Below are 280,600 nucleotides of genomic sequence, written 5' to 3' on the forward strand. Positions count from 1 at the left end.
GGTGACCCTTCCAAAAAAAAAAAAAAATCTTTTCCTGTGTTTTCCTTACAGTTTTTCTTTATTTCCTTGAAACACAGGCTGTGCACCCAAATGGGGCCCCTGGGCAAAGGCCTGACCACTTTTTGGCCTGGCCAAACCTGAGTGGCCCAGCGACCTCACGCACCAGGTTACACCACTCATTCAAATTTGGAGGGTGTGGGTGTAGGGCTCTTGGGCTGGGGAGGAGGTGGTCAGGTTGCTGGTGGGAAGGGCACCTGAGAGGGGAAAAGGAGGGTCAGCTGAGGGAGCCAAATCTATGGTCCCCCACTTTAAATGGTACTCTGCAGTTTCTGTCTTTAAATATAGTAGGTCACCCTAACTCATAAGCATGTTAGACTCTAAGAAAACTCAGAGATTGCATGATTTTAATAGATTGTCTTATTATTTTATTATAATACCATGTAGAGGCCCAGGCTCAGATATGGCCCCCATTGTGCTGTAGATATATAAGAGACAGTCCCTACCCCAAAGAGCTTCCATTCTATACAGACAAAATCCAACAGAGTGGTGGAAAGCCCCATTCTGGTATGTCTGTCAGAGTAAAATCAGGGGAGGAAACTTTGTGGAGATTGTGTGGGAGGGGTGGGAACCTGTTGCACTCTGAGGGAATGGAAGGGAGAAGAGATATACCTCTCTGTAAAAGTTCCAGGACAGAATTCTGAGTACATAGTGTTTGGGCTATTGGCTATTCAGCTTATGCTTGGACTTAATAGGGATGTCATATGCACAGCATTGCATTAGAAGTAGGCCTGAGTAGTTCTCAGCTACAGTATAGCAGTAACTGTAGCAGTAACAGCAAAACCAACAAAATCAGAGCAGATGGAAGCTAATTCAGCTCGATGTTTTTATTCTACTGTCTATCACCGCCCATGGATTGACAGAGAAAAGGTGGCTGAAAGATTCCCCCCTCTCCTCCAAGTCAACTACATTCCTCCATCATTAAGGCAAATTGCAATAAAATGCTGCATTTCTGAACAAAGGTTAACTAGCTGGAGCCCAGGTTTGGAAATTAATTTCCCCTGGAAGCTTTTTAATGTCACTCATCACCTACTTCACGGAGCATAATTCAGTCCTGTCGCTAGTGGCAGAAGTCCTTGTTGGAATTGCTGAAACCAGGGTCCATATGGTGGATAAACCATAGGCTGCTCCCCAGGGCAGCTCTTAGCTCTGGCCTCCTGAGAGGTAGAAAAATAAATGTCTCCAAGTCATCATAAACACTTGGTGAAATATTGCAAAGCTCAGTTTTTGCTCATGAGTGAGGGAGATCCTGGAAAAGTGTGGAGTAGATATGTACAGGGAAGCGTACAGATAGACACCTCATTCAAGTACGAAAAAGGTTGTTACAAGGAGGAGAGAGAAAAAGTGTTCTCCTTAACCTCTGAGGATGAGACAAGAAGCAATGGGCTTAAATTGCAGCAAGGGAGGTTTAGATTGGACATTAGGAAAAACTTCCTGTCAGGGTGGTTAAGCCCTGGAATAAATTGCTTAGGAAGGCTGTGGAATCTCCATCACTGGAGATTTTAAAGAGCAGGTTAGACAAACACCTGTCAGGGATGCGCTAGATAATACTTAGTCCTGCCATGAATGCAGGGGACTGGACTAGAAGACCTCTCAAGGTCCCTTCCAGTCCTATGAGTCCATGATCTGTTTCTCAGCCATCACTATGCTAGTGTGCTCTTGGTCTACCAGTAGCTGTGTGTCTGTATAATCACTGTCCACTCACTCCGCTTTGCTTATGCCCACGCTGACTCTTACCAGCCTGTCAGTGGCACCGCCTGTGGAAAGAGTTCGCAGCCCCCTTTGCTCTTGACCTTCTTCAGTTATTCATGCAATTGCTTCATTAAACTCCAGACAATCATCATAAAGTAGTAAATATGGGCAATCCCCCCAGTTTTCTTTTTAAGGTCACTTTTAAGGCTGTTTACACTTTCCATATCAGCCATGTTCATTGTATGCATTAATGCCATTGGAGTAACTGATACAAAACCAGTGTTCCTACTTACCCTCAGCCGCCAAATCCAAAACAAAGTGAAAAAAAGAACATCAAGATCAGTGGTTTTCAACCTTTTTTCATTTGCGGACCCCTAAACAAATTTGAATGGAGGTACAAACCCCTTTGAAAATATTAGACATAGTCTGTGGACCCCCCCAGGGATCCGCAGACCACAGGTTGAAAACCACTGACCTAGATTTAACCTAATCGCTTATAACCTTCAGTTGCCATTAACACTGTTACGTAGCTTTTTGTGTAGTGTCTTTTTTCTCAATAACTTCAATCCCCTTAATTACCATAACACTAAAACTAAAACTATCCACCTATTTGTCACTGCTGTTTTCAGGGCTAGAGCAAGGCCTGTTATGAGCAAGGCCTCCCTATCATTGAACAGCTTGAGAAACTGAAGGGGGAGGGGGAGGAGAGGAAGTAACAGGGTGTGTCTTAAAAACAAGAAAAAGCTGATGATGATATTTCTATTTTAAAAAATACTCGGTCCGTTTGCAGCCCAAACCACTGATTTTATTTATCCCTTTGGTTTGCATCTTTGCATAATGGGTGAAGCAATACCTTGACCATTGCTCTTTTTTTAAAGTTGCATTTAAAATAGAAAAGTGTTTAAACTATGTACATCATTCCACTACATCTTCCTCCCCCTTCCCAGCCTATCCCATGCATGCTTAGAGCCTCAGGGCTCCATAGGTAGCAGAACTGCTGTGGTTCAGCTGCAGGAAGGAACGGGGGAGCAGGCCTCTGTGGGAGAGACCTTCAGCAGGCAGGTCTGTGGTTCTGAGGGGACGTTATCTGCAACCTCATAGAGGCAGTGGTGCGGGGAGAGGGATATAAGAGGGTGGGAATGTGGTGAGTGGGGCAGTGTGAGGGTATGTCTACACTGCAACCTCAGACCTTGCTTGAGCCCGGGCTCAAGCCTAACCCCCCCCGGCAACTACACTGCGAGTGTGCTAACCCAGGGATCGGACCCATGGTCCCAGGACCTTCCAGGGCTGAAGGGTCTGAGCTCAAGTTAACCCAGAACCGAGGGTCCATGTTCTATTGCTTTGTAGATGCAGCCCCACTTGACTCTGGTCCTGGGAGTCAGCCTGATGCAATCCACAACTCCATGGGACAACTTCCTTAGTCCACTCCCAACAATCTCCAATCCACTCTCTTTTGAAAATGGAAGCCACCCCACCCCACGCCTTGGCGAACAGCAGCCACTCAGGTCTGCAGTAACCTATTCTCTTCTGATCACCGATCTGGAATCACACTATCAGAGAGCCTCCTAGGTTTGCATTGGAGAGCGAACTGATCAAGCAAAGTGAGCTGCTTCCTGGTAATGTGCAGAGCGGGCAGTAAAGTACCCCACAGTCCTAGGACTGGAGATGCCACATTTCAGGGTAGGGGGGACGCTCTGGGATATGGTTAGTTTGACTTGGGTCTGTGCACTGGTGTGTGGATGCCAGAGACCTAGGTTTGAGCACAGGTTAGAAAAGCCTTAATATAGGGTTAAAAGACAATGTAGACACTCAAGCTCAGGGTTCCCTAACCTGGGTCAACTGACTCAAGTCCCACTAATCCTGGCCTTACATCGCAGTGTAGACCTACCCTAAGAGGCCAAACCAGCTGTATATATGGGTCACAGCAAACCCTGATCCAGGATAGGAGCTGTAGTAGCAGCTGTAGAGCCGCTGTACTGGTGTAGCATGGCCTAGAAGGGAGGACTCCTTCCACAGAATTCCCTGGCACAAATCCTGTTTACTCGAGCCTTGTGCAGGGTGAGGTGTATTTGGCCCCTAAAAGATTCCTTGGGAGAACAAAAGAGTCTCTTGTGTCTCCCGCTCGCTGAGCCACTGGACAGAACCAAGTAATTGCTGCATGGTTAGCCTTGAATCAAGTAGAGTTAGAATAGTTAAAAAGAAAACTATCCCATCCTGGAGGAGGAGAATTGACAATGTGCAGCTGGTGATGAATTTGGAACCATTAGTAAAGCAATTCCATGGGGGGGGGACCAAATGGAGAGCCCTCCTGAGAAACAATGACACCTTTTTGGTTTGGCGTCTGATGTTGGCCTCACAGAAATTAAAAGCAGGAATGATTCTAATGATACAAAAGAGAGTCTCAATAGGCTGAGGCGGTGTGAACATTATGTTGGTAGATGAGGACTAGTAGAGCCTTTAGTAGGATATCTGCTTCCATTAGAAGACTGTTTAAAAATTTAAACAGTACTCAAGATCACAAGGGCTCTGCCTGCATGGGTTCTGGTGTTCATCTGGGTTTTGAATGTGTGGAGAGAAGCTGATGCATTAAGACTTAGTCATGAATCTTCTGTTTCCAAGTCCCCGCCCCGGTGGGGTCTTTTCATCTTTTGTCTCTTTTAAGATCCCCGAGAAAAAAAAAGATTTTTTTGTGTGGGTTATTTCCCATTGTGATATCTTACAAAGAAATAGAGGGGCTAAAAACCGAGAAGTGCGACATAAATTTCAAAGAGCGTAGTTTCCTCTGAGCTTCGAGTTGATACCCTCAAAACGTATCTCGATCGTAACTCCTAAAGAAAGAAAAGGGGACAAAAACTTAGCAGAAATAAAATAAATTTTTTCTTGCATGCATCAGAGTTTACAGGACTTAAATGATTATGCTGGATGCTGCCCCAGGAAGTATGTCATCATATTACTGTTTTCCAGATAGGTAGTTGGCAAACTGTATTAATGAATTATGGGTGTTAAATAATTTTTTAAAAATCATACACTTCAGTCCATCACTCTTTGTCCCTCTTGCTCTTTTTTTAAACCATAACACTGTATGTCTAGGGCACGTACCACTGTATTATCTAAGCCTCTGCACATACAGGAGTCTTTTTCCACTGGGTTAGCTACATGGTACAGCTCAGCCATGGCTTGGACTGGTATAGAGGGGTCTGTATTAGGAGTTTGCTCTGCATTGATGACCTTACACCTGTGCAAATTTCACTAATCTGAACAAGCCGTACATTTCTTTGTTATGATGTGGTGACTCTGTCCTGTGTACGGGAGAGTAAAGGCCTCGAATCCCAAAGAACCAGCAACTCTGAACTAGCTGAAAAGCAATTTCCATTGCCTATCTGCAATAACAGCATTTACAGTACCAGTGGGGTGAAACCATGATCCAAGCTTGTTAATAAATATGGGCTCAAGTTAAAAAAACTGGATCCCAGTGCAAACCTGTCCCACCTTCAGTGTTATGTTCAGGCGCCTTGCTGCTCACAATTCTCAGTTTACCTGCCATGGAATACACAATAGGCATTTTAGCCTGTCCTGTGTGCAGCAGCTCAGGTATGTCACACACTATGGGATGGCACCCCGTGCTGGAAAGAGATAGAAACGAGACCAATCATTTATAGTCTTCCAAAGACTTTACAAACGTCAATGAGTAAATCAACACGGCACTTCTCTGCTGTATGGAAGTACAGTCACTCCCCGTCTTACCAGAGAGGAGATTGACTGACTGAGAAATGAATTGTCTACTTTCTCAGCCTGTGACTACATATCTAAGACTACCTGGTAAATCAGGATTGGAGCTGTGATCTGAACTCACGAGTTTGTTCAGATCATGAGACCATACTCCCCTCGTACGTAGTATATTGTAAACATACTTGATCATACATGCTGGTTTCTACAGTAAACTCGTGTCTCCACAGTTAAGTTGTTCACAAATAGGTTGTTTTTTTATAGGATATTTTATATACTTATAATATGTTCCTGCCATATCAATAAGTACGCATACATACATGTACTAATTTCTATTTAACGTCAATACAAAGCGGTCTGATTCTTCTTTATTCTTCTGATTCACCTTTTCACTGTTTTTTAATACTAATGTTACTACAGATACTCTGCACTTAATGCCTTTCCAAAGATTTCAGAATGCTCTCATGAATTATTGTATGTATTTTACATATGGGGAAAGGGAGGCACTGCCTATATTGTATAGGGCCACATTTTCAAATTTGAGTGTCTAAATAGGAATTTGGCAGTCTACTTCTAGGTGTCTTTTTAAAAAAAAAAAAAAAAGGGCTAGTTTTCACAGGTGGTGAACATTGGCACGTCTAGCCGAAGTTATTGGGAGTTGTAGGTGCTCAGCACCTATGAAAATCTGGCCACTTTTACTAAGTGTCTAACATAGGCTCCCAAGTTTGCGAGTTTTGGCAAGCTTATACAGAAAGGCAGTGGCTGAACTAAAAATGGAACCAGTGTGTCCAAGTCTTTTTTTCCCCCTCCTTGAAAAATCTTCCTCTTGTGTCTTTTGATATCTTGTTTCGTTTCCTCCTATATATTTGCATGTTTCTTCCTTCTTTTTTTAGCTACCCTACACAAGTTCCCCTCACTGATCTTTAGCCCATAACACTTTACGAGACGCTTTCCTTCTTGTTCCTCATCTTCCTTTATCCAGCATTAATGTTACCCAGGTTTATGTTGCTTATCTGCTTTTGCTCACTGAACATGTTATATACATTGGCGAGTAGAGGTCAGAGATCTGCAGAATGCCCTAACAATGCCATTTGTGTGCGTATGGAAAATCGGAGACAATTAAAGCTGGTCAACAACTCTGGAAAAGCTAGGGGGCTTTGTTCTGTAATTTATGTGCAATGCTGCCGCAGAATCTGTTTGCATATCTGGCTCTTGAGAGAGGTTGCTTTTGTGATATGTTTTTCAACTCTGTTATGCATGATGTTGTAAATAACACACTGACTCAGTTGTGATTCCTAGATACATTAAAAACATATGAGGAAATACACATGCAATTATTAAAATGAAATCATCTGGTGCTTTTCAAGGGTGTCCCTCATTCCCCCCCCCCCCCCATCTATTTAAGTTTTAATAAGAATTTATTACTGTGAAGAGCTAAAGACAGTACGGTTTCACACTGGGCACATTGTTTTTTGCTTTGACTTTTGTGTTAGTTTTAACCAGTAATGGGCCTTGAGATTTATATGCTATCTGATTTTGTGGGGGAAGCAACTGTTTACACATGAAATGGTCAAAGGTAATGTCTTTCTTAAATTTGCCCGTGCAAAAGATATTGAATACCATGTTGAGCCTCTTCTGTCAATTATCCACCCTCTGAATAGTGTGGTGTTGGATTTGGCTGCATTCAGTCTTTTTGTGGTTTGCTCTTCTTCGGGTGCCTTTTTTGAGGGGGGGGGGCATAGACTTGCTTCTTGTACTTATCCATTTACATTCTGCAAGTAGCTGTCAGAACTCTGTAGGTCAGCAGATAATTGTCAAACTTCGGTTTTAAAGGGTTATTGCCTCTTTAATAGTGGATGTTAACTTTGTCAGAAGGTAAGGTACTGTATGGCTTGGGGCAGAAGGTAAATCTTACGGCCACTAACCTAATGGCAAACTCCCATTGAGTTCAGTGGGAGCAGGATCTGGCCCTATCAGGACATAGAGAGTTAGTGGAAAGTTACAAGTTTAGGAGCTGCTGTGCTGTGGACCATGCTGTGAGAAAGCAGAACACTTTGCTGAGGGCAGTGGCAGATTAGCCACTGAGCCAGTGGGGCCCGTGCCTGGGGCTCCAGCCAGTTGGGGAGCTCTGGAAAAATGGGCACCTCCACACCCCAACCTGCTCCACTTGCCCACCCAGCGCTCCTGCTGGGGAGCAGGGAAAGCCCCCATACCCCAACCCTGCTCCCCAACAGGAGTGCCGGGACTGCAGGCGGGTGAGGAGGACCCCCACTTGCTCTGGCCCAGGGCCCCACAAAACTGTAATCCACTTGTGGCTGAGGGATGAAGCAGGAGGAAAGGCTGTGTGTATCAGTTGTCTCTCCAGAAGGAGCAAAGGGAGCTACATCTGGAAGAACATCTGACAGGCAGGAAATGGCATCCATACTTTCTGAAATGGTGAAGCAGTTTGCCACAGGGACTGGCTTGCTCAATCCAGTCAAACAGTGCCAAGTCATAACAAGATTGCTTGGAGGCTGTGAATATCTTCCAGTAATGTAATAGAAGGAAAGTTTCTTGGCAGGGTGAACATCTTGTTGATTTTGTGCAGAGCATTACATTTCACCCAAGAGTGCCAACAAAATTCAGACTTTCCATACTTTTACTGCTCAGAGAAAGGAGACTCTGTAAAAGAGAGAGCTGTTGCAGCAGTATTCTGCAGGCTGACGATCTTGGCTTCCCTGTTGGCTGGCACCCATTCATCAGCACAAGGGTGTACTGATGCTATCTGTGCTGTACTGATTACTACCTGTGAATGGGTGCAGTGCCATCATGAGGCTATCTGGGATGTCAGACCACAGCTTATGGTTGAAGAGAAATGTTGTTTCAGTCCCTGCTTTGAACTGAATAAACTTTCAGAACCAAGAGTATATGGGCACTAGAACTGAAATTTATAGTGGTAGGAATGTGTGTGGAACTGAACTGAAATTTGCCACCAATTTTCCCTTTAGGAATGGCCCAAAAACTGATGCCGTACCTTATCCAACTTAGAGCTGCAAAATGGTACACAGCAAGAAATCCAGTCTTTTGTTATGTGGTATAAATAAAAAAGAACATTCATTAAATTCATACTAAAAACAATTCCATGAGAATATTATTTGATCTAATCCTTATTTGCTAAATTAAGTGATCTCTCTTTGGGGATGTAGGTGCCTTGGGAGAGCCCAGTGCTGCTGGAAATAGTACTGTTGGAAGTCAAAAACAGGCTTATGTCCCCTGAGGGCCCAAGAAATGCTGAGCACTCTTAGTCGAGTCAACAGGAGTTGTAGATTCCCAGCATTTCTGAGGACAAGGCCCATTGTGAGGATATGGGCAGAACTGCACATTTGCTCAGACCTCCCCTAGCCTGCCTCTGACCTTGCCTCTATAGAAGTCCTAAACTTGCCTTAAAAACCAGCTAAGGCTTCTATAAGAACCTGTGGGACTAGCATCTGGGACCATGGGGGTTCTGGGCTGCTGCTGTTTCTTCATCACCACTGGACGCTTAGGCTGGGTTTCCACTGGAGAACCCTGTGAAGACACTGCAGGAAGTACTACCAGCAGGGACTGCGTGGCTTCCCCCCCTGCAGCCCACTGATTGGCTCATGCTGGTATATGTGCAGGAAGCCAACATAGGGAGCTGTCTGAGCAATGATGTAGACGACCTCTTTGCTTCTGCTCCAAGCCGTGCTTTGCTGTGGACCCTAGACTCCGGCTCCTTATCCTGACCTGGCTCGACCCTGACCCTGCTACTTGTCTCCTGATGCAATTTGGTAACAGACCGGTGCACACAAGCTGCCTGTGGCCTGGCCCCGACAGCTTCTCTTTCTGTTGGTGTATGCTGTAAATAAACATAAAGGGCCGGATCCAACTCATATTGAAGTCAATATGATTCTGTCCATTGGCTTCAGTGGGAGCTGGTCAGGCCCTTATATAGCAACATCCTGCTGAAACCATGTGAGGCCCAGTTCCATAGTAGCTTAAGAAAGTGTGAGTGCCTTTGATGCTGATGCCACTGCCTAGTGTGAACTTCAATGGGAGTTTCTCCCCTTACACCAGGGCTGCATTTGACCCACAATCCCTGCCTGAATTCCCTTATAATCTAATGCAGATTAGCTAATTTGTTGTGTTTACTCTGTGGTGGAGGAAGTACAGACAGGCTTGGTTGTGTGTAACTTCATTCTATGCTGCCACGTTGTCTGAAGAAGGCTCCATAGTGAACGAGTGACCTATTACCTTTCCTTCCATTTTCATATGTATTTTCATGTGAATTTAGTACTTGTGGGAAAGCCCTGGAATTGACTCCATGGCAGAGGGACAGTAGGGACATTGGCATGGCAGGCTTCCTAACAATCCCCCTCCCATGTGTCTCAATAACCTTGATCTGTAGGGATCAGTTCAGCATATGCATCAATATTTCTTTTTGTTCAGTCGATCCATGACCCGTGCACAAGCTGGTAATAAAGGGCGCCAATTAACACTAACTGTAATGCTGGTGTTTTACTGATGTGGTGGACACCTGCCCAATGCTTAAAGTGTGTGGGTGGGAATTTGCATTCATCTCCCCCTAGCTATTTTCCAGGAAATCCACTTCTCATGAACTGTCCCAAAAGACCATTTGTGTGTGTCACATTGTTCAATAGACTCCTTTGATCATCCAGGCCCACAATAATACATAACTGCTGCATTTAATGCAACAGATTCCAAAGATCATTAAACTTAATTCAGTAGGGTTTTTTTCAATGATGTTGCAGGAAATTGCCATATCTGTCATAGGGGTGTTGCAAGGAGACCCAGAAAAAAATAAAATAAAGATCAGGTGGTGTCACTCGGGCATATTTTATCCATTGTCTCACTAAAGCTGCTTCTCCCAGATTATGATAGATCCCCACTATTTTCAGACCACTGAAAACACTGCACCTGTTGCCTGGGAACTGGTCCTAAACTGCCAAACTCATATCATGTTAAGGGCCTAACTTTTTAACCCAGTTTTAGATGGCCTTCCGCTTCGCATCTGCAAATGTTTGGGTTCCATGACTTGCAGGCTCAGTTTGTCATGTGGACAGTGAAGTATCTGATTTGTGGATGCAAAAGGGAGGCCAGTTTTAAACAGAATGACCCAAAATGTAGAGCATAATCCTGCAGCCCGAACTTGAGTAGTTTTGCTACAGCCTTTATTCGCTCAAATGTGGGTATCCCAGTATCTCACCAAGTTTTTTTGCCAGTACATTGCTGTATTTTTTTAAAATAAGACTTGCATTTCTCAATATTTTAACTTCCAATGCTGAGAGGTGCTGAGTGTCAACAATTCCTTTTAACGGGAAGGGGAATTGCAGTGATTAGTACATTTCAAGATGAGGTCCATAACAAAGAGAACTCCACCTTCCTTTCTTCTACATTTAGTACATGAAGATGTCACTTGTATTAAATGTTTATACAATGTGGAAATATCTTCCTCTTTGTTGGGGCCATGACTATACTATCGTAAGAATAACTGACACAGTTCCTCTTAAACCACAGGCATATCTCATTGAGGCAATATCCATTTGAGAGTGAGTAATGAGAATGGTCCTAATCAGAAATGGCTTGTTCAGGCACTGCTTTATGTGTCATGCCATTAGCACAAAATTGGGAGCTTCAGTCAGCCGGGAAGTGTGTTGCAGCTGGAGCACAGAAATGCAAGATAAAGTCAGAACTCCATCACTTAGAGAAATGATATTACCACTGAGTGTGTTCCAAACACAGAAAGTCAATTTGGACCAGTTGTACCAGACTGATTCTTGCCCAGTGCTCACATCTACTTCCTCTGTTTTCTGCTCAGCTTTCCACTTGAGAGAGTTTGACGTTATCATTTACAGCTACAGTGTGGAAATAGCTTCCTTGTGTTCCACATGAAGAACTAAATTAATCCCTGATGGGACTGTATTGAAGCTGACCAATTGAACCATCGTTTTTGTAAAATATAAACTGGCTTGTGTATGACTAGATCGACGATTCTTGTGCTTGGGTTTGTGCCCTGTTGTTTTGCTCCAAAGCAACTATTGTGCTGTAGTTATCTATGAAAGAGTAATACCTTTTGTTTTTTGTCCAGGGCACTTCTGAATTTCCTATGTGCAAGGTGCAGCAGCTGTGATGGTCTCAGAGAGAGCTGGTGCAGTATGTTACAGAGGAGATCTATACACTATGTTGTCTCTGTGAGAGCTTATTTTTGTTTGTTCCTTTTTCATTGTTCTCTCTAGCTTTAGGTGAATTCAGATTGAAATTTAGCTGGGTTGCTCTGTGCATATGGAAAAGCGAAGCATTATGCCTCTGCTGGTGTAGGAAAGTGAACGTGATTACAGATAGGTCTGAACCACAACCTCTTGGTCTAGACTCTCCCAGACTTCTGAAAGTTTGGGTCCAGATCCAAAAAGTCTGGATCTGGCCCATCTCTACTGGTGAGCAGGTTGGACACGGGGCTAGAGAACAGATGTCTGAAGCTGACTCTAAGGTGCCGCAAGTACTCCTTTTCTTTTAGCAGTGGTCTCAGATTCTGATTCTGAATTGTAAGACACTTTCTAATTCCTAAAGGAGATGCATCTCAGAGCAGCTTAAAAACCTATTGTAAATTACTTATGGAAGGGAATTCATTTAAAACAACAATGTTGGCAACTTTCTATTCTACTGCCTTGCACTATGTTGGGACAATTATAATGGGGGAGTCCATTGCTAGACACAATTCCACTGCACGAGGCAGCCTAGTTTGAAAATTAGCCAGACAGAAATGTTCAGCAAATCTAGGGATTTTACTATCCAAAAGGTTACCCCTTAATACTTTTTAGGACCTGAAATATACAGGTTGGGCCTGTTGTGTACAAAACATGTAAGTGCATGTGCAAACATAATGGACAAGTACTTCATTTTTTGCTTGCAGCAGTGGCATGAGTCTATTTTTCAGTCACAAAGTTAGGTGCAGTAAAGCCCAGTTTTTCCCTTGTGCACTGTGGAGCTCCCCTTGAAGCCAATGGGAACGGCTCATGCATATCAGAGGGTCTAACTGGGCCCATAAGGCCTGATTCTCCATTCAGTTACACCAATTTTAGGCTGGTATTAATTCTCTTGATTTCGCTGGAGTGTCACCAGTTTCCTTCTGGTGTGTAACAGGGGAGAATCGAGCCTGTAATGTCAGTGGTTGGTATGGATCTACCCTGTTTTCTGTTAAGAGATTACTGTTAGGGATTGTGTGCAAGCCAGAAGCAATTACCTGGCTTACAGGAATCAAGTGGTTTTTGCCATGTTAGGAATAGCTAAAAAATCATGCTTTTTGCAGATAAACTTTACCCAGTTTTGTAATTAATTGGAAGTCTCCACTTTCTTGATCTGTCATTGCTCAAAGGCTAACATAAAAAATAAAGTGGAGTTTTCATGGTTGTAAAACCTAGTCAAGCTACCCTTTGTGGCAATACCTATTTAAGCCAAGAGCTTGCCTTCTCACATTGATACCCTTTCTTTTGTGAGAACTGTTGCTCAGACAAACAAGGATGCACAGGTCAAGTGGCTGTAGCATTGCAAAAGTTCATTATTTTTTCAAGGAGGCTGGTTAACCAAGTCTCAGTTGAATGCTTTCCCAAACTGTTAGTGTAGAGAGTGTCCAACAATTTCATTTCTTTTTAATATAGTTTTTCCTCTTTGATTTCTTATCACTCAATATCCATGCAACCAACTGAATGGTATTGAATTTTTCCCCCTCTAGTATTGAAAAGGCTGCCTGTAATTGATGGTTTGTTTTAAGACCACAGGAAACTACTTGTCAGTATCCATTAACAGACACTTTTCTAGCCATTTTTGCCATCTTGAGAAAAATAGATGAAGCAAAAAAACTGCAAACAAACAAAAAAACCATGGGGGGAGTCCATGGCCTACTATTTTATCCCCCAGCCCGAGAAATTGAAATATTGAACCAACTCTCCACCCACACCACCATATTCAATACATATTATCAGAGTTTTCTTCCAGCCTCATTAAACCTCCTGGAATAAAAAATGAACTAAACGTGAATCGAATAAATTGTTTGTCCAATGCTCAGTAGGGAGCCCGGGAATTTAGAATGGAGCGGGGCCTCTAATGCAGAGATGACATTGTGGCCCTGCTGTGCTAAACGCTGTTCAGACACACAGTAAGAAACAGTCTCTGCCCAGAAGAGCTACTAAGCCAAGTGTATGTCTGTGCTACCCGCTGAATCGGTGGGCAGTGATCGATTTAGCTGGGGTTGATTGCGATAAATCGACCCCCGAACGCTCTCCCGTTGACTCCTGTACTCCACTGCCACAAGAGGAGAAAGCAGAGTCGATGGGAGAGCGGCAGCAGTCGACTCACTGCAGTGAAGACACTGCAGTGAGTAGGTCTAACTACGTCGTTATTCACGTAGCTGAAGTTGCGTAACTTAGATCGATTCCCCCCCCTCTCCCCCAGTGTAGACCAGGCCTAAGAAACATTATTGCATTATTTCATAGAATCATAGAATCATAGAATATCAGGGTTGGAAGGGACCCCAGAAGGTCATCTAGTCCAACCCCCTGCTCAAAGCAGGACCAAGTCCCAGTTAAATCATCCCAGCCAGGGCTTTGTCAAGCCTGACCTTAAAAACCTCTAAGGAAGGAGATTCTACCACCTCCCTAGGTAACGCATTCCAGTGTTTCACCACCCTCTTAGTGAAAAAGTTTTTCCTAATATCCAATCTAAACCTCCCCCATTGCAACTTGAGACCATTACTCCTCGTTCTGTCATCTGCTACCATTGAGAACAGTCTAGAGCCATCCTCTTTGGAATCCCCTTTCAGGTAGTTGAAAGCAGCTATCAAATCCCCCCTCATTCTTCTCTTCTGCAGACTAAACAATCCCAGCTCCCTCAGCCTCTCCTCATAAGTCATGTGCTCTAGACCCCTAATCATTTTTGTTGCCCTTCGCTGGACTCTTTCCAATTTATCCACATCCTTCTTGTACTGTGGGGCCCAAAACTGGACACAGTACTCCAGATGAGGCCTCACCAGTGTCGAATAGAGGGGAACGATCACGTCCCTCGATCTGCTCGCTATGCCCCTACTTATACATCCCAAAATGCCATTGGCCTTCTTGGCAACAAGGGCACACTGTTGACTCATATCCAGCTTCTCGTCCACTGTCACCCCTAGGTCCTTTTCCGCAGAACTGCTGCCTAGCCATTCGGTCCCTAGTCTGTACTAGGTGGTGCCAGCTCCAGAAGAAGATCACTTTTCCAATCCTAAAACTAGTCCATTTTCCCCTAGTTTTCCTCCTCCACATCAGAATATCAGGGCAAAGAGGAGACAGTCTAGAAGGAACGAAAGCACAGCTGGCTGGGAGTTTTCTGTTGGAAAATTATTCCCCCAGAAACTGCACTTATCACAAAATTGAAATTTTCTGCTGAAAATTTTCAATTTGCCATCAGAAAAATTGAAATGTCCGCGGCTGCCCATCTGGAAGTCTCTTGCCAATTTCACTTTCTGCCTGCTGGGAGAAAACAAAATGGGTGCCAGACTTCCAGGCATGCAGCTAAGGAGCTGCAGCTAGACTGCAGACAGGCATGGGGGGAAGGCGAGGATGCTGCGCACACCAGCTCTTTGCTTCTCCTGCAGTCCTCTTCAGAAGCTGGGCTGGAGGGACGGCAAGGAAGTGGAGAGCCTTCAGCAGCCCGTCTAGAAAACTCTTTGTCAACTTCACCATCTGCCTGCAGGGACAGAGTGAAATTGACAAGAGCATTCCAGGGGCGCAGCCAGCAAGCTGAAAAACTCCGTTTTGCTTCTCCCAAAATAGTCGATCTCTGGAAATCTCTCCATATGAAAAAAATTCATTTTTGACTTTTCATTCCTCTTTGGAATGGAAAAATTTACAAAAAATGCAAATTTTTTGGTGCGAGTGGATTTCCATTTTCTGCCAGCATTCAACAAAAGTCAAAATTTCACCCTCTTTATAATGGTCAATTATTTATTGTTTGACACATGTCAAAAATTGCAGAGCATCTGTGTTTTTTTTTGTTCGGAAATTTTCAAAGAGTGAAATTACCTTCATTTGCATTACCTGCTCCCTGAAAACTTTGGTTCAGAATTTTTCCCGTGGATTATAAAGGGCAAGTCTGTAAACTTACTTGTATTAAAACTTGTTTGATTTTGGGTGTTCCAAAGCAAAGTGGATGTAAAATGCTAGCAAATCAGAATGCTAGCATTTTACACTCATTTTGCCGTGGTGAAAGTGACTACATAAGGTACAGAGCAATAATGAATCAGACCCTCTGAGTAAAATAGGGAACAGATCTTCTGTTTTTTCTCTATCTCTGTTGCTTCTTTTCAGTTCTTCCTGATTTTCACTATTTTTTCACCCTTCTTTCCATCTGTCTTTCTTCTAAATCATGTCTCTTCCCTCTATTTACCTCTTCTTTCTCTCCAATTATTCTTATCACCTCCCTTCCTTTTGCCCCTCCGTTTTCTGTTCTCATGTCCTTCCCTACAGCCTCCCATTTCTCCCATTGTCAGTAAATTATAAATTGCCATCACCATAGTATATAAGCATCTCACAAAGATTGGAAAATAAATTGATTAAACACCCCTATTACTATCCCCATTTTACAAAAGGGGGAATTGAGGTGCCAAGAAATGTGACAAAAGATCCTCGGCTGATTTAAACTGCCATAGTCCCATTGTAACTTCAATTTACACCAGCTGAGCATCTGCCCCCAAGTGTCAGGCCCATTGTCCCACCAGAAACCTGAGTCAGAACTGAACCCAGGTCTCCTGAGTCCCAGCCCAGTGCCTTAACCTGAAGAAAACCTTTCAATTCCCTTTTCCTGCTTTTCTTTTTCTCCCCTGCACACACAAACCTACCTGATTTCACCAGTGCCACTTACAAAATATGTGCAAAACCACAGGTTTAGATTTTGAGGCAGCTCCTGAAAATTTGTCTCTGAAGGTCTGACAAACTCACATACATCAAAGAAAAGTCAAGGCTGACAGGATATGTTCTGTTCACTGACGGTAAGTGAATTAAGGGCGGAGTGTCAGCTTTGTTCCCAACTTTTCAGTTTGTATGGTAACCTGAAATACTTGTGCCACTGTTTTGTTCATGTCCATTTTTAAAAAGAGAAAATTTCTCACATGGAAGCTTATGAAGCTTCATTTTTCAACATGTTAGGTCAGTGGTTCTCAAGCTTCCCAGCTCTCTGTACCCCTTTCAGGAGTCTGATTTGTCTTATGTACCCCCAAGTTTCACCTCACTTAAAACCTACTTGCTTACAAACTCAGACATAAAAATACAAAAGTGTCCCAGCACACTATTACTGAAATTACTTACTTTCTCATTTTTACCTTACAATTCTAAAATAAATCAATGGACTATAAATACTGTACTTCCATTTCAGTGTATAGTATACAGAGCAGTATAAACAAGTCATTGTCTGTATGAAATCTTAGTTTGTACTGATTTCACTGGTGCTTTTTATGTTGCCTGTTGTTAAACTAGGCAAATATCTAGATGAGTTGATGTAGCCCCAGAAGGCCTCTGCATACCTTCTGGGGTACATGTACCCCTGGTTGAGAACCACTGTGCTAGAACATCTCCTTCTCGAATTGTCCAGGTGTCTTGAATTTAAAAAATGTATGTTTAGTTTTATTTAGTGGGAACATTTCCAGAGTTTAATATATACCTAAGTTCCCAGGAAATCATTTCTGTCTATCAGACAACTATACATTTTATTTATTTATTGTACACGGGTGATCTTTGGAAGTTTAATTTAAAAATGTATCTCTTCGAAAGAGCCTCATTTTCATAAAGTTCACAGGTCAAACTTGATGAACCAAAATCCTTGCCTGTGAAATATTTCGGTGGTTCATTGACATCCTGGCTACCTCACCCAGGAAAAATATACCAGAACTTTGAATTTTAATCTGGGAGGACTATAGCAGCACCCCCAACTGCATCTCAGAGAATGCAGCTATGTACTCCCATCATAGAATTTGATGACCTGTACCCTAGAAGAACTATAAATCTTGATCCTGCCTCAGGAGGACAAGGAATGACCAGATTCTTAAATAACCTTCTGTACACAGTTGGCACCGTCATTGCAAGATGCAATCCAGATTAAAATGTTATCAGTATTCCATCTGTTGTAACCTCGATTGTAAATGTTTTGGTGGTTTAGTAAGTGTCTCTGCAGTGCCTATTTGCTGGGGTCTCAGTGCCTGATTAGGGACCTTTGGCAATAGTGTAATAGAGATAATACCTATTTCTGCCTCTGTTAATTGTGTTTGGGATTAGTGGACCATTGAGCACTATGCCAGAATATTTCAGAATTAGATAAATTCATGAAGGATAAATCCATCAATGGCAATTAGCCAAGATGATCGGGGCACAACTCCATGCTCTATGGGTGTTCCTAAACCTCTGACTACCAGAAACTAGGACTGGACAATGGGATAGATCATTTTGATTATTGTCTGGTTCTGTTCATTCCCTCTGAAGCACCTGGCACTGGCCACTAGCAGAAGACAGGATACTGGGATAGATGGAGCATTGGTCTGACCCAGTAGGGCTGTTCTCATGTTCTAGAACCTTCCCAAGGATTCCATTCTGGTTGGCTCTGGAAATTGGTGGAGGTTTGGAAATTCTTATATTTTTTTCTGAAGTGATTCATCTGTCACTAGGGGTACATCTACACTGCACTCTCCTTATGCTGGCGAGTAGAGTACATTTATGGCTAGCCTAGCATGGGTATAAATAGCAGGGTAGACGGTGAGGCACTGCTGAGGCAAGTAGACCAAAGACATGCCTGAACCCTTAGGTTATGTACCCTACATGGCTCCCTGCTCACCCAAGCAGAGCATCCTCCTTCGACATGGCTATTTTTAGCAGCATAGTGTCCTGCTGCCAGAGCCTTTTCCCACTGCCTCCCATTTGCCAGAGCCTTTCACGGACACCTGTAGCTATACACCGCAGTATGGATGCAAACTCCTTTTCGTTGCAGCATGTATCTACATCTATTGTACATGCCACCTCCAATGGTGTGCAGGGTAGGTGTAGCTCAAGTTTTTACATTGAAATCAATGGGACTACTCACTGTAGTAATGTAAAGCAAATGTGTAGATGGTGGTGGTATCCAGGCCTTAGAATGTAAACTCTTTGGGGCAACGATCATGTCTTTGTGTTCGTACAGCACCCAACATAATGAAGCCCTGATCTTGAAGGGGATCTCTGGCTGTTACAGTAATAATAATATATTTGGTCTCTTTTTTTTCCCCACTGGTGCATACAGAATATAGGTAGGTAAATCTCATTTAGTATGAATGTGAATTATTAACATACCTGACCTGTACCCATGCATTAATGCCAAGTTAAACATCAGTAGGAGTTCAGATAACATCTTTGAACATTGATTAAAGGGGAAAACACTATCTTTTCTCTCTCTCTTTTTTTTCCTGTTTACAAAGGAAGTTATGGAAAAGTGATTCCTCTTTTTGGCAAATTTTTTAAGGCAAAGTGTAAAGTATCTACATAGCTCAAGATGGCATCTGCTATAATTCAAGGCCTTTCTGCTGTCAGGGTGCATTGTTTTGCTCATTCCCTCAGTAATCAAACCAGTATGTCAGACTTGACAAGTATACTCCATACAGAGGAAGATACAGTAATTGCTTTGTGTGGGGGAAAAATGAGCCCATCACTTGTAGATAACCTAGCTCTTTTCAATATTGTGAAGAAGCACTTTTTTGTCTGTTTGCCACTCTGTGTAATGGATGTTTTTCTCTTTCCATAGCCATTTTTTGAAACACAAACACCAATTCATTTTTTTGTATGGAATAAATCCTTCTTGTCTGGTTCCCACTATACGAAAAGAGGGTGAATCCCACCCCCCCCCCCAAAGTAATGGTTCAATTCTAACAGGACTCAACTGCATGTTGTTTTAAACAAAAATAGAGGAGTTGTTAAAATTATATGCAGGCTCTAATATCTTTGTGATACTGTTTGCTGTTAGTTTAGAGAGCTCAACATACCTCTTAAAATGAAGTTTCTGCTGCTGAAGTGGGCCTGAACTGTTTACTCCTGCTGGAATTCTATGTGACTGCACAATGCAGAATTTGCACAGAATTAATGTTCTCCACAGAATTTTATTTTTTCTTGCAGAATTTGTGATTTCCACCAAAATGCTTCCTTCCGGTTTTGTGTGTTTCAAATGTATTAGTCATATATACACATAATGTGTTTGCGCACACATGACCCTAATGGCTCCACCCTCCCTCTTATATTCCCTGCCAGCCTGAACCCACCTATCACTGCATCCCCCAGCACTCCCACCTGCGCCTGGCACGGGGGTGCATATACCACCTCCAGAAATGAAGGGTGTTATTGTTCTAAATTCTAAGAAATAAATGTGTTACATTGTAACCTTCCATTTGATGTTTTTAATTGAACTTTTTTTTGTACGCCATTAACATAACAGAAAAGACTGGTGATAAGGATGGGATACTTAACAAAGAAATGACTGGATCCACAGGCATATGAGTTACAGCTGTAGTCTTGCTAATAGCCAGCAAAAGTAAATTGCTTCTGCTTTAATGTTCTAGAAAATCTTTCTTCCTTTTTGTCTGTTTTGATTAGTGCATCAATTCCTTTAATTTCTCTCTTACCTGAATTGTATTCTAAGGGCCAAATCCTGGTCACTTTGAAATAAATAGAAGTTCTGCCATTGATTGCAATGAGATTGTGAGTGTAGCTAGTAAACCTTGTATATCCACTTATACCACAAAAGTTATGTCTACATAGCTGGGGGAAGGTGTGATTGTAGCTTTAATCAATATGAGTAACAATGGTAGTGTAGATGTGGCTGTCTGGGTTAGCAACTAGAGTGCTCTGGTTGCAAACCCATACTGAAGTCCTTGCTACCACATCTACACCATTATTGTTACCAGTGCTAGCTAGATTAAAGCTAGCATGGATATGCCAATATGTGCTACAAACACACCTTCACATGTAGTGTAGATGTACCCTAAAAAGCACTGTGTTCAGTTCTGCCCCAGGAAAATCAGATCCCTGGATGTTGTATGCATGAGCATGCTAAGTAGCAACCTCAAAAGATGGTTTGGGAAAAAATATGTGAAGTGTCACTAAGGGTATGTCTACACTGAAGCTGGAGGTGTAATTTCCAGCTTGGGTAGACGTACCTGCCCCAGCTTGGATTGAGCTAGCATGCTAAAAATAGAAGCGTAGCTGCCATTGCACAATAATTTCCTCATGGGTTCTAGTATTCTTATCATAGCTTCTTAGCTCTTTGGAAACAATAATGAGTTTACCCTCATAATGCGCCTGTGAGGTGAAGTGCCGTTATTTCCATTTTACACATGGGGAATTGAGACCGACACTAAAATCAAAATTCTCATAAGTGTCAGCTATTTGGGTGCCCAATTTGAGGCACAGTTGACCTGATTTTCAGAGTACTTACCCTGAAAATGTTATGTAATGCTATGTCTACACTGCAATTGGACACCCGTGGCTGGCTTGTGCCAGCTGACTTGGGCTTGCGGGGCTCAGGCTAAGGGACTGTTTAATTGTGGTGTAGACATTTGGGTTCAGGCTTCAGCCTGACTTCTGGGACCTTCCCACCTTGCAAGGTCCTACAGCCCATTCTGCAGCCTGAGCCCGAATGTCTACACTGCAATTAAACGGCCCCTTAGCCTGAGCCCCTGAAGCCCAAGTCAGCTGGCATGGGCCAGTAGTGGGTGTCTAATTGCAGTGTAAACATACCCTCAGTGCTCAAAGCACAGCTCCCTTTTACTTTAGTTTTGCCATGGTGAGTGCTCAGCATGTGTACAAATCTGACTCCCGGTGTCTCACATTGGGCAACCAGAAAATGAGGAACACACAATTAGTGACTTGCCCAGTGTCACACAGGAACTCAGTGCCTGAGGCGGGGATAGAATCTGGTTCTCCGGGTTGATGTTCAACTGCCTTAACCATGAGACCTTCCTTCCTCTTTCAGCAATCCCCTACTTCATTCAGTTCATACCTCCAAACTTCTGAGGGTCCTCCATTATATCATCTTGATTCATGCCCAGAGCATCTCCATCCAGTACACTGATTGAGGCAGGCATCCTATGGGAAAAAATATGTGATCATGTAATTAAATACTGTCTCACAATGCATATACACCAGGAGCCAAATGAAGCTTTACAGAGGTAATCTTAATATTGCATTTCCTAGCTTTTGAGCCCTGGATTTTTCAACCTTAACATTCTTTTAACTTAGGTTTTTTAATATGAAATATAGATAGATAGATGTTGTATCAACCAGGCAAGGTACTAACAAGCTTCAACAGGACTTTATTTTCAAAGTGGAAACCTCTTTACCAAGCTGCTGCTGCACCCTCTGTAGCTTTCTCCCAGCCTCTCAACTCCTCCCCGCTCCTTCCTGTTTCCTGTCCTTTCAGACTCCCAACAGCCAGTGCTCCCAATTCTAATAATTACAAGCAACATCTAAACACCACAATAGATAGATAAAACGGTGAGTGGAAGGCAGAGGAAAGCATCTATCTGACTCATGGAACCATCCCCTGCCTACTGCCCTGTGAAAGATCCTCCTTGGTCAATCAGTTACTGTATGTACTCTTTGTTAACCCATTTGGCCATGTAATAAAACTCCAGTCCAATGATTACTTAGAGCCATATTGTGATACTTTTACTCCCATGGTCCCACTGAATTCAAGGTCAGGCACCATGCAATAGTATAGGTGAGGGTAACAATCTGGCCCAGTGTAGCAAGACTGGTTCTTATAGTTGCTATAGAAAAAACATCATCAAAATAACCTGTCTGGAGTCAGGAGGAAAACTTATCCCGGTAGTTTAGGGGATAAAATAAACACACTTATTTTCTGACAAGCAACACTGTCATAAGTGTCCAGCCAAGTTTAAAACTATCCATTGCAATCTACCCTGCATATTTAGCTTCATTGTAGAGACACTAAGCCTCAGCAATGAAGGAACAGAGCATGTATTTTGCTGGGAAGGGTAACTGTGATTGCTTTTTTTTTGCTTATGATATTTGTAGTAAAGCAGCAGCAGATTTCTAGGAATAAGTCTAGCTTTTGATTGCTTTTGCTTTTGAGGGCTTCTTTTTGACATGGGTGACTTTGGTCAGTAGGTTCCTGCACTAACTTATCACCTCTCAGGATCAGAGATCAAAACTGACTTGCCAGTCATAGCAAATTAAATTAGTTTTCTTGTCTGATGTAATCCCCAATTATCATCTCAAAAATAGCAACACAGTTTTGGACCATTTAGCTATTCATCACTGATCTTTCAGAGCTATTGTAGGCTAGAAATGCACTGCATCAACAGAGCTATATGAAGGCACATTGCCTGATGCCTGCTTGCATTAATAGTGGCAGCTGACAGGAGTATCGGTCACTTTCATTCATAAATTGCTCAAGTATATAATTTTCACACAAGGACCTATCACTTTTGATTTGGCGGTTCCCCCTAAGCAGCTGAATGTGTTGATTTTCCGATTACCAGTAAGGGATCAAATCAGTTAAAATGCCCTGTTTGATTTCAGTGCCCTAAACATGAGGCTGATGATGGACAACACATGTAACATAGGTTTTAATTTGTTTGTATATTCTCTCAGCCAAATTCTGCATTAACCTACACCACCATAAATCAAAAGTGACTCCCCTCATGTCAAAAGAGTTACTTCAGACTTACGCTACATCACAATCTGCCTCACAGGGCTTAAAAAACAGCTGACGTGTATTACACCCTTCTTAACTGTTTTTCCTCTTGAAATGATGAGATTCTTCCCATTATAATTGCAACATCAGTGTAGTGTGCCAAGGCTAAAGGCTTTGTGCTTAACAACACGTCACTTTCTCATGCAACAACATGATGATTTCAAAATTTCACAGCACACATGCAGTACAGCTTCCTTCTCATGGATTCTTCTTTTTCCTGTATTAACAGGCAATCTCCAGATGAAGAGCTTGAGTGACCAGAAGATTGTGGCAACTACACAGGGAAATGCGAAATCTTGGTTTTGAGTCGGGAGCCTGAGTGAGAATAATGTTACTGGTGAGTAACATTAGACCAGTGCCAGCAATTAAAAAAATAAAGTGTAAAATTTTCTAGAGCACCTAAGTCCCATTTTAATCAATGGGCTAGGCATTTAAAAGCCAAAGTCATTTTTGGAAATGGGACTTAGGCACTTTTGAAGATTTTACCCATAATCTGTTATCATTTCAGCTTCACTATATAGAAAAAGTGAACTGAAACAAAACAAGGAACAAAATGTACGTACTATAAATACTTAGAGAAAAGGCTTAACTAAGACCTGTGGACAGCAAATTGGAGATATCAATTTTTGTGTCTCTTTATTGAATGATTCACTTGAGATGTGCACCTTCCCTTTTCTTACCCTTGGCATGAGAGTCTCCAGCTGACTGAGTTCTTTGAGTAGGTTAATGTGATGTCCCAGGTCTTAACCACAGGCCAGGGAGTCCCCAGACAGCTGCTGCATCCTGGCCTCCACCCAGCATCTGCTGAAACCTGGTGGGCCGAGGAGCTAGTAGGACTATAGCCTCAGCCAAAGCACCATCAAAGGGATCCCAGATTAGAGGATCGCCTGGCACCACTGATTTGATCCAATCACATGATTTAAGATAGAAGCGGGCGCAGGAAGTTTGTTTGAGCAACAAGGTGATTTCCTGTTGTGGTTGCATCAGACCCAGTTTGTGCCTGCCTTCTGAACCCAACCCTGTTCCTGATTTTTGCTGTGCTCCTGGCTCACTTCTGTCTTTGCTCCTGTTCCCACCATGCTCCCGCTCCATGCTTGATCCTTGCCTGGCCTCCAGTTCCTGCCCTTACACCTTACTTCCAACCATCAGTTACCAGTCCTGGCTCTGATTCCAGCGTCAGACTTCTGACCCTGACTCTGGCTTGACCCCTGGCTCTGGTAATTGGCAGCTGACTTTGGTGCTGACCCTTGGCTTCATTCCCCAGCCTGTGCCCCCGCTCTGCCCACTAGACCTGACTCCTGCTCCGACTACTAAGCCAGAACGCCTACATCCCAGTCCATAAAGTTCTCTGCTTGCAAGAAACATCAACCCAAAGGAATATCCCATTTTTCATCTGTTTACTTCAATTCTGGGGGAGACTCTGTTCAGATTTGTGGGACTTAAATATTTCAGCAAAAATATGCACATTCTTCATGCGTGATGCAGGGGGGTCAAAATCAGTTACCACAGAATATGTCATGATTATGCCAGGTTTTACAGTGTAACATCTGACAGTACCACGCACTGGAGGAGGTTCTGCAGTGTATCACTTTAATTTGTGTCTTCTTATTGCCATTACACTATTTCAGTGATTTATTGCTTTGCTGAATCAGCACCACCGGAAGCAAACTGTTTCCTGTCAATTACTAGCAGGAAGCCTTGCATCCTGAGGGCTGACTCAGCTGAGCCTGGCATAGCTCCTGGTGGCTTGCAACTGCAGATGATTTTCCAAATAATTTTAAACTGCATACTCTGTACACCACATAAAATACCCAAAACCAGATGCAATTATTTCCTTATTACTAAGTTCATCATATAAGAGTAAACCATTAGAAATAGGTACATCTCCAAAAGTTGCAAATACCATCTGTTCTCAAAGAAACAACTGGTGGAAAAAATAACCATGTGTGTGTTTCAACCTTGTATGAAATTGACTTGTAGCGGGAGTTTATTTTTCTGAGTCTCGTTGATGGCAAAGTATTGTGTTGCCAAGTCAAACAGAAAATACCAAAAACTAGTGATATGGCAGCACTGGGCCAGGGGGACGGGGGGACCCATCTGAGATTAAGCCATATTATACAGGCACAAAATGAAGGAAGTGGAAGTTCAAATGAGGGTTCCACCAACTCCAAAATCTCAAGCCATAAATTACAATACTCCATCTGAGCTAATCTTGGAACTCTCCAGAGCAGAAAGTTCTAAGCATGCTAAACTCTGGAATGGCTTTGGGATGTGCAGTAAGGACTGGGATGAATTTACTCATTTTCACTTACTGTATGGACCAAAATCTGAATTTGTGGACTAAAGCACTAACCTGCTGCATTATCTTACATCTGCACCATCTTGTCATTCAGAGAGGGCTCGGTTCAGGAAAGTAGTATCAAAAAATCACTTTGATGGAAAGTTCTGACCAACTCTATGTGGAGGATTTATTATTCTGCAGGGCGAATTTCTTTTGAAATAACACTGAGTTCCTATTTTTAAAAAAGCCCACGGTTCCTGCAAAACAAGTACAATTTTTCGGCTCTAGACTTGCATGTGGATCAATTATGTATGGTTAAAGTTCTAAAAATCTAGCAGTATTTTAAAAACAGCTTGGTTTTGTCTGCTTGCTCTCACAGCTCTTGGCTATGATACAGTCCTGCTCTCCTACGGCAGAAGCTCAATACCTTTTTGAAGTGAATCATTTTATGTAAAAATCTTGTGTAAACTGAAGTGTTACATCAGACTGATCTTTTTCATTTGCTTTTCAGTGGGACCTTGTGCCTTTTTAAAGCATCCTCCTTAATGTAAGGAAAGAGTTTGTAATGTAAGGAAAATTTGTGGAAAATGAAAATGTAATAGTACATTTGTATAGATTTCTTTATCTTGTGCCCACCATAGCCATTAGTGATAGGCCTGAACTAAACCCCATCTCGGCACACCCCTCAGTTTTGTGAAGTTTAGATCCAGTGTGAAGTTCAGCTCAGATCTGAACTTTTAGGTTCACCTGATCTATATAATGGGTCAAACCAAAACTCTTGTTTCCTAATGCTCTTGACATTTGGGTCTTAAGTGTCCAATTTTGACCTGAAGGGGGCCTGATTTTCAAAAGACAGGTGCTCAGCACTTTCTGAAAATCAGGTCCTTTTTAAGGTGTTTCAAGTTGAGCATCCAATATCACTAGATACTTTTGGGTACCTAATTAGGTGCCCTTTTGGAGTGGCGGGTGTAGCATGTCTGAAAATCAGGCCACCAATTTAACCAGTTAAATAAAATTCTATAGACAAACGTCAAGGTAAAATGTCACCTTTGGCTATTCAGGTTAATGTGATTGCCAAGGAGACATTTTTTCAGAAACATTGTATTCAAAACATATTTCTGCTTCCTTTTGCTCTGTTTGGTTGACCACATCAGACACCTCCTTGCTGCTTTGAACATAAATACAGTCAGTTATCACCACCATTAAATCCCAAATTAAGAATTCTTTCTGTTGTCAGAACTATTTCTGAGAAGGGTGAGAATACTTCTGAGTTTAAAACAAAACAAAACAAACATATCCAGGCAGATTTTTGTGAGTGACGTTGACCTTGTGGGTTGCAGCGCTGGGTGTAGCATAAAATTTTATCCCTGTAAAATTCAGCAAACCTGACATAAAAGTCAAGGGGAAAATATATCTGCAGCACCAAAGTACTATGTTTGCAAAGTGACCTCCTGCACTGCAGGAACACTTTAAACAGAAAGATTAAGGATGATAAATTTTATCATGGAACACCTCTGCATTTTAATAGCCGACTGTATGTTAGGTGAGCAGTAGATGATGCCATCGAGGAACAAAAGAAAAGGTATCCTCAAAGTAGCAAAGCCAAATAATGCCAGGTGACAGTCAAAGATCTCAAATGCCTTCATGTCCCTTGCTCTTAGTATGCTCCCTCTTTCCCTTGCTGTTGCTTTGTGGTGTGTATCTTCAACAAAGCACTCATGTAGACGTGATTTCACCAGATCTCCCTGTAGCACTTACTTGAGGAAAAACCTGTGCTGTGATTTTTTTAGACTTTATTGATGCTGCTGGTGGTGGTTGTTTTATATAGATATGCCCCTCACCCAAGGCTCTGGGAGCCTTTACAACACTCAAAACCACAGTACTATATTTAATAATATGCTAATGACATAAATGCTCCCCATATTTACAACTACCACAGTAAAAACATATGAACATGGAGGCAACATCCACAACCAATTACCGGGGGTGGGGGCATCCTCGTGGAGGGGGGCATCAGACATGAGATCCTGATTCTCACTTATGCAAATGCCATGTTTACACTAGAAGTGCTTTACCAGTACAGGAATACCAATATACTGTACTATCAAAGTGCTCCTTATGTGGAGCTGCACTGTGCTCTGTTCTGGTAAAACTACCCCCCCCCCCATTAGCGAAACAAGCTATCCCGGCAAAAGTACAGTATAATGGCATCTGCACTTCTGCAGTGTCAGAGATCACACCTCCTCATGTAGCTATGCTGCTGGAAGTCTAGTTTAGACACAGCATAAGGGTGTGTCTACACTTACAGTGCTGCAGTGGTGCAACGGCACCAGTACAGCTGTGCCACTGTAGCGCTTAGTGAAGATCTCATCAGCATAAGGACTCCACCTCCCCAAGAGGCGGTAGGAGAAGCCCTCCTGCCAACATAGCACTGTCTACACTGAGGGTTAGGTCAGTAGAACTACGTTGCTCCGGGGTATGGATTTTCCATACCTCTGAGCAAAGTAGTTATACTGACATAAGTTGTTAATGAAGACCAAACCTAAGGCTCCTTTTCACCTGCTCTGGGAAAGAAAAGGGGCTTGTAAAGTAAGTGTCAACGTAGAAACCCAGTTCAAGGCTCTGTTCCATTGCTAATGTTGTGAAGGAAAATTAGATTTATTTTTGTAAAATAAAAAATAAAAAAAATACTGTGGGTGGGGGTTGTTTTTTATTTGTTTGGCTTTTGTTGTTGCTTTATGAAAGGACATGTTGACCAGCTCTATTCTCTGAGATAGTACGAGGGAGAAGATGTCTTTTTGATGGACAGTATAACTGAGGTATTGGGCACTATTGCAGTAGTTGTTAAACATCCCATTGCACTAGTCACAAGAACAGTGGTATTAGTCTCACGTGTCTGGCTAAATTCTTGCCAGGAAATTACATTCTGCTTTTGCAAATACCTGCCTCAGCAAAAATCATTGCACAGCGTGGATGACGTAGATAGAATGATGTCCACTAAAGGGAAAAAAGCTTCAATTCAAGGATGAAATAACGAGCCTGTAGAGTGTACTGGTAACCTGTGGGCTGAAAGGTGGAGATATCCAAATTAATGTTAAAAATAATGTATAGTGCGGTAAATTTACGTGGTGCATTGCAAACATCGCAAGACATGTTTCCTGCCCCAGAGAGTTTAGCGCAGTGGTTCTCAATTGATTTGCCATTGTGGGCTGCATATGCAGCTCTCTGTGTTATGTGGGCTGCAACCACAGAATATATATACTGCCTGTATGGCCCTGAGGATGTCACGTGGGCCGCAGCTGTTGGCTGAGTGGGCCGCAGGTGGCCTGCAGGCCGCGGGTTGAGAACCATTTTAGCCTAGGGCCTCGATACTGCAAAGGCTTAAGGGTGTGCTTAACTTTACGTACTATGAGTCGTTCCACTGAGTTCAACACATGCGTAAGTCTTTTAATAGGACTGCTCACAGTGCGCCAGTCTTTGCAGGATTGGGGCCTAAGAGTAATGCAACCTCATATATATTAATAATCATTTTAAATGCGCCTCTTTAAATATTGTGTGGTCCAGCTAGTAACAATTTTAATCTCAGGTTGTTGACATTGCCTGTTGTAGCAGAAATAGCAACCACCCTGCCATGGAACACTCACCATCCTCTGAGACTCTGCCACTTGTATTCATATTCATTTTCCACTGTCCTTCATGGCAGCTGCAGCACCACCTCCATCTGGAAACCTGACAGGCAGTTTCCTCCAGAGCTACCAGTCAGTGCTCTTCTGTGGTCTGTCTCTTTAAGTGATTATGTATCATGACTCTGTGCAATGTCACCCCAACTAGGACATGCTGTGAGACAGAAAGGTCTAGGTTGAGATTCTCAGAACTGTCTAGTGAATGTGGCTACTAATTTAACGGGATTTGTGGGGATAAATCCCTCAGTGCCTTCATTCAGGGCCTGATCAAAAGCTCAATGGCTTTCCATGTAGTTCAATGGACTTTAGGCCTCTGTAGCTGTGAGGACCCTGGATAGTATCAGACCCTGGAGTGTTTTATGGCTTTTTAAAAAATTAAAAAGCAGACATTTTTGTGGAGCCTAAAAAACCAAAAAATCTTTCTGTGGGTTCCCCTGATGACACAGATACCACGTGCTCCACATAACAAGGGCTATGTTGAATCAGGGTGGCTCCTTTGCTAGAAATCTTATTTCACCTAATGGTGGTGAATAGCAATGACTGTTGCTTAATCAGGACAAATTAGTATAAATTTTGCTTAATGAGCATACATCCAGCTGAAGCCAAGTCATTAAGTGGTGCTTAAATTCATCTTACATTCTAACCTCTGCTAAATAAGTATTAAATGAAGACAAAAGGCAGTGAATATAATTTTTATTCTTGAATTTTTAATTCTGTGCAATATTTTATGTCTCCTAAAATCTATTTAGGCTGGGTTTTTAATGCCTTTTCCTCTTTAATCAGGACAGCTACTTAATTGAGGTGATTGGCTGTTCACCAAGGTGCCCCAATTCAGAATATTCTAATGTATCACTTAATGTCATAGCTTGGAATCTGCAGGTATCAGTGTGATGCTTATTTTTCGGAGTGCTGTGTCTTCTGTGTGTGGTTTTCTGTGTATCCCTGCCAAGTCCCCCTTAATCTCTTCATTGTAGCAGTAGCCACTGGAGTCAGTGGACACAGGTCCCTGTTGTATCACAGGAATGTTAATCTTTTGCAACCTTGCTCTACGTCAAGTGTCTGGGGCCAGAAAATGCAATTCATTCTCTTACGAGCATCTCAACACACCACACATCTACTACATGGGGTTGGAAGGAAATGAAACCTTTGCAAAAACGGAGAAAATGAAGCCACTGGAATCTCCTGGTCTGGAAGGGAACCTGTCGGGGAACTACATGGAATAACTGCAGAGCTTCCATATTGCCTGCAAACGAGTGGCACTGGAGAGGATGAAATCTTACACGCTGCTGCATATAGGCCTCCAATGCCTCTGGGCGAGCCACAATACATGCCAGTGGGATCAGGAAGGGGCTGCAAACTGCTGGAGAGAGTGATTTAAAAATGTCAAGAATTCTTTGTTTCACATAAGAATGTCACCAGTAAAAAAACACAAGAAATTAGCTGCTGTGTGAGACCACTGACCGTTATGTGGCAAACCTCCATGATAACCTTAAGTCATGTGTATTCTAACAGCTCACAGATGGCCTGATGAGAGAGACAACTATTTATGGCAGAACTGGTAACTAAGTCAAAGAAAGATAATTGCAAGAAAAGGACTGTGTCCTACTCCCTTGATGCCTGTCAAGAATGCTCGTTAAGGCCTCAATAACGGTATGCTGGTATGGTTTCTGTTACAAAACTTTACCTCCTTGTGGTTAGGGTTAGAGATCTTGATAGACAATGGAGGGGCTCATGGAACATTTCTCAGTCTGGAAGGTTATATGCACTTTTATAGATTATGAGCCAGATCCTCCACTGCTGTAAATCAATGGGTCTCTACTGAAGCCACACATCTACGACTACCTCTGTCACCCCAATGTTCCCCTCTTATCTGGCTAATCTTACTAAACTGAGTAGCCTTTACTGTGCTGCAGCTTATCGGGACCCACCATGAAAAAGCCATTTGATGGTTTGACGGATACCGTTTTTACACATATACCCTTATTTCAGTGAGTAAGCACTGACCCTAAGGAAGAGAGATGTTTCTTCTTCCAGTCTATGGTAGGTAGTGTTTCTATTTTTATTTACTGTGGCAGCTCACCAGCAACAACCATCCTAAGCAAAAAGGGTGAGTGACTTTGCAAATGGCACATTGTGGTTTGCCTGGGGAGCAGTGATGGGACCATGCTCCGTTTCCTAGCGTGCCGGGGCAGCACATTTGAAACCATCCAGGCGTCAGGTCTGCTCTGCGTATTTTATGTTGTGTTTTGCGGAGAAATTGCTGCTGACTGCTGCACAATTTAGTGGTAAAGAGACTAGCAGTGATGCAGCGGAGGAAGGCAAGAATTAACCCAGACCCTGCTCAGAATGTGTCAAGAGGTCAAGCTTTGCGGATGGACAGATTTGAACACTTGAGTCTAACTGACAAAATCCGATCATTAGCCAGAACAAAAGTTTCAGCTATGCTATGCTGGACAAAGGCTGGGTTCCTAGCTAACTACTGCAGAACTTTAACTTGCCACCCTGTAGATGCTCCCCTATTGTGCTCTGGTTGTAACAGAGATGTCATGCTGGTTGATTGAAGGTGGGTCACAAAGTTGATAGCATTTTAAATGCACCCCACGGAGGATTTATGTTTATTTAAATACAGTATACTGCCAGGGACAGTGGCAAGCTTGTTAGAGCCCGGGAATCTTCCTTGCGTAACTCCTGTGACATGACCCACCATTTAAAATGGGTGCCCCTTTCCTCCATCCTTCCCTTCTCAGTTGAAAATAACTCTGGGCAGCAGAGCACCCACACGTCAGTGGGCAGACTCATCTGATGAGTAGCCAAGATCTCCCAGGATAGTACAACACATCTCTGCCTCTGCACAGCTTTCCTTTTAATCTACCTACACTGAGTTTTCCATGTTCACACGATCACAGTCACGCACACACTTTACAATATTTCTATCCGAAAAAGACTCGGGGTTTTGTTTTTAAATACGAACCTGGCTGGCTTTCTCTCTGCGTGAGAGCCTGTGTGTGTGAAGTTCAGGCTTGACTCTGCCTTTGCTAAGGCCTGCAGTGGGATGAGGCATAAGAGAGATTTCCTGTTATGAAATATAGACTGTTTGCTAATTCTCTTCGTCATGGCAAGCCTCCAGCCCTTTTTAAATCCTCTATTCAGTCATCTGGCATTCTTATCAAAGGTGGCATAATCTTGGAATATAATCCAGAAGAATCATTTTATAGTATTTATAACTGAGGTGGTTATTAACACTGTAGTAATTTCATGATTCCTAGTTAATGGAACCAATACCTTAAGGGCTGAATTATACCCTCTCTTGGCAATACTTGCAGGAAGGTACCAGGGGGCCAGGAAACTCTCTGACTTTGCGGTGTTTCCTTCCAGTCTTCCCTGCTAGAGAGCATCAAGAAAACAAAGGCATCTTAACCCTGTGGCCCCTGACTATCCTTCTGGAAACATGCAGTCACACCAGGTCTCAGCACCTCCTCACTGCTTCCCTGGCTCTCCCACTCACCCTGGTAGCACTGGCCCTACAGGAGCCGTGCTGTCATTTGCCTGCAACTTCGCCAACCCAGAGTGGGGTTCAGAACAGAGTTAATGCTACTTGTTTTGAATTAGCACTTAAAGGCCAGGGCCCTGTTGTGCCAGGCACTGTACAAACATAACAAAAATGGGTCCCTGCCCCAAAGAATTCACAACCCAAGTATAGGACTAGTCAACAGGTAGATTACAACAAAGAGACATGGGGAGCTCTGGCACAGTCTCCCTGTTAGTCATTTAATCACTCAGTGTCTGTAAAATGGGAATAATGATACTCCCTTTCTCTGCCTCTTTTGTCACGTCTCTTTGGCTTATAAATACTTGAGTCCAGGGACAGTCGTCCCTTACTGTTTAACTTTACAGCGATGAGCATGTTAGTTGGAGCTTCTGGGTGCTACTAAAAAGCTGCTAATAATATTTCAAGCACATCTGCTGCTTTTAATAGGAGAACATCATGGAGAACAGTTCTGTTCTGCCTCCCACAAACCATGCAAAGCCCCGTCCCTGTGGAGCAAGGGGCTGTGGATTTCTGTGGGGTCAGAACAAGGGGAAATTATCATGGTGCCGGCTGCTCCTGCCCAGTTTAGTTTCTCACTTGCTTTCAGTGCTGCTTCTGTCTTGGTCCCCTCACCTAGGGGTCAGTAGCAAGATAAATATGAGTAGGGTGACCAGACAGCAAGTGTCAAAAATCGGGACAGGGGATAGGGGGTAATAGGAGCCTATATAAGAAAAAGACCCAAAAATTGGGACTGTCCTTATAAAAATTGGGACATCTGGTCACCCTAAATATGAGTAACAATATTAAAAAGAGAATAGAAAAGTATAATTGCTAAAGAACTAGTTAAAATAAAATAATGTATAAAGCTGTTAAAGAAAATAATAAGCGGTGAGGAGAATTGGAGGAGATGGAAAATGGGAGAGGGATGGGGTGGGAAAGGCAGGGTAGGGAATGGTAATAAACTAGAGTGGCTCCATATTATGCCCAGGTCCCCTAAATCTTGACTATGGGTATGTCTTCACTTGAAAAACAGTGTGTTCTTTACTGAGGTTAACTAACTAGGGTTCACATAGCAGTGAAGACACAGCAACATGGATTAGCAGCTCAAACTAAAGCCTATAGGGAAGGCTGGGGTTGAACGCAAGCTGCTAACCCGAGTTAAAAGCTGAGTTGCTGAGCCCTCGCTGCTATATTAACCCGAGTTATCTTAATAAAACACCTTTCCCGCCCCCGGCCCCGCTCCCAGTGAAGATATACCCCATATGCCTGCCTGCTTCCCTGCCTGCAGAAGAAGTTCTTCAGCTTTCAAAGAGAAATCCATTCACCATCCTGGACTGTGAGTTGTGCACATTAAAGGGAGCAAGTTAAAATGAGACATAAATGGGTGTATAAAGACAAAATAGGGCCTGGTTCCTTCAAAATACCAAGAGCTTTCCTAATAGACTATTTCCTCCAAGATCCCCTAGTTCACAGTAAATTTCTCTACCCTTGATACTGTCTGATTCCTGGAGAATGGGGTTCTCAGTTGCACCTGGGAACTGATCAGTTCTCACAGCATTGATGCACAGACCCAGATCACATTTGAAGGTGGCTAATTGCTGGAAACCAGTGATCTATATTCCCTAAATCTGATTCTACTCCAAACTGTGGGCCTGATCCTAGTTCTCCAAGAATCTTGCCTTAATCCATTACAAGATATTTATAGCAACAGCCTTTAAATCATCTCTCTAATTACACTGATTGACTATTTAATACATAAGTATATTCATAGCCTAGTCCAGCCCCTGGTCTGAGACAGGGTCATCCTGGCAGGTGTTTGTCCAACCTGTTCTTAGAAAGCTCCAATGATGGAGATTTCACAGCTTCCCTTGGTAACCTATTACAGTACTTAACTATCTGTATAGTTAGAAAGCTTTTCCTAATATTTAACCTAAATCTCCCTTGCTACAGGTTGGGCCCATTCTTGTCCTGCTTTCAGTAGACATGGGGAACAATTGATGTCTGTATAACAGCCCTTAACATATTGGAAGACTGTTATCAGGTTCTCTAAAATGCCCTGGTTTTCCTCATAGGTCAGGATTTCTAAACCTATTGTCATTTTTGTTGAGCTCCTCTGGACTCTCTCCAGTTTGGCCACATCTTTCCGAAAGTGTAGCGCCCTGAAATGAGACACTACTGCAGCTGAGGCCTCACCAGTGCTGAGTAGAGCAGGACTATTACCTCCTGTGTCTTACATATGACACTCCCTTTTGTACACCCCAGATTGATATGATTATTTTTTGCAACTGCATCACTTTGTTGACTCATTCAATGTGCGTTCCACTATAACCCCCAGATCCTTTTCAGCAGTACTACCGCCTGGCCAGTTGGTCCCCATTTTGTAGTTGACAGGTTTCAGAGTAACAGCCATGTTAGTCTGTATTCGCAAAAAGAAAAGGAGGACTTGTGGCACCTTAGAGACTAACCAATTTATTTGAGCATGAGCTTTCGTGAGCTACAGCTCACTTCATCGGATGCATCCGATGAAGTGAGCTGTAGCTCACGAAAGCTCATGCTCAAATAAATTGGTTAGTCTCTAAGGTGCCACAAGTCCTCCTTTTCATTTTGTAGTTGTGCATTTGATTTTTCCTTCCTGAGTGTAGTACTTTGCACTGGTCTTTACTGAATTTCATCTTGTTGATTTCAGACCAATTTTCCAATTTATCAAGGTCATTTTGAATTCTAGTCCTGTCCTCCAAAATGTTTGCAACCCCTCCATCTTCGAGTTATCTGCAGATTTTATAAGTAAGCTCTCCACTCCATTAGCCTATGATTCCTCCATGAGTTCTCAGAGGTAATCACTAATGGTTCCAATATTGCTTCAGTCAATTTCTTAAATATTCTAGGGTGAATTTGGTCAGCACCCACCTCCCGCATAGTCCCCTTGCCTCTCGCAGGCACTCAGTGCCTATCCCATGTATCCTTCAAGGTACCCACGACTCCCAAACCCAGTGCCTCCTGGGGATCCACCATTCCCTGCACCCTCCCAAGCACCCACCAGCCCCTGCTTCCTGACACTGTTGCCAATTTAGCTGGCTGGGCTATCTCTCTACTGTTCCCATAATGTGGAGGAAGGGGTGTGTGTATGGGACATGAATCTCTGAAAGGGGGGCACGGTAAAAAAAGTTTGTGAGCCTCTGCTCTGCAGTCAAGGCCAAAGTCATCCCTGATGTAACTTCATACAAGTCAGAGTTACACGAGGGCTGCGTTTAACCCAAAGTCTCTAAAGTCTTTTGGCATCATTGTGGATGCAATATAAATATATGGAGGTTTGAAATCAGAAGAGGCAATTTAAAGTGGTAAAACAATCATTATTCTCAGAGGAGAGAAATTTAGAAACATGAAATTGTAGGATATAGATATTCAGGCCTGTCTGTAAAGGCCTATACTCTAATTTAGGTGTATTCTTATCACTTAGCTAGTTATAGAGGTATTAAAAAAAAATCAAAATCACTGTCTGCCGGTGTAAGGGCCTTCTCTTACCGTGACAGTGAGAGGCCCTGTTCTTAGGCTAAGGCCTTTGGCTAAGCAGCAGAGGCAGCCATAAGCTGGGAAGCGAACGGTCACATCCTCACATTCCAACCTAGTCACATTGAAATAAGGTGCTATTGGGCTGTTAGGAATACAACCCTGTCCTGATAATGCCTATCGCCTCCAGAGAAAGGGAAGTGCCTAGAAGATGTAAAAGGAAACTTAGTTTGATAGCGTCCTGTCTGGCAAGAACTCACTTATCTAAAGACACAGCTGGGAAACCCTTATGTCTTCATAGATGTAGTTGTGAAATCCTCACTTCTGTATTGTTTTGTCATTATAGTTCCCACTTTGCTATTGTTTATTTGCATGGTCTCTGTCTGGTTCTGTGATTGTTTCTGTGTGCTGTATAATTAATTTTGCTGGGTGTAAACCAATTAAGGTGGTGGGATATAATTGGTTAAATAATCACGTTACAATATGTTAGGACTGGTTAGTTAAATTTCAGGAAAATGATTGGTTAAGGTATAGCTAAGCAGAATTCAAGTTTTACTATATAGTCTGCAGTCAATCAGGAAGTAAGGGGGGAGGGAATGGGAACAGGGAATGGGGGTGGGGAAATTGGAATCATGTTTTGCTAAGGGGGGGAATGGGAATAGGGACACATGTAAGGCTCTGTGGTGTCAGAGCTGGGAAGGGGGACACTAAGGAAGGAAACTGGAATCATGCTTGCTGGAAGTTCACCCCAATAAACATTGAATTGTTTGCACCTTTGGACTTCGGGTATTGTTGCTTTCTGTTCATGCGAGAAGGACCAGGGAAGTAGGCGGGTGAAGGAATAAGCCCCCTAACAGAAATTGTCAGACAACAGCATGACCAAGTAAATCAAGTATCAGAAATGTTCAAGTATATCCCATCTGATTCCCTCTCAGTGCCTTCAGGATGCCAATCCAGCAAATCTTCCAACACTTCTGGTAAGTTAGAGCAGCATGGGAAGTACACCACGGGAAATTCTAAGTCTGATAAGAAATAGTAGCCAGAAGCCCCAACTCTAGTCATTCAAATGCTTCTTAGAACTACTCTTGAACTTAATTTTTGAACAATAGCTGGCAGTAATAGGGATAAAAATCACATTGATGCTCAAGTGAGAAAACACTTCTTTTTGGTTAGGTGAATTTAGACTCTCATTCAGAAGTCTACGGTAAACACAGGTAAGAACAATAGTCACTGTATGCATTTCATCTCATCAGCTTTTAGTAAGAGCCTCCAGATTATTCATTCTGGCACCCTCTGGTAAGAGTGACTCTTATAAGATGACAGCCCAGAATCAACCAAGCAACATTATTACTGGAAAATAGTTGTCTCATAGGACATGTTGGCTGTTAACCTTTCAATTAAGAAAACAACAGGCTTCAATGGACAGGACAAAAATTCGACACTTGAATTCAAACAAAGCCGGTGAGATACTAGGAAACTTTGTTCAATATTATGACATTCTTTAGTTGGAACAAAACTACTCTGATGATTCGTTAGTAAACAAAACACAACACTTCCCCCCGCCCCCAACTTCTGACTGATTCCAGTTCTCCTAAACTTTCAGTTACGTAGGCAGAAAAGCTGCTTATCGCTGAAAGACTATGAACAATGATCAAATTATTCAGTTATTTAAAGGAAGCCAGATGGCTTGGAGAAGGGATTAACAGAATGTTCTAAAAACACTTAGGTGTTGGTGTAGCCTCTCATGTACCGTACAACAGTTCCCTACCACCTACCTGGGAAACAGGCTACTATGACCCTTATGCCTCAAGGGAGCAAAGACTCCTCTTGGTACACCTTATATACTCCTATGTGTACGTTGTAGATTTTGACTATGTGGCATTAACCGAAATTATAGACACAATGACTTTGCAGATGCATTACTAAATCCGTACAGTTAAAAAAGGGTTAATCATTAATAATCAGGTATCTGAAGGATACCTTACGCAATACCTTTCCTCAGACCTCAGACTCTTGTATATCAAGTTTCCTCTTCACTTTCAAGGCCTTCCAAAATGCCCATCCTTATTTTCATAACCTTTTACAATCCATCATGTTTCCTAACCTTTGCCCAACCTTCTCTCCTTTGTTTCCTTTGCTCACTCCCAACTTTGTGCCAGATTTCATGTGGCCCCCATGCATCTGGAAGCACCTCCAATCAATATGTACCAAGCACCCTACCTGCCTGCCTTCAAATACTTCTAAAAACCCACCTACTACATGCCTTTCTGTGTTTGCCCTGATTTGCATTGTACTACACTGTACCTGTGTGTTCACATTGCTGGTTTTCTGGGTAGAGCTTTTAGTTTGACACAGCTCATCCTACTTTACAGGGCCATGTACAATGATGGTGCTTTCTATACAGTCTTAATAAACATCTCTTAAATGTCTAGATGACTCTGTATTCTAACTAATCGGTGTTGGAGAAAGCATTTGACAGAGTAAAATGAAAATATTTCATTCTGATTCTGTAATACATCAGACAATATGTTTTTTTTTTAAAGAGGCAAAGTTCTGTGTGTTTTAAAAAAGCCTGCAGGCATTCACATCTGCATTTAGACTTGGTAAAATTTTCCATCATTTCCTGTAAAACTTTTTTTTTTTTTTTTACAGGAAATGTCCTTTTTCTCTAAATGACATTTTTTTATTCCTTTAGGCATGTTTTGACTTTAGATGAAAAAAGTAAAAAAATCAAAAATCAGTTTTTGAAAAAAAATTGTTTCCAACCCCCTCTTTTTTCCCTTCCTCCTCCTTCATTTTTCCATTTTTTGCCACTGGAAAAGCAGGGAAAATTGAGAAAAGCCAATAACGTTTCTGTTTTTCATCAGAATAACATTGGTCATTTACAACAAACCCCACGGGGGAAGGGAAGAGGTTCCTTTATAAAATCCTCTTCTCCTTTAACTAAGAAGTTAATGGTAAGTAAAAGGTGACCAGGAAGAGATGCATACAACATTTTTTATTTCATCGTTGTCCTTTCTTGCTCCTTCCCCAGCTCATGGATTGTGTCATGTAAAGCAATGTAAGCATTTTAAACAGTGGAGCCCCATCCTACTGTATCCTACCTCAAAAGTGTTTGGAGTATGTATAATTTCATACATCACCCAATTACTTAGTTACCACAGTTTTGGAGAGAATAAAGTTTCAGATTTTCTGATGAGTCTTATTTTGTAAATACCACTTGATATTCCCAGGGACATAATTTGTATTAAGCTGCTTACAGTAGCAACCTCCATAGCACTTGATGCCGTTCCTGATTTGGGTTCTCCAAAAGCAAATGCCATATTTGCAGATGGAAGAAAAACCAAAACTGTAGTATCACACATTGGTTGTATGTGGGGATTTATGGTATGGTGCACTGATTGCTGTCCCCGCCTGCTTTCAACTCTAAATACTAATAATTAGATGAATAAATACTTAGTCTGACCTTATCTAGATTTTTTAATTTAGGGATTCTTATGACTCTGTGTCTCCACTGCAGTCAGATGTGTGACTGCAGCACATACAGAGATACCTGAGCTAGCTTTGATCTAGCTAGCTCGAATAACAATAGCAGTGAAGAATGGGTGGCACCATGGGTTGTACAAGCCTGCCCAGACCCTGATAGGTACTCAGTCAGCTAGCCCGCACTCCTGTGGCTTCACTGCTATTGTTATTTGAATAACCTGGTCAAAGCTAGCTTGGGTATGTCTACATGTGCTGAAGTCACACCTCTAATTGCAGTGTAGACGTACCCTAAGAGTCTGGTAATCTAGAAGTATTAAACCCCAAGAACTCTAGAAAAGAAATAATACCAACAGTAGTATGGTGACTTTGAGGGCTCAGTGGAGGAATTCCCTGAGAATGGGCTCACCTCAACTCTTTCTGTACATTGGGAGTAGTTCATAATGGTAGCATGTAAAGTGTTGGAATGTATTAGTGCCACTGTCTGGCAACAGAGTATTGACAAGGGTGGTCTGAATCCTCATTGGCCTAACCTGCTGTTACAGAGCTCTCTCCCATCTGAGGCTGAGAAAAGTTACAGAACCAGGCATACAGGGAGTTAAGGAGTCAGCTAACGGGACATTATAAAAGAGAGCTAGCTGGTAGCAGGGGAGGAGAGAAACTGATAGTCTAGTCCAGGGAACAGACAAATAAGAGCCAGTATAGTCTGCTGGAGTTTTTGTGTTGTATTATGCTATATGGACCTGAGTTGTGATCAGCAGACTGTTACAAAACAGACGGTGACTTCAGAATGTGGTGCCATTAATTTTAACCACCAAATAAACCCCAAAGTCTAAGAAGGCTTTTCTTTGCTTTACCCAAACCTGTCTCAAAGTGTCTGTTTCACTGTCCTAATGCAGTTTTGCAGACACTTAAGAAGTCATATTGGGAGGAGATGAAAAGGAGACAGAAATAATCAAAAGTAAATGGGAGATGGAGCTTGGAATAACAATCACCCAAGAGAGACAGAGTGAAATTACAGGAAACGTATACACAGTCACATCCTCTCCATCATGAAGAGAATTTCAATGGCAAAGATGTGATATTTCAATACTCCACTGATCAAACATAAAATGAACACTCTAGTCTCTGAGAGAAGGAATGTGGGATAAGAACCTACTCACATTTTTTTAAACTGTCCCCCAAATTCTGTCCATCTGGTGAAAGGATGTAAATGGCCAAAGCTGTGAAAGGAACATGATCAAAATAAAATGCACATTATATAATTATAGCCTAGTTTTACAAGGGAAAAGTCGTTTAGCTAAGATCAGAGTTCTTTTCTGGCTCCAGAACTGGACCATAACCTCTGTGTGTTCCTGGAAGATACCTAACACTTTTCCTGTAATTCCCACACTGGTTCATTATTGCTCTTATGTCTCATTTCACATACTGTAATCCTAGCCCTAGAAGAAGAAATTAATTTCCCTGAAATCACAGTTCTGTTGTTGCATCACAGCCAAGGCCCGTGATCACTTTCTGTTCTGGTGAACTAGTGAGCTGGTGCAAACATATACAAATAGGCATGACCCACTGAACCCAATCCTTTCTTTCAGAATCATGATGAAATTCAAGTATGGGGAAACTGGGTTAATTCAAATGTGAATTTGAGCTTCATAAACTGCAAATCTATGCAAACTTGATTCTGCAGAGTTTGAAATCATAATGGAATAACAATAATCTGCTGATAATTTTCAATTGTTTCCTAACAGTTAGAGTTGGTAACTAGGTTGAAGAATAGAACTATGGATTTATTGATCACTTGGTCTTGGGGCAACTGGCCCCTCAGTAGAAACCAGTATAGACCAGCTAAAAGTTTCTAATGGAATTTCCACTAGGGAAATTCCTATTAAACACAACTTCATAGGGTTTGCATAGAGATTTAGGGCTTGATCTAGTAAGGTGCTGAGCACTGTCAGCTGCCGTTGACTTTCATGGTAGATGAAGGCACTAAGAACTTTGCATAATCAAGAGCCTGATCATGCATCAGTGGATTTCAATAGCCTTTGGATCAGGCCCATAGCCCTTAAGCAAAAGCTAAATTCTGCCTTCAGAGACAATCATGCTTTCTGAGGGCAAAGTCAGGACCTTAATTAATGATCCAAATACAATTATTCTCTCTGTATTATTTATTTATTTATTTATTATTGGTCCTATGTTAGTGAAAGAAGTGCTTGTCCACCTATATGATGTCAGCTTCTGCCAGCCCAGGGGTTCAGATACAAGCTCAGAAGGTAAACTTTGATTCCTGACTACACTGCAGGAGCTGCCCCACATTTTGGTTTCTAAAGCGACCAAAGGAATATCTAAAAAGAGCTCTGAAATGTTCTGCACAGTGATGACATTTTGTTTCATTGTAAAGATATTTTCTTTTACGTGTATTAATATGACTGTAGCTTTTTGAAATACAATCAGTCTGGCTAACAAAGTACCTATTTTCAAATTATCAGTCAGAGGAAGGTTCTTATTTAAAAAAAAATCTATTAGTCTTTAAATAACGAATATAGAGACAATCAGAGGAGATGTGATTGCTTATTGGATACATGTATCCCAATAATGATAAGTTAATCAGGTTTGGACAGAATTTGCTGGGGCTTTTACACCTTGGGAATACTGGAACAAGTCATTTTAAAGGGCCTCTAACTGGAATTACAATTGATTTATGTAAAAATTCAAACCATTTAAATTACTTTGGACTACAATATCTGTGTTCTCAGTGTCTCTTTCCAATAGCAGTTTCTTCTGTTTTGGGATTTCATGGTTCTTTTCATTAAAAATTAAGATGGGCCAAACCCTGAGGTCCTTACTCAGTTCTGATTCAGGAAAAATTCCCACTGAAATCACCTCCCATCAATGGGAGTTTTGCTCAATAAGGGCTTGGTAAAAATTGAATGAACGGATGTGCCTGATCTTCTTTAATTCCCTCATTGGCTGCCCACTTGCTCAAGTGTCAAGTTTAGATTTCTTGTCCTACCATTCAAGGCTCTGCACAACTCTGCCCCAGCTTATATATCTGACTTCATCTCCTGTTATGTACCTGGGGGTTGGGGCACATCTTTTACCCCTTCTCTGGGCCTGTGTGTGTTGGGCCCCTCTGGGCAACTCACCTGGTGACGGGCCTTGAGACCCTCCTAGTACTTGCGAGGCCATCTACTAAAGATCCAGAAAAGGGTCCAGTAGATCTTCTCCTGAGCACCCGCTCCGCTAGCAAGCCAAATAGAAACCAATAAGCTGTAAGTTGATGTTGGCAAGCTATCAGTTTGGTGATAATGAGATAGCACCTACCACCTCTTCTTATGCAAGTGCTCTGCATTTGTTCAAGAAGGTTACAATTAAGCCGCAGTAGGGTTTGGGTGTTTTTCTATGTGTTGCCTTGCCCAGAGCCAGTCACATACAAAAAGCGGCCAAGCAAGGACACTGGTGATCACAACACATCCCTTTGACCAAATATGTGCATCTTCATCTATCCTGCTACACCCCTGGCTTTTTGGAGGGCCAACCCTCCCAGTGTTTTCCCCAGGAACTGAAATTAGAGACGGTGTTTGAATTTAGCGCGGGAGAGGGGAATGTTGGAAAACGACTAAATTGGCAACATTGCGATGTAATTAGTTGACCACTGGCGGAGATGGGGGAGTTCAGGGGGTGTAGGGAAATAAACTCTATACCAGTTCATACCACCACTGGCACTCCAGTTGGTTGGCTGACTAACAACTCATCCTTAAGTCTGAAATTGTTTCCATCCTCCCACCTAGTCACCTTGTGGTCAACAGGAAGTAGCCTATTGTTAGCCAGTGTCTTGAGTTGATTTTGATATTGTTGTAATTTGTATTGCAGTAGCTCCTGTAAGCAGGATTGTGCTAGTCTCTACACACAGGGGTGATCCCTGCAGTAAAGTGTTTGCATACTGCAACTCCTTTTGATGTGCACTATGCTGGATAAAATATTTGATGTATACAAGAAATACATGATGCTGCGATGTAAAGAATTTCATAGGCATGAGTCTGGAATGGTTGCATTATTCACAAGTGATAATGCCACAGGTGGACTATGCGAGTCATCTCAAATAGTGTTAAAAACCCCTATCTCCCACCACATCTTAATGTAGTCTGTATATGCCACAATAAAAGGATTTTAGGAATGTTTAAAGAGTTCTTGAAAACGTATGTTTTAAAATATATATCACTCTGCCTATAAAGACAGTCCCCTTAGGCCTGGTCTACGCTTAAAAGTTAGGGGCCCTGACTGCCCTAGCTATGCTGCACTAACCCCTGCTGTAGATGTAGCTAGGTTGACAGAAGAATGCTTCCATTGACAAAGCTACCATTGCTCGGGGAGGTAGAGTTCCTACAGTGATGGCAAAACCCCTTCTGTTGCTGTAGGAAGTGTCTACATCAAGGTGTTAGATCACCATAGCAACGGCGCCATAGCACCCTTAGTGTAGAGATGGCCCTAGTTAGGATGAGTTCCGCTTTTCATAGTGACCCATAAAATCCTGTAAATATAACCCCATTGTCATGAATCCGAAATCCAACATCTCAAGACTTTCTAGGGGTAGAAGTGAGTGTTACATGTTCCAGCTTCCATTTATATGATCGTAAAGTTCCCATCTCCACTTCTGCAGGGCAACATATATAAAAGCCACCCTCGGTCTCGGGTTGGGGTAATTTTTTTTTAAAAGCAGGTGAGTGGGGAAATCCCACATTTAGAGTGAGAAGGAGAAAACACGTTTGTGGCAGTTGATTCAAAACATCTAACCCCCCCCCCCAAAACAAAACAAAACAAAACAAAACAAAACTGCGGTTTGGAGTTGCTTATGGAGGTGGGAATGTTAGAACAAGTCCCAGGAAGTGGATCAGTAGGCAGAGTGCAGGTGAGGCAGTCAAAGCTGCATGATAAATGTATTTATTAAAAGGTTTTACAATATATCATATGGCTCCCCAGTTTACCAGGTAGTTTTCACCTCCACATACATGGCACGTATAAAATAAGAGAGAGCGTGCCAAAGTTGGGGAGTGATATTATTGGAAAAAATTGCATGTAACCTATACATCCAGTTTATGTTGTCTCATTTCAGCTAGTCTGCTTAGAACTTGTTAGCAATATACTGCTCCCCTCATATTAATTCACTCATGAAGAGAAAACAATGTCCTTTTCTTCTATTAACATATTTAAATTAGCTCCTTTTAAAATTAATCAAAATAAGAGGGGGCTTTTTTAATGAAAAGTAGATGAAGCAAAGACTGTTTTAAATCTCAGCAGATTTCCCTGTGTTTGCAGTGAGCTTTTTCTTGTTTTCACTTGACCTAACAGCTCTGTCTTATGTAAAGGAAAGGTCCTATGGTTAATGTTTTACATTCTGGAAAGGTTGGGATCAATACATTTTACTCTACCCTTTTTAAATTTAATTTCAACTAGGCTGCTCCTTTTTCAGCGATGGCAATTTCCTCTACAGCATTTCTGTCCGTAGGAGCAAAGTGTTTGAAATTGATATGGATTTGTCTTTCTCAAAATTTAGTGCTTAATATTGACATAACGACTAGGAATGAGAGGTCCACAAGTGGGCATGGTGGGGTGACAAGGCTTTATTTGCTTGGCAGCCATCTTGGGCTGACATGTTATCAGATTTCGTAAATTTAAGGAGACTCAGGCCTGGTCTTTGGGTAGAAAGCCCTCCCCATCCCATCACCCTATCAAAGAACACTCAGGAAGTGGTGTTGGTGATTGAGGGGGAGATTTTTAAAGGCACAAATGGGAACTAGGTGTCCAAATTCCACTGACTTCCATCAACTTTGTGCCTTTGCAATAATCTTCCTAAATTTCTGACATTCTTCCCACTGTGTCAACAATGAACCAGTGCCCCAGAACTGTGCCACTGTAAATCCCACCTTTCAGATTACACCTACAATGAAGGTCTTGCCAGTTTATAATTAGAGCTGGTTGAAAATTTTCTGATTGGACAGTTTTCTGTCAGAAAAAATTGATTTGATTAAATTGAAACGTTTAATGGGAATGTGTTGATTTCATCAACATTTTTGCAAGAAATGATCAAAATGTTTCCTTTTAATTATCATTTCAACTCTTTTATAATATATTAGAAATATATTATGTTAACATAAAAAAGTCAAAACAATAACATCTTTGTCAAATCAATACATTTAGGCCAGAATGTTTTGATTTGAAAAGGACGTTATTGTTTTGACTTTTCTAATAATATACTAGTTGAAATTTCGAACAAATTAATTTTTGAATATTTTGTTTTGTGAAAAATTCCGAGATTACAACTTTTCATCCCAATTTTGGGATAAAACCAGATTTTGAAATCTCAAAATTTCCTGTCAGAAGGGAATTCTGAATATCAACCAGCAGCATTTGTAATGACAAGGTCCCCTGGTGCTCTCTCTTTTTTTTTAATATGAGTAATGGTGTTGCCCATTGCAAACTAGCCAGATTCCATGCTGCTACTCAGTCCCCACCAAGAAATTTCAGTTGCATGTAATATTCTTCTTCACTTCCTGGTCTAAACTGATGTGTAGTGCATAGCTAGTGATGTTAAAAAGCAGCATTGTTTTGCCCAAGAATTGAATGCATTTCAGTGCCAGGTGAAATGACCCACCTACTCTATCTGTAGTTATAGATATAGCTGTGCCCAATATGTGGTGATGATATCCATGTGATAAATTGTGGCGCCACGTAATAAAGTGGATTTATCATGCACCTTTAAATGCCTAACCTGCATTCTGCCCACTTAATCTATCTACTCTGGGATTTAATCTCAAACTTGCCAATTCTCCAAGTAAGATCAAATACTCTCACCTGTCACTGCTTTTTAAAAAAATCAATCTGTCTGCAAAATGTTTCCTTTTGTCCCCCAAATATGGTATGTCCCTCTCCCCCGCCACAAAATTATGCTGCCCTGAAGCCCAGGATGGGCAATAATGAGTTCTGTAACACTGACTGATTTAAGGTGTACCCTGGACACCTAGAAATAGAATATGTACATAATCAGAAAGGGGAGATTTTCAGCTTTATAATGGTCCACACAGCATTTGTGCCTAGAAGATTCTAAGATATTGGATTTTAAAGCTGGGATATATTTATATTTAGAAAACTATTTCAGTTCACTTTTAGAGGGGTTTAAAATATTTTTTTATATTTTCCCCTCTCCTTCAAAGTTCTGTACAGTTGGACACATTGTAAGTAAGGTAAGTGGAATGATACACAAAATAGTCCCAATAAAAAAGGCTAAACTCTTCAAATATTTCTCAGATAGTTCTGTAACGTAGCTGGCATGTAGATAATATACAGTGGTGCCTAAAGGTTTTCTTGGCACTTGTTTGGGTTGCCCTGCCTAATGGCTTGCAAATGGCTGCACTCCTTGTGAATAATGGAGTGATCATAAATCATAATTGGCTGCCAATAAAATCTTTTAGGGGTTCTCAGGGCGGGAGGGGGCTGCAATCAGGCATCTGGTAGTTGTGACTCATATTGCTGAATGGGGAGGGGTGGGGGATTGGCTAGATTTCAGTTAGGTGGGAGGAAACAATTGGAGAGGATCCCAGTGTGAAAATGGTTGAGAACTGCTGTTTTATAAAACTTCACAACATGTATTCTATCCCTATAAACACATATGTACCCATCCCCCCATGCACTCATGCATGTGCATTCACACACCTATGCGTATAATGTCTAAGGAGTTTTGGAACCCCTCCGGATGAAAGATACTGTGAAGATGCAGGGTCTATTTATTTTTTAAAGCATGGTTCACACTGGAAATGAGTCTCAAATCTTGTAGTGAACTAACAGTGTAAGGAAGGAGGGCTCCGAGTATACAGCTGTCATTAACTAGTCATTTTCCCCTATGGTAAATCCCAGGTTGGATTTCAGTGCCTTTTCACCCTCTGAAATACACTCTAATTGCTCTGCTGACAGATAACCCAATAGGTTTCTGCGTCTCCCTTCTTGGTTCTGTTGCAGCAATATTATATGACCATGATCTTTCATGCAGAATACATCGACTTGCTGCTGTAAGATGAGGGGAGCTTTTCAAAGTGTTGCTTCTGCACATTTCTTGCCTTGCTCTCCCCAGGCGTGTGAGATGCTGTTCAAAGCTGCTTGTTAACCAGATGCGTGCGGCATTGTGAAAAGTTGGAAGGGATCTGGTCTCACACTTCTTAATGAGCTGCCACCTCCTCAAATGGGTTAACGGGTTTGGGCTATAAATTACACAATAGAACGTCTGCAGCAAAATCTGTGAGATACTCCCAACAGTGCAGGGAAGCGGATAAAGATTTTATGGAGTTGGATTTCGTTCTGATCTCAGTTGCTAATTTTGACTAATAAAGTCCATCATGTAGGTGAAAACAACGCTGTGTGGAGTGAGGGCTTATTTGTTTTTTATGTTTACTTGAAAAAAGAATGTGGGTCATTCTCCTGAGGTGTTTGTTAAAGGGAACTGAACATACGTATTTCATCTTATACTCATTGAATAACTTTCCTTAAGGATGCATAAAATATCATATCAGGCCTTATTCTACCTAGGCTCCTACTGAGTTCCCTGGGAGCAGGACTGGGCCCTTGATCCTGGGATTTTTAAGCAATGGGCACCATGGCTTCATGAATCTATTCGTTCTGACTTTCTCCCTCTTTTCTTTCCTCCATACTGGCTCATCAGTGGAGGCCAGTCTCTCCCTTCAATTACCACAACTCACCAGCAGCGTCTCTCCACCAGACTTTCAAGAAACATGGCAGGACCCCACTTGATGTCCACTCTCTCATCCAAGCTGCACATTGGAGGAGTCCATTCTCAGCCTGCGCAACAGCTGTCATGAGGCAGAGCTCTAGTTATCAGTCGTGGAGATGCTGGCCCTCTTGTGCTAGAACAAGCAGGCTGCTCAGTTGGCACTCTGAATATAGTGGAGGCCAGAGGGTGAGTGGAATGGGCTGCCCACTTATACCCTGAAGAGATGAGGCTCAAGGCTGAATGGGGCTGGCAGACAGCCTTGTCTTCACCAATGCCCAAGAAAACTTGCTGCCAAAGGTCAGAAGCAAGTGAGATGTTGAGAGATGTAAGGGAACTGCCCCATCCCCTCCTGTAAATGAGAGAGTTTCCACTCCAGGACTTCACATGCTCAACAATCCTTTATTCTTCAACTGAACTAAGTTACAGGGGAAGATATTAGCTTCTGTGAAGTGAAGGGAAACAGGAAGCAGTGACTTGGATATTTCTCATCTTGCGGGTGGTAGGGTTGGAGTGGATTCTCTCAGTCTGGAAAAAAATTGTTTTGCAGTTGTTTTAGTTAAAGTAATTCTACTCTGAAAAGTGACCCTATTCCATATTTACTCTTTCTCAATTATTCCCATAGGAATGGCCAAGTTTTGCCTTCAGCTTCATTTGTGCCAGCCTGCTGGCATCAGTGAGGTAACTGAGGGCAGAATGGGACCCTGCGGGCACTCACTTCCCAAGTCAAAAACTATTTTTCTAGCTGCCAGCACAGCAAACTCAACCTGCAGTTTGATATTTCAGTTCAATATTTTCTGTTGTTCTCCCCAGTTTGTGCATTTGACAGCACTTTGTGTATTATCACTTTCACTCTTTTTCATGTTTAATCAGCTAGCTAGTCAGCATCCCTTGCTGGTGGTTTGGGTTTTTCACATAAGAATAGAGAGAAAAATATTTTTAAAAATACAGGATAGTGCATCTGTTAAACCTTCAAAATCAGCAGGGGGAATCTGGGTCAAGTGCAGTACTTGAAATTACATGTAACTCTTTCTGTTAATTGGTTAGTGTCAAGGTTCCTTCCCCACTCTGAACTCTAGGGTACAGATGTGGGGACCTGCATGAAAGACCCCCTAAGCTTATTCTTACCAGCTTAGGTTAAAAACTTCCCCAAGGTACAAACTTTGCCCTGTCCTTGAACAGTATGCTGCCACCACCAAGTGTTTAAACAAAGAACAGGGAAAGAGCCCACTTGGAGACGTCTTCCACCAAAATATCCCCCCAAGTACTACACCCCCTTTCCTGGGGAGGGCTTGAGAAGAATCCTCACCAATTTGTACAGGTGAACACAGACACAAACCCTTGGATCTTAAAAACAATGAAAAAGCAATCAGGTTCTTAAAAGAAGAATTTTAATTAAAGAAAAAGTAAAGGAATCACTTCTGTAAAATCAGGATGGTAAATACCTTACAGGGTAAGGAAATTCAAAACATAGAGACTCCCTCTAGGCAAAACCTTAAGTTACAAAAAGACACAAAAACAGGAATATACATTCCATCCAGCACAGCTTATTTTACCAGCCATTAAACAAAAGGAAATCTAACTAGATTACTTACTAACTTAACAGGAGTTGTGAGGCTGCATTCCTGATCCGTTCCTGGCAAAAGCAACACACAGACAGACCAAACCCTTTGTTCCCCCCGCCATCAGATTTGAAAGAATCTTGTCCCCTCATTGGCCATTTTGGGTCAGGTGCCAGCGGGGTTACCTTAGCTTCTTAACCCTTTACAGATGAAAGGATTTTGCCTCTGGCCAGGAGGGATTTTATAGCACTGTATACAGAAAGATGGTTACCCTTCACTTTATATTTATGATAGATTTCAGATTGATGGTGACCCCTTAATTAAAACTTGTAAAGCAAGATCCTTAAATGAAGAGACATTATTTCTTGCCTGTAAGCAGCATTTTTACTGATGAACAAGTTTAATCTCTAACTTGACTGTATTTTTCTTAGGTTATTCATGGAAAGGCATGAGGGAAAAATGAGCCTGCCGAATTTTTGGGTGTCAAGCTAGATGTCTTCAAGATTCTTGTCAATGTGCCCAGTGTGAATGCCATAGTGCTTAACCTAAAAATACTTACGACTTAAGAGAGAGGAGAAGTACCTAGCTGGAAGGAAAACTCTAAATACAAGGGAGAGACTCAAGTATGATGCAGTGAGCCTTTGTTAACCTGCAAGGCACACCAGCTTTTCCACATGGGGTGGCTTGAGTGAGGATATTGTCTCTTTATTTTCTTTGGTGGAAGCCCTGTGGAGGTTGGGAGTTCTTTCTGTGGCTGATGATTAATCTAGACTTCGTTCTGTGTTGTATGCCTACCTAGAGATTTTTTAATAGTCACACTATATTGTTTGGAAATATTCTCAAAAAAGGCTGCTCTGAAAACAGACAAGGCTTACTTTCCAAACTGAAGGTTTACTTCTTGGGGAGAAGGACTCAATGAGGGCAATACAGATCCCTGATTCAGGAGGAAACTGGAAGGACATTGTGAATAAGGGAAGGGAAGTTCACAAATTAGACATGTCCTTGAGGAAAACAGGGTATGAAAGCAGGGGTGCTGGAACAATTTGTACAATGTGGGTGCTGAGAACCATTTAACAAAGCTGTAAACCCTGTATATGATGGGAACCACTTCAAGACAGGGGGTGCGGCAGCACCTCTAGTTCCAGCACCTATGTATGAAGGCTTAGGGGATAAAGCAGCAAGCTCTGAAATTCAGTGGTCAGAAATAATGGCAAACAGGAAACAAAAAAGGACCTTTTGAATTAGTCATTTCAAAGGAACTGTTTCCCTCGGGTCAAATGGAGGCTCATGTAGAGCCTGGAGAACTAGTTAAATTTCCACACTAAAACAGTAAGTCTGAAAAGAAGCTTTATTAACAAGCGCGTTTAAAAGAAATGTTCAGTGTGGTGGTGCTGACCTCTAGGGTGACCCTAATTGTGTACAGGGGAAAAGCATGAAGCTGCAAGGAGCTAATGGCAAACCCATAAATCTTGGAATACAACTACAAAGTTGCAGTAAGAACACTTAGATTGGGAATAAACACTTACCCAACACTTGAAGTGAAAATAGAAATAGGAGGACATCTGAACTTTAAGTGGGCTCAGTAACTTCAGAGTCTCTCTCCTTCTGAAGGGTTAAATCTCCATAAAAGAAACCATCAGGATTAGGTTGGGATGATAAACACAAAAAGGGAGCAATCTGTGAATATTGTTAATGCTGCTCTTCATGCTGCTGCTGCTGTTGTTATAAGGGACCTTTGAAAGTAGATAGGAAACCTGGGGTAGAAGGAGACTCCTTTCTATGAAGAGGATCTGCAAATCAGGGTATGCTGGGCAATACAGAGATCATACAAGGGCAAATCCAATCCTCTGCCCAAGTCATTCTGTGAGCTCATGGAGGAGTGGGAGAAGATATAGGAGACCGTGGGGTCTGGGTTCTTGAAGCAAAGAGTGAAGAGTTGATTATTCTCTGGAGAAGCAAGAGATCCATGCTTGTCCGATCCCACATTGTTATTAGGGGCTGAAACAGAGAGGGAAGAAGAGACTTCTCCTGAGCAGACACATGATTTGACCCAGTACCTCAGGGTACTACCAGACTGTCTAGTTGCCTCTTGTCTGCCTGGGAACCCCTCAGGCAGTTTCAGTCCCCTGCCTGATGTATTTCTGAGATTCCACATTCCTCATGTCCTTCTCCCACTCCATGAATCAGAAATCCAGATAAATATTCCTTCCTGCAACTATATAGAGTCAGAGCCTCGGTTGCTGTAAATTGGCACAGCTGCACTGAAGTTAATGGAGCTATGCAGTTCACATTAGCTGAGGATCTAACCAACAGTCTCTGTTCCAAGAAAGATACTGTTGCTCGCTGTGGGCCAGATCGTCATCTGGTGTAAAGTGGTATAATTCCATCTCACTGTTCTTATTTTCACCAGTTTAGGATCTGGCCCTGTCTATATATGTATAGAGTTAAAGATTTTAAGAAGTACTTCTCAGTGGCCAGTGGTGCCTTAGGTCAATTTAAATTATGTGGGCATATAGGACCCTACGCTTCCAGGGTCCCAACATCGCATGAATACTCCAGTCCTGCCAGCAAGAGCTCCATTTGTAGTTCCCTGTCAGTACATACTTCAAGTTGATGGAGCTATGCTGATTCATAGGATCTGGCCCCCCAGTGTTCTTTACAGACAGCTCTTTGCATAGTGCTTTAGCGTAATGCATAGTGAATAGCATAATTAGTGCATAGTGCATTGAAATATTCCACTCTCACACACAACCTGAAGGAATGTTAAGGAAAAATGTGTGCAATCAACTATGCAAGGTTTATGTGCTGCAAACTTACTCAGTGTGACTCTGTAATTCCGTTGCTCTAAAAAGCTGTGGCAAATGAAGGCGATCTGAACATTCAGGAGCCATCTCATCATAAAGAGGGGTTACTTGTATGGCACCATAAATGGCCAAGTAAAGAGTATTGCTCTGCCATTGCCTATGAAAGAAGCAGTGTAGATTGCTTTGCATTATCACTGTATTTACATTTTTCAGTTGTAGAAGATATGCAAAACCTACTGAAGAAGACAAGGATTCCTGTGTTTATCCTACATTTGTTTGATCCTTTTGGAATTCAAACAATGAACAAATGTGTCTAGTTTTACAAGCTGAGGGAAGTGTTTAGTCTTATAGTACCTAGTGAGGGATGGGTGGTAGCCTTTCAAAAAACCAGACTTTCATGGAGTTGCAGGAGATAATGCCAGATTGAGGCAGGATATTTGCAGATAACTAAATAAAGGGCTGGGCCCTTTATTGGCCCACAGCTGGGCAGAGGTTGCAGTATTAGTGCCAATAAAAACCTGGACTCAGTTTGTCTTCAGTGCAAAGCTATTTATTGGAAAGAATCACAGACTGGCAGAAAAAGATTATACAATGCTACTTCCTAATAAGCCTCAATTCCCCAAGTATAATCCCTCTGTAACTATGTAGGCCCTACCCAGTATCCTGATTGGCAAACAAAGTGGGTAGATGAAGGCCTCTGTCTCTTTGCCTCTCAAGCACTTAGTCTGTTAAGTATCTCCTGGAGCAGGGTATTGGCTACCCTGAAACCCTCTGTCATAAATGTAAAGGGAAGGGTAAACACCTTTAAAATCCCTCCTGGCCAGAGGAAAAACCCTTTCACCTGTAAAGGGTTAAGAAGCTAGGATAACCTCGCTGGCACCTGACCAAAATGACCAATGAGGAGACAAGATACTTTCAAAGCTGGAGTGGGGGAGAAACAAAGGTTCTCTCTGTCTGTGTGACGCTTTTGCCGGGAACCGAAAAGGAATGGAGTCTTAGAACTTAGTAAGTAATCTAGCTAGATATGTGTTAGATTCTGTTTGTTTAAATGGCTGATAAAATAAGCTGTGCTGAATGGAATGGATATTCCTGTTTTTGTGTCTTTTTGTAACTTAAGGTTTTGCCTAGAGGGAGTCTCTATGTTTTGAATCTGATTACCCTGTAAGGTATTTACCAACCTGATTTTACAGAAGTGATTCTTTTACTTTTTCTTCAATTAAAATTCTTCTTTTAAGAACCTGATTGATTTTTCATTGTTCTTAAGATCCAAGGGTTTGGGTCTGTGTTCACCTATGCAAATTGGTGAGGATTTTTATCAAGCCTTCCCCAGGAAAGGGGGTGTAGGGTTTGGGGAGGATTTTGGGGGGAAAGACATTTCCAAGCGGGCTCTTTCCCTGTTATATATTTGTTAGATGCTTGGTGGTGGCAGCAATAAAGTCCAAGGGCAAAAGGTAAAATAGTTTGTACCTTGGGGAAGTTTTAACCTAAGCTGGTAAAAATAAGCTTAGGGGGGTTTTCATGCAGGTCCCCACATCTGTACCCTAGAGTTTGAGAGTGGGGAAGGAACCTTGACACCCTCTGGCTCTAAAGTCCCCGAAAGTCCCTCGTAGCAGGGTGTTGGCTATCCTGGGTCTTTCATCTTACAGCATCACAGGCCTCTTCAGATGTTAATTGGGGTGAGAGCTGAGCATATGATATTTCCCAATACTTATACCCTTTTCTCGAAGGAGTCACATGTCTTTGAAATATGCTACGTTGCCGTTACATAACCTTTTTTTTTTCTAATTAATATTTTGGAAGGGACAACATGGACTGACTGAAGGCCAGTTGACATTTACTCTCTCATCAATCATTCTCTCATCAATCAATTGCTTCTTAGGTCAGCTCTTGTGGTTGTATGGTTTTATAGGGTCAGTTGACCCAGGTCAGTCAGTTTCAGGTTCACCATCCAGTGTTTTCTGCGTAATTTGTTTGGTGAACACGGCTGACCATGACCATAGTTCTTCCACATAATCACAGGTACACACAGAGCCCTTGGTTAAACATCGAAAGTGCATAGTTGTGTCAACATCCAAGTGCAATGTCTAGGGTGACCAGATGTCCCAATTTTATAGGGACAGTCCCGATTTTGGGGTCTTTTTCTTATATAGGCTCCTAATACTCCCCACCCCCGTCCTGATTTTTCACACTTGCTGTCTGGTCACCCTACCAATGTCACCTCTCTCAGTAAGTGTCCATATGGCTTATCTGATGCTAAGAGAACCCTGTTCCCAGAATCCTCCAGCAAATTCAAACTCACCAAGCTTTACCACACTCGTGCCAACCACAGTAATTCGTAATTATTCAGCATCATCCCAACACTAAATATTTGAGGAGGGAGGCTGAATTGTGCATCCCCAGAATCCTCACTGCATTTTGGCAAAAAGCATCGCAGAATGTCTAGTTGGTCAGCTGTTTGGAACAAAATGAGAATGGGTGCTGCTATAACATGATCTGCAAAACGCACAGTGAAAAAGCAGATGAGGCTGGCGTGGGCCCTGTGGAGACCTGAATGCTAATGAAAAGAGAAACATATTTGGCAGCATTATAACCAAGACACCCTGAGGATTTCAAAGAATGTGTCCTTTTTTTACTACAGTAATAAATTTGTCAGTTTTGTGAAGAAACGTTGTGAAAAATGAGTGCTTTTTACTGCAGTCTGTGCGGTCGCTCCAGATTCACGCAGGATAATGGCTAATAAAACTCTGAGGTGGGAGGTTGAGTTGTGCATCTCTGAAATCCTCATTATGCACAGTTTTAGAAAACATGCACATGTGCCAGAGTGTCTCATTGTTCTTTTGATTTTTTTTTATTATTATTATATTGGTATGAAGTGGTTTTGTTTCCAGCTATGAAATGCAAATTTAGCTCATATTGATCCTGCTGTCTGCATAAAGGTTAAAAATACATATATAATACTGTTCCTGACAGCTTTGGAGGATGCTATTAGCAATAGTTAGGTTTTATTGCTGCTGCACAAAACCAGACACTCTTCTGTGTCCAAGCAAATGGCAGTTAGTTTACTTTTCCTTTTTGGTGGAGGATTATGATCAAGCAGCCAGGCACCAACAAAATCTTGGAAAGTAAAGACTGTGCCAAAAAACAGCCTGCCTCAGGTATTCCAAAGGAAATGTATTATGTCCATTTACAACATATCTGAAACTTCTGAGTGTACATCTACACTGCAAAATAAATCCAGCCCTGTGGCAGTGAATCTCAGAGCCTGGGTAAACTGACAGGCTCATGGGGTGCAGACTATGAAGCTAAAAGTAGTAGTGTAGATGTTTGGGGTGGAGCTGGTGCTCTGAAACCTGGTCTCGGAGCCCAGGCTCCAGCCAAGCCCTAATGTCTACGGTGCTATTTTTAGTCTCGTAGTGTGAACCCGAGTCTGTTGACCAAGGCTCTGATACTCGCTGTCACAGGTCTGTTTTTGCAGTGCAGACATACCCGTTGTCCCCAGAAATACAAGTGCTGTTACTGAGAGTTACTATTTATATACCCATAACTGTTAGTGCCCTCCTTCTAGTATAAGCAGGATTGGAATGTCTTATTTACCTTATATGGACCAGAGTCTCCATCGATTCAGACATTTTAAGCCTAGACAGGACCATTAGATCATCTAGTCTGACCTCCTGTGTATCACAAGCCATAGAGTATCACCTAGTTACCCCGTTTGCATTGAGTCCGATAACTAAAGTGTATCTTCCCAAAAGGCATCCAGGCATGATTTGAAGACATCAAGTGATGGAAAATCTACCACTTTCTTGGTAGTTTGTGCCAATGGTTAATAACCCTCACTGTAAAGAATTTGTGCCTCATTTCTAATTAAATGTGTCTGGTTTTAACTTCCACGCATTGGTTCTCATTGTGCCTTTCTCCATTAGATTTAAGAGCCTTTTAGTAGCTGGTGTTTTCTCCACATGAAGGTGCTTAGACAGTGTAAACAAGTCTCCTCTAAATCTTCTCTTTGATTGAGCTGTTTATGTCTGACATAAATATAAAGGGAAGGGTAACCACCTTTCTGTATACAGTGCTATAAAATCCCTCCTGACCAGAGGCAAAATCCTTTCACCTGTAAAGGGTTAAGAAGCTAAGGTAACCTCGCTGGCACCTGACCCAAAATGATCAATGAGGGGACAAGATACTTTCAAATCTGGAGGGGGCGGGGAACAAAGGGTTTGGGTGTCTGTGTGATGCTTTTGCCGGGAATGGATCAGGAATGTAAGCCTTGCAACTCCTGTAAAGTTAGTAAGTAATCTAGCTTGAAAATGCTTTAGATTTTCTTTTGTTTAATGGCTGGTCAAATAAGCTGTGCTGGATGGAATGTATATTCCTGTTTTTGTGTCTTTTTGTAACTTAAGGTTTTGCCTAGAGGGAGTCTCTATGTTTTGAATTTCCTTACCCTGTAAGGTATTTACCATCCTGATTTTACAGAGGTGATTCTTTTACCTTTTCTTTAAATAAAATTCTTCTTTTAAGAACCTGATTGATTTTTCATTGTTCTTAAGATCCAAGGGTTTGGGTCTGTGTTCACCTGTACCAATTGGTGAGGATTATTATCAAGCCTTCCCCAGGAAAGGGGATGTAGGGTTTGGGGGGATATTTTGGTGGAAGACGTCTCCAAGTGGGCTCTTTCCCTGTTCTTTGTTTAAACACTTGGTGGTGGCAGCATACTGTTCAAGGACAAGGCAAAGTTTATACTTTGGGGAAGTTTTTAACCTAAGCTGGTAAGAATAAGCTTAGGGGGTCTTTCATGCAGGTCCCCACATCTGTACCCTAGAGTTCAGAGTGGGGAAGGAACCTTGACAATGTCTCTCAGGGTATTTTCTCCAGCCCTCAAATAGTTTTCTGCACTCTGTTCAATTCTTCAACATGCAGTGGAGTTTCTCCAGTTTATACAGAATCTGTGCCTATATCCCACTCACCATAACAGTAGATGTGCATCAGATCTGTTGGTGTTGTACAGCAAATTCACACAAGTGATTGCAATTCCCAACCTTGTAAGTTATATCTGTTGTTGTTATTTTTGGTCTTACAATTATATGGCACCTTTCATCCACAAGAGTCTAAAAGCGAATGCTTTTCAGAATATGCCCAAGGATTGCTTCACCTGACATGGCAATGCAGCTGCTTCAAGTTGGGATATGGCAGTTTTTTTACAGAACAAAGCGACACTATGCTAGGAAGAATGTAATTACTCCAATTGGAATTTGGCCAGGAGATGAGGGTAAGCACATGCATAAAGTCCCATAAGATGTTTAATGACGGTGAGTGGTCAGGACCTTGGTCTTATGTCTTAGCTAAAAAACTGAATTAAGAATTACTGAGCACAGCATAACAGTGTTTAATGATAATGCCAGGGGTTTTATAGAAGAATATGAGAACTGTATATAAATGTAATGTCATCAGTATACATTTTCAGGGCCAAATTTTGCTTCCAGTGAGACTGTGCCATGCTTTGGAGGGGACAGAGGTGCGTTAGCTAAGGAAGCAGTGCTGGAAGGTATTAAGCTTGTATTAGGTGCAGCTCTTTCTGGGAGCTGGAGGCAGAGCAAAGTAAGAAGTGGCCTTTGCACACTTTTAAAAAATCATCCTGCCACATGTGGGGATATGTCCCTGGCCCGGCTTACACCCTGCCCCAAAGCACTCCTTTTGCAGGGGTCAGTGAGCATAGGATACAGTGCTGGTCCTTTTCCTCCCTTGTGCACTGGAAGCCAAATGGTGACTCTCTCCTGCATAGGTGCCCAGGACAAGAGAGGGAAGGGATAAGGAAAAGGGTTCCCTCTGCGTTCTCCAGTATCTGTTGCTCCCATCCAGGACGAGGCGTAATTTAACCCTCTGTTTGTGTTAGATCAGTGTTGTCATGTGCCAGTGATGTGGTTGTTCGTTCATACACAGGAACTTTTTCTATATTTTTATTCAAGCATCCATCCGCACCCTTTTAAAATCCCACTAAACGCTCAGTAATTTTTTACTCCGTGTGGAGAGCAGAGTCTTCTGCTGTCATCTATCTGACTTCAATCATTGCAAGATAGGCGTATGAGTGAGGTGCTTAGGAATCAAAATTCTCTCTCTCACCCATACTCAAGCAAGATTAAAATAAAAGTCTGTAAAGAGGTACTGTATGACCTTTCTACTAAGCAAATCTTTTCTGGAATCAATTGGCCAAATTTTGCTGGCAGTTACACTGGTGTAAATCTGGAGTAACTCCATTGACTTTAATGGTGATCCTCTGGATTAACTCAGGTGAAAGAGCAGAATTTTGCGCTTTTTGTGCATGAAGGATCAATGGAAATACAATGATACAGTGGAAAGGACTAGAAGAGAGGAAAAACTGAGACTAGATTAAAAGAACTGCTCTATAATTTCAGCTCGGAACTAGGGTTTTGCAGGCAATGATGTAGTGGGCAGCCGACTGGGCAGCCAGCATGAGGCTTTTCATTGCTAATTTTGAGTATCAGAATTTTTTCAAAAATCACATCAGAAATGAAATGACATTTTATCTTTTCCAAGTGATTGAGTTATAATAAATGCTCACGCTGCAGTGTTATAGAATGCTGCTTTAAAATTGTGACTCTTTCCGTTATAAAAACTCTTAGAATCAGAGATTTGTATTAGTGATGCCCTACCAAATTCACGGTCCATTTTGGTCAATTTCATGGTTATAGGATTTTTAAAATGGTAAATTTCATGATTTCAGCTATTTAAATCTGAAATTTCACAGTGGTGTAATTGTAGGGGTCCTGACCCAAAAAGGAGAAGTGGAGGGGTCGAAAGATTATTGTGGCGGGGGGAGGGGGTTGCGGTACTGCTGCCCTTACTTCTGCGCTGCTGCAGGTGGCAGTGCTGCCTTCAGAACTGGGCAGCTGGACAGCAGTGGCTGCTGGCTGGGAGCCCAGCTCTGAAGACAGAGATACTGCCACCAGCAGCAGCGCAGAGGTAAGGATGGCATGGTATGGTATTGCCACCCTGACTTCTGGGCTGCAGCCTACAGAGCTGGGCCCTCAGTCAGCAGCTGCCACTCTCCAGCCATCCTCTGCAACTCCCTTTTGTGTCAGTACCTCCATTTTGAGAAATGCTGGTCTCCCCTGTGAAATCTGTGTAGTATAGGGTAAAAGCACACAAAAGATCAGAGTTCACGGGGGGGGAGACCAGAATTCATGGTCCATGATGCGTTTTTCATGGCCCTGAATTTGGTAGGGCCCTAGTGCTGAATAAACCCCACCCCAAAAGTTTGGAGATTGCTTTAAGTAATCAAGTATCTATAGTCCAGATGGCTTTCCAGAACTTCCAAACCTTTTCAACCTAACCGGCACCCTCCTTCCACTCGCTTCAACCTCCCTAACCCAGGTCCTATTCTAAACCCACCATCTTCTCCATTTCTCCTTTGCTTCCTCTCCCCATTTCAGTTGTCAAATCACTACCAGCTCTCTTGTGTTAAGGTAGCGGTGGGCAGCCCGCACATCCTGCCGCTTCCTGTAGAAGCAGCCCAGTGCTGGGGTCAGTATGGAGCTCTGCATCAATCCAGTAGGGATTCTAGGAGGCATTTGGCATGCACTTCAAAGTCACTTTTTAAGAAGGCACATCATGCTGGCTAATGCCCACAGGCTTCAGCTACAGCCCCACTTTCTTCCTGTCCCTTTGGGGTTGCTAGTACCACTACCCTCATGTGGTCCTTGCACTCAGATGTGATTGCGCTCAGCCAAGCATTGGGTACTGGAGGGAGGTCCCTTTGGCTCTGCTTGCACAGACACAAATCTACCACGTTCTAGCCATAAGTGGGATACTATGCATAGGGATAGTATGAATCTGATTCAGTGCCCATTGAAGTCAATGAAAATACTTCCTTTGATTCTAGTGAGCTTTGAATCAAGACCCAGGTAGTTTTCTAAGATGGCCAGTGATGTGCTGGAAGAGATGAGTAGGAGGCCATGAGAAGCCCTTGTTAAAATTCCATTAGCACAGCAAAGGAAAGCTTGAGATTATTTCCCTGTTTCTGATAGATTTGCACTGTTGCTAGACTGCTTAATTATCTCTACCAGAGATCACTTATCCGCAGGGCTTGTAAAAATACTAAGGAGCAAATTGCTTGTCTTTGGAATGCATACGATTGCAGCAGGGGTCAGGAGTCTTATATATTAAAAAAATTAAAAATTCATAAGAGAAGAAACCTGGTTCCCCTTCAGGGAGACACTGGGCACATGCACATATACACACAGACTATAGTATATTATCAATATATTTAGCGTATTTTTCAGGAACATAGTATAAAGAGATACCCAACAAGTGCACTTACTGTATAATTGTGGTGTTACCTCCCTAGTTATGGTTCTGAGTCGGCATTTTATTTAAACAGGAAAACAAATGAGTAGATTATCTAGTCCCACACCACTCCTATCTGCAGGCACGGAGCCCCATGAGGAATTTATTACATTGTGGGGGGAAACATTTTCTGGGATCTTCTTGTTAAAGCATTAGAAGCACAAGTGTCTGAACTAAGTTCCTTCAAACTTGCCAAGTACGCTCACAATGAGGGCATGTTTTAAAGGCTTCAAAACAAGCACCTGTTTATTTCCCTGAATGCAAAACAAACAACTCCTCCCTCAAAAAATATGGAAAACATTATAACTGGTGAAAAACATCCTCTGGAAATGCCAAATGGAAAGCAGAATTTTAGCAGACTTTCCAGAATGATTGATCTTTGGGCTGAAACTAGACAAGTGAAGTGTCATCCAAATGGAGTCATTTTCAGACAGTTATGAGTGAGTGAAAAGGAGGTTTTGCAATGGGCCAGATTCAGATATATTTACTGATGCTGACTAATACCTTACTTCTCAAGTAATCATGTGGGATTACTTAATGTCAGTCAGGGTATCTGATGCAATGGAAGTTGCTTTGCAACCTTAAAAATACTGTTAGCACCATGACTATCATTTAATGTGAGAATGTAAGAGTGCCATGCTAGAATGTATCTCCTATCCACGTTAAATATAGGAGCATTTTGCCCTATGCCTTTTTCATTCGAGGGAAGCCTTTTCTTTTCCTACCGTGCATGACAGTTTTCCATGCCAACAACTTTATTGATCAAAGTGTAAATGAAGGTGGGGAGCTGACCATTTGCTGTTCTTCCTGTAGAGAGGAGCACTCACTCTGCAACCTCAACCAAGAGTGATGCTCCCGCTCTGTAGGACAGCCAGTACCCTTCTTAAGTTAAAAAAAGTGTTGGAGCACTTATAGGAGAACATTTTTTGCAACATGCCTGGGGAACTGTGCCTGCAACTCCCATTCATGTTAGCACGATGTTGCACATCCATCCTAACTATGCAAGTACCACTCTGAAAATTTAATCCAGCCTGGCTGACGATCTGATCATGCATTTTTTGCTCAGGAAAAACTCCCACTACATCAATGGGCATTTTGAATTAATAAGGAGGGCCAGAAAAACCCCTCTTCATGATACAAGATTATCCATATGTTTTTACCTGTACCTTGCTTTTTAAAATTGAATATGTATTTCTAGTCATTTTTTATTCATTGCAAAAATGCTTATTTACTAATGTTTTAATACCATAGCTTCAAAAATTACACACCTCAGATCCAGTTAGTAGAAATGATAGCAAAAGATATAAACGGAGGAATCTAAACAGCAGCAAAGAATCCCCCCTTTTTTTTAATACATAAAAACCCGATAAAATATATGTTGAAACTTTGCCATCATGGAGATGTTTAGTTAGGCTATCAAAACAGGAGAAAAAGCTACCGTCCACATGTAATTAGATAGGTTTGCATGCATGCATGTGTGTGTTTTAACTGGGCTATTAAATATGAAAGTCCAGAATGAAGAACTCTGAAAGTGGGTCAAAGAGAGAACTTTGTCTTGAATGCATGTTGCTTTCCCTGCCCAGAATGATTTGTTTTTCCAAAGAAGATAAGTGACTCATTTGCAAGTTATTAGGGGAAAAGAACAGTATAGGAAGCAACTTAGTGAAAACAAACTGCTCTAAGCCCTCACTATGTTGCAGGTAAAGCACAAAAGTACAGCCATTTCAAAGCCCTAAATAGATGGATAGGCCTGCAGGTGCAAAGCGTATACAGTTCAAATTCCTATTTGACAGCACTTGATATTAGGAGGTGCACATTTCTTTAGTTGTACAGGTTCATTGGCATTGGTTGAAAATCATGGATTATTTGTCAGCACATTGGGTTACCATCTTTATTCCTGGCTTAGCAAAACAATCAAAAATTATAGCTAGAATTATTTCGAGGTTGCTCCATGATCGCAGTTTTTAAAGGAACTGTGGAGTGTGAATGAGCTAGATGATCAAAGCAATATCAGCTGTATCCCTTCCTAGTTTGGGATACCCAGTAACTGACTGGGTACAGTACCTCGGACAGTGGGATTTAATAGCCTAGGGTCAATGTAAACTGTGCTACAGTTATCACCAAATCTTGCAGTGTCACTCACTGTTGTAAAATGTAGGGTTTGGGGCCACTACTCTTTCTGTGGGTCATGCCAGGGAGAATACCAGAGGCAGCAACCGCAGACACTGTGAGTGTAAAGACCATAAGGTATACAATTCCATCATTGCATCTGGGTCTGTCATGTTGCTTCTATAATTTCAATTACCCTTGTTCTAAAGTTGTTACATTGGTTAAGTGTAACATTTTTTGATTCATTTGATTCATTATTTGATTCATAAAAAACACTATGAAACCTTTTCAAAGAACTGTCATGGACTAGCCCCTCTTTATTTTTTTGACCTCAGCGTCTGTCGTCTGCCAGTGTCCATACATTATTGCAGTGGTGGCATGCTACTTTCCTGATTTATGCCACATGGCAAATGGTTTTGTACTGGCTCATGAACTATAGTTTTCATAGAAAAACAATAGCAGCTGATAGTAATGACTCCCACAGCATCCTGAAACTGTTACTGCATTTCTCCCGGCCTCCTGGAGTTTGACATGTGTCACCGCTGTAGTCCTGCAATGTTGCTATAAGGGTGTGTGGGTGAGTGGAAATGCTGAAAGAGCATTTGATTATGCTGCTCCCTCTTCACTGAGGAATAAATTTCCACTTAGTGTGGCAAGGCACCTTCTCAGTCTCACCAGCCTCAGCTGTTTTTAGCCTGGGTGAGACGGGCTTGGGTAAAACAGTCCTTCTTGGCTGCACAGGGGCAGTCCGTTCCTTCTCTCAGCCAGTCTTTTGGGCTTGTTCTTCTCCCTTATGGGAGGGAATGCAGCCTCCCCTCCTGGTGAGGCTTTCTGTCTTGCTGCTTCTAGCCTACTGGCAGCTTGACTCCTCCTCTCTCGCTCCCCCTTTTCTCCCAACAGGGGAGGGTTTAAAAAGGTCTCGGGCACCCCTTTGTTGGCACCCGCTGATCCTAATTGATCTCAGGTAACTCCCTCTCAGCTGATCCTAATTGATCTCTGGTAACCCCTTCTCAGCCTGATTGACCTATAGTCACCCCTCCTCAGTTGATAGGGAGGAGGGTCTTTTAACCTTCTGGGACTGTTTTCTACCCCCCCCCCCCCCCCGGCAGCTATCTGTCCTGAGTTTATCACATTAGATATTTGCTCCATGGACATTTTTGCATTTTAGTTAACTCAGGAAGCAAGCAAGCTTTTTTTAAAGGCCCACATGTGCTGCTGGAAAAAGAAAAAGATGATTAGTGTATATGGTTAGGCGAATGTAGAGGGGTTCTGTTCTTGTGTGTTGTACCTTTAAAAGGAGTTGCCCGGGTTGTTGTCTGGGGGGGCGGGGGGAGGGTTGCTGTCCATCAATTAAAGATGGCTCTTACAGAGTAACATGCTGTGCTCTATCTGTGATTTTTCTCTTTCTTGCTGTAAGAAAGATACGGTATAAACAAACCTTAGTTAAGCGACTACTTAACTGATTATCTGTGTCATCTTTCTTCGGATTCTTTTAATTTCAATTGCTTAACTAAAGAAAAGGACTTGAGAGTTTAATTTAGTTATATTAATTTTTATTAACTATCCTTAACAACAGCAACTAGTAGTATAGGATATAAGAAGGCAAAAATGGTATTAAACTAACGTAAACTAGAAAGTTGGTTGATATAACTATTCAGGTTTTTGGAATCTAATCATACAACCACAATAGAAAATAACACTTATACTCAATCTCGGGTCTTGGGAAGGTGATTTTGTTTAAAATTTTTGACTGAGTCCCTCAGAATATGGCCTCACATGTGCCAGTTGGTTATCCAAGCTGCAAAGAAAAAACAATCCAAAGCTAAATCACAGGATAATTTGATCAATTACTTAAATACCAATTCACCAAGGTCTCCTTCCCAATGGACCTATAGTAGTCAACCCTTGTTACCTATTTCCTAATGATATTAGCCCCAGGATCTGATTAATGCTCCTAACTACCTAAACGCCTACATTTCTGACAGACTGTGTAGATTAAGTGTGGTTCGAGAGGCTTGTACACTTGGTCTATTTTATGTCGGTATGCCCCTAGAACTTGAAAAGCTGTATGAAGCCATTAACTATGGTAGACACATGTATAGTGTCCCACAATCTGAGTTCAGTTTCAAAGCTATCTTATAACAGTCTTGATTGGAACCTGTTACAAAACACTGACACACACTATAACTCTGTGACAATCTTTAACACACATGCAAAAGCATGTACACTTCCTTGTTAATTAGATACCCAGTTTCAGAAAGTGGTCAGTTGACTGATTTGGGTCAACACCCAAGAAAAAGTCTGTGTGTTACTTATCACCAGATCTTTGCCCAGCTGTCAGCTTTCAGCTTTGTTATTGTTCACAACAGGAGGTAATGCTGCAAACACAGGGGAGCAAAGGATGGACACAACTATGCTCTTTTCCTGGTGTGCTAGTGGACACCCTGAATTGCTGGAAAATAGGAAGAGACAGTTAAAGGTGTCTCTCTGAGATAGGCACTTGATGTCACCAGGAGGACTCCTGGGTGGCAGGCCAAGGACCTCAGTATTCTCCCTTCCAGGGGTCTTCGGCTTTTGGGAGCGCATCTTGTCTCACCAGATTGTGTAAGACAAAGTAGGCCAAATCTATTGGTGCAACAATCTTGAGACATACCTTGAACGCTGGCTGGTTTGATCCAGTCAGCAACTTACCTCTGCAAACTGCTTTCCATGGCCCTTTTGTGGTGCACCCCTGGGCCAGCTTTGCAGTTATGCATGCACAAGTTGCAGATTCTTCATCAACACTCTGCTAGCTGCTGAAATGTCCAGTTTAAAGTTCATATGATATATGCAAAGTCCCTCCATAGTCTTTGATGCTCTTTAAACTTGTTTTAACTGTCCATTATACAATGCAAATTCGCTTAAAGAGCTGTTGTTCTCCAGCATGCCGGAACAGCTGTATACATTTTCCATTTCTGTTCTCTGTGTCTTAACAACAGTGGCGGACTTTGGTATATATGGCTGAGCTCAGTCTGGGCATTATTAATCAAACAGTTACATTTCTGATTATTCCATTCTGTGATCAAGTGTCCTTATACACGCACAATTTGGTTTCAGTTCCTTTTATTTACTGCCTCTTTCAGCACGGGTGTATTTCACTAACTTGATAGCATAAGCATTCTCGATTGCAAACATTAGCCTTCTTCACTTTACCATTTAAACTAAAAGAAATCAATATGAATACAAGTCCTTTCTTTCTTAACAGGATTGTCCAGATGACTTCCATTTATGCACATTTTAAGAATAATGTTAGATTCCAGCAAGTTCCCTATGTTAATGCTGTATGTGGCACATCATATAATATTTATATTCCATATTCATTTAATGTTTAATTAATTAATTCACAGAGAGGCAATAGGGAGAAGTCTCTTTAGCTGCACCGGTGGTACTCTCTTGCGAAAGTCTGCAGCAACTCCGCTACTGAAGAAATTTGCTCTTCGATCTTGGGTTTTTATTCTCTTAGCCCAATGTTCTCTCTTTTCTAAAAGGCCTTGATGCTAGGGCAATTCTTAAATAGTAACAACTCATACATTTAGGGCCTTAGTTGCTATATTGTTTTCCTTCATCTGAAATAAAACTCATCGGGACTGAAAGTGCCTGTTTTACTTTAAATATAGTGAAAATAGAACAAGCTGTGTATGAGGTCTTTAGAAAAGATTTGCACTGATATGCCAGAGAAACCTTCAAACCTCCAGAAACAATACATTGTTTGGCACACCTTTCCTCCAAAACTGGGACCAGGCATGTCCTATTATATAGAACATTGCAGTGCCGTTATTTACATGAAGAAAAGGAGTACTTGTGGCACCTTAGAGACTAACCAATTTATTTGAGCATAAGCTTTCGTGAGCTACAGCTCACTGCATCCGATGAAGTGAGCTGTAGCTCACGAAAGCTTATGCTCAAATAAATTGGTTAGTCTCTAAGGTGCCACACGTACTCCTTTTCTTTTTGCGAATACAGACTAACACGGCTGTTACTCTGAAACCTGTTATTTACATGGTTTTGGGGGTTGCTAATAATCCTATATGACATTTTTCTTCACATTTCTTTCTCCAGATTTAACTCAATGTCCATGACCATTTTGGTTTTATTATCCTAATCTGGAAGGCTAATGGGTTAAATGTATTTTTCTTTAAGATACTTAAATCTAGGATTCAAATGTTGAGATAACAGCAGTGGCAACTTCCTAGAAATGGCTTGTATTCAGTAGTGTCTTAGTACATTTCTTCAAAGAAGGGGCACACAATGAGAGAAAGGATGGTTTTGTGATTGAAGTACTGGACTGGGATTCAACAGATTAGGGCTCATTTCCACCTTCGGCAGGTCACTTAAACTCGCTCTCTCTCTCTCTGAGCTTCAGTTGCACACCTGTAAAATGGAGATCATTATACTTCCTCTCTCCCTTCTATTGTCTGCCTTGTCTACTCTGATTGTAAATCCTTTGGTACATGGACTATCCCTTACTATCTGGTTGTGCAGCACCTACCACAGCTGGGCCCTAGTCTTGGTTGCATATCTAGGCATTACTGTGGCACAAATAAATAAATAATAATAGTAAGAGACCAAAGTCAACGGTGGCTGGTACAGGAAGCTGGAGAAGACACAATGCCTGAGTGGGATTCCAGAAGGAAGTGTTATGGAGCAGACCTTGCTGCACCTCTAAAGTGTGACCTGTAGAAGTGCTGAGAGTCCTCTCTTCCCTGGACCCTCCCCATAGGGCTGATGAGAGTGATAGACGAGAGGGCTGGTTAATGAATAAGCAGCAGATAGGGTACACCGTGCTTCTGTTCATGGCCCGAACCTACGAGCTGCTGAGAACCCCCACCTCCCAACACCCATGGGGAAGGGAGGAAAAGAGGGTGGAGATTTGTAGTGGACAGACCCCCACTTCCCCTGCTTTCACAACAGGATAGCAGAAAGCAGACTTTAGCCTGTTATCTCTCTTTCTCCCTCTCTCTGGTGTTTGTTCACAAAATGTATCTGCGAACTCATTGTTAACGAGGATGAGCCTTTCCTGACTGCAAAGATCTAACAGCAACCACCAACTTCATTCAGTCTACCCCACTGTGCTGCTAGAACTCAGACTTTATCACCCATGTTTAACAGCGGTGGGTCCTATGCCCTCGCTTCTGCCACATATATTTTTCATAAAATCTCTTCAGTTTTGCGGGGGGCCCCATAACTGACTTTTAGCTCTTTGCTGCCCTATCTAATCACTGAGATGGCTCTTTTGTGAACCCTACTTTTTAAGTTAGCGGTAAAGCATTTAGTAGCGCTAATGCTGCACTCAGACCATATACGACGATTTTTTGGGGGGAATCTTTTATTCTGTCTTATTTATCTTAGGGTTCTATTCTGCCATCCAACACCACAGTTTCTGTGCTCCTTTAGTGTAAAATCAATAGCAGTAGCCCTAGTGGACTTCGTGGAGTCTCTGGCACTGCTCCCTTTTTGGGGTCAAAACTGTACTTGGGATAGGGTGTTGGGGTTTTTTATATGTTAGATCTGATTAATTTACTTTCTTCTCTTTTGGGTGGGGGCTCAGTTGAGGGCTTTTGGGTAGAAAGGGATAACAGTGCTGTGGGTATCATCCTGATGGTGAAAGGCTTTCTCACAGAGGAAGGTTTTGCAAAGTTTCCTAAAGATGGTTAGACTCTGCATTCACCTGATCTCCTCTGGGAGTTTCTTCCATAGCCAGATCCCCTCAGCAGAGAATGCTTTGTCCTCAGCTCTCATGCACTTCATCCTGGGGCTTTGTGATCTGCATTAACCCAGAGAAGCACAGCTGTCACGGAGGTTCGGAGACTGAATTTGATCTTTAATGTAGCTAGGGTTTGGTCCCTTATTTCATTTGTTCTTGGTAAAAACTAAAAGATATGATTCAGTGAGCAAAGAGTTTGGTTTTGTTTGCTTTTAGTCTGGATACATGCTGTTTCGCAACAGTACAATTCAAGCATCATTACTCATAGTGTTCTCTGGATGATACTTTACATTAAGATTCCCTCATCTGCATTTCATCTTGATTTAATAGGACAGTTATTGTATTTTAAATAAATACCAACTGCTAATTACAAACATACTGTAGTATAACAGTGCACTGATATTTGATTACAGAAGTGTTAACTCAAAGAGATTTCTATTTAAATGACACATGCAGGTAATAACTCCCAAATGAAAAACACATCTTCAGAATTAATAGTGTCTTTCTTGTCTGCTAACATGCTCATTGAAATTAACAATACATTATTATACCATAAATGTTTTGTATTTCTTTCAATTAATCAACAGCCTTTCTGAAACACTGTAGTAAGACCTTTGTTACATGGATGTTTACCGTGGTTAGAAACCTTTAGTGCATATTATACTTTTTATTTATATAGGACCAGATTTTCAAAGGTAATAGGTGCCGAAAGATACAGATGAGTGACTAGCAAGATTTTCAAAAGCGCCTAGTGCCCACCAATGGGAGTTAGGAGCGTAGTTAGATTTTCAAAAGTGCCTAGGCACCTATCTGCATCCTTGGGCGTCAACATACCTTTCAAAATCAGCCCGATAATGCTTTTCGTTCAGAGATCTCAGTGCTGTTTACAAAAGTTGCAAAGCATTATTAATTCACTTTGGACAGGTAAAGGAATGGAGGCACTGAGAGATTAATTGATTCATCCAAGGTTATAAAAGTTACTGGAAGATGTGAGTAGAATCCACATTTCCTGACTCCCAGCTGTGAGCTCATTTCTCTAGACCGCAGGATCTGTCCCCAAATGAGGCCTCTAGCATTAACCTACTGTCCTATCCCCATTAAGCCCCAGAAGAAGGGGTGCCATTTGTGTTTGCATGAGTGCCCTTTCCTCTGCTAGCACCCCCTCCCACCTGTACTTTCCTCCCCAAAGAATTTTCCATGCTGCTTGTTCCTCATCCCTACTTTCAGCTCCCAGTCTAATCCCACCTTGCTTTTTGCTGGCCAACAAGATGATTAGGAATTTGCCTCGTGGGCACAGAGGAGCTATGTTAGAAGGATGCAAAGGGGGAAGGAGTTCCAGATTGGAGAGAGGCAGGTGTGGTGGGAATTAATTCTCTCTGCCCCTCTCAATAACTAGAAACCTTCCCTCTTCCCCCAGTCCAGCTGCCACAGAAAACCCTATAATAATAGTTATTCCCCAGGTGACATACACTTGGGAATCAGCTCGTTTCCTAGGCGTTTATGAACAAGGCACGTTGATCAGTGTGCAGTCTTTCCGATATATACGATCAGTTGAGGCACATGTAGTTAGGGATCAGTTGTACTTCTGAAAATAGACTCTTTGGAAAGGGCTGGACTTCCAGAGCATATCTGGACTACCCACAATGGAAAAAATAAAATTATTTGCATTGTTACCTACCTGGGGCCTTGTTCTCTCCCCACACAGAACACAAGTGATTTCCATTGTCTTCAGTGAGAATGACTAGTATCCTTTGGGGCGTGGGGGAAATCAGGCATCTGGTGCTTATTATCATCCCTTAATTTCACTGAGCTCAACATACAGTGTGACATAAGGAGGAGACAAGGCCCTGAAGATGAAGAGATGGCAAGCAGTTTGTGCCACGCTGTCTGGGAATCCACCGCTAAAAACTCTCCATACAATTAAAAAATGTTTGCTCACAAGTGAGGATTTTTTAAGAACAAGAGTCTATGATGTGGAGAAGGTAAACAAATATTCCTTAAATGATTACACAGTTCTTTTAATCGCCTATTCGTAAGTGTCTAAAAGCCTTAACAAACAGCGGAAGATTTAAGCTTTATAGGAAACCACCCCTTTATATTTAGAAGTAAACTCTTAAAAAACAAACACCAAAACAGCTATTTATTTCCAGAGTCTAAGTAAATTTAAATGACTGTGACTATATTAGCACAAGATTTCAAGACATTTCTACTATATGTTCTTACTAATTTTGAGCCATTATTTTCCAGTGCAATTCCCTTCACTCTGTTGTAGCACCCTTCAACCCACTGTCCCCTAATGAATCCAACAGACATGAACTGGGAGTATAGCAAAGTGTGGTTTTCTGAGTATTCACTGCAGAGATTTCTAATTACTGTGGGGTTTAGCCAACCAGCAGAGTACAAGCTTATACCATGACTCATATGCTATAAAACCAGTGCTAAGCACTGTGTATAATTAAGACAGCATTATAGCAGTCAGATCACATATCTTTTTTTGGAATGTTTACAGTCATGAAAATGTGTAATGTTTTCAGAGCTCTCAGATGTGAAGACTGTTAGGATATCTTGGTGACTCCATGCATCTGAAGAAGTGGGTTTTTTACCCATGAAAGCTTATGCCCAAATAAATCTGTTAGTCTTTAAGGTGCCACCGGACTCCTTGTTGTATTTGTGGATACTGACTAACATGGCTACCCATCTGATACTAGGTTTAGACCATCATTTTGATTATTCCAGATGTTTCCCCCCACGTATTTAAGGCATCTTCAGAAGAGCTATGTTTTACTGAGAACAAAAAATGGCCTTTATACCCTTTCCAAGGATTTGATATTGTCAATGCCCACAAAACTCTCATTTTTTTGTAGTGCACATTTCTGAAAGGAGCGCTTGAAACATTTGCATTACAAGTACCATGCACGGCTAATTATATTTACTTTTGAATGCAGTAGAAAGAGCTTAGAAGTGTGATACCTGACAGCCATGAATTCAACATTTGAGGATAGCACTCGTTGGCCACTGGGCCTGTTTAGGTGAACAATTCATAGCAAGCATAAAAATTCAGCTAATTTGTTTTCCTTCAAATACATGACTGTCAGGTCCGATCCAAGAACTTTTTTTTTTCTTGTGGATTGACTTATCTAAGAAACAGGATTGGAAAGGATTCTCTGGCAAGAGCCGTATCTTGGGTCCGGTTGCTTTGGAATCTAAGTTACTGGATCCAAAAGCTAAATGCAAGGAGCTAACCTCCTAGCCTAAGAGGAAGGATCCACCTACCTCATATCTGAGGGTTGGCACCAACAGATAGAGATGATATCTCAGGTCCATCACTCAGATCCATCTCCACCACCTCAAATGGTGCAAACCACAATGATTTTGCTGGTTGCAAAAGTCCAGCAAGATTATAAGGTTATATCTACATTGTAATAAAAGACCTACGGCACGGCCGTGGCAGGCCCGGGTCAGCAGACTTGGGCTTGCAGGGCTCAGGCTGCAGGGCTACAAATTGCTGTGTAGGCACTCAGACTTGGGCTGGAGCCCGGGTTCTGAAACACTGTGAGGGCGGTGAGTCTAAGAGCCCAGAATCCAGCTGGAACCCAAACAGCTACACCTCTATTTTTAGTCCCACAGCTGAACCCCTGTGAGACCGAGCCAATTGACTCAGGCTCTGAGACTCAGTGCTGCTGGATTTTTATTGCGGTGTGAATGTACACTAAGAAAGAAGCCTCATGGATGCCCCAAGAATGACTAATATTGAGTACACTGTTTTTTCTATGGACACTGAAGGAATGTTCAGTATTGTGATGTTCTATCCACTATCTTATGGAATCATATAGCATCTTCTGGAGGAGAAGAACCTGCTGTCACCCCTACACTTTCCTCTGGTGATGTTACTTCTCCTCACTCCAGATCAGACTCCTGAGGTTGTTGTATTTGTTCCTCCTCTCCCAGTAAAGTGTGTTGCACAGTCACAGGGGACCAGTCTCTGTCTCTGTGTTGTAGCACCAGATCCATTTTATTTGGATCTGGAGGCTGGAATCCTACTTGGAGCCATGTTGGGGAAGGCTTCCTCAAATAAAAGGGACAGTCTTGGTATTGCACTGGGGAAGGCCAGTGCTGCTACCTCACCCATGGTGAAGCTTATTTATTTGATCCCATATTTAGCTCTGGTTGTAAAACCTGACTGTATAGATCTTGAGCATATCCTTGTCTGGAAGAAAGTCTGTGCTTGTGGTTAAGTACCCCTGCTCTGGTTCAGTGTCCCATTGTGGATCCATTCTTGGTTTTGACAGTATCCGAGAAATCAGAGGTCATGGTTGAATAAATGAGATAGGTGGAACATTTTTATTTGGAGACCCCCAATGGGTTTGGAGTGGAGGGGGCAGAGGTGAGATTCATATCTCTTCTAGCCTCCTTTTCTCCAGAGGAGGACCATTAAATATAGATAGAAGCCAGCAGGATCTTTGAAACCTCCAATCCAATGGTGGTAGAAACTGCACTTCAGAGATCAAAGGAGGAACAATTTCATTCAGCACAAGCTGACAAGGAAGGTAAAAGACTGGATGTATGGGGAAGAAAAAATCTTTTTGTCAGCTACTCTTGACATAAAAGTATCAAACTATTAGGCAGTTATGGCACACTAACAGTACCCTCCCTGAAGAAAGACGGCAACATTTATAAAGAATTTCCAAGATGATCTGAGGAAACAAGCAAATGCAATCTTGGGGAAAGGGCAAAATATTGCCAAACATGGATTAAGAGCATCTCTTTGACTCTTTGGACACTTCCACCAGAACTGTGGCCTCAGCCATACCTTTGAGATGCCTCACATGGCTGAGTTCAGCAGGACTTCCACCAGAGACCAGGATGCAAACTAAGGATCTCCCATTTGAGACGCAGGAGGCTAATTGGCTCAAAGACAGATGAGATTCTAGAATGCACAAAGAATACTAAATCTATGGCAATGTCCTTAATGGTTTTTCCAATCTACCAGAAGGAGCACTGGAGCACCTGTATTTAGGAATCAAAGATAATACCCTCTTTCTTCTTCCTCCTCCTATTTTTATCAAAGGTGGAATTACTATCAGCACCAGAATCCTTCTCAGCAACAGCAATTGCAGAGAAACCCTTTAAACTCCCTGGTAGGGGAAAATTGTCAACCACATCATCTTCTGGACCTCAGCTACGGGCTCACATTTGACATGAGGACAGAGAGATACAATCCAGTCCTATTCAGCACTTATCCTATTCTACTTGGGGACCACCTGTTCCAGTTCTACCACCACTGGCAATCTATAACATCAGACAGGTGGATTCAGAGATTGTTCTCAGTGTACTCTATCCAATTCAAAACCTCCCTCCTTCCAACCCCTACTCCCATCCCTCTTCGAGGACCCATCTCACGAGAACCTGTTATAAGAACGGGGCCAATAGAGGAAATGCCACATGAGTACAGAGGGAAAGGATTTTATTTAAAGATACTTCCTAATATCAAGAAAGGATGGCAGTTTTCATCCCATTTTAGTTTTGAGGAAACGAAATTCATTAATCAGCAAGTTTCAGCTCCGCATGTTGTATCTATCATCCAAAATCCCTTTCTTTTCTATGCAGGACTTGTTTGCAACTCTGGATCTGAAGGATACATATTTTCATATTTCAATAAGACCTTCCCATCAAAAATACCTACATTTCATGATGGGAAAGAACCACTTTCCATACAAGGTCCTCCCCTTTGATCTTTCTATTGCCCTGAGAGTTTTTACAAAGTACCTCCCTGTAGTTGCTGCACATCTAAGGAAGCAAGGGCTCTTCATCTGTGCTTATCTACATGATTGACTTGTCAAGGCATCGCTCAGAGAGACGTTGTTGTCAGTGATAATGCAAATATGCTCCCTCTTTGCCAACCTGGGGTTGTGAATAAACTGGGAAAAGTTGTTCCTGGAACCCACTCAGAGAATTGTATTCATAGGGGCTACATTGGACTCGATAGTAGCTGAGCTATTTTTTCTACAAGAGAGAGAGGTAAAAATAAAGTTGGTGATATCTCTACTTCCACAACCCCTGGAGCAGACAATCTTCTTCTGCAGAGATCTCAAAGCCTCACCGTGTCTGTGGCTCCTTTATGCTCGACTACAAATGAAAGTTGTACAGCAATGGCTAGCAAGCAATTACAGACCCAGCATAGACAGCATGTGTCAAAAATCGGTGGTTCCTAGGAAGCATTATGAACACTAACATGATATACACAATATCAGAATGTTATGGTGGGGGTACCTTTTGATCATCTGAGACCTTCAATAATAGTTACTTTGGATGCATCCAGTCTAGGTTGGGGTGTCCATGTCAGCAACTGTGTCACAATAAGAGGTCATTGGCCTCCCTCAGAGAGGAAGATGCATATCAATGTACTGGAAATGAGAGCCATCAGAGAGGCTTTAAAGTCATTTTTGCCACAAATCCATTACAAGGTAGTTCAGGTAGCAATAGACAATTGAACTGCCATATACTATCTGAATGGGCAGCGCGGTTGCTCGTTCCCCTCAGTTATGCAAGGAGGCAATAAGCCTTTGGGATTGGTGTATAGAGATGATATTTACCTAGTGGCCATTCATCTAGAAGGAAAAAGTAACATTCTTGTGGATCATCTAGTCTGAAAACCTTTGCAAATGCACAAAAACTACTGTGCTGAAAGAAAACTTCAAATTGTGGGGACAGCCAGCCATAGACCTCTTTGCATCTAAAACCGATGAGACATATTTAATATTCTGCTCTAGGGCAGGGAGAGACAAGGGATCTATCTCAGACACATTGCTGTTAGATTAGGGACAGGATCTCCTATATATATTTCCACCTTTCCGTCTCATTCTAAAGGTGATGAAAAAGATAAAACAGAATAGAGCTGAGATGATTTTAATAATCCCAGTTTAGATCAAGCAACAGTGGTATCTGGACATTCATCTGTCCAGGGAAGTATACAGACTCCTGTCACTATTGACAGACTTACTGTCACAACAGCAAGGGACAGAGTTCTCACCTGGATTCTCAGTCACTTCATCGAACAGCATGGGCGACAGAACTTTGAGACACTTGAAATAGTCCTGTTCCTTAGAAGTACAGAATGTTCTGGGAAGGAATCCACATGGAGATGTTATGCACATAAACAGAAAATATTTTTATTATGGGAAAACAGTAGCAATTGTGACAAAGTTCCCGCTCTACCTTGGTGGGTCTTGCGCTTATTGGCGGATTTGCTCGCCTTGGAGCTTCACGGCAGCCCTCAGCTTGGCCGTTTTTCTGAACCCACAGTCCAGGTCGACTCCTCCTGTGTCTGACCAGGAGTTGGGAGGTTTGGGGGGAACCCGGGCCCACCCTCTACTCTGGGTTCCAGCCCTGGGCCCTGTGGTATGCAGCTGTTTAGAGTGCCTCCTGGAACAGCTGTGCGACAGCTACAACTCCCTGGGCTACTTCCCCATGGCCTCCTCCCAACACCTTCTTTATCCTCACCATAGGACCTTCCTCCTTGTGTCTGATGATGCTTGTACTCCTCAGTCCTCCAACAGTCCATGTTCTCACTCTCAGCTCCTAGTGTCTCTTGCTCCCAGCTCCTCACACGCACACCACAAACTGAAGTGAGCTCCTTTTTAAAACCCAGGTTCCCTGATTAGCCTGCCTTAATTGATTCTATCAGCTTCTTGGTTGGCTGCAGGTGTTCTAATCAGCCTGTCTTAATTGTTTCCAGAAGGTTCCTGATTGTTCTGGAACCTTCCCTGTTACCTTACGCAGGGAAAAGGGACCTACTTAGCCTGGGGCTAATATATCTGCCTTCTATTATTCTCCTATAGCCATCTGGCCCGACCCTGTCACACAATATATAGATTCCTATACAGCAGCTATTTAGTATATTTTAGAGTATTTGCTCCATCTTAAAATGTCTGGTTTCTCATCGTCATCCAGAAGGGTTCATCTCTCAGCTATTTCTACATACCATGTCCCTGTCAATAATAAACCAGGGTTTGTTCAGGATACAGTAATGAAATTCTTAAGAGAGCTTACATTCTATCTACCACTTAAATGTCCTGTATCATCCTGGGATCTAAATATAGAGCTTACTCAACGTATGCAACACCCTTTGGAAGAGTTTATGCTATTCCACTTATCCATTAAGATGACATTTCTCATAGCTATCGCCTCAGCAAGGAGAATAAATGAGCTACAAGCACTGATGTATGAGCCACTGTTTACTGTCTTCCGTAAAGGCAAAGTAGTGCTACACGCTCATCCTAAATTCTTACCTAAGGTGATTTCTAAATTCCGTATTAATCAAACAATTAATTTACTGGTATTCTTTCCGAAACTACATAGTCATACAGGAAATACCCAAGTATTTGATGATGAGAGCTTTACTCTATTAGTTAGAGAGAATCCAACAGCTTAGACAATCACCCAACCTTTTCATCCGTTATACAGAGAGAAGGAACAGTCTGGTTATCGCGACGAAAAACAGTGTCTGAACGAGTTAGATACAGAAGGCATATTAGTCTCTGCTCCCTGAAATCAGTGAGATCTCATTCTGCTAGAGCAAAGGAAGCCACTATGGCATTCAGCAGACACATTCTGCTAGTTGAGATTTGTAGAGCAACTACATGGAGCTCCATTTGCGTTTTTACCCAACGCCGCTCTTTAGATTTAGAGTCTAGATCAGATGCGCAGTTTGGTAAAGCAGTTCTCCAATCTTTATTATATTAGGACTTCACAGATCACCTTCCTAGGATAGGTGTATTGCTAGCCAGTCTCTGCCAGGAGTGGCAATATGGAGAGGCCACTTGATGAAGAAATGAAGGTTACTTACCTGTAACCTGGAGTTCTTCAAGACAGACTCTGCATATTCATGGTCCCCATCCACCTTCCCCTCTTCCTGGATCCTAAACATCACAAAGGACATGGGATCAGGAATGAAGTGACTAAGGTGGCCACAGCCCCATGCTGCTTTATACCCCCAGCATCAGAATGTTTGCTGAGGGAAGAGGCGGGATTGGGTACCTGAGTGCTCCAACAAGCACTGCTAGCTAAGGTTCTTCTTTGAGTGATTGCTCATGTGCATTCCAATAGGTGTGTGAGCGCACCACATGCACAATCGACAGAAGTTTTCCTTCGCGGTACCCGTCGGGTCGGCTGTGGAGACCCCTAGAGTGGGGCCTTCATGGCGGTGTATATATGTCCCTGCCGACGCGCCGCCTGCTCAGTTCCTTCTTACCACCCGTGATGGTCATTGGAACAGCTTAGTCTCTTGCTTTGCAAGTGCCTTACCTAGTGGTTCCCTTGTTTCTAGTGTAAATAGTTGTTAGTTAGTTGTTAATAATTGTAGATTAGATTAGTTTAGCTTACTTCGGGGGGTTTCCCCCCATTCTACTCTCCCCGGCACTGGGGCATGCCTCCATTGCAGGGTTTAAAGCTTGCGAGAAGTGTGGAAAACCTATGCCAACAAGTGATCTGCACACCGCCTGTCTCAAGTGCCTCGGGGAGGGCCACCAGACAGATAAGTGCCCTATTTGCAGGAGCTTCAGACCCAGGACTAAGAGGGAGCGGGACTATCGCCTGAAGCTCCTCTTGATGGAGCCACAGCCTGAGCCAACACAGGCACCCTCGGTGCGCAGCGCACCAGCCTTGGTGCGGGATGTCCCAGCACCAAGGAAGGACTCCGCCAGGGAGCACCGCCACCTCTCCCTGGCCTGCAAGGCCAGTGCCTTGCGGTGGCACCGTTCACAGTCCCCAGTGCCGCATAAGAAAAAGAAACCAGACAGGGGACGTTCCCCTGTCAGGAAGCTGAGGGGGGATTCTAGTAAGGTGTGTCCTCCAGCGGGACACCCTCGGTCTGGTCCCCAAGAACCGGCACCGTTGACTCCAGCCCCAGGTGCAGAGCCGTTGAGTCCGGCGAGAAAGGACTCTCCTACCCGCAACGATTTGGAGGAAGAGCTTGACCTCCCCTCCACTCTGGACACATATGAGGTGGCTCAAGACCTCATTGATATGACGGAGCAGTACCTGGCCCCGCAAACTCAGGCACCGCCAGTAGCACCGGTGATGGCACCGACTGTGGCATCGTGCCTGGCATCGCAGGCGATTACAACACCAGTCACAACACCGATGCCGATGGCGGCACTATCGGCAGCACCGATGGGGGCGCCACCATTGATTCATCATCGGGAGAAGCCCATGATGTTACGGCGCTGATCTCCATCTCCCCGGTACCGCTCCCCGGCACCGTCGGGGTCCACTCCCCTGTGGTCAGGTACAGAATACTCGTCAGAGTCAGACGCGGAATCATCTGTGTCCCGATGCAGCCACTACCGCTCCCGGTCCTGGCACCGATCCCGGCACCGTAGGTCGGCGGAACAACCAGCACCAGTCGCCACTTGGCCACCCCAGTGGCAGGACCCAGTGCAATGGCCTTTTTGGACCCCCTGGGCCTACTGCCAGGCTCAAGGTCAGGGATCTAGGCCAGTATCGGTGGTATCCGCCCCCCCGTGCCCTTCCATCAGCGACGTCAATGGCACGCCACACCCCTAGGGCCCCTGAGGATCCCTTACGTGACAGGGCTGTTGAGCGGCCACAGTCAAGCACAGCCCCTCCTCCACTGATGTCGGTGGCACCTGAACCTCTGGTTGCAGGGTGCTCCGAGGTACCTGACCCATCCTCCAGAGAACCCGAGGGGCAGGAAGACCCTGTCCTGGGAACCTCTTCCTCCTCTTCACCAGATGAGGCGGTGGCGGGCACCTCCACCACTCTACCACCAATGGATACCAAAGGCCACCAGGACCTGCTCAGGAGGGTACCAGTTAACCTCAACCTCCAGGCAGAGAAGGTTATGGAGGACTCAGAGCCGTTGGTGGACATCCTCACCCCTGAGGGTCCTTCCAGAGTAGCTTTGTCCCTCATAAGGACAATTCAGAACACCACGAAGGTGCTCTGGCAAACCCCAGCTCTATACCACCACCAACTAAAAGGGTCGAGAGACGCTACTTTGTGCCATAAAAGAGCTACAAGCACCTGTTTACCCACCCCGAAATGGGGACTCTGGTAGTTGATGCGACAAACCACAAGGAGCAGCAGGGTCAACCAGGCCCCACACCTAAGTCACGCGACGCCAAGAAGCTGGATCTCTTTGGCTGTAAAGTCTATTTGACTGGGGGGCTCCAGCTTTGGGTCGCGAATCAGCAGGTGGTGCTTAGCCAATACGCTTTCAATTTCTGGAGCTCATTGGCTAAATTCCAGGAGTTAATCCCAGCTGATTCTCGCAGGGAGTTCGGTGAGCTCCTTGAGGAGGGCAGAATGGTCTCTAGGACCGCCCTCCAGGCAGCCCTGGACACAGTGGACTCTGTGGCTAGAACCATGGCCACTGCCATCACTATGAGGCATAGTGCGTGGCTTCAGGTTTCAGGGATCCCACCTGAGGTCCAAAATACAATTCAGGACCTCCCCTTTGACTGTCAGGGCCTGTTTACTCAAAATATGGACATGCACCAGCATAGCCTGAAGAACTTGCGGGGAACTCTGAAGTCTCTGGGGCTACATAACTGCCCCCCGGGGTGTTCACCAAGTGTATGGCAGTAGTGGCAGCCTTCCTCCGCAGATGCCAGGTGCAGGTGTTCCCGTATTTGGACGACTGGCTCATCAAGGCTGAGTCTCTTGGACTCCACGCGCGCGAGGGCGTTCCTTCCAGAACTGCGTTTCAAAGCGCTCACGGACATTATCCAGACCCTCCTCCTCTTCCCCACAACTATGGCCAGGCACTGTATGGGACTACTGGGGCATATGGCGGCCTGTACGTACGTGGTACAGCATGCCAGGCTGCGCCTCCGGCCCCTCCAGATGTGGTTAGCACAGGTGCACAGACCAGGCAGGGATCCACTGGACTCAATCGTGACCCTCCTGCCTCAAATTCTCCACTCTCTCCAATGATGGCTGCAACCACAGCTGATTTGTGCGGGAGTACCCTTCGCAAAACCCCAGCCCACATTTTCCCTTGTCACAGATGCCTTGGCGCTCGGTTGGGGAGCGCATCTAGGCAATATCAGAACCCAGGGCCTCTGGTCCCATGCAGAGCTATCGCTGCACATCAACATGAGGGAGCTGAGGGCGGTTCGCCTGGCAGTCCAAGCGTTTCAGGCCCGTCTACAGGGCATGTGCGTATCGGTGCTCACGGACAATACTGCAGCGATGTTTTATATAAACAAACAGGGTGGTGCTCGTTCCTCTCCCCTCTGTCGAGAAGCCCTTGCGCTGTGGGACTTTTGTGTCACCCACTCCATACACCTGCAGGTGTCGCACCTTCCGGGGGTGCAGAATTAGCTGGCAGACTGCCTCAGTCGCTCATTCCATGGAAACGAGTGGTCCCTCAGACCGGACATTGCTCACTCAATTTTCCAGAGGTGGGGCTCTCCCCACATGGACCTGTTCACGATGCAGAGGAACAAAAAGTGCCAGAGATTCTGCTCCTTCCTGAACCCAGAGCCCAGGCTCCACCGTGGATGCCTTTCACCTGTCATGGACTGGTTACCTGCTGTACGCGTTCCCGGCACTCCCCCTCATACACAGGGAGCTCCTCAAGACTCGTCAGGACAGGGCTTCCTTAATTCTCATAGCACCAGCATGGCCCCAACAGCGCTGGTTCACCATGCTACTGAACCTCTCCGTGGACAGACCAGTAGTGCTCCCTCTCTGTCCAACCCTAATCTCACAGGACCACGGCCGTCTACAGCACCCCAACCTGGAGTCACTCCACCTCATGGCATGGAAGCTCCACGGCTGAACCCTATTGAGCTTCAGTGCTCGCACTCGGGTAGGGAGGTCCTGCTGGGGAGTAGGAAACCCTTCACTCGAGCCACGTACTTGGCTAGGTGGAAGTGTTTCTCCATGTGGTCTTGACAAAGGGGAACTGAGCCGCAATCATCCCCAATTCCCCTTATTTTGGACTATTTTTTAGATCTCAAGCATCACGGGTTAGCAATATCATCCGTAAGGGTATACCTCGTGGCCATTTCGGCCTTCCATTCAGGAATGGCGGGAGGTTCAGTGTTTGGTAATCCCATGGTGAGCAGGTTTCTTAAGGGCCTTGGCAGACTTTATCCTCCAGTACATCGGCCCATCCCCCCAGGACCTCAACCTGGTCCTGTCCTCACTCATGGGGCCCCCCCCTTTGAGCCCATGGCTACCTGCCCTCTCTCCTACCTTTCCTGGAAGGTGGTTTTCCTGGTGGCTATAACCTCCACTAGGAGGGTATCCGAACTCAGGGCACTGACCTCCAAACCTCCGTACACGGTATTTTATAAAGACAAGGTGCAGCTACACCCCCACCCTGAGTTCCTGCCTAAGGTTGTCTCCCAGTTTCATGTGACCCAGGACATATTTTTACCTGTGTTCTTCCCTAAACCCCATCTCACTCACAGGGAGTGCATGTTCCATTCCTTGGACGTTAGCTGGGCCTTAGCATTTTACATTGAATGCACAAAGCCATTTCGTAAGTCACCACAGCTCTTTACTTCTATTGCGGAAAGAATGAGGGGGCTCCCAATCTCATCACAGAGCATCTCATCATGGATCACATCCTGCATCAGGACTTGCTATGACCTAGCTAAAGTTCCAGCCCCGCCAATTATGGCGCACTCTACCAGAACACAGGCAGCGTCTGCAGCTTTCTTGGTGCAGGTGCCTATCCAGGACATTTGCAAGGCGGCCACCTGGTCTTTAGTCCACACCTTCACATCCTACTATGCCATTACCCAGCAGGCGAGGGATGATGCTGGGTTTGGTAGGGCAGTCCTGCACTCAGCAGTTAGGTGAACTCCGATCCCTCCCCCAGGGTAACTGCTTAGAAGTCACCTATTGGAATGCACATGAGCAATCACTCCAAAAAGAAAAAATGGTTACTTACCTCTGGTAACTGTTGTTCTTTGAGATGAGTTGCTCATGTCCATTCCAAATCCCGCCCGCCTCCCCACTGTCGGAGTATTCCGGCAAGAAGGAACTGAGCAGGCGGCGGGTCGGCAGGGACATATATACCCCGCCATGAAGGCGCCACTCTGGGGGTCTCCACAGCCGAGCCGACGGGTACCGCTAGGGAAAAGCGTCCGGCGACCGTGCATGCGGCGCACGCACACACCTATTGGAATGGACATGAGCAACACATCTTGAAGAACAACAGTTACGAGAGGTAAGTAACTGGTTTTTCTACCATCTAGCAGCCTGTACTGGTTGGAGCACCCCAGGAGTGTGACTATGCAGAGCCCATCTCAAAGAACTCTGGTTACAGGTAAGTCACCTTCATTTACTGGAGTACCTGGGGAAGATGCAAGCAAACATAACACCCAACCCATGTTTATCAACTGCATTTGATGATCCCTTACTTTTGTGTATGCTGAGCCACCAGCAAATGTTCTTGAATCTGGAAGAACAATACAGAAGTATGTGAAACAACTGAAGGGAACTTTAGGAAAAGATCAATGTTAAAAACAATAGAGATGTGTCAGTTGACTTTCCTACTTTGCTCACATAATTAACACTATGATGTTTTCCTGATGACTTTCTAATGTATTGTTGAAATAATAAAAACAAAACAATTACATTTTGGAAAGAAATCTAAGGGTACTCCTACACATATGGGATAAAATTGATTAAAATGAAAATAGTTAAAAATTGCATTGATGATAAATAGTATCAGCGAAAGTTCACAAAATTAATACTGAGTTTACAGGTGAGAAACAGACTTTCAGCATGGAACTCTGTGCCTGGAAAGAGTCCTGTTGAAGTCAATGGGGGGAGTCTACACGAGGGCACATATTCATGCCAGCAAGTTCAATTGCTGGATTGGGACCTAAAACTTTAGGCAAGAAATGATGAGAGAGAGTAACAAACAGTAGGGCCCTGTAAGGACAAGGGCTATAGTAGTGAGATTATTACATTACTTAGGTAGTTGTTTACACATCTTGGTGGCTCATTATACAGCTGAGTCAATAACTGATTTTTCGGTTTGATGGCCAAACTGAAAAATGTGAAAAAAATTGATTTGTTTCAAGCCAAAACTGATTTTTTTCCCTCCTGCTGAAACAAAAAAAATGTTTTTGTTTGGGTTGAACAAAACATTTCAGTGGTCATTTCAAATCAAAATTTCAAAACACAATGTTGATTTGAAGCATTTTCTAAATGAAATGGTGATTCAAAACAAAGAGGTGTGCCAAAAAATGCTGAACAGCAAAATCGTAAACTACTGGAAGTGTAGGTAAATGCAAAGTCATTAGTATGGGCTAATTAGTACAATCAGTGCCCATTTAGGGCACCACATTTAATGGAGGTTTGCAGAAGTGCTGACCATGCCATGGGACTACTAACTGCCCTGACCCAAACCATTCATACTCACCCGTAGGGTTTCTGTTTGCCTTTTCTCCATCAAGAATGGGTGTTTGTTCTTTCTCAGCTGTGTGTAGTGGGCAACTCTGCCAGGATACCTCCTTTGAAGCATCACTGTAGCAAAGAGATGAGGGAGGGCATTTGAAGCACCATCTGCAGGTAACTCAGAGACAGCCTTTTAGATGAAGAAATGATATAAACAAAGCTAGGTGGGGGATGAATAGATGAGCACCTCAGGGTAAGAGGAAAAATGCTTTCTTCTTTTAAAACACCAAGGTACACAGGGCCAACCATGAGAGTTGGAGCATAAACAAACAACTTTGTGAAGGAATGAATTTCAGTGAATCAAACTGACTCTTTGTAATAACCCCGTCATATAAAGGTGATGTAGTTTGTATGCTACTGTGTATTTTGTCAATAAATTTGTGGAAGCACTGCAGCACTGTTTTGAGAAATAGGTACATGGGGAGAGTTTAGGATACATTTGTTAGATTAACCTTCGCAAACCACACTGCAGAAGATTACAGTGGGAACAGGAAATAACTTGCTGACTTTGTAAAAATCAAAGCCTGCAGCTTGCACACATCCACAATTATGAAACAACTGTTAAAAATGTGGATAATGATTCAAAAGTTCATAGTTAAAAAAAAAATTACACAACAGTGAAACAGCACCTCCTTTCAATTCCTTATGACTAAGGTAGCATGTCTGTCACAGAGGTCAAAGATTCCGAGACTTTCTGCAGAGGCCAGCAGCAGCAGTTTGGGTGTGTGGGAGGGGGCTCAGGGCAGGGGCAGAGGGTTGGGGTTGCACTTACCTGGCGGGGGAGGGGGGTGTCTCTGGCTCCCACCAGCATGTCCCTGCAGCTCCTAGGCAGAGGAGCCAGGGGGCTTCGCGCGCTGACTGAACCCACAGGTGCCACCCCCACAGCTCCCACTGGCTGCAGTTCCCAGCCAATGGGAGCAACAGAGCCGGCGCTTGTGGCAGGAGCAGCAGGTGGAGCCCCCCTCGCTTCTCCTCCCATAGGAGCTGCAGGAACATGCCACTTGGAGTTGGGTAGGGACCCTGCCAGCCTTTTGCCCTCCCCCCCAACCAACAGGGGTGGTGGGCTGTGGGCCGCCACCTGGCTCCCCATCCCAGCACCAGCAGGGGCCTGGGTTGTGTGCTGCTGCCCGCCTCCCACCCCAGCATCCAGGCCCTCCTGGCCTAAGTGTTAGTTAGGGGTATATAGTAAAAGTCATGGACAGGTCACCGGCCATGAATTTTTTTTTACTACCTGTGACCTGTCCATGTCTTTTACTAAAAATACCCATGACTAAAATGTAACGACCCTCCAGGACATCAGCCGTCAACAGACCAACTACCTCAGATGTTACAGTTGGGATGTTTTACAACTCACCCTTGCACCTCCTTCTTAAACTGCACACTTCCTTAATTAATAAATTACTCAGCTCATCTGTACAAAGATGCTGGTCAGTGCTGGAACAGAAAGATGGTCAACACCCCACTTTGATAACTGTCTTCAGGAGAAGCCAAAGAAGTAGTTTCACTAGAGACTCTTCCATAATATAGTTGGAGTGTATAGAGATAGCTACAGCAAAGGTTGCCTCCGTCTTTCCATTCAGACATGTAGCTTTTATGGCCCTGCGTCAGCTAATGTAGACATACCCTTAAACACCTGCTTGAATCAATGTGGTTAAGGGTATGTCTACACTGTAGTGTAAGCCCAGGGTTTGAACTCAGGCTCAAGCCTAACTCCTTTTCCATCTACACACAAATCATGTTAACCCAGGGCTCAAACCCAAGGCTTAGACCCAGGCCTCAGGAGCCCTTGGGCGGGGATGGATGGATGATCTGAGCCTAAGTCAAGCCAGGACCCAGGGTATAAGCTCTATTGCTTTGCAGTGCAGATGCAGCCCACTGGATTTGTGCTCTGGCAGGCCACCAAAAGCATCCCACAATCCCATGAGCCAACTGTTTTTGTCCTCTGGAAAGTCAAGGTTGATGGAAGGTCAAGTTTTCTCATGCTACACTATGAACAAAGGGCTAAAGCAGCCACATTTTAGGAGGGCGCCAGGAAGTTTGGGGTATGGGTGCTTGGACTTGGGCCTGCATAATGCAATGTAAATGCTGGAGCCTCACGTTGGGACCCAGGGTTCAACCATTCCTAAGCTGGGGTTACAAATGAGTATAGATGCTCATACCCTAGGTTAACAAATCCAGAGTCTGCTAACATGAGTTCTGCTAGCCCTGGGCTTACTTTGCAATGTAGACTTACCCTGAGTGGGAGAGGATTACTCACATGCTTAACTTTAAAAATGAAGAAAAAATTCTCTCTCTGTGTGGAAAAAAATCACATTGACTTCACCTGGCTTTGGATCAGGCCTGTGAACTTGGGAAGGCTGTTCCTGGGAAACTGCAGTTGACTCATTGGTTTCCAGCAGTTTACAGTGGAGTGGCAACTTTACAAAGAAGAGTGCTCTATCACCAGACTTTACAGTGCATCATTAATTATGTTTAATGGCACTAAAGGGAAACCAGGGCTTTCTGCTCTCCATTTATCCTACTGCATCACCCCTTCTGTCAACAGATTTGAGCCATCCAGCCGCTGCTCCAAAGGAAGGTAAATTAAGGTCAGTACAGGCTAATAGGTGAGGGAGAGCCATTCCTAGGAAGTCACAGCAATGAGAAAACCCCTGCTATCTGGAGCTGTCATAAGCATGAATTTGCATCACTCCCCCCACAATAAATAAATTTCAATCTAGAGAACATTACTCTCCCTGGATGCAAAGCCCCATTGCTGTTGCAAATGTGGTCTCTCTGCTGTCAGTGTCATTACCAGACTTGTGAAAGCTCCCCAGAGGTCTCCTGAAAGATGGGAATGGGCACAGAGGGGTATTGCATCCACCAGGTGTTTAAGCACTACGGATTGAATATGATTGGGCCACTCTGTCCGTTTGTTCACCCTCTGTGACTGAAAGCTTTCCTCCTAGCTCTGACAGCACCGCAGCCACTTGGGGAAGCGCATGACTTCCTCTGGGGTCTGAATTTTTTATTTGTGTTGCAGGCCCCTGACAGACACAGGATAGAAGTAATATTTATGTCAGCAGCCACAATTCAGGGAACTGAAAGGCTGGATCATGAGCCATGGTATAGAGAAATCATAGACTAGAAACAAATGTAACCATCCCCAGACAATCCTCTGTTGTCCCAAGGCAGCACATACCAGTTCCCAATACTATTCAGATGATGCCCGTTATTTATGTGGGGGGAGAGCGAAAAGGGATTCTGTTGAAATTTAAAATAAAACTAAAAGGCCCTTGGCCCTGATTGTATCCTGTCTGCTCTTGTGTTGCCATTTACATCTGTGCAAAGTGGGCATAAAGCCACCACCACTCATGTAAGTCAGCAGAGAATTCTGACTGGCTGGCATTTTACACCCACATTGCATGCAGTGTACATGATGGCACAAGGTGCAAAGCGAGGAGCTGGGAATTCCAATTTGCATCCAGGGAGTGGGGAATTCCCATTTTCAGCTGAACAGGCTGATGATGCCAGTTCTTTACTATTAGGTACTTAGCTGTGTTAAGAGCTAGGGTAGGAGTACGGCCAAATTCTCTACTGTTGTAATTCAAGGCATGATTTCAATGGAGTTATGCCAGCAGACAGTTTAATCCTGAATTTACATTACTGGACTGTAGGCAATAGCTCTCTGTGTGGGGGACAGAATGCCAACTGCCCGTCTTTTCAGTCTCTAATCCTGACTGCAACATGATGAGTGGTCTGATCTGATTAAATGATCACATACACCGTGCTGTAATTAAGGGGTGATCTCCACCAGCCAGTTTGTGCACAAGTATGTCTGTTTATTGTATGCACATTGTGTCTGCTGCCAACTAGCAGCCACTAGCTGGACACTGAGCTGAGTCTCCCTTCACACTAATTTACCCTCGTGTAACTCCGTTGAGTTAATGGAGTTATTCCTGACACATCAGGTGCAAATGATATCAGAATTAGGCCTCCTGGCTTACTCTTCAGCTGTGCCAGAGCAGATCTCAGTGCAGCTGAGTGAGACATGGGAGAAGGGATGCAAAGCTGACTCTAAGATGGATTTCTGCTCCTCCTTCCCCTACTGCTGGAGCTGGATTTAAGACTGCTCTAAATTCTACCACCTTAAAATGGCCCCAGGGGGCCATTCCACTGGTGAGGATCAGACCTCAGCAAGTGTCTCAAATTGCTTTCTAGTCATTATATTACACGTGAGGTTGTCTTTCAGAGTATGGGAAATCAAGGACTAATGGTTTTTATTTACTGAGCACTGACAGTGTGTTGTTCACTATATGTTAATCACAGGAGTTTCTCTCACTCCTAATACTATACTTGCTTTACTTCACTGTGCTCCTTACCTAACCACGGGGGTGACATAGGTTATCCCTACGTGGGAAAAGCTCTAGATTTCTACTTTAAAAATTGCCACTTGTGGAGTTCCATTTGGCCCCACCTGACCCGGGACCTGTGCACAACTCTTTAGGTGTAAGCAGCTCTCCGGGTGTCGTGATGTCTTCCAATGCCAGCAGCTCCACCAACACTCCCCTTGTGGGGCCTGGCCACTCCTGCTGAGTCCATCAGGGGACTAACTCCCAGGAGAGTTTCAGCTTGCAATGCATGTGAAGAGCAGGAGCGCTGACCGTACAAAACAGCTGCTCTTCAGTGCATGCATTTTCTCTGCTCACAAACTCTTACTATGTGGGGCGGAGGGGGAGCCTCACGGTGTCTGGAGGCAATGGAGGGGGGTTACGTTGATGCTGAGGAGATCAGAGCACACTTTGCTACTGCACGCTGTGCAGTGAAAAGTAGCGTGTGGCTTATTCTACCAATTGACTCCTGTTGACCATTAAAGGGACAGCATCAATCTGAAATTTGTCGATTGTAAGAAGTAAAAGTTATTGCAGGTGCTATACCTGCCCTTGGTCTTTAAATATTTTTTCCCCCACCCCATCCTCATTGGTGTATGAAGGATCCACACATGGGGGAACAGGGAAATGATTTCACAAACTGTTGTCTAATGCATGAAGTAAACAAGTACACTGAAAAACAGATCAAATCATATTACAGGAGGATTAGGACTTATCTGTAAAAGAGCAGCTCATACATGTTGAGACAGAAGGATGATTTAATTCCCCAAGCTGTGGTCCTTTAACTGCAGCTAGACAGGCCCAGATTGATAAACGTGACTTTTTAATTTTGCACTTGCAAAATTGTGCATGTAGATATTTGCATGCAGAAAACTTCAGTGTATGTGGGAAATTTTTTCATGCACAATATAGGCTCTGGGCCAGATCCTCAAGTGGTGTAAATTGATTTCAATGCATCTGTATGGATTTACATCAACTAAGGAGCTGGCCTGTATTTAAGACTGAGTGAAACAAATAACCCAGCTTTGGGACAGATCCACATGGCCCCTGTGCACCACTCTAGCGATGCAAAGAGGCAATACAGCAAGTTTAACCAGCTGGCTGAAATTCCCTAATGTGGCAAGCCCAAGTAGCCCAGAGCTAGCACGACTGGATCTGTGCCATTGTCTTCAGGGGCATGATTAAGGGAAGGGGCATGCCCCTTTATAATCTGGCAATCCCCAGATGGCATAATAGCCCCTTGGGGGCTGTGCACTTGGCAGAACTTTGAGCAGCCATGAGAGGTTATAGGATTAGCCCCAGGAGTGTGGAGCAGTAAAGGTGCCTTATAGCTACTTTCCCACTCTCTTCCCTCCCCGCCCCTCCCCGCCCCCAAGCTGATGCTGTGTTCTGCTTTGCCACAGCTAAGGCGCGAGACCCCTACGTGAAGCAGCATGGCAAAACTTATTTTACCATATACACTGAAAATTGTATATTGAAATCCTCCTGATGTATATGTGGGGTGGGGTGGGGCAGAAGAGTGAGAGATACCCAAGGCTCCAGCAGCTGTTGCTGCTGCCTGGAGGTGGCGTGGGGAGGGCTTGCCAAGAAGGGAAGTCTCCCAGCCCTGCAGGGGGGTGGGGAAGGGAAGGGGATATACTGCAGTTACTTAAGAGCCCCCAACTATTGCCAGATTTCATCGCACTTGAGAACGTCTACCAGGAGCAGAAAAGAGAACATCTGAAAAGAAGGTACCCTGGCTAGCTAAATACTTTCTTCAAAATGCTATTAACTAATTGCCACATTTTGAAATGCTGCTTAAATGGGTATTTGGAAGAAACTGAGTTCTCAGCACTGGGTATTTTTCTGAGCAGGCTGCAGTGCCTTACACACACACACACCAGCTTTATGCTACCTCAAAGAGAAATCTCTTATCATCCAATATCTGCAATTTCCCTTTAATTGATTTACTCTAGAGAAGTAAGTGGAGGAAAAGTTTTTGTTCCCTTTTTCTTGAAACCTGCAGGGTGTGGGAGGTGATTTTATTGTCTGGATGTCTGTGGGCAAATCTTCAGATATTTTGTGTATTTAAAATATGTAGAAACCCTATACAAAATATGATAGCATTCATTTCAAACACTTTCTAGTGTTTTGGACTCATGATGCAGTATAATTTATGTGTGTGTATTAAATCAGGGTAGAGAATTTGTGAGAGTCACTCACCAGAGATATTAATTCACCACTTAATCTGCAGTGATGCCTTTTTGGAGGGTTATGTATGTATGTATGTATTTAATCCTAACCCATGGAATCTCCCAAATGTTTCAAAGTCTTGCTATTCCCAGACAAACGCTTTTGTGGTTGGGTTTATTCTTTCTTCTCTTTTTCATATATTTTGACCTTCCAAGCCTCAGGGGATTGTAATCCATCATTAGACTGATGCTTTCTGCCTTTGTTTTATTTATGTGAAACTGAAAATGTGTAGCGCATTGGCATCGCACACTTGTTATTTGTTTCTCCCTCTTAGATGTGGGGCTATAGCTCACTTTTCTTTTCTCTTGCTCTCCTTTTTCCTTTTAGGGGATTGCAACACTGTAAGAATGTCTGAACCAACGCACACTGACAAAGAGAAAAAAAAAACAATTCCCCCTAGCCTGAGTGGCCGCAGAGCCCTCCCTCCAAACATCTCCAATGCTGAAGAAGATGAGGTCCCTGTCATGGAGATGACTGGTTTGGTACCTAGGGGATTTAACCTGAAAGGTACAGTGTACTGCACATTTTAAGAGTTGAACCCTTTCTGTATTTCCAGTAGCTACGTTTATGTCTACAAAGTAAAACAAAAACACCTGTAATAACAAAGTTAGGTAATAATAATTTGTTGTACTTCTGTAGCTCCTTTCATTTGAGGATCTCAAAGGCCTTTACAGACCTTAATGAATGAAGATTTGCACCATCCCCGTCAGAAAGAGGAAAGGAAGTTATGTCTGTCTTACAGGCAGAGAAGTTGATGCACAGAGAAATTAAGTGGACTGCCCCAGGTTCATGATGTCAAATAGTAGAGGGAGGAGGAAGATTCAGGAATATTTTGACAACTATAACACTGAGTTCAGTTCATTGTGACTTGTGGGGGTCATATTATTTGTTGTTCAAAAGCGTGCAGATGATTGCGGGTTATTTCTGAAAATGTTTTCAGATCTTGAATTAGTCTTTAAAATTACCAGAAATTGCTTGTTATGCTCCTGGTTACAAAGTTTACAATCCGGGATCAGAATTGATGATACGTGACTTGCATGTCAACCAACACTGAGTAACAGTTCTAAGTCTTTGGAACAAACAGGTTCACATGCCAGCTGAAAATAATATGAAAATCAGGACTGACGCTTGAATGATTCACTAACCTAAGAGGCTAAATTTATAACAAACATTATTTGAAATTAATAGGTGAGCTAGTTCCACAGAGCAACCAGGGCAGTATGATATAATAATACATAAAACTCCTACAACAATTTTCAGCCAAGGATCTCAAAGTATAACAAAAGTGGGTAAGTAGTAATATCCCCATATTACAGATGAAGAAACTGAGGAATTGGAGAGCTTTAGTCACTTGCTCAAAGTTGCACATGAAGACTGTTTAGCCTTGATCCTTCACCCTAATCCTGTGCCTTAACCACAAATTCACCCACCCTTCCCATTTTAATACATAAATGTTTCTTTAATAAACATCACTTAAAAACAGGCAAGAAACTGTTGTGTTAAGAGTGGAACCATGAGCTATGCTTTTCAAACATCCTTGCTGTTGTATGTTGGTTTGTGTTTTGATATACTGTAGCGCAGTGAAACATGACATAAGAAGCTCCATCTCAGACTACTGTGGATCTCAAAGGAGAAACATGAATAAAATCAGGGAAGCCTAAGGTCTTTGGAAGCCTGAGAGGAAGATTAGAGAAGTTGTGTTGTGGGCCCGAACCAAAGCCCATTAAAGTCAATGGAAAGACTCCCACTGACTTTTGAGAAGCTTTGGATCAGAACCCATGTATAAGGGTAGAGTTGGGGGAGATTTTCATGGGGTTTTTCCACCAACAAAATTAAAGCTTTCAGGGCAAGTAAAAGGTAGTGAGAAGCCTGAAACATCTCCTCCTGCCTCACTGGCAGGCCGAGAGATTATTAATGTACAAGGCAAGGAAGCTGATGGCCTAGAACTCAGCCTCTAACTAGATAAGTGTAGAGGTTCTTTTGTATCAGAATGTGCTGAAGGGGAGAATCTGCCTGGAAAGAGTCACTGCTTCTGAGGGGACTCGTTTCCCTCACATTATCCCTTAGCAATGTTATTCCAGCAGAACTGAGGAAAATGCAGTCGGCATAGCCAGAAAAATACACTTTGAAAAGGATCTGCAGGGTGTTTGATGGTGATTGGGGGGAGGGGGGAATTGCTGCTGTTTTCACCGTATTTTCAGAAATAACAGTAGGAATTACCTGGCCTCTTATTTTTTAGACCAGCATGTCTTACACATAACTCTGGCTGAGTATTGCATTTTGGGGCTGGTGCTTGCTGCACAGAGCAGGTGCAGTGTTGTGCAGACAAGCACAAGGTAAGAATTTGCCAGCAGGACAGGACGTGCCAGGGAGCCGAGTCCTGTGTCAATGAGCATGCTTTCTGCCTAAGCTGCTTCCATGCCAATGCTACCACAATATCTCACAATCGCCAAAGGATTTTATATTCACAGCACCTCTAGGACATAGGAAGTGCTGTTAGTCCCCCATTTTACAAATGGGGATAATAAGTGACTTGTACAAGGTCATACAAAAGTTTGTGGTAGAAGAAGGGATTGAACTTTTAGCTCTCAGGTCAGCACCCTGACCACTGGACGCATCACGTTCCACTCTTCCGCCAACTGCACAGAAGTCCCACATGCAATTTCTGTCAATAGGGGGCGCTGCAACTTTTCTGTGGAGTGTTCCTGCATTGGGAGGGAGTTGAGGCGATGTCATGACAGAGCAGCTTTGCATAACATCATTCCACTGGGAAACTCATGAGATTTCCTGACATAAGTTAATGATCTTGTCAGCCTTAAAAGGAGTGTTGGTAAATCGGAGGGAGGGAGGTGAGCAGATGTCCCAGCCACGAGGAAAAAAATTGCTTTGGCTCTGACAAAATATTGACCTCAACCTCCAGGGCTCTATTAGTTCACCATTGGCTGTATGCCTCTGCCTGTAAGAAAAGGATCTAGAGCAAACTAGAGTGGGAAATGGGGAACTCAGGATTCCCAAATGGAAAAGTCAGATAGAATTAAATAAAGAATAGTAACCTTGCTTTAGAGTTTTTAAGCCTGCTGATCATTCTAATCAGGAATTGTATCCTTTCTATGGGCAGCGTTTAAAATTCTATGTAGAGAATGTTTATCATGTATCCTCTCTGTGGGTGGGGTTATGATAAACTTTCTTTATATACAATTTTAAACCCCAAAGTTTGTCATAACTCCATCCACAGAAAGGATACAACTCCCTGTTAGATGGATCAGCAGTTTTAAAAACTCTAGCGCAAGGTTACTATTCTCTGTTTAATTCTATAGGATTCCTGAGTAACTGCTATGAAAGTTTTGTCCCTTTTAAATTCCATTAGACTTTTCCAGAAGGGCAGCAGTAAGAAATATTTTGAGCATTTTTACATCAAACAGACATTTCCCTCTCTGGTTTGTTCTAGATCGGTTTTCCACAAGGCAGCATACAGCTGATGATGAGAAAAGACAAGGACATACTCCTGCAACCCTTATTCATATGAGTATAAAAGAATAGCACAAGTATGTAGTAGCATAATCAGAAAGGCTAAGGCACAAAATGAATTCCATCTAGCAAAAGAAATACATTACAATAAGAAGAGATTCTATAAATACATTAGGAGCAAGAGAAAGACAAAGAAAGACTACTTAGTGGGGGAACAAGAACTAATAACAGACAACATGAAGAAGGCGGAGGTGTTTAATACCTATTTTTGCTTCAGTCTTCACCAAAAAGGTTACTTATGACCAGATACATAGCAGAATTAATATTAATAACAAGGGGGAAGGAACGCATGCCAAAATAGGGAAAGAAGAGGTTAAAAAAATACTTACATAGGTTAGATGTATTGAAGTCAGTAGGGCCTGATGAAATTCAACCTAGGGTACTTAAGGAACTAGCTGAATCAATCTTGGATCCATTATCTTTGAGAACTCCTGGAGGGCTGGTAAGGTCCCAGAGGACTGGGCAAACATAGGACTTCTCTTTAAAAAGAGCAACAAAGAAGACCTTGGGAATTATAGACCAGTCAGCCTAACTTTGATATTTGGAAAGATACTGAACAAATTATTAAACAATATGTAAGCGCCTGGAGGATAATAGAATTATAAGGAATAGCCAGCATGGATTTGTCAAGAACAAATCATGCTAAACCAATCTATTTTACTTCTTTGACACAGTTACTTGCCCAGTGGATAGGGGGGAAACTGTAGATGTGATTTATCTTGATCTTTAGTAAGGCTGTTGACACAGTCCCCCATGACAATCTTATAAGCAAACAAGGGAAATATGGTCTAGATGAAATTACTATAAGGTAGGTGCATAACTGGTTGAAAGACCATACTCAAAGAATAGCTGTCAATGGTTCTCTGTCAAACTAGGAAGGTGTATCAAGTGCGGTCCCACAGGGGTCAGTGGTGGGTCTGGTACTAGTCAATATTTTCATTAATGATCTGGATAATGGAGTGGAAAATATGAAATTTGTGGATGACACCAAATTGGGAGGGGTTGCAAACACTTTGGAAGACAGGATTAGAATTGAAAATGACTTTGACAAATTGGAGAATTGATGTGAAATTAACAAAATGAAATACAATAAAGACAAGAGCAAAGTACTACACTTTTTAAAAATGAAAGCCACAACTACAAAATGGAGAATTATTGGTTAGGTACTGAACAGGCTCTGGGAGTTATAATGGACCACAAGTTGAATATGAGTCAACAATATGATGCAGTGACCAAAAAAAACAAACAAACAAAAAACACAAGCTAATCCTTGGTGTATATTAACAGGAATGTCATATGTAAGACAGGGGAGGCAATTGTCTCACTCTTCTTGGCACTAGTGAAGCCTCAGCTGGAGTACTGTGTGCAGGTTTGGGCACCACACTTTAAGAAAGATGTGCACATATTGGAGAGAGTCCAGAGGAGACCAATAAATATGATAAAAAGGTTATAAAACCTGATCTCTGAGGAAAAGTTAAGAAAACTGGGCATATTGACCTCTGAGAAAAGAAGACTGAGCAGGACTTGATGAGTCTTCAAATATGTTAGGGGCTGTTATAAAGAGGACAGTGTTCCATTTGTTCTCCATAACCACTGTAGGTAGGACAAGCAGTAATTGGCTTAATCTGTAGCAGGGAGATTTAGTTTAGATGTTAGGAAAAACTTCCTAACTATAAGGCTAGTTAAGCTCTGGAGTAGGCTTCCAAGGGAGACTGTGGAATCCCCATTGGAAGGTTTTTAAGAACGGGTTGGACAAACAGCTGTCAGGGATGGTCTTAGGTATACTTGGCCCTACCTCCGTGCAGGGGCTGGACTAGATGAGTGCTTGAGGCCCCTTTCAGCCCAGTATCTTTATGATTTACTTGTGAGTCCTTATCTACACCTTAAATAGCTTCATCAATCAGTACCTGGTAAATAATAATCTTATAAAAGGAATAAATTAGGTACATGGCCTTCATTAATGCAGCTGTGAGGGCCTACACTTATTTTTATTCAGTGGCCTGAGCAAGGGGGGATGCAGAGGGGATCAGTGACATAGGAAGTAGCTCATGGTAGGGTTCTCGGGTGCAGGAAGGTCATGAATGGGGACTGCACTTGCCCGGCAGAGCAGTGCCTATCTCCCCACTTTTGTGCCAGGATAGAAAAGGGAGACTTGGGGCAAAATGGGTGACGGATGAGTGTGTGAACTCTGAATCTACTACTCCACAGATCCTCTGACCACAACTCCTTCACCCACAGAGAGGACAGGCTGGATTCTCTGCCTCCCTGCTTCCAAGGAGAACCTCTGTGCAAAGCTGATTTACTTGAGCAGTATACAGAGGTCTGTTTTATCCCCTAATTACTTACATATCACATTTGTTCATCAAATTATAATACCTGGCAATTTATATAATGCTTTCCAAGCCAAATTCTCCATGATTGTAAGGGAGCACAAGTCAGTTTAGAACAGAGCCACACTTGCTTACCCAGCTGTGAGTTTGGCCCTGTAGTCTTCAATGGAAAGTGAAAACATTAGCTTACAAATTCCTAAAATGAAAGATGGGTGTGGTTTTTATCCCCTAGTTCAGCACTGGAAACTCATGCTGACAGTTGATAATCAAGGGGTCCAATATTGACCAGTAATAAAGATCCTACAGGCAGATCCTTTTGACTGAGGGTGTGTAAAGTTAAATAGAATCCAGCTCATTCTTTCATAGCTGCATTGATGCTAGCAGGAGCGTGGGGGAGATGGTTTTGTTATGAAGTTAGCTAATATAAGTTAAGTCTGTTCCCTGTGGCGTGAGAAGATGCCATTTTTGCATAGTCATTTATCTAACTCTAACCACAAGTGTCGCTGGTATTTTTCAAACAGGCTGGGTCTATATGACATAGCTGATCTCAGCAGGAAATGTCAGCTGGAGAATATTTCTTTAATTATAATTCTCAGAACTTTGTTTCTGTAGTTTAAAATAGACTATTCAGGGAAGGGTATTCATCTTGCAAATTATTTCATGAAATGATAATGAAACATTAGGCCAAATATATCCTATGTGTTACTCCATTAACATCAGCGGATGAACTGGACCTATTTTCTGTCTAAGGTTCAGTTCTGGTACTCCATATTCAAAAGCACCCACAGAAAGCTTAAGAAAATTCTGGGTCAGATACCCAGATGGTGCAAATGTGCATAGCTCCATCGAAGCCTAATTCCTGACTCTATCACTGACTTGCTGGGTGACCTTGCGAGAGCCACTTACATGTCTCTGGGCCTCAGTTTCCCCAAACCCACCTCTGTTAAAGGTTTACAAAAGAGAGGGCCAGATCCTCAGCTGTTGTGAACTGGCATAGCACTGTTGAAGCTGGTGCAAATTGGCATAGCTGCAGCCACATTTGAACTCCATCAGTTTATGCCAGCTGAAGATCTGGTCCACGATCTTTTTGCAAGGGCAGGCACATCCAGAGAGGAAAGAAGGAAGACAGAACTTCCTGATATGGGGTGGTTGTGAGGTAAAGCTCCACCCCTTATGTCAAACATTTTTAAGTTGAGGTGTAGTAACTGGAAGCATTTACTGCTGATGTTCTGTGTTATGGGGTGTCTGCTTTAGAACAACCACCAAAAGGACTTTAAGGGGTTGGGTGAGCCTGATTTTTTTTTTTTTTAACAAAAATCACATCTTTTATAAAGTGCCTTTCACCCAAGCATCTCAAACCACTCTACCAAGGTGGGTGGTATTAACTCTATTTCTCAGAAGAGGAAACTGAGGCACAGAAGTGAGACAGGGAATTAGTGGCACTCAGAAATAGAACACTGGTCTCCAGATCCCTAGCCAGGTACTCTAGTGACTAGGCACCGGTGTCTCCCTACTTTCAGCTTGGAGGCAGGATTTGGGACTAGACATGGCTTCAAGCTGAACTTGAACTTTGACCTTCAGGTCCATCAATTTACAATACATACAGCTTTCAGACTAGCTTGGCAGAAAGCAGTTTTTACAGGAAGGAACCACTTTAATTATTGGGCATTTATCACAAGTCACAAAACAACACCAGGTAAACCCCCAATTCTTCTGTCTTGTCATCAGATAGTCTAACCATGACAATTAACCCATTGTCATCTATATGGGAAATCAAAATTTCACTCTGCTCTACCAACAAATGGCTACACAGGCCGTGCATTAGCTTAATTTAAAGCTGTATTTAAAAAAAAAAAAAATGCTTCATCCCTGCCTGGGAGATATCCTCAAGGGAGGATTGGGCAGGAAAGGAGGAACCTAAAGGGATTTCAGAAAGGGGTGGGGGAGTAGCTTTAAATTCCACCAGAGGCTCCAAAACCAGAGGAAGCTATCGCAGGGATAAGCTTATCAGCACATCCTCCAGCTGCTCTAGCCACACATCCTCCCTGACTAGCACAGTCTACTTGTTGAGCTGAGCTGTCCCCCTCATCTTCCCCTCTAGGCTCCTACCATTCTCCACAGCTGAAATTACCCTTCCTGTCAGACTTTCTGCTGCTGGGGCTCTGTGCCAAGGCCTATGCCTGCAGTGTAGACACAGGAATGAATCTGCCCAAGTTTTTGCAAAGATCTTGCAGGGCACAGGCACAATCTTCCTACACGCCCTGGGGGTGCTCGCCCCGCCTCTTCCCACCCCCCTCTACCCCTGTCCCACCTCTTCCTGCCCAGTTCCGCCCCCTCCCCCGAGCGCATCCCATGCCCACTCCTCCCTCTCCCACCTAGCGCCTCCTGCACTCCTGATTGCACCGGGCAGGAGGCACTGGGAGGGAGGGGAGGCACTGATCAGCGGGGCCGCTGGCGGACGGGAGGTGGGGGAGTGGGGAGCTGGCTGCCAGTAGGTGCTAAGCACCCGCTAATTTTTTTCCATGGGTGCTCCAACGCCTATGTTGCAGGGCACTAGCCATATGAAAGGAAAATGCTGAGTGCATAACAAGCCAATATACTTTGGGTATCTGCCTTCTAAGGAAAATACAGAGGATTCTGTAGGCAGGAATGTTGAAAGCAAGCAAGCCATAGAAAGCGAATGGAACAGGAAAAATACTAGCTTTATGGGAGCTTAAATAGGTATTTATGTGGATACCTACGTCATAAAGTCCTAGTAAGCTCCCTCTCACAGTCACGCTTTAGATAGAACAGAAGGAGCTCTTGAAAAGTTGACTCATGCAACTGGCGACAGAAAGATGCAAGTTCAGATCACAGCATAACTGAATGGAAGTGCTCAGTGGGGGATACGTGTTGTGAAGCATGGTGAAAATGAAGATGGGGAAACAGCTTGTGACATAGTTTTACCGTAACGGTAGGATTAACCCTCTGACTGCTACCAGTATGTTCCACTCCAGTGCACTCAGAGATATGCCTTATTAAAGTGTTCCCATAACAGGCCAATAGGATGGCATATGAGGCAGTAGATTCCTCCCCCCGCCGCCCCCAACTGGGTAACCACAGTTCTCTGTGTTGCTGGATTACAATTTAATTCAGAGACAGTCGTATTGCCTCCAATATGCATTACGTATCTGCATCATTCATGAGACCTTCTTTACGTCTCTTAACTTTAGTAATCGGGATTTCATCCAGGTATGGGAAAAATTCTAATGTATTGTGCCCAAACATATGCATTGTTATAATTACCAGGATCACCAATGTTTTGGGATAGATACACCTGTATATGTGTGAGTGCTGCAGCTGTTCTAGCCCAGGGCTCATTTTAGGAACAAACTACCGCTGTGAGCCCATTTGAGATAATAGCATGAAAATTTTCTGCAAGGAGTTCAGGTATCCTGGTGATAGGTATGATATAATAACCTGAGTAGAAGATTTAATTAAGTTGTTGTTATAGTGATATTTTTCCCTGTGAACCAAGCAAGTGGGTCAAAAGAAGCAGGGCCAAAATTTTCAGATGTGGCCTCTGATTTTGGATACATAAGTTTTTGGATCCCCAATTTAGGGTCCACCTTTGGCCTGCTTTTCAGAAGCGCTGACCACATGCAACACCCATGCTTTCAGCTGGACCAAGGTGTCTCAAGTTGGGCACCCAAAATCAGAGGCTATTTTGAAACTTGTTGGGCCAAAATGAAGCAGAGGAGACCATCCCACTGCTGTGCCAAAAACAAACACTCTGATCATTAGCAAATATGAGTAATGCAGGGCTCAGGTTGAATTCCTAATCCACTTGAACCACCCCTGTTCCAATTTGACAAAGGAGCTTGACTTTCAGCAAGCTCGGGTTGGGCACCCTGGTTTTGTTGTGATGTGATATTTACTTTGTAGTGTTGTGACATCTGCTCAGAAGAGCCCAGTATCCAGGTGCTCATACCTTGAGCATCAGGAGGAGGAGGTCTGCTTCCCTGTGTAGCCAGCCTTTTCCTTCCACCCAAGCTCTGGAGAGTGCCTCTTTTGGGATGGTTCCTGGGGATACCCAGGGGTGTGAGGCACCTTGCTACCACCTGCCAATAGTGTGAGGAAGCCTTTTCTGTACCTGCCATGGGTGAGCTCCCCAATTCCACCAGCCATGGGCAATGCAAGCAGTGCCCTCTAGACCTCACAGACCATGCTGTTACCCTACAGACTAGCAATTGGCACATCCCAAACCCCCAGCCCTCTGTCTCCCTGAAGTGTCCAGCCCTTGTTCCATTGGACACACTCAGTATTCACAGATTCACTGTTTCCACAGAAACAGTACACCCCAGCTCTGCCAGTTCCACCTCACATCACCGCTCTGCTTAACTCACGGCACTTAGATATGTTTACAGTGAAATCAAGTGTAAGTTTATGTAAAAAAAGTGTAGAGATTCAAGTGTTAGCAAGAAGTAGTATTGGAGACAAATGGTTATACATACAATCATAACACACATTCTAGAGCATAGACTTAATTAACAAGATCCTCTCATGTCTTGTAGAATATTGCTTACCCCCAAAATCCTTACAGTACTTTACAGCCAGGTTGGCTGTGACCTTCCTTTCATTAGACATGCATTCTGCCAGTTTGCCTCCTAGGTGAGGGATCCCATGTGTTTCCTTCCACCCCAAGATATTCCATACCAATCCTTGGAGTTTATTCAGAAACAGGACGCACGCACGCACGCACGTGCACACACACACACAGCCTGTTTATTTCTCTCTTGTAGATTTTACAATCCTTAACTTCTCCCCAGGCTCCGCTAGGAATACATTATGAGGCATTCAATACCCAAATAACCAGACAGGGAGATAGGTGTCTGTTACCTCCTGCCTGAAAGGAAGATGTCCGAGGCATGTCATCTTTTGGTGATCTACCTTAACTCCATGACCTTAAGGACCTAATTTTCAGTACAGAGACATAATTCCTTAAATACTATCCATACGTACATGGCCTGGCTCTGGCTCTTAGCCCCTGAGGCCCTGCCCCCAGGCTGGAAGCTGGATTCACCTTGGGGTAAGAGCTGCACGGGCCACTGTGGGGAGCCACGGCCCCTCCACCTGCCCTGGGCTGGGGGCACAGACGGCGGGGACACAGGCCAGGGGCTAGCTTTTGGGTCCCCCCACCTCGGGCAAGTAGAGGAGCCTGGGCTCCCCAGCCCAGCTCTGGCTCCCAGCTTGAGTAGGGGCGTGGCCTTAGGTAAGAGGAGGGGCAGGAGCAGGGCCTCATAGGGGGAGGGGCCTCTTGGCCCCCCACTTTTAGGAAGAGTCTGTTGCCCCTGCCACACTCTGTTTCTCATCCTGCAATTCTAAGCCTGCTGCACTATGCACCTTCAAGCTTCTGCAACCAATGAGACAGGGAACCTATATAGTCAACAGCCTCACTTGTGACACAGCCCTGATTCACCCCTAGAGCACTGGACTATTTTATAACTCATTTCATATAAGGGGCCTGATTCTCCTCTCTCGAACCCTACAAAGACATTTACACATGTGCCAAGTGGGTATAAAATGTAATCAGATGATGATTTTCCTCTCCACTTCAGTGGGGCTATTACCAAGTAACGTACTACTCAATGTGAGTGAATGAGCAGGATCAGAGCCCATAAGCGGTATGGTATCAGTATGAAACAAAGAAACTGATTTTTTCCCCCCCTTTTGTCTGTGTACATAGATTTTTTGGAAGTTAAGGAAGTTCACATGTTCAAGGGAGACCAGGATGTTAACAAGCAGGAGCACCATACTGACAAGTACTACCACCCTAAGTTGATTGTACGCCGTGGACAGCCTTTCCTTATCCAAATTGACTTCAACCGTCCTTACAAACCTGAAAAGGACCAGTTCTGGGTGGAATACCTTATAGGTAAGTGCCAAACAGGAGCAATGTAGTGTTAGCAAAGTAAAGTTTATAGAATATCTATATCTGTTCCAAATAATATAGTATCTAAGGGCCTGATCTTCTATTAAAGTCAGTGAGACAGTAGGATGTGCTTAAAGCTGAGCTTATGCATTAAACACTTTGCTGAAATGGGGCCTGGATCCGGCTAGCCTTACTCATTCATTTAAGTCAATGGAACTACTCATATGAGAAATGTAAGCAGGGTTTGTCCCTCTATGTATATTCAAAAGCTGTACTTTACTATATTGGATTGCCAATGTTATCGCTGGTTTATGTTTAAGGGCAAAATGATAGTGGTGGTGGGCAGACTAGAAAAACTTGTTACAGTAACTCCTCACTTAACATTGTAGTTATGTTCCTGAAAAATGCTACTTTAAGCAAACTTATGTTAAGAGAATCCAATTTCCCCATAAGAATTAATGTAAATGGGGGGGGTTAGGTTCCAGGGAAATTTTTTTCGCAAATATTCCCTGCAGAAACTGAATGTGATGATGAACCCACGCTATTCCACTGGAGCACACCACTCCCTCCACTTTCCAAAGTGCCGGGGGCTGCGTGCGCGTGTGTGTGTGTGTGAGAGAGAGAGAGAGATGTGCATTGCCCCTTTAAGTACACCACTCTACGTACACTGCCTTTTTAAGTAGATCAGCAAGTTGAGAGAGCCGCTGCTGCCAGCAAGCTCCCTCAGTCCTCAGCCCTGTCGTGTCTCCCCCGCTCTGTTCTGTGGAGATGGGGTACAGGAGTGGGGGGAGAGGGACACCCTGACATCAGCACCTCTCTTCCCCTCCACCCACTGCACAGCAAGCAGGAGGCTCCCAGGAGCAGCTCCAAGGCATAGGGTAGGAGCAGCACACAGCAGTCGGGGGAGGGACACCTGAACTGCCCGGCAATTGATAGCCAGCTGTCGGCCGCTGCACAGGGAACTTAGGGGAGCTGATGGGGCGGCTGCCGGCCCACCCTGGTTCCAAGCCCCACCAGCTAGCTCCAACAGGCTGCTCTTCCTGCAAGCAGTGGACAAAGCAGGTGGCTGCCAAACAACGTTATAAGGGAGCATTGCGCAACTTCAAATGAGCATGTTCCCTAACTGATCAGGGACATAACAAAACAACGTTAACCGGGAGGATGTTAAGTGAGGAGTTACTGTACTTGCAATTTCGGAGAATCTAGAGAAAAGAGCACGAGATCGTAGTCAGGAGAAATGGCAGAAATGTGTGTGTTGATATAAAAAATAGTTCTATGCACAAGGGGAAAAACAGAACACTAGAACTGTGAGAGTTTCTATAATGTGTACTTGCAGCTCAATATATATTAAACTGGAAAATTCTTAGGCAAGGGGGGAAAAAGATTGCAACCTTGGAATCAGAAAGGTATTGCAATCATAAAGATCAGATCATGAGTCATCCTGCACAACTACTCAGGAGAATAAGAGCAGGCATATGGTGACCCCTTGCACCAGATACCTCCATCACAGGGAGAGGAAATGACCCCTTCCTCCAATGCACCAGCCAGTGCAGACAGGGGATAGGCTGCAGGATATGTCCTTGGTAAAGAAGGGGGAAAGCGAGAAAACAGACTGCAAGTCTGAGTCACAAACTGCTTCCCACTCTGCTTCTGGGTCAGCGCAGTCATACGCTGCCCCATACAGAGGGCTTTTGGTACAGTCACAATTTCACCCTGAGTTCTCTCTCAATTTTTTTTCAGACATCTCTGTTCCTTCCTGTTATAGATTGTGTATAAATTGGTTTGAATTGACATTTAATATAGCTTCCTGAGAACTGCATTTTAAAACTTGTATTACTGATTTTTTTTCTGCTCTTGGATTATGATCATATATCCACTTATTAGATTTGTTACTCTATCTTTTAAACATATACATGGTGAAGAAGTTGCAGTCTGCAGTTCCCCCCGCCTCCCACTCTGTTACTTCTCATTTCAATTAGGGTTAGGAGGCATGTTGTGGTAGTCTAATGAGCTGATTGGCTAGAACATCCGTAAGTGCCTTAAAATTTAATATGCACAAAGATTATTAGTCCTTTTGGGGATTTAATTGAATTCAAGGCTTTTCCAATTCATCTTTATATCTTTAAACAAACAGCTATAGATTGAAGAAGTGAAAAATGGAAAGTTTCTTTGTTATTGCATTGTGTGATGTATGATGAATAAAACAAATTTCAGAATTCTTTATAAAAGTGATCTTTGTTTTTAATTTTTTTATTGAAGAATTCTAAAACTTTTTAGATTCATTTCCCATACATAACATGATGCAATAAAACAAAGTATACATGTGCATCGACAGGGCTCTTTCCCAACATACATCTTCCAAGTTTCACACCATGGCTTCATGGGAATGCATAGTGTACTGGTATGCAAGGGGCAGTGTCTGGTATTTCAGTGGTTGCAGAAGAACCTATGATCCAGTGCTCATTGAAGTCAGTGGAAAGACTTCCCCCTAGATCACATTAGAGATGGATCTGAACACTGTGGAGAAGCTTGCAATACAAACCCAGTTCCACATCATAACTTTACAATCGACTCCTTTCTTTATGATGCACCAAACCAAAACCCCAGAGCCAAACTTTTTTTTCTTTTTCTTTTTAAAGCTTTGGAGTGTTTGAAATCCAGATCCATCTGTTGGGGCTTGGTCACAATTCTAGTCCGTGTTCTGTGTAATTCAGACGCAAACGTTGCATTTCCCAACTTCCAAATGCTCAGCCCAGCCACTGGCCTCTCTCATCCTGACCCCAGTCAGTCCCTCCAGTGCTGTGTCTGGACCAGGCACAGGAGAGAAGTCACCAGCAAATAGCTACAGCAAACCTTTTTATTAAACAGGAACACAGTGGGAAATGATAGTGACCTCAGACATTTAGAGGGATGAGCTAATGGACCTTGTTCTTTAGCTTAGGGGCAGCAGCACGGGGTAGTCTCCTTATGTGGCCCACCTGGCTGAGCGGGACAAAGCCCTACCTTCTGCCAGTCAGAGCCAAACTTGCTCAGTGTGGCCCCATCAATGAGTGGCAAATTATTTCCACAAATCTAAATGCAGATTCAGCCATCCTGCTATTTCTTGCTGAGCATCTCGTATGTAGTTCTTTTTTGCAGTCTCATGTTTGTAGGTTCCAATGGGAACTGAAAGCACTCGAGCACCTCTTAGGAAGCCCTCAGCTGCAGGTAAGCAAGAGAACAAGGAGCTAGTTTTTATGAAGGAAGACTTAGCTGCTTTTCTCCTAGTGATTCAAAGTGCAGTGTTTCAGAGTCGCCATTCTTTCCGCAGGATGTCTTTCCCTGAGGAGATGACAGAATTTCACAATACTTAGAGTAGTGAGCATCCCTTGATTAGTGAAATACTTGATGGCAGTACACTGTTTAATACTTGATCCTGTTGGGCAGCAGTCAGACCTGCAGCATGTTTTCTGATCATGGTGCAGGACGTAGCTTCCAAAAGGCAAGCAACGAGCTGCTGCTCTATCTGGCGATAAGCTTCCAGCCCTACCGAACTCACTGCCAGCACTAAGCAAGCTGAAATCCAGAGCACTGCTTAATACTCAGCACTCCGACAAATGTTTCTCTATAACCACATTGGGGTGGGGTTTTATGTGGGCAGCAACAACAACACCAAAAACAGAACAGTCCACGTGGGAGGAGGAAGTCATGTAGGAGAGCTAAGCTGACATTTTGTATTGGCAGTATGTTTGTGTAACCCTTCTGCCCATCAGAGTTGGCAGCAACAAGGGCCGGGTTCAATATCTAGGGGATCCATTCCAATAACACAATGCAAACCGGCTCGAGCCCCCACCCAGTGACCTGGGACAAATATATACCACCCCCGCTGGGCACCTCCAAGAGGCAATACTTCCTCTCTCGCAAGCACATAGTCTGAGTGTAGCAAAAAGCCTTTTAATAACAGAGAGAAACAATGTGGCATTATGTTGGGGAAACACCACCAACAGGATTCATAACACAACCCATGAGCAAAAAAAACCACCCCAAGCAAATTGGGGCATGCCCCTTTCCCTCGGGTTCTTGAGTCCCAGCACCCAAACGTCTCTTGAGTCCAGCAATCCACAAATCACCCAAAGTCCAAAAAGTCCAGCCCCAGAGTTCAAAAGTTCATCTGCATAGTGTTACTCCCCAGTCTGGCTAAAATGTGCCTGTGTGTGGGGGAAAGGGGTAAGGGGCACCTTACGTGTCCTGAAGCTGACTGCCCCACAGGGCTCTGCTCTGCTACGCTGTCTCACGAACGGCTCTGCTCCACCACGACCGGCTCCACTCTGCACAGCTCGCCGTCTCACAAACAGCTCTGCTCAGCTCGCCGTCTCACGAACACACTGCTGTCTCACGGACGGCTCCGCTCCACCACGACCGGCTCCACTCCGCACAGCTCGCCGTCTCACGAACGGCTCTGCACAGCTCGCCGTCTCACGAACGGCTCTGCACAGCTCGCCGTCTCACGAACAGCACCACTGCACTCTAGATCTTCCGGCTCCCCACTACTTGACACAGTGCTCAGTGATTTCAGCTCTCAGTGATTTCAGCTCATAGTAGTGCTGGTGCACCATAAGGCCAGAGTGAATGCAGCACAGTACCTGTAGCAAGACTCTTAATAGACCCAAAATTAGCTCTGACATTCCACAGTGGAGAGAGACAGAGGTGCAATTGGTGCTTCAGGCCCTCACAAAGGGGCCCACACCACCAGGTACTAATACCTGTCTCAAGTCTCTCTCTATTCACACAGTTTTGGAACCCATGACCCTTGCCTAGCGAGTGCTACTTAGTTGATGGTGAGTCCCTCCATCATAGCAAAAGGCCAAGTACAGTTCCAAGCACAGTTCCCATAATCAGGGTAATAACAATTTATTCTTCCTGCCCCAATAACAGAGACACTGGGGATCCCACAGCAGCCGAAGTGACCATTTGGGCAGCTATGGCCTCAGTCTAGGCGGGGTGGGTGTGCCTATGCAAATGAGATCGGCCCCTGAAGTTTTTTTTCCACAACGTGCCACACCTCACCACCAGATGTCAGGGTGGAGCTCATCCTGACACTGCTTACATCCTCCCCCCAGCCGAGAATTTGTCGTCCCGACAAATCACACGCCCTTTATACCAACTCATTGGTTTCCTCCAAAGGGCCTCAGGAAGCCCACTTTAGCTTCCACAAGCCTGTGTGCTAAATGTATTGGCTCCTCACTAGTCACCCCAGGTGCATCATAAGTTAACCGTTTCACTGGTCTTATCACCCTGTCTCGTCTATTGAGACTCTCTGTTGCCGAGGTAGGGGGAACATCCTCTTGAGTGACGGATGGAGAGGCTTCCCTGGAGGGTCCCTCGGCTACTGGCGTAGGCCCCTGCACTCCTAGTTCTAACGCTGGAGGGTCCAAGGTGCCCAGGGCATCCTCTACCTCTGTGTCTCCATTGTCCAATAACCTGTGTGTGTCATCACAGGGGGGTCTCATCAGCGGCACCGGGGTGTCAGAAAGGGGCCTAAATAATTCCGCCATGGGGTTTAGGGCGGAAGAGGGAAAACTCTCGTTTGGTTCAGCTGATCGAGACTGAAATCTTGTCTCCATCCCAGGATACACCAGGGTTGTGTCTTCCTCCTCAGACTCACTCTCAGATGTGCAGAATAGGGGTAAGTTAGCTGCAGGGGGCCCGCTGTCTGTGTTGGATGGCGGCTTTGGTCTAGCACCTCTGTTCTGCCCGGCTGCCCTGTCGTGGCCCGTCTCATAAGGGATGCTTACCAATTCCCCCACAGGGAGCAAAAGGTTTCTATGCACCGTCTTTATTTGCCCTGGGCCGTCTTCAGGTTTGATCTTGTAGACCGGCAGATCTCCCAGCTTTTCCATCACCAGGTAAGGTATTGCCTTCTATCTGTCAGCTATCTTGTGTTTGCCAGCAATACCCAAATTTCGCAGCAGGACTCTGTCCCCCGGCTGGAGCTCCTGCGAACGCACTCTAGCATCATATCGATGTTTGTTGCGGTCTGCGTTCTTCCGAGCCGCAGCGGTAGCTAAGCGATAAGCATCCCGCAGCTTTTCCCTTAGTCGGGATACATATTGCTGGTGAGTTTCATAGCTATCTCCATCCTCTGATACACCAAAGCACAAGTCTATGGGTAATCTTGGTTCTCGCCCAAACATCAAGAGATATGGGGTGACTCCCGTAGCATCATTCTTTGTGGCATTGTAGGCATGCACCAGAAATGCGACATGCTGGCTCCAGGTTGCCTTCTGCTCTGGTCGCAAAGTTCCCAACATATCTAATAGGGTTCGGTTGAACCTCTCTGGCTGAGGATCACCTTGGGGGTGATAAGGCGTTGTCCTAGACTTTTTAATTCCTGCTATCTTCAGCACCTCCTTCAGAAGGTGACTCTCAAAATCCCGCCCCTGATCAGAGTGTATCTGAGCCGGGAATCCATAGACTGAGAAATATTTGTCCCACAATACTCGAGCGACGGTGGTGGCCCTCTGATCACGTGTGGGATATGCCTGTGCATACCGTGTAAAATGGTCAGTCACTACTAGAATGTTCCCAACATTCCTCTTGTCTACCTCTACAGACAAGAAATCAATGCATACCAATTCCAAAGGTTTGTTGCTGGTGATGTTCTTGAGATATGCAGCCCTCGTGGGCAGAGTTTTCCTTTGAACACATCGAGCACAAGTCTCACATTTCCTGCGAACATCTTCAGCCATTCGGGGCCAATAGAACCTACTACGAGTAAGTTCCAGGGTCCTCTCCATCCCTAAATGCCCAAAGTCATCATGCAGAGCCCTCATGGCCAGGCCTCTGTACTTTTTTGGCAGCACTAGTTGTGCTCGTTGTTTTTGTAAAGGGTCAGTGGTCATTCGGTGTAGCACTCCCTGAATCAGTTTTAGTTTGGTCCATTCTCTCAATAGTAGTTTACCCTCCGGGTTAGGTGGGACAACCGCAGCTGGGCTTCGCCCCTCCCTTTTGGCAAGTAGTGTATCACGAATGTCAATATCTTGCCACTGGGCTTCTTGCCAGTCAGCCGCATTGAGCATGGGCAAAGGAGATTGGTCCAATGCAATATAGTTCACTGAAGCAGAAGGCATGCATTCAGGGGGCAGGCCCAAAGCTTCTGCAACACATCCCTGAAGGCTCTCACGGGCCTCTGGCTCTCGGCGACTCACACTGCAAATAGCTCTCACTCCATCTGTGGGTATCACAGCAACTTCTGGAGCCTGTGGACGCCTGGACAATGCATCTGCATCTACATTGCTTCTCCCTGATCGGTACTGAATGCTGAACTCATAGCTAGCCAAGGCGGCCACCCATCTCTGCCCTGTAGCATCCAGCTTAGCACTTGTTAACACATAAGTCAGTGGATTGTTGTCTGTCCACACCTGGAACTGAGCACCATACAAGTAGTCTCGAAATTTCTCAGTGATGGCCCATTTCAGGGCCAAAAATTCCAGCTTGTGGGTGGGATAGCGAGTTTCACTATCAGACAATCCTCGGCTGGCAAAGGCTACAGGTTTACGTTTGCCTTCCACTTCCTGGTACAGGACTGCTCCCAGACCCTCCAAACTGGCATCAGTATGCAGGATAAAGGGTTTGCTTGGGTCAGCAAAAACTAGGACTGGAGCATGAGTTAGGCAAGTAATGATTTCTCGAAAAGCCCTTTCACATCTCTCATCCCACCGTGGCCCAAATGGTTCAAATGGGCCATAGTGTCTCTGCACAGGGGGCTTTGGAGACCTCCCCTTATTCTTGGACTTAGATTTGTTCTTGCTGGACTGATGTCCCCTGGTGAGATCGTTCAGAGGCTTTACAATCGTAGCATAGTTTTTCACAAATCTGCGGTAGTAGCCACTAAATCCGAGAAAGGTCTTGAGTTCTCTGTAGTTACTTGGACGTGGCCATGTAGTGAGTGCTTCTATTTTATCAGGATCAGTACTCACACCCTCTTGGGACACGATGTGACCCACATACTTCACTGAGGTTCTGCAGAACTGGCATTTGTCAATTGAAAGCTTCAGACCATAATCCTCCAACCTATCAAGCACTTTAAGAAGTCTTTCTTCATGCTCCTCTAAGGTTCTTTCAAACACAATCAGGTCATCCAAATAAACTAACACTTGCAGTAAATTCATGTCTCCCACAACTTTCTCCATGAGACGTTGAAAGGTGGCAGGTGCTCCAGAAATCCCTTGGGGCATGCGTTCGAACTGATAAAACCCTAATGGGCAGATGAAGGCTGTCTTCTCCTTATCTTCTTCTCCCAGAGGGATCTGGTAGTATCCACTTCGAAGATCCAACACAGAGAACCACTGGCTTCCCAGCAAACAGTCTAAGGCATCTTGCACTCGAGGCATAGTGTACTGGTCGACCACAGTACGGCTGTTTAGGGTGCGGTAGTCAATACACATCCGAATTTTCCCATTCTTTTTACGGACTACCACAATGGGTGAGGCGTATGGGCTGCGGGACTCTGTAATGATGCCATTCGCAGCCAGCTCCTGAAGATGATGTCGCACATCTTCCATCTCAGAGAGAGCAATCTTCCTAGATCTCTCCCTGAAAGGTCGAGAGTCATGGAGTCTGATATTGTGCTCTACTCCTTTTGCACATCCCACATCCCACTCATGCAGTGAGAACACCTTGGATCTTTCACAAAGTTTCTTCCTCAGGCGATCTTTCCAGTCCTCGGACACTGGTGAATCTCCAAAGTCAAACTTTGCTGGGTCTATTGTGGGAACTTGAGTTTCACACTGGGATTTTACAATCGACTCAGGCTCAAAGAGGTCTGCTATCTTTTGTCCTTGCTTCACAACAACATCACGACTCGTTTCATTAGCAATCAGTATAGTCACCCTTTCCTGGGCTTCAACGGGTAGAGTTATGACTCCACTGGGGACCAGCACTCCTTCAGGGAGCTCTCCTCCCATCGGCTGCTCTATCATTGCTAACGTCGGTTTACTGCCTTTCAGCCAGGTACTCATGACAAGCACTTCTTGCTCCGTCCTTGCAGGCACTACTAAGGGGGTCGTGCCCACGTACTTCAGTGCCCCAAGCGGTAGCTCAGATGTCTCCCTTTTAGCGCTCTCAATTTTCCTATAGGCTTCAGCACAAAGCGTATGGATCATCAGGGTATTCAGGTACTGGTCCCCAGCCCGCCTTCTGCAGTAATCCGCGAGTACCTTGAAGAGACTGGAGTTGGTCCCTATCAGCACAGACATATCAGAGGTCCCTTTAGGGTCAGGGCATATTAAGGCAGCTGTGTCTACCTCTTCTCTTACCCCAGCAACCTCCTCTGGGAATTCCAGGTGCACTATGACATACCCTTGGTAGGGGTATTCATCCATGCTGAGGCCACACAGGCCAAGGCCAGTCAGTGGCTGTATAGGCAGGTGCCTAAGCATCTGCTGGTAGAATGACTGAAATATAATAGTCACTTGAGATCCAGTGTCAAGCACTGCTTTACACTCCACCCCTTCAATCCTCACCGTGACCTCTGCTCGAGGCCCTATCAGTCCTGCGGGGATCCCAGCTGGACAGTCTTTTCTGGGGGAATCTTCAAATCCTGCAGACCTGGGGGGTCCCCGTCCCCAGACCCTCTGGCAGCTACCGGATCTCTCCCAACTGATCCTCAGCTTTCCATACACTAAGGAGGGGTTTTCTTCATTATGGCACTTGGCAGCACTGTGTCCATCCTGACCACATCGGTAGCAGAAGAATTGACATTTCCCCCTTCGCCTGGGTGGGATGGTGGCTCTAAGTGCGGGCTTCTCAATTGCCACCATTTGAGGCTTCTTATTCCTGGAAGTCTTAACTTGGTCAATGGTACTTTGCAGCTCAGCTATCCGTTCCGTCAGGACCTGCATTTGTTGGGCAAGTTCCTCTCTGGTGCTCGCCATCAGTACACTGGCCATTTGCAGTGGTGTGGTGCTGGCTGGCTCCGATGTTTGGGCTTCCCAAAATTCACTGGCAGCCTGCCTTTCTTCCTCCTCTCTGACCTCTTTTATCAGCTGGGAGTAACTTGGGGGATGTTCCCGTCGTTCTCTTAGCTGGAGATGAAGTAGAATCGGGTTCTGATACTGAGTTCCTCTTACAATTTGAGCCAGTCTGGTCTGATCCATCTGCTCAGCAGTCACTGCTCCCCTCATGACAGCTCTCTGAAGCAGTCTCTCCAGTCTCTGTATGTAGGCTGAAGCCTTCTCGCTCTTTTGTTGTCGGGAATTAAGGAACTTACAGTAGCTGTCTTCAGGGTCCTCTACGCTCCCAAAGTTGTGTTCAAGGGCCTCTAGGCAGTCCTTCACACTGACCCCAGGGTCAGTGAGCTTCAGGGTGCGAATCACATCTAATGCTGGGCCGCCAAGGCTCTCTATGAGGCATCTTCGCTTTTCTGCATCTGGTACGGCCCACTCTTGCAGCATTTCAGTGGTATGCTCTAACCAGGGTTCAAACTCCTCCTCCCCAGCAAATAATCTTAACTTACGACAGGAGTTTGACGCAGCATGGGACAGCACAACCTTTTCCAATGTTTGCCCCAGAGCTTTTGTCCAATCATCAGCCGAGGCTGCAGCCTCTGAGCTAGAAGCTGCTGAGCCAGGGCCCAACAAACCTGACAAATTAGCCATTATACAAACAGTAATTTCCTCAAAATATAAGCACAAAAAAAATATATAAATTGTTTTCCAATGTAGTGGATCACTCAACAGGTGCTTGCGAGGGGTACTGACCCAGGCATCCCGGACGAGCCCCCAAAAACGTAACCCTTCTGCCCATCAGAGTTGGCAGCAACAAGGGCCGGGTTCAATATCTAGGGGATCCATTCCAATGACACAATGCAAACCGGCTCGAGCCCCCACCCAGTGACCTGGGACAAATATATACCACCCCCGCTGGGCACCTCCAAGAGGCAATACTTCCTCTCTCGCAAGCACATAGTCTGAGTGTAGCAAAAAGCCTTTTAATAACAGAGAGAAACAATGTGGCATTATGTTGGGGAAACACCACCAACAGGATTCATAACACAACCCATGAGCAAAAAAAACCACCCCAAGCAAATTGGGGCATGCCCCTTTCCCTCGGGTTCTTGAGTCCCAGCACCCAAACGTCTCTTGAGTCCAGCAATCCACAAATCACCCAAAGTCCAAAAAGTCCAGCCCCAGAGTTCAAAAGTTCATCTGCATAGTGTTACTCCCCTGGCTAAAATGTGCCTGTGTGTGGGGGAAAGGCGTAAGGGGCACCTTACGTGTCCTGAAGCTGACTGCCCCACAGGGCTCTGCTCTGCTCCACCACGACCGGCTCCGCTCTGCACAGCTCGCCGTCTCACGAACAGCTCTGCTCAGCTCGTTGTCTCACGAATGGCTCCGGTCTGCACAGCTCGCCGTCTCACGAACAGCTCTGCTCAGCTCGCCATCTCACGAACACACCGCTGTCTCACGGACGGCTCCGCTCCACCACGACCGGCTCCACTCCGCACAGCTCGCCGTCTCACGAACAGCTCTGCTCAGCTCGCCGTCTCTCGAACACGCCGCCGTCTCACGACCGGCTCCGCTCTGCACAGCTCGCCGTCTCACGAACGGCTCCGCTCTGCACAGCTCGCCGTCTCACGAACGGCTCCGCTCTGCACAGCTCGCCGTCTCACGAACGGCTCCGCTCTGCACAGCTCGCCGTCTCACGAACAGCACCACTGCACTCTAGATCTTCCAGCTCCCCACTACTTGACACAGTGCTCAGTGATTTCAGCTCATAGTAGTGGGGGCCTTAGTGCTGGTGCACCATAAGGCCAAAGTGAATGCAGCACAGTACCTGTAGCAAGACTCTTAATAGACCCAAAATTAGCTCTGACATTCTACAGTGGAGAGAGACAGAGGTGCAATTGGTGCTTCAGGCCCTCACAAAGGGGCCCACACCACCAGGTACTAATACCTGTCTCAAGTCTCTCTCAATTCACACAGTTTTGGAACCCATGACCCTTGCCTAGCGAGTGCTACTTAGTTGATGGTGAGTCCCTCCATCATAGCAAAAGGCCAAGTACAGTTCCAAGCACAGTTCCCATAATCAGGGTAATAACAATTTATTCTTCCTGCCCCAATAACAGAGACACTGGGGATCCCACAGCAGCCGAAGTGACCATTTGGGCAGCTATGGCCTCAGTCTAGGCGGGGTGGGTGTGCCTATGCAAATGAGATCAGCCCCTGAAGTTTTTTTTCCACAACTTGCCACACCTCACCACCAGATGTCAGGGTGGAGCTCATCCTGACACTGCTTACATTTGCATCTTGCTACTTCCTTCTAGTGGAAGGTTCAATATTTAATGATCTTGAGGGGACGGGGAAGAGGTTTCTCTACAAATACTTAGGAACAAACAGAGACTGCTGAAAGATTCAGCATTTTGTTTGCCATGAGGAAACTCACTCTGTCTGCATTTAGTGTCATGTTCCTGGGAAGCAGGCACCTGGCTTACCAAACGTAAGCCGGGAATTGGGCAGACAGCAGCAGCAAATCACTGCAACCCAAGCCAGAGCTTTGGTAGATAAGAATGTAAAAGGTATTGCATGAAAATAAGTGGTGATTTGATAAGAGGAATGTTGTAGATTTGAAAGTTTTTAAGTTGATGAATATTAAGCAGCCTTACAGGTGACTGTAATGACCTGCAAAGATCCTCCCCTCCTCTATTCACAAACATGTAATTTAAAATAGTCAGATAAGAGACCATCACAAAAGAAGCCATCCCAGGTTTTACAGCAGATTTAATGCATTCTAGGGTGGGGCTTGAGGTGTTTAAGGCTCAATCTTGTGTGGTGCTGAGTATCTCAGCAGGAGCAGATGCCCTTGGTTCCTGGTGAATTCAGTGGAGGTTGAGGGTACTCAGCACCTTGCAGGAGGTTCTCTTTGCAGGATCAATCCCTTAGTGAGTGCTGTGTAGATACCAACATAGAACGTATGCGTTTAGTAGGGTGACCAGATATCCCAATTTTATAGGGACAGTCCCAATATTTGGGCCTTTTTCTTACATATCCCCCACCCCGTCCCAATTTTTCACACTTGCTATCTGGTCACCCTAGTGTTTAGTAAAGATGATTCTTGCTGACAGTAATTCAGCATGGAGGTTTAATAGTTTAAAGACCAGTTCTGCTCTTAAAAATGACTCATAAGCGTGGGAACTAGAGGTGTGGGGGGTGCTGCAGCACCCCCAGGCTCCCAGCTGCTGGCCCTGCGCGTTCAGGCTTCTGGATGCCAGCCCCGCACGCCTGGGGGCTCTGCTGCCGTCCAGGGTCCCAGCTGCTGGCCCCAAGCCCAGGTCTCTGAGGCCACCCTGCGCCTGGGGCTTTGCTCCTGGCCTCAGCTCAGGGAGTGGGGGGAGTGGACAGGGGTAAGGGGGCTGGCTTTCAGCACCCTGACTATTAAAAATGTTCCAGCACCACTGAAATGACTGAGTAACAATGGCACTTATATACTCCAGAGACCTGGTCCCTGCGTGTATTCAGATTTATCGCTGTTTACTTTCCTGGCTAAAATAAATTTTTGCTATTCTGTAGTCCTGTTAATGTTGCAGAGCGCTATGGGAGAGTGAACTGGATTCCATTCTGGCTTGTGCATTGATAACAGGACTATGAACTAAGCTAAATTTGGATTGCAGAATCCTTTTAGTTGGTAATGAATCACATTGGGTGAACTCTCCTTGCTACCCTCAATAGCCTGAAATTTGTTCTCTAGAGACATTTCATGAATAACAAATATGTAAAAACTCAGTCTGATTGCCAACAACTCACAAGCAGAGTGAAGTTAACTGAATACATTATTACAAATAGTTCACGCAGCTCCATTTAAAAATATGTCGTTTCACAACACCGTACCACACAGCTACCTAGTGAATACAGTACCTTAGCAGAATGTTTCTGTTAAGATGATCGGCAGTGAAGTTATGTAAATGTTAACATTTTAGACAGTCATAATTATGTTTCACATGTAACACCTCAGTGAATATGTTGTCCTGGGGAAGAGCAACTTAAGTTCTTCTAGCTCTTTCTAGGAGCTCCATGAGAGCTGTGCTGGCTGAGGCTATAAAATGGATGCACTGAATCAATGAATCCACCAGACATCCCAGACGTATCCATTGCTGGTCAAGTTGGGGCTGTGTTGGCTTTCTGGCAGCCTCCTGGTGAAGGGGCAAATGCGGGTATTTTGTGCCACTGTAAGCCCCACAGCAGATTTTTCACACTCGGGGAGGGGGCTTGTGGGAATCTGCCCATCTGTTCATATTGCTGCAGATAACCAGGCTGGCACCAGTGCTGTGAAAGCTCCCGTACGAGTGCTTATTTAGAATTGGTAGTTCTAACTATGATTTCTTTGAAAAACAATTGTATGATTAGGTCTGCTAATATGGCCTTCAATCTCACTTTTCATAGTAGTTTCTAGTCCTGGGGGAATTCTGCAGCATGTCCTGTAGGGGTGCGGGTATCTGGGCTGGGGCACCCTGTGGCTGGGCTCTGGGATGTACGGGGTGAGGGTGTCTGGGCTGGAGGGCGCCCTGTGGCTGGGCTCTATGGGAGAGCAGGTGAAGGTGTCTGGGCTGGGGGCACACTGTGGATGGGCTCTGGAGGTAGGGACTGAGGGTGTCTGGGCTTGGAGGGTGCCCTGCAGCTGGGCTTTTGGGGATAGGGTGTACAGGTGTGTGGGCTGGGGTGTGTACACCCCATGGATGGACTTGGGGGGGGGGGAGGGGGAAGAGGGATAGTGAGTGCCTGAGACCAGAGGGGAAGAATTTTCCCCTAAGATGTGCCCAGCTGACACATGTGACACACCCACACTGAGGTTCCCAAAAGAAGCACAACAGAGAAACAGGAACTGGTTTGTCATAGGGGTTTCTTTACCTCTCTCTACTCCTGGAGGAATCTTTCTTGTTGTCTGCATTGTTACAGACATACTTGCTGACCAGTATTTTGAAATAAATTACCAAATAATTGAAACTGGTGTGATGATATTGTGTTATTTTGACAACTAAAATATGCAGAATTTTGCAGAAATTTTACTTTTTGGTGAAAATTTTTTAATTTTTGACACAGAATTCCCCCAGGAGTAAATAGTTTCCTGTACACTACCAAAGCTGTTGATGACTTTATATGGTACATCCTTATTCTAATGAGATATTTCTATGCATTGTTGTAAATCTTAGGGCTACTCAGACCTTCCTTAAATGGCTTCATAAATTCACAGATATTGGTCTATCTATAAATGTTATCTTAAACCTCTAATTTATCAATACACTTCAGAAATGGTCATAAATCCCAGACCTCTTGGCTAATCTTACCCCCACGTCCCATGCATCTATAAATCAAGGAATATTTCTCTGAAACTAGAGCAGAAACTTCCTTCTCTCTTTTCTGTAGCCTTACAGGACAATGCTCAGAGAGATTATTACTCACATGAAATCAGTCAAGAGTAAAGAATTCTAAGGCCTGATCCTTTATGCTTTATCCAGGCCAAACTCCCCAGAAAGTCAAGAGGGTATTTGCCTGAGTAAGGACTTACGGGGTCAGGGGCCCGGTCCAAAGCCCTCAGAAGTCAATGAGAGTCTCTCCAGAGCCCGGGTCCTTAGTCTACTTTTAAAGAAAAAAGTCACTTTTAATTGATCAGAACTTTTTTTGACATTTAATACAGAAGCAGTAAATCTCGTGCTTTGTGAGGTTAACATTGCCAGTGGAGTCGTTTTTGCCCATTGGATCCAGAAAAGATTTCTGACTATTTCAGTCTGTTGCCTGGGATGGTCTGTTTTCTCGATGGCATGTCTGGTAAAGCAGGTTGTCTCTGTCATTACGACAGTATGCAAAAGCGGACTGCCTCGGTCTCTGTGACATTGTGGCAAAGCACATTTTCTGCCTGTTTAATCAAACGCCAGGGTTTAATTAAGTAAATATTTCCCCCCTTTAAAAAGAGTGGATTCTCATAAACATACAGGAACACATGATGGGCTGAGCAAAGAGTCCGTGCCGTGTCCCATGTTGTTTCCATTTTCTAAAGAAGCTCCCATTCTTTGGAGCCAGAATTATTTATGACTATTGGAACACACTTCCTAAAATTGGTCCAGGACATAAAAACAACTGCATGCCAGCTGCTAGCTAAGAACAACAAATCTGTTTGTTTTCTGCATGATAATGTCAAGGGTATATTTTTTTCACCCTGGCATTCTTTGCCAACAGCTAGAAAGGCATAGGAAAGGAATTCTCTGAGACCTACAAAGTCAGGATTTTTTAATGCAAAAGGACCTAGATTCTGTTGCCCAATTGCATCTATGCAACAACAGTAAGTTTTAAAACTTGGCTTCTTTTTTAAAAAAATGCCTACAATAACTCAGAGTTAGTAAATGCAGTGGGTGTTTAGCGCTGTTTTAGCCCAGGGAATGTGGTCAGATCTGGGTAAAGCTGTGCTGAGATGGGTATGTGTGTTTTTTCTAAATGTTTTCAAGTCTGCAAGCAGCCCTGCTAAAGGTGATGCTGTTTGAAGATGGGAGGGAACCAGATGTGACACTATAGGCAGCCTCTTAGAGACACTAGTACTTTCAAGGATTTGTTCCTCTTACAGGCTGTGATCATTTGGGGCAAGAAGGTTGGTTTTTTGTTTTGTTTTTTTGACAGCTGGGTGTTTGTAAAAATTATTCATGAGCGTTAGTTAATCATGGTCCCAGTGCACCCACCTACCATCCTCAGGCTGTTTGTTATAATAAGGCTTACCTCTGTTACAAGGCTACTATACTCTGGCTCTCAGCTCCAACTTATTTATCATCCTGTCACAATTGTTATACTTCCAGGACCTGCTTGGAAATGGATTCTTTATGCTGTGTATGAAGGGTCTATCTGGGCGAAATGAATGAGTCGAACAGGAAAAATATTAACCTTACTGTGTATATAATATGTCTCCCAAAGGAAGACAGATTCTGGCCTCTTTCTTTTAAATATCTGCTAATGGCTGAAAGGGATACTGTGCAATATCATGGGGCCCCCATATTTTGATATAGATCTTAAAACTAATGCAATCTGGAGCAGGGAGAAATGTCCTCTGGAGTCTAAATATATCTTTAAAAGAAAATTCCATTACTCTGTCTGCCAACAAAAGTATCCCCAACCAACACCACCACTGATTTGTGGGACCTATCCAAAAACATCTTGCACTCCCTCTGCTGGCCCTGCAACAGCAGTTAACGAATATGCTCTAATTGCAGAGCAATACTGATATCAGTATGTGCTCGCTGGTGCACATACAATGAATTAAACCAAAATGACATGTTAGCGACAATCTTGATTAGAACAATGGAGCTGGAGGAGGAAAGCCCATGAGAGTTTTCCCTGACTCAGAACTGACCTGATGTTTGTTAAACTGAAAATAACAACCTTGGTATCTGTTTTGGCAGGGTTTTGTTTAAAGAGCTTGTTAACTGGAGGAATATCGCTCTTGTGTTGCTGACTGAACCTTATTCTGCCTTCCTTCCTCTCTTCCCCACAATCAGTGTAAATTCCTCCCATATGCTCTATAACTATATCCAGCACTAAGCCTAGCACACTATAGTAACTGACAGGACCTTGAGGTAATGCTGATATTCCAAGCAACTGAGACATGCTTTAAACAGAGCGAATTTCTATGTGGGATACATATGTAGGTGACCACAGATCTTTGTTTTAATTTAACTGGTTTATTCTTTTACTTCTAAATCAATATGCTTGTAGCAGTTGTTGATGTGATGATGGATGGTGAGAGTTTATCTCCCTGTACAAAAGGCTGGGCTGTGGTTTTTGTAGGTGCCTTTCCTCTTGTTTTTGGAGTACCTTACTGCACATTCTGTTACTAAATAAGATACTGGACACCAGCAGGAGAAAGCCCCAAGCCAGCAGTAAGGATGGAATCCCAGCCACACTGAATGGCAGAACTCCCATTGACTTCAAAAGGGGTTAGGATTTCACTCTTAAGTATTTGTTTACTTCCAAATAATTAGGCAGTTTGGCATACCCAGGCCCGGTTAACTCTGGGCCAAATTCATGCCTCCCTCATGTAAGGGGGAGGGTTTAATGAGCACTACGTCTGTACATCCATGAGGTGGAGAAGCACAATTAGTTTCCCAGCGCCGGAGAGCGCAGAGCAGAGGGTTACTGTCCATACTAACAGGTTTCAGAATAGCAGCCATATTAGTCTGTATCTGCAAAAAGAAAAGGAGGACTTGTGGCACCTTAGAGACTAACAAATTTATTTGAGCATAAGCTTTCGAGAGCTACAGCTCACTTCATCGGATGCATTCAGTGGAAAATACAGTGGGGAGATTTATATACTCAGAGAACATGAAACAATGGGTGTTACCATACACACTGTAAGGAGAGTAATCAGATAAGGTGAGCTATTACCAGCAGGAGAGCGGGGGGGCTGGGGGGGGGTGGGAAACCTTTTATAGTGATAATCAAAGTGGGCCATTTCCAGCAGTTGACAAGAACGTCTGAGGAACAGTGTGGGGGAATAAACATGAGGAATTGGAATTAATTTGCAAACATGGGGAATTGGAATTAATTTGCACACTGGATACAATTAACTTAGGCTTGAATAAAGGCTGGAAGTGGATGGGTCATTACACAAAGTAAAACTATTTCCCCATGTTTATTCTCCCCACTCCCCCCTGCTCTCCTGCTGGTAATAGCTCACCTCACCTGATCACTCTGGTTACAGTGTGTATGGTAACACCCATTGTTTCATGTTCTCTGTGTATATAAATCTCCCCACTGTATTTTCCACTGAATGCATCCGATGAAGTGAGCTGTAGCTCACGAAAGCTTATGCTCAAATAAATTTGTTAGTCTCTAAGGTGTCACAAGTCCTCCTTTTCTTTTTGTCCATACTAACTGTCCCAAAGAACTTGTATCAGAATGGGGTGAGAACACTGAACGGAGTCATGGCCACCCACCTGCATTATTTACCCTAGTACATAGGAGTGGCAAACAATGCCCTTCTCCTCACCCCATCCTACCCCATGAGCCTGTATGAGCCACACACAACTGAGATCTGAATGTACATATATAGGCCACATCCCACTTGCCTTCAGAGGAGTAGTCCCTTCTGAGTTCTGTGAGTGAAGTGAGACAATGCTGGCTCCAAAGTGAGTCACTTTCCTTATAATGAGGGATTATTCTGGGGCATTACGATGAGTTACTACTCCATAAACATTCTTCAAAACACTGTTAGGAGGGAACTGGATGGTTCTAGGTAATAACTAATGAGTGAGCCTTTCATGTTTAGAAGTCTTGTTTTAAATTCAGACCAGATCAATAGTGACCAAAAGTTATTGTCTTCTGGTGTCCCTTTGGTGCCCTGTGTAAAATGTGTTGATGGTTTCAGACCAGTCTCTAGCAGGCAGACGTTCGCATCACAGAAAGTGCCATCGCTGACACTCCTGTTGTCAGTCTCAGGCCACAGAAAGGGCAAGGACCGAATGAGCCTGGAGACTGAACTCCTCTTGCCTCTCACATCCAGAGGTGATCCCTGAGGCATGTTGGTGGGACTGTGCGATGATGGAGCTAGTACTACCACTGGTTGTTTTGTACATAAACAATTTTAGCTTCCAGTGTGATCAATCTGGCTTTTCACAAACCCTCAACTTCACTTTTTTAAAATATTAAGGGTAAAAATATTCTATGATAGGCAAAGCTGGTAGCATCACCTATTATTAAGGTTGCCTGACACTTCCCATTATAAGATCCTGTTATTAGTTGTTTATAACATTGCAAATTTTAACCATTTGTGCTGAAATTTTGCATGCTCGGTGGGTATCCACCTCCGGCTGAATTGTTTTGGAAAATATCAGTCAAAATGGTTTGGCCATTTCTGAGAATGAGGTTAGAGAGAAATACGTGGGTTTTTTTGCCCGGGTTAAAATAGTTTGGTGACCTTTTTTTTTTGTGAAGCTTTGCTGCCCCTATGCTTTGGAGCAGAGACTTTAAATTTGTCAGGGGTGTGCCTTTTGCCAAATTTGCCCCAAGTTTTAAGCCTTTGAAGAATCATAGTTTGGACATGCTCAGACTTAGATTTTAGTAGCTTAATTCCCTGAAGATTCTACCGCCACTGGCATGCTCCAGCCAGGACTTTCCCTGCAATTGCAGCTCAGGGCTGCTATGGGCCAGGTCAGGCCTACTCTGGCCATCTGAACTGGGAGCTGGGAGGGTCTCTACTGTGCTCTCAATGACCTCCTGCTGGGCCCAGAAAGCGTAGAGGAAGAAGATGTCTAATTTGAATGGAGAAGGGAGAAGCACCTGATCTGCAGGATCAGGGGCAAGTAGATTGGAATAAGGAGCCTGTGGGGAGAGGACACTGGGACTGGTTAGGCAAGGTGACTGTGAATGGGAGCCAGGGAGGAAAATGGGTGTGTGGGAGGAGAGGGGGAATTGGGCACTGAGAACAGATGAGAAGACTGGGACTGGCTGGACAAAGACTCTGTGTCAGGAGTGAGGGACTCGGAGATTGGACGAGTTGTCCAGGGAGAGAGATTGGGACTGGAAATTAGTGGAGAGGGGGAACAGAGGAAGGCAGGACCAGGAATAGCTGGGCAAGGAGACTGGGATGAAAAACCATGGGTGGAAAAGGGACAGGACCGGGATAAGGTCAGATAGGAGGGGATGGGGCAGATGGGGGTCACAATTTAGGGGGTGTGGGCAGAAGAGTTTGTGTTCTTTGGAGCAAACTCCCTCCAGATCCTGGAATGGAGTCAAAGATCCCTGAGTCTCACCATTCCTCTAAGTCAGCAAATGTCTGTGACATCCACTGCCAAACGCTCACCCCCCTCTAGTGCTGATCCACCTGGAGGATGACTACCTGCTATTGCTATCAGTTATTCCATTAGCTCAAGAGGTGGAGGATTGTGTGGTGGCAAACAAAAAAAAACCCTAAGAATTTACACACAAAATACATTAAAAGAACATTAAGGTTACAAAGACAAGCACTGAAAAGTTAAAATATGACAGAACTAAGGTTGCCAGGGCAACCTTTGCCCCCCTTGTATTATGATACAGACTTTAATTACATAATTACATGCTCCTCTTTCCCCCCTCCTCTCCCCATTTGTTTCAGAAGTTGGAAGGTGTGTAGTGAATGAGGCAGGGGACTGCAGGAAAAGAAAGGACGGTCTCACGGTTAAGGCAGTTGAAAGCCACCCTGGAGACTTGGATTCTATCCCTGCCTCTGCTACAGAGTTCCTCTGTGATGCTGGGCAAGCCACTTAAATCAAACTTTTCACAGGTGGTCACTAACTGGGTGTTCCTCATTTTCCGGATGCCTGAGTTGAAACTGTATGGTCTGATTTGTTGAAAGTGCTGAGCACTCGCAACTGCAGTCAATAGGAGCTGTGCTTTGAACTTAGAAAATGCTACATAATAAGTTCTTTGAAAAATTAGGTCCCAATTTGGGCACCCAAAATTAATGGATACTTTTGACCTTAATCTCTGTGCCTCAGTTCTCCTTCTGTAACATGGGCATAATAACCTCTCACCTCAAAATGGTCTTGTGAACATTCATTAATGTTTGTAAAGCACTCAGATGCTATAGTAATGAGTGCCATAGAAAAGTGCATGAGGAAATCAATAATTCTGTCTTCAAAGCAGGGTTTGAGTAGTGTGAAGTAAATAAGGCCTGTGGCCACACACTGAATAATGAGGAGAAAGTAAAATACCATGAAGTGAGCATCATCCATCCTGTGCATGGAATGAGGCCAGATCCTGTGGAAAAAATAGTATGCAAATGTGTATTGAAGACTGAATGCATAATATGTATTGCATAATCCATCAAAATCACTCTGTCAGTTCCCACAAGCCCTCAGTTAATTGCAAATGATGACAAACCAACGCCAACTTTTTCACTCAGGACAGGCACCCTGACCACTCCCAACTCTGGAACCTTCCCAGTATCCCTTGCTTGGCAGTCTCTGCCATCTCCACTCCCGAACCTTCTTGCTTCTTCCCTAACAAATCTTCACTGACTCCCAGCAATAGGGGCCTCCTTTATTACCCCCATCCAGAACTTTCTGCCACCATTCTGGACTTCTGCTGCTCTCATCTCTCACACATCTATAACCCTTCCTTCTACCTGCTTAAACCACTTGTAACACCTGCCCTTCCTCAAACAAGTTTCTCCTCTTGAACTTTCAAATTCATCTAGTTTCTCCACTTACAAATTGCAGTAGGTAACATTTTTAAGGGCTAAAATATGACTAATGGGATAAAAGGATTATGAGGTGCTCAGATACTATAGTGATGAGGGCCATATAAGCATTTTAGGTAGATGTGTTAGTAATATTTCAGGGAAATTCTTGCAGATGGCAGTGTTGTGCATTTAATAATTGAATGATAATCATGCCAAAAAAGAGGGGAAGTGGGGAAAATCTTACCAAATGACCGAAGAATAACTAAAAGCCTCACAGGCCAAAAAAAGTCATTGTCACTGAGTTCTGTCCTGCACCTTTGTATTACTATATCAATTCACATTTAACATTAGGCCTTTATCTGGCAAAAGAAATCTTACACAAAATCAAAGTGAACCCATTCATCACTTTCGATTTGCACAACTTCTCTTTTCCCTCACACCTTCATTCTCTTGTACACTTATATATATGGTTTAAGGGGGGGGAGATCAGATGCAAAAGCTTCTGCATAAATTCTCCTTAACTCTGAAGCTAGTGAATAGGATTGCCCTTTTCCTTGACGCATTGCTGTTCTGAGGAGCTCTCCTCATTGTGTCGAAGCGTAGACATCAAAGACATGCTTTACAACCAGATGGGACTACAGTTCATTTATTAGACTGGCGGACAGTGTTTGATGCCATTAAACATAACCTTAGATTTAAAACATGTAGTGCCAGAAAGGGCATAAAGTTGGGAACAACACCTTCCAGAGATAAAAGATAATGACAAAAGCTGTAATTTAAAAATTACCAGAGGAATGCAATGTTTAGTAGGCAATTCTTTTATGCTACTTGTTTACATTTAATAAAGCAATACGCTGCCAGGTATGAGAGGGCTAAGGGTATGTCTGCATTGCAATTAGACATCCATAGCTGGCCCATGCCAGCTGAGTTGGGCTTGTGGAGCTCGGGCTAAGGGGCTGTTGAATTGCAGTATAGATGTTTGGGCTGGGGCTGCAGCCCAAGCTCTGGGACCCTCCCACCTTGCAGGGTCCTACAGCCTGGGCTCCAGCCTGAGCCTCAACATCTATATTGCAATTAAATAGCCCCTTAGCCCATGCCCCACAGTTCTGAGTCAGTTGGCAGGGGCCAGCCCTGGGTTTTTAACTGCAGTGTAGCCACACCCTTAAGTATACTGGTAAAAGGATATAAAATAGAGCCAGTCTCATCAAGGTTGTTGGCTTGAATCAATTCAGGTCTCTGGTCACTAAAATTTGTCACTGTCTATGGACACAGGGTGATTCATATGAAACACATTTGCTGTTAATCCAGGTTCCGGTGGACAGATGTCCACATTATGGAAACCACCATAATTAGCAACTTTGATGGCAGTGTTAGCAAAGGGGACACAACCGGTGACTAAGAACAATTCCATCGTGGTCAGGTGTCTTTAGACAAATGTGACTACAGCCTTGTCTACACTGCCACTTTTACAGCACTGAAACTTTCTTAGCTCAGGGTGTGAAAAGACACCCCCCGGAGCGATGCAAGTTTCAGCGCTGTAAAGTGGCAGTGTACACAGCGCTAGGAGCTATTCCCCTCATGGAGGTGGTTTTATTACAGCGCCGGGAGAGCTCTCTCCCAGCGCTGGAGCCGCGACTACACAGCCAGTGTTAAAGCGATGCTGTGGCCGCGCTTTAACATTGGCTGTGTAGACATACACTAAGAAAATGAGGACTAGACAGTGCAAGGGATTGTTAGGAGGGTGTGGGGGATATCAGTGTTAGGTAGGATTACCATATTTGAACATTCAAAAAAGCGGACACTCCACAGGGGCGGGGGGTGGGGTATTTGCACCCAGGATCTACCAACTCGCGTTGTATTAATGTGTTATTATACTGTTATATATGCTGTGCGCTACATGTTGTCTATATTGAGTATATATAAAAAAAAGTGAAGTTTAATTATTTAAAGTTTACTGTACTTCTTTATATGTAGTGAGTCCTTTCCTTTCACCAGTTCTTCAGTTTTCTTTCTCCTCATGTGCCCAAACATACTTCTCTGTAGATCGCATTTTCCTCAGCAGTGGCTGATTGCTCTTTAAGAAGGCATGAAAGTCTTGACAAGAAGTTTGTCTGAAGTTGTATTGTACAAGTAGAATTCCTTTCAACGACTCAACATTCAAATTGTTCCTTTCCTTTGTCCACTGGCTTTGCATCAGTGAAAAAATTCACTCTACATTTGCATTGTGAGAAGAAATAGCAAAGAAAAACTGTGCAATCTTTAACAGTTCTGAATGACACTTAGTGTTTTTGGATTTCTCAAAATATTTGGTCCACTTCTGATGTGCTAGCAAATTACTGAACTGTTCCTCACTGTTGCAACTTTCCATAAACTTCTTCAGGTTGCTGACCTGATCAAAACACTTCACGTCATCAATTTGCACCCCCTTATTGATCAGGTACTTGATACAAGGTTCCACATCACTCCAATTCGGTGCCTCACTCAGGGTAATCCACCTGAAACAAGAGAAGTCTTCCAGGGGTCTAAGCCACTTCTTCAAATATTCTAAGCATCTGCTGTACATATTATCTACTTCAGCACAGAATTTGTCACACTCTTCATCAATTCCTTCCATGCGCTTTTGTGCCAGTAGTCCCTTAACTTTCAGGAACATAAAGTTGTGAGTCTTGCATTCAAGAAGGATAGTGTGAACCGAGTTCAAACTTTTCAGCACTTCCACGACAGAATTGCTTTCCCTTTCAATTTCTTAGATGTAAGTTTGGAATACACTCATGAGTGAATGCATGTGCCAAAGGTAAATCTCACTTAATTCATACTCAAAAAAATGTCTTAAGCACTGTGGGTGGTTTGTCCTGTGACAGAAAGAACGACTTCAAGGCTGGAAACATCTGTATCAGCCTTGTAATGCCTGGAAGTAATGACAGCCATCGTGTCTTGCCATGAGAAAGCAGCTTTCTGTATTCAACATCAACAAACTCACAGTACTCCTTCAGTCACTCAGTTTGGTCAGCGTAGATATGAAAGTACTGGTAAATTTTAAAAATAATGTTCTTAATGTCAACGTTCATTCTTTCTGCTGCATGGTGTACACAGTTGTTCAAAATGTGTGCTGGGCAACCCACACCAATTAATGTTCTCTTCTGCAACAACTTCTTGAAGTTTGCAAACACATTCTTTCCATCTTCATCATGCTGGAGTCCTCCAAACATTGTATTACAGTTGTCACCTGTAAATGCAGTACACGTCTCAAACAAACCATTTTTTTCAAACGTTTCTTTTACGTAATGAGCAATCGTGTTGGCAGACTCATTAGGTGTGTTCTGGACCTCAATCAACTTTGACTGCAAACTACCATTCTTCCAGTCGAAATACTGAATAACTACTGGAAATATTTTCACTGAACCTGTGATTGCTTCCTCTGTAGCAACTCCACAGTAAGCTATGTCATTTTCTTCAAACATTTTCAGAACAACATCAACAGAATGCGGTGCAAGCACAGAGAGAACAATTGCTTCTGTCTTGGTTCTAGCACTTGAAAATTTCTGTGCTACTTCAGAATCAGGGAATGTCTTCTTCAACAAGACAGATGTGCAATCCATTGACTTAAAGCTATTATGATGCTTAATGATGTGAAATGCAAAAGCACCCTCTGCTTCAGTAACAGCATCCTCTGATTCGCTGCCTGGTTTTACAAAATAATCGGTCAATTTTGTTGATGAGCTCTCTCCTTGAACTGCTTTTTTGTGCTTGTCTGGGTCCACGTGAGTTTGTAAATCATTTGCGCCTGTATTTTTCACAGAAACGCAAGTACCAGGTCTACATACCAAGCACTCAGCTTCCCATTCTTCTCTACCACTTCGAGAACACAGGAATTTCATCTTTAGTTCTGCAGTGGATTTACACTTTCGTTTTGGCATTGTGTTTGGGGGTAGTAAAATAAAATATCAAATAAAGAGCTCTTGAGGAAACACTACCATGCACAGTATGAACTCAGAAAAGACACTGAAATTGTCGACGTTGCACTATCGCCACTATGGAAAAATGAGACAACTTAACAATGCTTAAATATGGGGCCCAATTCTGCTGCATGTTCAGGCCACTTTGTGCTAGTGAAGCATCCAGTTTAGCTGGCGACTGAGGGATTCCTCTTCCTTGGCTGGCAGAGTCCTGGGAGTGAATCTTAAGTCACCCCACTCTGGGCTGCTGACACAGGGGACGTGGCTGGGAACATACCCATAGGGTGACCAGATCACAACAGTAAAATATCGAGACACACTGGGGTGCTGTCGGCCTCACCCACAGTCCACTCCCGCTCTGCCCCACGCTCCACCCCCACTCTGCCCCAGGTCCCGCCCCCTCTCTGCTCAGCCCCACCACTGCACCCCTCCTCACCGCCTGGCCCGCCGCTGGCTTGCTGCATCCCTCCTCACCCTCCACCCGCCCACCGCTGCTGGCTCCCTCGCCGCTCGCCTCTTCAACCCCCGCTGCTGGCCTTTTCACCCCCCAACCCGCTGCTGGCTCACCGCTTGCCTCTTCATCCCACCCCACTCACCTACTCACCCCTCCTGCCGCAGGTCCCTCTGGCTCCTAGGATCAGGGGCAGCCGAGGGGTCTCCACGTGTTGTGCCTGCCACAAGCGCGAGGTCCATGGCCCCCGTTGGCCGGGAAAAGCACAAATGGGAGCTGCCGGAGCTGCGGACCGGGGCTTGCACGTGCCGGCAGTGCGCAGAGAGCCCTCCGCTGCCACCCCCCGACCCGACCCTAAGAGCCAGAGGGACCTGCCGGGGGGCGAGGTGGGGAGTCCCGGCGGTGCTTACCTGGGGCGGCTCCTAGGAAGCATCCAGTAGGTCCCTCTGGATCCTACCTAGGGTCAGGTCGGGTTGGGGGTGGGGGCGGAGGGCTCTCTGCCTGCTGCCGATGCCTGCAAACCCCTCCCTGCAGTTCTGATTGGGCAGGAGGGAGTTGGTGCAGCACACGGAGACCCCTCTGCCTCTGTGCCCAGGAGCCGCCCACACTGCAGGCTCCTGCCGGCGGGCAAGTGCTGGGAGCTATCCCAGGAAGCGCTGCCAGCCCCAGGACTTTGGTGCGCGCGGTGAGGTGAGCGGTCCCTGATATCGGGACAAAGGGCATCCCAACCGATGTGTGACGTTTTTAGATATTTAAAAATTCCTCCTGGACGGCGATTTAAGAACTAAAAAGCCAGACATGTCTGGGAAAATACGGACATATGGTAACCCTAGTGTTAGGTCACTAGTTTGAATTTGGCCAGTGAACAAAGGCATTACCATATAACAATTGTTTCTCTCTCTATTTGTAGCCACAGCTCAGTTTCAAGTGGACATATGCCTACCTCATAAAAAATATCATCACACAGTAGCACCCCTTTGGAAATCTCAGAGGGCCCAGGGACTGATGTCTACTCCCATCTCTAGAGGACCCTTTAGATCAAGGATGAGGCACATCTCAGGGCACTGTGAGGGAGCTTGTACTGCTATATCCGTTCTATGGACAAACGTGGGCCAGATATTTTTAAAAGACATATAGGTGCCTAAAGATACAGTTAGGCACCTAGTGGAATTTCCAAAAGCAAATAGGCACCTAAACACCTTTAAAAGTCTGCCCCTTAGTTTAATGGGCGGTCAGCTGGGCAACTTTCAGCAGCACAAAGTTCAGACTTTCCTCTTATCTTTTTAATTGAATAAACCAAGCAATTTACCCTACTCTTTGGGATTAGATGGTTTGGAAGTTGCTAGAGATGTCTACTGAATAATCCAACTTGTTTATAAGGATTTCTGTAATAACACTCAGCTATGAGACCTGGTCTCTGAACTTCATTGAACGCTGTTATTACTTTCAAATTCACTCAGTGGATTCACTTTATGAAGTTCAGAGCAATATCCGATTCTTAGTATATTTGTAATTTAGCTTTACTATTTTCCTTTTGAGTTCTAATGTATAAATGGAATCTTATTCACAATAGACCCAGTTCACCAGCATGTGCTTAACTTCAAACACGAGTTGTCCCATTGACTTCAATAGAACACCACATGTCCTTCAAGTTGAAAACGTCCTTAAGTGCCTGATAGTGTCTCTTCTAAAATATATATATTCATTCAAATGCATAAAATAGTTAGCCATTATCACTTTAACAAACATAATCTTCATTCAGTAGTACAGCTCCTACTACAGCACAGATCAGAAGATTTGTCAGGGTTTTTGACCAGCTCTCTTGTCATGCAATCAGTGAATTCCTATTAATCATCTGAATCTAAGGGCTGCTCGAGTCTGTGCTGTACTCCATGAGAGGTGTAGCCCAGGGAATGGGGGACAGAGGTGGCTTACAGAAGGCCCCATGCTGCTTCTGTGCTGGTGGAATTCTCACCTCCCTTATTGTGGATCCTATTCGGCTTCTATATGGTGCCACATTGTTGTATACAGGCTGGCAGAATTGGTTCCTAAGTCTAATGCGCACTTGAATATTTATACCAACCCCCTACAAAAGAGTAAGAAAGGTATTTTCAAAAGCAGTACATGCATGTGGGTTTCAAGTGTGTAGGTTAAGCTAGTTGATTGGCTTTGCTGTCATTTGCTGTTGTTTATACAATTACTGTACATCAAAAGTAGGAGAAAAATACCTACTGTAGAGGGAAGAAGGATCAAATCCACCACCAGTTTAAAGGGCAATCCTACATTCAGATCCCAATTGTTAGTAGCCACAAGACTGTCATCTCTTATCCCTCTACACCTTAATTTTTAATGGCCTTTTTAAGATGTCCTGCACTTCATCTTCCTATGTTTGCTATTGAGTTTTGTTTTTTCTTTCTAATTCCTTTTTCTTTAGTAGGTCTCTTACTTCTGTTGCATGCCCCAATAAACAGAATATATAAGCAAAAAGAAAAGGAGTACTTGTGGCACCTTAGAGATTAACAAATTTAAATAGTCTCTAAAGTGCCACAAGTACTCCTTTTCTTTTTGCGAGTACAGACTAACACGGCTGCTACTCTGAAACCAGACTATATAAGGTATCTGGTTTGCTGCATCCCTGGACTTTAGGGCAAAAATGGCTATGTATGTGGTCCTGAACAATCCATCAGATGGAAGCATAGTAGAAATGCAGAGGCTGGGCTGTGTTATAAAGTTCAGAGCCAGAGCTGGATTTATGTTATCCCAAAATTTAGGGGTGTTCAGATCTGGGACTCTCTTTACGTCAGCATTATACAAATAATTGGAAAGGAAAATCAGTTACATGCCCTATTCTCCACTTCAAAGTACATAAATGCTATATTTTCACTCTGCTATTATTAGACTTGTCTGTCCCTGTGCATTTGCTTTCCATTCATCTGTATAAGAGCTTGCTGAGATCTGACTTACGATTTATTAGGGCAAGGATCAGTTTGGAGTTCAGGAGAAGTGTGATGCAATTATCTAAACAATGCTGAGACGTGGTGTTATCTATTATCCATATGGCAGTAATGCCTACAGGCCAGGGCCCTGCCGTGCTAAGGACTGTACAAACATATAACAAAGATAGTCCCATATAAATTGAAGAGGAGACAACTGGTGGATGCAGCAAACACAAGACGGGGTGGGAGGGAGGGAGCACAAGGAAATGATGAGAGACTTAAACTGAGGCATTTACAAAGCTGTCAAATACATTCACAGAAGGCTCCTCCTCTCTTTCCATTACTGTAGGTCGTTATCCACAGCAAAACAAAGGCACTTACATCCCAATCCCTGTGGTTGAAGAACTGCAAAGCGGGACATGGGGAGCCAAGATTACCTGGAAGGAGGACAGTTCCATTAGGCTGTCCATTATGTCTGCTCCGACCTGCATTGTGGGGAAATTCCGCCTCTACGTCGCTGTCCTGACTCCCTATGGCATCCTCCGGACAAAGAGAAACCCAGAGACTGACACCTACATACTCTTTAATCCCTGGTGCCCAGGTGAGGGGTGTGCAATATTCAGATGTTCATACTTCTGAGACAAGTCCCATCTGTTTCCCCAGGCTTTTGGGGAGGCAGGGGTGTGATAAAGTTTGTGATGGAGGGGGTTATTGTCTGGACTTGACTTCTTATTTTTTTAACTTGTGGTTGATTATTTTCTAGTTTGAGTGGGCAGTAGCTGGTGGCTTTACTTTAACTTTTGGTAAAGGTACCAAGATGCTTGGATAGCTGCTTGATCACTCTCTCTGTGTGTCTGATTCAAAGCCCACTGAGATCAGTGAGTCTTTCCACTGCTTTCAGTGGGCATTGGTTCAGGGTGCAAAGAACTAAATGTTTAAAACCTGGTGTTCCATTTGTGCATATAAAAATCAGAATTTGTGCTCACATATGCATTTTACAAAGTGAATTCTATATTCCAGACATTTTTGAAGTGAGTACAAATGAGTTGCAAGTTCTGATCAGCATCTTTTCAAAACAGTTTAGGAGCACTATGCCTCAACATGATAAAACTTGGAATATAGACAGATCCAGAATGGCTTCAAACTTCTGGTATATCTAATGCTTTAATGCAGTCCTGGAACTCTTCCTTCTTGGTAGATATAATCTCTTTCCCATAATATTTATATACATTTCTTTAGTGTCAAATAACGAGCATCGTACTTTGTGATAAATGTTTGGCATTATAAATAGAGTACTCCGCAGCACTTTGTTTTGTACATGGAGTGATTTGGCCCAAGTTCATTACCTGCCTCTGGTCCAAGAGAACATAGGCAATGATTAGTTTATGTATTGTTTAGGAAGATGCATGATTAATCCTGAGTAAAGTGACATTAGTTAAGTGGAATTAGGACTAAAAAGGAGGGAAGAGAAGGAGCTAGGACCAGTGGGGATTTAGAGTTAGTGGGGCCCTGTGCTTAGCTTCATTTTTGGCCCTCTCCAATGGGGGGAGCATTCTCTCTTATCCCCCCCCCCCATTATCTTTTTTTTTTTTTTTCTGCATTCTCCTCCTGGGGCTCAGGGCTGGGGGTGCAGGATCTGGGAGGGAGTTAGACTGCAGGAGTGGGCTGCGGGTCTGGGTGGGAGTTATGGTGCGGGAGGGGGCTCAGGGTTGGGGTGCAGGGTCTGGATGGGAGTTAGGGCATGGGAGTGGGCTGGGGGTGCAGGGTTAGGGTGGGAGTTAGGGTGTGGGAGTGGGCTAGGGCTGGGAGTTGTGGCCAGAAGTTAGGGTGTGGGAGGGGGCTCAGGGCTGGAGCAGGGGCTTGGGGTGCGGAGCACTTACCTGGGGCAGCTCCCATTTGGTGCAGGTGCGGGGAGTCCAGGTGGCTCCTTGCGGCCCTGTGCTTGCCCTGCAGGCACCGCCCCCCGCAGCTCCTATTGGCCACGATTCTCGGAGATGCCTTCCCCTCCCTCCGCCGCACCAGGAACGCAAGGGCTTTAGGGGCTGCAGCCCAGCGCTAAGTGGGCCCGGAGCCCTGGGCTGCAGCCCCTAAAGCCCCGCCCCCTTTCCGAATCCGGCCCTGCGAGCAGGCGCTGGAGGACTCAGGGGGAGCAGGGGCAGCCGGAGAGAAGCGGGGGTTTCCCTTTCAAAGCGTCGCTTCTCTCCGGCTGGCTGCGCGGCTGCCCTGTGCTACTCCTGAGTCCTCCGGCCGACGTTTGCAGCTCTCCCGCCACCCGCACCTCCCGCCTGCTCCCCTGAGGCTGCGGGTGAGCCTCCCTCCCTGCTCTCCTGCCCGCCACAGTGTCTACCCTCGCAGCCCACCTCCCGTGGAGCAGCCCCCCTGCACAGGGTGCGCCGGTGCTGAGCTGCCCGAGTGCCTAGCCCTGGGGGAACAGTGCCAGGGCACTGTGTGTTTCATGGTACATCCGCCCCTGGCTAGGATGGGATGCTACAGCACCATGAACTCTACTGAAAAACGGTGTAGAGTTGTGTTCCTTAAAACTGCACAGTAAGAAGATGCTCCATGGAGAAAGTAGGTGCACAGCCAGGAGAAAAGTGGGAGGTGTCACAGCCTGATGTAGGCATGCAACTGTAACTCACTGCTGCCTCCATGCCCCCCTCCATGCCTGATTTGTAGATGGTATGAGTCTGTTACAGCCCCAGCTAGGGAGCTTTAGCTCAAGTTGTAGCTGTTCGTGCTTTTAGTCCTGGACATCTCTGGTTCAATGTGCCGTGTGTTGGTCAAGATGACAGCCATCCCCCAATCATCCTGAGCCAAACCCAATGCAAAATCCTCCTAAGAACTCATGTCATCGAGGAGATCCTCATGACGAATGCACACATATTTCATGTCCCATGCTTAGCCAGCCCTATAGGAACTCGCTGCTATTGTGCTATCTGCACCTGTGGAACATGACCAAAGAGACAAAAATCAGATAAAAATAGATCATCGGAGAAAACCAGTAGGACATGCTGCAAACTACTATGAAATGCTGAAGCTGTTGCCTTCAAAAGCAGTCATCAGCATTCAGGGAGTGATAAATAATGAAGAGGACAGGTCAATGACACAGAACAATCTGGATCTCTTGGTAAGTTGGGTGCAAGAAAATGGTGTGTTCTTAAATCTGGCTAAATGTAAATGTGTACATCGAGGAACAAAGGATTTAGGCCAGTGATACTCAGACCTTAGTGGTTCAGAAGCCAAATTAGCGGTCACATTACCCAAAAGAGCCACAGCAGTGTAAATTCATTGTTTCATTTTCTCTCTCTCTCTCTCTCTCTCTTTCATTCTCACAGCAAAATGACTAACCAAGTATTATTATTTTATCAACTACAATTGGTTTACAACATAATAAAAGCACCCTGATTGGTTAATAACTTAAATGGGTTAATAATTAACACACAGGTGTTAGAGAGCTTATTCCTTCACTCTCCCACTTCCCTGGTCCTCCTCGCATGAACAGAGAGCAACAATACCCGAAGTCTGAAGGTGCAAACAATTCAATGTTTATTGGGGTGAACTTCCAGCAAGCTTAAATCCAAGTTCCTTTTTCCTTATTTTCAAATCCCAACTTACTTCCTGTTTGCCCCTAATTTATATAGTAATATTCTTAGCTATACCTTAACCAATCATTCTACTGAAATTTACCTAACCAATCCTAACATATTGTAACATGATTAGCTAACCAATTATATCCCACCACCTTAATTAGATTACACCCAGTAAAATTAATTATACAGCAGACAGAAACAATCACAGAACCAGGCAGAGACCATGACAATAAACAATAGCAAAGTGGGAACTATAATGACAAAACAATACAGAAGTGAGGATTTCACAACTACATCTATAAAGACTTAAGGGTTTCCCAGCTGTGTCTATTGATAAGTGAGTTCTTACCAGGCAGAAAACTATCAACCTACATTTCCTTTTACATCTTCTAGGCTCTTCCCTTTCTCTGGAGGTGATAGATTGGATCACCTTCCTAACAGCCCCAGATTGACTAATTTGGAATGTGAGGATGTGACTGTTCGCTTCCCAGGGTATGGCTGCCTCTGCTGCTTAGCCAAAGGCCTTAGCCTAAGAACAGGGCCTCAGACTGTCACAGTGAGTGAAGGCCCTTACACAGATTCTTTCTTGTATACCTCTATTACTAGCTAAATGATAAACATATACCTACATTCTTAGAGTATAGGCCTTTACAGGCAGGCCTGAATATCTATATCCTAACAACAGGGTTTTAATATCATGTGCTGCAAAGAGCTGCAGGAGACACATTAAAGAGCTACTTGCAGCTTGCAAGCCTCAGTCTGAGTATCACTGATCTGGGCCATACTTACACAATGGGGGACTCCATTCTGGGTAGCAGCAGCTTTGAGAAAGATCTGGGGGTTGTGGTGACTAATCAGCTGAACATGAGCTCCCACTGCAATGCTGTGGCCAAAAGGGCTAATGCGATCCTTGGATGCATAAACAGGGGAATCTCAAGTAGGAGCAGATAGGTTATTTTACCTCTGCATTTGGGACTGGTAATATCACTGCTGGAATCCTGTGTCTAGTTCTTATAATGTTGACACCCGAAGGATGTTCATAAATTGGAGAGGGTTCACAAAAGAACTGCAAGAATGATTAAAGTATTAGAAAAATTGCCTTTATAGGGATAGACTCAAGGAGTTCAATCAGATTAGTTTAACAAAGAAAAGGTTAAGGGGTAACTAGATTACAGTATAAAGGTACCTACACAGGGAACAAATATTTATTAATGGGCTCTTCAATCTAGCAGACAAAGTGGTTGGAAGTTGAAGCTGGACAAATTGATTTGAAACAATATGTAAATTTTTAACAGAGAGACTAATTGAGCAACTTACCCACGGTTGGGGTGGATTCTCCATCGCTGACAATCTTTTATACAAGAGGTCAGTCTAGATCCGTGGTTTTCAACCTGTGGTCCGCAGACCCCTGGGGATCCACAGGTAAGTCTAAGATTTTCAAAGCGGTCGGTGCCTCCAAATGAAAACCACTGGTCTGTATCATCACAATGGTCCCTTCTGACCTTGGAAGCTATGACTGTCTATGGGCAACTCATAAGGCTCTGCCATGGGGGAAAGAAACTCCTAATACCATGCAAGTACACAGATCCATTATGAATCCACAACAGTAGAACAACACGTAAGCAGCTGATCCCAGAGTTTCCTGGATAACTTTGTGCTGAGTATGCTACCTCTTTTGGTCTGTTACTTACATGTACTCCATTCTATATATGCAGCCAATGACCCTTTTTACCTGTTTGGATATTGCTTTGTATTTTTTCAAGTCACAGACCTTGATGACTGTGACAAGTTCAGTTTTCTGCACATCCAAGGGCGTGATTTCATTTTGATCTCTATTTGTTTCTGGTCACATGTTTCTAAATAGTTTTGACTGTTACACTTATTTCTCCCCGGCCTGCTTGTGCAAGCAAATGAGATAGAATGCCCCTCCTTCCTTTGTACCCTGAAAAAAGAAATGTGTGAAATGGATCAATCAATGTGTATAAAAACTCAGCATCTTAAATATAATCCTTGATTAGCAAAGTGAGCAGTGGTATGAAGATCTCATAGGCTGACTTGCTTGGTTAATAGATAACCTTTGGGTGAAATACACCATTTAAAATGAGAAAAGAATGACCTGAATATATGGGAGTGTTTTTACATTGATTAAAAGACAAGATTTGTCCGTTTCACTAGCAGCTTTCTGGCTCATTGTTTTGAAGAAACGTCTGTGTTTCTGGATGAGATTCATTCAAAGACAAAAGTGAAATATTTGTGTCCTTCCTGGATAGCACCTTTTGTTACAAGAGTTCAGCTTTGTTGTACCTTTCTGGTTTTCATAGTCTGCTGTTTCAGGACAAGTATGTATATATCAGTCAAGCTAGAGAGAGGTTCTGGAGCTGCTGGCTTTAAAAGTCATTGGATTCTCTCATACGAATCTCCCACTTTAGACGTAAGACTAATCACCCATCAGACTTCATTAATTCAGTTACATTACTTTAGGGCCTGACCCTGCAATATGATGAGTGCTCTCAATTCAAGCTCTCACCACACTACAGGATGAAGAGGTTTTTTACATACTTAGGTAAACCATGTGCTTTTAGTAATCTTAGATCCGAATACCATGAGCCTGATTTCAGGAGGTGCTGAGCTCCCATAGCTTTTCTTGGTCTAAGTTAGCAATGAGAGCTCAGCTCAGGTTCAGGCTCTACGTATAGGGCTGTACAGTGTATTCAGTCAAGCTGAAAACTTCCCTGGCTGAAGTAATGCATTTCACCCATTACAGCCTTTTGCTAACTGAGCAGTGTATTTAAGATGTTGGGGTTATACACATTTTTGCTGCTCTAATTACAAATTTCTTCTGCTCATCCTTGAATATATGATATATAATTTGAGGATTAGGTATAAATGGATGGCCCTGAACTGCTCGCATAAACTATTGTGAATCCAACTTTGTGCCATAGGAAGTTTCCCCTAGATTTGCAATTGCGGGTCAGATTTGAATTACTATGGTTATGTCTATCCTGCACACTCCTTGCAGCAGCGTGTAGAGTACATACTGTGCATGCCCCTGCAGCCCGGGTCTCAATAGCAGTGTGGACAGTAAGGCACTACTTAGGCAAGTAGATTAAAGACATGTCAGAACCTTAAGGTATATACTAGGTCTGTCAATTAATCACAGTTAACTCACGCGATTAACTAAAAAAAATTAATTACGATTAAAAAAATTAATTGCGATTAATCGCACTTATTACAATAGAACACCAACTGAAATTTATTAAATATTTTGGATGTTTTTCTACATTTTAAGTATTGATTTCAATTACAACACAGAATACAAAGTGTACACTGCTCACTTTATATTATTATTTTTTATTACAGATATATGCACTGTAAAAGCGATAAAAGAAATAGTATTTTTCAATTCACCTCATACAAGTACTGAAGTGCAATCTCTTTATCATGAAAGTGTAACTTACAAATGCATTTTTTTTTTGTTACAGAACTGCACTCAAAAACAAAACAGTGTAAAACTTTAGAGCGTACAAGTCCTCTCAGTCCTACTTATTCTGTCAATTGCTAAGACAAATAAGTTTGTTTACATTGACAGGAGATACTGCTGCCTGCTTCTTGTTTACAGTGTCACCTGAAAGTGAGAACGGGTGTTCACATGGCACTTTTGTAGCCAGCGTTGCAAGGTATTTACATGCCACATATGTTAAACATTCATATGCCCCTTCATGCTTTAGCCACCATTTGAGAGGACATGCTTCCATGCTCATGATGCTCATTAAGAAAATAATGTGTCAATTACATTTGTGACTGTACTCCTTGTGGGGAGAATTGTATGTCCCCTTCTCTGTTTTACCCGCATTCTGCATATATTTCATGTTATAGCAGTCTCGGATGATGACCCAGCACATGTTGTTCATTTTAAGAACACTTAAAGAGTTTTAAGAACAGCAGATTTGACAAAAAACAAAGAAGATGTGAGATTTCTAAAAATAGCTACAGCACTGGACCCAAGGTTTAAGAATCTGAAGTGCCCATCCAAAATCTGAGAGGGACGAGGTGTGGAGCATGCTTTTAGAAGTCTTAAAAGAACAACACTCTGATGAGGAAACTACAGAAAACAAATCACCAAAACAGAAAATCAAACTTCTGCTGGTGGCATCTGACTCAGATAATGAAAATGAACATGTGTCAGTCCGCACTGCTTTGGATCGTTATCAAGCAGAACCCATCATCAGCATGGACACATGTCCGCTAGAATGGTGGTTGAAGCATGAAGGGACATATGAATCCTTAGCGCATCTGGCACGTAAATATCTTGCAACGCCAGCTACAACAGTGCTATGCGAACACCTGTTTTCACTTTCAGGTGACATTGTAAACAAGAAGCAAGTAGGACTGAGTGGATTTGCAGGCTCTAAAGTTTTACATTGTTTTATTTTTGAACGCAGTTTTTTTTGTTCATAATTCTACATTTGTAAGTTCAACTTTCATGATAAAGAGATTGCACTACAGTACTTGTCTGAGGTGAATTGAAAAATACAATTTATTTTGTTTTTACAGTGCAAATATTTGTAATCAAAAATAAATATGAAGTGAGCACTGTACACTTTGTATTCTGTGTTATAATTGAAATTAATATCTTTGAAAACGTAGAAAACATCAAAAAATATTTAAAATAAATGGTATTCTATTGTTGTTTAACAGCGCGATTAATCTCGCAATTTTTTTAATCGTGCAATTAATCACAATTTTTTAAATCGCTTGACAGCCCTAGTATATACCCTACACTACCCTCTGTGTGACCAAGCAGTGCCCCCCATGCCTACATTGCTATTTTTAGCAGTGTAGTGTCCTGCTTCCTCCCCACTGCTGGAGCCTTCCCCTGCCTCAGTGAAAGGCTCTTGCGGCGGGGGAAAGGCTTGTTCATCTCCCCGCAGTCAGAGCCTTTCCCCACTGCCTCCCCCACCCCCAGAGCCGTTCACTGAAGGGTAGCTATACACCTCAGTGGCGGTGACGTGTAGTGTAGACATACCTTAAGTGTCATCAATTTCAGAAAGGTGAAATTCACCCAAAGTCCCTAATTTACCGCTCCCGTGGTGTAGATGGGTTCTGCCTGCTAATCCAGCTCAGAGGCTAGAGTAGCAGCCCTAGGGGGTGGGGAGGTGCACTGCATTTGGCCATGTGTTGGGTAGATTTTGCAGGCACACATACTAACCCTTGCTTACTCTGGGCCCTGTTGTGGCTTTAGGAGTAGAAGCCTTGGGGGCCATTTGGTTACAGGGAGGCACAACAGTGCTAGAGCTCCCCAGTGCTCATGGAAAGTGCTTGTTGATGCGCCCTTTAAACATCTTCTGTATTTTCCACAGTATGTATCCGATGAAGTGAGCTGTAGCTCACGAAAGCTTATGCTCAAATAAATTGGTTAGTCTCTAAGGTGCCACAAGTCCTCCTTTTCCTTTAAAGGGAGGCAACCTAGGCTCTCACTTGTGCAGTGGGTCAGCTCCACGGGGACATGACTCCCACCTCCTCCCTGCCCTCTTGGGAGAGACTAGACTCTCTCAGGAAGTGTTAGCAGAGGGCATTTCCTGTGCTCAGGAGGGTACAGGGTATGCTACTGTGGCACATATATTAGGGGGACAAGGCGGGAGGGCCTTCCTGTGGACTTTCCTTGCTTGATCTCACAAAGGAGCCAACCCTTTAGCTGCATTACTTCATTCAGACTGAGTGTATTTCACCCTTACTAATCTTCATACAGGTAAAATACAGGCAATTAAACGTAGTACTTTTTTTCTAGATTTGCTAGATTTTATTTATTTCCAAGGTAAAACCTAATTAGTAGAATTAATGGAATCCTCCTGTTCATCAGATCTGTAGCTCCACTAGCACAGAATAATTTTGGAATTGTACTACCTGCAGAGGGCTTAGAATCAAAGTAGTTCACAAATGTCTCCTGTTTTCTTCTCAACAGAGCCAGTGGTATTGAAAGCTATCAAAAATCAAAGCAGTTGGTTTCTAGGGCCTATTTCCACTTTTCAGTGAAAGCAGAGATCCTTTTCTCGGTTTAATAAAATACAAATATTTAAAACAAAAACAGAATGGCAAAGGATTTAATCCATCTTCATCTGATTTTTGCAACGATTACATAATCTGCAAATAACAAAGACAGGCGGATTGATATCCAAAAGATCAACGGATATTTTTATTCTGTGAAAGGAAATATCTGCTGTCATGAAACCATAGGCTATCTCTACTGAATGAGTAAATTATCAGTAAAGATGGAAGAAAATGCAATTTTCATTCCCTTAAATGTTCCCTCTCCACCCATTTTTTACAAAGGTATTTTAATAAAATGCAAAGGTCAATGAGTAAATATATACAGTAGCTCAATCTGCAAATTATGCAAATCAACACCAATCAAATAGGCTATAGAAACCTTATGATCTGTGAAGTATGCAACGGTATTGGCAAAGTGCTATGCAGGAGTTGTTCAGAGCTAGGAATCAGAAATTGAAAAACTCACTTGACAAGCTACTTCCTTAGGGTCAGAGTCTCAGCTCATATAAGACAATGGAACTGTTTCAGTTTATGCCATCTAAAGATCTGTCTTGAACTTTTAAATCTATATTGGTAACCTCTGAATCAAAAACCATGATCCTCTACTGCCTGAGCTAAAAGACCCAGGTCCCCTGATAGGCAGGGCCATCCTTACCCATATGCAAAGCATGCAGCTGCGTAGGGCACCAGGAAATTTAGCACCAAATTTCCTGGTGCCCTGCGCAGCTGTGTGCTGCTCCGGCACCTGCTCCCCTGAGCTCGGCAGCCGGGCTGGGCCTGCACTCACCAGCGGCAGGAATGCAGCAACCCGGCCTCAGCCGCACCGCTGGTGAGTGCTGAGGGTGGTTCCCCCCTACCCCCCAAGCCAGCTCCGCCGCCCCCCCGCCGCGGAGGCCTGGGGCCCGCCCCCCGCTCCCCCCCCATGGGGGTGCTGCATAGGGCCACAGAATTGCTAGGGAGGGCCCTGCTGATAGGGTACGTTTACACGCCATTCAAGGGTGTGATTTGCAGCTCAGGTAGGCACAATTTGCTAGCTTTAATCTACCTAGCATGCTAAAAATGGCAGTAAAGACATGGCTGGGCAGGCTTCGGCGTGGCCCATACAAGCCCGCCTGGTCCCCTGGGTACACGTACCCATGTTGCTAGGCTGCATTGAAGCCTGTGCAGCCATATCTTCATGTCTATTTTCTGTCATGCTCACTAGATTAAAGCTAGCATGAGTGTGCCTACTGGAGCTACAGTCACACCTTCACTTGCAGTGTAGCTGTACCCTCATTTCCTAGCCAGGAGCAGGTTCATAAACCTGTCTGTGGGTGGCCGAGCCATTAGAGCAGGGGTTCTTGCAACAAATTTTTTGGTGGCCTCAGTGCGCGGCCACCAACTCTTCCTGGTGGCTGCACTGACTCTTTTCCCTAAAATTATTTTTTTCTCCTAAAGTGAATTAAGTAATATGCACATATATACATCCAAATCATTGTAATTTATTTATGTAAGGTTTGGGATTTTTTTTGCAGACTCAATAATAAAAATCATGCATAGTTATCTCTATTCTTTACTGAACCTAACAGAATAGAAACACAAATAAGGTGAACTGGAGTACTTGTGGCACCTTAGAGACTAACAAATTTATTTGAGCATAAGCTTTCGTGGGCTACAGCTCACTTCATGGGATGCATGCAGTGGAAAATACAGAAGGATGATTTTATATTATATCATATTATATATGATTTTACAGAGAACATGAAACAATGGGTGTTATCATACACACTATAACGAGAGTGATCAGTTAAGGTGAGCTATTACCAGCAGGAGAGAAAAAAAACCTTTTGTAGTGATAATCAAGATGGGCCATTTCCAGCAGTTGACAAGAACATGTGAGGAACAGTGGGGTTGGGGGGGAATAAACATAGGGAAAGAGTTTTACTTTGTGTAATGACACATCCACTCCCAGTCTTTATTCAAGTCTAATTTAATGGTGTCTAGTTTGCAAATTAATTCCAATTCAGCAGTCTCTCTTCACAAATAAGGTGCTTTGCACGTTCTTGTCTTTCTTATTATTGTTTGGTAAAAGTGGTTGTCTGTGTAACAATTATGAAGTAAATTTTAAAATGCTTTGACATAATAGAAGTCAAAATAATAATAAAAAACATATCTAGGTGGCTTGGGTCTGGGGAGTGGAGGGAAGGGGAGACACAACTGCAGCTGGCCCAGAGCTCCTCTGGACGAGGGCGGGGGCGCTCCGGGCTTCGACCAGCCCAGGGCTCCTCTGGGCAGGTGTGGGAGCCAAGATTTCACCCCAAGTTTCAACCCAAGCTTTATGGACAGTTTTATGGACAAAGTACAAATTTTTAAAATGGAAATACATATCCTATTTAAAGAGCTTCAAAACTGTAGGTTATTTAAAATAAACTGTTTAGTCCACTCTACCCTGTTACTCATTTTTGATGGCACAATGGAGAGCCACCGGCACAGTGGTGACACAGCATAGTTTCATACTTGCCATACAATACCACAAACCATTATTCCATTTCATTTAATATCTGTGGCTGTGCTTTTACTTTATTGCATAGGACACATGATTTCGGTTGCTATTACATTATAGCTCTGAGCCTCCAGCCTTGCAAGCCCTAACACATGGGAGGCAGATCCTCAGCTGGTGTGTCGTAACTCCACTGAAGTCAACAGAACTAAGTCAGTTTACACCGATGATCTGCCAATGTTTACCTTTAAGCATGTGAGAGTCCCATTGACTTCAATGGAATTGTTCATGTGTTTTAAACCTGTGAGAGAGTGTTTGCAGGCTCAGGGTCTATCTGCTCTTGATTGAGATGAGATCAATTTAGAAAAGATTTCTTAAAATATTTTTGACAAAGTACTCTTCAACTTATTTTCCTCTTTGAAAGGTAAGTATTTCCTGGCCAAATGTACAATAATGCCCATATTTATAGGAAAAGAATCCAACCCCCTTAGCTAATACGAGGGAAATCCTGCACTCCAAATTCTGTAATCATTTTTTAAGGCAGTACAGATTTTTCTTTAACTTGCTTGACACTGAGCTATTTTCCATTAACATTAATGGGTTTGAAATTGTTGGTCTTTGATCTGTTTTGCAGAAGTGCGTCATGGTGCTCAGCCTTTTAAATTAGTGATGCACAGTAATCATAAAATAGTTGATAAGATGTGACATTTTAATCATGCTTTACAGATCCCACTGAAAACAGTCAGGAGTTGTCAGCATTTTTTGTCTTGCATACTTTTAAGTTGTATGTCTTATTTCTAACTGTGATTGCTATAATTATTATTGTTATTATTTGTATTGTGTTGGAAGAAATAACGTTATGCCTTGTGAACAAAAGACACTTTTCATTTAAGATGACTAGAATACAGTAGCTTTAAGATCTGTCCACTATAAAAACAAAGTAGCTGTATTAATGGTTACTGTGTGTAAATTCTGATGCAGAGGATTCTGTGTTTCTGGATGATGAGAAGGAAAGGGAAGAGTATGTCCTGAATGACCTTGGTGTTGTTTTCCATGGAGACATCAACAGTATAAAATCCAGAAGCTGGAATTATGGTCAGGTGAGCCCTTTAGAATTTCTCTGGCTGGCCCAAGTAGTACTCTGCAAGTTAGTTTAATTGATACCAGATTGTAGGCTCTCGAGTGCATTATCACTCTCTTTCTGAGAAACACAGTGGGCATCATTTTAATATTGCATGAAGTGGGTATATACCTAATCCAGGCAAGTAATTTATTATCTAATATTTAAAGGGCTAGTTTTAGGGGTATATTTCAGATATTGAGCGGCTGTCCATTCAGAGTTAAAGTCATCAGCTGACAGTTCTGAAATGCACCAGTATATTTTCTGCTGCATTATTGCCTCTCCAGGATCAAACCAGTTGGCTCAAGAGAAAAGGGGGACAATGATTTTAAGCACTTATTTAAAAAAAAATTAAATAGCCCTCAAATGTTGTATAATACAATGCCAGGCATAGCTTGTACCTTTTTCTCTTCTTCTCTTTAGTTCTAGCAGCTCAATGGAAATAAGTATCCTCTTCTCACACGTTATCCTGACACAGGCTGTGAGGGTTCTTAAAACTTTTTCTGTTATAAAATTTGTTGGATTTTTTAAAAATAGTTCTGGATTATGGAACTTTCCTAACGTAAACACTGATTTCCCTGTGAGAAGTTGCGTGGGTTGATTTTTCTCCTCTTCCCCTCACTCCTCTCAAACGCTTGGCTGTTTATCCACGGATATGTTGGTTGTTCCATGTACCTGTGTCATGTGCTTTCATTTTTTCATTTAAACCCGGAGGCCACAACTTTCTCCATTGTTGTGTACCATTTGCTGTCCTTTTCCTTTAGTGAAACACAGGTGGAACGTGAGTGAAAGTGATTTCGATCATTGAAGTTCTACAGGCGGAATAAGCTACTCAAGGCAATGGAAATCAGGCCTGGAAAGTGCATTGATGGGCTCCTAATTTTCAACCAAATGAAGTGTACAGTGTTTCTTAACTTTCACAATTGCCTCTCATTTGGGTGTTGCCCAATATTCGGTCACTTTGAAAAATGTTGTTTTCTAAATTTGTGGTTTAATTGAGGAATCATGGATTTTAGAAACGAAGAACATGGGTGGGAGTGAATTACAGTGCAGGCAGGCACCATGCACAGATAGAACCGTAGGGGGGTGTTGGGAAGAAATGAGGCCATATTTGCAGTATTGGTGGTTTGGTTTGTATATAGTGATATTTTATATCCTACAAGCATGTTTCAAACACTGCTCATTTTGGATATTTTGCTCAAACTGAAAGTTTTAAAATGGGAGGTGAAGTTCCAAAACAGGATCACTAGGTGCTGGGGAGATTGTGGCTGCCATTTTAGAAATGGGTAGCACCATTCGGGAAAGTAAGAGAGTGGGTGGGGGCAGGAAAAGCGGAACCAGGAAGAACAATAGAGGGAATCAGCCACTGGGAATAAAAGAGTATGGGGAAACAATTGTACCCTTCATCATGATACCGATTTCCGCCCTGTATTGAGTAAATTGCTAGTCACTCAGAAAAGCCCAACCTAAAGGGAATATGAGGAAAATCAAGGTTTGGAAGAGATCTGGGCAGAAAGGGTACTATGCCCAGAAAACTAGGCAGCTCAGATTAACAGTGATTTTCATGCTTTTGGCAATAAAGTTATGATCGGGTCCTCAAATTTGTCTACATACAAAGTTGCACCAGCTTAATTTAAGGCGTGATTTTTAAAAAATATATGGATTTAGTTTAACTGGCACAACAGGCCTATAGACAGTCTTATCTCGGTTTAAACCAGCTTTTATTTCAGTTTAGCATATGTCAATTAGAAACAAGTTTAACTAAAACTGAAATAAGAGGGTCCGCACAGGGGTTTGCCCTGGTTTAACTAAACCAGTGCAAATCTGTGTGTAGACAAGATCTCTGCGTCTGTCTATTCTTCCCCAGCTTTGTTTTCATGTAGCAGTTGCATTCCTTGCAGCAGTTTCTCCAAACTGCTCTGCCAAAACACCTCAGTCTTGAATCCAGCTTTTAATTATTTTTGTCCTTGGCTGTCTTGAGCAGAGAGTGACTGCTTTATGCTGTATGGGCCAAATTCAGCAGTATTCTCTGGATACTTGGCACTACTATGGCAATGCAAAAGCAGCCATTCACTTCCCACGTTTTGGAGATCTTCAGATTTTGTGTTTTGCTTCAGGTCCATCTCTTGCTAGACAGCAGTTGAATGCAAGAGATGAAGACATGACATTGAGTTTGATGTAGTTTTTGCAAAATAACTGGCCTAGAAGGTGGAGAAGTATAGGTCTAGCCTGGTTTATGGCTGCTTTGAGCTGCTCTAGTGATGCAAAGCTACCAGAGTATACTGGTGGCCATTTATCCCTTCTCTTGTCCGTTTAACCCAGTGTGGTAAACCCAGGACAAACAGCTACAAAAGGGGGGTAGTAATTAGTCCCAGTGGATTAAAAGGCCCCTCCCTATCCACTGAGGAGAGAGAACCACAGGGCAATAAGGTTCAGCTGGAAAAGGGGTTGCTAGAGAACCAATTAGGTTCAGCTGACTCCAACTACTTGGGACCTTTTTTAAACCCTCCCCTGGGTGGTAGGAGGGAGAGAGTGAGGAGAGCAGGGAAGTTGCTAGTAGGCTGTTTGCAGCAAGACACCAGACCTTCCCAGTAGGGAGGCTGCACTCACTCCCCAGAAGGGAAGGAAAACAAGCACAAGGACTGACTGAGGAGAGGAGTAGCAGGACCTTGTGCCACCTATAAGGATTTGCCTTGCCCCAAACCTGAGTCTCCAAGGCTAAAAAGGACTGAGGCAAACAAGGTATTTTGCCACACGAGTTATTTCGCAAACACTTACTATCGTTGTTTGCAGTATTGTAGCCACGTTGGTCCCAGGATAATAGACAAGACCAATAGAAGTTGGTCTAATAAAATATAATACCTCACCCACCTTGTCTCTCTAAATGCATACAATGTCAATTCATAGATTTTTAAGGCCAAGGGGGCCTTAACACCACCATGATGACAGCAATTCCTGTGTTTCTCTCTCTCTCTCTCTCTGCCAGTGAGATTGAGATGGCAAGGGTTTAATGCAGAATATACTTTAGCGCATCAGGTGATGACTAGATGCAAATAAAACAGATTTTTGACTTTGGTGAAAGTGACATATCCTTAGCTCAAGCCAAGAGCAGAGTGAGTTGTAGCAGACAGGGCTGGTGCCAGCAGATGTGAGCCAGAGGATTTACATCCTCTGTTGTGAGGATGCTGTTTAGAGAGGGGTGTCTTTAGAGAGCTATCCTTTGTCCAGGATTATTTCCAATACACACCAATAAGATTATCCAATTGATCTCCAGTGCAAACACTCAGTGGATATGACATGACTCTGGCATTAGCTCCTTGGGTGGGGAAATGCTGACCTCCCCTGAACTCAGTTTTGCACTCTAAGATTATAACTGATTATTTAATAATGAGTTTCTGTTAAATGCCAAAGAAACTAAATTAGTACAATTGTGGTTAGTAGAGCCCAGGAGTTGAATGATGATAAATGTACACTGACTTTCTTGGTTGATATTGCATTAGAGAGTGCAACAATATATCAGTACCTTAGATAGGTGCTGACATAATCAATTCAGTTTTTCTATTTTAGATCAATTAGAAAACAAAACCTTTATAGCATATTTGTTTTTTTTAAGAAATGGATGCACACTGTGTATAGCACCTTCCCATTGCTCATATGGAATTAAATGAGTGAGGAAGAGCTTTGTAGTTCATACCTTTTGATGTATGTCACAGCCTGCAATAGAAATATAACATTGTTATATGCATTTTCAGTGAATACAGAAGATGAGCATTTTATTAGTGTGCATTTCTCTGTCTCCTTTCCTCTTCCAGGGGACAGTGGTATTTTCTGCTGCTATCCAATTTCTCCTAAGCAAATTGAACTACACCACAGGGCAAGTTATTTGATGATGGATTCTGGTCTATGTAGGCACCTCTGCTCCCTATTCATTCCTGTGCTTGTTATTACTGGATTTCAGAAGTGGAAGTCTTTAGACTGTTTTTAAAGAAGACCGCTTTAGGTCACTTGTCATTTTCTTAGTCCAAACTGCATAGGCCAGAACTAATCAATATAATGTACCCGATAGCTAGTTAATTTTAAACACAGGTCCAAACATATTACTTTTTAAAGTATGGAGACTTTGCCCTAACCTTGGTAAAGCATTCATTGTTCAGCTTTGGGCACTGCAATGGCTATGTCAGAAAGGTCCTCGTAATCAACAGGTCTAGGATCTATGAAGGACACAGAGTTCTCTTTGAATAGATCAGCATTCTTCTTGTTGTTAGAACTTCCTATTGTATTCTTGATAGCCATTTAAAATGTTATGTAATGTAAAATTGACTTTGTTGCCATAACCTTTAGATGTCTAGATCAGAACTGACTTGAATGCAAGACTACATTTTTCTCACGATGGACCACTTCTTACTCAGTGTGGATAATTAGTAAACAAAAAAACCAACAACCCTGTATATCTAAACACTGAACTAGAAGATGACCTTGATCAATTTATTGTAGGGGAAAAGAATATTGGCTTCCTATTTGCTTTCTAGAATAAGAACTGAACCAGCCTCTTTTCTTTTTTTTCTCTTTCCTTTTATTTAGTTTGAAGAGGGCATTCTGGACGCTTGCCTACACTTGATGGATAGAGCAAAACTAGATCTCTCTGGGCGGGGAGACCCAGTCAAAATCAGTCGCGTTGGATCTGCAGTGGTATGCAACAAAGATAAAGACCCGGAATGTATTGGAAATGACATGTTTTTATTTATTTAATTTTGTATATCTATTTTGAAAGCTGATCTTGAATGACCACTTGAATAGGTGGAATCTCACTTTCTTGTCCCACTGCACTGACCTAAGATCAGATCTCTCTTATTCTATCCACACGCATGCTGAGGTCTAGAGACCACCATGAATAACGTCTCACTCCAGGAGGGATGATATCTTAGTGTCCACCCGTCATCTGTGTCTGAAACTAGGACCACACTGATAGACGTGCCACTTTCAGACATTGCACTTCTTGATGTGATGGCACTCCACCTGACACCATGCCAGTATCTAGTAGGCCAAATAATTGATAAAGTCCATCTTCCCAGAGCAGGGAAGACAATATGGTGGTTAGACTGGGAGTCAGGAGGCCTGGATGTTAATTCCCACTGCGACCTGGCTTTGGTGTTTGGCCTCTGGAAAGTCACTTCACTGTGCCTCAGTTTCTTCATTTGTAAAATGGGGATGATAATTATTTGTTGTAATTAGATTGATCAGGGCTACCAGCAGTGCAAGGTACCCCAAAGGGTGAGAATCGTGACCCTGAACCTCCTTCGCCATCCAGTAGACCCAAGCCTGTAGGTGGTGGAGCACGCACTCCACCCTGATACAGGATGGAATAGCCCCTGTTAAGGCATGCATGCCCAATGCTTCTCAGGAGTCCTGCTTGTGCAGGTTGACTCTGCAGTGTCCCTCTTTCCCCTTTCCACCCCCAGCCATTTTCCCCCGGGGTGCATCTTAACAGCCACAGTGTAGCCTTTTAATGACTGGCTATAGCACAGATTAAAGATCAAAATACTGCACTGTCCTTGAAATGTGCCTTCTCCAGTATGTCTCCCATGACAGCGAGCTGGATACAACCCCTGACCCTTTGGTTTTGTCACCGAATACTTACCTTGTTTCATCCCAGGGTTCACAGGATTTTCTAATTAGAAAACAGTAGCTAATCCAACCAAAAGCTTTTAAATGAAAATTGTGATTTATCTGGCAAGAGTGTAGTTGCTGTGCATTAACATAATTGAATGGTACATGGTGAATGAGGTTTTTCACACAGCCTCAACTGATTTGGTTCAGATTGCTACTAACTAGGAAATGTATTGCTCATTGACTATCAATTCAGTCATTAATCAGCAAAATTCCATGTATAGTCTTACCTGGAGAAAACTTACACAGCAAAATCTTTCTTGTTTTCGTGTGTGCTAGATGCATGCTATTAGATTCAGCTCTAAAAATAACAGTGGACCCATTTCTTCTCTCACACCAATATAAGTCAGGAATAATTGTACGGCAGTCATTGGATTTACACTGGGGTATAAGTGAGAGGCGAATCATGCCCAATATTTCTCAGTAGGATTCAGGGTCACTTAATAGGCTATATTCACTTTCCAGTGAGCATGCTTATTAATAGTAAACCATTGAAAACTGCCAATGTATATATGTTGCATTTTGACCTGACTTCACCTTTTCCCCCACTTTCTGGCAAAGAATCACGTGTCTTCGACTTGATTGCTCCTCCTCCCCCTGCTTGAAGATGGTACATCCCCAGGTCCTGCTTCAAGTGTGACACTTCCATGGAGTGTTAAACTACCAGTAGAAAATACACTTCATATAAATGAATAGTAAACAAATGACAACTTAGGATGTCTGTCTCAAAACAGTTCCACCAAATTAATCATTTGGTGAGATGATTGAAACTTTCAGTCATTTGGTTCAATGACATTGGACTTGAGCATTTGACCACCAGTGGGATTTTTCAAAAGAGCCTAAACAGGTTAGGCACCTAACTCCCATTGATTTCAGTGGCACCTAAATGCCTTTGAAAAACTGACCCCCAAGTGACTAAAAGATCTAGGTATTTGGCCAAGTAGTTAAAGTAGAGAACTAGAAACCAGGAATTCTGAGTCTTAATCCCAGCTCAGACTGATTTAGTGTGTTACCTTGGGCAAGTCAATTATCCTTTCTGTTCTTCTGAAGATGATAAAGAATTTTGAAATTCTTGGATGATAAGAAAAGCACCTCATCTGAAGAAACAACATAATGTGGGAGAGGGTTACAACATTTCTAATACACAGCATAACCTCCCTCCCCCAAAAAGTATTTGTACAAAGGTTGTATAGAAGAGACTGTAACTTTTTTTTTACATGTTTATATCATTTTATATCTTTTAAATTATTTTATCCATTGTCCTGTGCCCCAGTGTCCTCATAGCAGGCCACTACCAAAATCCAGTGATCTACTTCTTTGTAAACAATGGGAACTGTTTTGGAAACAACTTACATGGTATTCCTAAATTATAAGGGAAAGAGGCCATTTTGATCATCTAGACTGACCTGCATAACACTGGCTGGAGGACTTCCCTGAATTAATTCCTATTTGAACTAGAGCATATCTTTTAGAAAACCATACAATCTTGATGTACAAATGTTCAGTGATGGAGAATCCTCCATAGAACCTTGGTAAGTTGTTCCAGTGGTTAATTACCCTCACTGCTAAAAAATGTAAAACTTATTTCCGGTCTGAATTTGTCTAGCTGCAACTTCCAACCATTGCATCTCGTTCTACCCTTGTCAATTTTTTGACATACTTAACATATAGGGAGATTTACCGAATTTCTTTTTTCTTTTGTTAGATCAATGCTAAAGATGATGAGGGAGTGGTTGCTGGCAGTTGGGACAATATTTATGCTTATGGAGTAGTACCGTCAGCCTGGACTGGAAGTGTAGACATCCTGTTGGAATATCATAGCTCTGGTATGCCAGTGCGGTACGGTCAGTGCTGGGTCTTTGCTGGAGTCTTCAATACATGTAAGTATTTTAAAAAGTGATATTTTTATCTAGTGCAGATAGTTTTAGAACTAAGATCCTTGTTGGCACTACAATGTTCAAGAATAAATAGTAGGGGTTTTTGCCATTACATGGCTAAAACAGACATGCTTTGAACATGCTTGTATGCTTTCAACTTTTGCTTCTCTTTTACGAGAATCTTCTAGCTATTTCAAGTCTGTTTTTTGCATCTAAAATGGCAGGTAAAATTTGTGTTTAGTGATGTTTGGGCAATGGGGGCATGATGGGCATTGGGACAGGTGGAGACTTTGTAAACGTAATAGTCATTGTTTTCCTCTGGAACTCTGAGATGGAAATCATGAATGAGTGATCTCAGTCTAAACCCACTGTGAGCAACTGACCGTATCACAAAGCCATTGCGCTGTAGGGCACAACTGACCGTCTCTCTTGGCTCAAGAAAGCCTAATTACTGGAGTACCAAGGATTCTTCTTGGCAAGACCGAGGTGCATTGGCACAGCACCTGTAATATCCTGTGTAACTTGCACTATCAACACACTTCCTTGGAGTTTGTGAGCCAGCCCTGTGGAGGAAAATACTGGCTTGGTGTATCATGTATCTGGTGCACCAAGAGGTTAAACTAAACAATTGGATCAGAGTTTCAGTGTTGCATAAAAGCAGAGAGGTTCTAAGTTTCATATCCCAGTGAGGGAAAGCAATGCTTGTAAGGTCATAACTTTCACTGTCAAGTGAAACTGTAGGAGCATCATACCAAATAATCACTCAACACCGGTTTCAAACTATTAGTCACTAGAGGCCAAGAAAGACATATGCACTGTGAGATAATGTGAATACTCTGCCCATGCCAAGATCTTGGAGTACAGAGTGTTTTCCGTAATTGGGTCCAGGAGGATTATACCAGTGTGTGGGATCCTCTATAGGCTCAAAGCCAGCATAGCAGCTCCTATACCAATGTCCCTGCTACCAGTGTAAGGGGCTTGGCTGGAGTATAAAGGGTATGGCTTGGGTTTCTCTAAACCCCACTGATCCCCAACTTCTCTGTTGGCTCACTAAGATGACTGCCAGCCTGGTGACAGAGTGGCACACAGCCCAGGTTCAGGGGACCATAAAGGACATCTTTGAAACCCCTGAGCATAAACTCTTTGGCCAAAACCAAGGGTCTGGGACTCCATGTTTAAGTTGTTAAGAAGAAATTAAATAAACAAAATAACCCAATGAAACCTTCTCACTTTTTCTTTGATGTTGTATCCATGACCTATACAGGCACATCAGTTTTCTTTGCAGTGTACTCTTATATCAGTGATGTTACCCATACTGGCAGATTGTAAGTTGCATGATTCACGCACTGAGCGATTAGTTAAGATTATGCCTCATTATCTGTTTCTGTTCCATACCTTTTTGCATCTAATAAGACAAGGCAAAACATGGGCCAGACCCTTACCTGCTGTAAATCAGTGTAGTTCTATTGACTTTGGGAGCGATGCTAATTTACATCAACTAGGACTTGGCCCTCCCCAAAGTGTCTGCTGCTGAACAATCTAGGAATATGTGGATTTCTGGAGTGGGTTGATTCCTGTTTGGGAGCAAAAGTAGAGCCAATATACTGTGATCATAGTCAATTCCCCATGGAATTTCAATGACCAGCTGTTTGCAAGTAGTGATAATCTTAAACAAAGACGGTCAAAGTTTGAGCATTGGCCTGCTAAACCCAGGGTTGTGAGTTCAATCCTTGATGGGGGCCATTTGGGGCAAAAATTGGGGATTGGTCCTGCTTTGAGCAGGGGGTTGGACTAGATGAGCTCCGGAGGTCCCTTCCAGTCCTGATATTCTATGATTCAGAGACCATTCCGCTCTGAGAGCTCCAGCTAATTGCTGGAGGAAGACCTGAAAGGTTTTTGAAAATATTTGTTCCCTTTGATTTTTGCAGTAGAAATTCAGGTCCTGTCTAGCATGCAAGATTGTATGGCCTTGTTAACAGTCAGTTGTTCCTTAAAATTTCTCAGCATTGTACTGCCCCTGGTACAGCTCCAAAAGTAGTAGCCATGGTGGGATCTCTAGTATAGACAAAAATGTGTGATATAGCCCTGATCATAGCACGAATAGCCAGTGGAGAATTAAGCCTCTTAAACTGCGAGGGTTGCCAATCTTCCACCTTTGACAAGCACAAAATTTGCTATTCCTGCTCACTGACTCCCCAAACAAAAGTAAAAATTCTGTTTTATAAAGTGCAGCAGCCAGAAAGCTAGACCCAAAACAATGAAGTTCTATTATTATGGAATGGTTCTGACGAGAGAGACGTCCAAAACCTCCATTTCTGAATATTGAGGTGTGTGTGTGTGCGTGTATCTTTAGTTTAGATATACGTCTCTTCATCTGAAACACACACACTGTACCAAATACCTTACTTATATCAGGACTAGCAGGGCTCCAATATGACCCATCTTCTACATGCTACAAGTATTGTGATCATGCCACTGCTGGTAGGTACCACCAGTCATTTGAAATTCCTATAGCCATTAGATGATGCTTTTTGCCCGCTCACCCTCCCACCTCTGTCCTGCAGTACACCAAAAACCTCCTCCATTGCAGACATACCGTTATACACAGCGGGCCAAATTTTGCCGTCTGAACCACAGGTGCACAGCTCCCACTGGGACTGATTCATTTCTGCATTCCTCTAGCTCAGTGGTTCCCAGACAGGGGGTTCTCGGGGAAAAAAATTCCCTAATGGCAGACAGAGCTGTCCTTAGGGACCCTGGGTAGTATGGGGCCATAAGCCTGGACCACCTGGACTTCCAAGAGCTAAGCAGATCAAAGCAAGCATATTTATCCCACTGAAGAGATTTAAACTTCAAGACTCCTTATAAGAAATGGAAAGGGAGGTAGATATTTTTTGCTGTTTTTAAAATTAAATACTCAGCTAGTATTGTTTTTAAAATTATTATGAAGAACGAGTTTAAGCTTTGTTGTAATGTGTGTTCTTTGCCTGGACTGCTCAAGACATGAATGCTTGTGTAGGAGGAACTCTTTGGGTTGACTTCTTAAATACCTTCATGCTGTTTCACATCTGATACTCCTTGATGAAAGCCTTGTCTTATAACAGGCTTATTCAAAGTGATACAAGCTATGAAAGTGAGATCTTGGAAGAGTGTTGCCGTTTTCATAATGTAATAAAAATACTGTAATGATAATAATAAATAATAGTGTGTAATAAACGTGATAAAAACAAATTTCATATTTCCAAGATCATTGCTTTTATAATTTATACTCGGGTCAAGGAGAAAATCCCTGGAAATATTCATTTTTAGCAGGGGGTTTGCGAGACTTGACATTTTAATGAAAGGGGTTCACGGGTTGTTAAAGTTTGGGAACCACTGGTCTAGCTATACCCTATTTATAAAACTGAAGTAATGCAGTGTAGATTCAGGGCCACCTGTATTCAATAGGAGACACGTGCATCTTAGGGCAGAATCTGTCAAGGTAGGCTTACTAACATACCAAGTGCAGTTAGAGATCTAGCATTCATTGTTGTTACGAAGCCTGACTAGCAAGTTATAACGCTGGGCACTGGCATATCTAGCATGAAAAGGAGCCACCGCAAATGAGCGTCAAGATGACAGTGAATAGGGGGATGGCTAATTCAGCTAAAATAATTGCTTTGAGTTTTGAGTTATTTGAAGCTTGTAACATTTTATGCCTGCAACTGCAACCAATTCAGTTTTCCAAGGTTACCATACTGATTCAAGACAATGATCTGTTTTAAAATGCTAAAACATTCTGGAGAAAAGTAAACTAAGTCATTGATCTTAAAATAGCCAAATGAATTATTTCCAATGAGCCCCGAAGGCACTCATGTGCTGGAAGTCTGGGAAGGCATTAGAATGAAATTTAATCTATAGGTATGTATGAGATCCATGCATCCAGGTAATTTGTCATCAAACAATTTAAAACATATGTGTGGTGTTGCTCTTTATTGAAAGTCACAGTACTGACCGTAGAGGGCAGTCCAAACTTTTCCACTGAAATTGTTTTGTGACAGTAAATTTGGGTTTTCAACCCCTTCCCCTCCCCAAAACGGTATCTGCCTCCTGTGGAAACGTTTGGCTTTTCATCAAAAAAATTAAGAACAAAAAAGCTCGTCTGAAAATTGAAATATTCAATTCAGAAATGCTGCCGCAGTGTCTCATGGAAGTTGTTGTTCAGATGCCTCAGACCCCCTCCCGCCCCCAATTCTTCTCTGAGAGCTGCGCGTCCCTGGTTGGACTCCCATCTCCTGTGCTATACCATGGCCATGGGATTCCCATGATGCACTGTACCAGCTGAACAAGAGTGTTAACCTGACTACATCTTAGCTTTCCCATCCATAAAAATAGAGAGAACAATTACGGGCTTCACTGAGATGTTCTAGGATTGAATGCATTTTTTTAATTCACTGTGAGATCATCTAATAAAAGGTGATTACAGAAGTTCAAAGTATTATTAGTGAGCGATTGGTACAAAATATGTAATGTGCTTTGTTTAAATTCTCTAACCCTGACACTTGTAAATAATTCAGTTTTCTTTCTCAATATTGATTTCTGTTATATTCTTTGGATTCTCTAGCTTCCTCCAAATGTAACGTTGGAAAATTCCAACTAAACTTAAAACAAAGAAACCTTCTAACAGTGGCCCTTCTAATAAAGTCTTCCATTCACTTCAAAGCTTATCACTGCTGGAAGGACCAGTGTTTACCCTCTATTGTGTCTTGGTTTTTTGGGAAGCCTAACTGTTACTTTTTTTTCATTTGCTAAAGGCAGACTGTGTGGGGGGGAGCGGCTGGAGGGGCATGGGGTTGTTTTACAAATGGAAAGCATTGAAAGAATAAAGGCCCAGGTGATCTTTCCATCCTCCCACCCTGCTTCCACCTGAAGTATACCTATAATCTCCTCCAGTCTATCTACCCATTCTATCTACTCATCCTCTTGCCCATATATTATCATATTGCCTCAAATCATTCTTTTCATTTCCTTTCTCTTTCCACTCCAGTTCTGAGGTGCATAGGGATACCTGGAAGAATTGTTACCAATTATTCCTCTGCCCATGATAACAATGCCAATTTACAACTGGATATCTTTGTAGATGAAGAAGGGAAAATGGACTCCAAACTCACAAAAGACTCAATCTGGTGAGCTGTCCCAGCAAACCTGTCATCTCTGTGCACATAAAACATGACAGATCAAGGTTTCATATGTCTCTGCTATTCTATTTAAAGAATACTGCTAGATTATCGAAAGACGTAGTTGCAAACTGTGGAATAAAAGCTAGTTAATAAATAGGGCAAGGAATGTAAACTGTTCAACATGGAAAAAGGCAAGGGATCAGTTCAAGAGTCAGCATTCAATATACCACACATATAAGCAACTTGGAAGAAAGGGTGAATACCTAAGTGGCAATAATTGCTGAACTCTAGAAAACCTAACAGAGGGCCCAATCTTGCTAGGTGTTGGGTATCTCCGATTTTGCTTGGAGGATTTCATAGCTTGGATTTAAGTCCTGATCCAATGGCCATTGAAGTCATGGGAAATTTTCTGTTGCTTTTGATAGTTTCCTATTTGCATGTTTTATTTAAATTTGGTACCTGCATCCAGAGCTGCAGATGGGCAAACTTTAAAATAAATCAGATACATTTTTAAAAGATACAGGACAGGACTCTTTAATACTTCGATTAGCTTTATAAAAATAACAAGATATCGGATCACTATATTGTTTGACCCAAGACCTTCTTAGGTTTGCAGAAGACAATTCTGCTGTTTTCTCCCTCCAACTTTCCCATTCTCCTGTCTGGAGTGAGAACAGCAATATGTATTGATTAAGTGCTACATTCAGCAGAAATGATCTGTGGATTACCATACCACAACATCTCTCTTTCTGTGGAGCAATGATTCTGCCTTCTATATACATTCCTACATTCAGTAGATTCTTGTTCTGCCCACTGTTAATATTCCTGATTTGTGTGAATGATTTCTTCACCTCATCGGTAGAATAATATTCATTCATCAGGATGCTTCATTAACAATCCAAGATCTGGATTCTTTATAACATAAAAACTGGAACAAATCTACTGTCCTGAGGACAAAAAGACTGAGCCTATTATAATTGCAGCCCTGATGTCATCTCCATGAGTTCCATTGTCGGGGGGAAGGATCCAGGTTTTGGAATCTATGTAAGAATTACATGTCAATTTCCAAGGAAAAATTCTCTTTCATGATAGCATAAGTCAGTGCATCTCACAGAACCACCCATGTGCCATCCTATATAAATTGCACAGAAAACAAATAGTTCTGTATCTAGAGAGACAAGGTGGGTGAGAGAATATCCTGGGACCGGCACAGCTACAACAACATTATGTCGTTCTGTGTCTGTAATATACCTATTTTGAAGCCTATACTTTGTGGTCCCAGGGTTCCAAAATTCAAATTTAGCATTTACTCTAATGACCAGAAGACAATATAACATTTCTGTAGGTATGATTCTCCTGCAACCTACACTGGTATAAATTGAGTGTAACTCCACTGAAGATACAGTGGTGTATAACTGATGTGAGAGGAGAATCAGGCCCTTTGTATATAGTCAAGTATGTTAGTCTCTAAGGTGCCACAAGTACTCCTTTTCTTTTTGCGAATACAGACTAACACGGCTGCTACTCTGAAACCTGCACTATGTTAGACACTCTACTAACAGCTTCACCAAGCTCTTTTTCCCCATGTATTCAAAGTCGTATTTGTCTTAACCACTTGTGACTTTTTCCTTTTCATTTCCCTACCATTTTTCAATATTTTTCACTTCATTCAATAATTGTTCAGTTTTTCCTCTGAAGCTGGGGACAGATTCTGAGTGGGTGTAAATAGACGAAGCTCCATTGAAGTCAAGGGACCTGTGCCAATTCACTTGAGCTGAGGAACTGGCCCGCAATGTTTTACACCCCACATTTTATATACCTCTTTCTTTGTCTTGATTACTTTGGGCTTCCTTGTTCATCCCTTTCTCCTCATAATGTATTTATTGCTACATGGTGCACATAATCCCTTGGGCGTATATTAATTTATCTTACAGCACTTCCCATTTCTCCTTTGTGTCCTTTCTCTTCATTACCTTGTACCACTCTGTGGTAGCTCTAACTCAGACTTTAAATGGTTTGTGTCTTATCCTTGATGTTATTTCAGTGTAGCTTTTTATTTTTTTAAGACGACATGTTCAAGGTATTTATAACAATTTTTGAAAAAAATGTCTTGACTTTTCTTAATTTATTTATAATCCCTAGGTAACTGGAAGTTAGGATCTCTTTCCTTTATGAACGTCTATAGCAGTTGGCTGTTTTATTCCCTGGAGCTGCAATAGATGGATCTGCGTTCCTATTTCTAGCACTGCCAGAATTCAGGGATGTTTGGATCCAGGATTTTTGTTCAGACCCATCTCTAGGCGTGGGGCTGCACCCAAGTGCTTGGCATCTGATATGCATTTACTTATTTTTAGAAAAAAGCATTTTTTCCCAGGATGAAAACATATATAAAGAATTACACAGACTTTTCCAGAAGTTATTTTTAAGAACTTGGTCAGATTACTGTCATTACTGACTGCTTCTCCTAGTTTTTTTAATTATGTACAGACACGTAAGGAATATACCTTGAAGGGATCTTACTATCGTGCCTTGATCCTAGTATGATCTCCAATCAGGCAGAGCCCTGTTAAAGTCAATGAGGCTCTATGTGGGTGCAGGAGCTTCTTCCATGCCAAGCTCACTGTAGGATGGAGGCCTGAGTAGAGATCCCTTCTGAGGTGTTGAACTCCAATTTTCCATGCTCCATCCTCTCTCTAACTCCAAAACCAAATTTCTTGTGGTGTGGAAGACATTCTTCAGTGCTATACTCAATCCTAATGTCCTTTCTCATCCAATATGTCCCTAACCATATGAGCCCTGTAAAGTACTCTTCTTAAATTGTCTGCCAGGCATAAAACCCACCTGGTCATTTTTTATTAGTTTTTCTATCACTTTGTTTAGTCTCTGGCTGGTTTAGATATAAGAGCTACAACTTCAGTTTAAATAATTGTCAGACCCTCAGCTGCTAGTAGGCGGCGTAGCTCTATTGAAGTCAATAGAACAGTGCCCACTTGCACCAGCCAAGCATGTGGCCCAGTATGTTTTGGAGCTGGAAGGAACTTTAGATTACGTTTTAGGGATGGAAGAATCCCCCCAAATCTGGGGAAGCACAAGTGAATATCTATCTATCCATCCTTACCCAATGTCATCATACTTATTTATTATTTGTATTGCAGTAGCATATATAAATCTCAATCCCATTGTGCCAGGCATTATACAAACAATAAAACAGTCCCCGCCACAAAGAGCTTACAGTCAAGTTATTACATTGCAGTGTCTACTCACCAAATAAGATTAGTTTCATTCATGGCCTCCTCCCCTCTGTTTTTTTGTTCTGTCCTTTGGTCACGCTCAAAACCAAGAACATCTGAGTTTGATTCAAAGTTGGATTTTAAGTGCTTCAGGGCAGAGATTGTCTCTACTCACATGGCATCATCATAACTTTCAAAAACCCACCTACCAGACAGTGGTTCACCAAAGGCTCTATGAGAATGACTCACTACGCCGCATTCAGCAGTATCAAAAATTCTAGTTGTGTGCGTCACTTTTCTTGAATAATTCTTTTTCTGTAGTCCTGCTTCATTAACTCTCCTAACTGACAAGTTTTTCCCTGATCCAAGCATTTATTTCTGCTTTGAAATGTCTTGTTAGACAAGCCTCAGAGCCCACTGATTCCTCTACCTTTCTGTTTTTTCACCTATTATTAATGAAATGGTCGGAGTTTAACAATCCATTCTGGCTGCAATTTTATTGCTAATATTGCATGCATTAGGGAAGTATCAGTGGCTACACAGATGTAATTTCATTCATATCTGCTGGCAGGATACACATAATTTGCAAAGAAAATTGCTACTTTCTCCTCCCCTGTTTTTGGCAATAACAGAATTCAGACACTTGGTTGACTCTTGAAGCTGTTGCAAGAAACTCGTGTTGGGTTTTTTTCCTCCTTGTTTGTGCTCTCCCTTGAGCTCTAATAAAATTTCAGAAAGAAAGTTATAAGAGCCATCTTTCTCGTTAGGGTGGTTCATCTTTGAAACATTCTCGACAGATTGTAAATAAGATGACCTGGTGGTGTTTTTCAAGCATCCAGCCAAGTGAGGGCATTTCAAGTCTGTGCTTAGACTAACAACTTAAATGCCTTTGAACATAATGCATGTGGCTCATGGAACAGCACTTGGCAGGGGTGCTGGAACAATTGGTATAGTGGGGGTGCTGAGAGCCATTGAACCAAACTGCAAACCCTGGATATAATAGAAACCACTTCAAGCCAGGGGGTGCAGCAGAACCCCCAGCACCCCTAGTTCCCAGATCCATGGAACTTGGCCCTGTGGAGATATGACCTCTCACATGGGCAACCCATAGCACGTGAGCCTGTGAACTAATTAGAAACTAAGAGAGCTGGGCCTACTTTTTGCTTACATGGAAAACCTCCAAGGAAAACTTAGCACCATGGCACTGATGATTCAGTTGGGGTCTCTCTACCTTCTGCAGTATTACCAAGGGAGAGTTGGAAAATTCTAACAAAGTAAATTGCTTTTTGCATATTTTTTTAAAGTTAGACCTAATCATAGAAAGGGACCTCTACAGATCATCTAGTCCATGACTCATGGCAGGACTAAGTTTATCTAGACCATCCCTGACAGGTGTTTGTCTAACCTGCTCTTAAAAAACTCCAGTGATTTAGATTCCACAACCTCCCTATGCAATTTATTCCAGTGCTTAACCATCCTGATAGTTAGTAAGTTTTTCCTAATGTCCAACCTAAATCACGGTTGCTGCAATTTAAGCTCATTGTTTCTTGTCTTATCCTCAGAGGTCAACGACAACAATTTTTCTCCCATCTCCTTGTAACAACCTTTTAATTACTTGAAAACTGTTATGATGTCCCCTCTCAGTCTTCTCTTCTCCAGACTGAACTAACCCCATTTTTTCAATCTTCCCTCATAGGCTAAGTTCCCTGTAAGCTGCTCAGCTGCGCAGCATCCTTCTTAGCACCGCACAGGCACTCAGGGAACCCACCTGGGGGGAGGGGCATCTCCCCAGGCCTAGACAGAGCCTGGCCCCCAACTCTGCTGCACCTGGGGCACCCGGACCGGCCAGGGTGCCCCTACCGTGGTCTGAACCCAGCCACAGCTGGGGTGGGGCGGCCCAGCCAGGCCCGAACCCATCCCTGGCCCAAACCTGCTGAGGGAGGGGCGCCTATCCTGTGGCCCCAGCTCCAGAGCTGCTGCGGCGTGGAGAAGTGCCCCCCTCCCCAGGTGCTGCTGTGGTGGGAGAGACAGCTGGGGAGAGTCCTCTCGTGAGGATGTAGCCCCAGAGCACCCTCCTGCACCCCAAACCCCTCATCCCTGGCCCCCAACCCAGAGCCTGTACCCCCAGCTGGAGCCCTTACCCCCTGCACCCAACCCTCTGCCCAGCCCTGAGCCCCTTCCCACACTCCGAACCCCTCGGTCCCACCTCCACCACATGAATTTTATTATGTGCACCAATATGCAGGTGATGAGTCACACATCACCTGCATATTGGTGCACATAATAAAATTCATTCCGCACATGAGGTGGAAAAATTAGAGGGACTGCTGCTCAGACATTATGTTTTCTAGACTTTTAATCGTTTTTGTTGCTATTCTCTGGACTTTCTCCAATTTGTCCACATCCTTCCTGAAATGTGGCACTCAGAACGGGACACAATACTCCTAATTAGCACAGAGTAGAGTGCAAGAATTATTTCTCGTGTCTTGCTTCCAACACTCCTGCTAATACATCCCAGAATGATGTTCACTTTTTTGCAACAGTGTTGAACTGTTGACTCATATGTAGCTTGTGATCTACTATGACCCCCAGATCCCTTTCTGCAGTACTCCTTCCTAGGCAGTCATTTCCTATTTTGTATGTGTGCAATTGATTGTTCCTTCCTAAGTGGAGTACTTTGCATTTGTCCTTATTGAATTTCATCCTATTTACTTCAGACCATTTCTGCAGTTTGTCCAGATCATTTTGAATTTTAATCCTGTGCTCCAAAGCACTTGCAGCCGCTCCCAGCTTGATATCGTCCGCAAACTAACGCAACTATTCCTCTTTAAAAAGTTTAGTCTTTGGTTTGTGGCATTCCAAAATGACCTACAAGGAGTTAGGGAACTATTTGTTTATATATCCAGTGCAGGGTCAGTTAATAAACCTGCACCTGCAACTTTACACAGAAACCAGACAAGCTCGTTTGTTTTAACTATCAGAATGAACATAGTTGTGCATATTGCCAATTGTATAGTTGGTACTGAAACCTCTGTTTAAGATTACCAAGTCATCAGCCTGGCTAGGTCTGCTTTATACCGTTCAAGAACCACAAAGCAGTGTTAACACCAGCATAAACGGGCAGTTAGGGATTTCTCTTGCATAGAGGTATTCTCTGAGATAGAATTGACTGGCACCCTTCTCACAGCCCCCATTCTTGGGGACGTGGCTGACAAAAAAAGGATTCGTAAAAAGAAAAGGAGTACTTGTGGCACCTTAGAGACTAACAAATTTTAAAAATTTCCATACGGCTAAATTCAGTGCCTTGCATAATGACAGGTTTCAGAGTAGCAGCCATGTTAGTCTGTAGTCTCTAAGGTGCCACAAGTCCTCCTTTTCTTTTTGCGAATACAGACTAACACGGCTGCTACTCTGAAAAAAAGGATTGTGGCAGGAGCACCATTGTGCACCAACAATCCCTAGCTGCCTGAATCTCTTTTTAGGGGGGCTATGCATTAAGTGCCATTTAGAGCATCTTTCAGGCTCCTCTAATTGGCTTCTTGGCACTGGACTGGGCTTGAGAATCAGGGGATTGCAAAGAAGGCTTACACCTACCTTTCTGATGCTCCCCATCAAGCTTCAGCAGGCACCAAATTATTGGGCCTGGGGATCTGGCTTGATCTGTCCTCAGCAATGTATAAACTGTTGAACCCAGGAAATTCTTATGAGATTTTCACTGCAACAGTGACACATTAAGACACAGGCTTGTTCTGATATTTATTTTTATGCTTCAGTGTTGAATATTCTTGTCTGTTTTCCCGTGTAAGGAACTATCACTGCTGGAACGAGGCATGGATGGCAAGACCTGATCTTCCCGTTGGTTTTGGAGGATGGCAAGTCGTAGATAGTACTCCTCAAGAAAACAGTGATGGTAATCCTGCATGCAGTCTTTGTATTTTAGTCCTGAGACTGAAGTCAGTAGCTGTGGAGAAGATTTGGAGATGGATTTCTCATTCTCCCCCAATAGATATAAAAGCACCAATTATCTCAGTGGGCATAGAATTTGGCCAGAGGAAAACAAGACACTCTGTGCCATAATTCAGCCACTTTTGTTGGGTTAGGTGATATGTACTTTATATAGTATTATGTGTTAAAGACCAGCATTCCATATTCTGCAATACCAAAAGGTTTTGATGCAACCCATGTATAACCTTGACTTCTTTTAAGGGGTGGGGGTGCTGCATATTGTTTCCCATTGAAAGCATGTTCAAAGCAGAATTTCTGTGCATACTGATAGGAAGGATGGGAATTTTATAGTGGAAATTACTTTGAAAAAATCACAGGTGAGACATAGAAAATTTTGATGAAACCAAGGGCAGGTCTTCACTACCCACCAGATCGGCAGGTAGTGATTGATCTATCGGGGATCGATTTATCGCGTCTTGTCTAGACGCGATAAATCGATCCCTGAACGCGCTCCCCGTCGACTCCGGAACTCCAGCTTGTAAGAGGTGGAAGCGGAGTCGACAGGGGAGCGACAGCGGTTGACTCACCACCATCCTCATGGCCAGGTAAGTCAACCTAAGATATGTCGACTTCAGCTACGCTATTTGCGTAGCTGAAGTTGCGTATCTTAGGTCGACACCCCTCCACCAGTGTAGACTAGGGCAAACTTTATTTAATCAGATTTCTAAAGTGCCCTCACCATAGTATTTAGGTGTTGGTCCAACATTTTGATACTGATTGTTACAGGTTGAGACTTATTTACATCCCCCTTCAGTAAAGGATTAGCCCTCTCCCTTCAGCCTCAGCAAGTGGCATAAGCAGAGCTCAGGGATGACTTCAAGGGTGGGGAGAGACTGTGGTATTTTCCACGGCATGGCCACCCAACAGTCAAAGGGCTCAAGGAGAAAAATGGAGAAGTCATGGGATTCCGGATTTCCATGAGCCCTGTGACCAGCCTGCAAGCCAACTCATAGCACAGTGGAGTGAGGAAAGGACATGTGGAAGGGAAAGGTGCCTGATCCAAAGAACGTTGAAGCTAATGAAAGGACTCCAATTGCCTTCGCTGGAGTTTGGACCCAGCCCCAGGAACGTTAAATGTATTTGTGATAACAGAGCTGCCCTGTGGAAGAGTGAGAGGGGATGTAACGGTTTTAAACCAAGTATTTTGGGAGTATATAACATATGCCATAATGCTAATTTCCCTCTGTAAATTCCTGTGGCTGCATTCTCTAGATGGTAGAGAAAAATGAAAATCCACTATTGCTGTTACATTTCCTAATTTCCTCCTCACTCAGTTCAAAGATATATTCTTAAGACAGCGGCAGTCAGATGTTTCCTAGGTTCACACTCTGACAGACTGAGCTCCTCCAAGCTCGTCAGCTTTAACTCAAATCAGCTCATACTGAATGACATTTCCAGCACTTGAGGCTTATGCTAAACAGTGAAGCAAAAAGTGTGTCATTAAGGTGCCAACTGTTAGATAGCTTCAGATTTGGGACTGGATGGTTCACTGAGTTGGTAATAGAACATGGAGCCTTTCCTGCCTGGGTCAATTGTGGCTATACGTTATTACCAACAGGTAACTGTTCTGTGGCCTTGAGCATGTGAAATGAGTTGATGCTATCAGTCCAGTTCCTAGCAAACAGGTCTCCATGTGGTAAAACTGGCATTAATTGGCAGTTGCTGGCAATTCCAGCAGAGAAGAAACGACTGAATGACCTCGGAAGTAGTACCTATGGCTGAGGACTGAGGCATGCTGGTGGGGCAATATGGAAAACGCTGAGCAACATGTCGGTGCTTTATCAGGGGCTAAACAGCGGACAAAGGGCCTGATTCAGCACTTAGTTACTCCAGTTTTGCACAGGTGTAACTCCACTGAAATCATGGTGAATAGGGACCAAGTTCTGTCAGTTCATCACCTTTCAGAAACCCCCAAATCACTTAAAAAAGGTAGATGAAAACATCACTGTTTTCAAGTAAAAATCAGCGCCATGATCTTACCTTAGTTGAATGTAGCATGTGTGGGTGCATGCATGTGCACCTGTGGCAAGCTGAGGTTAGAACATCAAAAAACTAGAGTGGGGAAATATTGCGGGGCCTGGGAGAAGTGTGGCTTGAGTTCCATCAATAGCACTTGTAAAAGCTTTTTTTCCCCTCTCTTTAAATAACCTCAGACACTGAAGGCCTGATTCTGATACTCTTATCACACTGAGTAGTACTTCACTCTGCAAGTAGTCTCACTGCAATCAGAGTTTGTCAGGGTAGCAGAATGAGGCCCTGAAAGTGAAAGGGAAGCAAAGTCTCCATTTTCATTAATGAACAGTTTTGTTGCTGCATCTCACACCTAGCACACGAGTCCAAAGGCACCTGCAGTGCTCTGCATGTACCAGGTATAATATACTATCTTTGCAGTACAGATACCAGTGGAATATTATGCCCTCAGCAAAGGAGATAGGTTTTACCTAGTGTCATAAGCCTGACTATCTTTTTATTTCATGTACATTGGAATTGGAAAAGGTTCAGAAAACGGCAACAAAAATGATTAGGGGTATGGAACGGCTGCTGTATGAGGAGAGATTAATAAGACTGGGACTTTTCAGCTTGGAAAAGAGATAACTAAAGGGGGATATGATAGAGGTCTATAAAATCATGACTGTGGAGGAAGTAAATAAGGAAGTGTTATTTACTCCTTCTCATAACACAAGAACTAGGGGTCACCAAATGCAATTGATAGGCAGCAGGTTTAAAACAAACAAAAGGAAGTATTTCTTCACACAACTCACAGTCAACCTGTGGAACTTCTTGCCAGAGGATGTTGTGAAGGCCAAGACTATAACAGGGTTCAAAAAAAGAACTAGATAAGTTCATGGAGGATAGATCCATCAATGTCTATTAGTCATGTTGGACAGGAATGGTGTCCTTAACCTCTGTTTGCCAGAAGCTGGGAATGGGCGACAGAGGATGGATCACTGAACCTGTTCTGTTCATTCCCTCTGGGGCACCTGGCATTGGCCACTGTCGGAAGACAGGATACTGGGCTAGATGGACCTTTGGTCTGACCCAGTATGGCTGTTCTTAGGTTCTTATTTTAAGCTAATGGTTTTGGCTAGTTGTTTTTTCCCAATCTAGCACATTCTAGATATTAACTTTAACTAAAGATAAAGAGAACAAATTCAACCTTTTATTTCTCTTCCCCCTCTAATCTCAATTCAGGTATGTATAGATGTGGCCCTGCTTCCGTTCAAGCTATTAAACATGGTCATGTCTGCTTCCAGTTCGATGCGCCTTTTGTTTTTGCAGAGGTATGTACCTGAAAAAATAGTGTTTTGGGTCATTTAAAATGGGACAGTAAGTCAGTCTCTAGGTATAATACATGGACTGCAATGTTATTTCCCATTACAACTCATGTAAAATAGAAATCCTGTCATTATATTTAGATCAGTAGGTTTGATATGACACTTGTGAATGATAAAATTCACGAAGCACTGCTTGCCAAAGTAGTAATCAGAAGAAGTTGCTCCAGTTGAAATGAAACCCCAGTTACCAGAGCAGCAGAGAAAGTTACTCGCTGCTTTCCATAACACAATCTGCATTAGCCCCTGCCTCTCATTAAGGACTGTAACAGCAGGCAGGCTCTGAAGCTCTGGGTGGTGGTGTAAGCTCTTTGGGCCAGGGCATGTATCTTCCTGTATGTGTTGACAGCCCCTAGAACATTGTGAGGCTCTATTAGAATGCAAAGTAATTGTGCTCCTGCTGAGACGGTGGGGCTCCTCAACTCAGGACAGTACCTTTACAAGCATCATGGAGACCAGACTTGCTGCCAGGATTTCTCAATCTTCAGAAATGTGTTATTAAATAGCTATTGATTGTTCAAAAGGACGCAGTGGGCCAGATCCTCAGCAGGTGAAAATTGGCTCCAATGACTATACATGGAGCTACGTTGATTTACACTAGCTGAAGTTCTGGCCCTGCAACTGTACTAGGAAATCCATGTGACAAGTGTATCTGACAGCTAGTTTAAAGTATTACCAAATTATCATTAACATTAAACCCTTTTTGGAAGTGTTTTGGGCCCCAGTCCAGGAAGGTGTTTAAACATGTGCTTAATTTTAAACATGCATCTCGTCCCGTTTAAATCAGTAGGACTTGGTGATTGTGTCATTGAGTCAAGGGGAAGATATATTGGCTTTAAACACAACAGAAGACGTAATGCTTTGTTATTTAATTTTATAGGTAAACAGTGATGTTGTTTACTCAAAAGCAATGAAAGATGGGACCAGAGTGATTGAACACATTGATAAGACCCACATTGGGAAATTAATCTTGACCAAGGAAATTGGTAGTGATGGAACCAAGGACATTACTGAGCAGTACAAGTTCCAGGAAGGTAACTGACTGCACATGGCAAAATGAAGTGTTGTATATACTGATGTAGATTTTTCTTAAATAGGTCTCCTGTCATTTATATATAAACCTCTAGCAAGGTGGGTTCTCACACAGCTTTCTCCAAGTGGCGCATCTTAATTCCACCTCAAACATATTACACATCCTTCTGTAAGAACATCTCCTTAGGCTGTCGCTCAAAAACACCTTGGACAGGAGTTGCTATATCTGAAAACAGAGGATAACCATGGATGAATGTATTTAATTCAAAAGAGGAGATTTTAAAAGTTGTTTTTCATCATCCACTTCAGACGTGTGACAGTAGTGTGACCCTTAAGAGTAGTGGTGACTAAGGGTCAGCCCATCCTAGGTCACATGGCATGGCCCTTTAAAATTCTGGGAGGTTTTGAAGTATGCAAAGCCCTAGGAAATAAAAAGTATTGGTGGAAAGAAAGTGACCCCAGAAATAAGTAGCATGTGGGAGAAAATCAGTTACTGTTTCTTTAAGGGCCTGCAAACAGGAATTTTGCAGAGTGGGTGAGGCAAGGCTCTTCTCTTACCCAACCAACTGGGGTGAGCTGAGAAAAGGGGACTAGCTCATTTTTCATCATCCACTACAGAAGGTCTGACGCATCTTGGGTGACAGTAATTCCTTGTGAGCTTCCTCCATGTCAAATACAGTATCTTGGTAAGTGCTTATTTTTTAACAAAAAAGGGATGAGTGTCTCACAGCCCTACCACCCTGAGACTGTTTCCAGTGCTAAAAATTAAGTCCACTCGGCTGTGCCACATGTCTAGAATCAGATATACTCAAAAGTAGGTAGTGTTCTTCCATCTTCTCTACTAATTTACTTTAGCAACACTCCCCCATTCATCTGTGATATTGGGGAAGCAGAGAAGGATCAAAATAACATTTTAATCCCAAATCAGCTGTTTTACCCAGGACTGCATGGTTGGAGTACAGAGTTTTTGCTTTCTAAGTCCCACTGGTCAATTGAGTTTAGATTGATAATGAACCACAGTAATTATTATCTGACTATTGCGTCAAGTATTCACTACTTATACTTTGCTATTCACACAGTGTGATAGATCACCTACGTCATATGGTAGCATTTCTGCTCCATGACTGGATGATTCCCAAATCCACAAGCTATCAGGATGGCTCAATGAACACTTCAGCATGAATATTCAAGCAACTGCGTACGTGCATGAGTATTTGGAACATCTTGTCTTTCTGTGAACAAAAAATTCACAGAAAACAAATAAGGCAAATACCATTGAGTTGAATTTGCTATTTTTATTTTTAAAATTTGCAAGTGATTTTTTGTTTTTATTTGCAGTATTTGCCAATCTCTGACTGGTACCGTAGTTGGAAGTCCTAGCAAAGGGGCCAAGAACTGAATGGACATGAAGACTGAACTACCCTCTTGCTCATAAATGTGGTCTCTTTAGTACAGATTTGAGGCACATTAGCTAGCCAGTTTGGTTGGGAAGCAGGCATTACCCCTACCACTGCTCAAATTGTCCTCTACTTAGCTCCAGGTCTCCAGAAACCTAAGGGACAGATCCTGAGATCATTAAGGTTAAGGGGAGTCTTTTCATTGACTAATGAGTTTAGATCTGGCCCATGATCTGGTAGTTTTTATAAGCACTGAAGTAATTTAAGAAGAGAAATAATTTCAAAATATTTGTAAAAGATTTTTTTAGGTGTTTGTTACTGCCATACACAAAACACCAATCTGGACCCTGGGAAAGTGGCATCATTATGAACCTGGTAATTAGGTTCTGTTGTTTCAGTTTTTTTTAACATAATTTTCATCTTGTCCTAGGCACAGAAGAAGAGAGACTGGCCCTTGAGACAGCTCTGATGTATGGCATTAAAAAGGTTACCCAGGATACTATGGAGCAGGCAGGGACCGATGTTGACATGGACTTTCAAGTGGAAAATGCAATACTTGGCAGTAACTTCAAAGTCACTGTAACTTTCAGAAACAACAGCCACACCCGTTACACTGCAACAGCCCATCTGTCTGGCAATATTGTGTTTTATACGGGTGTCACGAAGAATGAATTCAAGAGCCATACTTTTGATGTGACACTGGAACCCTTGGCATGTAAGAGGGGGAAAACTTTAAGCCTCAGCCTTTTGTTTGCTTTCTTATCTGTGTGTGCTGATGCCAGTGAAACTCCCTCTAGTGATAGGCCCAAATTACATAGCTGTGGATAGGGCCCTGGAATGGGAGTCAGGAAACCTGGCTTCTATTCCTGATTCTGCTATGTATTTGCCACCGTGACCTTACCCTCTGACCATCCGCAATATGTGAAATGGGGATGATCATGCTTATCCACATTCAAAAAGTACTTTGAGTTCTACAGATTGAAAGTGCTGAATTATTAAATAAGTGATAAGGATTGTTATTATTTAATGAGAGAGAGAGAGAATGGGTCCAGGTGTTAAGCTGTAAGATGTCATTTTCACATCTTTGACCATCTTGTAAGTTCTCAAAAAGGAAAGGGAAAACTCTGGTTCTTCAGGTGGAGGTTACAATGACAAAATAAAAGCAAAATCTTTCTCTTATCTGAGAGAGCCCTACAAGAGAAGGGAATAGAGTGGCACTGGGTGCACATCTGGCACAAGAGCCATCCTGCAGTTAGAGCGTAGGATGGTTCAGGACAGGCTATGGGAATACAGTGTTAGGTGCATATTTATGGCAATCTAAAAAGGAACAGCATACATCCCTGGCTAGTGTGTGCTGCTGACCACAGCATATGTGCAAGCCAGTTGAGGGCACATTCCCTACCTGAGATACCATGCACTCTGTGGGGCTGTGCTGTGCTGCTGGTACCCTCTTTCTAGCCCTCTCTGGACTGTAAGGGAGAGATCCTGCCCTGTTGTTTGCCGGGGATAAAGGGTTCCCTATCATCCATTCTGAACGTCTTAAGGCAGGATTTTTCCCCACAACTGTAAATTTCCATTTGGAGCTTGTAAATCTCCATAAAATAGTATGAATATATAATAATAATGAAAAATTAGAGATGGACCCTAATCAGAACTTTAGCTCCAATCTCATATGATGAGTCAATAGCTATTTGTTGGTTGTTTCTAACTCATCTGATTCATTTGTGAGTATTCAGTAACTGTTCATGTACTTTCTCTCTGCCGCATTGAGTTGTTCCAACCAATTTTATTATAACAAGCACTTTTTAAGTGCTTTGAATCAATTATTAAATGTCGGCTGTAAAGTTGTCAAACTTTATAAAAAATACCTGGCTAGCCATAAAAATAAATCAATTTCAACTCTGGGCTAAACTCTCATTGGCAATCCAATTGCACCCCTATAACTGAGAGAAGAATTTAGCCATAATTTAGATGTTCAGTATAGATGTGCAAATATCTCAGCATTCCCTCTGTTTTCCAAGCTAAATTCCACAGGTCAGATTCAGCCCTGTGTTGAGGTTCCATGTAAGGCACCATGACTCTACTTAACAAAGAGGTTAAATGATGCAGTGGTGCTTGTTTGACTCCTCTGCACGAAGGTGAATTTACTAGGATACGTTTACAGCCACAGTGCTCATTTTTGCTAAGCTGTGGCTATGGTACATAAAACTGCTATGGAATGTTTTCATAAATTCCAAATTCTAGTGACTGATGATGATGAGTGAATTTAGACTGGGCCTCCATCTAGAATAAGCAGCATACCAGGGAGAAATCACTAGGGTTGCCAATAGTCCATTATTATAAGGGACATACCGTATTTTTTCATCTCTGTACAACAAGATTGGGAGTTGCTGATTGTTGCAAAAAGCAGCAAGAAATAGCCCTGGTGAATGTAGGTGAGTACTGCTGCTTATTAATTATTATTATTAATAATAATAATAATAATGTCAGGAGGATGGATGGGGTGAGGGTGCTAAGAAAACAGTCCCTTATTTTTTAAATAGAATGTTAGCAACTCTCGGAATCATCTTAACGTATTTTGAGAAATGGGAACAGAATTTGTAGGTTTAGTGAAATAGCAAGAAGTGTGTGTGTGTATTTTGAAGGTAATAGAATATCGCTATATGATCAAAATGCGTCAAAGGCATTCTTTCTAGACTACACTGCTGAAAGGAGCAAAATAAGTTTTCAAACAGAAACTGGATGTGTGATTTTTCAGAATAGTGATTAAAGGAACTGTATGGGTTGAAAACATCTTTGAGGATTTGAATAGCTTAAACCTGCCAGTGCCTTCAAAGGTGCTATCGCTTCCACTCAGTTATATTTAGCTTTCCCTGTCTTTTTGAAAGGCTGCTAGGCAGCTCAGTTTTTGTGTCTCCCTGGGCTTTCCCGGGCACAGTAAGTTGTATTGGCATCTTACCAGCATAACTGCTGCAGAAATGAGATTCCATTATTCTTTTTTCTCAGTGATTAAATTTAATCTGAAATGTTTCTCTTTTTTCCATTGTAAAATAAATTCCACTTCTAGTACAACAAATATTTTTTGCACAGATAAAAAACACCTAGTCTTGATTATAATTAAAGATTTGAGATATGATGAGAAATTCATTTACAGGAGATGGGACCACACCAAAAAATTCCAGGCTGGCCTGGTGAATCTAGTTCAGGTGGTCATCATGGGAATGGCTTTGAAACCCACTCTAGGAACCCATTTTGATGTAGGTTCCTTTCCACTCTTGAGCAAAAGAGTGGAAAGAGGTAAATGTGATTTACCCAGTTTGAATTCAATTTCATGGGTGTTTGTACAGTGCCAAGCATACTGGGGGTCTAGTCCAGCATGACTCTGAGGCTTCTAGGTGCTCCGATAAAAGAAATGAATAATAAGTGGGTGGGAAATCTTGATACTTTTTACTAATGTTGGAAAAACTAGACTGGAGTTTGCTCAGGCAAGGAATCAAGATACATATTGTGACTGATCGCCTCCTAGATGATCTATGTGAGCTTCTGCACGTTGAATTCTAACACCGTTGCTGGACTGAGAGTTGCCGTTCAATACAGTTAAAATCAATGATTCTCTGCATCTCAACATTCCAGCCCAGGGAGCTATTCCTTTCAATAATGATCATCCAGGACCAGAGTGACAGCTCTCAAGGGAGCGGGGTAGTCCTAGTCCCTTTGCCATGTGGTGCATGTAGTGTTGAGGTAGGTGAACAGCTGGCATCAGCAATGAGCCCTGCACTGAGGAACAGGAAACCTTGCCAGTAGCACTGTGTGCATTCACACCTCCAATTGGCTGCTGTTACCGCCTGCATGGGTACCCCTCAAAAATAAGTGGAAGGGGTATGGGAACGAAGTAGAGAAGTAAACATTTAGAGGGAGATTCTCCAAGGGCATTTCAGCACCTCACTGTCCCATTAAAAGCCCATGGGAGTCATTTAGTACATCTTGTTTATATTATGGTAGTGCCTCTGAACCCCAGTCAAGGATCAGGGCTTCATTATGCTGGGCACTGTCCAGACATGTAACAAAGAAGATAGTCCCTGTCCCAGACAGCTCAATCTTAAATGACAGGTGGCGCACAAGAGGAGGACAAAGGTAACATACAAAGAAAGTTGTAGCAGAAAAGGAGGCATTGCAGCTTTTGTCTGACCACCTAACTCCCATTTGTGCCTTTGACAGTCTCTTCAGTGGAGGCAAATCTGTACTGTGTCTGCAGGGCATCAGCAGGACTGAAAGTAATAACCGGTAACTATACTGCTTTCAAGCTTCAGTTTTATTGTGTGCGTTTGTTTTTTCTCCCATCAGCTAAAATTTCTGAGGTCTTAATCAAATCAAGTGAGTACATGAGTCAGCTGCTGGAACAGGCCTCTTTGCACTTCTTCGTCACAGCACGTCTCAATGAAACGAAAAAGATTCTGGCCAAGCAGAAGACCTCTGTACTGCAAATCCCCAAGCTGCACATCAAGGTCAGTTTCAGGAATGCAACAAAGGAAACTAGCAACTATCCTGAGTTCAGGATACATTCTGCATCACCGTCACACAGACCTCTACTACGTATATCTACAGGTTGGGCCAGCACTTAGGTGGCTAACCTGGGGGTCTTTTTTCAAACAAATTTAAAAGCTAATGTTATAAACAACTTAAAACAGGGTCATATATAAAAATAAGTAGAGTTGATTGCATCACCTCTAGTTCGGTTGCCTCATGCTTCCCACTCGGACCCTGTTTTCAGTTGCTTATAACTTTGCCAGATTTTAATGTTTTGGCTGAAATTTTCCACGTTGGTGTGTGCCTGAGGCTGAATTTATTTGTTGTTTTTTGAAAGGCTCAGCAAAAATGAAGAAAATATGTTTTGCACATGTTAAACATATTCTTACAACTGTTTTGTTAAGGTCTAGCACTTCCATGCTTTGGAGAAGGGACTTGAAATTTGGTAGGGACATCACCTTGATGTCAGGGATGGGCCTTTTGCCATCCCCAGGAAAATTCACCCAAGAAGGCAAAAGTTATGAGCCTCTGAAAACTCTCATGAAATACAAAAGTGTCACTATGGTCTAATTAGAGAATGTAAATGATTATCAGTATGGTCTACAGAGAGGATTCTGTTTTACAGAGCATCTCCTAGAGAAAAACCAACAAGTCAAATTAACTTCACTTATCTTCAGTAGCCAAATTTAAAAAACATATAATCCTGTATCTTCAGTATTCAGACAGAACCTCTGACATAAAATCCCCAGGTTAAGCTCCAAAATAGCTTATTCATCCTCCTTTGTTGTGATGAAAGAATAATTAATGAAAGCGATAGGTTTTAGCCCAGTAACCATCTATTCTATAAACAATAAAAGCTTACGGTGACCTGCAAAGGTTAAAAAAAAATAAATAAATTTTGTTTTGTGCCCTATTTGCTGCTTTGTCATGTACAAAGGTGTCCTGCTTTGTTTTTTTTTTTCTTTTAAGTGCATGTAAGATAGAGGTGATAGGGACTTCTGCTCAATTTTAATTTTAGAAATGTGAGCAATGCAAATCTCATCTTCCCGAACTTTCTTGGGAGACTTTGATATGTGAATTGGGTGACTACTTAATCCTTAAGTAAGGGGAAAGGGTGAAAAATACTATTCCCCATATGTCTTCATATATACATCTTGATCTTTTTATGTCTGACTAAAAGATCATTGGAATTAACCAATTAATGGGGAAAATATACCTCTTTCAAATTTAGCTTGAAGCCAGGTCACAATAAGAAGTGTGCTAAGGTGAAATTCTGCTCAGTTACATCTGTGTAAACCCAGAATAACTCAATTCTAATGTGTTAAGTGCTTTTGATCACAGGAGTTAAGTAAATTAGGGGCCCAACTTCCATTGATTTCAAATCAATTTTGAAAATCTTACTAGGGGCCTGCCTGCAACTTTAGGCACTTTTCACATTTTGATCCTAAACGCCTTATCCTGTACCACTGAAGTCAGTGGGAGTCTTACCTTTTACTATTTCAGGGTGGGGGTGATCAATCCCTAAGTGAGGATATCAGGATGTGGCCCATAGCAATCTCTTAGACTATTAAAAGTAATGTTAAAAACAAAGTACTACTGACTAGAATTGGTCAGTGAAGTGGTTTTTATCCCCAGTGGAAAACTTCTGAGTTTTTGTCAACTCCTCCCGCCCGCACCAAGTGTTGATGGAGCAGGGGGTAGCTAGAGTTTTTACTTAAAGGGCTTTTGTTTTTTCATTGAAAAAACAATTTTGGATGGGAGGAGGGGGGTGTGATGGGTTGGATCATAGAAACCCCCTTGGGGCTACCAACTGATGTGCCAAAACTGCTTCTGCTCCTGCTTTCCTGCCCTGGCAGCTTGGGACTTCAGAGCCTGGCCTGGTTTGAGCCAGACCCACTAGCCTGCTGCAAACCCAGACCCAAGCGTGAACCACATCCCCTAACAGCTGTAGGCTTAATTGAAAGCAGCTTAAGAAGTGTTCCTGTCTTTAACACTCAGATGCCCAACTCCCAGTGGGGTCTAAACCCCAAATAAATTAGTTTTACCCTGTATAAAGCTTATACAGGGTAAACTCAAATTGTTCGCCCTCTATAACACTGAGAGAGAGAGAGATGCACAGCTGTTTCCCGCATCCCCCCCAGGTATTAATACATACTCTGGGTTAATTAATAAGTAAAAAGTGATTTGATTAAATACAGAAAGTAGGATTTAAGTGGTTCCAAGTAGTAACAGACAGAACAAAGTGAATTACCAAGCAAAATAAAACAGAACGTGCAAGTCTATGTCTAATACAGTAAGAAAATTGAATACTGATAAAACCTCACCCACAGAGGAATTCCAGTAAGCTAGCTTTCACAGACTAGTCTCCTTCTAGTCTGGGTCCAGCAATCACTCACACCCTCTGTAGTTACTGTCCTTTGTTCCAGTTTCTTTCAGGTATCCTGGGGGGGTGGAGAGTCTATTTCTTGTGCCAGCTGAAGACCAAATGGAGGGGTCTCCCAGGGGTTTAAATAGACTCTCTCTTGTGGGTAGATACCCCTCCTTCCCGCTGTGTAGAATTCCAGCTACAAGATGTAGTTTTGGAGTCACATAGGCAAGTCACACGATTATGCATGACTCAGAACTTACAGGTAGCAGCCATGGTTCACATGCTACCTTGAACGTCCTCATGTAGACTTCTTATGTGGATTGGAGCCTTCCAAGATCCCTTTTCTGTTAAGTGCTTCTTGATTGGGCACTTAACTTGTAAATTTCTTTCTAAAGAAGCTGACCAAATGTTTTACTAAGGCTACTTAAAAATCAAGCAAGTATACAGCCAATATTCATTACTTCAAATACAAAAATGATACATGCACACAAATAGAATGAATAGATTCAGTAGATCATAACCTTTACAGAGATATGTTACATGGCATATGTAGCATAAAACATATTCCAGTTATGTCATATATACATCCATAAGCAGATTTCCATACAGCCTTATGGGGTGCACTGTCACAGGGGGGACTCGATGAAAACTTGTCTGTAGCACTGACATCAATTTGAAGATGTAAGAGGATCTTTTTGACTGGACTGTCACAAATGTGGCTATTAATGCTATCATTGCACATCAGCCATGTGGTGTTATCACGCAGTGTTTTACCTCATCTGCGCTGCATCCATTTCCTATTCTTATATACAGGGGGTTTTGAGAACAACCAAATAGAAAGGTTATATACAGAGAACAGGCTGAGCTGGAGTTCCCTCCAGAGCATTAAAGAGGAGTGCAAAAGAATGGAAAGCTGTGCACAAGACCTTAGAGGATCCTGAGTGACACAAACCAGCGCTCCTAATTTTATACTATGGAATAGGGGAAAATATTTCAGTAGTCCATTCTGGAGTGTCTAGTCACCAGAGTGAGAAAAGGGATTAGATAAACAGCACCAGGAGCATTTTCTTCCCAGGGGCACCTTCTTTCTCCTGGGAACACTTCCTACACCGGGAGCTGAGACAGAAAGAGGAAGTGGGCTTGGAGTAGGATCCACTACCCCAACTCTTAATTTATGATGGATTTCTCAGGAAGCTGCTTAAGCCAGCTTTGTGCTGCTCAGACCCAAGAACTGGACCTAAAGGAAGTGAAACCCCTTTTCTAATTCCAAGTTCCACCCCACTCTGCTGGCTGGTCTTACAGCCACAAGTTTGCATATTCCTACAGAGCCTTGTACTTTTTTTTTTTTTTTTTTAAGTCAAATTAAAAATGGAAGACCCTGCACACACAAAAGTCATGATAGTGCTGTTATAGACAAGGGGCTGTGCACAATTTCGTGCATTGCCTGAAGAAAGCAGAGTTGTTAAAACAAGATCCCACTCTTCATCCTCTATCATTCATGAGCCCTATGATTTGGGGTGCTGAGCATCCACCCCATGAAGCGCATGGAAGGTGGGGACGCACTTTGTCTCCCAACTGTGATGTAATCGGTCCCCCTACCAGTCCAGAATTAAGGAGATCCTCAGAAGTGACAAGGAAGAAAAGGCTGTTTCAGTCTGGAAGCCAGTATGCCAGGGACAGTGGGAGTGAGCATAGTGTAAGAACAGCACTAGAATAGAATGAGATCTACAGGGTTTCTTTCTGTCCAGTACCTCAATACAAAATCCTCTTCGTATTCGTAATACTCAAGGCCCCTAACTTAGCCATCATACATAAAAAAAAAAGTCTGTCTCTTATCGTGCATTAATAGACCTGTATGCATTACTCCATTTTAATTGTATAGCAGGTCCTTCTGTGGTTCTCTTATCCTCATTAGCAAACATGTTATGAAATCTTCCTGGACAGATTGTGTGCAGAAGTGAGGTGAAACTTGGCACTTCTCGCGCGCTTTTTCTGCCTCAGCATACTTCTGTCTCGGAATACAGCAACGTTCACTGTGGGGAAACCCACATTTAAACTAGTGAAACATTTGCCTGGTCATTGTATCCACTGCAATAAAGAATGCAGTGAATGGCCAGTCACCCCAGTGGCATCTAGGTATTTTAACTAGTTTTGATTTGTAAAGAGGTGAGCACCAAGAAAAGAAACACGGTTCCAAATGTTGGGGGGGAGGGTTGTAGTCTTCTCTGTGCATGACCAAGCCCAAGAAACTAATAGCTCACTTTACATTGTTTCTGTCTCAAAAAGCCATCCGTACAAACACGCATTTTGTTAAATGTGCATTTAACAACTGAGACTTTGCATGCCAAGATTTTATAATTTTCTGCTTATCTACATCCTTCCCTTGTTTTGTAGGTTCCTGGAGAGAAGGTAGTTGGTAAGGAAATGTCTGTGATAGTAGAATTCACCAACCCACTGAACCAAAAGCTTGTGAACGTCTTGGTACGTCTCGATGGACCTGGCTTACTGAGGACAACCACAAAAATGTTCAGGTAGGGAAGAGCGTGGAAATAATGGGCTGTTCATTCCCTTCACCCATATGGGATTTAGAACAAAATAACTATCCCTGTGGATCTATGTACTGTAATTCAAGCATATGCTTCTTATTCTAAGGATCTGTGATGGAGGGGGAGTAACAGATGGAAGAGGTCAGTCTGTCACTGTGCAGGTTACTAGAGAGTTTTGGTAGTTGGGAAATGGCTTTGGAGAAGTTGGCAGTGTGGGTAACTGCCAACTCTATTATTCTTTTATTTGTCATCTTTGTGTCATATCTAATCTCTGCCTCAACTACTCAACCATATATTGCCCACTACAAGGTGTGTGGTAAAACCATAAATAAGACCTGCTTTTTAGGGAGGGTGTTCCAAAAAGGGATTTCCCCCTCCCATTGATTCAGAGCAAGATTTTAAAAGATTCAGATAGCTGCTTTTGAAAATCCCTGTATGCACCTATGTGCATCTAAATACCTTTTAAAAAAAAATCTGTCTCTATGCAGAGCATGGAGGGGATCACTGTGTTGAACATAGGAGTAAGTAACTGTGATCCTACAGCATCCCTAAATAGGTCTATCCTGAAATGCAGGGGCCTGGTGCAGGATGACCTCAAGTCTGAGAAACAGGAAAGTCTTATGTTGTTGGCCAATGTTTTGTTTCATTTATAGAGAATCTCATCACTGGCACAGCTGCTCCCAGACATAAGGGCTACATTTTCCAGAACTCACATTACATTTGAGTGTGATGTGGTGTGTGTGTGAAAACAGTAGAACTGTGTGTGCATAAAAGATTTTTGGATGCAAGTCTTATTTGCATGCACAAGTTCTGCTGTTGGCACGCAGTATTAGGTACTGAAATTTAGAAGCTGGATTGAGGCCCTGCTTCCTTTGAAAAATTGGCCTAATTCAGCAGTGGCATAAATGATAGCCTATTCGCACATCGGCGATCTGATTCTGATCACACTTGGACTGATGTAAAAATGATTGGCATCAGATCCTGGATTTGAGTTGGGTAGAAAATAGGTGTTAAAGGGCACTGGACAATGTGTAACATGCACTACAGTTTAAGGCATGACTGAATTTGGCTCAGGATCTTCCACAGGGCTATCCCAGTTTTGAAACTGGCCTTAATTATTAGGGAATCATTGTTTTGCAGCCCTTCTTATTCTAAAAGCTATGGCTGGCTGTTCTCACCTTCAGGGAAGTGAGAGTTGTCAGGTGCATCCAAAGAAAGGGAGTTACCAGGAAACATGATCAATCAAGTGGATACTTTGCTTTCTTCAAGTCACAGCTTCCCCCCCTCCCTCTTTAAGATAATGTCGAAGGACTTATTTAAAAATGGGGAATGATTAGCTGTGTCATTTGGAGATTTCATTTTAACTTTCCTTGGATGGATAAAGGCTGCAGGTTACGCACACAGGGGACAGACCATGGGTAGTTGTAGTTTATTTAAATAATAATCCCGTTTGTCTCTATGTATTCAAGCTGATAAATGGCTGCAGTGTGTTGACAGCTCAGCACATTATTTAGAATCATTCATCACTAAGTTCACTCGCAGGCAAATATAATTAGGGCAGTTTGACTTCATTTGGAAAAAAAAAGTCAGTTGGTTTTCTGGGTTTTTGTTTTTTTTTTGCATCTCTATCCATCACTGGACCATCTCAGATTGGCGGTGGTCCCTTTGGTCTCTTGTAATTAGTTATTGTTTGGGGAGGGAGGTATTGAGGAGGATAAGAATTTAGAAATGGCTATAAATGCTCTCGTATTTTTACAGTACTGACGTATGTACGGTTTGAGACAACAGGCAATGTGGTCCAGTGGCTAGAGCACTGGGCTGGGAGTCAGGAGACCAGGCTGTTTTTCCTGCCTCTGCTCCTTGACCTAGGCATGTCACAGAGGGCTATATATTGATGCTTAGCCACGGGCCTGAGTAGGGAAAGGAGCACGATTTATGCAAACGCCTTTGACAGTTGCAGCCTCTGTAGTTGGGGGTATTAGCTTTGAGATGTACAAAGGCAACAACTGGCCACACAATTAACTGCATTATTAAAATGATTTAGGACCAGCCCATATTCAGATCCTCCTTCAAGGTGCTTTGTGCTTTATCCTTTTCCAAAGCTCTGAGCTTGAATTAAAGGTGATGGAGGTGAGGAAGGATGGTTTAGTGCATAGGATAGTAGATTTGTACTAGGATCGTACCTACAACAAGCATTGCATAAGAAGAAAAGTTTATAATGTCAGCACACAAGGCCAGAGCCGCAGCTGGTGTAACTCTAACAAAGTCAGTAGAGCTATGGGTAATACTTTCAAAAGAACCCAATTGACTCAGAAGCCAAAGTCCCATTGAGAGTCAATGAAACATAGATTCTTGAAACTTTAATCTTATGACAATTTACATGAGCCGAGGATCTGGCCCATGTCTGAAAATGTATAACGAACAGTTGTTCTACCTAAAGGATCATGTAATGCCTTAATTGCTTCCCATATTGGAGATGTCTCTCTCTCACGCACACACAGAACTAATGGCATTTTAACTAGCACCATCATCTAAGTCATGTAATTCACTGTTCTGCCATTGTAAGTTTGTATTTGGTGAAGAGTCAGTTATAGGAGGACAGGTTGCACATACCTCATAAGGAACCAAAAACAAAATAAAAAAAGGAATTTGCTAAGAGCAGTTTGCATATATTCTCTTCAAAACAGCGTGCTTTGGTTTTTTGCAGGGTGCAGGCATTAAAGCTGCTCCAAAGTATTTTTGTGCTGAGCCTGGGACTTACTCAAGAAATCCCCATCACAACCTTGACTTTCCCCTGCCTTGAACCTAGTGTAGTCAGTTACATCTCTGCAGCGTAAAATGTTACCAAATCTGTCTTCTGCTTTTACTTACACTCATGGTAGTAAGCCACCTTGCACTCACTCTGTTCAGATGGTTACACAGAAGAGAGAATCAGGCCGCACATCACTACAACCTCACAATCCAGAAGTGTGCAGTTCATAATCCTCTTCCTTACTGCTAAAGAAAACAGTCTTTGTTTTTATAAAAACCTAGCTCACATCCTCCACTGGTTCCATTAAGCTGGCTGCATTCCCCTAAACACAGTCAGTCAATACCAATTATCAACATCTGTACACTGGACAGGGAGAAGGCTGTGAAACGGCCTAAAAAACACAAACTCAATACATGTGGCTGTCTGTGGGACTTAAACCTTAGCATAAAATTGAAAATCAACAGTACAAAGTGCAGTTTGTTGATACTATAAGCAATCAGGAGCCATACATAATGGAACATTGCAACTGCTAACAGCAGGACTCATAACATTTCAGCTTGTTTTCATGGACACAAGGAAGTGATCTTTAAAAGTGGACAATGACAAGATGCTCCGATTACTGCAGTGTGAGCTGGCAGAGTGTTTCAATTCCCCATCACCACTCCTCCTGCTGGATATTTCTGAATAAAGAATGGTTTGATGTACATTAGGGTGGGCAAACTTTTTGGTCTGAGGGTCACATTGGGGTTGCGCAACTGTATGGAGGGCCAGGTAGGGAAGGCTGCCCCTCCCCAAACAGCCTGGCCCCTGCCCCCATCTGCCCCCCCCTCAGAACTCCAGACCCATCCAAGCCCCCTGCTCCTTGACCCCTGACCACCTCCAGGACCTCCCCCCCCCCCCAACTGTCCCTGGGGACCCCAACCCTGCCCACTCCCTGTCCCCTGACTGCCATGACCCCTATCCACACCCCCATCCCCTGACTGCCCCCCCTGAACCTCCAACCCATCCAACCCCCCTGCTCCCTGCAGCAGGCCAGAGCGCTGGCGGTGCAGCGAGGTGAGGCTGCAGGGGAGCAGGGACAGCAGGGGAGGGGCCGGGGGCTAACCTCCCCAGCCGGGAGCTCAGGGGCCAGGCAGGATGGGCCTGCGGGCTGTAGTTTGCCCCACCTCTGCTCTACATACATGAATTTGCTTTCAGTGTACGCACTGGAAACTACAGCTAAATCTTCTCAGGTCCTCAGGGGAAAAGGGGAAGAACTGAACAACTAGACACAATCTGCTGAATGCTATTTTATGGCAGCATAGTGCAGATTAGGATGCTAAAATTAATACACATTCCTTGAGCCACCTAAGAGACTAGGTGAAATCCTGGCCCCACTGAAGTCAATGGTAAGACATCCATTGATTTCAGTGAGGGCAGGTTTCACCCAAAACTTAAAACTGAGCTGAAAGACTAAGTTTATACTAAAGCTCAGGATTTTGAGCACGATTTCTTGGAAACACTGACTAATGGGTCAAATTCTCTGCCGTTGCAGGTCAGTGTAGCCACCTTGACTTCAATGCAGTTTTGCCCATTTACACCAGCAGAGCATTTGATGCATTGAAGATAAGGGCCACCAGTACCCTATGGGATTGACAGAAGCTATGAATTTAAAAGAGGGGCAAATGTAAATTGAATAGCTGGATAAACTTCCCCCTAGTCAGATCTATTTGACTGAGAAATAGACTCCCAAAGGAGGCGTGGGAAATTTTAAAATTGGATTGGAAAAAAAGCCTAGAAAATGTATTGTAAGAACAATTTGGCAATGGCCAGGAGATGGGAGCAGTATGAAAACAAACGTAGATTAGACTTCAGATTCTGTATCAGGGTGAGAAATCTCACCCTGCCAATCTGTCAAAATGTTGATATTTTTGCTTTATAACTGCAGGGAAATTCCGAAGAATTCTACTTTGACCTGGGAAGAAAAAAGTTTTCCAAGACAAGCTGGCATTCGAAAGCTAATTGCAAGCCTGAATTGTGATGCCCTACGACATGTCTATGGCGAGCTAGACCTAGAGGTTGAAAGGAAACCACTCCTGTGAGCCAGACGTCACTTCTTCAGTCTCTCATTTTTGTGTGTTTATAGGGGAAAAACAGTTAAGAAATATTTTCAGCTCTCATTGTCCTAGAGATCCAAATACATGTATATGTCAATGAAGCAAAGTAACAGAAAACAGCAGGGAGGGTTGGGAATGCATTTATTTGGTTATGAGTGTTCCAAATTAAGATAATACTAGTTAAAGCAACTTCAGGCCATATTACTCTTCTAATTCACATGAATGTACACCCCTTTGTGTTGGTACTGGGAGGGAGAAGGTTCCATTCTCCAAAACACTCTGAACTTTAGTTTTAATTAGAGCTTGATATTCACTAACAAAAACTTATGAACTCATATGGTAAAAGATGATTTATGTAACCTAAGGGGTTGCTTTATCTTGTGGTGGTAAAGTTTTCAAATTCACAGAGCAGCTCATTTTGTTGAAAGGATTTATCAGGGTTTGGTACCTCAAAGCTGCTGCCAGTTAGCACTCTGCTATGCCCTCTTGCTGTGTCTTTACCCCACTCTGTCTGCTGCTAGTGCACTGTCCCTCTCATTTGTCCCTAGGCCACCATCTCTGCCCCGGGATCAGTGCACCAAGCTCCCAGTTCATTAGTCAAAATCTTTCACCTGTGTTTAAAGGCTTCTGTCTTGCCACATCTACCTTGTCTCCTTACTACACTTAGTAGGGGCCTTATTATTCCTTCATTCCATGTGTGTAGAAGACAGCTGGTGCTGACAGAAGGTGTTCCATGCCCCTTTATGGAGTTCAGGCTCCACAGACCTGGAAAGTGGGCAAATAGGGATAGAAAGGTGTGGACAGGCAGCAGGCTGGGAGTCCCTGGATTCTACTCCTCCCAAACCCACAAAGGAAGCAAGTGCAAATGAATAAGTCCTCTCTGCGCTGTGGAACCTTTCAGGATGGTTCAAGAGGCAGCTGTGATCAAGTGAGCTCCTGGTATCTTGGTTTTTGCAGGAGCAGCATTCTTCATTAGCTAATAGGAGCCAGTGGGGCTGAGCATGGCAGATGCCCCTTAGTTTTGGGAGAGCTCCCAATGAAGATTGGCACAGATCTCTGGGTAGTCCCAGGGTAGAGGATGGAATCATAGCTTCTTCCTGGGGGAGGGTACAGCCACATCCCCTGAGAGACGGAAACTCTAAAGCCCGATTTCAGTGTCTTCTCTCCTTTACAACTTATTCCTGCATAAGGAAGAATGGGACCCCAGGCTTCTCATTTCTAAGACTGATCCTACCCATAGCTGTTACTGACATTTCTATGGATTCCATTCTCACCGTTCTTCTTGCACCACTGCTACTCAGCTGAAAGGGAAGTACTTCCTGGCGTGTTCTGTGTAATGCTGTGGCTCTCAGTGATGTTGATGTGACTTAGGAGAGACAGTGCTGCCACTGACACTGAGCCATATTAAGATTTTTTTCTAGGGGATTTGAATTTTACTCCTAAATACACATTTCCTCCCCAACCCCAAAACATACCTTGTTTCCCTGTGTGTATTATGAATGCCTACTGAAATACTTTACAGCATTTTATTCATTATAAAACAAGTGGGGGGGGGGGAGGGAGAGGGATGGGTCTCAAATTATTCTGCATCTGCAGTAAAAACCTTTGCTTGCCAAGCTGTAGAGATTTACTGTATGGAAAAGAACACAGCCCATGCTAACAAACTGCATGTGTGGGATACTTCATCATTTTAAAGGGAGATGAGAGGAAGCGGGTACAAACCTCACATCTATTAAATAATATAGCTTTACTGTGCAGTTTATAGGTGACATGTTATCTGATCAACGAGAGAAAGATGCTTTGCCTTAACCTCTCCAGTCCCATGCTCCTCTTCTTTCCCCATGATCTCTCCCCTCCCCACACTCACAGAACCTCTACCCAGGTAAAAGTAATTTCTTTAGGACAAGTAAGCGCAGAAATTCTCTCAAGGACAGGCAGCTATCTAGGGGAGAGATGGCTTGCTTTTTTGTTAGAGTATATGGGACAAATTTTCAAACAGAGACACAAGTTGCACTTACAAAATTTTTATGTATATCTCATACTACAGTGCTGAGTATGGGACAGAAAGATAAGTACCCATTGCCTGCCTAAGTGGGCATGTTCACATGGGGAATGGGTAGGCGTATACCTAAAGAGTACCTGTTAGCACCTGGGCTTTAATGCAGCCGTGTTCACACAGGGTTTTGCCAGCTCAACTTACATTACCTCATTTGAAAATTTGTCCTTACCTGTCCAAAGGCTCTCAAGGAGCCCTCTGTGTTTAGCAGTTAACAGCATGCTGAAAATGCGTTACAGCAAATTATGTTTAGTGATCATATGTTCCTTGTTCAATTCTACAGTATCTAATACAAAATATCCACATTTTGCTACTGAGTATAAATCTGCTTGCTTCTGTGCATTTTTAATTAGAACATAATAAAAACCTTAAAATAAAGCCAGTCTGATTATGCAATAGAGCTCAGAGCCTATGTTTTGTATCTTGAACTATCATATCTCCTACAATCCAGCAATATAGTACACTACTTGCAGCATCTGTTAAGGGGTTGAAAAAATACACATAACTGGGAAAGCAGAAGGCTGCTTAAGAAACACATTAATAAGAAACTCCTCTCTGACACCAAGGAAAAAGCCCTTTCCTTACTTAAAATGTTTTCCCAGGGCCATTGTGACTATTATAGCCACTGCTTTGCTCCCTGGTTTATCAACTGAGTACCTAATGTATTTATCCAGCAAGGAAGTTAACATTTGCAGGACAGATCACGGTGACAGCAGAAAGACTCCCTGGACCTCCCTGGTGTCAGAAACCCTTTAAATGGCCAATATTCTTTGAATGAAAGCTCAAACATCCCAGCTTCTAAAATAGGCACCTTTTAGCTAAATATACACTTAGCACTGTACAAACATTAAGCTACACAATATCCCTGGAAGGCCGGCAAGTATTATTCCCAATTTACAGAGCGATAAAGTGAAGCGAAGATGTTCAGTGCTTTGACTTGCGTCAAAGGCAGACCCAAGACTACAAGAACTCTTAGCTCCCATTGCCTCCCCATTCTCTACAGAAAGAGTTGCCAGCTAACCATAAGGACCCACTGAATAAAAATTGAATAAGGACTCCAGAACTTGGGCCATAGATTTTAATGGGTTTGACGTGAGTAAGGGTCAGGATTTGGCCTAATTTACACATACGATGCTATATGGAGAATATATTCTATACACACCCTGCCATCCCCCAAATTACACTAACACAGGAAATGGGCCCAACCCAAACCCCAGCTCCAACACCTCTGAACTTTGGGGAAATCTAGAGCAAAATTTGAACTTGCCAGCTGAGGCCTTCTTGCCAATGGGTTGAACTAAAACCATATGGATCCAAACTTCATGGCTCAGGACAATCTCTAGCAAAATTACACACATCGACAAAACAAAACCCCAACCCCAGTGAGCTCACAGGAGTAAAATACAATTGACAAATAGACTTTTCAGTTGCCTGCACACTTTAGGGGTTCAGCAAGGTTTGAATGAGGAGAGCGAGGGCAGAGTGTGAATGTTGATTGGGGGTGTATTCCAAGTGTAAGAGAAGGCCTGAATGACACCACAGAGCTGGAAATGGATGAATGAAACAAACGAAGCAGTGAGGGAAAGCTTGGGCTGAGTATATGAAGCAATACAGGCTGCCAGAAAAATGGGGTCCAGGCTGTAGACATGGTGGAGAGTTGCTGAATGTGTTAAGTGAGAAACTTGAACTGAATACAGAAGAAGGGGAACCAGTGCTGAATGTTAGGAGGTAGGAAAAAAACAGCCAGGATGAGGGAAAGAAAAATCAGTTTAACAGCAGTGTTTTGGACAGACCTAAGGAGAGAGCGAGCTGCCAGAGGGGAGGAGGTTACAATTGTTGAAGCAGGGAATCAGCAGAGCGTGTCTGAGCTTGCAGTGGTGATGGTGAGGAGAGGGCAGAGTCTGCAGATGGTATAGAGGAAAAAGCAGCAGCTTTTAGCATCCCTGTAAGACCAATAGCAGTGAGTGCTTCACTTCCCCCAAACACAGTGATGGCACCTTTACTCCAAAATTGCAATTTAGGGCCTTCAACATAAACATGATCATTTTAACAGCTGTAAAGTCAGAGTACAGCTTTGGTAAGTGACCAGCCTTACAGCATAGGGAGAGCCTGCTCTGGGCTGTGGATCCATGTTCATGTGAAGTTCAATTTAGCCATGAGTCTGACTTACATGAGTAGAAAAATGTATTCAGGAACAAGGTTCAGATGATTTTTATATTATGCTTTAGGAAAGCCCCTCCAAGTATGAACGCGTTAATACCAGGTACAATATATGTGCACCTTTTATACAGTCACCAGCTATTGGTTTAAGATTTATTTACTGTCTTTGAAAAGAGAAAGGCACTGTTGAAAAATTTCGCTTAAGTCCTAGTTTGCAGAGTGATTTGATTTTCAAAAAGACTTAGGTTCCTTAGTAACTTTTGAAATTAGGATCAAGGCTCCTAAGTCATGGAGGCATATTTGAAAATCTTAGTTTAAGTCTCATGGGACTTTGAAAATGAGATTTAGGGCAACATTTTCAGAAGTGCCTAAATTTGCCTATTTGATGTTGTTTAAGAACATTTTACTATAGTAATAACTAGTGATGACCTAAGGTTTCTTTAGTCCATTCATTAAATCCAGCTGTACAGGCACAGGGGGTAGAATATTCAAATAATTATGGGCAAATATTTAGATAGCTGAAGAATCAGCTGTTTTATGGACTGAATAGTAACCCTGACAAGCTGTGGTTCCTTTTTGTATTCTTAGCTCTAACTCTAGAGATGGAGATTTTCAAAGGCTCAAGAGACAGGGGCCCAATTCCCATTAAAAATCGATAGGAGTTGGGTGCATAAGTTCTTGTTGACACACTAAAGTTGTACTATGCTGGTACAGTTAAAGCAATAGGCAGCCCCCATCTGGGAAGGGGAATAAGCTATACATGTATCCGAACTAGGGGTGGGACCTAGAGCAGGTTGGAGAATTTTTAACAGACCCATATTCGGTTGGAATCTGCAGGTCCATTGAACTTGACATGCTTCAGGAACTCAGAGCAATTGCTCTGGCATTTCATTTCAGAAGAAAACCAGAAAGCAAAGTTCCAGCAACATCAAAATGACCCATTTTGAAACCATTTTTAAAATAATTTTTTTTCTTCATTTGATATTTTATTATAAAACAAAATTTTAAAAAGGCAAAAATCAAGATGCAACATTTCAAATGACCTGAAACAGATTTTCGTTAGGGTGGGGAGATTAACTTTCCTTTGAAATGTTTGGGTTTCATGCCTATTTGGAACAAAGCCAAATCTTTCACAAAACTGAATTTCCACCCTCCACCCAGCTTTAGTTGCACAGGTATCATTGCTTCAGTTAAATAAATGAAATCACACACCCCTATCTGAACTAGTCAGAGCAGTAGAAACCTGCGTGTCATCCAGGCCGAAGTCTCATTTGTGACTGAAAATTTCCTCCCTAGTTTTAACAAGTTTGGTGGGTTTCTTTGCCATTTTAAAGCAAATAATTTGAGCCAACTCTGAAACTGTTATAATGTGATGTGGACAAGTCCTCCCATAATCGAAACATTTGAAGTTACGTCATGACATTGATGTTTAGAGTGGGGAATTGTGCACGACACAGGAGCTCGTTCTTTTAAAAATCTGCCATTAAGCAATGGCTACAATTTGTGCCCCATAAGAACAATACCTTGTGCTCCAGCTGCAAGCTCTGGAAGAGCTTTTAACTAATAAACCCTAATCCCAAAGCTGTTCTGACATCAGATGTTGCAAGAGCACAAGGAAAAAATGCCTTGGTATTCTGAGGTGATATATAATTTGAAAGTGTCATAACAAAACACTATGTAAATAATATTTCCATTACAACCATAGGGAAAACCGGTTTGTCAAATGGAAAAGCATATAATAAAGGCATTTTCGCACTGAGGATCATACAAATAAGTTAAAAAAATAAATTACAAAACCTTTATGTTTTTCTTTTAAGGTTTATTACTTACCAGAAGGGTACGGTTGTAAACCATGCACTTTCAGCTAAACTGGAGTTTATTTACCCAAGCTGGGGATCACACTTAGCTGCTGTGCAGACATGCCTTCTAAGGGAAGGGAGGGGGATCTTCCTGAACCCAGTTGATTGTCTTCTGCTAATGAGCCTGGCAATCGGTAGTTTTTGCGATTGTATCCCAGTTCCCGTAACTGCAGAGGAGATGCTCCAGGCCAGCATGCTGGGGTTTATCCCACCTGCTCTGTGCTGCCCCCCACCCGGCCTAGGCTGTGCACTGCCACCTTTCTGGCCCCATCATCGACAGAATGTCAGGGTGTTGCCAGGGGGTAAGGGAGCATGGCTGGAGGGCTGAAGTTCTCTGGCAATCTCTAGCTGCAGAATGGCCCTTTGGAGCTGTGGCAGCTGGTTATAATTCAGGGTAGCCTTAAATTACACTGGAGACCGGAGCAGCCATCCACCCGGCCCCAGGGTTGGAGAAAAGCAAAAGTGACTTGCTCTCCCCACAGCCCCCAGGATTATAGAAGAGAGGGGAAGGCAGAAAAAAAAAATGGCATAATTTTGGAAAAGTGGCAGCACTATGGGTCCCGCTGAGTTAATGAAAACCAAAGATCAGATGTAGCATAGCATGAGAGAGAGAGAGAGATGGCAAAGAGGCACACACTTTTCCATGACGAAGTAGATATTCTACTGCCACCCCCCAAGAAGCTGAGCGTTATTTACTCATCACTAGTTTCTAACATTCTCTCTTTCCTTCAAAGCAAAGTTCCCAATGTTGTTCCTGCAGGTCAACAATTCAACATTTAGCGTTCCAATAACTTCGCTTGCATTTTCTGCAGCTCATTAACGCAGACCATTCGCTCTGTTCAATAGCTTTGGAATGGAGTGCACAGTACTGGAACACGACATAGATCACTGCAATATTTTGCCACTGAACATGAAACAATACAATACAGTGCACCACTCCTCGCCAGAAACAAAGAGAACTGGGCGATGGGTGGGAGGGTGCAAAAGCAGCGCCAGACAAGGCAGTTACTTTGCAGGTTTTTTTCTTTTGAGTGTTCTATCAAAAGCCACCTGCTGACTTCCATTTTCTCCATCCACTAGAAACCCATCTTAGGGCTCAATCATGCCTGCCTGACCTTTTTCTTATATAGGCTCCTATTACCCCCCACCACCGTCCTGATTTTTCACACTTGCTGTCTGGTCACCCTAAGCTCAGGCCCTCAGGCAGGGTACAGCAAACAGACAGTCTGACATCCTGGCTCTGGACGACGACACACACAGGACTCTCGGCCTAAGGTGGGGAGGCTGCCACCCGAGGGCAGAGTTGGCAGTAAGGGGTACGAGGCCTAGGCCCACCCTACTCCACCACAGCCCAGCCCAGGACCCTAACAGTGGCGGAGGGTTCCACCACTGGGTCAGCTGGAAGCCTACTGCAACACACCGACCTGGATTCAGGCCACAACCTAACTATAGTCGAACGTCCCCAGGCTCCTTCCTACTTTCCCACCATAATGTACCTGCAGCTCAAGGTTGTCCCCCATCTCTTCAGGGTATACAGCAAGGGGCAGTCCTGCCAGCTCTTCACCTGGCTCAGTTTCCTCCAGGGGCAAGGCGTGGCACAGTGCAGATTCAGCTCCAAGGATCCATAGTGGCCTGGAGACATCTGTTTCCTTCCCTGGCCCAGACTCAACTGGGTTAGAGGTTCCACCTTTTATACTCCCTGTCCCACCCCTTAGCTTTGGCAGGAGGGGCCAGGCAGGCCTGGCTCCACCCACCGGGGGGGGGTCAGAGTGTGGCTCCTCCTACTCCAGCTCAGCGAGAGGCCTCTCCAGCTCACTATAGCTTGTGTATGTGGTGTGGCAATGCGATCTATGGGGGTGTGATTTCTAAAGTGCACTAAAATGTTGAGCATTAATTGGTCCATGCAGACCAGCTGGCATGCACTAAAAGTTCCCTAACGCACATTACCTAGAGCTCCTTCCAGTAGAGCTGAATTAATGCTTACACAGACTAGGCAAGTGCTATGGCCCAAATCCTTGGGGCAGCCTGACCTGAGCAGTGCCGCAATGCCATGTGCTGGGTTGCAATGCCAGTTACTCAAATTTGGCCTGGTCAGCCCTCCATCCTGACAGAGGGCCAGCCAGCACTGCTTGGGTCCTCCACCAGGAGTCCCCACCGGGGCCTGACTAGCCTCTGTGGCCCTTCTGCTCTGCCTGCAGGACTGGCTACAAGTACAGGGAGCTGCAGTGAGTGCCTGGATGGGAGAGCCAGCTAGAAGAGGAATGGTGAGGAGTGCAGCAGGTGCCAGTCACTGACTGACCTGGCTAGGAGAGAGTTAACGTCCATACAGTTGAAGATCTATTCGGTTAATAGATCACTAATGCAACTCTGCTGGCCAGGACAGAGTTAATATAAATACATCCATACTGTGGGAGCCTCTAGTTTAGCTGGCCAGTAGAGGGGCCCAGATGTATGTTTGCATAGGGCCCAGCAATGGGTTCATCCAGGCCTAGTTTCCAGCATTACATTAAAATGCACTAGAGAACTTTTAGTGCATGCAGCAGAGTCTACATGGACCAATTAATGCACAGCACATTAGTGCACTTCAGAAAGCACACCCCATGCTGCGCCTTGCCACACCATGTAAACATGCTTTGATAGTAATACCACCTAGCTTTTATATAGCACATTTCACCAATAGACCTCAAACTGCTTCACAAAAGGTGGGCACCATCATAGAATCTCAGGGTTGGAAGGGACCTCAGGAAGTCATCTAGTCCAACCCCCTGCTCAAAGCAGGACCAATCCCTAAATGGCCCCCTCAAGGATTGAACTCACAACCCTGGATTTAGCAGGCCAATGCTCAAACTACTGAGCTATCCCTCCCTCCTTACAAATGGGGAAACTGAGGTACAGAGAGGTGAAGTAACTTGCCCACGGTCACCCAGCCAGCCAGGAATCAAGCCCAGGTCTCAGGAGTCCCAGTCCAGTGCCATGCTGCCTCTTTAATGGGTCCCATTGGCAACTGCTGGCTACAGAAGCCCTCATAGCATCAAATGTCTAGGGAGCATTAAGGAGACCGTAGGGCTCCGGAGCGACTGCGGTGGCACAAGGTCCCCATGTGGAAGGATCTGGCAGATTTAGTTTTATCCTCCCACTTAGCCCACCCCTCTGCTGAGAAGGGCTATTCCAGACCTTCAGGTTCTTTGGAGCCCAAAGGATCTGTAATGATCTGCCCTTTGGAAATTCACTGATCAGACTTCCAAGCAGCATAATCTTCTGTTTGAAAGAACTAAAGGAATCCTGTTTCACCCACTTCAGAAGGTGCATCTTTTGGACCATCAAAGTGGAGTGAGGACTTTTTGCAGATGAATTAGTCTGCCCCCCAAAAACCTGGTTCTGAGTTCTCAAAGAAACCACCCCAGTGCTGTTTAGTTTTATTTCAGTTTACCTGGAGTGTTTTTCTCCCCCTTGCAGCTGAATTGAGGATGCCACGAATGATCTGGAAGGAATGCTGGATAGAAGGAGCCCATGTAATCCATTGACAATCCATTTGCTTCCCCAGCCTTTCAAACAGATCAACTGCAAGCCTCTTTTCGGACACCATTAGATGCTGGTGAGCTCACCGGCATGTCTGAGTGGCATGAACCTGGGCTGTTTTCCCTATAATGCCAGAGAGGGAGGCAGGGGTATTAAACCTCTGAGTGAAAGCTCCGAGGAAAGATAACTAACCCTGCTTCAGCAGCCAAAAGATTTCAGTGGTTAACAAGACACATAAGCACAGCAGCACCCAGATCAATGGATTTTGCTATACAGGTGGCCTCAAAGCCAGCTCCAAAAGAATGTATTTGCTATGAAACTTTTACAGCAGCTAATTATCCAAAAGCTTTTCCTTGCCATTTGTTTTGTAGGTCTTTCTCTAGCTGCTGTCCTTGATTTTAAATGAGATTTTAAACGTATTGCAGAACAGCGCTATTGGATTGTATTCATGTTGTTGTGATCTGTTTTGCCAATAACCCTTAAGAGCTCAATTCTACCACCACGGCTCACGCTGAGTAGCATATTACTGCATGAGTGATTCAATGGACTTACTCGTTGACTAAGATGCTGCCAGATGTGATCAAGGTTGCAAGAACTGGGTCCTAAATGATCATTGAAAAGTAGTATTTGTGGGGTTTTCATTACGAGCCAACTGCTACATCACAGAAAAACCTTCAAAGCCATTTTGCAGTTCACATCTCTTATTCTCTGCTACGGTGGATATTTGCAAGATGATTGTTCACATACCATACTGCCTATCCCAAAGGGTGTGTACACACACGAGCAAAGATCACATCATGTATTCTGTACCATTTATTATCCTGATGGCATCACCTATTATTAAGATTGAAAACGTCTTCTAATGGGAAAAGTCAGGCAATGGTTTATAACTTTGTCAAACTTTAACCATTTGGGCTGAAATTTTGCATGCCAGGGTCTGCCTCATGCGGAATTATTTTGGAAAAATTTCCGTCAAAATGGTTTAGCCACTTCCAAGGATGAAGCTAGGGAAAAATAGGTTGGTTTTGCCTATATTAAAAAAATTCTGTCAACCTTTTCTTTCAGGAGCTGTAGTGCAGCAGGGACTTGAAATTTGGCTGGGCAATGGCCTTTGTGTAAAGGATGTGCCTTTTGCTGTCCACATAAAAATCTACTTAAGTTTGTCCAAGTTGTAAGTCTTCAAAAAATTGCAGTTTGCACATACTCAGTAGAGACTTCATAGATTTTTAGCAGCTAAACTCCCTGAAGATTCCATCCAAACGGGGGGGGGGGACGGACGGGACAGGCAGTAGATTGGGACAAAGCCTTGGGGTGGGAGCAGGAGATTGGTACTGTGGCTGGGGAGGGGAGAGGGAATCTGGAATTGGAAGCCAGGTGGAGAGGGGAGACTGACTGGGCAAGAAGACTGGAATTGAGAACCAGTAGGTGGGGAGAAAGGAGTTGAGTTGGAAGAGGAGACAGAGCTGATGGGGAGGAAGAAATGGGACTGGCAAAGACTGGGATAAGGAGCTGGGGGTCAGGAGAAGACACTGACAGGATGAGGAGCCCAAGAAGGGAGATTGGGGTTGGGAGTCAGTATGGATGGAAAAAGGGGATAGGACAATTGGAGGTCAGGGTGGGGGGAGAGAGACAGATCGAATGAGGAGCCAGGAGAAAGGAAATTGGGACTGGCTGGGAAAGGATTCAGAGCAAAGGATTGGGGGCGAGACCTGGGACTGGCTGGTTATGGACGCTGGTGGGAAGCGGGAGGGTCAGAAACTTGGACAGGGACTCCAACGGGGTTAAAGACAATCTTTAATTACATGATCACATGCAATTTTTCTCCACAGGATGGACCTGCTCCGAGGATGAATCAGGGTTGTGTAGTGAAGGAGAATGTTGTCTCTAGGGCCCCAGGTTCATTTGTTGCAGAAATTGAAAGGTGGGCAGCAGTGAATGAGGTAGGGGGTTGCAGGAGGGGGGAAAAGGATGGTCTTGCAGTTGAATGCTCCCCTGAAGAACTGGACTCTATCCCTGCCTCTGCCAGAGAGCTCCTGTGTGACACTGGGCAAGTCACTTCAAACAGACTTTTCAGTGTCTTTTCCCAGTTTTCTGAACGTGGGATTTGAAACCCTTGAGTCAGATTTGCAGACGTGCAGCTGTGAGTGCTCAGCGACTGAAGTCAGTGTTGGAGCTGTGCTTTGAACACAAAGTGCTACACAGGTGCTAAATGCTCTGGAAAAAAAAAAATCAGGCTTTAGGGGTCTCAAAATGGACACTCAAAATTAGTGGACACTTTTGACCTTATTCTCTCTGTGCCTCAGGTCCCTGTCTGTACAATGGAGAGAAGAATACTCCCTTCATCTCCTGGAGCGGAGAGTTTCAAAGATAAATTCATTAATATTTGTCAATCACTCAGAGAGTTTAGTGATGAGCGCCAGAGAAGAAATTAAAAATTCTGCCTTCAGAGCAGAGTTTGAATATGTCCAAAAAATAAGGCCTGGGACCACACATTGAACAATAAAGAGAACATATAATTTTGAAGAGTGTTCATTAAATGAGTACTATCCACTCTGTGCACTGAATGAGGTCCGAGTCATGTGGAAAAAACAATCTTTAATGACATGATCATCTGGTGTATCATAATGCATAAACAAAAGGGGGCTGAATTAAAGCTGCACAGGCAACCATAAGCCTGGCATTTTCTGACTTTCAGGGCTTGACATTGCAACTTCAAGAATGTTCTTTTAATATAGCACTTCATGCAAATATATATTTATACAGCAGAATAGAGGATGGCGTGGTATAATGATTTTCCCCACGTGAGTTTGGGGTAGTCCACATTATTCATGAGTGGCAAAGCCTTGAGTGAGCTACCCAGGTGTCAAGGTTCCTTCCCCATTCTGAACTCTAGGGTACAGATGTGGGGACCCGCATGAAAGACCCCTTCAGCTTATTCTTACCAGCTTAGGTTAAAAACTTCCCCAAAGTACAAACTTTGCCTCGTTCTTGAGCTGTATGCTGCCACCACCACGCATTTTAAACAAAGAACAGGGAAAGAGCCCACTTGGAGACGTCTTCCCCCAAAATATTCCCCCAAGCCCTACACCCCCTTTCCTGGGGAAGGCTTGATAATAATCCTCACCAGTTGGTACAGGTGAACACAGACCCAAACCCTTGGATCTTAAGAACAATATAAAATCAATCAGGTTCTTAAAAGAAGAATTTTAATTAAAGAAAAGGTAAAAGAATCACCTCTGTAAAATCAGGATGGTAAATACCTTACAGGGTAATCAGATTCAAAACAGAGAATCCCTCTAGGCAAAACCTTAAGTTACAAAAAGACACAAAAACAGGAATATACATTCCCTCCAGCACAGCTTATTTTACCAGCAATTAAACAAAAGAAAATCTACCACATTTTCTAGCTAGATGACTTACTAACTTAACAGGAATTGGAAGGCTTGCATTTCTGATCTGTTCCCAGCAACAGCATCACAGACAGACCAAACCCTTTGTTCCCCACCCCCCTCAAGATTTGGAAGTATCTTGTCCCCTCATTGGTCATTTTGGGTCAGGTGCCAGCAAGATTACCTTAGCTTCTTAATCCTTTACAGGTGAAAGGGTTTTGCCTCTGGCCAGGAGGGATTTTATAGCATTGAAAACAGGAAGGTGGTTACCCTTCCCTTTATATTTAATGACATGTGGCAGAGCTCCAAGCTGCTCCCCATGGGTCCCACACTTCCAACTAGCTTCAGAGGCTTACTGCAACCCTCCATGTAGCCCTTCTCTCTCTCTAGGGCCAGGGATACAGTGTACTGAGCCCTTTTCATCATAAGCCAGCAATGGAGGTTGGTGAGAGAATTCCCACAGTCTCTGTTGCTCCTACAGCCTCATGCCAAAACAGTTTAGCCTCCTGTCCTGAGAGGGGCCTGTTTTCCCCTCCCAGGAGGTGTTTCTGTAATGGTGGGCTGGGGGGAAACCCAGGCCCGCTCTCTACTCTGGGTTCCAGCCCAGGGACCCTAATGGTAGCAGCTGTTGGCAGCCAACCTTTTACTGCCAGAGTTGCTACATTTCCCTGGGCCACTTCCCCACAGCTCTCCTGCTTCTTCCTTACCTTAGGACTCCCTTACCAATGACTTGAGGGTGTCTTCATTAACCAACCCTTCAGCCACACTTCCTCTTTCCTGGCTCCTCTCTGCCAGGCTGGAGTGAGCCCTTTTATATTATCAGAGGGGCCTTAATTAGAGTCAGGTGGTCACATTAGCTTAATGGCCTCACCTGACTCTTTGCAGGTTAATTGGAGTCAAGTTTTCTCATTAGCCTGGAGCCTGCTCTGGTCAGTCAGGGAACAGAAAACTGTTAATCCAGTGGCCGGTATATCTGACTTCTGCTACTCTGCTGTACCTTCAGATGCACTCTTCCCCTCACCTCCTTATCTATGCACTCCCTATCCGTGGCCCCACAAAGTCGCGGGACCTCCTGGTCAACCTCCTCTTGGCCCTAGCTAAAACAGCCATTTATAAAACCAGAGAGGGGAGGTTGGCTAATGAAGCGTCCTGCGATTGTAGGGCCGTTTTCCGATCCTCAGTACATTCATGTATCCGGGCGGAGTTCCTCTGGGCGGCGTCCACCGACTCCCTTGACACCTTCGAGGAGCGGTGGGCGCTGTCCGAGGTTCTCTGCTCGGTGACCCCGTCCGGTTCCCTCCGTCTGACCCTTTGATTGACGGGAAGAGCGAGAGGCCCCAGCCCCAGCCGTTGCCGCTGTGGATACCATCATCATTGTCACCTAGGAGGGGTCCTATAACACGTGGATGTCTACCCCCCCACCCCCAAACCGCCCACCCCGCAGCCGTGCCCATCTTGCTGGGCACTCTCAGGAGAGGAATAATCGGTGACACTGGGCGTGGCACTAGGTAACTCGAGGGGTGGAAGACCACGAGTGTCGAGGAAGCCCCCCCGCTCTAGGCCACCAGGTAACTCAGGAGGGTGGAAGACCACGAGTGTCGAGGAAGCCCCCCCGCTCTGGGCCCAGGCTAGCCTGAACACTTCCCCCTCCTGAAGGCTGCTGTGTTATACCTTCTGTTGCTCTTGTTTTGTTGCATAGTTTTGCTTTATTTTCTTTGGTGATTCTTTGTAAATGTTACACAAATAAAATTCTTTTCTGCTTCAAAAAAAAAAAAATCCAGTGGCCGGTATATCTGACTTCTGCTACTCTGCTGTACCTTCGGTTGCACTCTTCCCCTCACCTCCTTATCTATGCACTCCCTATCTGTGGCCCCACAAAGTCGCGGGACCTCCTGGTCAACCTCTTCCTGGCCCTGGCTAAAGTGGCCATCTATAAAACCAGGGTGAGGAGGTTGGCCGATGGAGTCTCCTGCGACTGTGGGGCCTATTTCCGATCCTCTGTCCATTCACGCCTCCGGGCAGAGTTCCTCTGGGCGGCATCCACTGACTCCCTTGACTCCTTTGAGGAGTGGTGGGCGCTGTCCGGGGTTCTCTGCTCGGTGTCCCCGTCTGGTTCCCTTCGTTTGACCCTTTGACCGCACTCCCGTCCCTGTTGTTCATTAGTTGTCCCCCGTAATTATTTGGTTTCCCAGGTCCTGTGGATCTCCCCCTTAGGCTGGGGGGGGGGGGATCCTTTAGCAGTGGGCGAGCTTTGCCCGCCCACTTCCTGGATCCCAATAAGGCTACTCTGCTGTACCTTCGGTTGCACTCTTCCCCTCACCTCCTTATCTATGCACTCCCTATCTGTGGCCCCACAAAGTCGCGGGACCTCCTGGTCAACCTCTTCCTGGCCCTGGCTAAAGTGGCCATCTATAAAACCAGGGTGAGGAGGTTGGCCGATGGAGTCTCCTGCGACTGTGGGGCCTATTTCCGATCCTCTGTCCATTCACGCCTCCGGGCAGAGTTCCTCTGGGCGGCATCCACTGACTCCCTTGACTCCTTTGAGGAGTGGTGGGCGCTGTCCGGGGTTCTCTGCTCGGTGTCCCCGTCTGGTTCCCTTCGTTTGACCCTTTGACCGCACTCCCGTCCCTGTTGTTCATTAGTTGTCCCCCGTAATTATTTGGTTTCCCAGGTCCTGTGGATCTCCCCCTTAGGCTGGGGGGGGGATCCTTTAGCAGTGGGCGAGCTTTGCCCGCCCACTTCCTGGATCCCAATAAGGCTACTCTGCTGTACCTTCGGTTGCACTCTTCCCCTCACCTCCTTATCTATGCACTCCCTATCCGTGGCCCCACAAAGTCACGGGACCTCCTGGTCAACCTCCTCCTGGCCCTGGCTAAAGTGGCCATCTATAAAACCAGGGTGAGGAGGTTGGCCGATGGAGTCTCCTGTGACTGCGGGGCCTATTTCCGATCCTCCGTCCGTTCACGCCTCCGGGCAGAGTTCCTCTGGGCGGCGTCCACTGACTCCCTTGATGCCTTCGAGGAGCAGTGGGCACTGTCTGGGGTTCTCTGCTCGGTGTCCCCATCAGGTTCCCTTCGTTTAACCCTTTGATCGCACTCCTGTCCCTGTTGTTCATTAGTTGTCCCCCGGAATTAATTGGTTTTCCAGGTCCTGTGGACCCCCCCCTTAGGCTGGGGGTGGGCGGATCCTTTAGCAGTGGGCGGGCTTTGCCCACCCAATTCCTGAATCCCAATAAGGCTACTCTGCTGTATCCAACTGGCCTGGGTCTATCACAGACACCAGGTCATCCCAAGCATGTGCCAGTAAAACCTTTGTAGCACACAACATGATCATGTGTTCTGTATATGCCACATAGTTCACAGAGAGCTAGTTTATCATCTCCCTTTGCTTGTGACTGTTGGCTCCCTTAGTTGCCATGAACCCAAATGCACTGATCTCTGCCATGCTGATCCTGCAAAGTACTGCACCCTGGACTCCTATTTACTTCAATTCAGTATAAACTGAAGATGCTCAGCACCCCACAGGATCAGGCTCCTACACCCCAAGAAGCACAGTTTCAGATTCAAATGTGCTGGAAAGTATTAAGCATCACTGCTTCCTACTTTAGTACCTATGACCCTGATGGGGTCTTTGTTCATCTTGGTCCCCCTGGTGGCATGTAGAGTGTTTCTCAGTTCTCTTGCCACTAGATGGGCTTGGGGGGATATTTTGGGGAAACAGGAACTCCAAGTGGTCCTTTTCCTGAATCTTTGTCTAGCTCACTTGGTGGTGGCAGCAGTACCCATCCATGGATGGAGCTAAAGAGTCTTTGGCCACAAGATTGACTCACACGGCCCATTAAATAAAATGTTGTCACGTCACTAATACCTTATATATTACAGGGATTTGATAGACCATAAAGAGAGAGGCGGTGAGCTCTAGTGATACAAGTTCCACAGCTTATAAATGCATGCATGTGTTGTTACATCCACAGAGGGCTCAGATACTACACATGTAGGGATAAAAATCTGCTGTCATTTACACAAGTGTAAATTGGGGGTATGCAGCCCCAAATTCAAATGTGGATGTCGCTAACTGTACCTTTGACAAAATCCAGTTTGTTTCTCCAGCTGTACACTGGTGTAAATGAGAGAAGAATCTGGCCATCTGGCCCACCACGTCTGCTGAGCATCTGCATTGATATACTCCTAGGCATTAGAATGGGAAGATTCTACACTGACTCCATTTCAGGCTTACGGGGACCTGTTCTACATAGAATTCACAGTGAGGAAAGCATGGCTTTATATTAGACACTCGCAGTGGTAAGAGCTTTGTGACGGGGACACTCAGCCCAGTCCCGATCTCAGTTACAATCTATGGAAGTGCAATGGTGTAAGGCCAAAAGTTACCATTGTGATAATCTAGGCTGGCCTCCTGCAGAAGGTTAGAGCCTAGCACAGATTGTTGCAAAAGTCTCTCTCTAACACGTAGGTAAGTAAAGTAATTCACTTTATTCTCTGAATGCTAGCTGCACTAAGCACCGTCAGGTGGTTGCTGTTTTACGACCCAGTGCTGTCAAGTGATAAAACACCTCCTGAAAGGTGCTCAGCAATCAACACTCCCAACTCCTGTTGACTTCGAAGAGAGCTGAGGAAGCCCCAAAACCTCTCAAGAGATTCTTAGCACCTGGCCAGTTCAGGTCGTAATGCATAACAACAGCATGGTTAACATGATGCTTTCTAAATTAAACACCTTTTTAAAAAAAAATCACAACAGTTGACTACAATATCCTGGGCCTAATTCAGACCCAGGTCAAGCACCTGTAATTCTACTGAAGTCAGAGTTGAACCTGCTGACACCAGGACTGAATTTGGCCTCCTGCATTTTATTGACTAAGCAGTACCAGCCAAATGCCAGAAAATATATCTGCTTTTGATTAGCCCAGAATCAATACCCAGATGTCTAACTGTATCTTTGATACATTTAATTTGATTCCAGCAGTGGAAGCTCAACTCAGACACTATTGTGTTATCTTTAACTCAGAAATTTCACTTAAGTAGTACGTCAGGTGATCATCAAAATGTCTTAGAATACTGAAAGAATGTTTCCATATTCCTACCAATGCTTACACTGCAGGAGATGAACACTTTTGCTTATGCTTTGGTCCCTGGAACACCTTTGACCTGTATTTCCCCCAAACATTTTTAATTCCCCTTAAATTACATGCAAACCTCTGCAGCATATGCTACACCCCAGGTTAGTTTGTTTTATCCTATCCCACCAGTCTAGGCTGTTTTCTATTGGTTCTCAGTAGAGTAGAGAAAGTCTGGAGTACTGTGCTTGGTGCAAGGTCTGAGGCCTGAACCAGGGGCTGTGAACCAAAGTCTGCAAATAATAAGAAATTAAACCTTAAAATTAATTCACAAATTTATGGATTAGGTCAAGCTATTAGTCGATAGTGCAGCATGTTAGTTCAGAAGACCTCAATGTTACGGTTCGGTGGCGAGGGCATTTGGCCAGCTTTATCATCAACAAAGCACAGTACTAGCTCCCTGGGTCAATGTCTACAGTTACACAAACACATGTATGCTCATTACAATGGGCTCAGCTCAGTCAGTGGTGGGACTTTCCGCTGCCCCCTAGGCTGGGCAAAGGATTAAGGTGAAGTACCTTGACATTTATAGGCTGAGCCAAACAACTGCAATACACAATTTACACAACACCTTATGTGTTTGTTACCTCCCCTTGTTCCTGATATCTTGGATAAAACATCCCTATTCATTATTTTCTCAGACCATTTTATCTTGTACTAGATTGGGATGTATCTGTACTCATCATCATCATCATGTTCCCATTACGCCTCTGGCATTTAGGGCAGCGACGAAGGTCCTCCACTCCTGTCTGTTTCTGGCAAGTTTTTCAATGGTTCCCCAGCTGTGCCCCAGGTTTTTCAGCTCAGCTTCCACAGCTCTTCGCCATGTTGTTTTCGGGCAGCCCTGTTTTCGCTTGCCTTCAGGTGTCCATCTTATTGCTACTCTGGTGATGGAATCATTTTCCATCCAAAGCACATGACCAATCCATCTCCAACGCCTCCTGGCAATGATGGTGTTCATATCCTCTTGGCTGCACTGTGTCAATAGAACTCGGTTTGAGATTGTTCCGGGCCAAAAGATACTGGGGATTTTTCTGAGGCAGGTTGTATGGAATGAAGACAGTTTGGACATGTCAGACTTTCTCATTCCCCAGCATTCTGCACTATAAAGTAGTGTTGAAAGTACGCAGCTCTGATAAATCTTGAGTTTTGGTTTTGGTGTTGTATTTTGATGATTTCCAGTCTGTATTTAAGCTCCTGAAGGTGTTCCTGGATTTATTGATTCTCTTCCGGATGTCCTGGCTTGTTCCACCATCCTGGCTGATGGTGCTGCCCAAGTACGTGAATGTTTCTACATTGGTGAGAATATGATCTTCTATCCGTACTGGTGATGGTGAGGCAATATTAAAGGTCATGATATCTGTCTTATTGTGGTTGATTTTTAGTCCAATTTGCTGGCTGAATGTGTTGAATTGAATTGTTTTTTCTTGTATATGGTGCTGGGTATGTGATAGGAGAGCGAGAGCATCTGTGAAGTCCAGGTCTTCAAGGGATGAGAAGGGTGTCCATTTAATGCCTCTTGGCATGTCTTCTGTCGTACGCTGTGTTACCCAGTTGATGGCAATGTTGAAGATTTTTGCAGACATGACACACCCCTGACATACTCCTGTTTTGACTCAAAACTTTAAAGTTTATGTAGAGTTGCCATTGCCATTCTAAGCATTCATAGAATCATAGAATCATAGAATATCAGGGTTGGAAGGGACCCCAGAAGGTCATCTAGTCCAACCCCCTGCTCGAAGCAGGACCAATTCCCAGTTAAATCATCCCAGCCAGGGCTTTGTCAAGCCTGACCTTAAAAACCTCTAAGGAAGGAGATTCTACCACCTCCCTAGGTAACGCATTCCAGTGTTTCACCACCCTCTTAGTGAAAAAGTTTTTCCTAATATCCAATCTAAACCTCCCCCATTGCAACTTGAGACCATTACTCCTCGTTCTGTCATCTGCTACCATTGAGAACAGTCTAGAGCCATCCTCTTTGGAACCCCCTTTCAGGTAGTTGAAAGCAGCTATCAAATCCCCCCTCATTCTTCTCTTCTGCAGACTAAACAATCCCAGCTCCCCCAGCCTCTCCTCATAAGTCATGTGCTCTAGACCCCTAATCATTTTTGTTGCCCTTCGCTGGACTCTCTCCAATTTATCCACATCCTTCTTGTAGTGTGGGGCCCAAAACTGGACACAGTACTCCAGATGAGGCCTCACCAGTGTTGAATAGAGGGGAACGATCACGTCCCTCGATCTGCTCGCTATGCCCCTACTTATACATCCCAAAATGCCATTGGCCTTCTTGGCAACAAGGGCACACTGCTGACTCATATCCAGCTTCTCGTCCACTGTCACCCCTAGGTCCTTTTCCGCAGAACTGCTACCTAGCCATTCGGTCCCTAGTCTGTAGCGGTGCATTGGATTCTTCCATCCTAAGTGTAGGACTCTGCACTTATCCTTATTGAACCTCATCAGATTTCTTTTGGCCCAAACCTCCAATTTGTCTAGGTCCTTCTGTATCCTATCCCTCCCCTCCAGCGTATCTACCACTCCTCCCAGTTTAGTATCATCCGCAAATTTGCTGAGAGTGCAATCCACACCATCCTCCAGATCATTTATGAAGATATTGAACAAAACCGGCCCCAGGACCGACCCCTGGGGCACTCCACTTGACACTGGCTGCCAACTAGACATGGAGCCATTGATCACTACCCGTTGAGCCCGACAATCTAGCCAGCTTTCAACCCACCTTATAGTGCATTCATCCAGCCCATACTTCCTTAACTTGCTGACAAGAATACTGTGGGAGACCGTGTCAAAAGCTTTGCTAAAGTCAAGAAACAATACATCCACTGCTTTCCCTTCATCCACAGAACCAGTAATCTCATCATAAAAGGCGATTAGATTAGTCAGGCATGACCTTCCCTTGGTGAATCCATGCTGACTGTTCCTGATCACTTTCCTCTCATGTAAGTGCTTCAGGATTGATTCTTTGAGGACCTGCTCCATGATTTTTCCAGGGCATTGTTCTATTATGTGCTACCATGCCCGTTATTACAATCACTGAGAGTTCCTTTCTTTAGTATCTTCACTTTAACCCCATTGGTCCACTCATCTCACACTTTTTCCCTTTCCCAGACAGATGCAAATAGAGGGGCCAGGATAGATGCTGCTAACTCCAGGCTCTCTACACTACACTAAGTTTTTCACTTCACCTCTCTATGCCTCTCTTCCCCTTGTCTTATCTATGTAGACTGTAAGCTCTTTGGGGCTTGGTGCTAGCACAATGCAGGCCCAGACTCACCTGAGAACTCCAGGCACTAGTGTAACACATATAATTAAATTTTTCATGCTTCAGTTTTTGGATAGCTACCTTGAGATACCTGAAACGATCCTCATTTTCAGAGAGTGTTGCATACTTGCCCTCTGAAGTTTCGGCCACTTTAACATATCTCCCTTTGGGGGCCACAAAAACTGAAGCACACAAAATCAGAGGCCACTTTTGAAAATATAGGTCTTAACTGCCGTATGCCTCACTTATCTCCCCTCCCGCCTCTGTCCTCTGGGGAGAATAACACCCACTTTCCTCACATAGGTGTGGTGAGGGGTAACTGCTATATTTTTTTTTTTATTGCACTTTGAAAATGAAAAGTGCTGCTGCTAAAAATCCATACAAATGAATAGCTAGCGGTGGCCAAATGCAGCCCTGATGTAAGCAAAATTATGCTGTCCCCACTTACAACAGGGTCAGATTTGGTTCATTATCCCTAATAACTCTAGGAGACTTTGCACAGCCTTCTTCCCTCTTTCTTAGGAGTGCTGCTGCTGCCTGTGTCCCTGCTTGATCTCTGTGCTCAGCTTCAACAGAACACTTGAATATTCCTTGCATGATGTGAATCATCTCGTCACCTGGGATTTGGCCCTTTGGATTCTCTGCTCATTTGTTGAATTCCCTGCCCTGGTGCATGTGATGTGGATGCCTGACTGAGTTTAAAGACTTGCTTACATCTAATGGAAAACTTAAAATAACCAAAGCAGACTATTCACCCTTGTCATGTCTTCTATATTTGCCTTCCCCGTAATATACTGATAATGGGTAATGGCATTTCTATTAAAAAAGGGCCACGCACAGCTCCTGCTGTTGTTCCCTACTTGAAATCATAATCCTCTGAGTTATCACAATTGATTTGTTGTGGAAATAATAATGATGCTTAGCACTTATGCAGCACTTTGTAAACACAAAGCGTCAACATTTTCAAATGTGGCTGGTGATTTTGGGTGCCCAACTTGAGACCCCTTTGAAAAAAGTCCTGATTCTCAGAAAGTGCTGAGCACCTGCCCTTTGAAAATCAGGCCCCTTCAGGTGGCTCAAGTTGGGTGCCCAAAAATCACTAGTCACGGATGAAAAACTTGGCCTAGTCCAAAGGCCAGGTACACAGTCTTTGCACCGGGGATCTCCATGGCAGTCAGAATTCACCACCAAGGGTATAGATCACCAGCACAGCTGCTCCTAGTGCCCGTAGCCAGCAGTATTCGCTACTGCACCAGCCCACCCTCACTTTTGTATGATCGCTAAGCTTTCAGTCAGTTATCTCAACGTGCTTCAAACATATTGTAAGCCTCACAAGTGCTAATCCTCATGACAAATATGTGTTACTATCCACATTTTGCAGAGGCACAGAAAAGTGATAAGTGGCTTACTCAAGGCCACATAACTGAATGGCAGAGATCTGAATCCAGACCTTCTGATTCCCCTCTAACCTTTAGCCCAGAAACCCATACTGTAAACAAAACAGCAAGTCACAAAGACAGCATACAACTGAATATATAGTGCCAGATATGCTTAACTTTGTTATTAGATGCTGGCTCTGCTACTGCTTGAGTCTAGTTCTCTTATACTCGAGCACGTCAGGTGATCATTTTCTAGCAGAAGCGGCGCGATAGTCCCCTGGGGAGAACGTAAAGGCTGTGACACTTTGGGGCATCTTGCAGCACTCCTGCAGCTTCAGGCTGTCCGCTCTCTGCAACATGTTTTGTACAGGGTTGTAGAAGTTACCATGCCTAGCTAATAGTCATTGTTAGGCTGGGGACAAGCACGAAGACTGTATACCACTTAAGCCCTCAAAAGTGGGATGATTTTTTCTTAACCCATCCCCGTTATCTGCCCCTCTGCACAGGGGTGAATTTCATCTGTGTGAATGGGAAAGAGGGAAATGAGGCCCCCAGAATAACAGAGTGGGTACAAACCTTCCCACAGACCAACCTAAGAACCAGGCCACTGCCTCCCAGTCAGTCAAAAAACCCGCTCCACAAGGCCAGCACAGCACTGTAGATCTTGAAGTGAGGGCAGACCAAGTGCAACAGATGCAGTAGGCAGCCTGAGGCCCAAGTGCTGCTGTGGGACTTGAGGATTGACTTGTTAAAGAGCCACTGAACAGGCAAGACACACAAATGAGTTCTCCAGTGCCACAGGTAACTCGTCTATTTGTCAAACTCGGATATCATCTTAACACGAGAGCACTTTCCTGTCTGTGCAGAGGAATAGATCTGGATTGAGTGTATTTTGATCTGATGTCATGTGGGAGTACCTGGTTCACAGGTGATCTTCCCCCAGGCTGCTTTAACAAATAAACAAAGAGGACTATTCTGACAGCTATTTGCTTGTTATTATTTCAGCTAACTGCTAACTCCTGAACTATTTTGGCTCAGCCACCTGCTCAGTAAAGCTGAGTTTGTTGTTAAGTGTCCCAATGCCCTAAATCAGAGCCAGCATCTCAGCTAGCAACCGAGCAGTAGTTACACTAATGAATTTGCAACATGGTTTATTTGCATGCAGAAATCTCTTCTACCACTACTATAGTAGCAGTTACTGTAGAAAGCAGTAGCGCTGGAAGAAAACAGAAAAAGATATATGAATATTCATTCAAATTGTTTAATGCATTTGCTTCATACGGGTTTGCACCCCTTTTTCATTTCATTGAATATTCTGGTGAATGATCTTTGCTAGCATGAATAATCAACAAGGGCCTGATCCAAAGCCCATTGAAGTCAATGGAAAGTCTCCATGGACACAGTGGGCTTTAGAGCCGACCCTTAAGCCAATTATAAGCATAAATATTCACTGAAGGTGAATTACAGATTGAAAAACCATCCAACAATCGTGCAAATGTTGAGTTTTATATACCAGTTTGAGAAGTGTGCTGTCATTGGTTGGATACAGCAGCCAACCAATCAGAGAACAGACCCACCAGATGAATGTCAGTGAGACTGGGGTAGTTACTCCTGGGGGAGTTCTGTGCCACTGCACAATGCAGAATTTTGCAGAAATTAATGTTGTGCCTGCAGAATTTCCTTTCCCCTGCAGAAATGGGCTGCAGTGCTGCTAGCCACCACTAGGGGCCACTGGACTCAGCAGAGCCCAGCTTGCACATAGAAGACACTGCTGGAGGGAGGAGGAGGGAGCTAGAGGGTTCCTGGCAGCTGCAGTTCCCAGCATGCCCTGAGGGAAGGAGAGGGCCATGTGCAGGAAACTCCATGCAAGCCTGGGACCAAGCATCAGGCTGTTTCTCCCTCTGGATCCCTGGCTTGGGGGAGGGGGAAATGAGTGTCTGGGCAAGGGGGGCGGAAGGGGGTGTGGGTCTATTGGTGGGGGGGCCCTGCAGGTGGGCCCTGGGGGGAGAGGTTGTGGGTGTCTGGCCACACAGCTGGGCTCTGGGGGGAGAGAAGGGGACAGAGAAACAGGAACGGGGTTGTTATAGGGGGTTCTTTAACTCTCTACTCCTGGGGGAAATTTTGTGTATGTCTGTATTGTTATAGACATACTTGCTGACAGGTATTTTGAAATAAATTACCACAATAAATGGAACTGGCATGATTATGGAGTGTTATTTTGCCAAATAAAATTTGCAGAATTTTAAAATATTGTGCACAGAGCTTTTTATTTAGGTAGTGCAATGAACTTGTGCTGGCTCTCTGCGAAGGGGTGAATTTTATTCTTACTGCTTAATAATATGCACAGAATGCTGTGAAGTTCGAGGATGATCTTCACTATTGGAATGAATAGATTGATAACTAGTGGGGAGAGGGGGTCTTATTTTTAAACCATGAGGCTCAGTCCAGCTGGCAGCTGAACACTCCAGGCCTGTTTCTCCTCTACTCTCACCTCCTCAGCAGGAACCATCAGTGCTGCAAACTGTGCTGTGCCAGGGCCCCTGTCTAGCAAATCAGATGCCAGACAGATTTGACATTGCAGGTGCTAGAAACAAAGAGCCTGATCTCAAGAAGTCAGTGGAAGGTGTTTACCACCTCACAGGATCAGACCAAAAAGTAGAAAGTAACTAGCATGAAACTAAGAGGGATGGATAATGGAGACTCATTCACGGCACATGGAATCAGTCTGCTGGACCTAGTCCAGCCATTAAGCACAGAGAAGAGCTTCACATTGCATTATAGAGGACAGTGCTACACTGATCCTTATATGCATCTAGGCCCTGATTCAGCAAGGCACTTAAGCACCTGCTAAACTTTAACCAGGCAATAGTTCCCTACATTTCAACAGGATGAAGCACATTCTTAATGTTATGTCCGTGCTTAAGGACCTTGCTGAATCAAGATCTTAAACTCCAGGTACCATGTCCATATGAAAACATTATGCTTACTGGGGTGTGACTTTGCTACACACCTGATGGATCAGAATAAAGCTGGGGAAAGTACAGCCCAAAATACCATTGAAGTCTATGGGAGTTTTACCTGAGTAAAGAGGGTGAAATTCACCCCTGTGCAGGAGGCCAACACAAGACATAGGCACTTGCTTACATTCACTGAACTCAAGGCTTTAAGCCATGCACTGGCCCTTTGCAGGGGGGGAGTTTCCCCCAGGCTGAGTAAGAACTGCAGAATTGGGTCCTAAAAACTGCACTTAGGTTCCAGGCAAACTGGATTGAACAACATTTGACCAAACAAATTACAGCCAATTAACCTGGAAAAAAAAAAAAATCTCGGACAACTCTCCCATATCTACAAGGTAAGCACGCGTTTAGTTCCCATTAAGGAACATTCCTCTTGTCTCCCACACTGAGTGAAATCCTGGCCCCATTGAAATCAATGGCAAAACTCCCATTGACTTCAGTGGGGCCAGGACTTCACCCTCCATTTTCAAAACTGGGTCCAAGAGTTCAGTGTAGAAATCCACTCAACGAACGAAGCATCGATTAGAACATTTTTTACACTATTGCTGGAAGGGAGACAGGGTAACGAGGACTGAGTGGGACAGGACGGGATAACGGTTAAGGGGCCCTGGAGCTGACGGGCGCTGAGAGGAAGGGCCTCCCGCGGGGCTGGGCCAGTCCCACTCACGCTGTGTGCCAGGCAGGCGGTGTCCCGCTCGGACCAGCCGCGCTCCGGCGAGCCCATAGCCGCCCCGCCACGTGCCGTGCCCACTGGTTAGAGGCACGAAGGGTGGAACGGCCACCGCAGGGCCACGCGGTGGGTGGAGGGGGCACAGCTCATGAATATTCATGAGGGCAGGGCAAGGGTGAGCACAAGAAGGGGGAAGGAGGGAGGGAGAGAAGCCAGCCATGTGGGGGCGGGATTTCTGTGCTGTTGGGCCCACCCCAGGGCACAAAGGGGGTTCTCTGTCCTGCCCCAGGGTACAAAGGGAGTCTCTGCCCAGCCCCCGCTTGCCCCACCCCAGGATGTGAGTGGGATCTCAGCCCCATCCCAGCTTGCCCTGTCCCAGGGTGTGAGGTGAGGGGTTCTCTGCACCTCCCAACCCCACCTCAGGGTATGAAGATATTGCCTCCCCAACCGTACCTCTCCTTCTCACTGCCCCACTACAGCCAAGGCCTGGGCTCTCTGGGCAAGGAAGCAATGGCCAAATGGACAGATCTGATGGGCTGGGCGTACGCCCTCTGCCCCCGTGCTCCGAGAGCCGCTGCACATGTACCCCATTCTCACACCCACACAAAGTCCACAAACCCTCTGCACTTCATCCTCACCAGCTATCACAGCAGTAGGTTCACCCCTGGGCTCCTGTCAGCACCCATCACCACAGGGGCTCAGTGTGGCTTCCACTGGCAGCACAGGCAGCTGCATGCAGGACACACTTATGAAAACTGACAGCTAGAGAAACCAGGCAAAGCAATTTTTTACATTAGGGGCCCCAGAATGCAGCCCAGAGGCCAGAAGAACCAAGCACCAGTTTCTATTCCTCCTCTGTGAAGGAAGAAACAAGAACTAAGAGAAAAAGAGTGTTTATTTTTTATCAAAAAGAACAGTCACCAGACTCCTTCCAAGTCATCATTACAGCCCTTGGCATCTCAGGAGCTGTGTATCCCCTGTGTATCCTACACGGCCTATCAAGGAATGTGAAAATGGCTGATATGCTTGCTCTCAAATGGCTTTCCAAGGCAGCTGGCTTCCCAAGACCACAGCCATGCAGCTTCATGGTCCTGGTGGACTCCCTTATGGGAACTACTACTTGCTTGCACTTTTTCAAAGTTCTGTGTCATTTTCTGACAATATACAACAAATGATTTTTTCAACTCTTCCAGTATCTTACATTAATAACTCCAGACCCCACAGTAAGACTATAATCGGTTCATTACTGTTTAATAAGCAGGGCTGGTGTAACCACTAGGCGAACTAGGCGGCCGCCGAGGGCGCCAAGATTTGGGGGAGCCAAAAAGCGGTGCCCCCAAATTTTTTTTACACTATTGCTGGAAAACGAATGAATAAAGAAAGAAAAGAGAAACGTTGCTGAACTTGCATTTTAACTTGTCGTTCTCTCGTAAAAAGTGGCAATGACGTCATTTTTCTCGTTGTGCGCAGCCCTCACCCGTTCTGACAGGCTGTTTATCATGCTACGTTCACTAGTTTTCGGACGTTGTTGGCTGAGGCTAACTATTTTTGTTGAGTTGTTTCAAATCTAAGACTCTGGCAATTGCTGCTGCATCGTTTTGCGGATACTTTGTGTCAGTTGTGTGTGCATGTTCAGTATTTGAGTGTATATGTTTATCATGTGTGAATATGCGTGTGTAGGTTGTTGAAATTTGTCATATTGATATTGTCAGTTGCTGTTGTATGACGGAGTATCCGCCATTCTGATTTTATAAATGTTATTAATAACAATAATTGGATAGTCTAAAGGTAGAATAAAATGTAGTAGATTTTGATATGAAAGAATGAAGGAAGGAAGTATACGTGACTAAAAAGCGTGTATTTCCAATTACAATCAACATTGCTTAATTTTAAGGAAAAGTAATCTTGATCTTTCAATCATTATGCAGTATTCATTTTTGAAAGTTTTTAATAAACAATGCTTGGGGGAAAGGGGGGGCGCAAGGTGGAAGTTTCGCCTAGGGCGTAAAATATCCTTGCACTGGCCCTGGCTGCCAGGCTTTCTAATCCATAAAAGACCTTCCTGGAAGTACAGGCCCGCTCTCCAGAATGAGTCTCCTTTATTTTCCTGATACCAGGACACACACAATGTAATGGCATTTTAAACCAGCAATAATTGTGTGTAATGTAGTTTGGGAAAGTCCAAAAAGGGCATAATTACAATAATCAATATACAATAGGCTGGAACAAAAGCTTGCATTAACACTGCAGCAGTGATTTGAGTCAGATAAAAGCCTGACAAAACCATATCACTGAAACACAATACTGTGTGCTTTTTTGAGGGTATGGCCAGTAGGGGGCAGAGAAGGAGTAACCGGACTATTGCTGCTTTTCACATGTGTAAGTCCCTATCCTGTATCTGGATCACTATAGCAGATCTGAGGGTCCCACTGAAATGCAGATCCTGACTCAGGAATGGAGCCTTCTTACTCATAGGTAGAGAAAGTGCACCAAACTTCCTGAATAGAAACAAATAAAGCAGTATTCATTCATAACAAACAGAATCATCTCCAGTGCCCACATCCATTAGACAGAGTTTGTAATACCAAGCAGAAAAGCATTTGCCATAATTTTGTGAAGCAAAGAATTTGTCCTCAAGACATGGATGGGAAGGGAAGCTGACACTCACTTGTGATTATGAATCAAGATGTTAAAGGGCCACTGTCAGGTTAATATATATTTTTTTAAATTCACTTTCTTGTGTTACCAACCTAAGACCTTATTACTGCTGAGAAAATTTTAAGAGGTAGATTCTCAGCTTGTATGTCAGCAGAATCCCACTGAAACCAAATTAGTCTCAGCTAAGAATCAGACCCTTTAACAATCTAATTGCTTATCACTATTCACGCATTTCACCATTTTAAAGAAATGTCAGCTTCATTTTTCTTTCTGATCATGTTCACGTTACAGTTCTCATGATCTTGGAGTTGTCCAACCCTGAAGGGGAACATTTAAATTTAACAAAAACCTTTTCATTTAGAACATGAATATTAAAAGGTTAACAATGTTACAGTTTGTAAAACAAATGCTTCTCCAAAGCTTAGATTTTTGGCCACCTTATATGCATCCCTTTAATTAGGCAACATAAGGTTCACATTGACTTCAATAGTCATTGGACCAAGCTCATAATGCCAGACAAAAAAAATGTATTTTAAAGATGCTTGCTATAAAACTCCTGTGTAACAGTAGATTACTCGTATAGTGAAGCTGTTTATATTTAAACAAGAGAAGACTTTGAATTAAAGATAATGATAATAGTAGCTAAACCACTTGGTTGCCACACCTTATCACCATCAAATGAATGGCCTAGTGGCGTTTAATGGGGGCCATGATACGTAAATTCATGAATGAGCACACCAGTGATTGGGACCTAGTGTTGCAGCAGTTGCTCTTTGCCTACAGAGCTATACCACATCCCAGTTTGGTGTTTTCACCCTTTGAACTCATTTATGGCCATTACTGTTGGTGAAGCAGCAATGGGAGGGGGTTACATCTTCTCCAGGAACTAACATTTTGGACTTTGTAATCAACCTGCAAAACACCCTCTCTAGCCCTTGCTTGAGAAAACCTACAGGATGCTTAACAAGAGCAAAAGGCCTGGTATAATAAACATGACAGAGAGTGCTCCTTCAAAGTCGGTGAACGAGTCATGGTCCTGAAAGCCCTCAAGGCCAGTAAGATGGAAGCATCGTGGGAGGGGCCATTTATGGTCCGAGAGTGTATGGAAGCTGTTAATTACCTCATAGCGTTTCTAGACCTTACCCTAAAACCTAAAGTATACCATGTTAATTCTCTAAAGCCCTTTTATTCCCGAGAAATCAAGGTTCTCCAGTTTACAGCCCAGGAGAGAGACAACGCTGAGTGGCCTGAAGGAGTCTACTATGAAGGAAAAAGCAACGGTAGCATAGAAGCAGTGAGCCTTTCCATCACCCTGGGGCATAAGCAGCAATACCAAATCCAGAAGCTGTGCACCAGCTTCGCGCCTATGTTTTCAGCCACCCCAGGACGGACAGAACGGGCATACCACTCCATTGACACAGGTGATGCTCGCCCACCTAGAGCCCAACTCTACCGGATGGCTCCTCAAGCCAAAACCGCAATAGAAAGGGAGATCAAAGACATGTTACAGATGGATGTAATTCACCCCTCTGAGAGTGCATGGGCCTCTCCAGTGGTTCTGGTTCCCAAACCCGATGGGGAAATCCACTTTTGCATGGACTACCATAAGCTAAATGCTATAACTCACCCAGAAAACAATCCAATGCCATGCACAGATGAGCTACTGGAGAAACTGGGACGTGCCCAGTTCATCTCCACCTTAGACTTATCTAAGCGATACTGGCAAGTGCCACTAGATGACCCAGCTAAGGAAAGGTCAGCCTTCATAAGCCATGTAGGGCTGTATGAATTTAATGTGCTCCCTTTCGAACTTCGAAATGTACCCACCACCTTCCAGAGACTGGTAGATAACCTTCTGGCTGGATTTGGGGAATTTACAGTTGCCTATCTTGACAATATAGCTTTGGTCTCAGATTCATGGGTAGAACACCTGGAACACCTCCAAGCTATCTTCCAGTGCATAAGGGAGGCAGGATTAACTGTTAAGGCCAAAAAGTGTCAAATAGGTTTAAACAGGGTAACGTATCTTGGATAGCAGGTGGGTCAAGGAACTATCAACCCCCTACAGGCTAAAGTAAATGCTATCCAAAGTTGGCCTGTCCCTAAGTCAAAGAAACAGGTCCAATCTTTCTTGGGCTTGGCCGGGTATTACCGACGATTTGTACCACACTACAGCTAAATTGCCACCCCACTGACAGACCTAACCAGGAAAAAACAGCCAAATGCAGTTCAGTGGACTGAAACGTGTCAAAAAGCCTTTAACCAGCTTAAGACAGCCCTTACGTCTGACCCTGTACTAAGGGCCCCGGACTGTGACCAACCTTTTGTCGTAACCACAGATGCGTCCAAGCATGTTGTAGGAGCAGTTTTAATGCAGGAAGGACCAGATCAACAATTCCATCCTGTCATGTTTCTCAGCAAAAAACTTTCTGAGAGGGAAAGCAGCTGGTCAATCTCAGAAAAAGAACGTTACGCCATTGTGTATGCTCTGGAGAAGCTATGCCCGTCCATTCGGGGACAGCATTTCCACCTGCAGACTGACCATGCTGCACTGAAGTAGTCTTTGACTGTGTGAAGCCAACAAAAAACTTCTCTCTTCAAAATTTTGATTTTGAAATACAACACATTTCAGGAGCCTCTAATAAAGTGGCTGATGCACTCTCCTGGGAAGGTTTCCCAGAATCAGCGGGTAAAAATGTCCCTGTATTCTAAGTCATTGTAGTCTTTGAAATGTGAAAAATACTGTTTAGTTCTTCATGTAATTAGTAGTAAAATTAGAGGTGATTGTATCTTATTAACTCTGTTTCTTAAACCTCCAGGAAGAAATCCCAGCCAGTGTGGACCTGAACTGATTCAGGCTGGCCAGCACCATCTGTGATTTGGGGGGCATGTGATAAATGAAGAGGGAGGGGTAGCTCCATTTTATGGACACCCAGCCAGCCAGTTAGCTACAAAATCCCTGTGAATAGCTGTCCTCTACTTGCTTTACCTGTAAAGAGTTAAAAAAGCCCATAGGTAAAAGGAAGAGAGTGGGCACCTGACCAAAAGAGCCAATGGGAGGGCTAGAACTTTTTAAAATCTTTCCCTTTGTCTGTCTGTGGTTGTTCTCCCGGAGAGCAGGGACAGGGCTGGGACTATGCTGTAAGAAGCTTTAAGCCAGGTATGAAAAATCATCAGATCATACCTAGAAACTACTTATTTAAAACCCCAGATATGTAAGTAGATCAGGGAATGTCTAGGAAGATGTGATTAGGTTTATTTCTTTTATTTCTTTGTGGCTTGTGGACTCCTCTGTGCTAACCCCCAAATGCTTTTGTTTTGCTTGTAACCATTAAGCTGGGCCTCAAGGAAACCATTCCTGATGCTTAATTATTATATTTGCTCTTTTTAAATCTAGCAATAGCCTAAGTTCCAGATGTATATTCTTTCTTTTTGTTTTTAATAAAATTTATCTTTTTTAAGAACAGGATTGGGTTTGTGTGTCCGAAGAGGTTTGTGCACACATTGTTTAATTAGCTGGAGGCAACAGCTGATTTCCTTTGTTTTCTTTCTCAGCTCTTCCCTGGAGGTGGGGTGAAAGGGCTTAAGGGTACTTCACAGGGAGGAATTTCCAAGTGCGCCTTCCTGGGTCCCAAGGGGTTTTTTGCACTTGGGTGGTGGCAAGGTCAGAGAGAAGCTGTAATCTTGGGAGTTTAATACAAGCCTGGAGTGGCCAGTATTAATTTTTAGAATCCTTGCAGGCCCCCATCTTCTGCATTCAAAGTGCCAGAGTGGGGAATCAGCCTTGACAGCAGCTATGTAGCGTGAGGATATAATCCTCAGTGATACAAAAACATGGGAGCGGAGCACAAATCAGTTGTCAGTGGAACTGCAAAAATCAGATTTCTTTGCATCACACTGTGGCATGTTGGTTTATAACGTAATGTTAGAATGTTTCTATTGAAAACATTTTTAGTTTTACATTGGTCTGTAAAATTCAGATACCAAGGTGATATCATAATCAAAATAATAGCTACTCTCATTCCACATCATTACCAATGTCTCCCCCTCCCCGCCCCACACACAGTGTTTACTGCTATATGGGAATGTAGGCAAAAAATTAAAAAACAATGAGCTCGATCCGTTTTCTTACATAAGTGTAAAGCAGGAGTAATTTCAGTTAAGTCCATGGAGTTTAATGGTGAAAAGCTAGTATAAATGAGGCCAGAATCCAACGCCTTAGGTTGTACATTTTTTGGTGATTATTTTATTGATTTTTGTAAAGAAACAGGCAATAACAAGTACAAAGAGAAAAAAGACATATCTTGCCTATGTTTCCAAATACTGTGTGCATCATGGGATCTCGTCACAGTTAGACAAATACAAGACAACGCTGCATAGACATACACGTTAGGGTGGGTGTTGCAGTAATAAAATAGAAGATGTACATGAATAGGGAGAAAACAGAAGGAGGGGACCAGGGCAGAGGGAAAAGGAGTGGCATAGTATTAGATCTATCCAAGTGTATATAGAAATACAGTACAAATATCTTCAAATTCATACAACTGATCTCTACATTTGTACACTCTACATAGTTGGCTGCTAACTATGAATACCACTGCTCTATTCTAGATATAAGCTTACTCTTCCATCTTTGTAAAATCATGCACTTTAGTGAACACTGCAGCCCCCAAGAACTATAGTCTCTGGGTGGAGTTAAAATTAATTTCACAGGTAAGTATCCTAAAATATAATTTTCAGCAGAGGTTTGGCTGCAGAAGTCAAACACCATAATAACTCTTATGTCCACCTCTCTCCACTGCTGCCTACTGTTGGATAATCCCATGGCATATGCATCAGGGTCCCTTTTTTCTTTATTATGACATCAAACAGACATCAGAGGATTGAGCTGAGGCATTTTTAACACGATACAATATTCTCTGGCACTGGAATTCTGTTAAGGGCTGTGATCAATCCCCTTCCCAAGCTTTCACAAAGAATGCCCGACTAATGGAGTTCCTCTTCAGTAACAAAACTTATAGAGTGGACATGGACCTGGGGAGTTCATAAAATGTTCCTAAAACTCCCAGAAGTTCTGGAGCCTCTGACAGTCCTAGATGTCCAGACCAAGCTGATATGTTAACAAGTGTCAGAGTATGACTACACTTCAATCAGACACCCGCAGCTGGCCCATGCTAGCTGACACAGGCTCACAGGGCTTGGGCTAAGGGGCTGTTTAATTGCAGCGGAGACTTCCAGACAAGGGCTGGACCATTGGCTCTAGGATCCTGTCGGGTGAGTGGGTCTCAGAGCTCAGGCTGCAGCCCTAGCCCAGAAGTCTACAGTGCAATTAAACATCCTTGCAGCCTGAGCCCTACCAGCCTGAGACAGCTGGCACAGGCCAGCCGTGGGTTTTTAATTGCAGTATAGATATACCCTTAGTTGTAAATACTGCCACTCTGCAGTAGAAGAGGGACAAAGCCATCACCATTGACTAATTGGGAAATCCAAATGCCACCTCTGCTCAGCTAATCCTTCCAAATTATAGGTTTTTTCCCCAATTGCCCATAATAGGCCTTTCTGCATGAAGGCTAGAATGAAATCAGTGCCTCTTAGTTAGGATAGTTCATACCTTTTGTGCAAGCACCACAGGTTGTACCTACTTTAATAAATAAGTGTTATTATTTGTACATAGTTTTACATATACATTTTTAAGGCTAAATTAATTTTTCAATATAAAATAATCTTGGCACCTTATACGGTAATTTCAGGCAAGCAGCCTCCTGCTTCCTCCTACATGGGAGGAACATCCCATAAACATCTGCAAAGCCACCTCATTGTCCCCTTTCAAATACCCCCCTTAAAACTCTCCTGTACCATGATGCAACAAAAACCTTGACTGTGATTAGGCTGCTTGTGTGTGCTGAGACCACAGACTATCATGCTGACCAATACTGCTCATTTCTTTGTACTCCCCTATCTGTCTGCATCCACCTGGTGTCTCTTGCCTTATGCTTTGATTGTAAACTCTTTGGGGCAGGGAAACATCTTTTTGTTCTCTGTTTGTACACCACTTAGCACAATGGGGCCCTGCTCTATGACTGGGATCTGTAGGTGCAAAGGCAATAATAATCATTAATCGTTTCACTTGCCCTGAAGGAGATTGCCTGCTCTGAAGGCGAATTCCATTCCATCCAATCCTCATTCAAAAGCTGCAAGACATCTGCAGCTTGTCAAGCTTGTCAGCAGGTCAGCACTGTGGCTGAAGTTTATTAACAGGGCTGACAAGGTTGCGATGTACTTTCTGAGCTAGCAGCATATCACAAGGTTTCTAATTCAGGACCTCTTATTAACAACAATCCCTCTCTCTTGTGTTTATCTGTAGGACTGATTGAGGGCATCGTAAGTCCATAACTGAGCAATCCAAGGTCTTAGGTTGGAATCCTTGGGTCAGAATCACAGGAGACCAGCTTTATAAGTATGTGCACATCCTGTGATTTTCCTGCTTTACTGTGACAGAGGGGCTGGTAAAAAGAGCATGTGATCTGAAGCACAAGAGAACTAGGTTTCGTACCAGTAACTGGTGTTCTTAGAATACATTCCCTCCAGGGAGCCGCACAATTGGAAACATGCAGCTGCAGTGCACATCCTACCAGTTAAAAGGCACTTTGCCTCCCCAAAATAAATTGCTTTATTTATCGGATAGTGACGTTTGCCTCGAGTGACTCATTGGCACAAGTCGTTTTCCTCTTTCTGCTGAGTGCAAATCATGGAATGTTTTACATTCATTCAGTGTGGGCTGATGAGTAGAGGAAAGGACAAAGTTTAAAGCGGAGATTTCACCCCCCTCCTCCCATCAAAGATCATCATTCAGTTTTATTAGATTTCCCCCTGGTCAAGTGTTTGGCATTTGGAAATTAATAATGGTGCTTGGTATTAGTAGCTATCGTGTGTTAAAATAAATTAATTTTTTTATAGAGTTGGTCAGGTTGGAGAAATTAAGGTGATCTAAAATCACCAGCTCTGCTTATTGGATTTTAGCCAAGAATATTTCCATCATTATGTTTCTTGGGTAGGTCATTACAGAAATGACAATAATTTCAGTGTTGTATGCCGCTATCTAACAGTATGATCCAGCTCCCACCAAGGTCTATGACAGTTTCCATTGACTCCAGTGGGGGTGGAATCAGGTGCTAAGAGACAAATCAGCCATTATTCAGTTAGCATGACAAGGCATAGCTCCATTGATTTCAATGGAGCTGCACCAGTTTACAGCAGCTGTTGGGTAGTTGTAAATTGCATTACAGAAAGTTTGATTGCTGATTGAAATGAGAGTTTTGGGGGCCAAAACAGCAGGATTAGAGCTGGTCAAGGGAAAATATTATGATTTAAAAAAAAATTTAGAAATATTTTCCCCACTTAAAATCTAAAACCAATATGTGTAAGTTTCAAAAATCACATTTTTAAATTTGAAAATTTGCAACCAGCTCTAAGCAGCTAAGGAAAGTGGCCTCATCTCACGCATAGTATAGGACATCCCCAATTTAAGTATAGGACATCCCCAATTTAAGCAGGAAAAAGCAATCTATATGTCCTGCCAATGTTAATCTATCTGTCCTACAGTGCTTTGAGGTTCAGTCTTCTTATCGGATGTGGAACTTGCCAAGCCAATTTGCGGTGGCCTCATCAGCAAAGTGCAGAGCCCTCAGACCACCAGCAATCTGGTCAGAGGGCAGTGGTCAGTGATGCGTGACGTCCGTCTTTGGCCCCAGCCACACATGGGATCCTCTCATTGGCCCCAGGTGTGAAGAGTGGCTGTGCATTGATCCTGGCCCACTTGAAATCAGTTCAGAAGGCCCCATGAACAAATCAAAGCTGGGTACATGCATGGTCAGGTCTGTTAAAAGAGACTGGTTTCTGACATTAGCTGCAGAATATTCTCCTTGGCACATCGACGTCACAGAAAAATCTGGGAAGGGCAAGAGGGCACACAATGGCTGTCTTGACAACAAGATGCTCTTGAGTGGTCAGAGAGGTCTTTTGTATGTAGGCTCGGGTTTGCCCTAATCTTCTCAGCTATTCTAGCCATAGCATCCTCATGACGGATGTGTGGAGGAGTGATTTTGCTCAATTAAACTGTTTTATTCTGTGTTTCCCATACATAGAAAAGTTGCATTTAGGAGGCTGGATATGTATTTAAAAAGGGGGGGTTAGTGGATGATTGCGATTAAAGCTTCCCTTTACTGCTCAAAGGCTACTCTCTTTGATTAAAATAAGTCTAGCTAATTATCCAAATTCTTGTATAGTGGTCCACCAAATAATATCACATCATTTAGAGGTGAAGTTCACCTCAAATGAGTTAGATGCACCACCAGCACTGATACCGGTAGCTAATGGGAGGAGTGCTGTCAACAAATAGGATTCTATATAGTTAGAATTAAGGTGAAGAAAAATTGCTTTGTAATCAACCATCAGGCACCCCCCCCACACACACACAATAAATAAAATCAGTCAGTCACAGAACTCGTTAAGGGGAAAGAAGTTTATTCAGCCCACCAGGGTGATAAGAATTCATATCTCAATTGGGCTGAATTTCACCCAGATTCAATAATTAAACTGTATTCTTTAAAAGTCAAGATACTTACAGCCAAAATGAATGGTTCTTCCAGCTTAACTGATAGGAAGGCGTGTCGATATTCAGTACCTAATTCCCGATATTCAGGCCTAATTACAGCTGCATCACGTAGCTGTCTACTTGGAGGCCAAAGATTCTGGACATCAGTTTTAGTGCTAAATAGAAGCCTTATGGCCAGATCCTGCCACTACTACTCACAATGAATAACAGTGCCTTGTCTCTCATATAGTCCCATTGATTGCAATGGGACTGCTTGCAAGCCAGGATATTACACACAGCACAGAAGGAGAAACTAGCTGCGGTCTCAAATTGAGGAGAAACTGAGAGTTAACATTCCTAGCTCCTTTGAGATTAAGCTTTTCATTGGCAGTTTATTGCAGTAAGTTCAGTTTGTAGATGTTGTGGGAAGGGTTTGCTTTAGACCCCAGGGGCCATTTGGTCTCGGTTAATATGACCAGCGTATGTTTAGCAGCTGTGCTAGTTACCGCAGGGAAGGGGCTGCAGTTACATGCTGGCTGTGTATCCCAGAGGATGTTATGGAGGAGTGAAGAGCTAGGAGGCAGGGGTAAATGTTGAGGAGCCGCAGAACTGGATGATGAGAGCCAGCTCAGTGAAGATAAGGGGATGCAAAACAATCAGAGCTGCAACCTTTGAGTTGTTCCCGATGCACTACTTTAGTGGTGCACAGAGACTTCAGAGTTAAAAATATGGGTGTGGGATGTCCTGCCAACCACTGCCTTTTGCTGGAAGTGTGTCACTGTCACACCTGGCCAGGTGTGTAGGATTGTATCATCCTCGAATGGCTGTGGGTGCTGACTGCAGAAGATATAAGCCTGAAAAAAAGGAAGGGGCTGAGAAGGAGAGAGATGAAGGGAAGAGGTGAAACGGGGAAGGAAGAAGTGTTGGAGAATGAAAGGAAAAGAGGATGGGGGAAGGAGAATAAAGATGAGGAGGATGCAGACTACTTATGACTTAATCCCACCAACTCAGCTAGTGTGCGAACAGTCAGCAAGGAAAGAGTTAATTCTCCCACCCCTTTCTAAGTCAGGGTTTGTAGAATGTAGCAAGGGCAGTAACATGGAAGAAGTACGATGCCGGTGCAGGAGAGGGGGAAGTGCTCCCAGCAATCAGAAAGCAGGGCCTCTTTCAGCATACCCAGGAAACGGCAGGGGAATGAGAGAAGCAGATGCTGGCTCTTGGCAGCTAGAGTGAAGGGCAATGTTATAGAATGTCAGGAGGAAAAAAAATTGCCACATTTTATTGTTTGTAATCCCTGCAGTAGTCTCTTTATTAGATTAAAAGCACATTTGGACAGGAGAACAAAGAGCAAATTGATGCCATGCAGTTCTTCTGAGGAGCGCAGAGATGTAGCAGCCAAATGGTGGTACCCTGAGGAACCCTGCCTACAGGGAGCTCTGAGGAGGAGTGCACAGAAAGGTACAAAATGCTGTCCCATAGCAAGACACAGGCAGCCAAATGGAGGCAGGACCTTGGCCACATCCCCTTGGATTGCAGAGCTCCACTAGGAATGCTATCAGGTCCCATATTTAAAGCTACAGGGAGCTCTAGGGGTTTTGTCCTGAGGCTGGTGTTGTTTCAAGGCAATAACTTTATTGTTACCTCTGTGATTTCCCTGGAAGTGAACATAAGAATGGCCATACTGGGTCAGACCAGAAGTCCATCTAACCCAGTATTCTGTCTTCCGACAGTGGCCAATGCCAGGTGCCCCAGAGGGAATAAACAGAACAGGTAATCATCCAGTAATCCAGCCCCTGTAACCCATTACCAGCTTCTGGCAAACAAAGGCTAAGGACACCATCCCTGCCCATCCTCGAATGGATGGACTGAACATCTCAGGGCATCAGTGATGGGATTCACAGCTTTTCAATTCTATATCACCAGTTCAAATCCAGCCCAGGGCAGAAGTGACTGAAAGGGCCTGCCTACACTTAAAACACTACAGTGGCTCAGCTTCAGTATAGAATCATGCCTAAGTCGACGGGAGGGATTCTCCCATCCGTGTAGGTAATCCACCTCCACAAGAGGGGAGCTGATAGCGGAGGCACATTGTGGGGCAAGCGACGAGGGACAATACTGGAAAGCTTGTACTGTAGCTGCCTGAATCATCCCGACTGTGGGAATAGTCTCCTGACTTCTCACTGTGGTACGCTGTCTCACTTCAGTCTCCTGAGTTCTCACTGTGGTACGCTGCACAAGCCTAAATTCACTTGCAATCCAATTACATTCACTTTACAATGAATGTGTAACCTTGATTTGTTTTACTGTCTAAAACAGGCCTGGAGAGAGGAGGCCCATGACCACTGGGAAACTCAAGACTGACAATCTCAACATCAATTAGATGGATCCCACAATTATGGAGTATCCGATAGAAGAATTGGAAAGTTTACTGGAGTCGCATCTTATAGTTAGACTGGTGCAACTTTGTGTTTAGACCAGTCTTAATGTACACATGGGGCTTATACTGGCTTCAGTGGGAGGGGTGGGTGTGTGTACACCATTGTGGAGAGGCCTGTACTCTAAGTTGTCCAAGGTAACACAGGCTCAACTCAAGTCTGTTGCATAAAATTGTTTATGAAAGACAATGAAAGTTGGAGACAAATATACTGGTACAAACGGGATTGTTTTAGTTAAAGGAACTGTGATAAGAGGTCTTCAAGGCTCCTGCTGAAATCACAGGTTGACATGACAATAAGCTGAAAGACCTGAGAAACAGGAAGAAACATTTATAACTGAAATCACCAAAATGTGCTTTGGTAAATTGGTTTGTGTTCATGGGATGAGGCTGCCACCCTTCTTGGGCACTGTTTATCTGAAGGTCACTGGAAGAGTTTGGATGGACTGGAAAGAGAAAGCTTTACCATTATGGCTGACATCTCCCAGGATCCCAAGATCCACCAAGACACCATTTGGCCTTCTTCCTGATCCTGGAAGACATCCCAAAGATTTGTAATGATGGTTATAAGGGGAGAAACCCAGTGATAACTTGATGCAAAATACTGCACTACACTTTACTATAGTCTTATAACAGTAAACAAGGGTTTTATTAACATCTTATGCTTCGTTGCCAACACATGCGCATCAACAGGCAGAATTTAGTTCAGGGTACATCTTTTTTTAATGACTCTGTGACACAGAGGTCCATGGGGCTGACAGACAAAGGGTTCACTGTTCTTTACAAGCAACTCCTGTCTCAGACCTGACAAACTCACTACACCTAATACACCACTTTCATGGTATTTATCCATGGAAGGTAGCATGTGAGAGAACTACTGAAAGCTTCTAACTTATCAGTACTCAGTCACTGTGGGGTGTGTGTATGGGTAATATTTAAGGAACAATGTAACTACACCGGACCCTCACTAAAACGCGTGTCTATATAGCGGAAATTCGCATATAACGCGGTCGCGGCCATGGATCCCAAATTTAATTACTTTAATTGTAATTCATTATAATGTGGTCCCCGTGTTAACGCAGTACCGCGCATGGATCCCAAATCCTGTGTTCTAGCAAGGGTCTGATGTATATTAAATTACACCCTAATGGTCTTGGAGTGAAAGTGGGTCACCAGGGAATTATATGTCTGAGTGATGGCCCATTCAAGTGGGAGGGAGTTGTCACCCATCCCTAGCTAGCCGATTACATAATGTATTGCTCAGTTGTCCACCGTTGCAACAACCCAGAAAAGTCAGTGGAAAACCATCAAAGATAAACATTGAAACCACTTAGAAGTAAAAAAGAATGATATATCAGACAGGGGATCGCCCTGTCCGGGAATAAAGACAAAAGACAGATTCGGTATATTACACAGTGGAGACCGATACTCTGTATCCATTAACTGAGGCGACAACTGAGGAGGGATGTCATGAAAGATTGAATCCTGGCTTCTGTGAAGCCGGCCAGCTCTACAACAGACTGAACTTTGTGGGGAAAACCTACTCTATTAGATAGGAAAAGGTAACTATTAATAAGCGTAGGCCTAGTTCACATTTTATTATTTTGTTTTTTACTGTAACCATCTGTTCCCATCATTCTCTTGTTTCTAGTGGAACCTCCATTCTTTCTTAAGTAAACCTTCTTTTGTTTTATTACAAGTGCTCCCGATTGCTGTATGTTATGCAGGAGCAGTGATTTAAGATAAAACTGGGGTACGCTGCTCCTTTGAGAGCAGAGGATCGAGGATTTCTGTGAGCAGCCAGTGTCAGGGTCCGGATATCACAGGGGAACATTTCAAGGGGTCCCAGGGACTGAAGTGCCCCTATTTCTAACCTGCAAGGCAAGGGCAGGGCTGGCGTAGCCTGAAGGAGAGTGCTTAAGTAGCTGACAGGCTGGTGGTGGCAGGAAGCTAACATTTAGCTACCATAAGCAAGACTCCCTCGTGCTAGCAGCAGGAGGGTAACAAAGTGACTCACAGGCCTGGGTATCCCTAACTATCACAGACCCTCCCTTCACTTTCCCCTGCAAACATTACATTTTCTAACCACAGTTGCCAGAACAGCCAACTGGAGACCAACTTAGAGCAGCTAATTTGCATCAGGGACCAGACCAACCCCTAAGGGGCCAAAGATCATGAAGGTGCATTTCCTCTCTTCTCAGACTTGTTTTTCACCTAAACTTATTTGGCTGTTCCTACTCTGGATTTCTTCTTAAGAAATACCCTCCAAATCCTAGGTGTTTACACAGTTTTCTTCCCCTTTAAGTAAGGCTCAGTGTGTTATCTATTTGGTACAAATTTCTCTTAGTGCCTCAGATGTTCAGGATGTGGTTCAACATAGACTCTCTACTTCTGCCTAATTTTCCTCAGACCCAAGGAGTAATGAATGCTGTTACATCCCTCATCAGCTCTGTAACTCCTCAGTGGAATTCTCCCCTCTGACTTTTTAAGTTCAATCACTTTCTCAGGAAGCAATTTCAGGCTAATAATACTCAGAGTACTTTGCCTAGTGATTCCAGACCGTCATCTACATTCAAGGACCTAGAATAAAATACACACGATATTGTGTGTGTGTGTGAGAGAGAGAGAGAGAGACAGACAGACACTTACACTAAGTAATATCATAGCCTCAAAATCTGCTGTTATATTCACGCAATTGTTTCTGGATTGCTCACTTTTAAATCTTTGTATCTACAGATTCTTCATCATCATTTTTATGTACATTTCAGTCCTTACTACTTTAATTTCTTGACCTTTTCTACAAGGAAATGAACACTGGTACTTACCTTACTGACTGCCTTTGAAGAGTGCTTTGAGATCTCTGAATGAAAGAGGATTCCATTTAGCAGTACTGATGGGGCAGTTACTGAATCAAAGAGCAGGCATCAGAGTGCAGTCCATAGAGCGATGAGCAGATGGAGATGCCAGGTGTCCCTATGGAAGGCAGGTAGATGTGCATATGCAGTGGTGTCAGAGACAAGGAGGAACATGAGATGGAAGCTTGGATGGCTAGCAGCTGTCACAGGAGGGAGCACAACTATGAAGAGGGTTGAAGAAGATCTACTAATAGCCCATGATGGGGGGGTTGGGGGGAAACCTACTAAATGTTCAGCCTTAGCAATTAGAGGATACTGTTATGAGTTAGGGCTGAAGCTGGTGGTCGAATAGATGCTCTTCATTCAGGGTAATGTAAGAAACAGTTAAGCTCCTTTTTGGAGTGACACATGAAACAACAGGAGTCACCACCCAACACAGGCCACACTCAAGTGGGGTCAGAAACTGAGCTTTGTGGGCGGAGGGGTTTCACTAGGTATTGTTTGACGGAGGTGAATATGTCTGCAAACAGAAGCACTCAGAAGCAACTAGAGAACAGGCAGAGAGAAGCAGCCAAAAAAGCCAAGCAGGCATCAAGAAAAGTACTGAAAACACAGTCCTGAGAGAAACTGGAGATAGCATTTTACCCCAAACAAACTCCCTGGCTGGAAAGAGGCTTGGAACTGTGAGCAGAGGCGCTGTCTCCTACTGTTGGAATCCTCTGGGTTTCAGGGAAACAGAACTTTATGTGCTTCCTTTGTAAATAAACAGCATTGCACTACAGCAATACCTGACTCAATGATCAATTTCTCCTTCTAATGGAAACAACTCACAAGACCCCAAAGTTTGGCTAACCATTTGCGTCAAAAGGGGTAACAATAGCTTTGTAACAAAGAGGTCCAATGTGATACATGCTCTTCTGAATTCTCTAGCCGAAGAACTGCAAGGGCTCCAGGAATACATGGCCAAATGAAGCCAAATACAAAGTAGAAGGACGGTCCAGTGGGAAGGGCACTAGACTGGGACTCAAGAAATCTGAGTTCAATTCAGACTTCCTGTGTGACCTTGGGTAAATCACTTACTCTTGGTGCCTCAGCTCCATATCTGTAAAATGGAGCTAGTATGTCTCTGCTTCAAATGGATGTTGTGAGGATAAAATCCATTAATAACTAGAAGGCATTGAGATATTATGCTGATGGTAGCCATATAAGTACTGATCTAGAAATCCAGTTAATTAGCAACAAGAAACATACAAAGAAACCAGCTATACCTCTAAAATTGGTTCTCTTAGTAGGCCGTAAGAGCCCTGCATGTCTTTTCTTCACCAGGGCTTGCCCGTTACTACTTTTTCTCTTGTCCTCTTTTATTTTATAGTCTGGTGAGGGTTTCCCAGCATGCTCTTCCCTTAAAGAGATAGCACCTATCACAGCTAGAACTGTTATTTTTAAAATGGAAGTTTACATAATTGCTGGCATCCAACAGATCAAAAGCTCTGCCCAGAGCAGAGTTTCTAAAAGTTCAAATCATAGAAGATTAGGGCTGGAAAAGACTTAAGGAGGTCATCTAATCCAACCCCCTGCTCAAAGCAGGACCAACCCCAACTAAATCATCACAGCCAGGGCTTTGTCAGGCCGGGCCTTAAAAACCTCTAAGGATGGAGATTCCACCACTTCCCTAGGTAACCCATTCCAGTGCTGCACCACCCTCCTAGTGAAATAGTTTTTCTTAATATCCAAACTACACCTCCCCCACCACAACTTGAGACCATTGCTCCTTGTTCTGTTATCTGCCAGCACTGAGAACAGCCTAGCTCCATCCTCTTTGGAACCCCCCCCCTTCAAGCAGTTGAAGGCTGCTATCAAATCCCCCCTCACTCTTCTCTCCTGCAGACTAAATAAGCCCAGTTCCCTCAGCCACTCCCATAGCTCATGACTCTAACAATTAACCAATAACCCTGATAAAAACAATTAAAGGGAATAAGTTTTTGTTAAGGAAAGATGAATAATCCTATCCCAAGTTTCTACATCTAGCCAATTTTGAGATAAGACACTCAAAAAAAAAATACAAACCCAAAACACCCTTCTCATTTTTAGACTTATCTCCAAGACTCCTTTTATAATTAACTTCAAACTTTCCACACACAAAAATCCTCTTCTGCCTAGAGAAAATAATTGAGAATTTGCAGCAGGAAAGCAACTTCTTTGCAGAAAGTTAGAAAAATTGGGCTTACAATGGAAAACTAGTTGCAAACCTCACTATGGAATCACTAGAGGTTCCATAACATATTGGACATTTTTATTTTTAAGCTCTGCCTCACCATTTCACTTTATTTCATTTCAAGACGGTCAAACTGCTAGAGACTTGTAGACACTATTGGTGATGTCACCAAGAGCTTTTTTGACAAACAGTAGAGTGGAAACTGTTAGCTCTTTTAGTTCTATTATATCTGAATACTGCTCAGACTTTTGAGATATGCACGGTGGTTCTATCCCAGGGACCGGCAACCTTTGGCCTGAGGCCCACCTGGGTAAGCCCCCTGATGGGGACGGGCCAGTTTATTTACCTGCCGCGTCTGCAGGTTCAGCCGATCGCGGCTCCCACTGGCCGTGGTTCACCGCTCCAGGCCAATGGGGGGCTCCAGGAAGCAGTGGCCAGCACATCCCTTGGCCCACGCCGCTTCCTGCAGCCCACATTGGCCCGGATGTAGATGTAGATTTTACCCTCTCTGATATCTCAGCAATACCAATAGCTTGTAGGAAAATTCAGAGTGATACTACCCTGGTCACATGATGGATCAGGAAAGAAAATCTGTTCTTTTTATTTCTTGCCAGCAAAATTCTGATGATGCTGAGCATCCACAAAGCCAGCATTCCAGTTGCCTTGCATTGTCAGAGTGAGGCAAAGCAGCCAATGTATTCTGGTGAATGTAGTTCACCATGTATCTGAACACTAGCCTCCTGCGTGCCTTGGACCTCAGCCTCAAAGCAGCTTTCTCCCTGGAACCAAGGGATCTGAGCTGTGGGACGTGGCCAGGGGACTGACTGCAAACAACATAGATCTGCTGACCTTAATAAACCCTCCAGAACATGAGGTACACAGAGAATCATGGTGCTACTACAGTAAATGGCTGCCTGTTTGAGCAAATACCCAACACTCTGCCCCTGAGTTCAGAGTGGTAAATTCCAGTCCTATTTAAACCATGTTAGTAGCCTATACACTTGTAAATTTCACCTGTAGGAAACGGAAATATACTTCTGGCAATCATCAAATTAGAACTTCAGAAAGAGTTTTCAAACGTATTGTCATCACTAATCATGTTTTCTCTTATTTGAATAGCTGAATTATTAAGCATTCAGGTTCAGTTAGGATCAATTATCAAACAGCTCGTTTTGACCTATGTGAACTTCAGATCTGTTTTTTTTTTTTAAATGTTTTCCAAATGTGTACAGTCATCAGAAAAATAGTATGAAAGGTTTACATAAAATGTTCAAGCCAGGTCTGCGTATCTTCATAGAAATGCCAGCAATAATATTACCATTCTCTTAAATTTCAGCTCTTTAATGACAAGTCTATTAGCTGAAAGTCTGTTTGAAATACAACCGGACGTAAAGCTCGCCATCCATTTTAAATAACAAGTCTTCAGTGCATTTTCCCACTTACATAGAGTACATGTATCATAGCAACATGGCTATACAAACGTACAGCATTACAATAAGAGATACTGCTCACAGTATCTGCGCGATGTTCATGAATTAGATTGACTATATATGAACCAGATCCGGCTCCCATTGAAGTCAATGACAAAACTTCTATGACAGCAGATATATACTCTTTATCTACTTAACTACTTCTCAGACTGCAGGAAACCATAAACTGAACAGAAAGGTACATTTCCCAAACTCTGCAGCACAGGCCAAATCTTGAGCCCAAGGCCCAACTCCAGTAGCAAGGTTGCTCTAAACTGCACCCAACTGCCCATAGCTCCACAAGGTTATTCTGGCAGCCAGGCATCAACAGAGCCAGCATAGGGGAACTCTCTCTGTGCTAATGCTGGGAGTGGGTTGATGAGGAATTCTATACCACCTGGACATTCCCTTTGTTTACAGAGGGGAAGCCTCAGCAGAGTGGGTAGATCAGTTTTATGGCCCCTTTACACTGAGAATGCTGCTCACAGTCACTGCTATGAGGACCTTATAATCTGTGACATAAGAAACAAGACAAGCTGTGCTTTGCAAAGAGCCTATTGCAGTGTTGGGGTTGGGAGTTTTGATTTTGGAACGCTCTCTGGGTTGGATTTGGCAGAATATCCCAAGAATAGGAATTTCTTCCTAAATTGTAATTAAAAAAACAACAAAGTTTCACGGGGGGACAAAAAACAAAAAGTACTACTTGCTATATTGTTACAAATAACAGCAACAGCATAATATTCTGTGATGCGTCTAATAAATTCTGTAGAAAATTACTAGCTGTTCAAATGTGCAATTATGTGTTAACATACCTTCCTAACAAAGAGGGGAAAAAAAGGGCCATGATTCAATTATCAAAGTATGGAATGTTTTCCTTTCTCGTTCCCTAAAGACTTGAGGCAGTTTATGCACCTTTAGCTGTCTAAGTACAGAATGACCTTTTAGGAGCCCTTCAATAGTTTGGTAATTGTGTCATTTCACAACTTTCAACAAACAGGTAAAGCTGAGAACAATTTCACTTCATGACCACAGGAGTGTAAAGTAAGCTAAGATTTTTCACCTAACCCACTGCCTCCCTCTCCTGAAGCTGTTATTATACAGGCAATGCTTTTCCAAACCAATAGCTCCAAGCCCAGAGAACTTACATTTTGTTTTCACCCGTAAAAAATGCTAATTGTAGCAAGAACAAAAATCGTCTTTCTCTGCTCACTGTGCGACTCTGCTGGTTGGCATGAGCAGAGGGTTCTGATCACTGATGCTGTGAGCAGTGGGGAGGGTTGAAAAGAAAATCAATGGCATTTCTCATTCAATTAAGTTCATTGTGATGCAGAACCACCTCCTCACACTGCAGAGCCTGCAAGAGATCAGTGCTGCAATCACTACCTTTTAGCAGCTTACCTCCCTCCGTCTGGACCTGCACAAGCCACTCTTTGGCAGGCGATGGCAGTTTGCTCTGAAAAAGATTCCTTATAGGAACCAATGAAATATGCTGTCATAAATCATTGGCCTTCAGGTGAGGATGTCAGAATGAGGGGGAGGGGACTTAGGGCAGCTTTCAAAATGAGTCAGTTTATTTAGATGTCAAAATTACTGCTGTCTTTTTTACCCTTCAGTAAAAAGTTCTCTCTCCTTGGTGTCTCCCTGAGAAATAGTTGCAATACATATTTTGGTTTTATGACCCGTTGGTCTTAGCAGCTAAATGACCTGATTCAGAGCCCATCAGAGTTGATAGAATGATTCTCATTGACCCCAGTCAGCTTTGGATCAGGCCCCACCGTGCCTAGGAAGGAAAGCTCAAGGGAACAAAATGTTAATGGCAATGTGTATTTTCCACCTCTAGCTGTTTGATTGGCTGGTTAGTCCTGGATGGTGCGGAAAGCTCCTCTAAGGTGAGGAGCACCCTCAACTCCCATGGCAGCATATCCTATGGGTGCTCAGCACATTAATGCCCTTGGCAAAGGCAGCCATGGTTTTCACGTGTACATTAGCTCATGGAAGTGATTAAATGCACAAAATTTAACAAAAATCTCACAGCCCCCTGCCACCCATGTCTATGTTCATCCCCTCAGAGGATTACCACACTAATTCACTCCCTGGGGCATGATTCTCAAGGCAAGACCCCAAAGAGGCTGTCTGACTATTTAGATGCCATACCCATCTAGGAAAGAGAAGGGCATAATCCCACAGAAGTGTTCTTGATATTTCTAATTGCAACCTGCTAAGCAGCAGCTGCCATGTTTTCACTATGATGTTTCAGAAACTCATGATTAGTTGGAAACAAGGATAGAGAGATGCTGGAGAGGGAGAAAAGATTTTGACATGTGCATGACTGACTACATGGAATATCTAGCTGAGAGAGAGAATACAAGGTGATGGTGATCAACAGCTACACTCTCTTAGACAGATGACCTTCCTTTCTGGACTGTTGAGTCATGCATCTTTAGTACTGTGTCACTGAACAAGTAGCACGGTATGCTGCTACTTTTTGCCTACACAAATGCATACCCATTTAGTCCAGTCATTGTTCCACATCCTACACAGAATGATGTACCCAAATACGTAGAACATAACTGTACCCAAATACAGCTTCTGAACAATGATCTTTTTTGGTAGAGTAACACTCCTGTTCAAGTCAATGAGAGGCTTTCCATTGACTTAATTGGGACTAGATCTGTCCCTTTATGAGTTATATCTTCTCAGATGTGTCTGAAGCCAATGGCAGCTGCTACAGAACTCAACACCTCTGAAAATCAGGGTATTAGTGTTCCTCTAGATCCATCATAGATTCCCAGAGTAGATATGATTCTATGATAATTCTAGAGAGCATCATACACTGCAGACCATTTACTCATCTCTTTCAAGATATGCATTAGTACATCACAGGGCAAAATCCTACCTTATATATTTTTCCTCCCTAGATTTAGCACTTTTCTGGCAATGACTATCTCATTTAAGTTCATTGAGATGCACACATAGAATATCAGGGTTGGCAGGGACCTCAGGAGGTCATCTAGTCCAACCCCCTGCTCAAAGCAGGACCAATCCCCAATTTTTGCCCCAGATCCCTAAATGGCCCCCTCAAGGATTGAACTCACAACCCTGGGTTTAGCAGGCCAATGCTCAAACCACTGAGCTATCCCTCCCCCCCACACATGGTAATCTAAATTGCCTGTGCTTTCCTCAAACTACACATAACTAATTAACACATGGATTTTTTTTCCAGCTCTGAAGTTCCTTTGTAACTGGTTATGTTACTAAGGGCTGATGAAGTGAAAAGTTAAAATTTAGAAGAGCATAAGTGTAGGTTTTCATGACAGCTGGCATCAGATAAAGCTGGTTATTTTAATGTGTTTCTAGAAGGAATCATATTGACTGTTGTAAAGAAAACTCAGAATGGAATTTCAGTTACTGAATTCCTATTTTAACTGAAGGCCAATAGCTGCTATGGCAATAGATATTCTTCAAATCAATAAAATAAATAAAAGAAACAGAATACTAATCCACTAAGGGATCCCTGTTCCCACTGCAGTCAATAGGAGTTTGGCCATTGACCTCAGTGGAAGTAGCAGCAAGCCCTATGTGGGATTGTTATTGATATATAGTGCAGTTACAGACCTTGTGCAGCTAGCTCCTGTAATGGAAATGTCATTGTGGGCCAGAGTCTGATCTCAGTTACTCTAGCGTAAATCTGAAGTAACTCCAAACTGTCTAACACTGGTGTCAATGGAGTTACCCCAGAGTTACACTCAAGTGATTGAGATCTATAGCTGGCCCACAAGATCTATTCATAGTGGCAGAAGGATGTCAAACGGAGGCAGGATGCATTCAACTCACCAAATTTCCATATCCTATACCCTACCTGGATTTTGCTGATTAAGACAAAATATCCAGTTTGGGACGTCAGTTCTTTCCCAGCACCACCTATGCCATTCAGGTCTGTGATGAAAGCACTGGGGCTCACCTCATCCATAGATCCTTTATATACCATGGATGAGAATATGTCCCTTGAAAGAAAACACCCAGCTAGGATGACAGAGACACAGTTTTCCAACGGGACAGCTTTTCGGAAGCCAGCCCACTCCTAGCAACATCCATGGACACCTGAAACAATATCTTGTGTGCCAAACATAATGGAAGTGGGTGTGTTCTCCATCTGGATGGAACATTTCTGAGCTCGGTTGGGCTCATCAACAACACCCTCATTACAACACTGTATTAAGAAGTGGATGGGCTGGTGAGAAGCAACATCCTTCAGATAACAAAATTAACAATCCCTGCTTGGAATTTTCTGTTTTCCACATGTATCAAAGAGGATTGCTGATTGGCTGTGAATGATCATATTTTTAAGAGAGATATTATTTTCCTTACAACCATGGCTGGCAAAAATTTGATGGTGGTCAAGTGAGATTTTGTCAGTCAGAATTTATTTTCAAAAGACATTTCAAAAAGTACAAACATACATTAGGCTCCTTGGAAAAGCTGAGCCTACATGGAGTTAGGTGATCAGGCCCAGCTCCTCAAAGATATTTAGGTGCCTAACTCTCATTGAACTAGTTTATTTCAATGGAAATAAAGTGCCTAAATACCTTTGAGGATCTTGTTCTTCAGATCTTTATCCCTTTGGTCATCCCAGGCATAGAGAATAAAGATTTCATTATTTCACTAATTTGGTAAACTTAAATTAGATCATTGTTCTCTAAGCCAAATATTTTGCAAAAGACCTTATCCAATATCCTTATCTTTTAAAAGCATTCTGTAAAACAATCCCAATACTTTAAATTCTACTCTTAGTCCTCAGTTCCCCACTACTTTCCCCAGCTTTGCATTTTGAATCACCACAACAGTTTACATTCATAAAAATTCATTTAGCTAACAATGATTTCCATTTGTATGATTTACAGTGTATACACACACGCATACTGTAATTTCATATTGTGACACAACTTTAATGTAGATTAAGGTCAAATTCTTCCCTCAGATACACATGCCTACCTGACTCCTGTTCAATACAAGTCAGACACATCCAAGGGTAAAACTAGACCTGTGGTTAACCAGGACTTTCAATTCATTCTTAGAAGATTGGCTAGTAACATAAATCCTAAAATATGCGACCAGACAATTCCACTGCACCCCCAACTAGAAGGTGTTCCTTAAACCCCACCTGTCACATTTTCAGTGTGTTCATGCTCTTTTTCTACTTAAATAAAGTCTTCAGGCTCTCACAATGGATTGGGGTAATTTCAACTGGGCATCAATATTGGTTTGTATTTTCTGTCTCTGGCCATCTTCCCCTAACAACAGAGCTAGCTGGAGGTTATGAACCTCACTATCTCTGGCTTGCTGTCAACAGATATGTCCTTTCTAGACTGTGGTAATCCAGTACGGAATGCAATTAGTAATAGTATTTTATCAGATCAACGAGCACAGCTTTTTGTAACACAGATAAAGATGGATTCCTTACCTGAGGAGCTTCCAGTCTAAGGGCTAGGTCATACCTCTATGTCACATGTCAGAAACAGGGCTCCACAAGGAACAATGGAAAGCAGAATTCCTCCTTGACCTCCAGAGCATGCAGAAGGACTGCAAGTACTACTAAACCACTTTACAGGGCACAGCTTCTTCCCCCTCCACGAGCGTCAGTCCCACTCATGGGGCAATTTGTGTAAGGTGTCAGAATCGTGGCATCTATTCCTGTTTGTTCTAGTCTTCATCTAGGGCCAGATTTTGTCTGGCCCTTACACTGGTATGATTCAAGCACAGAGGGCAAAAGGAAATTTCCTCACCTCTTACGCAGATCATGTAAGTGCCAGGCTGAACTGAGCACAGGGACTGCTCCCCCATCCCAGAGGAAGATGCCCCACATTTTAATCAGTGCTGTGATTATTACCTGACCCAACTTCTGAGTGATACTGTCAGAGATTATGATGATTACTTACTTGCATTAACAGTAGCAGCTTCACTGAGATCAGGAACCCTTTGGGCTAGGCAATACTGGGAGATAATCGCCACCCTGAAAGCTTTCAATCTGAACAGTTCGGATAGACAAAGGGTGGAAGGGGAAACAGAGGAAGTGTCTTGTCCGCAGTTACACTGGTGGCCAATGGTAGAGCTGGGAATACATCCTAGATCTCCTGACTTCCAGGCCAGTCCCCAACCAGCTGGACCAAACTGCCTCTTTTGATGATAGTCTCTGGTAGATTTAGTCATGATGGTAAGCCTAAGGCTAACTGAGGAATACATTTACTTAACAGATTTACACCATTGCCAATGATAACACGCTAAGCATGTGCCTACAGCAAAAACAGTAATTGCAATGGGCAGAAAGAAATGCTGAAGAGATCTTTACCCTGAGAAACACTGAAAAGAGTTGTTGATAATGAAAATGTCTTAAGGCAGTGGTTCAGTCACAACCAGGGGTCCGGATCCCCCTGTGGGTCGGGGTTGGTTTGAAGGGGTCCGCCAAAATAAACCGGAAAGCAGGGCTGGCATTAGACTCACTGGGACCCAGGGTGGAAAGCTGAAGTCCAAGCCCCGCTGCCCCCGGGGCTGAAGCCGAAGTCCAAGCAACTTAGTTTGGCGGGGGCCCCTGTGGTGTGGGGCCCTGGGCAACTGTTCTGCTTGCTACCCCTTAACACCGGATACAGCTGAACTTCCCCAAAGTTCAAGGTTATCCAGAGGTGGTTTAGTTTAGGATCATTTCTAGCTGGAACACCACCAAAGCCACTGCTCTTGTGTTCCAGAAGCAGAAATCCCACAGAACAGCCTGCTCTCAAGAGATTTTTGACCCAGTTTGTCAGAGGTTCAGATACCTCTGAACTGTTAAACATGGATCTGAAATGTTAAACAAATCAAAACTCTACAATCTGTTTGATTTGCATGTTGGAAATTGTCATATAGTCAATTTCAAAGCAAGTTTTACATGTGCTATGGTCAAAAGTAAGTTCAAGACACACCACCTCATGCTAGCTAAGCCCTAACTTGCAGCTAGACCTTGTTTACCCTTAGGAAAAAGTAGGAGATACAAGTATGATAAAAAAAAACAACCACCACCACAAACCTTTATCAGCATGGCATGGGAGTGAAATGAAAATTCCTCCTGCTGCAGCTCTCTCAGTACTTGTACTCTTGAACTTGTCACTTCCCTTCGATCATGGTGCTTTTCCAAGGGTGCTTTAACAAACTGACTAAAATACCAACAGCCCAGCTGCAGGCTGACCAGCATGTACAATGTTTCCATTCAAGCACCTTGAGCCTACAGCCCATCCATCCATCCCCTTTTATTTGCTGCTAATGCACTAAATCAAAGATACAAAAGACCTACTGGGTCACCTCACTGATCTTTGCAGGGACAATGGCAGAATCCTACCCTATGGTATATCTATCTCTGTTGGCAGTAATTCTAGAGCAGCCATTACCACAACATTTGAATGCCAGATACTGTGTTACCTTTTTTGCCTTAAATCCAGTTTAGATTCAAATATCCCTACTGGAGGGAGCTTCTATCACATCACTTGAGAGACTATTTAACATCTTCAGAGTATAAATTGGTTAGTCTCTAAGGTGCCACAAGTACTCCTTTTCTTCCTGTGATGTAGGGACTTGAGCTTTCCCCAGCAGTCTAGAGACCTGATTCTATCCTTAATTCTGCCATGCAATCACTTTGGGACCTGACAAAAGACACTTTCCCCTACCTTGTCCCTGTCTGGAAAGTAGAGATAATTCTGCTTATCTACCTCTGTTAATCAGTTTGAAGTCTATGGATATAAAGGTGTTATATAAGTGCAATGGGTAAACTGCATGTTAGTATTACTATATTAACAGATCTCACCATCAAGAGTTTTTGCATCTTACTCTTGATTTCATGTAATTGCTCCTAGTTGTACTGACTCACTTAACCCTAAATAATCCCTCTCCCTTCTCGGTGACCTTCAGACCCTTGTAGACGGTCATGTCTCCCTCTAAGCGTATTGCTTAGTCCTCTTCCCTTCAGGCCATGGGGAAGTGAAGGGCTGTTCTTTTTTAAATGATGCTTCTCAGGCATTGCTGGTATAAGGAGCTGCACTGTGCAGCACTCACTGCTGCTGCTAGAGTAAAACTACTTAATTATATTTACTCATTAGGAGCAGGGGGATTGAAAATCAACAGCAGCCCTCACATTGCCTATCAGCCAGCCTGAAACAGGGGTGGGAGGAGCTGATTTGTGGGCAGTAACTTTGTGGGTGGATCTGACTGAGGGGTAGTAATTATGGTGGTGAAGGAGTGGCTATTCTGTGGGGAGAGGAGCCAAGTAGAGGGGTGGTAGGAAGACATGGGTAGGGGTTGGTAATTTTGTGGTGGAGCACCTGAGTGGGAGTGGCTACCCTGTGGTGGGGAGAAGGTAGGTAGGAACTGGTAATTACAAGCAAGTGAAACCTTTAGGGTCACTGGGTTCAGTGTGGCTACACAGGGTGCAATGCAGGGCAGAAAGGAGACCCTGGTGGGCAACAGAAGCAGAACATCTCCATGAGCTGCTTGTGTTTGCTCCCTCTGCAGACACAGGGTCTCAGTTTGCATTAGCCAGAGCCAGCACTAGCCGTTTTGGCACCCTAGGGCTACTGCTACCTGTGGGCAAGTGGGCCACATTTAAAAGGGAAACACTCCCCCTTGAGAAGCCGCCCCATCTGGTAAGAAGGTGGCCAGGTGGGAGCTGCACCTAACAATTAAATGCCCTAGACAGGTACCTATGTAGCCTACCCCAGTGCTGGCAGCAGGTCCCCCTCTCCCTTAGGGGAAGATACCTGTGTAACCCCCCAGGATCAAGTGTATGTTATACTTCCCCCATTTTGGGCCTAAGTCCACAGAGGGGCTTTTTAGGTCAAGCTGTGGAGCCTGGTGTTTTCAGTTCTGAAGCTCCTGGGTTCAGTCCCCAGTGTGTTAGCCAAGATAACAACATGCACACTCTACTGAGCTGAGCCAGAGCTCAAAACCCTTAACGCCGGGCAGGGGTGCTGACAGACTCCCACCGAATTTGCCCTCATGCCTTGAGCCTTGCACCTGGGGTGGTGAGGGCAGCGCAGCATTCAGGGCCCCAGGGGAGGGTGGGGATGGGGAGGAAAGGATGGCACTGCAAGGGCAGTGGTTTGTCTGGACAGCTCCCTTATTGTCTGGCGGGGGCATCCCTGCTCTGCCTGACAGGAAAGCCCCCACTCCCCGCTCAGGATGGAATAAGGAGCTGGTCAGACCAGGACCTGCAGCATCCACTTCTGTTTGTGCAGCCCCCAGCTCTGATCTGCCTCAGGCCCCAGCCACCGCCCCTAATACACACAGTAGGAAAGAAAAAGGCAGATGGGGCAGGCAGGCCCTGGTCTCCCTCAGGATTCAGGGCAGGCAGCCTGGCAGAGATAAACCAGCTCAGCAGCCCTCCCCAGCCTCATCCAGGTGACGTGATAGGGGAGGGATGGGGGGAGACTCCTGAATCCTCCGCCCACTCCTCACTGCAGGGGCCAACCGGGACAGACCCAGCAAAAGCCAGTCTCCCACCCCCGTTGCTGCAAAGGGTTGGGGGGGGGGGAGGCTTTCTTCCGTGCTATCGCCACCCAGGCAGGGAGGGAGAGAGATGAAGTGAGCTGTAGCTCACAAAAGCTTATGCTCAAATAAATTTGTTAGTCTCTAAGGTGTCACAAGTCCTCCTGTTCTTTTTGCTGACTATACAGACTAACACGGCTGCTACTCTGAAATCTTCCACAGCAGGATGTACTCCTCCTTGTCCCCCCTCCCTTCTGTCTCCCGGAGCGCGGCAAACCTCCCCACAGCCCTTCGGGCCCCCTCAATATCCTCACCTGGTGCCAAATGGATGGCTAGATCCCTCACTAGCCGCTCCTGTTGCTCTGCAGGAGAGAGGGCTCGAGGGATAGACAGGTTCCCTCATTGGATTTGCATGCCTTAGAAAGTATTATTTTTGCATCTCCTGGCTAAAAAGAGGAAACACACAGTCACGCCCCTGCCATCGAAAATAACATTGGAGGCTTTGTGCTACCAGCCTGCATCCCCAGAAAGCCCCAACTGGCCTGGATAGGGATCAGATGTAACGTTGGGCTCTACTTCTACTTTCCCGATCTGTTTGCCAGTTGCAGCCCCGTCCGTTATGTAACAAAGCAGCAATGCAGCGGCATCGATTCAGGCAGCACAGGGGGGCAGGTATTTTATAATACGTTAAAAAACCAAAACCCCTGGAGGGCGGGAGAGCGGGTTAAAATCGTGTGGAGAGGTTATTCCAAAATAAAAAGAGGGGGGAGCGCGGCAATTTTGCAGCCTGGCTCCTCAGCAGTGCCCTAAGTAAAAGCAACGCCATGGGCAAAGCAATGCAAATGATTTCGGGTTGCTTCTATACCAGGGCTAATTATTATTATGTGGCTTAGGCGCAGCACAAAAGAACCAACCCAGCCTGCCGGCAGCCTGTTCGAGGCCAAGCTTTAGCCCCCGTGTCGCCTGTTGCTCTTGAGGAACCGGCCAGCTCTGCAGGGTGAGGGCAAGCCCGCAAGGATCACATCTAGCGGCCGGTGTGTGCCAGGCACAGAGAGTGTGAGGCGGGAAGCTGGACGCAGCTGTGCAGTGGGGAGAGAGGCGGGGGAGAGAGGCACACGCCAGGCTTAACAGAAGCTGCTCTGCCTGTCAGGCGCTTGCTGCGGTGTTTGGCCATGGGGACGTGTTAATAAGGATGGCAGGAGTTCCTCCCGGGCCAGCTCCTTCTGGTGGGCTTTTGTTTGTTGTCGGCGCTGTTGCAGGCGCGTGGAGAATCCAGGGTTCCCCTAAAGTCCTGCAGGGTCACGCCAGCAGCCCGGGGGAATTTCACCGAGGGGAGGAGATTTCGTGGCGATTAATGGCAGAGAGCGGGCTAAATCCAGACAGGGATGCCTATAAATGGCGTTTCTCCTTCCAAGGTGCACACTAAAAAAAAAAAAGAAAGAAAAAAAGAAAAAGAAAAAGAAAAAGAATCCGTCAGTGTCATTCCCCCACGTCAGGGCTGGTGGTGGGCGTGGGGCTGTACTTCCTCCGCCCCCTGCTAATGGAGTGAACCATTCCCAGCTCTCCCTTCTCCCTCTTTCTCCCCTTCTTCTCCATCTCCCCCTCGTCTGCAAGGTCTCCGCTGCTGGGAACTTGTTGGCAATGCCTGTTTTTCAGCTTCCCCCCACGTTTTCCAAAGTAACTATTTAAAGATCTGCAGTCGCAAATGGTTTTACTAAATGTAGGATGGGACTTAAGTTGAACGGCAGATATATTTCTCTGATCCTTGCTGTACAGATAGGTAAGTGGACCGCCAAATTGTGTCTCAAGTTGTCTGCACCAAACCCCATTTGATGCATGCAGAAACGGAATGTCTAAATAACCTGAAATGATTGGCATGGTTTGTGGCGAAAGGGACCAGGCTATGTACTCTCCTCGCTGGCTCTTTTTAACGGCAATTTTCGTGTTTATTCAGGATGCCAAGTGCTGAAAGAACAGCTTTTCCGCAGGAAAGGGAACGAATTCTTTTTCGTCTTGAACCACTTTTGCTCTTCCTTATTGCAAACCAGACGGATGAAATGCTCGTTAATGGTTAGGTTGCTTTCTTTTTCTTTCCCTCCTCCCCGGGAACGATTACATACATATTTCTTCCTAGATCTATGCCGCCGACAATTCAGTGGTTCCAATGCGAGGACATTTATTTCTTCCCTAGAGGGGCAGGGAGAGATGAGAAATGGAACAAAATGGCTAGAGAGCGGTCTAGCTGGAAAGTTTATTTGCAGGCAATCAGGGAGGTGCAAAGGGGTCGCAATGCTGTCTTTTGGAATGTCAGGGCTCTCCCAGCTGCCGTGAAATTTTTTGTTAAGTGGGATGGTGAAACAAAACCAAAATCTAAATCTTCTTGCCTGAGCATTAATTTTGTATAAACTAAGAGAACCTGTCACTGAAGCACAGGTGCAAAATGCCTATTCTTTGGAAGGGAGTTACTTACAATAGCACAGATTTCCCTCCACCCTGGTTTGTGTGTATATATGTATGTGTGTGTGTGCGTGTGCATTTCTTCTTGCTGTTGTTTGGGATTTTGTTGTTGGTGGGTTTTGTTTGTTTATTAGATTAATTTTGTTCAGTGTTTCCGATGAAAATATTTTCACAGTTACAAACATTAGAACAGCTTTAAAGTTTGCCACTCCTTTGATTCTGCATGAGGCACTAATAACCCAAAAAAAGCCCAAAAGAAATTCCCTAGCATCATCCAAAAAAAAAAAAAAGATCTTGGATTAAAAAATAATTAAAACACATCCTTTATCGATACATTGGCAGATTACAAGAGAAACCCTTGAAAAGATTTTCTGCGAAGGAATTCTGTCATAATAAAAATACTCAATTTTGCTGTTTAAAAATCATTTCGCTCTGTCGCTTTCCTAGCTAGCCGATCTCTGCAGCATTGGGGCGGGGGGAGAGTGGAGAAAAGGCAAAACGCGATGGAAATAAATTTCGCATCGATGGGGTGGGGGCGTGGGGAGGAAACCCTAGAGACGAAACACTGAACTCGGGAAAATGTGGCTAGAATTTGCAAACCTCAAAATTCATGTCATATTTCAAACAGAATAATTTCAAAGGATGTCATTTTTCAGGACATATGGCCTTTTTAAAACTACATTTCCTATTTTTTAAATGTATTTATTTATTTGATTGGAGGAGGATGTGAGGATAGGAAATTTTACCAAGAGAGGCATTTTTTCGCAGTGAATTTTACATGTTCTTGGCACTTTATATGCACTAGATCGTTCGAAAACGTGCAGGAATTTGGAAAGTTCAGATTAAAACAGTGCTGCAGACCTCAAATATTATTAAAGTGTAGACATTTTGGGGGGAGTGAGGAAAGGGATGAATTTTCGGATCTTATAGTCTCTTCGGTGAGCAGTTTGATTTTATTTGACTCCGAAGTCTTTATTACTATATTGAAATAAGGTGCCACCTCTGTTTTGTAAAGAGAATAAATGCCACATCCAGTGTAGAGTTGTATTTACCTCTGCTGGTGAATTACTAAAGGTTTCGTATGACATGGAAGTTTGTCGCATTAGTTTGGTGTCCCCCACAATGTATGTATATCTTTGCACCAATGCCTTGGTCCTTATGAATTCATGGCTGGAAGCTGTCCGAAACCACTGACACTTTGACAAGAAAGGTGGCTGAGGGAGGGAAGCGGGGATTGCAGGAGCTTGGAAGGAAGGAAGGTGAGACAGAAAGACAAATGACGCGGGGAGTAGACGGAGCTAAAGAATATTAAAGGTAGAGAATAAGCAGCAAAATTAAGGAATGCAAAAAGGATCAATTATGGATGGACCCTTTCGCCCTTATGCGTTGCAGATGGGCGGCACTTTCCCCTTTCTCTTTCAAACGACCTAATTCAAGAGAAATCCCATTGTTGGGTAACTCGGGAGAAACCCAGTCTCGTTTCTTAGAGCACAATTGCCCCCAAAGCCGCTGACAGCGACAGCATGCTAACAATGCAATTAGCTGCACGTCATTTCGCTCTCGCGCCCGCGTGGGCTTTGAGCAGGCCTCTCCTTCCGAGCACGAAGGCCGTACAATGGCACTTACGAATTATTATCTTTGCCATCGCATCTTGGCGCCCGGGAGGAGTCGATTCATAGGGCAGATCATTTGGGAGCCTGTGTTTTCAAGAGTGACTTGTAGCATTTTGCCGCTTGGAAGTGGCGTTTTCGCCCTCCTCATCGGCTTGCATGGAGGGATCGCGATGGCTTTTATAGGATCTCTCTCTCTCTCTCTCGGGATGTGCTCAGCTCTGCGATTTGTTTGCATGTTTTGTACCGTAGCCAATGTCTGCCCCCCCCCCCCCGGCGTGTTTTGACGTGCGGGTGGGCGGCGGTGGTGAGGGGTGTGGTCACTAAGTCAGGTTAATGATGAATCAAACGGGGAGGGGTGACGGGGTTTCTGAGTTGAAACGGAGCCTTTTGGAGCCAGCCATTTACTTGGTAATGGGAGCACCTTAAACAGAAGCAGCCAGGTCCCCCAGGGGAATCTCTAGGGTAGACTTTCTTACCGTTGCAATCCCAGGCTCCCAATCCAGTGTGTGCCCCCAGCACTTGGGGCAGGCTCCTGAAAGCAGCATGTGAAAATGGCAGCTCCCTTAACCCGATTACTGTAGGTGGCTAAAATGCAGTGCATGGGGGGTGGGGGGGGGCAGCAGCCGAGAGCCCTGAGCTCTGTTGTTCAGGATCAAGCCAGTGATCAATTAAACCAACAAGCCTCTAATTCCCTTTCATTTGCAGCGGGATTGATAGGGATAAATAGCCCGTATGCTAGCGAATCCCAGCCTGTCAGCTAGAAATTGTAGCTGGTGGTGGTGTTTTTTCAAACAGACAAATCAATTGAGTGAGTCCTGACCATGCAGGCGAGCAGAGAGAGAGAGAGAGAGAGAGTAAACCATGGTGACACCCCAAACCTCCCTCAGCACCACTGCAACTGTTTAGAGCTAACATCACTTAAAAGGTGTTTACAGAAAATCCTCCCAGCAAGACAGCCTGGCTTCCCCTTGCATGAAAATCCACTAGATCCCTCCGCACTGCGTGGATTTCATTGCAAGGGGAAGAGATCGGGAGGGAGCAGCTTCTTCCCAGCAGGGTCAGTTTTGTGTGTGGCTAGAGACTGAGCGCCTGGTTGATGGACTAAGCTGTAGCTAGACAGTTTTCAGAAACTTCTAGCCCTCTAGGCAGAGTGGTACAGAGAGGAGCTGAGGTGAAGTGAGGTAAATGATGCTCTTGTGTCTCCACGTCGATCCATCTGGCTATGAACATGTCCAGAGACACACAGTCTGACATATAAACCACAGGCGTCTCTCTGGCACCCATCTAGTTGCAAAATTACGACATAGGTGAGGAGTAACTTCACACACACACACAGTCTGTGACTCTAACACTCAGTCCATCGGTGGATTACACAGGAGGGCATTTTCATTTTTTTTAAACAGTGGGAGGGTCTCAGTGTGTGCCAGTGAATAGCAAAATCCGAAAGGTGCAACATGGGAAATATAACCAGGAAAAGATTTTAACAGTGGAAAAATTCATTTCTCTTACTAGCGATTGCAACCCAAAACCTTTTCATTCCCACCCCACGCTGTTGCACCATCGGAGGGAGAAATCTACGTGAGCCGTTTCAGTTGGAGCCCCTTTGCGTGGTTTGTGAATGTTTTCCTTTTCCTCTCAGAGAGGTTTCATTTTTCCCAGCTATTTCCCCTGAAATAATGAAGTGCCCTTAACAGAGTGTCCATGTGTGTGTGTGTGGGTTCGGAAGCAGAATGTTATAACAATGAAACGCATCCCGGGAAAGGAAAGAATTCAATTGAAAATTGCCTTTAATAAACAACCTAACGGTAATCAGGACTGTAGTGGGCCACGCTACTGTAAACTAAACTAAAACATGCAACGGGAGAGAGAGATGGAATAAGAACTGACGCGGGCGAACACAAATCAAAGGCACAAACCCGCTCCCTGAATGCCTTTGACTCTAAACCTGTTGTTCTCAGCACACTTGCCCTCATTCAAAATGAATCCCGTCTGCTGCTGAAAATGCCCAAACAGCAAAACTGGCTTTTTGTGCTGAGAAGGAAGCAAGGCGGTTTGCAACTTGGCGGGTGCACAAGAATGGCAGCTCTTCCTGTCCACGACTTTGATCCCTAGTATATGGTGGTGGTTGGGGGGGGGGGGGTTGAATGGAGCTCACAGACATGTGGGGGTTGGGTGCTGCACGGTGTTACTTGTGTTGGGATGTGTCCGGGCTGATGTGGTGCTGCTCTGTTCCCCAGCGTACCTGGTGCAGGCGGTGAGAGCCGCGGGGAAGTGCGATGCGGTCTTTAGGGGCTTCTCGGACTGTTTGCTCAGACTGGGCGATAACATGGCCAACTACCCGCAGGACCTGGACGACAAGAGAAATCTCCAAACGATCTGCTCGTAGGTCTTCCTATTTCGTTGTTATTCCTCGTCACGGATCGCGAGGGTTACATTCGGGGTGGTTATTCGACCCGGTTATTTGAAAAGGAAATGTCACTGGCCGGGCTGAAAATCCCGCTCGGTTTGCTGCTGTGGCTGTGTCTCTCTGCGTAAAAAGAAAGGGCTTGTACAGAGCTGCAAGGCGCTGCCCTATTTGCAGTTGTCCCTGCCCTGAGCTGGCCTTACCTCCGTACTTATTGCCCCGCAGGCTGAAGCGCCAATCAGAGCAAAACTGTACTGCGAGGAAAGATTTAACCTGCGCGCCAGCTGAGCCATTCAGTTCGTTTCCCCGCTGACTATGTGTTCTTTTGGCTTCTCTTCTCTTTTTCTTGCCCTCTGCATTTTTTTTTAACGCCGATGGTCCCTTCCCAGTTGATCAGTTCAAGGCCCCAAGTGTGCCATCCAGCGTTAGCTGTCAATGCAAATAGTTATTTACATGGGTGGTGCTGGTGCAAATAAAAATGAAGGTCGGAAATCCAGCATGGGGTTGGCAACATTTGGCTGGCCCTGGCTCTTCTTAAAGGCCGGTTTCGTAGCTAACGAACTGCCTAAAACAGGATCGTTTTTGCAAACCCCCTAAGCAGCGAAATTCTAGGGCTAGGCTTGTTCTTCATTGACTCTTCCGATTCTTTATTTGTTGTGGGTCGAGTTCTGATTTCTTTACTCTAGAAATGTGGGACTGTTTTTTAAGTCTGCTGCTAAACAACACGAGTAAAGAGATCTGAATCTGGCCCCGGAATGAAACAAAATAAATTCAGATGACAACAATGCAATCGAATATACTGAGAAATAATAATAATAATTAATAATAAATAGCACCTTGCCGCCTTATTAGAGAGAGGTATTTCTCCACGATCATTCAGATCTAGTTAGTTTCATTTTTAGAGTTAATAACATTATTGCTTATATAAGGCGTGAATAATGACTTGGGCTTGTATAGAAATACTGGTGTCTGAAGAGGGACTGGCACTGAAATGATCTCTGCAGGCTGAGACACTGGGATGGTTTCGCTGCCAAACTTTCAGTCCTTGCGGAAGGAACACTGGGCCAGACCGGGCAGGGAGTTCTTAAGCACAACTTTCCATTGAAGTCATTGCAGAGTTTTGCTTCGACTCCAGACTAAGCGCCTGGTAGGGTCCATTGCTTAAAGAAATGGTGAATCGTGATTCATTTCGCCCACATTAAAAAAGCGTTGTCTCCCATTCCTGACTCTTTACTAGGGACATATGAAGGTTGTTGGTGAGAATAGGAGGATAAGAGCTAATGCTTCATTTCTAAGAACTGTCCATTAAGGGGTTCTTTGTTTGAAGATAGTAAGGCACCGTTTGCATTTTAATTTAATTTTTTTAAAAATCCGTTTATAGGATTTCCCCAATTGCTGTTTTCCTGCATAATCCTGAAATATCCGGCAAAATAGTCATATTTAGAAGCCAATGCGGTGTCATTAGAGTGTAACGTCTTTCTTGAAACATAAAAAAGGAGTCCGAAAACAATGTACATTAAACGGAAACATTTTTTTAAAATCAAGACATGTTAACCCAAAAGATTATGTTGTGAAACCCATGTGACTTCTCTTTCTGTCTATATATTTCTGATCGACAGTAGGCTGCTATCTGCAGCGTCTACTATGCCGGTACGTGGCTTGAGTGGCCAGCTGCAATGTACCCGCTGTGCTGCAAGTAGAATAAATACATAAATAAGGGCCCTAGCATTCTGATCTGAAGCCTTTGTCCTAGATACTCTTCAGGAGTTAGCTTCTTGTCCAGTGCCACCGCCCTATGCCTGATTTCTTTAAAGGTTTCTCTCTCCCTTTCTCTATGCCAGTATGTGTATTGAAAGAAGATCAAGGAAGATTTAATTTTCCTTTGGGAGATGCAATTATAGCAGAAATACTGCAGGAGAGGCACACTCTCAGCCTTCTTGGCATCTCAATATCTCATTATTTATTACAAATGTAGCAAACACTGGAGTCTACAACCAATGTAGAGTGCTCATAAATTAGAGGCTGCAGGACTGCTTAAAAAAAACAACCGAAAACTGAGCGCCTGCCTGAAAAACCAGACCAAACCAGAGAACCGTCACAGGGGCCACACTGATTTTAGATAACCTAGACTACTACACAGAGATCTGCCAGTCTCCTCTGAAATGAGACAATCCTGCTTGGAGTATAGATTTATCCTCGAAATCTGCTTTTGGTTTGAGTGAGAAAAATGGGAAAGCAATTTAGGAATATTGGAAAATTTTCCAAGGGGGTGAGTAATTTCTTATTTTAAACACTGAAGGATCCTGGGCTCACTTAAATCACTGGACAGACTTCCCCTTTGTCTCCAGCGGGGCTTTGGATCAGGTTATGATTCTGAAATTACAGGAATACTGTCCCTGTAATTTCAGAATCACTGACCTGGCGCCTGATCCAAAGCATTCTGCAGAGAGGTGGCTGGTTTTCTGTGCAATGAGGGCTCGAGCTAAAGCCCTCTGAAGTCGGTGGAAGGTTTTCCTAGATGGGATCACCAACGTGGTGCTTTCCTGTCAAGTAACTTTGTTTTAGGAGCTTTAAACTTTGGCCGATTCCATCGTTCTGGAAGAGTAAAAGCAAAGCTCACTGCACAATAATACAGTTCATCAGCATCAACAACAAATAAGACCCTCCAACAATAATCATGCTAAGCAATAAATAAATATAATCATGATAATCATCACAGCTAAGAAACACCCTCCTTAATAAAGTCAGACAGTTAAGGAAGGTTAATAATAGGCTTTTTGTGGCTATTTCCCCCCTGGAAGATGTCCATCTATTCTGTGAACGCAAAAGGCACACCTTCTACCCCTGCCTAGGATTTATGGAGCTATGCGTTGGACCCTAGCCGCTTTCCCTTCAAAGGCTGAGATTTCGATTTCTGACTCCTTGCAAAAGCCTAAACCAAAACGTTACCGCGTAAATACAGAATAAGCTTGCTGGGGGTAGCCGCCTTGCTTCTTGAGAACGGAAGCAAGCCGCCCGCTTAGGGGGCGTTTGGGGGTTAAGATTGCAGTCGCTCCTGAGGGAACCCTGAACCAGAGCTATTGACTGAAGGCTTGATCCTGCTTTCATTGAAATCAGCGGCCCCGCCCCCAGTGGTTTAACTGGGAGCCGGAGCCGAGCCGAGGCGCAAAACGAGCCGGTTGTGCGTAGGGCTGCTTCTGCTAAGGTTGCAATTCGGAAGGCAGCAAGGGCCAAGGTTTTGAAAAAGCGACTGTTGATTTTAGGGGCCTCAATTTTGCAGCCCCCCCAAAGGGGGAAACTTCTTGCAGGGGCCTGATTCGCATAACTGGGGGGTTGGGCACCCGTCATCGCTACACACATTTGAAGCTGTTGGGAGGGGCGGGGTTGGAAGGGGAGCGTGTGGGGCGGGGGGAGAATCGGGCGTGGGGCTGGCAGGTTGTTGGACCATCTTGTGCAGCCAGTGACCTGGCGCTTGTCCCCTGTGTTTGCTTCTTCCCCAGGTACTGGGATGATTTCCACTCCTGCACCCTCACAGCCCTCACGGATTGCCAGGAAGGCGCGACAGATCTTTGGGAAAAACTGAAAAGGGAATCCAAAAACCTCGATTTTCAAGGCAGCTTATTTGAACTATGCGGAGGAAGCAACGGGTCAGCTCCTTCCCTACTCCTCCTCCCTGCCTTCCCCCTGCTCCTGCTGGCTCTCTCTGCAGCGCTAGTGACCTGGCTCTCCTTCTAGGAGGTCTCTCCTGGTAGACCACACATACCCACACACACACACACCCTCCATATACTGGATTTATAGAGGAAGTGTCCATCCGTTTTTTGGGGACCGTTGTGATGATTTGTGATGATGAAACATCCATATAGGATTGTGGAAACGTTCTCTCTTTATTTTGTGTTTTATTTGCCAAATGTTACCAAACAATGAGCAACAAACAGCCAAAATCGGACCTCAGCTTTAGTGTCTCTTCAAATAAAAATAGAAAACTCGAGCCCTTTGTGCAAAAGAATCTCAGGAACGGCTTTGGGCCACCTAATATTAATAATCTTAATAAATAATGATAATAATAACAACCACAACAACAACAACAAAAGACGGGCTCCTCTTATAATATGAAAGAAAACGATGAGTTGAGAAAAAAGGCACTGGAAATGAATCCAAGATTGATATCCACGTGTGAAGCATATGGTGAATAACTCACAATCTATCATCTTTCCTCCACAGTCGCTTGTTTTTTGGTCATTCCACTGCAAAAATAAATTTCCTCGAGGGGAAAAACGAAAGAAATGGACAGCTAAAGAAAAAGAAGGAAGGAAGGAAAGAGATTGTCTCTAATGACTGAAGGATTGAATGCTGCTAAGATTGCTGAGAGTTTAGCTTTACTTGGTGTTGTCAAAGCATCTTTCCGAGTTCACTGCCTTTAATTTCCCTCCTCCTCTCTTGTTTTAGATGTTACACATACAGTAAAATACCTGAATATCCAACAGTATAGATTACAAAAAGGGGGCTTAAATGTAAACCTAAAAATACAGCATATTGATTTTGACAAAAAAAAGAACCTTGATTTTAAAAGAAAAGATGTAATTTAAAAAGAGTTTATTATAAAGCTAATTCAGCAAAAAAAAATTTGCTACAAGTATAGAAAGAAGTATAAAATAAAAAGTATTGTTTGAAATGAGGGTGTCGTTTTATTTGTAAAATATGCATGGTATATATCTATTTAACTGGACAGGCTTTTAATATAATGGCGGCTAAATGCAGAGCTGCTAAATTAATTAACATCGTCATCTTGGTGCAAAGAAATATAGAATTTCTAAACTAATTAACAGAGCCCTTGAAAAATAATGCTATGAAACTCTCCCTAAAAACAGTACACAATACTCCTTTTCTAAAACGTGGGACTCCTCTTCTGTGACTGCTTACAGAGGGAACCAGCCCTCGACAGCCAAAGTGAGTGCCAGATGTCAGTGGGAACTCCGGGTACCCGAGCAATGCAGGACGGGCTCACAGGTCTAGCACGGCTGCATTTGAAGCAATTTGTCAAAAATCCGCCCCGGTTATTCTTCCCTTTATCCACACACGCCGGTTTTGCTGGCACAGCAATTGCTGGCGGCCTTATAGGCAGACTATTTACAGCTATATTCTTTCCAAACCTATTTAGAGATTTAAAAAAAAATAAAAATAAACCTATTTTGCTGAAAAGGAGCCTGTTTATAGCTGTGGAGGGGAGAGAAAGCAACCACCATTAAGATGCTGCAAAGGAGGGACAGAAAGCGGCTGCCTGAGATCAGATGAGTCCTTTCATAATTAATAAGACAGCTCGGCTGAAATAGCCAGGAGACTGGGCCCTATTGATTTAGCAGCAGAAGCTGCTGTAACCTTGTCTATTTATAGGATTTTGATGCCTTTATGGAGAAGTAAACATCAAGGCGTAAACACATCCTTTCTACCTATAAGATGAGAGTCCTGCTGAGAGGGAGGAAGCTGGGAGGAAGGGAAGGAGGGGTCAGAGTTTAATTTTGATCCTGCAATTCTAGTCATACACATTATTTATTCCGGTGCGGGAGGGGGATGTAATAATCCCCCTTCTCCAACATATCATTATTCTCCCCCCCCCCCCCAAAGGTCTGTAAAGTCTGAAATGTAATGTGTAAGCAATAGCAAACGTACCCGTTCATAAATCAAACAGTGGGTTGCAATCCAATCTGCATTTCCCAAACGTATTGAATCCCAGCAACAAATGGGCCCCGGAACTGAAGCCAGCAGCCTTTAGCACTGCAAGCGATGTTGATTTTTAATGATAAAATACATTGGGGGGAGGGGGGAATCACCAATCTATGCAAAGCTCAGCCTCATTTCGTGGGCATTTTTCCACCTTCCCTTCCCTTCTTTCCCACATTGGCACTGCCAGGGAACCGTGGGCTTTCTGCGAATGGCTTTTCCCAGATGATCAAAATTTAGATCGCTATTAAAAATAATCATGACATCACACGTTGCTATTTATTTTAGCACCAACCGACAGCGGCAAGAGAGGGGGAAAGGGAATGGGAGAGTTCAGGCAGACCCTGCACTGCTTTAGCACCCGCTAGAGTTCCCACTGAAGCGAACAGCAAAACTCCCATTGATTGCAGTGGGAGGAGAATCGGGTCCTTCTTCGGGCCAAAGTCCCACTGAAAATTTGCCCGTGTAAGAAGGATGGTTTTTGTTTGTTTGTTTTACCGCTAGTAGTTAAATCCATTTCCGTAAGGAGCTAAATCCTGCTGACTTTACACGTGGTCAAATCCTGTTACCTGTAGCAATCCCACTGATTTTTTTCTCTCCCAAGCAGGATGTGGTCACGTGAGTCTAGTTTAAAGTCCCCAATCCGGTAGTCCTTACTCAATAAAACTTCCACTGAAATAAATAGATCGGATTCCATTTTGAGAGAGAGAGAGGTTTTGCCTGTATAAGGACTGCAGGACCAAACGCCAAAGATGTGCCATTCTATTACAGAAATACCAATTGACTCTGGATTAAAATGGCTTCTTAGTTCTTTCTATTTCCAGATTTTGTTTTAAACAATAGTGGCTTTGGCTTAACTGTATAAAGCAATCTCAAACTCTTTGGTAAGGGGATCGGTTTCCATCTCAGTAGTGCGTTCAAGAGATTTTCAAATTAGAATGAATGAATAATAAATAATCTCTCTATATTTAGCAAATACACAAAGTCGTTCTACATGGCGACGAGACGGCAGACAGAGGGCTGATGAAATCATAAGCATGTTTTTTTTAAGTTAGTGGCTGAGCCAGTGAGAGACAAGGATGCTAGGTTATTTCATCTGAATTTTTTTTCTCCTGGGGTATTGCAAATTGTTTCGATTTTAATATCAATCTTCTTAGAGTTTTAGAAGGGAAAGGATTTGTTCAATAGAAGCAAAATCTCACGGGAAATCTCCCATCCTGGTGTTATTCCAAATGCACCAGCATACAGATGTGCCTTTCTAATTGACAAACGCCTGCTTTCGGAAATCACTGTCTAATGACAGGGTAATTCCAGGCAATAAGATGAACAAGGATGCATATGTTATACATAAGTCTACATTGCATCGCCTATATTTATTTTATATACACAGCAACCGGGCTATAAATAATGACTTACCCAGCTTTCTTTTCCATAAATGTATAAGCCACCCACACAACCTTCTGACGGAAAGAAGAAACAACAACCCAAATCAGAGAGAGGAGACTGCAAAATAAGCTAATAAAGACCCACCAAAGGCATCCACCAAAGTGGCATGGATAAGGAATGGATTTGAACGACCACCTAACTATTCTTTCAAAATGGGATCTTCCCGCTGCTGAAACCATTGGGAGTTTTGACACTGACTTCAGTGGGAGCAAGATCAGCCTGTAACTTCTCAGCCTAGACGGTTTCATTTGTTTTCCACTTACAATTAAAGAAAAGGCCGGGCGCAAAATGACTAACTCCCCCTCTGATTTTCCAGGGAGCTGGGAATTACTGTACTAGACATAGCTGATATCAGTTAAGGTGTGCAAATGAGGAGACAAGGAGTTTGTAAATGAACTAGCACCAGGCTTTTTTATAGAGAGAATAGTTAAGCTTCCATCTCTGTAACTGTCTTGAAGATTAGAGGAGTAGCAGCAGAACTGGATTTCAATCTCTCAATATTCTTACTGTAGCTATTTATTATTTGTATTGTGGTAGCACCTGCATTTGCACCAGTCTTTTGCTCCACAAATATTTGTTTGTTTCTTACAAAACAAACTAAAAATTAGGAGGTGGGAACTGAATTTATTGGACACTTTAAAATATACATATTTTACATAATGTGTTAACAAATCATCTCTGGCCTCATTTAATTACTGATTGCTGATCAAAACCCTGCTCTATGGATCTTCAAACAACACAACATAGTCTCAAATTATGGTGGCAGGGCTAAAGCCTTCTCAGTGTTTAAGGTTATGAAAATTTTAAGGGTCTTGAATCCCCTGGATGTTATTCTTCTATTTTCTGTTTGCTTTTTAATCCAAAAATGACTGTACTGCCATGTGTTTCCAGAGTTTTTCTCCTCAGCTGTGTCCAAATAGAGCAGAAAAATAAATGACCCAAACCTGGTGAAAAGGACTAAGCGAACCAGGTTTGTTTAACCTTGTCTCTCTGTGCCCACCAGCTCCGGAAGGCTTTGTGGTTAGGATAATAGAAGTGATAAAAAGAGAAGAGAGGAGAGGCCAAGAAGAAACCAGCCATGCTCTCTGCTGCACTGGTCCCACTCCCCAATAAGCAGATTTCTTTCAAAGCTGCAGGTGTCCAATTCTCCAGAAACCTCACACCATATTCCAGCCCCCAGGCAAACAGGAGCTGGAAAATTTCAAGTCCAAACAAAGGAGTTCAAATGCTCATTCAAACCAAAAGGGACAGAAATAACCCAGCAAGTGCCCTTCTTTGCTAAACTGCAAGGTAAATGGAGTTAGCAGAAGCTGGGGCCGCTATTTTCATTTTCAGAGCAGATCTGCAGGCCCTAATCCTTGTCCTAGTTCAGTCTGTGAGCAACATCAGACCTACAGGCTGCTGTCCCCTGAGACTCACTGAAGCTTGTCTCCTTCCTTATGAATTCTGGATAAACTCGTGTTTAGTAACAGGCTGCTCCACTGAATAATCCTCGCCAACTTCCGCCTTTTAACCAGCCACCTGAGCACTGGAGGAGGAGGCTGTACACTGCTTCCTATTCAGATTTGCCTCGGATCACCTTTGAAAGATGGAAGATTGAGCCAGAGTTTAAAAATGCATCTGTTACCTCTCCATCTGCCTTGTTGCATGATGCAAAGACAGAGAGAAAGATGGACGTGCAACATTGCAAAGCCAGCCTGCTAGCACGTGGGGAATGAATTGGGAAATGTGGTATATGTCCATTACTCAGAATAAGAACATAAGAACAGCCATGCTGGGTCAGACCAAAGGTCCATCGAGACCAGAATCCTGTCTTCCGACAGTGGCCAATGCCAGGTGCCCCAGAGGAAATGAACAGAACAGGTAATCATCAACAACATTTGAATGCAAGGCTGTCTGAGTGCAGGGTACATTGACCTGTTTGTTCACAGTATTATTAATAATTAAGGTTGGGATTCTGCCCCTCTTACTTACCTTAATTCCCACATAGCCCTGTTTAAACCAATGAGCTGTTCTCATGCTCTGAGAGCAGCCCTAGTGAAAGCAGTGGAGCTACAAGCAGAAGAAGCAGCCTGAGTAGGAGTGGCAAAATCAGGCCTGTATTTATTGATTAATTCATAATATTATTTGTATGCCAGTGGGGCCTAGAGATCCCCGCTGAAGGGAACTGAACATTTTAAGTAAAAGGGCCTGATTCACTACTGTGTTACTCCAGTCTTATGCTAATATAAAGTCACTAGTTTTAACGTTCTACAAAGGTGTAAAGCTGGAGTAACATAGTGATGAGTCCAGCCAAGCTTTTCAAATATGCAACCTCTTTTTGCCTCTGGCTCTTCCTGTTCTCTCCTGTTATCTGCAGCTGTCCTGCTGTAGCTGCTCTTCCTATTTGCAGGCCATGCTTATTTTGTGCCAGGGCTTGCCAGGGCTGAGCCCCGTCACCTCTAGGCTTGGCAGTTCATAGCTCCAGCATCTCTGCACTTGCCATGCCAGTTATGAAAGTCAAAAACTTGCTTGAGCCCCAGCACCTAATTACTTGAGAGCCCCAGCACCTCTTTCATTACAAATTAAGCGCAGCTTGCAGGAGGCTGGGGAGAGGCCTGTGTAGGTAATAGCCTGAGGAGGCATCAAGCTGTCGTCTTCTTCCCAGTGAGGTGCAGGGTGAAAACACATTTTGACGGGGATGAGGAGTAATTGATCTTGGGTAACCCAGCCTATTTACACTACGTGAATCCAGAGGAATTTGAGGTGAGGAAGTGGGCTAGGTTTGGCCATCAGGGTCTGGTAACTGGGTGTGCCATAATCACCTCAGCTGGAGCCAGTGGCCACCTGAGTGACAGTCACACCAGGCCCTTGGAGTGGTTTTCCAGCAAGCAGTGCTGTATTATCTTGGGTCAGGTGTCCTTCTCCTGATCAGCTGGTGCCTTTGGCTTAACAGGAAGTAAGCCCCTGATGACAGAGTGTGATTGACATGTGTCTGCGCTGGAAAAAAAAAAGGAGGCAACCAAGGGAAACAAACCAGCAGTCATTATGGGTGTAATTCCCTCCTGTGCAGAGGGCCTACACAGGACCAATGATCCCACTGAAATCCCACTTAAGCCCTGGGACTTCAGTGGTGTATGTGCCTTGTGCTGCACCTCTGTACAGGGATGAATTCCACCCTGTGGGGATACAGCCCTACACCTGAAAATAGAGCACTTCAGTGACCTGTCTTGTAAACCATGTGTAAGACATCAGATTTTGTAACTGTGATATTACAACATGATTGAATAATAACCTGTAACATCATGATTTGCACAGTGTTATCTGACCCAATAAAATTACAAGACGGCATGTGTGTGCCTTTGTGAGAGGGAGAGAGATACAGGTGAACCTAAAGTTTGTTTACATCCTTGCTTAGCCCTGGTCTACACTAGGACTTTAGGTCGAATTTAGCAGCGTTAAATCGATATAAACCTGCACCCGTCCACACGATGAAGCCCTTTATTTCGACTTAAAGGGCTCTTAAAATCGATTTCCTTACTCCACCCCTGACAAGTGGATTAGAGCTTAAATCGGCCTTGCCGGGTCGAATTTGGGGTACTGTGGACACAATTTGACGGTATTGGCCTCCGGGAGCTATCCCAGAGTGCTCCATTGTGACTGCTCTGGACAGCACTCTCAACTCAGATGCACGATTGTTTGCCGTTGCTCTGACGCAGGGAGGGGCGACTGACGACACGGCTTACAGGGTTGGCTTACAGGGAGTTAAAATCAACAAAGGGGGTGGCTTTACATCAAGGAGTATTTCAGGCAGGACTTCACGGAGGGTTCCAATAAGAAATGGTGCACCTAAGTTATTGTTCTTATTGGAACAAGGAGGTTAGTCTGGCCTCTGATTGATACATGGCTAGATTTACCTCGCTGCACCTTCTCTGTGAGTGACTGCAGTGTGACCTAGAGGAATGAGTCCCCTAGATGGGGGGCCGGGGGGGGGTTGCAAATGAGTAAAAAACAAATCTGGTCTATTTCTTGTTTTGATACACACCATCTATCTTTTACATCTTTGGATGGCAGCAGACGGTGCAGAAGGACTGCATGCCATCCACATCTCATGGCTGCTCGGCAGAAGATGGTACAATAGGACTGCTAGCCATCCTCATCTCTTGCCTGCCCGGCAGAAGATGATGCAATAGGACTGCTAGCAATCCGTATCGCCTGCCTGCTCACCATAAGATGGTTCAATAGGACCGACTGCAGGACTAAAGAGAATGACCTGATCAAGTCACTCCAAATTTAGTCCCTGCACCCATGTCTGCTCAGGCGCTCCTGATCGACCTCACACAGGAGACCAGGAGCACCTCGGATATGACGATGACGGCTACCAGTCCTATTGCACCATCTGCTGCCACAAGACAATGGGTTGCTGCTGCTGTGTAGCAATGCAGTACCGCGTCTGCCAGCACCCAGGAGACATACGGTGACAGTGAGCTGAGCGGGCTCCATGCTTGCTGTGGTATGGCGTCTACACAGGTAACTCAGGAAAAAAGGCGCGAAACGATTGTCTGCCCTTGCTTTCACGGAGAGAGGGAGTGAACGGGGGCCTGACGATATGTGCCCAGAACCACCCGCGACAATGTTTTAGCCCCATCAGGCATTGGGATCTCAACCCAGAATTCCAATGGGCAGCGGAGACTGCGGGAACTGTGGGATAGCTACCCACAGTGCAACGCTCCGGAAGTCGACTCTAGCCTCAGTACTGTGGAAGCACTCCACCGAGTTAATGCACTTAATGCACTTAGAGCATTTTCTGTGGGGACACACACACTCGAATATATAAAACCGATTTCTAAAAAACCGACTTCTATAAATTCGACCTAATTTCGTAGTGTAGACATACCCTTAGAGACAAGCAGCATTAGAAACAGACTCATAATAATCCTCAAACCAGGATACTAAAGAACAAGTACCAAGGCACTGAGCATGGGGATAAGTTGTGAAACATTTCTATGTTAACTTGTATTTTCTACCCTCACTGCTCCAATGGACAGACGCCTGTTTTCCATCTGTTGAATGCACTGGAAATGTACCAGGTTTCAGAAGTTCTAATTCACAGGGCTTAGATTGAAAAGTACATCATTGGCATCTGAATCAATTGGTCTGGTGTTCTATTAATATTATGTGTCATCAGTATGTTGTCACCCTGATGATAAATTACTTTGACTAATACCAGCTGCCTGAATCATCACCTGGATATATCACTTATTGGACAGAGTTTTAATGTCTGGGACATTTCATACTCAATATTTTGTATGGAAAATAAAAGAACTCATTTGCATGGCATGAATGGATAAAATGGACCACTCCAGATCACTATAACAGCCAGACAGCTGGTGGAAAGAGTGAGGAATGGCAAAGCAAAGGGAGTATGTCAGCAAGACAAAAATGGAATATGTTTTAACTGTTGGATAGTGGTTGCTCTACTAAATTGGTAGACATCCTTCAATCCCTTGAAGCCTAATAAAGAAAAGGTAGTTGGAGTTGTTCATTCAGAGCAAAATTTACCTCAGGATGAAATTCACCGCCGTGCAGAGGTCTACACACCACTCAGCTCAAGGAAATTCTATTGGGAGGGTGCTAGATAGGTATCTTGTCCATTGTGCACAGGGATTAATTTAACTCACCAAAGCAGAAGGCCCAGACAAGGCCCCATGCATCCATGTGAAGCATTGAATAAGTGGTGCATAGGGCCTTTGTAGGAGCTGGACACACAGGGATGAATTTCACCTCCATTGTGATACAGAGAATTTGGTTAAAAAGTGTTTTGTTTAAATTATGAAAGTCCGTGCCTCCTACTGAGACAAAAGCAAGACAAGGGAAGTCAGAGTCAACAGTTTCTGATGTCAATCTGAGACTATTAATTTGAGAAGATTGACTGCCTGCTACATCAGACAATAGAGATTACTGCCCACAGGTGCTGTCTCTTGAAGTAGAAAGGGACTCAGAACTGCTGCAGAGATTAAGGGACCAATCCTGATGTCCTTAACAAGCCCTTCCTCAGGCAAAGCTTCCCATGAAGCCAATGTGAGTTTTGCCTATGTAAGCATTTAGGCTCTGAGGTGTGGGAATTTTACCCAAGCGAAGACTCCAGGATCAGGAACCTCAATGTTTTAAATGTCTGTAGGTCCTTTTTATCTTTTCTATGATATTTGACCTCTAGGATTTAATTCTCTCATAAGTTATATTTCTGCTCCATTAGGTAACATGAAAAATGTACAAAGAGGCACTTATTTATGTTATGAAGGTCAATTTTGTATTCATCAGGATGGGTTTCTTGCCAGGAAATGAGAGACTCTGACGCAGAATCAGCATGTGAGGAGAAGTTTGACAGTCCTTCAGCAATATCAAGCTCAGGACACTTTGGAAAATGTTGAATATGCAAGCTCACCGCTCTGCTAGGCAGGGCTAAACACCACCACCACCACCACCACAAAGACAGACACTAACCTTGGCAGTAATTTTTTCATCACAGTTACCTGTCCTTGAACCATCTCTTCAGTTTAGTATCCACTAACAGGCTTTTCTTCAGCCTCTGGTAGGAACAATTTCTAGCCCCACCACATTCTTTTTCTTAAAAGGGCACCGTCACATCACATATGTTTATAATACACCACCTGTCCTCACCTGTGCTATTAGTAACCCTTGAGATTATTAAAAGTGAAAAAAAAATTTAAATAGAATTGACTTTTCTGTATTTATGATCTTTTTGCACTTCATTCAGATTGGCCACCAAAAAGAGTCTAGTAGTCTATTTCACTGTGGCTTTAGGTCAGCTTCATTTTTTGTTTCTCCTGCACTGGCCGCTGCTCTGCAAGGGAATGTTTCAAGCAAAACAATAACAATTCTCCCATTACAACACCCCACCCTACCCCAAGATAGATTAGAGTTAGCAGAAAAAGTATTTAGTCATGAATATATTTCTATTAGTCATGAGTTTTGTAAACTTTTGTTTCTGTAACAAAATTTTATTTTAGGATCTAACCTACCAGACAGTGTCCCAGTGCACAAGCAAATTTGTTGCAAATAATGCAAAGCAAATTCTGCTTTTCATTTATGCTCATGTTCCTCAATTTCCTTACCAGGCAGCAGGGCAATGATAGACAGATGACTCTGGTTTCACTTTTGACTTCAGCTTCCTTGCTCATTTTCCCCATCTGTGAAATGGGGATAATGGTACTTATCTCTTTTGTAAAGTACTTTGAGATCTATGGATGAAAAGCCCTATTTAAGAAGCTAGATATAGTTATTGTTGTTAATTCTGCTTCAAGACTTGAACTCCAATTTCTTTCTGGTGCTGAAGGGGCACCCAGAAACAAAAGATGAAGGATGCCTCTTCATAGATTTTTTTTAATTGTACTTGGGACAAAACAGAAAACAATACACGGCCATTTGGATGCTATTCATCTGTGCAGAAGACCAGCACAAGGGCCATATACCACTTCTATCTCACCAAAGTCTTATTCTGAAATTAAGTGAAACATAGATGTGGTGCTGGCCTTCAGCTCAGGGGCCAATTTCACCCTATGTAATTGATTTGCTTGCAATAGACACGTTGTGGCATCTTCTTACGGAGACTCAATCCATCTTCAGAAATTTCATTTCACTATTGGTGATCTCTTTGTTTGGTTGTGTACCAAAGGTTATTTTAGTTTTTAAAGTGCCAGTGATTTGTGCTGTCTCCAGCTAATTCAGTGACTTGGAAAGGGGAAAAAAGACAAGCATCAATATTACACAGTGCAGTAACATCACTAGTATGTCTGTTTCCTTTCTTCATTTCAGCTGGGGTCAATTGTTTTTTCAAACGTGGGTGCCTTACATTAGATACATAAAGCTACATTTGGACACCTATTAGAGTGACCTGATTCTCAGAAGGGCTGAGTATTCACAGCTGCTGCTGACTTCAATAGGAGTTGCAAGTGCTCAGACTTTCTAAAAATCCAGCCATTCATTTAGGTGTCTAAATAGGGATCTGGGTGCCTGACATTGAATATTTAAACACGGTGGCCTGGGAGCATTGTCACAGTTTCAGGGTAACTATACCTGTATTCTTCCACATACACTCCTGTGGTCCACTCCAGGAGTTCCCAGTCAGGTCTCCAGCCATCAACTGTCTCTGGGCAGTTTATCCAACCTTTATCCAACTCCCTTGTGATCTGGGTTTTTAAGGCTGCACAGCTCCCTGCCTTACACTGTGATATTCCCAGCAAGCCAATCTGCCAAAAGGCCAATACCTGCACTTTGCTTTCTCTCGGAGATGCTTATGATCAGTGTATGGCCAGCAGTTACCACCCAGCTCTTTCTAAGCAAGCATGTTAATTCTTACGGTAAAGGTATCACAGAGAAAACATAAGAACATACCAGGCGTCACTCATGAACTCTAGCAGGCCAAAGTCCTTCCAGCCCCTGTGTGAGGGTTGGGACCCCTTTGGAAAGAAGGCCTTGTCCATTTGCTAGATCAGAAAGACGGCCCTGGGTTAGTTCAAACACAGCCTTTTTCATGCCAAAAGCCTTTCTTCTGGCTGTTGTTCTCTGAAAACCCAGTCTGAACCACTAGATGCAAGCCTCACTAAGGGGTGGTACCTCTCTGGAGGTGCTTACAACATAAGGGATTCACCTTAATCACCCCCCGCCCCCCCCCCCCACACTTTTTAGTTCCTGGAGGAGTTGTGGCAACCCTCCCGTCCTGGAGTTGCATACAATCCCTAGCCCACAGTGATACATCAACTTAATATAATGTGGGATTGCAATCTCTCTCACGTGCATAACAATTTATCTACTTCTAGTGTTAACAAGGAAGCCAGTGTTCGGGGTCCTTAGACAGCTGAAAAATTCATTTTGTTAAGAAGTTACAGCAAGAATAGCCAAGGACCAGCCCATGCACTGGATTCACCCTATATTTGTTCCTTATCTGTGCTACAATTTACAATTGCGTTAACACACACTGAAACATCAGTAGTAAGTGTAATGTAGACAAAGCCTAAGAAACCAAGGCAAAAATGGTGGACCAGAGCTTCAGGTGGCGTACATTGACTCTTGACTACAGTGGAGCTACACCAATTCACAGCTAGCCCCTGCGGCTGGTCTAGATGCTGCAAATGGAGTCAACACCCACATAGAGTCCTCGTTAAATCAAAGGCTCTCTCCAAGGGCACAGGGGTGAGAGTGAACACGTCCATTTGTGAGAACTAGTAACTAGCTCTAATGTTGCTATATAGAAAGGGCATTAAACTCATTTCTCTTATTAACATATACTACGGTGCCATCACTTCAGCAACAAAAATTGGAAAATTGGGGGGGGCGGGGGTGTGAACTTACCAGCTGGCAGAGAGAAAGATGCAATTATCCTGTTATAAAATGGCCACTGGAAGGCCCCAGACCCTGGGCTCTGCGCAGTTTAAAGAACCTGCCCCACAAAGCTTGCTGAGAAAAACAATTCCTAGAAGATAGCAAACCCTCACACAAAAGTTCATAGGGACCAGGAATTCACTGAGAACAGTGTTGCATTTGTCACCACTCTCCCCCATATGTATTCTACAGTAATGCCTGCTACTGATAGCGCTAGAGTAGAGCTTGAAGCTATTACTTTGTGTACTACTGTGGTATGTTTTTAGAAGGGTTGGCATGTACTTGAATACTCAACAATGTATTCATGGCTGCATTGGGGCTCTTTTAGTCCTCCAGTATTCTCAAAAACTCCCTGTTCTTTAATTTTATGTTATAAAATCCCTTAATCAAATTTTAGTGATTTTAATACCACTTCTTTACAAGTTCAATATTTGCCTTCCTGTGTTATTTTATATCTCATCACATTTACTACTGTCAAAAGTATTATAGTATATATTATTCAAAACTGCTATTTAGTGTCAGTAATGTAATGTCACTAATTGTACTTTTACACCTGATACAATTACTGTCATTTGGTTACTGAGCTCTTTTGTATTTCTACAGATTTCAGTGTTACTTTATTCTTCACTCATCCTTTTCCCCATTAAATTATATGCATATTGCAGATAAGAAAAAAAGGGCCCCAACTTTCACTGACTCGAAACTCTGGGTGTACTAAGAATGCAGGTTCCATTCAAAAGCTGCTTCATTTTATTGTTTCATTTTTAGGATGCTTGGGACTTGATTTTCTAAGTGTCAGAAGCTCACAGACATGTACAGAAATGTATGGGCAACTGAATGCCTAATTTCTGGGAGCAGATACTGAGGCATTGTCTACCCACAAACTTGTACCTGTTTAATTAAACTGGTATTACCCCCTACATCGATACTCTCATTTTGGTTTTAGAGTGGTTTCTATCAGTTTAGCTTTAAAGCTGTTCCTAAATGGCTTCAAGTAAACCAAAATAAGCCTCGTTTAAACTGAAATAAGAGTGTCCAACACAGCCTTTTGCACCAGTTTAACTAAATTGGTTTAAAACTGCACCTTTAGTTAAACTGTCTTAACATTCTTGGCTAGACAAACCCTGACTGCGCATGCAAAGCTCATATGTGCATGTACAAATGACCAATTAGGCATCTGGCCATTCATATACCCAGACTGAGTGGACCCAGTCCCCTCCTGGTATAAATGATGCAGCTCAATTCACACCAGCTGATGATGTAGCACAGTAACTGTGGGCAGAAATTAAGCACACACTTGCACACCCATTTTTTGCAGAGAGCCTCCAGTTTCTGATTATTGAAAATCAAGTCCTTGTTATCATGTGCACTTGTTTGGAGTAAAGATCGAGGAGTTAAGGGCTTCCACAGAAATACTGTAGTGGAGGAAAAGCAAAAAAATAACAGAAAAAGACCCTTCACTGAGGAGTCAAAATAATTACATCTTAATAAAATAAGAGTAACCTCAAGAAAAAAAGATTCCTACAGTTATTAATACTAAAAAAAATTATACAGGAGAACTCACCATCCTGCTTAAAGACTGTCATGTGCAGGAATGAAGAGAGTAATTTCCCTCTGACCATGTTTACTTCTCCACAGCTGAAGTTCTATCCTTAAGTCCATACTCAGACAAAATTCCCAGTGAGGGACTTCCATGTGAGGAGAGATTGTGAAGTATAGCACAATTGTTTAATGTATAGAGGACATGAATAATGGGAGATATGACAGCTAGATATAAATAATGAATGGCATAGAGCAAGTAAACCAGGCCCTTGTATTTCTCCCTACTGAAATACAAGATCAATATAAAACTTTTATTTTTCCTGTTGTTTTTACATAATATGTTTGGACCTGGATGTTATAATGTATCTGGTAAGCTTTAATAATCAGGACTGTCCGAGAAGCAGAGCACCAAGTGAAAGGTGGCTGAGTTTCCTTTATCATAAAAAGCGACTAGAAAGCAGTCAGGTGTGAGAGACACATTGGAATGCACAATGGCAAAGTGAGGCAGAAAGGTAACAGGTTTCAGGACAGGTCAATCATTTCAGTTGATGGGGCTATTCAGATTTGATTGTGAACTCTGAGCACTTTCATTAAAAAAAAAAAGTTGAGAACTTCCTTTTCGATTCTCACTTCAAAGCAAAAGGCAAATATTTGCCTCACTGAGGGCTCAGACCTTGCATCCCTTGCAGACCCAAAACTCCCCGGAGGGCAACAATCATGTCAATAGGAACTTTAATGTTCACAAGGAGAGCGAAATCAGGCCATGAATTGGAAATGGTTGTGGCATTTTCAAATAAGCTTTCACAGTATTAGGAGTTACATTGTTAAGGTAGTTGCCTTCGCGGTCATTTCTATGTTTCATGATTAATTATTATAAATGTGTTTGTATTGCAGTAGCAGCACCTAGGCACCTACTGTGCCAAGCACTGTCTAAGAGCTTGTCTTCACTACGGTCACTGCTGCAATTGACGCAGCAGGGGTCAATTTAGCAGGTCTTCACTTTGCTAAATCGATGGCAGAGAACTCTCCAGTTGACCCTGGTACTACAGCTCTCTGAGAAGAGTAAGGGAAGTCGACCAGAGACCGTCTCCCATTGACGCAGCACAGTGAAGACACCGGGGTAAGTTGACCTAAGCTACCTCGACTCAGGTTACGTTATTCACATAGCTGGAGTAGCGTCACTTAGGTCGACTTACTCCAGTAGTGAAGACAAGCCTTAAGAGTTGAAGCAGATATAACGTGGGACCCAGATCTAACGAGCTGGCTACCTATCAAATTTAACCAGATTTCTCCATTTTTAAGTGGGACAGGAGCAGAATTATTACTTATGAATATAAATGTTCTCAAATTAGTTGCCAGTGATGTTACAGGTATATGAACAGATAATAGAGTTTACTTAAGTAAAATCACATATTCTTTGAACAATAACAAATATGTCGCTTGAGTGGTTCATTATTCACTTTGGAGGCTTGAAATAAATGTCTAAATGCTACGTGGCCAGTGAAGAGTCAGCTGATTTTTTATCATGGATCAGGGCAAAGATTTGTACAAAGTAAATATGTGTGTGCCTGTTTTAAGAATACTATGAACATTAATTAGGGAATGGAGTGATGAAAAAAATAAATAGTTTTCTGCCCACAAGCCAGACACTGCTCGCAAACTCAGGACAGCTGGACAGATATTCTATGATTCTATGATTTTAGCTGACGTGATCTGTACTGAAATAGTTAATGTTGTCATTTAACTTGCCACGGTTAGGCTTCAGAGTCCACACGCCACTGAAAGGAATGGGAGAAATTTATACTTCTCAGACTTATTGTGCTAAATTCTCAGCTGTATCCAATATATCCTAGGCACAGCCTAGGACACACAGGAGCAGAGGGTGTACACCAAAGAAGCCAATCCTGAGGCTGGTCTCTGGTTTAGTTTAGAGCAGCCTAAGGTCGATTCTGAACTACAATGTCTGGCTATGGCCCCAAAGGGACATTATGCCAGTTGGGGATTGCAGGAGCAGAGTGGCACACCATCCTCCTTTCTCATGGCCACAGTTCCCAGAGTAGAAGCCAAGAAGGAAGTGAAACAGAGAGCTGGCATAACATGGGGACTCCTCTACCTCAGTGAATCCCCATCTGGCTGGATCCACTGGCTTTATGGCAAAGGAGCCACATATCACAGGGGAGAATCAGACTTATTGATTCTATCAACAGCCCTGCATTAAGGATTTATCTCAGATGAGGGTTTAGGAACTTCCTTTTTTTAAATGAAAGCTTAAATTCTGCAGAAATGAGGGCATCACCAGAGAAAAGCTGGCCCTGTCTGCCAGCTGCACAACCACTCCCTCTCCTGAGATGGGATGCAAGGCTCTGACCCCTGACTACTCCACATGGCAGCTAGACCCTGGGGGATGACACCAGGGGAGGCAGAGCCTTCCCAATTCTAAGTGTTGGGTGAGTTCCTTCTTGGTTTCTTGCCATGCCAGAACAAAGTCTCCAATCCCATGACAATCAGGCTCCTCTCCCAAAAGTTCCCTTCTTCTAACTCCTTTTGATTTGTAAATTGCACTCTCACGTACATGTGTTTATAAAACAATTTTCAGTTGACTCAAAGACCCCAGTGTAAAAATCCAGCACTTGGGGCCATCCTGTGTACTGACAATGCTTTCTGCAGGGCTAGGGTATCCACAAAGAGATGATTACAGTGCTGTGTAGCTGTAGTATTTTCACCGCTGACAGGTATAGAATCTTAATCCTATCTCTCTCAGATTATTTACGGTAACTGCTTCAGAAACCCATGTGTGAGGGAACACAAGAGAAAGGCAATTGCTTATACAGAATGTTTCCATCCACTGTACAGTAAAGCCGTCTAGCGGCATACAGAGATCCTCCACAATTTCCAGTGTAAACAGAATTTGGTTTTAAATGTTGATTCAGCAACTCACCCACTGAAGCTGTGGGCAAAATTGATTTAGCCACACTGTATATTGGGCATTCAGAGAATAAAGTCCTTGGTTCCACTCTGTGGAACCCTGCAATGTGGCATCATTTATTTATTTACGCACCTAGCCACTGTTTCTGCAGCACAGTTCAGCTCCACTGCTATGATACTGTCCCATAATAGAGTCAGTCTCCAGAGCCACCTGTTAAGGCAAGTAGTCTGAATGAAAGTACTTAGGCTCATAAAAATACAACTGTATGTAAGGCTATATCATCAGAGAAATACACCTCTGGAGGGTACATTTTGAGCATAAGTTAATATTGATCACATCTGGAAAAAATCATGTTCTGTAGTCTATGCACCTGGATTTGAATGACCATTAGCAAGCTGTCTGGCTATACACATTTTTTCTACATCCCAATGCAAAACGTAGCAGTCAGGAACTTTACTTGGATTTGTGGCACTCCCTGGAGGATTTTGCGTCCCTGTGCACTTGATTTTCAAAGATGCTGTTTGCATTGCCTTCAGATGGAGGAGGGTTGCTCAGCCTTCCAGAGCCATGGAGGGATTCCCGGTATGGAGACACAAACCTAACGTTTTGGGGTTGGCCCATTGTGCAGACAGAGGCTAACTGCAAATTTTAGACCCAGACTCATAGACTTCAAGGTCAGAAGAGACCATCGTGCTCCTCTAGGCTGACCTCCTGCACATTACAGGCCACAGAACCTCACCCACCTGTGAATTTTTTCAAAATATGGTGATGTTTAGATTTGTGGAGATCTCATGGCTACTTTTGAAGCAGAATGAGTGTAATAGAGTGTAGTGATTGCAAAGGAAAAAAAACCTGTGGGATATTATATTAGACCATTTTGGGAGGAAGAACTGGGGCTTTAATGCTCTTTCCAAATGTTGTGAAGATGAATAAACACTGATGTGCATTTCCCTTCTCTTTGATATGAAGATATGCTTAATTATATCAAATATGATTTTATTTTTCAGGCAACAGGTAGCTGTATTCTCTAAAACCTGTTGCTCTTCATTAGCTAGTGTCCTAGCCAGACTCCTGTTGGTAGTTATCTCTCCTTTGCAACTTCAGCCAAATGTGGACATGACTGCTTAGTAGACAGAGGAGTTTGCTTTAAGTCTTTCATTAAGCCGGCTGATAGGATCGACTGCAAAATAGTCACAACTAAACCTGGTGAGACATTTTTCTTGCAGTGTTTGGACAAAAGATCAGAGACCTATTTCTGCTCACTTCTTTCCTTGTTAAGATACCCATTATCTTTAACTGCTTTGGGACATACCGAGAGCATGACAGTTATAGAAAAGCCAAATTCTATTCTTTTTTAAGAGTGCCATGCTCAAATGCATCTGTGAATCAGATGTACTACCCTTTGGTGCGTTATGAGTAGACAAAAGTCAAAAGAGGCTAACTGCTTTGCCAGTCAAGTGTGAGGCTATGAAATGAAGGACACTCCAGGATGGATTGTTAAACATGTGTCTTCATCAGTGGTAATTGCAGAATAACGGCATTTTATCCTGTGTATCATTTAACAAACCAAAAATAAATAAGAAGAGGATTTCCAACCTGATAGGTGTTCTTTTGTATCTATGCTGCCTAACAACTTGGACAAGCAGCAATGTAATTACAGGTCACGTGAGATTATGGACAAGTCTGAACTAGCTTTTTGTTTTCATCTTTTCATTTGCAGCAGAAGTAGTATGTCAGAGACATTTTAATTTGCTGACTTTCTCTCAAAACATACTAGGGTTTATTTTTAGATGTTATCCAGCACTGGTGTGTTACAAATATATTTTTTACCAATAATTTGATCACCATAACCATTACTTACCATTTCTCAAATCATGGTAGAAATTCAAAAAAAGATAAGGAAACAAAGGGGAATAAATGGTCAGTTTTCAGAATGGAAAGAGGTAAATAGTAGTGTCCCCCAGGGGTCTGTACTGGGACCAGTACTAGTCAACATATTCATAAATGATCTGGAAAAAGGGGGAAACAGTGAGGTGGCAAAATTTAAGGATGATTCAAAATTACTCGAGATAGTTAAGTCCAAATCAGACTGCGAAGAGTTACAAAGAGATCTCACAAAACTGGGTGACTGGGCAACAAAATGGCAGAAATTCACTGTTGATAATTGCAAAGTAATGCACGTTGGAAAACATAATCTCAACTATACTTATAAAATGATGGGGTCTAAATGACCTGTTACCACTCGAGAGAGCTCTTGGAGTCATTGTGGATAGTTCTCTGAAAACATCCACTCAATGCACAGCGGCAGTCAAAAAAAGCAAAAAGAATGTTGGGAATCATTAAGAACGGGATAGATAATCTGTCTGAAAATATCATATTGCCTCTATATAAATCCATGGTACGCCCACATCTTGAATACTGTACCCCATCTCAAAAAAGATATATTGGAATTGGAAAAGGTACAGAAAAGGGCAACAAAAATGATTAGGGGTATGGAACGGCTTCCATATGAGGAAAGATTAGAAAGGGACTTTTCAGCTTGGAAAAGAGACAACTAAGTTGGGATATGATAGAAGTCTATAAATCATGCCTGGTATGGAGAAAGTAAATCAGGAAGTGTTATTTATTCCTTCTCATAACACAAGAACGAGGAGTCACCAAATGCAATTGATAGGGAGCAGGTTTAAAACAAACAAAAGGCAGTATTTCTTCACACAACGCACAGTCAACCTGTGGAACTCCTTGCCAGAGGATGTTGTGAAGGCCAAGACTAAAACAGGGTTGAAAAAAGAACAAGATAAGTTCATGGAGGATAGGTCCATCGATGGCTATTAGGCAAGATGGGCAGGGATGGTATCCCTAACCTTTGTTTTCCAGAGGCTGGGAATGGGCGGCAGCGGATCACTTGGTGATTGCCTGTTCTGTTCATTCCCCTGGGGCACCTGGTTTTGGCTGCTGTCGGAAGACAGGATACTGGGATAGATGGACCATTGGTCTGACCCAGTAGGGCTGTTCTTTATGTTCGGAACCTGTACATTTCAAACCATTTGTAACATGTTGCCATTATTTGCCTGAAACACCCTACTGCTATCAGCAGGAGTTGATCCTTTGGGGAAAAGGTTATGTGGCTTCTGCTGATTCACTGAGGGTCAGTGACACACAGTTGTTCCTGACTGACTCCATATGTAGACACTCATATCCAAAATAAGAGTGTCCATCCAGGGAATTATTCAGGAATAGCAATTGCACTTTAAATTCACATTCTGTCTTAATGTTCATTAACCTTCAAGTGTAGACAAGCCCTGAGGTAGGACACTCATTACCCTAGCTTACATAATATGGGAGTGGCTCACTGAGGGAAACAGGATTTAAAGTGTGGGCTGAGCAGTCCTAAGGGAGGAACATTCCGCACAGTCAAACCAGGGGAGAAGGTTTGTGCTGAATTATTTATTAATTTTGTTAATGAAACCAAAGGCAAGGGGGTAAACTGGGAGTTTATATACTGTGTAGACTGTATTTGTGGAACAGGTTGGGGAAAACACCTGTTTACACCATTGTTTCTATAGATGGACTATTGTAAAGCTCTGTGCCATCGCACTGGCATCAATTTCTATAGCAACATTGCATTTTAAAGGGGGAAAAGTGGAAGGAGACCAAAAGGGACAAATGAAGGGCCCAGTGATATAAACAGCACAGTGCTCTGTGTGTTTGTGTGATATGCAGAAATACCTATAAATGCACATGTGTATGTCTACAGTAGATATCATTTAGGCCAATGAATGAGAAAGAGCGATTACCAGGTTATAGATCCATCAGTGAAATTGAAGATAGGCTACCCACAAGTAATGAAGTAACTGCGGGCCCCATGTCCTTTACTTCTACTTTCCGTCCTCCCAGTTCCAAACCTGCACCATACAGAGGAGCAAATATCCAGAGAAAGCTTTGGGGGGGCCCATTGGGAAGAGGAAATGAGCCAAGTGGAAAACAGCCCCTTCCCTGTTCTTCAACCTTTCCCCTCTGCAAAATATCTGTGTGGCTCAGGCTCAGGAAGAAGTAGGCTGGCAGAGGGGCAGGATCTTCACTAAGCAATCAGCAGCACCCCTCAAAACCACAGAGAAGTCACACAATTAATGCTTCCACAGCATAAGTCATGGCTGTTCTCTCTGTCCTCCTTTCACAGTCACAGAAGAGAGAAGCCAACAGCAACACGGCTACTGGTTCTGCAGTGGCTAGGGGGTGCTGCAGTGGAGAACTAAGTGGGAGACACTGGCCAGAATCTTTGGGCTTGAATCCCCATAGCTTTTTGGTCTCCACTGCCTTTTTTTTGGCCTTTCCCCCATGAGGACCAGGGTAGGGATGAATGTGCCAATGCCACAGTTTCAAGGGAGCCAGGGAGTTTGTTGCAGTAATTTGTTCCCCTCTGCATCTTTTTTGTTCACACATTGACTGCTGTTTGCCTTCTTCACATTATATAAATGTGAATTGCTATAACTGGCTTTTGAGGGATGAGTCATGTTCAAAAAAACCTTTCCACTCTAAGGGCTTGTCTACACTACAAAATTAAGCCAATTTTAGATAATTCAACCTCAAGACTCTGAATTAATTAAGTCAATTGTGCGTGGCCACACTCTGCTCATTGTCTCAATGGAGTGCGTCCTCAGTAGCAGTGCCTGCATCGATACACAAAGCAGTGCATAGTGGGTAGCTATCCCAAAGTGCAACTTGCCACAGTGTGTTTTGGGAAGTTTGTGCAATGCCTCATGGGACCAAAACACTGTTGCAGGGGACAATGGGAACATAGCATCAGCATTCCGTGATGCACTGTGCTCAATGGCAAACAACCCAGTGGTTTTCGTGCCTTAAAACCACTGTGCATATGCCGTAACCCCAGAAGCATGGAACCTGCTCAGTTGTGCACTCCTGCTCGGAGCATCTCAGACACCTTGTGCTTTCTCCTGCACTATTTCCAGAGCTGAAGTAGGGTCCGCCGCGCAGAACTTAGCAATGTCCTGCAAGCAGCCCTGCTGCAAGCCACTGAAAAAACAACAACTCACAGTTGCTGCTGGCAGTCACAGAGCAGCTGCACTCTGTTGAGCGCCGTTTCTGGTCCTGTGAAACAAGCACTGACAGGTGGGACCACATCATTTTGCAGGTATGGGATGACGAGGAGTGGCTGCAGAACTTTTGAATGCTGAAGGCCACCTTTGTGCAGAGCTTTCCCCTGCCCTGCAGTTCAGCAACACAAAAATGAGAGCTGCTCTGACAGTGGAGAAGTGAGTGCCAGTCGCTATTTGGAAGCTTGCAACACCAGACAGTTACCAGTCAGTGGGGAATCAATTTGGAATAGGTAAATCACCAATGGGAGCTGTTGTGCTCCAAGCATGCAGGGCCATTAATCGACTTCTGCTACGAAGGGTAGTGAGTCTGGGAAATGTGCAGGACATAGTGGATGGTTTTGCTGGATGGGGTTCCCTAATTGTGGTGGGGTGATAGACGGCACGCATATCCCCACCTTGGCACCAGACCACCTTGCCAGAGTACATAAAGTGAAAGGGATACGTTTCAGAGGTGTTGCAAGTGCTGGTGGATCACAGGAGGCATTTCACTGACATCAACGTAGGATTGTCGGGAAAGGTTCATGACATGCGCATCTTTAGGAACTCGGGTCTGTTCAAAAAGCTACAATATGGGACTTTCTTTCCAGACCACAGAATGAACACTGACAATGTTGAGATGTCTATAGTTATCCTGAGGGACCCAGCCTACCCCTTGTGCCCATGGTTCATGAAGCCATACACCAGCCACCTGGACAGCAGTAAGGAACGGTTCAACTATAGGCTCAGCAAGCGCAGAATGGTGGTTGAATGTGCCTTTGGTCATTTGAAAGGGTGCTGGAGAAGTCTACTAACAAGGTTGGGCCTTAGTGAAGAGAACATATCCATGGTTGTAGCTGCCTGCTGTGTGCTCCATAATATCTGTGAAAAGAAGGGGGGAAATTTTCCACAGGGCTGGGCAGCTGAAACAGATCGCCTGGCAGTCATTTTTGAGCAGCCAGACACCAGGGCAATAAGAAGAGCACAGCAAGGGGCTCTGTGTATCCGCAAGGCTTTGAAAAGCCATTTCAGTAATGAGTCACAGTAATGTGAGCTGGCTGTCTGCACTGGGTTTTCCCAAACCTTCACCTGGCTTGTATCACTGTCCCTTTAAAGCCAACCCCCCGCTCAAGCCCACTGCTTCTACTCAATAAAAAACATTTATTTCTCAAATCCATTTACTTTATTTAACAAACATAAGGAAAGAGGGAGAACAGAAAAAAAAAGGTAACAGTGGGGAAAAGGGGTTGTAAAGTTGGAACGGGAGAAACATTTTCAGTTGTGTAACATAACACCAGACCATCAAAGGTCTGTGTATGGGAGCCTTCTGATCCTTGCACCCTCCCCCCAAGTTAAGTGAAAGGGATAATGGACTTTTCGCCCACACCTCATGGAACGCTTGGGGGAAGGTGATTCTGTGCCAGGCGATGCTGACTGGCTGGCTGTCCACCAGGGTCTGCAGAGGGCCTCTACCCTCCTGCTTTTGTTCCTGCAGCTCAACCAGATGCCTCAACAGGTCTGTTTGGTCCCTCATAATCCGAAGCATCTTATCCTGTGCCGCATGCTCTTGCTTATTGGAAGCTTTCCTGCTCTCCATGTCCATGTCTAACTTTTCGGACAGTGAAATCCTCCATGCTCTCAGCTCTCTGTCAGCTGTCCGGAGGTGTTCATTATCTCAGTGAATGTGTCCTCCCGCCTTCTCTTTGTCCCCCTTCTAATCAGCAAAAGTCAGCTTTCAGGTGTTGATGACATGGCGAAGGACACACTTCCAGCTGTCAGTCATGGGAAAAAATAAAGGCGCCATTTTACATGAATAAATGTTTCCATAGCAAGGCCTTTTTCATAAAAACAACAACCCCTTATTACACTAGGTGCAAGCCATAACTTAATCAGAATCCCTAACCGTTCACTGTGCTGCTTTGCTGCTCCAGCCGTGGTGAGTAGGTCCCCGCAAGTCACGGGTGACCACACTTTTAATGAAATTTATGGCAGGCTCATGTCAGGAGCAGAGGTAGCTAGTCGAACAATGGTCCTTCCCCATAGCACCACGGGAAGTTGTTTACCAACGGGGTGTGTGTGTGTGTGGCGGGAATGTTTTCACTCCCAAATTGCGGAATCTCTCATGTGGGGCCCCAGTCCCCCATCAGCCACTTTAAACTACTTGTTCACCCATTCTGAGCACAGAAAAGGCACATTAGCAGCCACATGGTCTGGCGATCCAGAATGGGGTTGGGGGGATGTTGGGTGGGTCTACATGCCCTTTTTTTCTCATAAGAGCACTTTTAATGAGAACTTCCCCCGTTTCCCCTAGGCGACCTTATCTGATATCAGTCTCCTGAGGAGAACAGAGGTGGAAAGGAAGGAGATGCTGCAAGCATCTGGGTATAGACCCGGTCCTTATGCTGCTTTGCTGTGTACCGCAATGATGCCAGCAGAATTAATTCAGGTGTTGCGTGGGAAAGTGTCCTACCATGGTGGAAGAAATAAGACTGCCCTGCCCAGAAACCTTCTGCAAAGGATTGCAGAGTACCTCCATGAAAGTTTCCTAGAAATATCCATGGAGGATTCCCAGGCTATCCCACTCCACACAAACAATCTTTTCCGGGGGCCACCCTCTGAGTAGCAGTAGCGGTCTCTTGTAAGCAGAGAACCACAGCACCTCGCTTTTTCTTCACAGTAAACATGCAATACCACCGAATGTGTTTGCCCACTAAAGTTTAACTGGACTTTGATTGTAACTGTATACTCACTAGAGGTGCCTTCCCCGGGATCACGGTCAGCCACTGTGATATCCTGTGACCCACAGGACTCCAGGGTTAAGAATATTTCCTGGCTCTTGGGGAGAATGGATCCACCACTCGCCTGTCTCCCATTCTCGTCCTCTTCCTCATCCACCATATCGTCCTTTTTGTTGTCCCTAGACTCACACACCTGTGAGGTGTCCATGTTGCTTGTGGGGGTGCTGGTAGGGTCACCCCAAAAATCACATGCAGCTCGTTGTAGAACTGGCATGTGTGGAGTTCAGCACCAGAACGACTGTTCTCCTCCCTTGCCTTCTGGTGCGCTTAGTGAAGTTCTTTTATTTTCGCCCAGCACTGCTGTGTGTCTCTCGCGTAGCTCTTTTCCCCCATTCCATGAGCAATCTTTGCATAGATGTCAGCATTTCTTCTGTTGGATCAGAGGTCTGCCTGCACAGACTCTTCTCCCCGCACAGCAATGAGATCCACCACCTCCTGTGCAGACCAGGCTGGAGCGCGTTTGGGGCATGTAGTCTACATGATCAGCTAGGCTCAAGCTGGCACACTCCCAATGCTGATCAAACAGGAAATGGGAAATCCAAAATTCCTGGGGCTTTAGCAGGGGAGGGGCTGTTTCCCGTGGACCTGGCTGCAGTGCAGCAGAATTGAGAATGATCTCCAGAGCGGTCACAGATGAGCATAGTGGGACTCCACCTGGAGGCCAATTAAGTCGAATTACACAACGCAGCATCTGCACTACCTTGCAGTTGACCCATGAAAATTGAATTAAGCACTACTCCTCTCACAGAGAAGGATTACAGAAGTCGACATTACAGGTGACTTAGGTCAGCATAAAGGACCCGGTAGCGTAGACATTAGCAGGTCAACTTAGGCCTGGTCTACACTAGAAAGATAGGTTGAAGGAAGCCGCCTTAAGTGTAATTCTGCATGGTACATTCTATGTTCCCAGGTAACTTTTGTCCTTTCACTGTTTTCTCATCCCAGAGGGATATTGTGCTGCCACAGATTTCACCTTCAACTGTCTCCATGCCTATTATGTAGCCTGAAACCTTTAATGGACACCCACAGTTACAGTCCACACACACACGCTGAGAGATTCAATGCCCCAGTTATTTCATCAGGCACTATTGCTGCTTTAAAAAGTCAGGGTACCCAAGCAGGGAACTGAAACCGCACAATGTCACTTAAGTGACCATTCTTATAATTCAGTCCCTAAATTCCAAATACTGAATATTTAAAAGAACACTCACTACACACACTTCATGAACAGGCTACAGCTGTGCTTTTCAAACTGTTTTTCTGGGGACCCAGCTGAAGAAAATTTCTGATGCCCGCAACCCAGCGGAGCTGGGGATGAGGGGTTTGGGGTGTGGAAGGGGCTCAGGGCTGGGGTGCAAGGGTGAGGGCTTCAGGGTGTGGGAGGGGGCTCTGGGCTGGGGCAGGGGGTTGGGGTGCGGGATGGGGTCAGGGCTCTAGGCTGGGGCCAGGAATGAGGGGTTTGGGGTGCAGGAGGGGCTCCGGGTTTGGAGGAGGCTCAGGGCTGGGACAGGGGATTGGGGAATGGGGCTGGGGCGCGGACTTACCTCCGGCATCTCCTGGTCAGTGGCACAGCTGGGGTGCAGAGGCAGGTTTCCCGCCTGTCCTGGCACCACGGACCACGCTGTGCCCCGGAAGCAGCCAGCAACAGGTCCAGCTCCTAGGCAGAGGCCCACAAGCGGCTTAGCGTGAGTCTCGCCCACAGGCACGGCCCCCCCCCAGCTCCCATTGGCCGGAAACCAGCCAATGGGAGTGTGGAGCACCATGGCCCCCCTGCCTAGAAGCTGGACCCGCTGCTGGCCACTTCCAGGGCACAGCATGGTGTCGGAAAAAGTAGGCACTAACTTGCCTTAGTTTGGCAGCACCGCCGACGGGACTTTTAATGTCTCGGTTGGCAGTGCTGACCAGAGCAAGGCGACCCAGTGCCTTACATTCCATGACCCAGTACTGGGTCACGACCCATGGTTTGAAAAACACTGTGCTAAAGGCCCAATTATGTTGGTCAGGCCAAACAAGTTAGCTGATCCTGGCCAATTGACAAGGAGGAAAAAGGGACAAGTCGAATTAATATATTGTTCACAGTGAATAGTTCAATTAGTTCTAGTCAATATTATACTTCTCAGGAGGGTTTCAATGCTGAGGAAATAGGAGCAAAGTGTATTGACCACAAACAAATGATCAGAATTGATGGATGAGAAGCACATCAAGGGCCACATTGTGCCACTATATTTTAATCCTGTTTTTTTGTATGTGGCTCTAATAAGATTTGGTTTTTAACAATTCTGTTTAAAAATTGATGACCTAATATGGTCCCTGGTCTTTAGAACTTTGCTGTCTACTCTCTTGGGTTGCTGTAGAGTAGAAGAAGCCAAAGACACTCTATCCCTCCACTGCAGAAATTGGTCTGTGTGGCAGGTGGCTGTCACGCAGATGAGTTCAGGTGCCATTTATATTCCATTTCTGGATACTGTATTACAAGACATTCAAGCGCACACACAGCTTCCAAATATACCCCCAATGCCACAGAAATTCTGAGAGACAAGGTGGGTGAGGTAATATCTTTTATTGGACCAGCTAATGTTGGTGAAAGAGCCCCATTTCTCTTCATCAACATTAGTAGTCCAATCAAAGGTATTACCTCACCCACCTTCTCTCTCTAATATCCTGGGACTGACAGGGCTGCAACAACACTGCAAACAGAAATTCTGGAAAGGTTTCTGTGACATTTACTGTTTCCCCCACTGTTGTAGGGCTGTTGCTCTGCGCTCATGTTACAGTGGTAGGAAGAGCAGCTACACTGGGAACAAGAAGCACTTCCACAGCATGAACATCAGGGTAATTTGTGATGCCAGAAACAGCCTTGCGAATCTTTTTAGTAAAATATCCTAAATCCACATATGACATCTTTAATGTAACAGATGTCTACCCTCCACCACATGTTAAAATTTAGTTCAGCTCTGCTTATCGAGTTGGTATAAAGTAAAACGAATTCTTGTTGTTTGAGAGCGTGACAAAGAAATATTTGTGTTACTCCACACTAGACTTTGTGTCCCAGATAGTAACATGTGAATTTTAAATAGGATCCTTTATCTTCAAAATCAGCCACAAGAGAGAGAAATGGGGCTAATAAGAAACAAGCCTTGCAAGGGCCTTGGGGATCCTTAAAATGAGGTTCAGATGGCTGCACAGCGATGGAGGTTCCCCACAGCTCTCACCGTGAAATGACTGCCAAGTGTTAGCTGCAGGCTTGTACAGGCAGTATAATGTGGGCTCACATGAGGTATATTTCTACAATGGAAAAAGCAGCATCAGCCAGAGGAAGGTGGCCAATATGAAGAAGGGGGAAGCAAGTGGAAATGGAGCTAGAATGAGAAGTCTCAGAAATGGGAGAAGAGG

At 43.8% G+C, this 280,600-nt stretch overlaps 2 protein-coding genes and 2 long non-coding RNA genes across 7 annotated transcripts; 3 read left to right on the plus strand and 1 right to left on the minus strand.

Annotated features, from left to right (window-relative positions):
• Positions 1-23,564: 23,564 nt before the first annotated feature.
• F13A1 (coagulation factor XIII A chain) lies at positions 23,565-188,097 on the plus strand. Of its 2 annotated transcripts, none has more exons than XM_043540160.1 (15): positions 23,565-23,587; positions 91,459-91,638; positions 102,715-102,903; positions 132,766-133,017; positions 145,515-145,633; positions 150,235-150,342; positions 153,026-153,200; positions 158,224-158,362; positions 165,393-165,496; positions 168,784-168,872; positions 169,804-169,957; positions 171,783-172,067; positions 175,697-175,857; positions 180,642-180,778; positions 185,473-188,097. In XM_043540160.1, exons 2-15 carry the CDS (start codon positions 91,479-91,481, stop codon positions 185,624-185,626), a joined length of 2,226 nt encoding a protein of 741 aa, XP_043396095.1. In that variant the 5' UTR covers positions 23,565-23,587; positions 91,459-91,478; the 3' UTR covers positions 185,627-188,097. The 2 variants fall into 2 exon arrangements, with proteins under 2 accessions (XP_043396095.1, XP_037749121.1); XM_037893193.2 differs by lacking the exon at positions 23,565-23,587 and adding an exon at positions 90,432-90,629.
• LOC119565528 lies at positions 64,882-84,601 on the minus strand. The gene is made up of 6 exons (XR_005224196.2): positions 84,495-84,601; positions 83,485-83,522; positions 77,931-78,003; positions 76,116-76,204; positions 69,050-69,145; positions 64,882-67,752 (listed from the first exon to the last, which is right to left on the minus strand). It is a non-coding gene; the product is annotated as an uncharacterized LOC119565528 (long non-coding RNA).
• Positions 188,098-194,700: 6,603 nt separating the features above from the next.
• Positions 194,701-198,169, plus strand: LOC122464552. Of its 2 annotated transcripts, none has more exons than XR_006288703.1 (3): positions 194,701-196,406; positions 197,065-197,156; positions 197,539-198,169. It is a non-coding gene; the product is annotated as an uncharacterized LOC122464552 (long non-coding RNA). The 2 variants fall into 2 exon arrangements; XR_006288704.1 differs by having other exon boundaries at positions 194,701-195,311; positions 196,301-196,406; positions 197,065-198,169.
• A 44,817-nt stretch (positions 198,170-242,986) lies between these two features.
• On the plus strand, positions 242,987-258,797 carry NRN1 (neuritin 1). 2 transcript variants are annotated; one of them, XM_007069173.4, is made up of 3 exons: positions 242,987-243,606; positions 248,134-248,278; positions 251,801-258,797. In XM_007069173.4, exons 1-3 carry the CDS (start codon positions 243,552-243,554, stop codon positions 252,033-252,035), a joined length of 435 nt encoding a protein of 144 aa, XP_007069235.1. In that variant the 5' UTR covers positions 242,987-243,551; the 3' UTR covers positions 252,036-258,797. The 2 variants fall into 2 exon arrangements, with proteins under 2 accessions (XP_007069235.1, XP_043396097.1); XM_043540162.1 differs by lacking the exon at positions 242,987-243,606 and adding an exon at positions 243,767-243,896.
• The last annotated feature ends 21,803 nt before the right edge of the window (positions 258,798-280,600 follow it).

Source organism: Chelonia mydas, chromosome 2, assembly GCF_015237465.2.
Source record: "Chelonia mydas isolate rCheMyd1 chromosome 2, rCheMyd1.pri.v2, whole genome shotgun sequence".
Classification (NCBI taxonomy): Eukaryota; Metazoa; Chordata; order Testudines; family Cheloniidae; genus Chelonia; species Chelonia mydas.

Excerpts from the sequence above, each read along its gene's own strand:
- F13A1 (XM_043540160.1), top strand. The coding sequence starts at position 91,479 with ATGTCTGAACCAACGCACACTGACAAAGAGAAAAAAAAAACAATTCCC. Across the intron at positions 165,497-168,783 it reads TCCTCAAGAAAACAGTGATG|GTATGTATAGATGTGGCCCT; the intron begins GTAATCCTGCAT and ends ATCTCAATTCAG. Across the intron at positions 169,958-171,782 it reads GCAGTACAAGTTCCAGGAAG|GCACAGAAGAAGAGAGACTG; the intron begins GTAACTGACTGC and ends ATCTTGTCCTAG.
- NRN1 (XM_043540162.1), top strand. The coding sequence starts at position 243,782 with ATGCCAAGTGCTGAAAGAACAGCTTTTCCGCAGGAAAGGGAACGAATT. Across the intron at positions 243,897-248,133 it reads GGATGAAATGCTCGTTAATG|CGTACCTGGTGCAGGCGGTG; the intron begins GTTAGGTTGCTT and ends TCTGTTCCCCAG. Across the intron at positions 248,279-251,800 it reads AATCTCCAAACGATCTGCTC|GTACTGGGATGATTTCCACT; the intron begins GTAGGTCTTCCT and ends CTTCTTCCCCAG.